The sequence below is a fragment of the Balearica regulorum genome, chromosome 4, assembly GCF_011004875.1.
Source record: "Balearica regulorum gibbericeps isolate bBalReg1 chromosome 4, bBalReg1.pri, whole genome shotgun sequence".
NCBI lineage: Eukaryota > Metazoa > Chordata > Aves > Gruiformes > Gruidae > Balearica > Balearica regulorum.
The window spans coordinates 3,946,805-4,235,162 of NC_046187.1; the positions used below are offsets into that span (position 1 = coordinate 3,946,805).

The window sequence follows — 288,358 nt, forward strand, 5'->3', positions numbered from 1 at the left end:
AGCCCATCGCTTTCTCTGGAGAAAGCAAGGATGGTGCGTTAATACTACGTATATCATAACCGTTAGGGATCCCGCCTGCAAGGTGCTGAATATCCCCCTATAAATGACAGGAAAACTTGCAGGGTTGGGGGAAAAACACAGCGAAAATGAACATGGAAAAAACCCCAGCGGGTGACCAACCTCACAGTCCAGCGAGAGATGTTCCCATCCTTTGCTCGTGTCCTGACAGAGTGCAATTTGTCATGTACACTGAAGTCAATCCGTCCTACACACAGTTTCTGGTACTTCCTGGTGAACAGAGGAACTAGGCTATGCACGAATCCCGGTCTGGATAAAGAGTAATGCCACGTAGCTCCGTATTATTTCCTGGAAGCTGACGAAAGGGGTCGATGCTAATAACTGTCAGCGCGTGCATATAAACAGTTGTCGGGTTCGGGTTTTTTATTCTTTTGTGGTTTGTTTTTGTTTGTTTGTTTGTTTTTTAATAGAAAGAGCGTTATTCATGAGGTCCTCTACTGACGATCACAAGTGAGTCGGAGAAGCAAGGGGTTTGACGGTGAAGGAAATCATCCTTACTGGGGTCCCCTGCCCTTGGGTGCTACCTGACCTTCTGCAGCTCCTGTCTCAGCCAGGAGGGCAGGGGCTGCCCCAGCCTGTGCAGCAGCTTGGACAACTCCACGTTGTGGTCTCTGTAGTAGCTCGACAGAAACGCTCGAGACTGAGAAGGGAGAAAAAAAAAACAACAAACCAAACCAACAGTCAAGGAAGGAAACCCATCCGATGGCAGATTTTGGCAGGTGCTCCCACCTGGGAGCTATGCACTGCTCCCAGCGGGGCTCTTAAGAAGGGGGAATTAATCTCCTGTCATTCAAAGCTCATTAAAAGTTTCTGATTTTTAAAACTATTCAGCTAGTGAAAATTAAAAAAAAAAAAAAAAAAAAAAAGAAAGAAATGAGTGTATTTAGTTTAGGAGTCAAATACAGGGTGAATATTAAAAAATGTGAAGTTAAAGCTCTGGAAAGCCCTTACCTCTTGGTCCATTGGTGGGTATTTTCGACCTTTGCTTTTTCCCAGGCACTTTGTTTTCCCTCCTTCCAATAACTGGCACCAAAAGCCTTTCTGAGGGTCAAACCTATAGAGGATTATACTTTTTTGAAAGACCTCACTACAGAAGAATCTTTCAGCTAAGACATCAGTTTTAGCCAACAATTATCGCTGCACGCATCTCTCTAGACGACTGAACTACTGAGGCCAGAGTGGGAGACAGCTTTCCTCTCTTGCGAAAGCTCTGGGAATTTATATTTTCCACAAATTTGCCTTGGGAGTGGCTCGAGGCAAGAAGTTTTTCACATTGTATTTTACCTACACTAGCTAATTTTTATTCTACTTGTCCAGCATAGAGGGTACAAGTTTTAAGCGTTGATCTACAGGATGCCAGTCAAAGTCCTGAGCCTCAGTCTCAAGGATCTTACACCGCCCCACTCCAGACTGTGACTCGTTTTATTGTCTGCTTTTGGTCAGAGATTTTATTCGTGTCAAACTGCTCCATGTATCCCTGCAGGATGCTGACGTTTTGATCAATTGACCCTTGAACAAAGAACGTTTTGTTGAAAAAAAATTACTAATCGTCTCGTTTCCTGGAATTAGATGCGCCGTATTCTCAAGGGCATTGTCGGCTGTGCTCAAGGAAAGCTCTCCATATGGCCAGTCGGAGCTGATGCTATTGTAGGTCAGCATCGTCAAGGTGAGAGCGGTTAAAAAGGGCAAGCGGATCTATTATTTGCTGACTTCAACAGGCATAGGCTCAATCCCTAATGTCTATTTACACAGAAAAGTATGCGATTGTTGCATGACTACGAAACGATGAGAAATATAGTACTGAAATGGTTTCTGTTGATTTTGAGTGAAATAAGCAGTGTTCAGGTCTACTGAAAGAATGGCTGGTTGGTTGTTGATAATTTAACGGCACTTGAGAAGGTGGCTGCTCCATATCATTAGATCTAAATACCATTTTCATTCCAAAGATGGCATTATAGCATAAACACTGTCTTAGCAGTCTTATCTGAAATACGCAATTTGATCTCGATGTCTAAAATTCAAAGATAAAGGAATTTTAGATTAAGGCTTTAAAACACGTAGTCACTAAGGAATGAACAACACGCAGCGTTAAGTTTTGAATTTATTGCTGTGGGACTTGCAGCATGCATAAAACATTGAAAAGGTTCGCGTTTCTGCTATTCAGCAGATGTTTGAAAAGGATGAAGTATAATTGGCTGGAACACGGAGTTAATTAGTTACAGACTACCTTTTTGCCCTGGCTCTATCCGTATGACACGGGTGCACCTGCAATTTGCTGCTGTACATGAGCAAACTAATTTCCGGAGAAGGGTGAACCTTCTTCACATTTTTTTTTTTCTTGCCCAGACTATTACTACAGGCCTGACCCTTGTTTCCTAAATTCTCTCAGTAGCTGTATCAATTAAAAATAAATAAATCATTGATTAAATGGATGTATCGATGATGGATTCATTTCCACTTTGGCCTTTTCCATCTGCTCATTGCATGGTGAAGTACTTCAGCTGGCTTGCACTAATTTCCCAAGAGAAGCAGCAATATAGTGTGCTGGGTAACAGGAAAACTGCAAAACTATGCCCCAAACAATATTTCTGCCTCAGAAGGAGCATACTGAGCATTATTAAGAATATGTGCAAATTTGGGAAGGGGAAAAGAGTGTGAGACAGCTCGGGCTGAATTCAACCCATTGCGTTCAGGTATTATGAAACTCTCAGGAGTCCTGAAAACGTAATTGGGCACAATGGAAGTATTTATTTATAAATGGTGATAGCCTTAAGGCAAAAGTTACAAGTCAGCTTTTATAAAGCAGTCAGCAGAAGCCTTTCCTCCAGGCTCGGTTATCTTTTCTTTTCTTCCCTTGCAGAGTAAGCCTGTGGGAGATGCGGGGTTGAACCCAGACACCCGTACGCCCACCCCACCCCTCGGGAAGTCAGGACCCGATGCCCGAGGTGGGGATGGCACCTGCAAGGGGCTGTCTGCACCCAAACCCGGACAAGAGAAAAGATTGACTTAAATGTACGCTCCCCTAATCCTGTCTTTTCCTTTCCCTCCTGTTGTTCACACGAGGGAAAATGAGGGAAATCTCCCCTGTGAGACTGGACGTGGAGCTGCCTCTGTGGGCAGAGCGTGGCATGATGAGCCGGGATGGACAAAGTGGCATTTTGGCTGCCCTTTGCCAAAACCAGTCTCTGTCCTGCATCCCTCCTTCGCTGCCTGCTGAGAAAAACAAAGGGAACCACTGGTCCACGCTATGCTGGCCCTCATGACCGTGAGGATGTTGGGCATGAAATACATCTTCCTAGCAGTCAGTGGAGCTTCGGTAGGGTCATCTGTTGATTAAGAGGAAAGGGATCCCAATGTCTTTCTATTGATGGCATTATGTGTAAAAGACTTGCAACATCAGTTGATTTTCCCCCTTTGTTTTCACTACTCTAATAAAAATTGCAGGTTTTAGAATCATCGAATGGTTTGGGTTGGAAGGGACCATGAAAGGTCATCTAGTCCAACCCCCCTGCAATGAGCAGGGACCTCTTCAACTCCATCAGGTTGCTCAGAGCCCCGTCCAACCTGACCTTGAATGTTCCCAGGCATGGGGCATCTACCACCTCTCTGGGCAACCCGTGCCAGTGGTTCACCACCCTCGTTGTAAAAAATGTCTTCCTTTATCTAGTCTGAATCTAGGTCCTCTTTAGCAGCCGGGGCTCTCGCTAAGCTGGCGTGATGTGCGCTTCTCTCCAGATACCCGAGCCCTGCCTCTGTCTCCCCTCTGCAATCTTCCCATGGCTCTGATTAGTACCTTCCTCCTGCCTGGGTTCATTTTACTTTCCTGTAAGACGCTCACGTAATTACTCAGGGTGATGAACCTGTTGCTCACTAGTGTTTGCAGGACTGGGTCCTTAGGCTGCTTTGTGACAACTTTAAAAATGAGTGGTATACAGTTATTAGGCAGTAATGACTAGGAACGATCCTATGCAATCTTTTTTACTTTGACAGTCCTACCATAAAGCAACTACATTGTTTAATGCATTTTTCTCTTCCATCCTAAATCCATACAGAAGCGTGTGCTTCCACAGCACATTTGCATTCTTGATGCCTCTAAACAGTGACTGCATAATTTTATAGATCTGTTTACAATCCATTTTTCCTGTCCAAACAAATATGAGAGGCCAAATTTTTTCCTGGTGGGTGACTCCACCGACTTTAATTTAGTTACAGAAAGGAAGATATATGCATGTGGGTGTGTATTTTTAAAAACCTAGCAGAAGGCACTGCAGATGTGCAGCAGCAGTTGTTCAAACATCAGTAGTTCAGCTGTGTATTCAAACCGCTCCTCTATTTCATCCGCTTTGGAGACCGATGACTTAAAAAATGACATTCTGAAATCCCGAATTTTTCCTCTAGAAAAAGATTTTGGCAGAGCAACGTTCTGAAGACTCAAAGAACAACGAGCACTCAACTCTCACTTGATACCTATTATATAAATAACCATAATCCACCCAGCGGAGGAAACATTAAAAAATAATGATAAGCAGAGAGGAGGCAGTGTGGGGTAGGTGGAAAGTCCGTGGTCTCATTTTCCCACAGTTTTCCTGGTAGCAGGCTGCGGGGAAGGGGAAGTACAGGCTTTTCTACTTCTCACCCCGCCGTGCAGGCTCGCGCTGTCTGCTTGCACACTGACTTGGAAAAACCTCCACCGCAGTGCCAGGCTTCCCAGCCCACGGACGTCCCAGGGCTCTCCCAGCCCAGCGCTTCTGGCTGGAACGAGCTGATGCTCCTCAGACGGAGACGCTCAGTGCAAAAGCTTCTTACAATTTTCTGCCAGACTAGGAGGGGAGAGAGAAATTCAGCCCACTCCCGCCCCTGCAGAGACTCTGCCTTCCTGCGGGGAATTGGGAAATGTCAGAGAGAGAGTGCCCCACAGGCCATTAATCCCCTTGCACGGGGAAAGCCTCACCCGCCGGGTAGCGAGGATGAGAGATGTGATCCAGGCTCGTCGCGGCTGCCTTAGCTGCCTTTGCTAGATCCCAACCAAAGACTGTGGGAATTCAGTCCAAGGGCTTTCCCTAAGTTCGGGGGACCTTGATCTGGGCTCCTGCAGAGCACCTGCAGTTTTGGCACCGACACTCCAGGCCACGAACAGTCAGGCTGCTCGGTCTGAGGGTTTTGTGCTTCACAGGCAAATACGAGCTTCTCCCCACGCTCCAGGTGCTGCGCTTCAGCCCGGCACTTCCAGGTTAGGGATCTGCTCTTAGTAGCTTCTAATTTTAAGTGTACAGACTAAATTCTTCTGTGCCATGTGTCGGGCTACTACCACCAGGTAAAAGGTTGGCAGAATTGGCTCAACCATCTGTGAAAATGGGATTAGGGAGTGAGATATTTGGTCCCTATTAAAAGCAAACAATCAAAGAAAGCATGCAAATAGATGAATCCTATCATACTGAGTGCTTCTAACCCAATCTCTGTCATTAGACTCCAATATCAATGTGATAAAAATGTTGAAGCCAAACTTTTCACACCTGACACAAGACTGTCATAAGGTTCAACGATCTGATGTGCAAAGGTGTGCTGAACTCTTACATGCACAACTCACATCAACGGAACAGATACTTTACACAGTGAAAGCAAAACTAGGTACCCTGAGACAACAAGTCCTGGGCATCTCTGGTCGAACGCTCAAACTTAGCAGACATTTTTTACATGAATCTGGGCCTTTGTTCTACGTCTAATACAAAAGCCGGAGCAGTCATTTGTTCTGTAAGTTGTGCAAAGCAGAGATGGCATGTGGAAATGTATGCAATCATCCAATTAAATTCTGTAAGGTATTATACGTATGCAAGTTCAAGGAAAACCGGATGGGTGTTAAATATGACTTTAAGGAAACCCCAAGCTTTGCAAAATTATCATTGTTGTAATGTGGGGTTTGTTTGTTTGTCATTAATGCCCAGGTGTTCTTGGTAGGAGGGGAGGTACACCGTGATCCCATAGGGCAGATAATAAAGGAACAGACTCACGTTAGAGCTTCAGAGTAATTATAATGAGGAGAGACTCCAAGAAACTTCTGCACTTCATCCATCACGGTAGCTGGGTCACTTCTCAGCTGCTGTCCATCAATAATAAGCAACTGTAGGCGTAAATATAGTAGCTATTTAGAAACAGGACTAAGATTAACAGAAGAATAACATTATTTCCCTTCTGTGACAACATGAATTTAAGTTAGCATGTGACTTTGTACAGTGCTAATAGCAATCATATGGATGAACTTCTTTTTAGATTTACTTTTTACTTTATTATGTTGAATTTGTACAAGTGGGCACCTTGTAACTCTGTGTGTGGACATCCTTCAAACGCAAGAGTTAACTCTCACAAGCCAAACCCGAGTCTCAGACTTCTGAGAAAAAGAGATAAGGAAGGAATGTAAAAATACTGTTGAGGTTTACAACATGTCCATAGAAAAATCTGGCATGGAATAAGTAAAATAACAAAAAGTTCATATATATCTTAGAATTAAATGTTCAGAAACTATACAATTACCTGTTCAACAGTGATATTGTGGCAATTTATTTGAAACGTACCACCAGCCTATCAACCGTATAGACCTACAAAATTGTTAGCAAAGGGTTTTTTTGTTTTGTTTTGTTTTGTTTTTAATTAAAGATTGATGTGATGTAAAGGTACATTAACCTCCACAAGCAAATGTTAAGACAATATATCAAAAGTCTCCTGGAGTACCAAGCAGTATTACTAATAACTATTCTGGGCAGATGTGTTTTATATTTATTGTGAAGGCTTATAATGAATTATTAAGTTTTTGAGTGCAGAGGCTGAGTGAATGCACATTACTGAGTGCCCATTAGTAAGCACCGTGAGTGCACTCGCTGTGTGCACCTTATTAAGAATGAGTGCATTTTGTTGTGTATCTTGTAAATTTAATCACTATAACTATGAAACATGAGTGGTTACAAGGAATATGTCAATGTGCCTCTGAATGTTTAATAAGAGGGCCGCATTCGCTCTTCGCCATGGCAGGAAAAGGAGAGAAATCTTCGTGAGAGGCGGGCAGCAGCCCCGGCTGAGGGCAGAGAAGGAGGTAACAGAGCACGGGATGTTCAGCACCCTTTGCATGCTCCAAATTTGCTGGGACAGCCCCTTCTCCTTCGGAGGATCAAGCTGGGACGTGGTAGTGATAAGGAGACGTGCCCCGCTTGCTCCTAGGGCACTACTGCCCGGGGACGGCCCTTGCTGCGAGCTCGGCTGCTCTAGGCAGTTCTCCTTCCCCATTTATGAAAGAGTAGAAAGGCCAGAGATGAAAGAAGAAAGTAAATGACTGAGACTTTCTCCTTTCTCCTGGAAATGGGATTGACCCGCTTCTCCTCTTTGTAGTGCAGCTGAGACTGTATAAAAAGAAAAGTGAGGATTGCAAAAAGACAGAGCTGCTCTTTATTTGTGTTTTCCCAGGTCCCTGACTAAATAGGCGACACTTGGTTCTACCTCCTTTCAGCAAAATTCTGTCCCCTATCGAGCAATCCCTGGAGATACCTGTTCATTATGCTTGCTCATTAAATACTCTTTTACAACTTTTTCTTACAGTAGGTGGATGTATGAACTAAGGACCACGTCCACAGGTAAAGAGTGCCCGTGCATATATTTTGTAGTACTAAAATGTTTAAGTTTATATCTGTAAACAACCTTTTTAGTAATGGGAATATTCTTTAGGTCTATGTGTTTCCGTAAATTTTTCACAGGAAAGATTATGCAAGACAATTAAATAAAACGTCTGAAGGAAGATGGGGCAAAAGAAGGAATTTCTGCTCTAACACTGAGAAAGGCTAATTCCATATCAGGATCAAACAAATGTGAAATTTTCTATGAAAGGGAGTGAGTGGGAAGCGGCATGAAATTTCTGTTTAGAAAAAGCCCTGGCATTTTCAAAATGAATTTGTCAAGTCTTCCCACAATGTCTCATGCTGCAGCTGCTTGTTTCTTGGGACCCAGAAACCTTGACAACCTTGGCTGATCCTGAAAGGAACCCCCAAAGTCCCCCATCAAGCCCACGTGGCCACAGTTCATAGCGTTTTCCTGTTGCATCTTTACCATCAGAAGACAGAAAAATGAACACACTTCTGCCAAATATCCTGATCTTGTCAAATCTGCATTGCCTAACAGCTAAGAGTTCCAGTGGGAAATATCCCATCACCTCTAATGATGAGGCCATTCTCATTTGGGGACTTTAAGAGTTGATGAGCTCGGTGAAACAACGGGGTGGAAATTACCTGTGAAGCAGGGTAATGAGTTAACCATCTTTCGATATGGACAGCATACCATCCGGGTGTCAGGCATCTCTTCTGGAGAGTCCTTATCTCCGAGGGCGCCCAATGGCTGGACGTAATGACTTCATAAAAATTGAATTTCAGAGCAGCGGGGTCCTCATGAGATCGCTGATGCTAACGGGAGATATTTAGACACGTGTCACAAGGATGCTGAAGATTAAGCTGTAAGCCTCCCGGAGCTGTCGGGAGGGCTGTGCGGGCACGGCCAGCCCCCCCCCGTAGTCCGCAGCAGCCCCTCGGCTCCCCACCGGTGCCACTTCTGCCACGCAGGAGTCGGGGTCAGGGGGAAGGAAGCAGGATGGGCCACCATTCGGTCAAGGGCCCTCCTGGGACAGGTGGGAGGGGAGCTGAGGAGCCAAATTCTGCCAAAGTAGGCACAGGGTTTTTTTTCACTGCTTTGCATCTCGCAGTAGCGGTTGTAAAGGTGCAAATGAGATATTAAAAAGGGTGCAAACTGCAGCCCTATAGGCCATGTTTTACTCCTTGCAGAACTCGTAATAACAGTATCAGAAATGGTATATGTTATGCTTATTGCAACATTATTAATTTGTGTCTTTTTTAACACTGCTTTTAGTATTTCCTTTATCTGTATGACTACACCATATTTTACATGCATGCTTAAACGTCTCTTTAAAAATAGGTTTTTTGAAATAGTGCAGACTTTGTTATGGAAAGGTGTGGGCTCAGTAAAAGGCAAGAAAGAGCATCCTAGAGTTTCCTCAGAAAAACAATAAGCTTTCCTTCGTTTCCAAGGAGAGAAAAAAAAACCCAAAAACAAAACAGCCCAAACCCCAACTCTCCAGGCACAGCTCTTTTTAACTCTTTGGAAACTTTAGACCACACTGTACGCGTTTGTGCACCACCGCATATTGCTCAGCTTACACGCTGGAGGATGGGATGAGGTACCAGATTCTCAGCATCGAGAGATCTGATTTTCTAGCCAGGCCATGCTCATTTTCCCCCCTGCATCTCCCTAGGCGAGGAGCACTGCTTTTCCTCTCTGCAGTGTCAGCTGTAATTGAGATTAAACGGTTTGTTTACAGCTGGTGGCAGCTCTGTGCTGAGAAGTTTCATCATTTATGACACTGGTGTCACAGGTGCCAACTGCAAAAGCTGGCATTCAGCATCCTTGCACTTCTACACAGCGCAAATGCCTTGCAATAAATCCCGTTCTTGCTCAAGGACACAAATTCTCACTGTTGCCCATCATTCCCTGCCATTGATTTCACTGCCCGTTTCTCGAAGGCGAGGTCCGTACCTGGTACCAGGAATACGCCCGATCGGATGGGTCGATGAGGATGGTGATGATCTTGGCCTTGGGGATGAGGGAAGCAGCTCGTTTAGGGGCTTCCTCAGAATGGAAATAGTTGGCACTTTTCTCAAAGAGGAGGTCAGTGGTGATGTTGGAAGGAGTGGGGAAGAAATCCATGTACCTGGGAGGTGAAGAAACTTGTTACAATTAGCAGTATCACAAAAGGGTCGTATCCCTGTGCTTCCCATTTCATGGTAGGCGAAAAGATGAATTTTCGGACGTAATTCTCATGAAGCAAAACTGAATTTCTCAGCTCACTGCAGAACTGGAATAGTGGGAACACATCTTGGCTCTTACATGGTGCTGGTAATAGCTAAAGCCTCCATGAAGTCAGGTAATTAGGCTTTTCCTTTGATGGAATGAGATTTTTGCTAATAAGTTCACTATCAAAGGGATATCTTTCACCAGTTTGGAGTGAGTTCAGTTTTAGCTGCAGAAAAAACTGGGAAAAGCTTCAAAATGTCAACCATTGAATTTTAACATTGTTGAAATATTTCATTTTGGAACTGACAAATCTTTTCTTTTAGACGTTTTCAGAATGCAAGATTTGAATTTTGGCTTTGAATGGTCTTTTCCACTTAAAATTGATTGGAAGTAAAAGTAAGTAAAGCAGAAATTTCAACTGAAAGGGTGAAGAATTCAAACAAAGCAAAAGGTGAAATTGTTTTAGAGGTATTTTTCCGTCCCTTTAGTTTTGCTGAACACTCCGGGAACTTCCAGTTTTGGTGGGGCTAACTGGTTTTTGTGTCCTCTCTATAGAAATGAAGTATGTGGGACCTCACCCTGCACACAGGACCCTACGGACTTTTGAACCTGCAGGCCAATTTTGGTGAAGCGTGGCAGAAGATGTCTCCAAGAGGCCAACCTCTTCCTCTACGTGTTGTGCAGAGGGTTGCAGAGGCGACACCACCCTCCCATCACCGCTCTTTCTTGGTACTACACCATGTACTCTACAATTGGTAAGCTCTTTCTTAACGCATCATGGAAAAACAAACACTGAGTGTTTCTTTCCCTTTATTTTTCGTGACACCTTGCACCGAGAAGCTGGTCTCGTAGTCGCGGGGACAGCCGGCTTTTATCGGTCAGCCTCGTTTGCTCCGCACGCTCTCCATGCCCTACGCGGGCAAGGAAAACCGCTCAAGATTAATCTGTTTCTGTGTAGTGTGATGTTTGTCTTATATTTCAGTTTTCACACAAGGATGAGAACTACTATTCCCTGTGGAAACGCAAACCTTACAAAAATGCTTTTCTTAAGCAAAAATAGTAAAAGCAATATTGAAACTTGTGATAGGAATGCCAACTGAAATGCTTTAGGGTGTGGGGTATTTTTCTCATGAAGAGAGGACTCAAATCTTACTTAATGAAAAGCTGCTTTTGAAGAAAAATAGTATAAATCAGAATAGATACAGTTATGAAAAGACAGGGATGCTGTTCAGCATGAAGACACATCGTAACTGAGCTGGCTATTGTATTCATTTGTGAAAAAAAAATAAGAAAATTGTTACTGTAATATCTAAACAAAATTAAGGACTTGATTAAATGTCCCATCATTATAAATTAGTTTCTCTTTCTGTCTGATAATGCCAAGCATAACAAATTCATCCAGCAATTATGTAGATGTCATACATGCTTCCGTAATTGGTCCATTGTGATCTACCACGTATCAATAATGAACGCTTCTTTTTTGTTATTCTTCTTACCAGTCAATTCCCTTGTGATAGTTGTTTCCGTTGAAGAACTGAACTTCTTCAAAAGTTTTTGGACTTGGGAGATTACTGATAATGGAAGGATGCATCAGAAGAAATAAGTAAAGCGCTGTTGTTCCTGCGACAACAAAAAGATGCCATTAGGAAATAGAAAAAACAACCCCTTTGACTTCATTCGTACAGGAAAGTACTTTAAATCAATGCACGCTGAGATATACAGGAAAATTAGATTACCTTTTACAAGAAAGTTGCCTATTGATGAAAGGCCCACGTACGCAGAAGGGGCTTTCAGAGGGAGGGGGGGAGTACGTGCAGGCTTCTCCGCTCATCGAACTTTTCCTATTTCCAAACTCTGAATTCTGCTCTCTGATGCAAGCACGGTATTGCTGCTGCTGACAGCACTTGCTTGACTGTGTGTTTAACCATTGAGGGAATTGGGCCTGAACACATTTGTTTTCAAACCATTTACGTTGCACAAAACTTTTCCAAAGCACTAATTGTGAGATTATGCTTTTGCTGCTCCCAGAACTGCGCTTTTGTGCTCCGTGTCCTTTTTCTGGGGGGGTCTGCTATTGAGGAATAAATTGTCTAATTCAATGCTGACAAACCTGTATGTCCTAAGTATGCTCTAAAATCCCAGTAACAGTACTTTTTTGTTATTTATTTGACAAAAACAACTGGAAATTTTTATATATATATAAAAGGATATATATTTTATATATATGTATTTATTGTCAATGAGGGTCTCAAATGATGTTGAAATAATTTGTTAAAGAACTTAATAACAATCTTAACACAGGGCAGCCTGACAGCATGGGGCTTTTTTGTGGTGAATGAATGCATTTTTGGTATAAAATCAGTTGTCCCTTTCTGTTGGCAGGGAAGGAGTTTCTGTCTGAATCCCGCAGGGATCGGGAGTGCACCGTCTCTCTGGCAGGGAGATGGCTTCAGTTTACAGCACACAAATACACAGATACAAAACAGGGAGCGGGGGAGTTACAAATTCATTACTTCTTACCTGTTTTCTGGGGTCCTATCACAAGAAATTTGGGTAGGTGGTCACAAGTTTTGTCTCTGGACCAAATATCCCTGTGTCGTTTGTCATCACACGGATTCTGAAGAAGAAAAGGCAGTTGTGTACATCCCGCTGGGGCTATCCCCAATGTTTGCATGCACGCGAGTCTTTGCAGGATCTAAATGTTATGCATTAACACCAGGGCCTTACAGTAAGTAGTAAAATCCCACATTTCCTCGTAAGAGTTTACTCTGGACAGATACTGAGCGCTCTGGTACGGATCCGTGGAAGCATTCAGGTACAGGGACCACACTCCTGGGTATCCTTCAGTGCCAATCCTTCCAGGGGTCCCAGAGAACTCCGTTAACGCTACACAGTTGTGCAAATCCCGGAAGGATTGGTGTCAAACTCCACACCCTGTGAGACTACTGCATTTCCTTCTCTCTGTTAGGCTTATTTCATAAACTCAGAGTCCATAGGCACGTAGGTAGGCACGTATGTGGTCCCTTTGACTAAAATTCTATGTGTATATAATGGTTTTGCATGACTGAGGATTAAGTTCAGTCATTAGGAAAAAAAAAAAAAAAGAAAAGAAAAAGAAGAAAAAAAAGATTAAAACATTGATTTAATCAAGTTTTCATTTGAGGTTAAAATGGAAACCTCTGTTTGAATAGCTTCAAGGCATTACTTACTTAGGTGACAAAATGGTTTCAGATGCATAGGACTTAATGCCAATTTTAATTTACCTAAGAACCCGAAAGGAAGGACAAAATAGAAATGTGGGATATTATTCATCTCCTTATCTTTCTACTACCTATGAATGCAAAATTAAAACGTGTGAACAAAAGGCCCCGCAGAAAAGGTTAGGACTGACTGCTCTTTAAAGCGGTTATCGTACAGATACTGCTTTTGCATAGTATTGGCTGGTAATAGAAGACAGAGATTGCTAGTGAATAAAGTTAACAAAATATAATGGAGAAAATAATTAACTGATGTGAATCGCTGCAGCTCCACTAAACTCAATGGAAATATTATAGATTTATACTTCTTTTGCATCTGGGCCAAAAATAATAGGGAAATTTTCTGCTCCGTTTTGCCAGGGAAGCCCAAAATAACTGCACGGATCTCCGTGGTGTCACTCTGGATTTATGCCTGCATAGCTAAACGCGCAGCGTGGCACATCATATTCTGAACAAGAGAAGAGCCAGATATCTGTAAGAATGATTAGGAAATTACAGTGTTGAGATTACAAGCAGCACGACTGTGCATTTGAAACAGAGATAGAAAACAGTCGGTCTGTGCAGAAACCCTTTTCCATTCTTAAACTAGCCGCCCATTTTGTGTTTGCTGCGCTGACCCCTCCTGCCTTCCCTTTTCCTCGCTGTTTCATGGAAGGGGGTTCAGAGGGTGAGAAATCCTCCTTGTAGCTGCGGTGATCCAACATTAGTGATTCCCCGTTAAGGGGTGCAACGAATCCGCGTCGTTTGCTTTGAGATAGCTCTCGCCACCGGCTGGCTGCGAGCATCTTACCGAGAGCGCAGCACAATCAGCGAACACAATGTGATGCATCAGCAGAACCGCAGGCGGGAGGGACGGGAAAGGAAGCTTTCTCCCACATAAATGGCGATTAGGTGCTTTTAGCATGTCTGATTTGGGGAGAGGGGAAGCTAATCCAGTTCTAGTCAAAAGCAGTGGTCTCTCAAAAAAATTTAAATAATCTAAGAAGGCATGGAGGAAGAAATAACATATCTGAACATGAAGTAGGATTTTTAATTTTTATACTTTTACAGGAAAAGATTCTTATTTCAACAAGTGGATTGTAATCGGAGGAGGAAGAGGATGTGACATTACCTGCCAAAGAGGGTCCGTCTGCTCCGGGAAGAGCTCAAAGTACTTCTGAGCCAGCTGAACTGGGGGCAGCGTCTGCAGGTTCAGGTTCGTCGAGCTCTTAACAAAGTTGGCTAGGTTCGCAAAGGTGTATAAGCCCAGGCGGTCGTTCCCGTAATTAGACAAATGGGTCATGAAGATGCTGATCTGGAAGCAAGAGAAACCCTTCAGTCGCAGGACATCAGGAGATGGCAGCGTCTGGCTGGAAGGGCAGGCACGGGGGGCCCGGGAGATTTGCCGAACCCTTTCTCCCCCACCCAAAACCCAAGGAATAACGTGAAGAATGTATTTCCCAGTATTTGCTTTGCAGGAGGTGATCAAACTTAGGTCCGTGGCTGCAAAGGCCTGGTTTATCTGTAGACTGTCATTATGAAGATGCTATCAAACTGAGTGTTGTTACTTGACTGATTGACTCAGTACGCTGGCCTAAGATAGGATGCGCAATGACACTGGAATTTAATTACACTGTTATCAAGAAATAACATCGTGGTGGTAACTGAACAGTGCATATTTCCCTTCTTTTTCAGCACGCTCTCTGAAGTTGGCAATCGATGACATGCAGCAGATTGCAAAAAGTACAAATTAACGTGACCACAGCAATTAAGCAGACCAGCGTGTCAGGCAGTGCACTTCTTTATAATGATATCACACTTCAAAGAGGCCTTGATGTCAGGTAAAAAAATTAGAGGTATGATGTTGGTTACAGCGAACTCCAGAATACGGTGTTGGGGAGTTTAGCAGTTTGCTGTCCTGCTGTCGTGCTGGAAATTTCTGGAAAAGGAAAATAAAGCACAGGTTCTGTGAAGACCATGGACAGCAATCCATTCACCTTCACGTTGGACCGGGTTGAGGCAAGGGACATGGGCTCGGCGCTCCCTCCGAGCCTTTTTGTGCCTGATTTCGGTTAGGTAGCTGGGTCGTAAAGCCTCGGGAGGGCTTGGTGCACGAGCAGTAGCCAGCCTGCTCAGCCACTGATGTCGCCTGCGTTCCCCAGCTAGGCTGCAGGTCTGCAGGCAGGGGTGGGCGTGTGAAGCCACGCGTGCTTTGGGGGCTGAAGCACCTGACTCTCAAAAGAGTAGTCATCAGCAGGGAGGATGCCTGATTCACAGGTAAATTGCTCTCTCTGCAGAGAGCTATCTCTGTCCAGGTGAGTCTTTTTGGATGATTAGGAGTGGGAACTGGCAGCACAGCGGGGGGCTGGGTGTGAGCTTATAAAGTGATGTGCAGGCAGCAGAGAGGAGGCAGCATGTGCACCTCCTTCCTTTGAGAGCTGTGGCAGTAGATCTGGGTCTCCAGCACCTCGGATGTGTGACTGCTCAGGTCAGTGAGTTTTGTTTCCCCCCCATCCCCCCACCCCTCCTGTGTCTCGAGGGAAGCTGGATGTAGTTTGAGTGATGTCTTGCACCATCCAGACACGGGGGATGATGTTTAGGCTGCAGTCTTTGAAGCTTGAAGTGTGCACTAGATACGCTGGAGATGTCGAGGTGTATGCTGCCCTTGCTGGAGGAAAAAGCAGGCGGGCTGTCCTGGCACCTTGGTCCCTGAGATAGAGCCCTGGGAACGTGTGTCTCAGTTGGGTGGCAACCAGGCTGCCCAGCAGTTTAGCTGCTGGAAAATCCTGAGTCTCAAAAGTCAGTCTTCACAACTAAAATGACTGCAAAATGCCTGGGGGTGTCTCAGGAAGGTTGTTATCACTGATCTACAGTGGGTCCTACTGACTGTGAAGAGCTTTCCAAAGCAAGCCACTGCTACCACCTGAAGATGAAGTCTACCCTTCATTGTGTTGCTCTTCTGTGGTCCCAGGTTTGAGCTGTAGCAGAAGAAAGTGCTGCTGGCAAAAACACTGTGTCTGTAACACACCATGCTGGTCTGACTTTCGAAATAACCACTGAAAGAAAAAGCTACAAGCTTTCCGCTTTCACCATCTTGCTCTGCCAACGTGGCCCTTCTTTAAGCATCAGCCCACAATGTTTAAAAACATGTCCATTAGTTTGTTAAATTATTGATAAGGCTTTTAGTACCTCCATAAGGTGAAGATGGATGGAGCTTAGGAGCAAGAGTCCCTTATGGCCGATCTGCAGTGTGTTTGCATTGTGCCCACTTTATTCCACAAAAGGTAATTTATTCTTTGCTTTTATTCTGTTCTGAGCCTCTGTTGAGCAAAGATTGGCAACTGTACAAGCTCTTTCTTCTCTTGACTTTGTGGATGCTGGAGCCTATGCATTTTATGACTGAAAGTGTCTGACATAACTGGAGTGAACACTGAAATTGCCCTGAACTTTGTGCGTATCCCTGTGCAGTACTCCAGAAACTTATAAGCAAGGTAATAAATCTTCTTTGGGTTTTCAGTCTACTGACCTTCTCCCTCATCTCCTCCCCAAAAAACCCCAACACAAGCATATCCTTTGTAGTTTCGAGTTCAACTCCTCTAAATGTGGCAAGTGCTTCCTGCAGACTATTTTAAAATGATGAAAAGGAAAACGCTTATAGGAAATGTTGATAGAGAATGTCGTCTTGTCTCTGAAGTGTTTTTTGATAAGTGCTAAAGGGTCTGCCAATGACAGTTAATATTGTTGCAGCAATTTAGTATTGTTGCAGCAAATAAAGTATGCAAGTAAATCTACGTGTTCATCTTGGGTTTTTTTACATGTGAATTTGAAAGATATTTTTTAAATGTAGAAAGGTACTTATGGGATATGGATATTAGCTTATTTAAAGAGTTTCATTAGGCTGCTGTCCAATGCGAAAGATCCAATTGATCACTCTTTATGGAGCCAGAAGATCTTAGATAGCGCTCTTGACTTCTTTTGCTCCATTGATCTTTTTTTGAAGTGGAAAAGCTTGAGATACGACGCATTGTACATGAGAGAAAACCATATCTAATTTTTTGCTGTCTGTCTCCAAATCAGTGGAGGCAAAAGGAGATGGGTTAACTGTGTTTACAGCATGGATGGACACAAAAATGTGTCTTCACAATGATGTGTGAATACATAGAAAATGCAATAGCTTAGAAACGTGCTGAGCTAGCACAATGCTGCCGCGTGCCTTGAGGCCGGCGCTGGGGTGCACGACGCTGCCGCACCGCTTTGCTGGGCTGTTTTGGTGGACACAAAAAGGCTTCGGAACCAGCCTCGAGGGCGAGAGTGAGGAAACCAGTGAAAACCAAGGGCCTTCCCCTCCTGCAGTGCTCTGAGCAAACTTGGTGAATAGAGGGGAAAGAGCCTTGTTTTCGTCCTTTCTATGACAAACAGTAAGCTACAGCACACAGTGACGCTAACCAGCAGGCAGCACTTCATCAAGGTAGGGATAATCCTTTTAGGAGGGAGGCAGGGTGCTGCTCTGCGCAACGGTGCGGTACGAAGGCAATAAATTGTTTCACATTCCTGAGGCTGGGGAGCGGGCTCTGGCTGCATTGTGCTACTCTTCGGGCTAAACTAGCATCAGCGATGTCTGTTACACAAATGCGCACGGAGTAAAATCCTTTCCTGTCACTACACAATCTATAGCCATGGGAAACGAGGTCGGTTGTGCGTTGTTTTGGCGCCGGTCGTGTTCCCCCATTGGTGCTGGAACACGGGCGCTTTGCAGGACGGCAGGCTTCGAATGATGCTGTAGTTTGTACCGATGTGGTATCTTATTAGCTTTGGCACTTTATCTCTCCCTCTGTCCCCGTCGCTGTGATCACTCATGTTGTGAGAGATGCGAAGGGGAAAGAATGCTGAAGGTGTAGGTAGGCAAACTTCGTTTTCTGCTCGCTTTCTGCCATCCCCCCTCTGATCCAGGTCTGTCGCTGCCTCCCTCTCATACCCTGTAGTATATCTTTCTCAAAATCACTTTCTCTTTTCTGCAGCCATGGTCCTTTTGTTACAGAAATACTCTTTTTAATTATTTTTTTTATCCCCTCATTTTATTGTAAGAAACATCTACAGATTTTATGTGTGGCTTTCAAAGACTTGCACACAAAAAAAAGAGAATTCAGAGATTTATGTTTTGCTGGTGGCAAACGCGAGGCACAGAGGCATGGTCTGATTTGCCAAGAATTAATGTCCCGTGGGGGAGCGTGCTGCTGGGCTGGTCTACCCTCCCGAGGGTGACCCACGCAGCACTTCGAGGAGCATCTTATCTGTATCTATATTAAATGGGAATGAACAGAGAGCTGTGGCACACAGACTATGGAAATTCAGATTTTTACTATTGTAATGGGCTTTTTTCTCCTGGTTTCTGTTGCCTGCTTTGTATTAACATTTCAGAGATGTCCACAGTGGTCTGCAATTTCTCTGCTCAAAAGAAAGAGGTGGGAGGAGAACAGCGATCTGAAATTTCTCAGACCACCTGGGCAGTTAATAGGCCATTCTGGTTGATAAATCATATTATTTCCATTAGGCTGGGTGGGCAGGGGAACAGACAGGGTATTTTACACTTCCTTCACTGACAGAATCCAACGGAAGCTATATCCTGTGTCTGGCTATTTGCCAGCTGCTCTGCTCCTAAACCCTAATATTTGGTTACTGACTTATTAACAGACCTGAACTGGTTGCACCTAGGATATGAGATTGTGATGGTGCTGTCAGTCATTTACAAACACCATTTTACTAGCTGGTGCTTGTTTCCAGGGCTTTTTAAAATCAGTTATAGCCAGAAATTATAGAGGTACAGCGTATTCTCTATACGTAATGTTTGTATATGCGTGCTTGTGTTAATACATAAAATGAAATCTAGATTAGATAGTAGAGAAAAATAAAGGGTGTGTGTTAAAATTATTGGAATATAAACCACGCTAGATCTGCTTGAAGTGTCCTGAGACTGTGTTCTGTACTCGGAGTTAGTTGCTCCAGATGCACGGCCCTGTGCCCCTATTAACGCAGAACGCAGAGGTTTATTTCCTCCTGTAGGTGCCAAACTCAGTGCAGTCTTAAGTAAAAGCACTCGATTTTGGACGAAGGTCAGCTACCTCTCTCTGGAGGGCACTAGGGTGCTAGGCTGTTCTAAGACTGGAAATCATATTTGTCTTTTTTGGGAGGATCGTCCCAGAGAAAAGCAAACCGCTGTAGATCCTGCCGTGTGGATGTTGCCTTCAAGAGAAGTTTGCAGCAAGTGTTGAACTCCAGGGGGATGTTCAGACCGGCTGGGGGACCCGCATCGTGCGAGCAGTAGTCGGGCAGCTATGAAGATCCCATTAGCCACTTAGCTGTGCTTTCGGAGGCTTAAATTCCTTATTATGTGTGACCACCAGGAGTGCAAATATCCTGAAGGTCAAAGCATAAAGCGACTTCCAAACCCAGGACAGATTTGCTTTTAAAACTCTATCCTTTATGTGTGCGCGTTTGTTTACCGCAGGACGTAGTTTATGCTATCCGGGCAGCTTTGAGTGCGGGAGTGTTTGAGGTTTTGCTCCAAAGCTGGGCCTTAGGATGAGTGAGGCTGAACCCTACCCTCAGCTGGTGTGAATCCCTCCAGCCTGGGTGAAATCTGCAGCTGTGTTGATTTGTACAGCAGCTGATGTTATTAAATAAGATTGCTTCCTCTGTGTTCCCCAGGAGCCCGTGCTCCATAGCCACCAATGTCCTCACCGTCTATCCTAGCGAATTAAAACAATTCTGAAATTAGCACAAAGCTTCTGGTTTCTCCTTGAGAATAACACATGCCTACATGCTAGGAATCCTGGACAAAGGATTGTTAGTGCTCCAGCTTCCAGCTGAAGCGTAACCCAACCAATCTCCCTGTTGTATCTGGCCAGTCTCAAGGACGGCTATCTGATAGTTGGAATCAAATATTGTTGACGTTTGAAACAATGACTATCCATTGATCTAGCACTTACAATGAAAAAATCAATTACAAAACTTAGGTATAAATGTGCTCCACCCCATCCTCTCAGCCATTCAATAATTAAATAGGATCGATGCTCCCTCTTAGGTCCTTTTCTCCCGCTCATCCTTTGGCCCTGCCCCATTGCTGGAAAGTCCAGGAAATGAGAGAGGTTTTGGTGCGAGTCCTGCTCCCCTAAGAGGAACTTGTTGCTTGCTGTCTTTAACAACTTTTTTCCTTGCTTCTGCACCTCTTAAATAAAATGTGCAAGAAAGGAGGAATTAATGCATGCAAATAATCCAGGGGTATGGCTCAACCTTGTGCAAAACAAACACATGTTGGGAAATATATGGTGCAGGCACCCTGTTCTTGTAGAAATGCGGTAGCGTATTTACTGCTCTTCTCTGCTCCTCTCTTGCCTGAATGTTGCCCAGAAAAATGAAATTTGCTATTCCATCCTTTTTGCATTGTGCTTAGAAAAGGCTGTACTGTTGCTCCAAGAGCAAACTCTCATAATTGGATCTAGATGGCAGCATGTTGTATTTCTGAATGTGTAAATGGGATGTCATGGCTGAGAAATGCAAAACTGTCAAGTGTCCATTTACTAATACCAAGTAGCTCTATGCTAGGCTGACCACAGAAATACCTCTTTCAGTTTCAAGTGTTTAATATATTTCACATCCTGACAGCCTCCTATTATGGATTACAGACTCTTCTTGTACCTTATGAGCCAGAGCCCCATTCACTGATAATGAATCCCAGAACGCTCGGGCCCTCGATGCAGCTGTTTGTGCAGCAGCACAAAGAGGGAGCTGGGAGTGAGATTTTTGTGTTGACAAAGCACTAATTTTAATAATGACAAATTGTTTCTCTACAATTCAGCACTATTCATATTCATGACCCTTCTGCTACTGAAGCAAAAGCATTTATATGCCTGGAAATTGGGTTTGTTTTTTTTTACTTTTACTCTATTTCCACTCTGCACATCTTCTTATATTTTAGCATTCTTGACAGGATAATCAAATATTTTCCAAACACGGTATCTTTAGAGAAAGCAACAAAGGCAGTGCTTGGAAAGAAACAGTTTTGTCTTTGATTGAAGGGGAAACAAAAATGTTGAATGGCGTTTTATTTCCCGTGCCCATATTCATTACAGCGTCAGTATTCCACGCAAAGTGCTCCCAGCGATGGGAGGGGAAGCGGCTGTCGATCGGTGGTGGTACGTGGCCTTGGGACGGCTATACGAATGCTGTAGTCTGTGTTGGTTTAACGTTCCCTATTCAAAGAGCAAAATTGTTTCTCATTTACCCAGGAACGCTTTCTACTCTTCCATTATTTAGTTGGTATGATTAAATGAATTCTTTATTATTGACAGAAAAATCCTGTGCGTTGTTCCTTTCCCTATGAGAATAAAGTTGCTATGTTGGTTTTTATTTTTATTTTCTAATATCTACCCAAGTCTCGCTTCTAAAATAAAGAGTAAATCATGACTACATTCCAACACAGCAACTATTTCTCATGTTAGATACATCTTTGATACCCTTGATGTATTGGGGTCCTAGATGAAGAAAGCAAGTTAGGACATTCCACTCATTAGCTGTATATTTTATTTTTTTATAGCCTGCAATTAAAAAAGTGTGTTTTGTTTTGTTTTTTAACTAATACGGCATACTTTGGGAGCCTGTGAAAAAATAACTGCTGCTGTTGATGGCTTTATGCAATCGATGCATAGCTGCATTAGGGTGGAAAAACTAAATGGAATTTTTTATGTCTGTTCATTTGTCACACTTGTGTAAGTGATCGGCAGTACATCTAATTGTGGCCAAAGTTTAATGAATTCTGTGCAAATGCGGTGCTACTACTTAAATCTTGGGGCCCTGTGAAGTCTTTGCAGAAGCCTAGAGCAATTCAAGCCTCCTGTTATAAGCAAATATTTTCATTTTTAAGTGAAATTTATGATATAGGAATTTGTTTTGTTGCCATCTGTGTTTTCTCACTGAAAATACTTCCTGAGACTATAAACTTCCTCTGGAAAAAAAACAAACCACCAAACAACTGTTCAGTTCAGGCTCAAGAGTAAACCCAACTTCAAATTACACAAATGAACCAGATGAAAATGGATTTGGGTACAATTGTCTTAAGTCAGATTTGTATACCAACAATTTCTGACAGAATAATAAACGTATCATCAAAGATACAGCTCTGAAGTCTCAGAAGGTTTTGGTCTTCAGCTTTCAAAAATGATCCAAGGGGTGTATATAAGGAGATAGCTATCAATAACCCTTTTCCGTGACGGTATATGTTGCATGCTCCTTGTTAACTTCCTTCAAGCAACTACAAAATACTGGTCGAGGCTGTCAACCTCTTTAGTCATAATCCTCTGCAGATAAAAATCAGTTCAGCTTCAATTATTTTGTGCCAGTGAATAATGTGAGTGCTCCTTGGCATCGGTTTGTAATACCAAATTACATCCCGCTCTGGCTGCATCTACAGAAATCGTGAAGCTTTCTCTTACTGCACTGAAATAATGGTAGTCCTCCCTTACTCTTCTTAATGTCGCAGATGTTGTCCTGACAGTACCTCTGTCACAGCAGGAGGGCTGGCCTGAGCTGATGGGTGAGGGACCGCCACGGGCCAGCATTAGTTCAACATCCTCTGCAGTGTCTTTGGCATGCCGTCTTACAAGCCTTGTGTTTACCACAGCATGGGAAAATGCAAAAATAATTTTAAATAATACACTTTACCTCCCCTGGATATGTGGGTAAAGGGAAACTTTTGTTTCCGTGTCTGTGGGAGTGAAATAATGACACCAGTGATCCCTTGGGCCCCTCATACAGACACTGAGGTGCTGGAGTGTGTCCAAAGAGAAACAAAATGCTGAAGGTCTGGAGCACAAGTCTGAGGAGGAGCAGCTGAGGGAACTGAGGTTGTTTAGCCTGGAGAAAAGGAGGCTGAGGGGAGACCTTACTGTTCTCTACAACTACCTGAAAGGAGGTGGTAGGCAGGTGGGGGTTGGTCTCTTCTCCCAAGTAACAAGCGATAGGATGAGAGGAAATGGCCTCAAGATGCACCAGGGGAGGTTTAGATTGGATATTGGGAAAATTTCTTCACCAAAAGTGTTGTCAATCACTGGAACAGGCTGCCCAGGGAAGTGGTGGCGTCACCATCCCTGGAGGTATTTAAAAGATGCTTAGGGACATGGTTTAGTGGTGGACTTGACAGTGCTAGGTTAGCATTTGGACTTGATGCTCTTAAAGGTAATTTACAACCTAAATGATTCTATGGGAATATGTCACTCTAAAATATAGTTTCTAAGATCCAAGAAGGAGCAGATACACCAACTGAAAGGGGAGGACACTGGGCACTTAGAAGAAATCTTATCTCTGCCTCTTCTTTAGGACCAGTATGTCCTGTGCAGCAGACTGCCTGATCCTTGCCACTGCATCTTTTTGCTGAATCTCAGGTCCAGGTGAACGCTGGATCTAAACCTCTCCATGTGGATCATGAGGGGAGGGGGGGGCAAAGAGCCACAGGTCAGCCCTGCTCTTCATGCAGGAGAAAGGGCTGGTGTGCGTGGGGATGGAGGAAAGCCCCACACTTGAGGGTTGAAAGCACCTGCCATCATCTCATGTACCTTGATTTGTCTTCAGCAGCCCCAGCAGAGAGCTGTTTGGGCAGGAGGTGGGGACAGCCCTACCTAGCCCTGTGGAGATAGGGAGGTGGGCAGTCCCTTGCCCCAGGCTATTGCCCACTTGTCTGCATGAAGTCAGCTCTGCCGTGGGGGGTAGCTGACTGCATCCGGGGAGCTCCTGCTTTTTTCTTAGCTGGCATTGCCCAGGTGAGAGGGACTGTGCACAGCAGATATGTCACGAACTCTGCAACGTGAACAGGGCTGTAGGGGACATCCAGGCAAGGGTTGTGAGTGACATTAAAACTCACAGGCTAGATAAAGTGCTGGATTGGCTGTGGATGAAAATATTTTGCTCAGTGTTGCACACCCATGTATGGGGAGACAAGAGATGATATCCGAGTGCTCAGGCTGGAGCCATGACCATCAACCAGCCTGCAGACTTTGCTGCTTCTACCCTCACCAAGTTTTCCCACTGCTTGGCCTTATTTCTAGGGAAGGGTTGGCTCTGCTTTATTTGTGCATGCTTGTTCATAAATGCCTGATATCTAATTAAATAATGGCATGTTTTAGGAGCATGTAGATATTACAGATAATCCAGGAGGGATCACTTTTTAATGTAGATCAAATATCTTTGCAGCAAAACTAATTACTTTTCCAGAACTTCCAAAATATCTTATGGGGCCTCTTACTTGTGTGAGTGGAAAATAATCTGAAAATTTCTTTCTGTTTGACTTTTAGTTTAATGGAAATAAACAGTGTTCTCATTACTTTGAAGAAATCTAAATACGATGCTTACGTTTTAAGCAACATTAAACCTGAGTTATGTAGACCCCAGAGGATATAGTGAGAGAGAATCGAGAGAGTTTGCTCTACACATGTAGTACCTGCACGGCTGCGATTTCTGGAGAGGAGGAGGAGACTCTGCCACTCAGGAATCAGTGTAAACAACTGGAGAGCGTCCAACCAGGGGAGCCAGTGGTGGCCAGGCTGCCAAACAGCTAATAACAGTGGTAATAAATATTTATGAAGGCTGCATTTGAGCCAAGCTGTGTGCTTGACTCGAGCCTCGCTGCGTACACACTGCTGGTCACCTGGGAATCCGCCGTCAAATTTCTCTCGCCAGCAATGACCCGGGGTTAAATTTTGTCATTTCACAGCTTGGAGATGTCCCCTGGCTACTCTGGCAGGTTCTAGGAAGACGATATTTCTAGGCAGGATGGAACTAGTCCTGAAGTAAACACGGACTTTAGGGTTGGTGGCCTAAGAAATGAAGAATGTTTCATTACGAAATGAAACATTTGCTTTAGCTCTACAGGTGTGTAACATCTTGCTCGGGGGCCGTTGGTGTTAATACCCATAGAGGAAGCACAGTATTTCACAGATCACAGTTCGGTGTGACAGGCAGAGATGCAAGCTGCCCTATTCGCTTCAATAGGACTTGAGTAAGTTCAACAGTAGCCTGACCTGGTGACACTTTTTTTTTAACTGGATCTTCAGTAATTTTTCTCTTTCCTCTTCCAATCAATGAGTTAAAACATAATCCTGAGTCGGCTCAACTTTGGGAGAAATGTGCTCACTATCTGCCAATGGTAAATGGTCAAAATTATTATTGGTTTGGATAAGCATCCATAAAGGACTGTTTCTTTGACATTTCTCTCTATGGGTGTGCTTAAATAAGATCTGGTTCTAACTGTGGTTTTGAATGCTGGAAGGAACAATGTGTATTGTCATTAATGTGGCACTTCATAGTCTCCAGGTAGAGGAAGGTAAAGTCTCTGAGCCATACTGATATTCCCTATGGAAATTACTGCCCAGGACCCTGCACAGCAGACTTGTAGAATAACTGCAAATCATCCCGTTTAAAGTGAGCCCTCTTACAAACACTGAATACGAGTTTTCACCAGGTTACTTTCTTTCAAACTGCAAAGAAAGAAATGCCAGCCAAGTTTATATAGATTGGAGATGCAGGAAACTTATCATTTGTTTTTATAACTGTACTACTGTCATGTTGCTATTCTAGCAGTTTTATGAAGAGCTGACTGCTCTATGTTATAGAGTATTCATAAATGATGATTAATTAATCCATTTTGGTGGCCTACTCTGAGCAAACAAACCCCAGAGTTAATTTAATTCTCCACTCCTGGTTTCAGAGGAAAAAAAATACAGCGTTTTCAGTTCACTAGAGGATATAATATTCTCAAATCAGCCACTTTCCAATTAATTTTGGATGGTGAACACAGCAAGGAAATTTTGTTCTTGTCCATTTACTTCTATTAAGGATTCATTTTCAATAATCAGAGAATTCTGAGTCAGCTCATTTTTACCTTAAAGGCTTGTTCCTGACACTTTAATAAATTATCGTATGGTGTGTGCTTGAAGGTAACAGATTCTTTTTCTCTTTACCCAATAACCCTCTTGTTGACACACGGTCATTTATTACTATTTCTGCCATCACCTACCTTGCTGGGAAGTAATTCTGATAAAGTACCAAAATGCTTGGAAAATGTCATGAAAGAAAGGAGATGTGTTATCCTTGAAATATTTTCTTCATGCTCTGTGTTTCAAGCTAATTAGTTTCTCAATATGCTGCTGAAGGCTTGAGTTCCTGTGGGATAATATTTTCTTACACCAGCTCTTTGCAGCTGGGGTAGCCATGTGGGATGAAGGAAAAAAGAACGATTTACAAAGGGGGAAAAAGATTCAAAAGCCTGAGCAAGGTTGGAGTGGATTTAATGATATACCTGGAGTTGGAAGATAAAAGTGGTTTCAACAGTTCTGTTTTGTATTATAATATTTCTGTCATGTTATCAGTGCTTACAGGACTTGTGGTTGCAAAAGGAAGTATCTTTAGGGGAAGGGGCGATGGTGCTGTAGATACAGGCACTCGAGTAGCGCGCTATCTTTCGACACAAATGTGTGTTGGTTGTACTGAACCTTAATACGTGCTGCGGTAGGAAGAAAACAGAAGTGTTTACGATGCTGAAAGTGCATGGGATGTAAGTATTCTTTTGAATAAAGAAGAGATACTACCCTCTTCCTCAGGCAAAAGCTAACAACTGTGTCCTGCGGTTCCACTACCTGCCCAAGCAGCTCTGGCTGGGATGCCCCTGGGATGGCAACCCCATCGCCCTTTCTGCAGGGACGAGCGTCTGGCCGCTCTCGTGCTTCACTGCAACGTTCACATAATGCAGTAAAACGGCTCTTTACGTCGTCCTGGCAGGTTATGTTGTCCTGGGCCCCGTACAAAGAAGAATAAGGCCCAACTCTCTCTTTTCATTTGATTTGGTATGTAACCATTAAGACCAATTCTGACATAGCTGGTTAATAAGAGAGGTCCCTTTTAATTTGGTAGAATGAACATATCCCTCTTGTCACGCCGGTCCCTCTAGGCAGTAGCCTGCTAATTATGGCTCCACAAGTATTGACAGGTTTGTAGTGAGGAGGTTGCTTGCTTTTTTCCTGTTCGTGAAATATGCTGAGATGCTCTATTCACAGGGCCCTTAGCAGAACTGCATTATGAATTACTTTTGGATTGCAGTGTATTTCCTACAATGCCTGAGGTTATTTTTTATTCTTTCTACAGCTATGCTCAGAGAAACAAAGCAAATAAAAAGAAAAATATTATTAACACCCAAGATGTTTCATAATAACACTCCCAAATCTCTTGTGGAAGGTATAAATTAACCCCTCTCCGCATTTACTTTTAATATTCTGAAGCAGTAATGTGTGATTCTCATCTTTTTGTGATGAATGAGGGCAGGAAACAAGAACAATATGTTCAAAGTATGGCACATGGGGGACATGCAGAATCTAACTCTAACAGACTGGAAATTAACAATAACCCTTTAGTTACGGTGAGAGTTTAAAAATGTAAATGCATTTAAGTGGCCTTCAAAATTAAAAGCGTCCCATGACACTTGCAAAGAATTTGCCTGTCTCTGCAACGTGTGATCACGCCTTGTTCCAAAGTAAGAATAATAATGTACCTTATTATGGACTGTCTCTAGCTTCTTCTGAGTTGAGTTCAAAGTTACCTTTCAATCACAAGTCTGATTTCACTCTCAACAACCAAATTCCCACAAAAGAAGCTAATCTTCCTGAAATTCATATGCCACGTTTCATCTCGGGTTAAAGCTTCTTAGGGATGTTTGATTGAAGTACGAAGAAGAGTTTTAAAAAGTGTTTAGCTTTTCCCTTTTTCTGCTACTTTTTTTTAACTTTAAAAATAGCTTGATCTGTCAGTTGCAAATATGTCTTATTTTGTTGGCTTTGCCAATGAAAAATGCTTTGTGTAGGGTATGCGTGTGTCTCTAGATACTATGTGGTGATGCAGGTATAAATATAGAGTAAAGAGATTAATATATATACGTAAATAAAATGTAGGAATGGCCTGTACAAGTTCTTTATGGTGGAACTAGGAAAAGGAGACAGCGGGAGACTGAATTAAAACACCCCTGGAGAAGAAGGGGAAAGGAAGAGTTAGCCCAGCCAAGTTCACGTGTGTAACAAGGAGGAAAAGGAAGGAAGAACAGGAAAAGAGAAACATCTTGTGAATTAAGACTGGATATAAGTAACAATCTGATCCTGAGTAGAGATTGTCAATTTAACCACTTCTGTAGGGTTATCTGACCTTCTCGGGACAGGCAACAGAAAATCCTAATTCACTGTGTTCAGCCGTGACCAGGACAGAGATGGGAATGTCTTGAGGTGGTGAGGGTCTCATATTAGGTTTCATTTTCTGCAAGCTTTTCCACTGTTTGAATGTGGTCAAAGATTGGGTCATACTTTGTGAGAAACTTTGTCCTTGCATATGCAGCAAGGTCTACAACTACTTTGGTTTCAGTGTTAAATGGACACTGTCTCTTAGAAGGGGTTGGTAGCTGCAGACCTGAAATGGGGCTGGAGCGGAGCAGAAAATAGGAAGAGCGCTGCAGGAAAGGGGGTGGCAGTATTAAGGGTTATCCATTAGCTTTTCAAGGTGAACAGATAATGAGAAAATCATGCACCAGACTGGCAAGTAAATCCAATTAACTGACTACTCAGCTGAGCAAAGTGGGTCTTGCTGGTTCTTCTCAAAGACTGATCCACTTATTTTTTGCTTTAGTGTTCGACTGAGATGCCTTTTGTGCTGTCACTTGCTGGCTTAATAAAAAGCTTGCAGGTTTAAAGAGATTTTATTTTTTTTTAGGAGGAATGACTCTCTTGCTCTTGTTTGTAGGGGTGATATTTAGGGCTGTATTTATTAGCTTATCTTGGCTGTTAAACGTTTATGACTGTTCTTTATCGTCTGTGAAGCAGGGGAGTAAAGGAGATGAACTAGAAAACAGATACCACAAGACCTTGCGGATGCTGAAGATGTGATATATAGAACAATTTGTAAAGGCATGCCTTAAATATGTCAGAGCATTTCTCAGGAGACTGAATGAAGGGCAACGGTTAGAGAACATGGACTGAACCCACTTAGTTTTGAGCCTGACATTTGGATGTGGAAAACCCTCCTTTAAATTTCAACTCTGGAGTTCCCTAACTTTTCTTAGGAGAAACCTGCTTTTGGCTGCTGAAAGTATTTTGGTTTGGGAACTGTATGTTATAAACATTTTTCAATTATAAATTTTCATGGTTTAAATTTTGAAGCAAAGCAAGGGATTTGCTCTGTTCATCCCATTTGCTCGCTCCACCTCATGCTCCGTGTTTGTTCACGATAGCAGATGACGTGACCGTGCCTTAGAAAATATATTGCTCTGATAAGCACATCACAGCTTCCATACCAAATCTCGCTTTCACAAGAAACCTGAATGCAGGTTGATTTTAATGCCAGTTAAGTTGTCTTTCTCCACGGAGTATGTCAAAACCAGAAGTGCCTGTGAAGTTGGTTAATATTTGATGGGAAGGTATTTTAAAAAAAAAAAAAAAGGCAAAGAAAAGGAATATAGTGCAGCACTGGTGAAGTGAACAAAGAGAAAAGGTGATTTTACCAATATATTCTGGGAATGGATAAAGTTATTCTAAAGGGCAATTAAGCTAAGTAAATAATAAGTAGAATAAAAAATGCTGAAAAATTGCTGACATGTTGAACTCCTTGAAATGCCATATTTTTTGTAGTTATGTAACTCAACGAGGCCAATGTTTAAAAGAAAAAAGCATCTCTGAAAGCACCTCAAAGCAGTGCAAAAAGGTCATAAAGAAATGGCAAGGTTTAGGAAGAGAGAGAAGGAAATGATGCTGTTTGAAATGGTTTAAAAAGTAAACAAATTTTAAAAAGTCTTAAGTTGACTTTGTTTTTTCTGTTGAAGCAGTGGAACGCTGTATACCAACAGAAAACCTAAATATTTTTTCACAAGGGATTGGGTTGCTGCAATGCTGGTCAGAGCCAGAGAATTTTCTGTCACATTTACATAGCTGGGTAGTGTTCCACTCAGATTAAGGGCATGGTGGTGGTATTGTCTAATGCTCTTTGGAATTATATTCCTGACTTTGAAGATATGTCTTGAGTAGCAATGCACTTTCTTGAGTAGTAACATACTTTTTGGGTTTAAGATCTGACTGCAATTAATGCAGACGTATGTGCTGTTGCAGCACAGCGGTAAGAATTTTATTCTTAGTATTGCAAAAAAAATTTATTTCACTATCAAAACTAGATTAGGCACAAAAGCAGTTTTGTGTAACTAGTTTACATTTTTGATTAACTGAAGTTTTTAGATGTCTGTCTGGTTTGTTTTTTCTCTTCCCTTGCTTATTTCCACTGACTGCAGTGGTTTTGCTGCTTTATTTTCATCACTGACATTAAAGTCCTGATGCCATGACTTCTAGGAGCTCTGTCCTAATTAGGATTTAGGGACTAACCGATTTTTGATGTTGTTTGTCAAACCACAAAGTAAATAACATCCATGATAATAATAACATAACACTGATTGAACAGCTAGCTTTGGTCTGGCAAGGGAGAAAAAGGAAATATTTCATTTGAATGTTTTATTGCTTTTCTTGTATCAAATAGTAAAGGCAACCTCCAACAGCCACAGTAATGTTTCATTTTCTGTCCCAAACCGTATTTGTATTTCTTATTTGTAAATACATCTGAAGCTCCTTGTTATTGTTCTAAGCCTCCAAATGAACAAAACCCTTCAGAGAGGAGCTAGATTGATAACTTTTGAAGGACTTGCACTATTTAGGTTTATTTCAAACCCACTCTGTTCACTGAGACTTTTTCCACTAACTTTAATGAGCTTTGCTTTGAAGTGTGTATGCAACGAATAAGTACCCCAAACTCTAGGCTTGAGCAGCCTTCTGCATTAGCTGGATCCTGGAAAGGTCTGGCTGGGATTCTTGTAACCCTCATTAAAACTCAAAGGAAAGTTGGTTTGATTTCTGTCTGTCTTGGTGGAATTATCCCTCCTCTGCATACTACTAAATCATCTCCGCCAGACATGACTCATCTTTGGGATTCATAAATTAGAAAGTGAAAATATCTCTGAGCCACAGAGTACTCAGTAGAAGCCATTTAAAAAAAAAGAAAATCATCGGAAGATCCCCTTGACAATCTCTCTGCAAACTCTATCCTAATGCAATGTCACTTGGGCATTTTTTAATTTAACCATCTGTGTGGTATTGCTTGATGGATGTGCAAATGTTTTTTGTTATATGAGCTTAATATTTATTTGTAATACGTTTGCTGAAATAGCTAACGCCAGCCTTGAGTAGTAGGTAGGGTTTCTGTAAACCATTTGCTTGTTAAGGCTCAGGAGGGGGGGAAAAAAGAGAATTTGCCAGTAGCCTTCATTGGTGGCATGTTTTAAAGTTAGGAAGAGCTAGCAGATATTCAGTTCTTGCCTTTTTTCGAGATTTCAAGATTTTTACCTCATGCAAAAACTTCATTATCTCTACCTCCTCCCTGCTGAGGCCACATGTGAACCTCTCAAATGTGAGGTACATGGAAAATACACCCACAAAGAAGTAGTGTTGCAGTCCATGTACTGCAATGTCAATGTCACTGCTCGCCATTATCATTGAGAGTTGCAATCTGACCCTAAATTTCTTGTAAATAATTTCTTCCTAGCTGATGTGCTATTCCTATTTAGTAAATTTGCTTCCCCACATTTAATTATTCTTGAAATGTGCTTCAGTAATCAAACTAATAGGGGAAAAAAGTTTAACTAAAACTTGATTATTTAAGTTATGCTCCTACTTGCACTTGTTTGGGGGGATGGGATAAAAGATCGTGAATGGATGTCGTAACAGCCTAAGGAAATGTGAACTTCGCTGTGCTCTCTCTTACAACCCGTCTTCACTGCTGAAATCCTGTTAAAAACACAACTACAAATCAAGTCAGTGCTTTGTGCCTGGAAACGCTGGTCTACATCATCCAGGCGAGGCATTTTCTGGAACAAAGCAGGATTGTAGCGCAGATGCCATGCCTGCACAACGGAAAGAACCATGATCTATTACTTATTTTTAACTCTGCCGGGGGGCCGTTTCACTTAGATGTGATTGACCTGTTCAATGGATCAGTGCTGATGCAGAGAGAGCATATAGGGTAGAAAAGCAGGCATAGTCCTCCTGGAAGTTGGTGTTGATGTTGACTTTGGTTCTGTTGTGCTTGGGCTGCTATTCATGCTAAAGTTTATTCATCCACTTATCGTGCATCTGTGTCTCTTCAGAACAGCTTGTGTCATCACTTATGTGCAGACTTTCAGGTTTCTGTTTCTTTGCCCTTGACATCTTAAGCTAGAAGGCCAGAAAGAGCTGACTTTTAGTTTGTTTTTAGACAGCTAAATGGCTGTAATCCACAGCAAAAGGTGGTGGTGTGCTGATTTTAATCAAGGCACTGTGATTGTTTCTAAAATGTGAAACAGTCCGAAAAAGATTGTCTTGAAGTGTGTGTGTGTGAAACCTGTAATAATTCTGTTTACTGGAGAGTAAAGTATGGCTTTTCATTTCTGGAAGCCTTGCCTTAAAACAACCGTGGACTTGGACCGAACTGTTCTCAGCTGAACTCTTGCCCTCGCTGCCTAGTGAATATATACGGTACTGGTTGGTGTAAAGGGGCAGCTGTAAGGAAGCTGGTGAATTGAGCAAGGGAAAGACTGGCCAAACTGTGCAGCACCTCTGTGCTATTTTAAATAGTGGTGTTAGTCTACTTCTTAACAAGCAATAGATTGACCTCCATGCCCCTTCAATGAGGCAAACGGAAAGCGCTCCCACCACATAGCATTTCTGCACATATGACTCAAAAAATACAAAGTAATTGTGATGTTTGGCTTTTTAAGTGTCTGAAATAGTGCAAGAACTATGTTGTTGCTTTGGAAGGATGTTTTTATGCGTGACGTTGGTAATGTGCTGCATGCTCAAGAACATAGAGCAAAAGAGTGGGAAGATGTGAGGGTTGACAGTCTGCTGGGAATGGTGTTGGAGGTGTGCAGAGAGCCAAAACCAATGCATCCTTGTCTGGACTGGCTTTTGGGAACAGTCCCTGAAGTAAACTATCCTCAAAACCCAGAGCCAGGGTTTTGATTTGGAGGAAACGAGGTAGCTGCCTCCAAAAGAGAAGCCAGGAGCAAACAGACACTTGTGCGATGTGTGGGAGACCAGCCCTTACCATAACTGCTTTGGGAAGCTGTCATTGAACTGCACAGCTTATTTTATTTTTTGGTTTAAAAGGTATGGTAGCAATTACTTATGGGTTGGTTCATTTTTATAGGGAAAGCATTTAGATTTCAAGCATCTAAAGCCCAAATGTTATAAATAACATCTAACTTGGAATTGTTGCCCAGCTATTGTTAGGCTCATCTACAGAAACGTACCAATGCAAAACCTGAACAAAAAAAACCTCACAGAAATGAGACAGGCAGTGACCACAAATGAAACTTGCTCAGAAACCCTCTTCTAACTTTGATGATCAAGAAGGCCCCTCATAAAATGGTAACAAAATGATCTGCTGTACTTGCAGAAAGGGCTCTGTGAAACCATGTATTCTTTTTTTTTTTGTTGCCCCTGTACTTTTCAAACAGCTGGGAGTAGTAACAGACACTCTGCACCACAGGGCAGGTAACTAGCTGTGTAAAGAGTTTTCTAACCCAATCTTGGACTGTGGAATATGATCTTTTATGGTAATAACACACGTAATTTGTGTGTAACTTCAGTTGTCATGGTAGCCCGGCAGCGCTGTGAGAGTGCACATGCATACGTTCTCTGTCTGCAAGCAGAAATAGTTTTATACCATCTTAACCCTCCAGAAGAGCGCACCGCCCATGCGTAGGGGTTCCCCTTTCCTCTTGCTGTAAGCACATAACTTACACTAATGCTGGTGGCAATTGCACGCACCCGCTTGAGACCAGAGCCCGGTGAGCAGGAGCCTTGTGTAACCACTGGGCAGTAGAATTAATAGGAGCTACTCTATTTCTGCACATTTCTTCCACACCAGGAAAGAGTCTGGCAGGTGTTTTTAAAGAGTAAATGAAAAATGTTTTTAAACAATGCCAATAATGCAAAAAGAAACAATGGTACATGCAATCTCTTTCCTGCCAATCTTGAAGTAGATAACTGCAACGCTGTGTAAAGCAGCCTACGTGCTAGGGTGGACGGTGCATTCTGGTTAGGATTTGATTTTATGGATATGGTGTCTATCAATGGATGACATTAGGCATCTTGTTCAATGTGACTAACAACAACAAAACTTTAAATTACGGTTTTGAAAAAGCCTTTGCATTCCAGACAGTTGTTCTTTTCCCTAATCCGTTTGGAGAGCACGCGCTGGTTACACTGTGCTGCTTGTAGTAAAGCCCTGAACTGCACAGCTTCATATCCAAATGCGAAGGAAGCTTATTAATGAGCGGAGGTTTGTGAAAAGCTTTCAGGATATAAGATGGGAAGTCTCTCTCTCTTCTAGCGTGCACTGCTGCCAGACTGGAGAACACATCACATTCAAAGCATGTTTTTGTATTCAACTGATTTAGTGATTGGCCAGAAGAATAGGCACTCTGTTGATCGCTTTCAGAAGATACCATAGATTTTTAGATACTAATCTGTAAACTTTTTCAAATTAACCACCAAAACACTACACCTTCACTTAGACTGAATAAAATAAAAGTCTTCCCATTTGTTCCATTGTGTGCTGTCCAAACCTTGGTATTTAAAAAAAAAGAAAACGGGTGCAAGAATATAGATGATTTTGTTTCCTACTCACACCAGTTTCCTTCCGAGATAAGGCTAGATTTTGCTTTTACTGTTGTCAGTCAGTGCATATTTCATCAGGTACTGTACCAACCTGACTTGAATGATGGTGGGGTTTTGTGGTATATCTTACTTCAGCTCACATGTGATTAAATTATATGTCTTCCTGTCTGAATAAGCACTTATATTGGAACAGATTCATACTGAACTCAGGGAAGTGTGTGTCAGTATTTCACTTGTGTTCTTTAGCTCAGTAAAATATCAGTGTTGATGAGGTAAAGATAAAAAAATCGTAAAAGTGGGGGGAGGAGGAATCAAACATTGACAGTATAGAAAAGCTATTCTTTACAAATACCACCCAATAATATCTATTGTATTCTCACTTTATTGGAACATAGCTTGGTCAAAATGATGACTTTGTGTACTAAAGAAAATCTTTTTCATCCCCCCCTTTCTTTGGAAGATGGTCTTCTAGCTCTGTCATGAGCATGACAGATGCATGATTACATCTGGAATGCTTTGCCGGCCATTACATACTACCTTCCTAGGAGAGGTCCTGTTTCTGCTGCATCACTCCTGAAACCTAAAAGGCAGGTGGTAGAACTGCTTCTCTCAAGTATTCTTGTGGCACGCTCAGCGGGGCACCAACAGCACCCGTCTGTGCTGCAGGACCTGTCTAGGGAGGGATTTGGCCCTTTCTAGGGGGAAGCAATTGGACCTGGCTGGGGGAAACCTCCTGCAGGGTCAGCGCAAGTGGCTGGGGATGTTAGAGCTCCCAGAAGGAAGATGCTCCAGCAGCTCCAAAGTTGGTCCTGCTTGGGAGCTGCCTGGAGAGCCCAGGCTAATGAATTATGGAGAGTGTAATAAATGGTGGCATAGCCCTGTCTGATTTTATTCAGAGTTCAATAATGGCTTTAAAATAATTTTTAGACTAATCGAAGAGCTACCTTTCCCCTTAGCCTACCTTTGGAAAGAACATTTGGATGCAATTGTTTAAAAGATCCAAAGGCTGAAATTTCTAATAAGCAACTGTGAGCTTGTGCCTTCTTGCTATTTGCTGTCAGTAAGAAACAAAAAAACCCTGAAAAATAGGGAAAAAGGGAGGAAGCCAAGGTGGCCTGAGCATGCTCACAAGCTCGGATATGGTGATTGAGGAATTGGGGCTATTCTAAGCATCTGTCATGGAGTAAGAACATAGTCTGCTACATACTGCTGCACTGCCTAAATCTGAGGAAATCTTCAGATAAGTGAAAGATGCACAGGTATTGATCAAAGTATGGTAAATCCAAGGATAAACTCCAGCAGCATCCCAAGACAGTGATAAGCCAAGTTACAGTTAAGGAAACTATGGAAAGAAAAGCCAGCCTGAGAGAATGGCAGGTAATGGAGAGACAGGATAAAGAACAGGGATAATTTTTTATTCTCAAATTAGGTATCACATGTATAGTACAGAAAAGTTCCTAATAGAAATGTGCCATTTATTTAAGGCCACTGAATCTTTGACTCAGTCAGCAACTTAGCTCCCCAGCCAAAATTTTCACCTAATTATATAATATCAAAATCTATATTTAGGTCTCTAAATAAAAGTGACCTGGATTTGAGAGTTGGCTCCACCTGAAGTTTCTTTAACTCTGCAGAGAAGTCGATGAGTACTGCAATCTAAAACCACTGAAAATTGGGCCACCTGGCAAGCAAGACATTTGAGTGGTATGGTTTGTTTGGGTGGAACAGGAAGAAGGCAGGACAATGGCAACAAATAATTGATATATGATTTTTTTTGTTCTTGTCCTTCCTCCTTCCACCTTCAGGCTGCTGTCTTAAACGGCACCAGACTTGTTCATGGGCGAGAGTACTGTGACTTCAAAATACAGCATTTGTAGTCAGGTAGCTTTCCTCCTTAATCCTTGGTGAGCCAAATCACACCTGTGGACCCACCTATATCATGTTGTCATGTCATAAATCATTGATTGGTTTGGTTTAGAAAGGACCTTAAATGTCATCTAGTTCCAACCCCCTGCTGCGGGCAGGGACACCCTCCACTAGCCCAGGTTGCCCAAAGCCCCATCCAACCTGGCCTTGAACGCTGCCAGGGATGGGGCAGCCACAGCTTCTGTGGGCAACCTGTGCCAGGGCCTCACCACTCTAACAGTAAGGAATTTCTTCCTAATAGCTCATCTAAATCTCCCCTTCTTCAGCTTAAGGCCATTCCCCTTGTCCTGTCACTCCCTGCCCTTGTCACCAGTCCCTCTCCAGCTTTCCTGTAGCCCCTTCAGGTACTGGAAGGGGCTCTAAGGTCTCCCCGGAGCCTTCTCTTCTCCAGGCTGAACAACCCCAACTCTCTCAGCCTATCTTTAGGAGAGGTGCTCCAGCCCTCTAAGCATCTTTGTGGCCTCCTCTGGACTTGGTCCAACATGTCCATGTCTGTCTTGCATTCAGCTCTGGGGCTCCCAACACAATACGCGTGTGCGTATGTATATTAGCACAGCGGAGTTCAGGCCACTTTATTGGTTGAGACAAAACTGTGTGATAGGTCTGCAAATCGTCCTAGAAGCCTGTGGCACTTTTGATTAAATCATATATGTGTGTGCGTTTATACATATGTAGGTGGTTGTATGTGTGCACACATACATATAGTTTATGGTTCATGTAATGTTGACAGGGAGCAAAAAATGCAGCACTGAGCAAAGCAAAAATCTTCATTAGAAGGCTGTGTACTGCCTGGGGTATTTTTTAGCTGCACAAAACCTAATTTTAAGAGCCAGTGATGGGGGAATGATATCAGGCCTGAGCCCTGGGGTTTCCATGGAGCTATATCAGCAGTGCCTGAGGAGCCAAGCTTGGGGGGGGGAAGGAAAAGCAGAATAAGATCACACAGACTGAAAGAAACCAATGAGGGTAGAGAAAACTCAGTTAGACAAGTCAGCACACTCTTCTCATGGGGGCTCAGCTTCAGGTTGGGAAACAGTATAGAGCTGAAATTAATGCGTTTTCCAGTAACTTGTTGCATACAGTCATAGATAAAAATTAGCAGAAGACTTTTTGTTCCTTTCCTCTTTAAACTGCTTTTACCTCTGAGCAAGTGGTCTTGATCCTCCTCCCCCACCCCCAACCAAGAGCCAAGAAAACCGATCTCCTTCCCTTCCTCCCTCCCTGCTCCTTGTTAGTGTGTCAAAAAATAGCAACAGAAGGTACCTACGGGATTCAGGAGAATGGTGAGGAAGAGTTCACCTCCTCGGATACTTTTGTCCAGCTCCTGAGGACCCCCAGGATATTCCTTGTAAAAAATAGTATGAGTGAAAAGGCCACAGGTCTGTCGAGGGAGCACCTGAGAACAAAACAGCGCAGTTGTGATAAACTTCTTCCTGCAAACTTACCCTGGCACAGCCACCCAAATCCCTCCAGCAGCTCAAAGAAACAAATCTGCAACCCCTTCTGCCTCTGTGTGCCAGCATGTTTGTTTAGGGGCTGTTTGTGCCTTCTCTACTCCGGTGGTAAGCACGGTCCTGCAGATGTGGCGATTTCCAGATGCCAGCTCTGCAAAGCTGTGAGATACATGGGCTGAGCTTTCATGCAGACTGTTTTATTCATACACTTGTAATAAGTGTTTGTTTCCTGGCATTTGGAAGAGGAAGAAAACAAGCCAAACCTCTCTTCCCTTAGCAAGGTTAGTTTATTATGAGATAAATAGTCCTTCCTGGCTGTCTTTGCTGTCTCAGGCAATTAATCTAATGTTCTTGTGACATTTAATTTGTATTCAAGGCTGGAGGACCACAAAAGACCTTTGCTTCATACTTTCCTCAGTCCTGAAAACCATACTGAGCCCGTCATTCCTGTTTGTGAAATGTGTACGGCACTGGTGGGATACTCACATGAGGCCAGCCCGAGGTCAGCCCTCTGTCCTGCTTTACATCAAGAGGCTGCGTGTCAGAAAGCAGTGAGCTAGCAGGCGTGGGAAAACAAACTCATCTTGGAGATCTAGGTGGTTTAGTGAAGTTATTAGCTACGTGCTATCAAAGGGCTCTGGTAAAGACAAGACAACTGTCAGGGCTTATGGGTATTGCCCAATCCATGCAGAGACATAATTCACCTGGGGAAGGCCTTTTGTCTCCCTTCACTCAGTGTTTTTGTTTTTCTACTCAGTTAAAACAATAAATAAAACCTACATTTGGCAGAGCATGTTAATACATCTGTAAATGCACTGCTGAACTTGAGGCTATTTCAATAGTAATTGGACTCTGTGCAGTCACTTCTTGGTTTTGATTAAGACGTTCCTTTTGTCTTGTTTAGGGGACCACAATTTAAACTTCATATGCGTAGGCAATATTCAAGTCAGCTGGGACTTTAAAGCATCCCGGGATCTGCCCTTGAAATATTTCTAACTTCATTCGTGCATATTCAATTTTTGTGTTTCACCTATCTATAGGCTTGCAGGACAAACAATTTTATACATTTTCCTGCCCTTTATGCAGTTGAAGTGTGTATGTGAGAAACCTCTTCTCTCCTTGCACAAATGCATGGTCTGGCAGAGTCGGGCACGTGCCTGGCCTCTGGCTCTGGGAGTTTCGGAAGCAAAGCTCAGAATGAAACCTCTGCCTCAGAAGTGTCATACTCACTGGAGGAGATTACTTACTCCTGCTCACCTTCCCAGGTGGTGGATTTCTAATCCTTTCATACATGAAGCTGAACCGGAGCTTGAAACATAAGTCTTAGGCAGTTTAATGAATTTCAAAGTAGGCATTTATAACTCGGTTGATAGTCGATGGGACTACAAGTACATTTAGTATGAGGATTAAGTTTGCAGTTGCCTGAGTTTGTGAGACTTGTTTTTTTTTTAAACTGGCTGCATAACAAATGCACTATTTTGGCATCCTTACAAATCCTCGATCACAGAGAATTTTAATGATTGCCGTAAAACTTGAAGCATTTGGTAAAAATAGCATACTTTTTGAGTCATTGAAAATACTATTGCTATGAAGCATGGAAATGCAGTGTACCATGATGCCATTGTGGATGAAGCCCCGTCTGTACCGTGCAGGTTTCAGGTGTGGGTATTCTTCTGTGCTGGTCACTCGGATGTGCCAGACCTTCTTCCAGGCCTCGTACAGCTGGATGTGAACCGGGTAGACCCCGGAGTGGTGCGGAGCCACTGCGTACCCCATGTCAGTCGGTATGCCGTGCTCCTGCAACACAGCAGAGGTAGGAACGTATTTAGGAACAGAAAAAGAACATGTAGTTATTCAAAGTTTATTTTTCCTGGAGACAGCAGCATTGGAGAAGCTGTTGTCCTTGGACAGACTTGTATCTATTTGTATGTACCACAAGGTAAAAATGGGGAGGGGGAATGAGAGGCACTGGAATTACAGTTTGATAACTGCAGAGGGATGAATAATCCTCTTGGATTATGTTGCGTTACTGTTATATGGAATAGATTTACCTGCCTGTTCATTACATATTGTGTGTATTTTAATATGCATCCTACCTGCCTGGTTCTTTTTAAAGGTAATCTGGTAAGCTGATGCTGCTTATTTACTAAGCTATCAAACGGCATTAGAGCAGTAAACAGATGGAAAAAACTGTTGCAGTGACATATGTGCGATTTTTTTTTTGTTTCCTATTTCTGGAATAAGAGCAAGATTCCTTCCTGATTTAAAAAAAAACAAATATCCCCCATAGATTTGGAATCTGCTTATATTTTTTTTACATAGTATTAAGGTAGCAGCAAAAAAAAAAGCTGGACTTTGACGGACATCTTCCATAAATATTTATTTAGCTCCATTTCTATGAGGCAACTTGTGCATTTTCATGAATATAATCTATAGATTATCTTGAAAATATCTTCCAATGGCACAATGAGGTAGTTAATGTGCAGGCAGAAGGAATTAAGGGAGAAGCTTTGCTGTGAGTGTGCTGGGCATGTTCCCTTCACTCCTGATGCTCTCCTGCCTTTGTTCTGCTCTCTTCAGACTTAGCGTGGGCTGTCTGAAAACCCCATCTGATGACGAGGCCTGATAACCACATCTAGAGACTGGGATATGTTTAAGAGAGCAAATTATTTGAAATGTAAGCAATACATGTGAAAATGAGGCAATTAGTTTCATTGGTCTGAGTGACTCTTCAGAAACGCATCCAGCGTTTGTCACCAGATACTGGCAGAAAGAAAGGCTGTGCTCTGCCTCCTCTCCTGCTGAGGAACGTTTCCAGAAGGTCCAGTAAAAGCCCTTTTCAATTCTCCCATGGCATCTCCAGGCTGCAAACGGGGTCCTGCTGCTGTGGCTCTTGCCAGATCCCTTCCCGTACTCCAGGAGCTTACTAAATTCACTGCACTCCTAATACTACAGCATGCATCAGCTGTTTTCTGTTCGTATAAAATTGATGTTCAGAGGGAAATGGCTAAAATTGGAGATGATGATTTTTTAATGGGGTTTTTGTCCGAACTTTTGCCCACGTTATCCAAGAACTGTTGATTACTTTAATTCCAGGAACAGCAGGTTCTGCTGGGCATTGTCAAGTACTTTGCAAAGGAGTTCTTGGTTCATTAACAAAAATTAAGTTAAATCTGTAGGGAAGACTTGTTCGTACATCACATAACACAAACACTTAAAATTATCCATTTTTTTATTAGTAAAGATCTTAGGTTACTGGCTGATTTTAGCAAAAAAGAAAACCAAACTCACCATTCTGTAATTTACTGAGAGCAAAATGTAATTTCTGCTTATTAATGTTGTTACCTACCTAAAAGGCATGAGGCAGTTTAAGGGTGAAATGAGGAACAGCTCTGTAATGAGGAGTGTTAAATTGTTTTTTTCTCTATTTTTTTGCCATGAAGATATATAAAGAAAAAAGCTGTATCTAAAGGTTTCTGAAAAATCTGGCCATTTATTACTTTGCCTGAGTAGTTTATGATGCTCATGCTGTCAAAAACACTGTGTGAACTTAAATATACGGTATTAACTTGAATCTACAAACCTTCACCAAACCTGTTCGGGAATATACAGACATGGAAATGTAAGGCAAATGTGTCCTGAGCTAGATAATGAAGATTGCTCTGAATGCTGTGTCCAGCCGTAGGTATCTGGATGAATACATGTGAAATCCTGTTTATCTACTTACTATTTGCTGCTGGTATTGCCATAGCAACAGAATGGTGAAATGGTAATCTGACATTCACAAATATAAAATAAGGCAGCTTTTCATAAGTTCTCAATATAAAAAGCTAATTAGTCTCTGAATAAATCCTGTTCGCTATGAGGTTCATCACGCAAATATGTGTCAGTCACTCAGATACCCAATATGACTTTAACAAAAAACAACTAACAAATAATCAGATTTTCTTTGGTCAATTCATTTTTTAGTTTTCAGGGTAAATATTGTATGTCCTCTTAGTGACTTCTGTTGCTCTATTTCCTTTTTTTCCCTCTCATTTTGTTATTAAATTTAGCTTGGGATTGAGAACTAATGTGTTAGAGGAAGAGTGTACATTTGAATCTGAGCTATAGGGCAAAATGGGACATGCTTGTAGTGAGTGTATTTTCTTACGTACTCTAAGGAACAATTTCTGCAAATTTTTATATTACTTTTACATTCAAAATTTCCATTGATTTTTTTTTTAATTTCAAAATTTGTTCCAAAACTTTGTGCATGTGTTTGGTTTGGAAAACTTCTGGACCTTTTTGGCACAGAGAACAGCAGTGTTATGTTCCTTTGCACACTTAAGCTGGGACCCTAGAGCCATTAAGTTTGGACAGGTTAAATTTGTATTCCTATTTTACTTGCGCCTTAAGAGACTTTAAATTCTAATTTAAATGACAGTGTAAGCTGAAGCTGCAGCAGCGGTTGAGTTCAATATTAAAGGAGACCGGACTAGAGGATGCTCTCCAGGAGTATGCATCACGTCCTCGGGTGAGCAAGTGGTATGCGGATCGGACTACTCCCAGCTCAAAATCCCCCTCTGATGCCTGCACGTGGCCAGCACATCTGGCCAGCGGCAGTCACTTCACCTGGCAGAACCCAGGGAGTCGCACGCTCGTGCTGATGCACCCAAGCCAGAGCAATGGGAATTGGAAACTCATGGTCCTGCCAAAGCAACCTGGCTCATCTTTGTACCCTCCAAAGTTTCCTTGCCCCAAGCCCAGGTGTAGGACAGTTACTTCTGATCTGAAAGGCTGAAGCAATCTGCCCCAGCTGCTTATCTCTCAATTATCAGTTTTGTTCAAGCAAGTGAAAATTCGCTTGAAACTCCTAACCTCTTTTGACCTTCCAATTTGTACAGAAATGAGCTGTTTGCCATGAGTCAGCATGTGCTGTGTGTAGTTTTTCTGCATTTGCAAAAAAACCCCTCTCTGCTAAATAAAGGGCAGGTAATGCAGAATGAGCACAGCTCTCCAGAAGAAGGTATATTTTCAACAAGTAAGTTGGCATTCTGATAACAGGTTTTTCTGTGAGCAGATGTTGGAAACTTGAATAAAAAACAGCATCTGGAAGATTGTCTATTTATATTATCAGGATCTGATAAAAAAGCCACAGTTTTTGATTGCACCAAATATTACAAGTCCTTGTGAAAGTGCAGTAAGAAATAAAATGAAACAAAACCTAAAGCTGTTACAACACAACTGGCATTCTGGTTCTTAAAGATCACTGGTGATTTGTTTTACAGAAACATCTAGTATTGGCCATTGTCAGAGAAAGAATAAAAAGGCAACCCTTTATTTTCATTTATTAAATCTTATGTCTAGTGTAGATATTTTAACACAGTCAGATGAACTGCAGGATTCTCTTTGATGTAAAGACTTAAATGAAAAATTTAATGATACAACCTCAGATAAGTTTGCTAAACCTTTTGACTTTGTCCAACAGTAGGCGATAGAGTAAACGTAGCACTTCTTAAGATGTCACCTTCTGAAGTTAAAAGATTTATATAAGCTTTGCATATTTTTAGTAGTGGGATATATTTCTAATACTGCTGTACATAGGTGAGATTTCCTATAAGAGATGATATATTACTAGGTCAGTTGAAAATACTTAGTAAAGTTTCTCTTATCTGGGAAATGAATCTGCTACTTTCTTGCTTGTCAGCACTCAAAAATATTGTGTTGTATTTTATCCTTTATGGACACATGGTATTTTTGTTCTCAAGGGTTACATTTCTGGATAATTTTTATTGAATAAATATTTCACCTTTCAATTACTCTTAGGTCAATTCTGACCTGTAAAAATCTGTTTAAAAGCTCTCTAGCCAGAGGAGATGGCTCAGCAAACGAGAGGTGATTGTTATTGAGATATAGGGGCTCTGTGTGTTGGTATTTCCTTTCACCGTCAGTTTTTCATCTCCGTAGTATGCTTCCTTGCCACGTGGCTGTCCAGTGCACCAAGCAGACAGTACAAGGGGTCTTAACAAAGCTAGGTTTTTTTAGCATCGGTGTCAGGTCCAGGATTAGCGTGGACATGGGAGAAGCCAGCTTTTTACCAGTCTTACATAGGAGTCTCCTGGCTATCCCCACAACTCCTGTTCTAGGCATGCTTCACACCATAGCAGACTACCAAGAAGCAGAGAAGATGCTGGGATTTAAGATCTTAAGTTTCTGAGGATGTGAAATGAAGAAAGGCAGTGCAGCACTGAGGAAGCGATACATGACTAGGAAATGCATAGACTCTGCATGCTTGTGGTACCAAATAAAGCTGAGAAAGGAGAGGCAATCGTAGAGATTTGCTGTCAAAGCACACTCCTGATATGGACAAAAGCACTAATGAAGATGGACTATTTTGGAAGGACCTTAAGGTTATGGAGAATAAATCTCATTCTGTCTGTACAGGACACCGTTATCCCATCTACACAGACCACTTATAGAACATTTGTAGAGGCAATCTCTAGTGGGCATCTCCTTCCCAACATTAGCTACAAATATTAATAATGGGACAAATTAGACTCTCTTCATCGCACGTAGATAATTTTCCTTTGATATGTGGTCACTGGTCTTCGTATTCTTGGTATTTAATTGGTATATTAAAAGCTCATGGTTTCTTTGTGGTTTGGGCAGCTCAAAAGTTTTAGACAGAGGAAGTGCTAATGTGCAGCTGTAGTTGGTTTATAAACAGGAGAGTGAAGCCAAGGAGTGTTACTAGACAGGCTCTGAATTGATTTGTTTCTTTTGTGCATGTGTATCTCCGCATCGATTTGTTTGTTTTCTATATGTCTGTCTCTCTCACTTCTTCATATCAGATCACAGCTACCTTTTTACAGTCGATGATAGCTTTTGGCCTATCTCTACTGTGCTTTGGGCACACGTGCTTGCAAATGAGCACAGAAGATAATCACTGAGCAAACAAATCAAGGGACAAAATAAAGAGCTACAGGCTTTGAATTGAATATATTCTACTTGGTTTTGTCAGATAAGGATGTGCAAAAGGGGGGAGGAAGGATATCTTGTGATTAGAGGATGGCAGCGAAGACTTGATTCGTTTTATTTTTGGAATATGTACTATCAGACTTCTGCTTGTGCAATTTGTTTACCTTTTGATGTATCGATTGCATTGCCTATAAACAAGGACGATAATACTTGAGATATCAGTTTGCAAAATTTAATCTATGGCTTAATCCATTATTGTCTTCAAAGGATTTTGGGATCCTATGATAGAAAAACCCCACAAAATATGATTAAGTTAAACCCAACTGATAATCAAAATAAATGTCATTTGCCATTTCCTTAGCCGGGCTCTGAAGCATACTATCTGTGTTTATGTGAATAAGATGACATTGGGATAGCAATGTTCAGGGTAGTCTGCAACTTTACCAGTGTTAAAATCTCTGGCTCTTGTTCCTCTGAGGCTGAGGATATCATGACTGCTTGAGGAGAGGTTTGGCATTGAGGGTTTTGGGAATGGGGCTACGGATGGGGACAGCTCTGGGGCCCATCGCTCAGGCGTGCGTGGACAAGGATTTTGCCAGGCAAAACTTCCCACGCTGCCTACTGGATCGACAGCAGTGGAGCAATAACGCTTATGGAAGTTGTGAGGAAGTATCTTCCTCTCACCAACTGGGCATGAAACAGTAGAAATGATAAATATCTCAGTGACATATAAAATATAATAATTCGGAGGGCTCTTGTTAAAGGCAGTCTCCTGGTTCACAAGCAATTTGTGTAAGGGAATCCTTTAAAGACTGTTCATTTTCCTAAGCCCCAGATACAGAGGTATACGCATCTGCACTGAAATCAAGGCAATTAGATACCTAATTAGCAATTAGTTGTATGTATACAAAACTGTATAGATATCTAATTTCTACGTGTATTTTGTGATACAGCTGTTTGAAGCTGGCTGCAATTGTAAGCCCCCATTTTATAGAGCATCGTTATGAGGCATGGATATATCTGTGTAAACCAGAATGAGGTCTTTTATCTAGCTGCCAGCTGCAACACCTCTATTTCTTGCCTGTGTTCAGCAGACTGTATGTGTACTTGAGCTCCTGCAAGCCAAAGATTATGCATACAGGGTAGATACAAAAGCCAATAAAAACTATGCTTATGTACAATTATAGCTCCGTGGGATAATATCCGTGAAATACTGTTTCAGGTGCACTGGCTTGTGTTTGTTAAACTTGACTTTAATCCACAATACTCAAGAGAAGGACATTCCTTTCATGAAACCTTTTCCCCCCCAGTGAAAGATGCCAATGCCAAGCCTGATAATGTCTTGCATGGGGAAACTGCTGACTGTGATGGGATTTGGGTGCAGATGTTTGGACAGTGCAATCGGTTTTAGCTTTCTTCTAAAACGATAAAGCCAGGAGGAGGCAACAGGTCTTAACGAACAGGATTTTTGTTGCCATATTTGGGATCTTAAAAGCAACCTTGACTGTTCTTCTCAGACATAATGATGTGCTCTCTCATCCTGAAGACTGTTACCTTCTTTCGCATGTTTAAAAAAAGAACAAAGAAATACCACATTAAGAATGAATGTGATCATACTTCCAAATAATTATTGCGTCTTTCCTTGCAGAAACTGACACAAAATGTCATGTCTACCTGCAGCTAAAGCAGGAGGTGGGGAGATAAGGTCAATAATTGGGAAATGCAAGCGAAAATGGCATCAGCATCCAGCTGCGTTCCCCTGAGTATAGTAGTAAATAAAGATATTAGACCACAAATAAAACATGTATAACATCAAGTTGATTTTCTATGTATTGTTCTGGATCTCAAAGTTAAATTTGGATCCACAGTGTGAAGTCAAAGAATAATGAAAAGAGGTTTGCTTTAACTTTGGAAGACTTACAGAAATGCAGCTGTAAAACAGGGAGTTCCTTTCCCAAGAAAGCTATGATGCTGAGGATGAGAAAGCGGGGGAGGATACAAAACTACTCTGAAGTCATGGCTGGGACCTCTCTGATAGCTATCAGGAAGGTTGTCATATCAGGAAGATAAATTTCTCCCACAGAGAGGATTTCACAGGAAGCCTTTTGAAAAGAAATGTTCTCATAAGTAAATTGTACAGCTCATATAGATTCAAGGTTAAGAGGTTGGTACAACCCCTGTCCAAATCTTAGCAGGAAATAAAACTGTAATAACAGCAGCCTTTCACTGACATCAGCTCCTTATTTATAGGCACCCTAAGGAGTCTCTACCCTTCAGTGATGATAGGGACATGGGCTTTATCTTTCTGTAGCTGGAGTTGCAAGCAGATTCTATTACAAGCCCTGCTTTTGGGCTATGCAATAGATTTTACTCCTAAAGGTGGTTTGATTTAGAGGACTTCGTGTTTCCTGAAAATACTAGAAGAATTTCCTCATACGTTTAAAGATGAATGGACAATATATTTTTGAGATACAGATTACTTTAAAAAAATGAAAAAAAATACTCTTATGTTTAAAATCTCCACTATATTTGGATGTCTGGGCCAGGCTACGCAAAAGGCATGAACAGGCTACGGCAGGAATGAAGGCTGACAATAAAGCAGAACCATAGAAAGGAAAAGAAGTCATCCAAAATGCCTCTCTACTAACATCCTGCCAAGCAGGAGATGGGGGGGGGGGGGGGAAGTCTGGCAAGAGGAGTAAACAGTTAAGCCATTTTTAATGAATTTTCTTTAAAGTTTGTTAGGAAACTATTTTTTTTGTAAACAAGGGAATAAATTGCTTCCAACTGCTTGTTCAGGCATCTGCCTCTGCCGGTTTCCTGATGCGCCTCGGCTCATGCGAGGGATGGGAGGAAGGGGTGATGCTGGCTGGCCTTTCTGAGCTGCGAGGGGCTGAGCCTTGTGCTCCCTGAGCAGTGGAGAAAGCCCTGCCGGGTCACTCTGCTCTTTTGAGTGGCTCCGGTTGCTTGGCACTTCTACACCTTGTCAAACACCACACAGTGTCTCTTCCAAAGTGAGCATTTACAGATTTCAGGTTTTCTTTGTCATGTTCCCTAAGCAAGTAGAATTACCCTGAAAGGACTCTAAATGGTTTCCACCTGACCTCAGACAAGTACTCTGAGCTCTAGGCAATGCTAGGAGGATAGCTCTTGTATGTTAACACCACAAATGGGCAAAAATTGAAACATCATTATCTATAAATATTAGCAACAGGTTAGTTACGTAAAAAGCATATTTTCAAGCAGGTCATCTAAAAAAAGCAGAGCGAAATCCAGCAGCTTCACTTATTTGCGTCATTATCTTCCAGATCTCTCGCAAACCATACACAACATTCAGGGTTCACTACAACTTCCTCCCTCCCCTATTGAGGATGTTTGCACCAGACTTCTGGAGGCTGATAACCTGTGTACAAACCCCTTCCTAAAGCTAAAAAGGCCAGCTGCTATCTGCTGAGATTTCACTGCTTCTGATCTCCCTATGGTCTCGCAAGGTTGCTTGGGTGAAGGGCTGACATCTTTCCAGAAAGCCCATGTCAGTGAAAAAGGCCAAGACAAAATTCAGCCCAAGATTGAGTCACAGAAAGGCTTTTTTTGGGCTGAGTTTCCAATCTTGCTGCCTTATTTGCAAATCTATGTAAATATATATATGTATGATATAGAGAAACATAAAAACAGATAGTAAAGCATAGCTATAATATGTGAAGGTATCCTAGTTAACCTGTTGGTAACTTTTACTCACTATTGCAAATTCTTTGTTGAGGATCATCTGCTCCACCAGTGAGGACTCATTGTGGAAGAGGTGAGGCTGCATGTGACTCCACATATGGGGAAACCACCAAAACTCATCTACAGACCTCAACAACAGGTCATCACCTTCATCTTCCTCTTCAGTCCCTGCAAAAGAAAGAAAAAAAAAAAGGTAATAGAAAAGCAACAGCAGAAAAATGCCCATAACTGTGTGTTTAAACGCAGAAGAGGCTGCTATAAACCTAGTGTCCTTGGCCTGGATGTCTCACTGTGCTGCAGACAGGCTTTACCATATCACAAAAGGAGTGAGGTGAATTAGCACGGATGGTGGCTATCCCTTTGTGTGGTGTTAACTGACTAATTCTCACAAGAATTACTTTGCAAGGGCTAATTGTTGTGCTATGTAATACACCAGGAGTATTTAGAAGTTCAGGCTCCCCATGAAGGTGGAGATTGGATGGACTTGTGTAGCCCCCTGCTTCGGTCCTGCCAGACGCTGGGCGGTTGTAGCTGGCCATGGTGACATTCTACAGAGCTGTGTGCCAGAGTCTTGCCAGATCCCTCCCTCCTTATAGCTACCTCATTATTAGCCTCGGTAAACTGAAGCCTGGTAATTTCTGGTAAAGTGTGAAACAAGTTTGCAGTAGTCTCAAAATATAATTAGGTGGAAAACTTGAAGCTGTAATGGCGAAGGAATTCCAAATGTTGTTTCTTATAGTTCAGTATTCAGCTTTTGCCAGGTTTAATCTTAAACTAAAAACAGCTAAGAACTCTTGTGTTAGGGAAGAGTATCTGCTTCGGGCAGAAGCAAGCGTGTGTGGTTATAACAAAGAAAACCTTCCATTTGAGAGAGTGGAAGCAGCATCGTATCCTATCTGCAGACATATGTCTGCAGTGCTTTTTCAAATTGGATAGGCAAAGTTACATTTTGGTAACTTCACCCTCAAATCGCTCAACAATACCCAGTTATTAGCAACCTTCCTTCTTATTCTTTTACCGTTTAAATGCTTTTATGTAGCTTCAGCCAAAGAAATCATCAAATTCAGTCTGATGCAAACATAGATATCTTTTTCTTCTTACAAGCCTTTCAAAGTTTTGCAAAACTCATCGGAAGAAAATGCTCCATGGATGTCACTGTTTACTTTCGTGGCATGAGGCAGGAACATACAGAGATGGCTGTTCGGTGCATGCACTTCAGCTCTTTATTTTTATTTTTCGTATCTGCAGTGGTTTTTGAAGAATGCCACTACACAAGGAGAGCATTACTTTGAAACTTTCTCCTGGTGTCACTGAATCGCTTTACTCCCCTCTTTGCAGCACTCTGCAAGTTCTAAGACAGTTGCTCCCACTGATGGGAGTGCTGCTGGAAGAAGAAAACAACCTTGTTTTCTAGGTAATTATTGAAAAGAAAGGACCGATGGCTGTTCCTTCTGTGAATGTCTGCTCCTTCGTGCAAAACTTGTGTACTGCATCTGTTGAACGACCGCTCGCTTGTTTTCTGGGGTCTGTGGTTCGCTTGCAGTCACCCAGGCACACGCAAGGGAAATGTGACTGGGGGAAGAAACTTAGTGTAGGCTTTCAAAATAGGACAGAAGAGAAAGGAACAGGGGTCTGTGAAGCTATTGAAGATCTCTTTGGTAACCCGAAGGGACAAAACTGAAGGTAGGGATGAAGAGGAAAAAAGTGTATATTTGAAATATATAAAGAATTACAATCATCTGACATAAGATTTAGGTCAAAGTATAATTTAGTGCCTTAATAACATTTGAAGTAGAGTGTGGTTCTTGAAATAACTTTATTATTGAAAACATTTTAAAATCCAATTTTTTGCACTAATTTTTTTGTACAATTTACATGCAACTAATCAAACTTTGCACTTTTTTATTGTGACAAAAATCAAACAAGATAAAGCATAACATTTTCCAGTTTTAAAAAAAAACAACCCCACCCTGTAATGGCAGAGCTGAATCAGAAAGTTTGGAAGTTTAACATTTGGTGGTGGTGGTATTTTTGAGGGTAATTTTCTTTACAAGCCTTCAAAAAGAGTGTTGTTTGAGTTTATAAACTCTTAAATAGCGTTATTTCCAAAAAATCTCACGCAAAGGTTTAATAGAGCATTTGGTGAGTGCTTATATTGTTTAAATATTTTTGCCCAATCCCTTATGCAGAGTATTGAAGGCAAAACCAAGGGATTTTGAGGTTTTAATTTCTTGTGCAATCAACATTCTTTATATAACTTTCTGTATTTTAATATGAAATCTGAAAAATGCAGTAGATCTACAATCAAGGAGGTGAACATATATCTGCTTTGAGATGCAATATGCACTTTGCACAGGTAGGTAAGAATTCAAAGTTTGTTTGCACATAATTAATAACCCCACATTTTAAAACTACAACCGTAACTTACAGGTCTCTTTTGAGCTCAAAACTGAAACGAAGTTTGAAACTGCTATCAATAATCTTATAAATCTTAAATGCAAATCCTGAGAACATCTTACTTTCTATTGCCACAGGGTGAACACGCAGAAAGTGTTTGATAAAACTGCATAACTAATAGGGTCTGCTCAGATTTTCGCTAATAGCGTTGTTATATAGTATATTAAGCCTAGTTTACCAGTGCCACAGAAGGGAACGGTGATGGTGGTGAGATGATGAGCAGTGAGGCTGATGTGTCAGCTATTGTACTTGTGCGCAGGCACACCAACTAGAATTGGTATCTGTAGTACAGATGTCAGCAACATCTTTTGATGGAAGCGTATAACTGTTTAATCTGCCAACACATTCCCATGCTCATCTCCCTCCTGTAGTTTTAAAATGATCCAAGTTTTGGAAAGGAGAGCAAAATCACACGTTAAGGAAGTCAGTAAGGGAGAGCAGTTGCAGTGCGCTAATAAAACATGTTGAATATCTGATACTAAAAGCCTCACAGGGTAAACAAGCCACATTGACTGTAATTAAAGAATACCTTTTCATGTTTTATTTGTAATGAGTCAATAAAGTGTATATTGCATAGAGAATACTTTGAAGCCTTTCCACTAAGCTGATATGACAAAACGCCGCCACCAACCTGTAAATGAAGTGTTTGTTCACTTAAAAACTCAGATGCATCGCTGAGTGCAGGCAGCAGCAGGTCCCTTAATGGAGGCGATGACATGCTTCAACTCATTGAGTAGTTCTGCGCTAGTTTTGTAGCACTGCCTTAGGAGGGCAGGCACACGTGCATGTCCTTCTATTTTCTCTCTCTACACCAATAGCAAGTCTGAAGTTGGTCAGCATTGTATCAGCTGGGCAAGAAAACCTGTGACAACAATATGGAGGCCATGGGGATGAATAGAGAAAAAATGTGTTGGCAGGTCAGGGGGTTGATTTTGTAGAAAGGCTGCGTGGTTTGTGCCAGCCACTGTTCAGTACATCATAGTATTTATAATAAATTAGCTCTTTCTCCTCCCCTCGTTGAATTAGCTTTCTCTGTGGCGTACACAGTAACGACTGGTACCAGCTTTACTCTGTAGACGGCCACAACTGAGCAGCATCTGACTTTAGAGCGGCTCAGAGCCTTGGGCTATTTTTGTTTATTTTGCTGTATTATGTGTGTGTTCAATTAATCTCTGGAAGGAATAACTACGCAGGCAGGTGAAGATGAAGTGAGGAGAATACTGAACTTCTGTCTCTGAAGTTGCTCTCTAATCACAGGTCTGCCACTGCCTTGTTATATGACTCCGGGCAACTAATTCCATCTCTCCCTACCTCTCATTTTTCTCAGGCTCTCCAGCCTATATCTTTAGTCTGTAAGGTTTCCTGGGCAGCAGTTGCTTAGCATTATGTGCTTGCGCAAGGGGAAAACAGCCTGGACTTTGAAAGCGACAGCGATACAAACACATAATTTTGGTTTCCTTCTCTCTACTCATCCCTCAAATGCTTCCTTGTCTCCCCTTCTCCCAGGGACCTCTGTACTCTCCTAACAGGTGGTGAAAGGGAGATGTAAGAGCTGGGTAAGCTCATCTGTTCGGTGTTCAAATACAAACTCATCTGTTCGGTGTTGAAATACTGGCAATGACAAGGAGAGTACTGCTACACTTACACTGAGAGGGGTGACCTGCCTTACTCCACAGCTACTTCATGACCCATGACAGCTGGGACTGCATCGTTCCTAGCTTTTAAACCTACCCTCCCATCCTCTTGCTGCTGTAATGCCTCCTCCTCTGCTCCAGATAAGCTTCTCAGCTTCCCTAGCATCACTCAGTGAGGGTCACTAAATGTGGTTGGCGGGAACGACAGCTGAGGATTTTGGAGCTGGTCTTCAAAGGTGGGAAGGGTACAGGGTTTGGAAAGGAGGAGGACAGGGGGTGTGCCCTTTGAAGGGAGTCACTGAATATGTCTTTTTTTGCCTTAGCAGTACTAGGGAGCGACGTGGCTCAGTGGCAGCAGAGAGAAGCCTGAGTGGAGGCACAGCAAAGTGTTACAGAGAAGGCAGAGGAGAAGGTGGAAAAAAAATAAAAAATTAAAAAAAAAAAAAGCAGGAGAGAAAGGGGTCAGGAGGAGGAGATGTAGGAGTGCCTCATCTTCAACAGAAACACAGTGCAAGTGTGCAACTTATAACCGTATAGAGTGTGAAAGGAGCAGGGTTTCAATACAAATTTCTTCTCATCTTGTTTGCCTTTTATCATCCCTCCTGATTTGCAGACCACTGAGCTAGATTACCTTTACAGTCTCAACAAAATCTTGTGCATCCCATTCAAACACTTCTGCCTCTTCAGAGGATGAGACACATGTTTTTTCCAATCTTTTGTATTTCATCATACCTATCATACTGGAGAAACCTTAGTATGTCTTCTGTGCTGTCCTGTCTTTTGTGGAATTACAGAGCTCTTAGCAGCTGCTTTGCCTCCTTTATACCCTTAAGATTTACTACCACACATCTTTCAGAAAAGCACCGAGGGCATCTGTGTTCCTGAGAAGCTCATCCGTAGCACGCTTTTGCCCCTTTGGACACTGAATGAACACTGGATGCTAAAATGATGGAGCATGTATTTCCCACTGCTCCACTGAGTCAGCCTGTTATTTAAAAAGGGCACGTTTAAAGCTAGGTTTAAAATCCTGTCGCCTATTTAACTGCAGCTACCTGAGAGCATGAAGTTCCTTCTTACCTGTGTGGTAAAATTTTCCTGAAAATCCAAGGTTGAAGGTAAAATTTGCAACCTGAGTGCGCAGTAAATTTTGAGTCTCTAGTAAAGCCTGAAATAAATAAGAAATTAACATGCATTTAGAAAAATGAATATTATTTTTTGGAATGCCTCATTTTAAAAGTTGTGTCCAACTGAGGAGATACAAAAAAGATTGTTAAATGTTTCACATTTTGTTTCGGGCTTGTTCTTTTTTTATAAGACTATTACAGTCAGCTTAATTTTTTCCCGTCCGAGTTTGATGGTCTAGCCATGCTAGTACCTGAGGACCAAAGTTAGGTGATGGTTCTGTACCTTGGACCAAGATACTCTACATTGTTTGCAGTGATCTATGGCTGAATCCAGCCATTCAGAGGCAACAATATACTAAATCACTAGGTCACCCATGCTTTGGGTTATTAATGAAGCTTGATAAAATGTGCTTAAAACCCAAAGTAAAATTAGGAATACTACTTGCCGTCCAGATGTGGAGGCACTGGGATTTACTTACCTGCAGAAACACTTTTGACGGTGTCTGAACACCGAATTCAGGTTTAAGTGTGAATAAGCAAAACTCCAATTTTGACCTAGGGTAGAAGTACTGTCCGGGTCAGAAATTAAATCCCTGTTTATTTTTATTCTCTCCTCCAAGCAAAAGCTAAGACCAATTTCAATGAAATGGAAGAAAAGGGTATTGCTTATAGAAGAAATAGGCATAGTCTTGGTCACCTCTCCATTTTTTTCCTGGACATATTTCTAACCACTAGAGAAAAAGAAAAGATGGTTCAGCCTGCGTGAGCTACCTACATTTACTGTTCTCAACTCTGCGCTGCTGCTAAAGATAGTCCTTGCTGCACACATATCTGTACGTTTTCAATCACCGGCCCACGTAATTTGGACGTGCTACATACGTGAGATGGATAGTGCGTTTATCTCCCTATTGGTCTTGCCAATGTTGAATAGGTTTTAAGCTCTATTTTCATCAATTTTCCATGTCTCCATTATGTGGCTCTTGAGAACTTTTCCCATTATCTATTAATAACATTTCTATTGATTGAATGTTCATGTTCTTGCACAGTTCAAAGACAAAATGAACGCAGTGGTTTACACACAGTCCGAGTCCAGCTAACATTTCCTTTCATTTGAAAAAATTACATTTTGTATGGTCATTAGTAATTTCACTTAATATTACAGGAAAATAGTTTTACCGTTTTGCACCACCCACTGGTCTAATTTAAAAAATAACAACAAACTCATGACCATAAACCAGAAGTATCGCCAAGCAGCTGAGATGCAGACTGATGGCCTGTGTGATCCCAGTCCACGGCGGAGCCGAACTAAGCAGGTCAGGTTTTTGCGATCTCACGATTTATCGTATTTCCTTTGCACTACAATGGGAGGTGCTGTCAGCTACTTGGTAGCATTTGCTGTAGGACATTAACTTCTTAAAGTTACTGATTCCCTCCTAATTACGCAGCTGTTGGAGCACAAGGCATCATTCGGGTGCCAGGCAGCTCGGGAGTGTAACACAAAAGATTGTCAGACGGCGTGCATCTGCCTTCATTTTTTAAATAGAAACATTTATTAGGTGTTAAGGAAGATGTGAAACAAAGATAGTGGTTATCATCTACAACAGTCACCAAGCAAGTTCCTTTCCTTGCTAAAGGAAATCAAGTAATCTAATGACAGTAAATCTTGTGCTTTAGCATTAAATATTCAGATAGCAGTATGGTTTCCAGCCTATCTTGCCAGACACTTAATAAGTTGATTATTTCAATCCTGTGACACATGTGGGACTGTATTTACATAATATATAACAACTAAATGTTCACTAAAATGTAAAACCTTACAGATCAACACCACTGTTGGCTAAGACATTGAGGAAAATCCCCAGTTGGTAAAAACTGGCACTAAATTGACACCATTAAAATCACAAGCATAGAATCTGAGTCATTATGTTTTAGAACATAATTTTCTAAGCTATCTAGAGCATTTTATATAGGTTGAGAAAGACTGATGGGCTGAGCAAAATCAATTCAGTTTTCCTTTGAGGAAAGAACATTTTGAGAAATTATCATCACTTAACATATAATATAAGAAGGTACAGGCAACAAACATCGTTATATCTCTTGTTTTTCTCTCTGATATCCCTCGCACTCATGTCTCAATGAGATGACTGAACTGTGGGATAGGCAGAAGCCTTCCAGCCCAGTGAGGTCTCATTAAAAACACAGAGTGAGGATTAAGATGTAAATCCTGTAACCTGCAGCGTGTCAAGCATTTTTCTCTGTCTAAATGGCAAATCTGTCACTCAAACTGGATTTGGCTTGGTCCTAAAGACTTTAATTGCAATTTCCATATATGCATATTAATTTATATAATTTGCAGCTAAACTTCATTTTCATGACCTCATCTAATTTTAGTACTAAGATACTGTCAGTTAAGCCAGTCCAAACTTTTGTCATTACTTGCCTGTTTGTAGAGGGGGGGGAAGAACATCTTCCACATCCTTTATATAAATAATAAAGGTCTCTATTTAGGTGATTAGGGTCTGCCTTCCCTGTTTTTAATAAACACATATTCCAACAAAATCGTTAAGGACTCTTACTGCCTTCACCGGTAGTTTTGCACAGTAAATAATGAGAACTTTTGTCTCTGTAGGTACGGAGCTTAACAGCAGGCAGCATAGGAAAGTGCTGTCACCGGAGAAGAGCAGACAACTCTCTTCCATCTCCCTTCTCGCACTCTCCGGGGAGGGTGACCCCCTGCTTGCGAGGAGAGCTGCAAACACTGCTGCTCGGGCAGTCTTCCGACTCCCGGACGGTGCGGGGTGGAGGAGCCGCGCATCCCTGGCATCCAGCACCAGAAACCATTCTGGGACCTGCGCAGCTTTTCACGCGAGGCAGAAGGTATTTATTTTATTCTGAAGTGTTTTGCAGGGTGGAGAAGGGCTGTTGAGTTTTAACAGCTGGAAATCCTACCCAAGGCCAGGTGTGAATGCAGATATTTGCACTCTGCCTGGTCCTCCCCATGCTGCCCCCAGCTCTCCTTAGCATCTCTCCTTCCCGGGGGGCTCACCTGTCCCTGTCCCCATCGCATGCTGACCTCAGGACTTTGCTGCCTTCACTGAGGGAGAAGTGGTAGGCAATGCCCACAACTTCAGCAGAAGGGAGATTCATATAGAGGAATGTGGATGGAAGGGGACAAAAAAAAAGCATGACAAATCTTATTTCATAAAGATTTTTCTCCTGAATATTTTGTCTAGCCCCAGTATTCAAGTTCTACGTGCCAGGGTGTGTCTTTTCCGCAGTCAGTGGGATTACTTTTTTTTTCCTCCGAGTACTGGGGCTTACAAGAGCTGTAAGTGGAGGAGAGCTACTTGCCTGTGACGATGCAATTAGCATTCCCCATTCAACTCAGGGGTGTGTTAAAGTAACAGCTGGAACTCACTGTTTTATTTTTGGACAGTTAAATAGATCATGCTAAATAATTTTCTTCAAGGAAAGAACCATGGGGCACACCTGCACGTGGAAAAACAGTCACGTCCCAGTACCAGGCTAGGCAAAGTGCATTTTTTTTTTTTTTTAAGGTAATCCAAGCTGTTCTTTCAAATACAAAAAATTAATTGCCTGGAATCTCTCAAAATTCACGGGTTTAATTTTATTAATTGATTCTTTGCTTTGTCAATGAGGCTTCTCTCTGTGGCATCCACAAGATATGTTTTTTTCTTTATATTGCATTTACGTTCAGCAGCCTTTTATGTTAATCCATATAATTACCTTTTGTAGATTTGAAGTTGCTGTGTCTTTATTCTTCATAATTGGTGCATCTATTACGCAGAAGTGATATTTTCCCACTATGTCCTTGATAATTATAACTCTATCCTTCATTTACATAATAAACTTTTTGGGGCAATTTCTGCAGTAACATTTCATGCCTAATAGGAAGCAATTTGCTTTCCTTTATTAAGTACATTAAAACTTCATGCCCCAGACATCATTGACTGTAAACATTTGATTCTGCTCAAATTTAATGCACCAAGGCATTTTGCTCTGCCATATTAGGTTTATTTATGTGCTATGTTCTGGATTGTTAGCTGCTAATGAGACTTCAGCTCTTATTGCTCTAAGGCCTGAACACTAACCTCATTTTAATGAGTTCATTATTTGCTGCCTTCTGAATGGAAGACAACAAATTTTCCTTTTAATTAAAGGTCAAAACACCTCTGGCTAAGGAAAGTGTAGAGGTTATCAAATCCTTAGAGAAGGTAAAAGAACGACTTTTTCTGATTTTGATGCCAAGCATGGGCAGGCCAGGCTAAGGTAGAAAGTGTTTCTCTGGGGACCAAAAGTCCAAATCTAAGCTAAGTGATAACAACACTAAAACATGGTACTAGTCTTCCCAAGGCATTGTTACAAATAAAAAGCCCTAAAAGTCAGCCTAAGTAATTAAAGAGGCTTTACTCCTAACCCAAAGGTCTGTGCGGATCAATAGTACTGCTAAAGCATGAGCCCTTCTTTGCATGTGCAATGATTTATAGGGTGCAGAGGACAGATGCCGGATTAATTGAGCCGACAAAAATTAATCTCATATTTCTTATCGGGGAAAGTGAGGCAAATGTGATCAGTATTGGGGGCTGTTTGTAGTGAGACAGAGGTACGTGCAACCGTGTGTTGGTGTGTGTGCAAATGCACGTGAAAGGGATTGGTGATCCCTTGCTTTGAAAATGGAGTGGAAACTTTAGTCAAACCCAAAGAGGATGAATTAATATGCAGATCCTCGTCCTTTATCTAGCATTTTATGCCAGGTCACCATCTTGAAGGCAGGCTAATAGACATTGGTTCATGTGCCTTTCAATCGAGAGGCTGCTCACGTCACAGGTGATAGTGTTAGAGGAAGGGTCTTTAGGAAAGAAGGGACCAATGTCTGTGAGAACAGCTGGTGAAAATTAAAAGTGTGTGACACATAGACATTGTTTAGCATGAAAACTGAAATTGTCAAAATGTCCTTATATCAGCTCTAAACAGTTCTGCGAAACTGAACCAAATTCCTGACTCTTGCAGGAGTTTCAGGGGCCTCCCTAGAAGCTGCTGAACATGTTTGAGAGCATCAGGAGAAGCCTAGGAAGGATCCAGGATTGGCAGGACTCAACACTACCCCAATGTGGAGCAGGAAGCCCAACATTTCATTCGAACTCCTGGTCATACATGTGGCCTTCCAGAGGCTATATTGTGAATGTGAATTTTGGGAACCAGGAAAAACTCAAGATCTTGGAGGTTCCTGTCTCTGTGCAGGGATCTCTGTGGCTATGGTGCCCAGGTCCCCAGCCTGTGGGGCACGCCACTAGGTAGAGCTGCCCAAGGAGACATGATCCCAAGTTACTACATAGCCTGTCCGTGAGGACTGCACAATGTGGAGGGCAGATGAGAAAGGATGTAGTTCTTCATGCAGTTTGGAAGGAGATCAAGGGAAGGAGGGGAAGTTAGATATTTCAGCTTTTCAGTGTATTTATAATTTGCTGTCATCATGAATTATTTTCTTTCCACAGACTCATTCTAGGAAGTGCTGCTGGCGTGGGAGGATGTGCCAGTGTCTGCCATCCCAGGGCTACATGGCCAAGGTTACGTTGCCCCGTCACCATCTGAGGGGTATGACGGAGAATCTTGTCAAAAGTGGGCTAACTTGCCATTACTCAAAGTCATCATTCATTTAGGAATGGATCCTAGTGCTGCAGGTTTTTTTTCTTGTCTGTGTGCATAAAATATATATATGCTCACTGTATACACATTACTATTTATTTATATGTACTGTAGATAGAAAATACGTGCAAATATATAAATGAAGATATTCTTCACAGTAAACCTTTTCTATACGTGATGTTTATATGCACTGCTTAATAAACAGGATTTTTGCCTGGGACAGAATGCCCAGAGAGGCTGGGGAATCTCTGTCCTTTGAGATATGATCTGATCGAACTTTGAAGTTACCTCTGCTTTGAGCAGGGGCTTTGACTAGATCACCTCCAGAAATCCCTTCCAACCCAAATTAAGATTTAATGACATTTTTCCCTGTATTTTCCACTTCAAGACAGTTTTCTCAGACTTCTGTGGTACATACTTGTTATTAATGCCAAGAAGGCTTAATGCATTTATTAATTTTTGTTCCTAACATCTGTCCTTAATACTTTTGCAGTTACATAGCCCTGAGGTTCATTCCTAAGCTGTTCCGTGCAGCAATTTGCTGGTGGTCTGTGGAAAGTTGGAGGACTACAAAGTAGTAGTTTTGCTCTTGATTTCCAGCTGAAAATTCATAGAGAAAAAAAGCAAAGAATACTTTCAGCAATGTTTCTTTCCACTGCAAGCAGCTGCTGTCAGGATGTCATTTCTGCCTCTTCCTGCTCTTGTTCCCTCCCTAAAATCTACGCTAGGAAAAAAAACCCCAAACTTGACAATGCCTGATGTGATCTTGGCAAACTTCAAGGCCAATGCAATCTTCATAGGACTACCATGAAATAATAATCACAGTAACTATCATCAGGATGGTGTGAAAGAGCTAGTCACTGTTTTTCTGATAGGAAAACTGAATTTAAAATTTAAAAAAAAAGTGATGTCTAGCCTGACATGACTGACGGGGTGACTTAGTTTCAGCTTGCAGTTTGGAGCACAAATTTCTGCCATAAGGTGGACAATCGAATCAGCTGTGTTGGCACTTCTTAAAATGCAACTCAGTGAGGAATTTATAAACCCAGTGAAGCTGAGTCATCGATTTCTGTGTGGTGAGGATTTCAGCCCACTTAATGTTGCTTATAACAAATTTTAATACAAAATTCTTTACTGTAGTGTAAGAATTATAAAGAATTCACATTAGTGACTTAGTGGCTAGATTTTGAAAGGAGTTTATGGGGTTAAAGTTAGTCAAATCCTTAATAAGAATTTGAAATCACTTGTACTATTTCCCCTATGCCAAAACTGATTTGAGTAGCTGTTACCCAGGCCCCGGATCAATGGGCGACTGACGGCCCTCCCAGATTTACATTCCCACCTAAGACACTTGTCACCCAGTGCCTTACACAAGTGGTGTAATTCCCAGTGCCGGTTGCAGACCGCTCTCCCCACCCAGCGAGGTGAGCAGGGCTTTGGACGTTGCCCTCCCTTCCTGAGGTATGGGACTTCACTTCTTTTTTGTATTTTTTTCTGTGAAGTACTATGTTAATCTATTGTGCCATATAAATAATTAATAGGAAGGTCTCTGATGGTGCTGAACACAGCCAGCTCTGTCTGCAGATCTATTTTTTATTATAGAGCTATTACTTGAGTCTGTTCAGCATTTCCCTTGAGTAGCTTAGTGTGAGGTCTGAGAGGATATGTGGGTTTATTTGAAGCAAGAAAAAAATCATGTTTTGTGCTCATATGTAATATGTTTATTGCAAACAGAAGAATTTATTTTTCCTTTATGAGCAGAATACCCAATTTGTCAGATTTATTTCTGCTGCTATTTTGTAACTCTGTCCTAAAGTCAGAAAACTGTCAGGAGTCTAATTGCGTTTAATTCAGCACAGAGGAATGCATCTGTTCGAGTAAAAGTTCGGCTAGTTTTAGCTGAATGAGATGAATGGGGTGATATCACACCAAATTTACTAGCTACTCACAACTAATTGGCTAATAACATCACTTGAGAACTCAGAAGGTGGCTTTTGGTTAAGCGTTATAGGAGAGATGATGCTACGGCAGTGACACAGGTACCCCAGCAGTGAGCGAGCACCTTGGCCAACCACCCACGTGTGAGTGCGGGCAGATAAATAGCCATGGCAATTGTTCAGTTTCCCTTCTCAGGGAAAAAAAGAATTCAGAGCCAACCATCTTGTATTTGTTAGAAGATCTAGCAACAAAAAGCTCAAAAGAGCAAGAGGACAGTCTAACAGGGCAAAAAGTATAAATGAAAAATGAAGAGGATTAATAAAAAACAGGGTTTATTTTAACCAGGCCCACGTAGGTGAGTAAATGCAATTGCTTCCAATTCTCCAGCGGTATCTGGCTGGGGAAGATCAAAGGTAGTAGGCACGGCGGTGAGCAGCCACGGGACCTGCTGCTGGTACCATCGGAGCAGACCATGGCCGCAGCGGTTACCCGCTAGCGGTGATTGCTGTTCTGTGTCAGCGTTATCTGCTGAAAAGATTTACAGCCTATTTGGGAAATCACTGAGGGTCTTTAATATAAATCACTACGATTCTGAAAGGGGTTTTTAGGAATACTAACCAAATCTTCTGACGAATGCTGGAAAGGGAAAAACCGGCACGTGCCCAAGCTGAGAACGGGTGGTGATTCCCTGTGGGTGTTGGGGGGAGAGCCCGCTGGCACTGGTCCTGCTGCTGACCGAGGTCCCTCGCCCCGGGCTGCATGCAGCAGGGACAGGAACCAGTGGTGCTTTCAGCCAAGGCAGTGAAGGGGCTTACAGCTTATTTCTGATCAATTCTGATTTTTCAAAAGCTTAAGCATTTTCAGCAAAAGAAATCTCTTGAAGAAAGGCTATTCAAGCTTGGGAATCAGGAGAAAGTAATCTGCCAGCTGTAGATGAACGATTTGTGGTCCAGTTGTTAAAACAAACAACATGATCAGGAATGCTTTGTCTAATCTAAATAGATCTCCCATCTTCTCCCAGGCTACCTGCCCACTCAGTGGAAAACCGTGGTAAATACTTTGACTCCGAATGAGAATACAAGCCAGGTACGGTGTCCTTGCAAAGGCATGGCCCCTTCTTCCTTGTTTGTAAGGTGACAGCAATATCAACATTAGCAACGTTGCAACTAACCCTTCATCATTTGAGCCAGAATTTAATGGCTGTAGTAACAGCTCAGTGCTCTGAGAAGGAACTGAAGAATCTGTGATCCCCATCAGCCTTTCCTCCTCCTGTTGTTGCAGATCACGCTGGAAAATATGCTGAAATGTGAGATTTCCTCACTCTCTCTCTCTTTAAATCTGTTCAGCTGCAATGGTTTGGTTGCCTCCAAGCAGAGTCAGTAAAGGCAGCCCTTTGTTAAGAGGTGCTCATCTGAAAAACCCTAAAATAAGTATTGAACAGGAAAGCCATCTTGAGGCTTTAAAGGGATAATGTCAAGATTTAAAATGGTACGTTAATAAAAAAAAATTCATATTCAGCGATCGTGATCTTGTTGCAGCAAACTGGTTTTGGTGTCAGTCATTGTGCTGCATGTCACAAATAGTAAAACACAGAGGCTGGTATTTACAATTCCTCTCAAGTAATGTTTAGGCTGTGCCAAAAAAAGATCGAAGGCTCCCCTTCCTTGGCACAGTACAACTACACGGTAAAGGACAAGTAACATCAACCGCATTGTCTTTTAGTTGTATATGTTATCTTTCCTCCCTTGTTTCTTAGTTGTTCAGAATTGCTTCTTTAAGCAAAAAAAAAACCCCAACAACAAAAAAACCCCCAACCTGTTACAGGTGGGCATTCAGTTGTTATAAATTATTAAAAAGCTGGACTAATGGAGATTGCCTTATTTATCTTCTTTAATTTATGGATTTGGATGCACTAAGGTTTAATCAGAGCAGTTTTCTGCTCCTTTACTGCCCTTGGAAATAATTTACTTGGGTAACTTGTCATAAAAATAAAAATTCCTTAAAATTCTCATCAGGGACATCTATCTCAAAAGTCTGAACTCCTACCAGCAATCTCAAATTTCTACTTTAAATTTACTGCTTAAAAACAAACTGATGTATGTGCTTTGTGGTGGAATTAAGCTTATTTTTTTTAACACACATTCAATCACAAAGGAGAGTTTGGAACAGAGGTGATATATTAAAAATTCAGGTCTGTCCTTCAGTTTTCAGAATGGGCGTGTTTGCACGATGATGGATATAACTAGTGGCTTTAAGAGGGTACCTCCATATGTTTAAAAGAAGAGCTTCTAAAGCTTTTGAATGGGGAGGAGGAACAAGGAAACCACAGCAGTTACTAACTTCTCTGTTCCTGCTGTCAGTGGTAAAAAATGGGAATGTCCAAAATATCCAAACACAGAAGGACAGAGCAGAAACGTGGCTCTCCTCAGCATTTTTTGGTTGTGAGCAGGTATTTTTAAACTCATGTGCTCAGTGTACAGACTTCTCCAATTTTGTTGTCTGTCTTATTGTTAATTGCTATTTTTCCTTATAAGCCCTTCTAACGTATGTAATGGCAATCTCAAATCATTCACTCGGTTTCTGTGTACCTTTCACATCACTTCTAGCACCTGTACACCAGCTGTGCCTGTGGTCTGTTGGTTTTTTCCCCTTTGCAAGTCTGTCCATTGCCTACCCTCTCCATAAAAATCAGACACCAGGAAATCTAAGTTAATGGGATAATCATAGAATTATTTAGGTTGGAAAAGATCCTTAAGATTGTCGAGTCCAACCACTAACCCAAGACTGCCACCACTAAGCCATGTCCCTGAGCACCATCCCTACGTGCCTTTTAAATACTTCCAGGGATGGTGACTCGACCACTTCCCTGGGCAGCACAGAGTGGCTGGTGGGCAGGCACAGCACTTCTGACTTCTGCCAGCAGCTACAAAACCCGAAGTCCCTGTGGACTCTGTAAACACCGATGGTTGTGCTGAGGTGCCCCCAGAAGCTTTAGAGATAGGTGGGAGCAGGAAAACAGGGACCAGTCATCATCTTTTCCCAATCTAGCCCTGCCTATCTATTTCACTGGGCTGTATGTGGGGGAAAGGAAGGTAGATCCTGAACAGGTAGACAAAGTCACGCTTAGTTGCACGGTAAGTGAGAGCATACCTTGCAGCAAAGTGATAAAAGCATTTTTCTCATTCTTACTGGGCCAAGTAGAACATGCCTTAAGCTTGGGAAAGGACTGTCTTTTAACTTATTGAGGAATATTTCCCGACAGAGTTACAAGTAACATACCCATATCACAGGGGTATCTCCTTTGCATTTACTTCCGATGATCTAGGGATGCTTCTGTTTTACAGAAAGCCCAAACTGTATTTAATCAATCTGTTAGTTTTATAGGTCCCCTTTTATCCTCAATGGATTGCAATTAGACATCTGGCTGCAGTCTGTAAAAAGTGTAACTGTGCTAGAACTGGAGTCCTTAAAATTGAGTAGGCTCACAGAAATCTGTGCCAGCGCAATATTTTTCTTTGTTCTCAAGCAAACTCGTCACCCAGCTTTCCCCGGCCATGCTGCGGAGACTTCCATGTTTTCGTCAGTTATTCTGAAAACTAGAGCTTGCAAAATCTTGACGGGTAAGGATGTACCTTAAAAACCACTAGGATTAAGCATTGCTTTTTAATATTTCTGAGATGTTTGATACTTGTCTAGCAGAGCTTAACTTTTTTGACCCTTCTTCCTTCTTTGTGACGCTGTCTTGCACTATCTAGGGAGCTCACTTCATGTTTTGATCGTGTTTGTTAAATGGAATTGGAAGCTTCTGAAAAATGAAAAGGGAATTGCGAGGCAAATGTTCTTGCTTTATACCACACTCAACTCTTTTACCAGAGCTCAAACTGCTTCAGCCACCCCATGTACTTCAAGTTTAGAGTAGATGGAGATAAAACCTATTTTGTCCTTGAAGATGGGTTTAAAATCCCTCTGTTTCAGAAAATTCTCTTCCTTACCACGTCTTTATTATTCTTTCTAGCCTGAAGACAGCATAGGAAGTTGTCTAGAGAAGGAAGCTGGAAGATCCAAAGGAAAACAGCAACGCCCATGATAAGTTTCTACCCAATTCTCTTGAATAGAAACATCAAAGGCCAGTATATCCTCCAATAAATCAAGCCATATTGTCAACCAAATGAGGCTGACAAATTTAAAATCAACCATTTCAGAGGTTCCAGTAGGTTACTTTTTCATAAAACTAAGTAATTTCAGGTAAAATTGAGAACAAATCTCTCGAAGAGCCAGAGAAAATGCTTCAGGTCATAGATGTATGGTTAAAAAGTATCACCACACCTTTCCAAGAAGTGGGAAAATGATACTCAGAGCAAAACCAAAGCACTGCCCTTCTTCCAATCACTCTGGATTAGAGACTTGAAAAAACCTCAAACCTGCACCCTTGAGAAATTCAAGTGGTAATTGTCAAAAGTATGAAGAAGTCTTTCAGCCCTTCCAGTGACTTCCTAGGAAGGAAACTTCGGATAACAGGGAGCCCTTCTACCTGGCACCACAACTCAAGGCAGATCCAGGGGCAGCAGATAAGCCCAGGCTTCTGCTGGTTGTGACAGAGGAAGCTGCGTGCCCCGATCGCTGGATGAGTTTATGCCCTGTATTATTTAAGATGTCACACCAAATTATCTCAATGATCCCCTCTGGCCTTCCCAGTTTAACCTTCTGTGGGTACTTGTGGCAAGCCAGCTTGTCCCAAGCCCCCTGAGCGGGGAAGAGGCCCATCTGGCTTGCCGGGCTCTGGAGAAGACTCTGAGCAAGGACAGTAGCTGCTCCCTCGTCCCATCAGTGGAGTTCTGGCAGGGAATTTCAGCCAGCAGAGAGAAAAAGAGGTCTTGGGTGAATTTCCTACCATCTGATGGAGCTCAACCCTTTCTAGATGCTGCTAAATCATTCTTGACAGGGATGACTTACCCCAGGGCTTCTAAAACTGCTTCTGACAACCAACCTTTTTTGGTATTGGAATGTACTGAATGTCCCCAAGCATTGTGCGTCTGTGAAGTATTTCCTGTTAGAAAGGTATGCTTGTGCTCTCTTCAAGCTCCTCATCCCTGATTTTCTAAATTACACAGGATGAATGCTGTGCTATGCTATAAGTACACAAAGTGAACTATTTGGCAGGGAGAGTAAACATTTCTAGCAAGCATTTTTTAATCAGACAGTGTTTACTGATGTCTTTTACGACATGTTTTCTTGGCTGCTTAGAAGAGAATGGGAACATCATTTTGAAATTTCTTACTCTTTTCCCTAACTTGTTATTTGTATGAGGACATGTTCCCATGGTATACAGAGCCTTCCACAGGGGAATAGTTTTTGGTGAAAGATTGAGCCCACACCCTAGAAGAAGAAGGGTATGTCTTCCAAGCATAATAATGTCTGATGACAATGATAATACAGTGAAAATCAGTGTTTCTAATGTTTGTGATCCTTTTGTAAGCCTCGCAATAGTTGAAGCATTCAATTTTTCTCTGTTCTCATATAGATGAGAACACCAGCTGTCAATCTTTATGGTAAGTTTCTAGCACTTAGGAATAGTGAAGAAAGCCACGCTCACCGGCACATTAAAAGCTTGCATAGTATTATCTCAGAAAACACAAGATGCACAGAAAAGTTGGGGGTGGGGGGGAATGGTTGGTTTGGTTTTTGTTTAAAAAATATTCCTATTTCACAGCCATTCACATGCATTTTGGTGGCAGGCAGAAAGCGGCATTCCTGAGCCAGTTAACTTTTAAATCTAGTTGCTTTTGATCTTAGTCATTATAGGTAGTAGTTTTCTCTTTAAAAATTCCCATTGAAAACTGTGTAGCTACTTGCAGTGTAAAGTATGAATCCATGTAACTTAGGATCATTAAACTGAGAACAATATGTTCAGCAAAGTATCAACCTTTTAATTATAGGTGTTGCACTAAAGTTCCACTCATTTCTGAAGTGAGAGGTTCTATTACTCTCCTAGCTGTGGGGGAGTGCCATAATTTTATTTTATATGGGAACAGCTGTTTAAAAATCCTGAATACTGGATTGTTCTCATAGGTTTTCTTTGCTAATGCTTTGCTACCCAAATGGGATTGTTTGACAAGGTGTACATTCAAATCCTGAAAAGAATTTGCAACCATAAGATGAGAAGTAGCTGAAAGACAGGTGGTATTTTCCCATTGTGGAAAATCTTCCTTAATCCTAAAGCTCTTCTATAGGCTCTGCATGGCCCCTTCTTTGTCCCCTCTCTCTTCTGCTGGGGTTTAGCACATGTCAAACCTTTGCCATCTGAGGCTATAGCACCAGGAGCCAGTCACTGAAATTACTAAAACCAGAATATTGCTGTATGATAAATATCAGCTGGGTATGATCAGTTTAATGGCAGAAGAATATTAGAAGACTGGTTTTAACCAACTTAGAGTGAACTCTTTCCAGCGTTTTTGCGTACATGTAGGTGTACAGGCACGTACCATGAACTGTAGCTTTTCACATCCACAAGCTTGTTGTCAGACACTGGCACAGCACAGAATATCGCCCAATATAACACAGCAGAGGAAAGTGAGGAAGAGTACTTATGAAAAGCCATGATTTGGCCAAAATTTTTCCCCCAACACATATAGTCAGTTAAACGGTTTCAAGTGATTTTACTCTAGCCTGGTGAGCGCTCGAAGGGTGTTCAACCAGTACCGCGCTGCCCTGTTGTACCCTCACGTCAATGGATGGGCTTTTTATTGCCTTCGGAGAATGCCTAGTGCAATATGCAGGAGCTTGTTGGCCGTGCCCCCCAACGTAAACCATAACGGTAATGGTAAAAGAGTAATAATCTCCCTTTCCTAAAGACAGTTTTTTTTCCCCTATGGCTTAGTCCACTGTAATATCAACTCTCAGCACACAAGGGAAGAGAAGGGAATTTCCTTCACAAAAATCTTGGAAGGAAAGACAAAATATAAGTTGAGCATAGGTAACTTTACATCCAAGTCTCAGCTGAGATCCTGATCTTTGGAAATTTCTAAACCTCCCTTCGGTATTTTCCTATCCTCCTGAAATCACTGTGTGTATCCTCAACTCAAAATGTTTCCTTATATTAAGCAAACAAATGACAAGGTGTCACTAGTCCAAGGCTTTGCCTCTTGTTGCTGAGCTTTGAAACGTACCTGCTGTCTGAAGGCTGAGAGTAAACCCCTCGGGTCTTTACCACAGAGCTGCTCTGTAACACCCACCTTGCAATATTTACAGCAGTGATGGGTAGCTTTTATTTCCTGATAACGTACTGGCAGCATATTCCCAGTTACGAGAGAAATAATAGTGAAAGCATATGGGAAACCTTATTCCCTTTCCTAATAACAAATACAGTGGAATTACACTTTATAATACCACAGACATATTTGTTTAGGATGCACATAAATCTTGGGATATGTTACTAGGAAGACACATGCAGAGTTTTTATATTAAAGAATTCACATTCTGCAGCTGAACCAATTTTTTTTAAAGAAATGCATTATTATTATTAACTGTGCAGAGAGTAGCCACAGCAGTTTACACTTATGCCTGGAGCTCCATTAAAGATTGCCTAAATTAATAAGATTATAGAGTATTTAGTCTCTATTAATTATAGATACATATAGATTAATGCTTATTTATCCATGTACATTCAATTAATTTCCAAACATTTGTGCTAATTTGTTAAAAAACCTACAGTAAATAATATTACCAAGGAGGTCTTCAGTCCTTATAGCCCTTAGAGATTAACTATTACTGGAAAATGGAGGGAGCATAGCCCTGAGCCAGGGTCCGCTTTGATCTTCATCCCTTGAGCCTCTCCGCCGTGTCCTACTCTTCACCAGGCTGCTTTGCCCCCGGTACCACCTCCTGCCCTCGGCATCTTACAGCCCCTTTCCCGTCTTGGATTCCTGCCTTTCTTTTTCCCTCGTATGTTCACAGCACTAAACCAGGCAGAGGTAGCGGGTCTGCCCTCTCTTCTTTGTTTATAGCTATTTTATCTGTGCCTATAGCTATAGGAGAGGGTGGGGGGAGCACCCAGAGGTGGCCAGCTGTGGCCTCCTCCCTCTCCAAAGCCCTGAGATCGCGGCCAGAGCTGCTCTTGCAGAGAATAGTTTTGAGGCCAAACCCCCTCGATACTGAAATCAATATCAAAAGTTCTATTAACTAAAACGATCCTGATCTTGGCTTTCTATCTACGCTATTAATGAGTAGGCTAATGTACAGACCTACAGACTTCTGAGGAGTTTAAAAAGCTAGGGAATGGAAAATTATACTGAATTTTACCCTGTTAAAACAATTGGACCTCAACCAAAAAAGCACTTGTGCTTTCAAGAATCACTGACAGTTTTAAGAGCCAATATTTCATGAGTTTTGGGGAAGGCAAGCAAATACGGTATGCTGTCAAAAATGTGGATTCAAACATTCTTTACGCAGCCTTTACTTGAAGGTCTGATGTTTTGGGGTGAAAAACATAGGTCCTTGAAGCCCGTAACTTTGATTCAATCTGATTCAATCGAGACAGTTCAAATATAATATTGAGACAACTTTTAGAAATCGCTTAATGTTGATATTCTGGATTTAATATGTAATGTAAGAGTTACATTAATAATTCTGGCTTCTACATAAAATGAAGAGGCAGTAAAACCCTGAAATATCCATTTCCTGGGATATTCTCATATTAAAAAAGTCTCTCAGCAGTGTGTGAATTATTTGCATTTTTTAATTTCTGGAAGATCAGCAATTCCAAAGCTACATTTAATTATGATCTTTTGGAATTTTTTTTTAATATTCTTCAAACTGCCCGTTTTTCCTTCAGCCTGCCCGAGCAGACGGGTTGGCAGAATATAATTTCGTTTAAATCACATTCCAGTGGAACATTCTGCGTATAATAAATCATCGTTTTGCCATGGGAAACTGTTTCACTGGAGCAGTCCACGTTGATCGAGTAACAAGAATATAAACTTAATTTTCCCCTGCTTTGCCACTTGGCCATTTTGGAAGGACTTTTTACCCATGTAGTCCAAGGAGAAATAGCTAAACAGGTTGGAAGGAAAACTAAAATCCTGATCTCTAATTCTTTGAATTTCACCATACCTTGATCAGAAGTAGGTACGAGATTTAATGTATTTGTGATTTTTGTAAAAATAAATGCAAAAATGTCAATTAAATTACTATATCAATTAAAAAAAAAAAAAAAAAACCAACAAACTGCTATCTTGGATATCTAATTCAGCCTTCTCCAATCAGAAGAGTTAAAAATAGCATGGATGTCATGTGCTAGAGAACCTGAGTGTATGTCACACCATAGATCCAGTTTCTGTTTGAGGGCTGTCTGGATGAAAATGTGAACAGTAGGTTAAAAGACTACTGGTGATATGAAGAAAGAACAACAATGTAGACAAAAGTAAGGTTTACAGGTATTTAGAGAAACTGTGATGACGTGGTAAATGGTATTTATAATTTATGCTCCTGGAGGGGGCGGGGGGGGGAGGGGGGCAGAATCATCTGTGGTTTTATTTCCTCAAGAACACATCTTATTAGAGATTAACACTGAGGTGGTGTTTTGCTAACAGAGTATGTTTGAGGATGGGGAGGCATTAGTTTCTTTCAGGTGAAAGCTAAAGCAGCTCGTCATTGGTTCTGCTTTTCTAAAATGAGCCAGAGGTGGGATAATGGCTTTAGCACTCAAATTTAACGGCCTCAGAAAGGAAGAGGCTATTCTAACCTTAGCTACTTTGTTGTAAATTTTACTGCTAATTAAATAAAAAAGGAGTGTTGGTTTGTTTTTGTTTTTTTTTTAGAAGGAATCCAGGATTTAAGAGACTCTCTCACAAAAACCAAATTAAGAAAAAAATAAGTTTCACCCAACTTTCAGAATTCCAACTCGTTGAAATTACTTTTTTCCCAAACTGTGTCCACGTATACTTTAACCTCTCCACAGAACAACGCTCGTGAGCTCTGTGGACTTGGACAACAGACCTGGGTAAGACAAACTCTGGACTCTAACCCGGCAAGGTCGCACTTAAAGACCACGTTGCCTTAGTAGTCTTTCTGTGCCAACCTTAACTGGAAATACAAGAGCTTTTTATCGTATGCTATACTAATCAATGATGAATGCTGGAGTTTTAAATCAGAAAACTTTAATACATGCAATGTGTTGCAATAAATCAAATCCTAATGAACAAGAAGACTGCTCAGAAAGCTCCAGAGTGCTTTTACTAATCTTCCGCTTTGCGGGAAATTATAACTTATCCTTTCATTTCCTTGTTAATTTTGAAAATGAAATTCTATTAAGTTTAAAAAAAAAGTTTTGTCTTATTTTCATCCTGGCATTTCTTGAGAGAAATTCTTAACTTTTTTATAAAGTACTCCATATAAAATATTGTAACTATTGAAATTATAATTTTATCATATTTAATATTTCCATTACAAATTCAGACATTTTGTCCACACGAAAATGACATTTGAAATCACTAAATAGTCATATATTATAATATTTGCCAATGAGACCAAAAAATTATTTTATACTTTTTTTGAGAAATGAATTAATAGCAGTCAAAAATAATTTTAATGTAAGTATTGTAGAACTGGAGAGGCTTTTTTACAATGTCATATTCAATAGTAAAAACAAGAATGTGAAAGAAAAATGATTTTAGTAAATGAAAAGACACTTACACTGTAAGGTCCTATGTAGATGAATCTCATAACAGTTAGAAACCTTAATTTTAGGGCCACTGCATATTTTGGCATAGATAGAAGACTAATTGTAAGGAGAAGTATTACTTTATTAGGACAATGTTTCCAGAATAAAAGGTTGCCATCAAAATAAAAAAGTGTGGCTTCCTCTCTGTGGGTGATGATGCTCTAAGGGCAGTAGTCCTCAGATTACTTTTGCTTCTTATCTCTAAGAAAATCTCCATAGAAACATTGCCTTGTGAATTTGGCCCACAAGGAACAAAGTTTTATTCCTCTAACCTCCTGTATTTATGTAGTAATTGTGTTTGCTGCCTGCAGAAAAGGATTACAGTTGGATACAAAGCTATGCTACATCCATGCACATCACTTGGAAAGGCTACCGCTGTGCATTCAGAACAGGCGCCCTAAAAAGGATGTGTAGATAGCAGTGCTAATAAATGTATGGATAAGACATTAAAGACCAGGAACTGAAAATGAAAAAAGTAAGCTAAAACTGATGTTGACATCCCACTACCGCGCTGGGAATAGGCTGGCACCGAAGAAGCAGGGGGATTTTCTGGAGAACCTTGCGGCTGCGAGCGTGTGTGCAGCAATAAATAAACGGGAGCTCTCCCGACCTGGCGACTGAGTAATTTGTACTGGCAGCAAAAAGGCAGGCAAGAAGTGAGAGTCTCTGTGAGGGGGTTCAAAGGAGCGGGGCAGCGAACAGTGATCTCTGCAAATGGAGTCAGGGTGCCCTGTATAGCAAAGGGGGGGTTGCATTTGAGACGTGTTAACATCTGATGCCCAGCAGGTGCTTGCAGGCATGCATGCAGCACACAGCAGCAAAACAAAGCCGTCTCATCACATTCCTCAGCAAGAGGGCTCTGGGAGTCTATGGAAGGGGAAGATTTTTCAGGACCTTCCTGCCATTATGGTGTCCACATTTTCACCGTTGTGTAAGTTTGTGTGAGCACTGGTGAAGTTTCATGGGTGCTGCTAGCTGCTAGCCCCAGATAATATCAGCACTATTGGTACAAATATTCCCCATCAACCCTAGTATGGAAACCACGGAGGCAATTGAAAAAGAGCTTTATACTTATGGCTGTGAGCACTGCCCTGCTCTCTGAGCACAGAGAACGAGCTCCCTCTCCTCCTGGGATACCAGCAGGGGCATGCACCTGTAGCACGGGCCACGGTAATGAAGAACAAGGTGATCTCCCATGTATTTTTGGTTCAGCCTGCTATATGTCTTGGCAATGACAAAAAAAGCCCTAGAATCAGCTGGAACTACAATGTGTACTAGAACCTGACACTACAGATGGCTGGATCAGCATTCAGTACTGCTGGTGCAGTGCTAACCTGGTGTGCACAGGTGTTAGCCGTATTCAGGAGACTGGTGTCTCAGCTGGAGAGTCAACCATCTGCAGTTTCTTACGGTCATCCTTCGAAAGCCCTAGCAATACGGCCTTGCCCCAGGGTCTGGTATAAAGCGAGAGACCCATAGACACCATTCGGTGCCCAAGATTCCCAAATGTGTACCTGTTCACAGGAGCTGGCGTTACTGCTGTGACACACGTACCTACCCAACACTAGCAAATAACGAAGGGTTTACCCATCACTTGCCTTTGGTGCTCTTGGTTTTAAGCTGGAGAGTCTTGATTTACATCTCCACAAAGGGTTGGAGAGTTGCTATGCCAATGGTCATAGGTCAAAACCTGACCATCAGGGCTAACTAGTCGGCATCTGATGGAAAACCACAATGCATCATACAGAGTTTTATTACAGGTCATGCCTTCACAGCAAACCCCGAATGCTTTGTACGATTTTATCTTCTTTTGCTTGGCCAGTCCACATGGACACAGAATATTATCTGGTGACACAAACATGAAAGGCAGGATGATTTTCTCATCAAATTTGATTCTTTGTGGGTGCGCTTATGATCATTGCAAAAAACTCAATAAACACTCTGATGCACAGACGTCCCCTTCAGCAGTGAAATAACTATATCAAACTGTCAGAATTGCAAATGCTCAATGAAATAATTCTTTTTTTGTTGTTTATTTATTAAAGTAGCTACACAGACCAGATGAAATTTCCTAAATGAAATAGTTTCTTGTGAATTTCTCCAGATGGATCAATGTGTTTGTATGCAAAGCACTATTCTCCGACAAACTCTGCTGAAAGCAATATATGACTCATTCCAACTATTCCAAGCTATGCATGACTCAAGTTGAACGATGGAGTCAGAAGGTCATTTGTTCTTATGTCTTTGTGAAAATATTTGGACTCTGTATATGTCCACAGGAAAATGAAACCCTTCTGAAAATTGTTTGGCCCTTTGCGGAAAGCCTCAATGTTCCCGTAGATGAAGGCACAGCTCACTAGAAGCAACGGTCACATCCTAGATCTTGACCAAAGGCATTTTCTTCTGAAATGAAGTAGGAGGTTTAACTCGAAGGTTATCCTATTATATGGTACCGTAATCTGCTTATGATTTACCAGTTTTGAAGTTCCATATGCCGGCATGTGAAGTTTACCTTCAGGAATGATAATTAGTAGACAGTGTCTACCTACTAGAAAGCAATTTGCACTTTAGAGGGACACCAAGCCCAGTCTTTGAGGTGCAGCTCTTGCTAGACCCTTATTCTGCTTTCTGCATAAGCTGGAATTTGGTCACCTTTACCTAAAAGCCCTTACGTTATCCTGCCTGTATGGAAAGAAGACAGATGGAGACGTATAACATGAGAAGTAAAAGTATTAATTGAAGAGGTCTATGGCCATATTCATAGAAGAGACAAAGAGGATCACAAGATTTAATTCATGTGAGTGTATGCATGTGTAGGTAGGTAGGTACATAGATAAATCGATCTGTCTAAGAATTTGAAACCAAGCATAGATGAAGATTTGTCTTCATACTACGTTATGATACAGAGGTGGGCAAAAAATGCCTAGTTAGTTTCGAAGTTGTTCTTTTCTCTGTGAGATTTTCTTTATTATCTCGTCCGTTTATCTGTCCTTCTGTCTATTCACCCTTTGTCTGAGCATTGCTGTTTTCAAATCGTTTGAATAATGCTAATGATACTAAATTGAGCTTTTGCTTTAAGTGTTGTTTCTTCTGCTCACATTTGGATGACAAAGGCATATTTAAAGTTACTTAAGTAACACTGCTACTTAAGTAACTGCATTATATATGGCATTCATGGTAATGTGTTTATTGCTGCATCAAGTGCTTTTAAGGCAATAATTATGACTGCTCTTTAAGTCTGCATTGGCTAGCCTTTCTAGAAAGGGATTTGATCATTTCACAGAGTGTTATTTTGCTATACAGGAAGCAATTGTTATTGCTCCTTTTCAGCTAATATGCATTGGTTTAAAACTCAGGTTAATGTAGGCCTCTTGAGAGGTTAATATAAAGCAGCCGTGGTTTTTGGCTCCTACAGATTCCCTAAATGTTATAAAAATTATTTAAATTAAATTAAGCTAAATTGAGTGCCACGTATATCCTGGAAAAATACTCCAGCATGACTTCAGAACTATTTTGGCAAAGGGATTTGAGAAATCAGTACAAATCCAGGAAATCAGCAGCAATGTAGATGAAAGAATGTGTCACAAGACAATGATGCTGAGCACTAGATATTTCTGAATTAGACCAATAACTAAAAACCCCCGCCCTTCTACATTTTAAAAGGTATTGTGCTGTTCAAATTGCACTGCCTGGAGTCTTATAACCCTGCAGAAGAAAACCCCAGTGTGCCCTCTGGAACAGATCGCCGAGTGAGTTTTCAAACACTGAGGAAAAATCTTGCTTAGACCACGTGATAAAGGTACCCTTCAAATGTGTGGGACACATGGAAGGAACAGAATTGTCTAAACTAATGAAATGAAAGAGCTAGAAAATTAGAGCCACCGGAATTTGTTTTCTGGCAAGACTGTATAAAACGTTGTCAAGACCTACCATATCTTTCCATACCAGGGAAACCTGGCTGACGAGAGAACCCCAAATCTATTACAATTCAGGCAGAGGACTTGGATAGACAGTCAATCCACCAGGCCGCCAAGGAGAAAAATAAATGTTTTGCTGATGGCAAAGGAATAATGTTTTTTAACTACATCAGTGTGAAATTCTGAATGAAAGAACAGGCTTTACTGAAACAAAAAAAGTATGAAACATTTTGTGTGATGTATCTTGACAAGGCACTCGAGCAGTATTCGACACTCAAATTATTGCAGAAAGAGTTGGGTGATTCAAGAGACCTGAACAAGGAAAATATTGAATGAACTGTCATCTCTGCTGAAGGAGAATGGAGTAGACGCTCCCATTTTAAAAAAGATTGTCTGATTATTAAATTTTTCTTATAATGCCTTCTCAGCTGCTTTGAAAATTCATTTTTAAAGACTTTAAGACCATCCAAAAGTGGGAACTCCAGAATTTCACTTCATTGTGTTCTTCACTGCCACTCTCAAGTGCTTTAAAAGATGACATAAGGGTAACACAGCCTATAATGACTAAAGCTTGGCTGTCTCCTCCAGCTTCTTATGCTCATACATCTTCTGGTTTTAGTTTCTCCCTGCATTGTCCATTAGTGTGGTTCCTTTACTGGCAGGAGTTTATTATTATAAAAAGGCTGTAGGGATGACTCTTGTATCCCACATTATTGGCAAGGAAGCGATTGCTTTTGCAGCTTCTGCTGAAGGAAAAAGCCGCAGATGAACGAACAATTAAAAAAAAAAAAAAGATTTGTTTCTAGTTTCTCTTTGTAGCATTAGGAATTTCAAATTTTGCTTAAGCAAAACCAACTGGGTGCAAATGGAGGTATTGAGCTGCTGTAATTTCCATCATAATCTCCCCTGAAGTTGTGTCTGAGTACAGGAAGGGTACAAAAGATTATCCAGAGCAACTCTTCAGAAAACTGAGTTAGAAATCCAGGTGTCTCTTCTAATGCTCCCTGACTCTTAATTCTGGTCTCCACCACTGCTGGCAATTTTCTACAGAAAGCTAGGCATATTCTGTGACACTAGATGCCAAATTCTCCAAAGGGATACAGAAATGTGTTATTGTGTCCATTGTTAAATAGAGTTTCCTCATCCACATGCCTGGCTTGAGTCTGTACCACCAACTCCAAAGAGCACGAGAGGTAAGGCATCCCAGCAGAACTGAAGTAGGAACAAGCATTGGTCTACAACAGTTTATTAAATTCCTTCTTTCAAAGGGCATTTAGACTTTGCACACAGCAACACAGAGAGCTCTACCCATCTCGTGCCCACCTGCAGCTTTTTAGTGACTACGGTTCTGCCATGCCCGGTGATCTGGCCCAGGCATTTCTAATTATTCCACCTGAAAGCAATTGTCCTTGCAGGAAGATCAGAAAAAGCATATGCTGGAGAGATTCTGTTACTGAGCTCAGCCTCCTGCCGAGCCAGTACTCTTTCATTTGGAATTATCAGAAAAGATGCAATTCCAACTTTAATTCTTGTCTTTAAAATACTAAAATGAGCAAGAAATCATAGCCTTCAAGTATTCAAGGCATTTTAATGATGGTGAAGGTCAAAGACAAAGTGCAGATTTGTGGAAGTGAGGAGGTGTCAGAAACTAATGTAATTCATATTTCCACTGAAGAAAGTGGACTGGAGCTTAGAGTGGAAGAAGTGGGGAGAATGCAGACGGGCTATTCAGTGCTGCAAGAAGGAAGGGCTGCAGTCAGCAGTAACACAAAGGACATTCCCAAGTGTTTTTCCATCATTTTATAGTATCTCAGAAAGCAAAAGGATGCTCCTGCCCTTATGGCAGCAATTAGAGGGAATATAGCAAAGGGAAGCGTAGCTTTTAGAGAAAGGGGCTTTGTGATACGATGGTGCTGGGACGAGCAATTTCTCTTTGATTATCAGCTCCAGCTGGGAGAGCTGGGGGAAGAGAGGGAAGCAGGTGGCTCCTGAGAGAGTCCACCTGGAGGAAGGCTATAGAAGGGAAGCTGTGCTGCACTGCAAGGCCTAGTAGAGTCAAGAGGAGGGTAGAAAGTGAAAGGCTAATGGTTTTTGGTTTGTTTTATTATTTATTAAAGAGTCAGAGCCTTAGCTTGTATTGTGATCTTGTGGGGTTTTTTTGAGTTACTAATAACTCCCAGGAAGTTGTGAAAGGTGTTGAAAAAGGCCTGGTCGCTGCATTGAGCTCTTCCTGGGTGAGTAAATATTATGCTAGTTCATACTATAGCAACAAAAAAAAGGAAAGACTGTAGCAAGTTAGTACTATCTGTTTGGGTAATGCAGCTGCGTTTGTGCTCAGTTGAAAGGAAACTTCAAAGGTAGAAGTTTTGTATGGCAATGCCAGACACAGCATAACCAGATGTTTCTATGGTGGGGTTTTTTTTTTGCTAAATCACTGATGCCAGTGATCCTGGACTTGTTGTGTGGCTGAGAACTGATGTAACTTGCAAGTACATGAATTCAGTAATTCTGCAAATTAACTGCTGAATTTTTGAGTCTTTTGCCTTCTGAAATCAAGCAGCGAGATAATACAGGGGCAGGAGGGAAAGGGAGAAATTCATTTGCAGAGGCTCGCTAGGCTCAAGATAGATCTCCGCCAAGCTTGGGAAAATAGCTTTCTGTGGCTCTGCTGAGTTCCTGTTTAATTACTTAGCCAGATATGACCTTGCACAACTTCTATAATACAAGGGACTAGGAGATCTTTTGTGGTAAACAGAGCCCATAAAAACTCCGTTCTCTAATCTCTGTTTCTCTAGCTGATGCCACCTTTTTTAAAACTATATATATCTCTGAAGCACCTAATTGAGAAATGACTTTGTGGGGGGATAAAAACATTTGAGTTGCAGGAAGTAATTGCACAGGAACAGTGTTACTTGTCTTTTTATTGTTACGTACAAATACTGTTATTATTAGAAGACTCATTTCTAGTCATGTGTCCTTTGGGTTGGCAGTTATTGTATGTTTGGTCACTGAAAGGAAATGCCTAAGAGATTGAGCAAAGTGATGTTATTTAGCTGTATTTTTCATACAGTTTAGGAGGCGTGTAACTATTCATTTGCAGTTTTCTTGCACGTGCCTGGGAATCTGCCAGGTATGAAAGCATTCCCAAGGGAGGCAGGTGTGGGTGGCACCTTAGGAGGGCCTAACAGAGAGTCCATATAACTCTGCAAAGTGAACCTACGCTGTTTGCAGTAACAAATGCTAAGAACTAAAGGAGTTGTAGAAGTAGCGATGTGGCATAATGCAGTGGATTGTACTGTGTTGAGAAATTGTTTCATTACGAGCGCTGCTTTATATGGTTCTCTTGTTTAGTTTTAAAAGCACTGTATAAATAACAAATATTTTCTTTGATAATGGTGATGCTGATGTTTTAAACTTGCATTACAGAGGACAGGATGAAATGAGTTTTGAGATGCATGACATTATAAATGTGGACTGTGGAGGTTTTGGGTTTTTTGGTTGGGTTTTTTTGTTTTGGTGCTAAATACACCTGTCATGTTCAGGAAAGAAAGGAGGCAGTCCAAATTCTGCCATGTTCTTGTTGAACAACATACAGAGCCTGTGCTAATCCCTCTAGCTATCAGAGCCGTTCACACTTCCACCCTTACATCCATACAGGACAAGCACAACCTGCCCCTAAATCTTGCCGTGCCTCTGTGCGTCAGAAACAGGGTCTTGCCTGCTGTGGAAATGCAAACCTCTCTGAGCAGCTGGCCACAGCCGCTGCTTCAAAATGCATAGCGATACTGTGACATCACTTAAATACCAGGCTCTTAAATATTGTCTCACTTTGCTATTTTTGCCTTTCAAGCAAAGAAGCTGCTCTGCCTTAAGGGGTGAAGGCAGGCCCGCTGGTTCTTAATTGCCTCCTTCCCCAAGTGACTGGGGAGATTGTTCTCTAACTGGCTGTAATTATCCTTTACTGTAAACTAACCAAAGTACACACTGATTTCGGTGTTATGTTCATTAGCAAGCATCCCATTTTGAATGTTAATGTATTCTGGGAATGTCCAGTCTGTAAGAATGGACTGATTTGTGTAGCAAGTGTTTGTGAAATACCCTGAGGAACAAATCTGTAGCTGGTGACTTATTTCAAATGAAGCCCGTGATGTTAAGGACAAGAATATCAATGGATGGTCAAGCTGCAGAGTGGATTTAGGTGTGAACGTTGTCTAAAAGGGAGATAAACTTTTTGTTGTCCCCAAAAGAGCGCTTGATGGGAAGGTTGGTTCTGAGTCTGTGCCTGCAAAAGATTTCTCCCTGTGGTCGGTGTTTGTGGCATGATTTCTTGTGTGAGATGAAGGGGGAATTTATCCTGCAAGTGGCACTATTAGTGGCTTTGCGACTGAAGTGGGCTGCTAATTTAGCACTGGAGAAATGTGGGAAGGATGAAAGCTGCTCTTCATACCTCGACTCAAACATAATCCATAAAAAGACTTGCCACACGTTCCTTTAAAAAAAAAAAAAGTCTGAACCTAGCAGATGCTTTTTCGTGTTATTTTCAAGGTATTCAGCAGCGTAGACTGCTTGGTTTTCAGATGGGTAACTGTGTGCAGCATATAAAAGTGATGCTGAATGCTTTTAACGGTTACGGTTCTGCCATCCAGCTCCTACTCGAGCCCCTGGATCTGGAGTTTTCTGCCATGTCTCCTATAATGAGCAATGAAGCATGGCTGCTTTGCCAAGTCCAGGTGGAAAAGTTTGCCTAGTAATGTTGTCAATCGCTGGAAAATAAGGAAGTGACATGGGATTTTTCTGCCTAGTGAGATTATTCCAGTCAAAAGTAAGATTCGAGTTTCGAAGTGACTCTATATGGACACTCTCCTTATAGTAATAGGGGCTCTTTCACCAATGTAGAATAATAGACTTCCTTAGTGGAGCAAACAAGATCAGAAAAAGATGGTCTCAAAAATGTGCCGGCAGAAAGCTATTGCTGAAAAACTTGTTCCACAATTGCCTTTTCAGTTAATTTCCTCTTGTATACAAGCCCTTTCTCAGAGCATTTTACCATATATTTCTGGAGAGAGAGCACTTGATCACTGAGCTTGTGCGCAGCGCTCAGATCTGAAGATACCAGGCACTTGGAGTGCCTGGTGCTAGAAATCAGCCCTGATGAGCATTCCTATGCCTGGCTTGGCTAATAGAATTACCCGAACTGTTATGATGTGCAAAGTTGTTTTAACTGTGTATGAGACTACTGCTTTTGCTGGGTATTTCTGTACCTCTCTTAATGATCTGGATGAGGAGGCGGATGAATATAGAAGTTGTAGAAATGGAAATAAGAATTAAGAAACAAAATAGAAATCCATGTTTAAAAACAAAAGGCTTGTTGCTCATGAAAGCATTGGGGTATTTACAGGGAAAACCCCCTGTAGAATAAAGGGTTGAGAATGTGATGTTGCATGCTTAGGAACTTCAGTTAATCTCTGAATATGACGATTCTCACGTGTGGAAAATTGTGAGGAAATAACTGGCATGCTATTGAGTTCTGCCTAGTCTTTTCAAGTTGCACATATCTTTGAAAATTACTCTGAACAAATCTAATGGTGTCCCTGGATACTACAGGCTATGCAAATAAGTTTAAAAGAGCTGCCAAAGAATAGTCTGTGGGCTTTTCACCATATCAGATGGTTATGGCATTTACTAAAGTGTAGGCTATGCTTCCATCTTGTCACTGGTAACTTTAAATGCTTATCTGCTAGACTGCTAGTGAAAATTATTCTGCTAATTCTTGTAAGGCAAAATGTGACTATAACTTTTTCAGGCTTTTTTTCCTTTTGCTCTTTTTGTTCTTTTTAAATATAGTGCCAGTTATGTGAGATTTCAAAAGGCAACCATCTTCTGTTGTTCTGTCTGCTTTTCAGAAATAGTGAAAGAAAGAATACAGAAAATGCCTATAAATTGTATTATATATATGCCCCATACATACGTGTGTATGTTTGCAAATAGGGAAAAACAAATTAATGCAGTGTAAAACATGTGGTGTTACCTAAAAATTCAGATATCTCAGCAGCAAACTTGCTCCACAAATAGATATAATTTTATTTAGAGATAAAGGTCTGCTATGCGAGGTATAAAAAGCCTCCTTTGTTACCCAGGTGGTCTGGGTGAAGCCCTGGAGCAGAACCTATATAAACAAGGGGCAGCTAGAACGATCGCTGTATGCGTTACTGTATGAGGCCATCGCTATGTATCAACACATACTTGAATGCATCTCTATATGTATGTGGGTAAACAAACTTTTGAAATAATCTCAGGTTATGGTTTCTGTATCTGCTAGCTACCCTTGTGCATTTTCAGCCTTTCCTAGGAAATGGAGCTTGCCAGCTTTGCCAAGCTTTGTCTCTCTTTAAATACCCATACACACATACATGTACCCCCAATTCTTGCCTTACCTTCACATCGTTGATGTTCATCCTCGTTCCCTCCTTCCCAACGAAGATGTCATCTATGTCAACCAGAATGTACCTATCCAAGGACAGCGTGAGCTTCTTCCCCGACAGGAAAGAGATGGCATCAATAAAGATCAGTTTGTGCAACCAGAAGGTCAGGTTGTTTCCAAAAAGGACTCTTTGAATCCCGTCATGAAGCCCCAAGTCTTGGATGACGGTTGCATACAGAGCAGCCTTTGGCAAGGCGGCGGGGGGCGGTCTGGAGGTCTGCAGTTCCGTTAAAAGCACAGGTTGATAGGTGGAATGGTTAAACTGGAAAACTGTCCAGTCTTCGCCGGGCAGTGGACCTTTCTCAACCCTTGGTGCTTTGGTAATGTGCAGCAGGGGAGACTGAGGGTTTACCACGCAGTCTTTGAGGGCTACATTATTGTAAAGGTGTAATGGCAATCCTTTCAGTTTTGTACTTGGGGAGCTGTTCTCGTTGGCTTTATGAAAACCAATTATGCTAACACTGTATTCCACACAGTATTTTTCCAGAAGCTCTCTATTCCACGAGTCCATGGATACATACTTTAAAATATTCTCATATATAACAATCGCGTATTTTCCTCTTCCATTGTCTGTGAGAGGGGGAATATCCCCCTTAGCTGGTGCGATGACCATGTGGTACTGAAATCTGCTGGACTCAAGGATGGCTATGATGTCTTGCCCCAGTTGGGAGTACTGGCTTTCCACGAACAGGAGAACAGTGGGATCAGTTTTAGATGGATCAATGGGTTTAGCTGTTTTCAGCTCCACGGACCTGTATGGTAGAAGCTTGAGGTCTCCACACTCTGCTTCTCCAGTGGTTTCCACGAGGGCCACTTCCTGCTTGTAGCCAGTGTAGAGGTAATAGGCAGAAATCACAATACTTGCCAAGCAGAAGGTCGCCAGGAGAATGACCAACGTTCTGAAACTTCTGCGGAGCTTCACGATTAGATTCATCTTTTGCAGGACTTCCAACTTCTGTTGGACTTGCTGCTTTTTTTTTTATTCTCTCTTCCTAAAGTGCCATAGGAACGAGGAGATGCAGAGGTGCTGATTCCCCTCCCGAGACGTTCATGTGACCATTGCAGTGCATTTATGAAGCTGTCGAGGAGGTTTATAAAGCTGTTGGAGCAGGAAGTCAAAGGATCCGGAAAGCTAAATTGAAAGAGATTTTCTCAGAATGCAGCAGCTGCCAATAATCAATGAAGAGGACTCTTAACATTATCTGCAACAAGAAGTAAAAGAAGAGTAAATAAAATAAAATCCATAAAGCAATTAAAAACGCACGTTAATAAAGACAGTGATTGATACTGGTAATCTGAGTTAAGAGGGAAGTTTATGAACAGTTCAAGGAGCACTCAGTGTCACTTGCTTTTTTGATGTATTAAGATAACCTGCATTAAACATCTCTCCCATATTCTTAGGGTATAAAAATAAAGTCTAAACATAACTTTTTGAGGAAATATATATCTTCATTTATGGGCATTTCTTATCTAAAATGGCTCATTGCTTTTCCAAATGGGAATGACTGAAGATTGTAGGACAAAATTAGGACAACGTAAGTGTTTGTTAAATATTGGGCCAGCTCTGAAGCCCGTGTGCAATTGCTGGTAGTTCTACCTACGTTCATGAAAAATTACCATTGGTAACAATAAACCATATGACTCGGAGGCAATTAAAAGTAACTAAATAAATAGCCCATGCTGCTCTATGTATTTAAATAGGAATTAACATCTTTCTGAATTACTTAGATTGTTTACCTGTTGGAATAATGCGAGACTGTAAACAATGGATGATTTTTGAACTGCAAGGAAGAAACACTCTTTCCAGGCAGATACTTGTCAGTTGATGTGTCTTTCTCCATTAATTCAGATTACACTTTTGAGTTTTGTTCTGAAAACTATTCATTCATCTTAAGCTTTACATCTAAAACTGGAAAATACTTACAAGAAAGGTATTGAAGAAATTTGTCTATTACTATTTTTATGACTCTGATATACAGTTCTAAGGAGCCTCTTGACTGCGTCAGTTCAGGATCTTAAAAATGCAAGTGAAAAGTTTTAATTTGGCTTGAAATGCCTCGTATAGCGCTATCCTAGTTTTAGAGCACTCTACTGGTTTTGGGAGCTTATCAAGCAGGGAACAGAATGCCGAAGTAATTGTGAATTAATAGGTCTGCTTGCTCGTGAGAGGATTGTTACTGCTTTTGCAGTTCAGAGAGAGGGAGTTGCTGCTGAGGCCATTTGTGACTTTGCCAGATTCAGGTTTTTGTCTGCTTTACTTTTCTCGGCTGGAAGCTTGCTAGGCAATTCGTACCCCTGTTTTGTGGGCTGGTCCATCAGTGACCCTGCTATGTGTTGCACAGCGATTGGCCAAAAGGTGAGCAAGGTGGGTAGTTTACCCATGGACAGAAGTGAACAGAAATGAGAACAATAGTCTGTATTTAGTAATGTCTTATGTATGAGAGAAGAAATAAAAAAGAAATTGCAGCTGTCACTAGGAAACTGAAATCATTCTGATAATTCCAAGAGTATTTGCTCCCCTTTGGTGCTTCCCTTGTTCTGCAGTTCTGTCTGCTTGCCGGGATCTTGCTTCTTATTAAACCTCCAATTAAGATTTTATCAAAAGATAAAACTGGATCAAGTGAGGCATCCTCTGTGAGGCTGTGTCCCAGTTTTGGTGACATTGATGAGTCACTCAGCCTGACTCTGAAGGTCTATTGGATCAAGAGAATTGCAGGGCAGCCTCGCTGGGTGGGTAATCTGCCCACAAAACAGTTAATTACAACAAGCCTTAGTTTTGTTAGCATGAGATAGGCAGCTATCTTGGAAACAATAATTAAAAACCGCTCTTGGCCTCTGCATCCTCTGCTTGCTTTCAGCACTAGAGGGCAATATTTTCTTGCTTTTCAGCAGGCAGCACCTGCTCTCACCTCGACACACAGAGCAGACAGCCCTGCCTGCAGGCAGGCCCTTCCCAGACGGGTCTTAGAAATCCTCAGAGCAGGTAAAACACCTTAATTAAGACTCTTATGTTTAAAAATAAATAAAAATCAGGACTTCTGCTCTAAGAAACCTGCCACTAAATCACACTGAATGCTTACCAAATGTCTCAGCCTACACCTTGTAGTACAAGGGAATAGCATGCGAGGAGACCTAAAATGACACATTTTTTCCCTCGCTGTTCCGTCCTGCTGGGTTTCCCAGATACTGGTATTGCAAGCTGTCAAAATAATACACTTCATAAGCCAGATCTTTGCTGCCAGTACTGCCTGTATTACTAAAATATGAGAAGCCCATGACTCTTATACAAGCAAAAAAAAAATAAATATGGTCTTCATCCCAAGTTAGTTGATCCAAGTAACATTGGTAAAATTTCTTCCAGTTAAAATATCAGTAATCAGATTTAATGCAAACTAGTACATCTGTTGCATGCAGATGTTATAACAAGTGCAAGTATTCACACTTCTCTAGATGTCTAAATATTAGATAAGGAATTTAAACTTGTATATGGAAACCTGGCATTGGAGCAGATCTTTCTAGTTTGTGCATTGTGTTTGAATTGCTCTCTTGAACTAATTGTACTGTTCAGTAAAAAAAAGTGTGAAGTAATTAAAGTTTATGAAAATAAATCAGCTATATTAGCCATTAGTGGGACATTTTCCAAGGCATAATTGGAAGTTAAGTGCCATTTGTGCCTTTGAAACTCTCCCCCTTAAAGTTCAACAGCTTTATATTCACAGAAATTCAGATATCTTTGGAGTATTTCTGTGCTATATTAATTTGAAAAACACGAAAATAGGCCATGTTTCATAATTAGCGTTACTAATGTAGTTTCACATTAGAAACCAGTGCTTGAGGTCCTGTGTTCGTATAGTCACTGGTCAGCATTCATTGATTCTTCAGGGCTAAAGCTGAAAGCTGGGTACATTTGATCTGGGAATCAAGGTTGCATTCATCCAGAGCTGGTCCTTCAGTAGATCTTCAATCTTGCGTTCAGCTGACTTCCCAGACATGGGGCCTTGCCCCAGAAAGAGCAGAACTCTGCGATAACTCTGTTGTGATACTGTAGCTGTCCACAGGAACTGTACTTTTTCTTTAATTCAGGCAGCCAAATTAAAACAGAGGTTTAAAAATTGCTGCTTCCTTGCTAAATAATACTTCCTGCTTCCCCAAAAAAATGCATTTGATTGATGATTAAAGCATACTGATTTTGAAGATGACTGATTGGGAGATTAGGACTCAACTATTTAAAACCCATAGCACAATACTGGAAAGAAACAACCTCTTATTAATACCTTGTGTTCACGTTGCATCAGGAATTAAAGCTGTTTCTCTCGTGGTCCAGTTCCTATATGAAGACCTTCTCACAGGGCTTAGTGATTTAACAAGCATCTTGACCAAATTAGGTGCAACTAATCAGTGGGGGAAATATAGACATTGCAGAAGGCAGTTACCTGTTGCAAAGGTAGCTGTTAATTGCTAATGAGGGACAGCTGAAATAAGCTATTGCCTGGGTAAATAGGGAAAACTCCATGAAGAGTGACAGTTAGTGCCTTCCATCATCCATCAGGAGAAAGAGGTGAAAAGAGAGCAGTTTGGGTCTGGCAGGAGGCCAGCGGTGCCTGGGCTGCCAGCCTGACCAAGGGGGCAGGGCAAGCACCGCCTCGCAGGGCTGTTGTAAGCTCTTCTCCTTTCCTTACCACTCCTTGTAGCTAGGCTAAGCATCTCCAACCTAGTTCAGCTTACGGAAAGCAGAGATGGTGGTGGTAAGCAGACAGTTGTGTTCATCCACCCTACGGATGGAGCCAACAGACTTCACATCCGCAGCAGGTTAAGAGCGTGTTGCTGATTACAACACCGAGTAGAGGAGCAGGACACTTGTATCACTGCAACACTGTCATTTCTAGTCTCCTGTCTGCACCAGAGTGCAAGGCTGCGTGGAATGCTCTACAGGTAATTCATCTGGAGGCAGGCCAGAGGTTTCTTCTCATCTTATTCCAGCATAAATCAGAAGTTGGAATGCCTTTATTTTCTATATATAAAACTTCCCTTTAGGCTAAAAAAATTAATGTAAACTTTCCTCTCTTCCTTCCTTTCTAAGCTTGTATGACTCCTGCCATTTATTAGCAGCCCTGTGATCCATGATACCTACTTGCTACTCCTTACATATGGCTGCTCACTCAATACTGAAACAAGCAAACTGATTTGAGTGAAAAATTACTCCTGTTGACCATTAGCAAAAGTTCAGGGTTTCTATTAATTGCAGAGGAAAAAACAGTGGGTTTTTTTTTCCCCTCCTCAAAAAAGTTTAAGAGATTTTTTTTTTCTTTTACTGAGCTCATGAAACTTGGGTGCTTGTTTAAAGTAACTTTTTTCTTTCAAGCATAACGAGTTGCAATGTGTTTTGTATTTATGAATGTGGCTCTGCTCACAAGGGGTGTTGATATCAGCTGCTCGTAGGTTACCACAAGATTTTAGAAAACCCTTTTACCGAGGATAAGGACAGCTTCTCGGCTGGTAAAGGCTGTTGCAGGTCTTCTAACTTTGTTGTAACTCTCTCTCAGAATTTCTGAGTGGAGAGGCTGCTCAGCACTTTCACCTCTTGTTTGTTTTCGATGCATAATCAGCTGTAAGTTTAAAGGACCGGGTTTTTTTCAGTATTTTCAGCAATTTGATGAGTCTATAGTGTGCACATAATCCTGTGTGATTCCAGAAAGCTAAATGATGCCAGAGGTTGAAGTCGATAATCAATTAATATAAAGCGAAATGTTTGAAATACCTCGACTTGTGCACTCGGTGAAAGCTGGCATCATCTTATGCATGAAAAATACTTGGAAGCTAGCTATTCGACCCTTTTGATATCTATCTTTCTCTGGCTTGAAACTTTTCCAGATGATTTCAGTACTTGGAGCTTTGAAGAAAAAAGGTTCCCCAGTGGAAAGGCGTATTTGGAGATAGGTTTTACATATATGCATATTCTCACACATGTGTACACATGCACCCATGCACACCTCTTACTATGTATGTAAGATAGTTAGGGAAACATGGTGTAAAGGTACTTAGGAAGTCTGTAAACTCTTCACTCCTGACAAACCGATCACATTTGATTTGCTGCAGGCAGATTCATGCAAACCTAACAGTTTGTCTCACTCCAGGACCACCAAAGCTGATCTGTTTTTATCATGGTTAGTATTGTCAAGTGTGATTTGAAGCATACTAACGGAGTGGTTTACTCATGTTCTGACTGAGTAGGGGAATTGTGATTAGAGGAAGCTTTGTAATAATTACTCCTTTAATATTTCTGAAGGTGTGCAGATAGCCACCGTTGACTTGCCACAAGTCCCGCTTTCTTGAACACACATGATAGATGTACTGTTGTAACAGCACGTCATCAGACCTTTTGTTCTCATTAATTATATGTGATCTGAAGTTGCTGACTCACAAAGTGGTTGGGTTTTTTCTTATTGATGCTTTTAGATAGGTAACTATAATATCCGCTGATGAGACACCACGACACACACCCCCCCCCCCCCCCCCCCCCCCAGATATTCTATGTGAATCGGTGGAATTTTAAAAATGTGAACTAATGAGACTGAGGAAGGTACTGCTCTTTCTGCAAATCCTCTCTCACAGAATTGTGATTCCCCAGCCCATATGTAACACATCACGTTGCTGAACTCCTAGTAGAAATTTATTCTACGGCTTAGACCACACTTCTGGTGAATGCTGCCTGCTGTTCAGCCTCAACACTTCTTTCTCCTGACCTATTAACTTCTAACCATCCCTTGCTCATTTGGACCACCCAGAAACGCACATTAATATTCCATCCATGATGTTTCCGTGACTTTTCCTCCAATTTATCAGTCTATAACACTTCAGCATATTTGAACATAAGTAGTTGTAGTATTTCCTCACAAATCACTGACTGCTGATTTTTCTTGAGTGTCAGGCGTGGAAGCTCCTAGAAGTCAGTAACAGTTTAAGTATAGTTTTAGGAAGACCATGCATGAAGAGAGACCCTGTATATTTTTTTTCTTGTGTCTTGACAGAGTGGCTCTAGTCACCATTGCAACGAGTAGGTGTTAATGACCCCATTCACCTTTTGTGCAGCTCCATATGTGGCAAAAATGTTGTGGTGTGATATCAAAATACATCACTTCATTGAGATATACCAAAATATACATAATATTTTGATGTCATCAGGCAAAACACCTTAGCTTCGTGGACAGACTTCAACTAAAATATTAATAAAAAGTATTGTCTCAATGCTGTTTCCAGTAAATGTGTCTATCTTGCCTCAGTGATGGTAATAAGCTATCACTTTTTACCAGTAACTCACTAAAAATTCAAAAAAGCTAAATAGCATTATTCTTGGGTACAGGCCTGACTTTTCCAAGATCATTTGGGGCAGACTCATGGCTGAGCTGGAAGGAATAGCCACTTGCTCTTGCATAATGCCCTTCAACAGATAGGTGTCTTTACAACCCTCGTGACATTGGTAGAAAAGTAACTGAACTGCCAAGGATGAAAAGAAGGTTTGGAGAGACGATCCAAATGTCAGATGCTTATTTCTCGAGCTGTGATGACAAAGCCAAAATGGCAGAAAGTGGTGGCTGAAAACACAGCAGAGATTCCCGTGGTACAAAGTTGTGTGTGACCTACAGGATGGAGTCCTTGGAGTTGATGCTTTGCCTTCCCAGCGGGACTGATGGAGAGTGCAGGTGTAACGAACATCCTGTGACTGCCCCAGTCCTTTTGAATGGAGCTGGTGAATAAAAGCAGGCTTCACGTGTTTTCCTGAGACAGCCTGCAAAACATTCCTCCTGACTCGAAGCAACAAATCTTCTGATCTCGCTTGGTTAATAGCTCTTCATCACTTTTCAATTCATAGTTTAATGCTTCAATGGAAGCCAATTTGAATTCATTTAACTTTTCAAATAAAACTTTTGTGAAATGCTGTATCAGATGTTTTATTACAGTCCATCTATTCTGTTACTGTTTTCTACTTTTATAAGGCTGTCAATTAGCTATCCAGTTTCAATAGAATGATTTGTGTTGTGAATTCAGTTGAGAGACAACATTTGTGCAATATAATGGCTGCCTAACTAGAACTCCTTAAAGTCAATCAATGCAGTAGTCAAACTCTGTACATCTTGTTTGATCATACATAAAAGCTAAGGCATAAAAAACACTAAAAAAAAAATCTTTTTATAGTTCTATTAGCATCTAAATAACTGCAGATTTTCTGTATCTATTTTGAAAATTTACCAAGGATTACAGATTTGCTGGATAGCTATTGAAACTTTACTTTTTGGAGGTTTCTTACACACACACAAAAAATTTAAAAGCTCCCTTTTGAATGAAGAGGCCCTTTGCCTACCAGACACAGTCACAGGCTCTGGAATAGCTTATTAGAAGCTAAACTCTTTGGTCTTTATACTTTTTTTTTTTGTTTAGTATTAATCATTTCCTGCACTTTCTGTTCTGCTATAGCTTTTATGGGACCTAAAAATGGTTGCCACAATACAAGATAATTAAAATGTCTCCGCCCTTTTATCAATGACAATATATTTCACCGAATAACATGTTTTGTGGTGTCTGTATCCTGTCACAGGGACTAGTTGAGAAAGTCTGATGTGGTCACATCTGTGCTAGGAATTAAAAGGAGGCCACTAACTTATTTCAGAGAGACTACTGCTGTCACATAGTAATGATCTATTACTACTGTAAAGGAAGTCTATTTAAACCCAGATAACAAAGACTTTGTACCTAAATCCTTAGAGCAGCACGTTTACCACATGAAACTTAAACAGAGATTTATTCTGAGTTTACTCAAGCCAGGTTTCCAGCCAGCCAGAGACAGTTTTTAAGCTCCGAGTACATTCACTCTCATTATAATAGCTTCCCTATATTTATTTTATAAGTAAATTCTACTGGAGTTCCCTCTCCCCAACTTCGTCCAACCTGTCTGAAGGGTTTTGTTACATTGAGAGGATTTGGCACAAAAAGGGGTAGGATCAGAGCAGGTGTGTGGGCTAGAGCATCATCTCAGCCATCAGCACTATCACAACCTGGCAGGGCTTAGCCAGCAAACAGTGGCAAAGGCAAGTAATGGCTTTCAAGCAAAGTAAGGTGAGCAGAGTGAATGAAGACAGGGTGACCCTCCACGTGTCCTTTTTTTGTGTGTGCGTGTGCTTCTTGGACTTCCAAACAGCATTGTTCTGAAAAGGAAAACTCAGTCACTTCCCCCTTGCTCATAAAATACTTGCATTTATCACTGCTTTATTACATGACAGTTTGGGGGCAGGAACGGTTTATAATATTTCTCCGGTCTTTTCCATATATACTTAAATTGCTTAAGTTAGAGCCTTAGTCTTAGACGAGGTTCCAGGCAGTCCTTCAGAAAATTCTGGGCCTTATTACCAGTTCTTTAAAACTGGAAAGATTAGCTTTTTTTGTGGGAACCAGTTATGGCTGCAACTATTACTGTTGTCAGCAAAACTAATCTAGACAGAGAAACTTCGTGTACTAAAAATACTACAATACCCAACAGACTATATGTCACTTTTACATATTTAAGTATTTCAGACACCGCCAAGCAGACAAGATAGTCCCAGGAAGTTTTATGGAAGATATTATTACAAATTCAACTTCTTTTTTTAATCTAGAAATGACTGGATGGGTATTGTTTGCCTATCAAGAGGAAAAAATGCCTAGCGATGAGAGGATAAGGCGGGGACCTGAAACTTTGAGTTCTGTCCCTTTCTGCTACCACCATCACATATTGCCCTCTGGAGGCCACTGATTTTTTTTCAGAACCTATACCCTCTTCTACCTTTACCTGGGCATTAGCTGTAAAATGTTCTAAGATGATTCTGTTTGGTTCAAATATATAGCATGGATGTTGAAAACAGTGCATTTAAGAAAGCCAGTGCAAAATTCGTACTTTAATGTGCAGTCAAATGTATTTGCAGTCCTTGCTTCCTTTTTTCTTCTTATTCATCCCCTGGTTAAATTTCTCTGTTTATTTCTGCCACTGTTTTATGGGGTTTCTCTGAGAGAAGCCACTTTATCAGTCAAGCGAAAGATCTCTTTTGAGATTTCTGGTGTGTCACCTGTGACCTATAGATACTGTTTTTCTTTTGGTTCAAAATATAAACAAATGCTTCTTTTCAAAAGATCTGTTCTTTGTTTTGTCTAGATAAAGTTCAATTTAGAAATGCCACTAGTAGGATAAGGGTCCTACTTGGGAATTCAAGGGATTTTTTTTGTTGAGTCACGCTAAGCTCAGACACTGGAACTAGAACTAATACCATTAGAGCTCTGTGATAGAATAGCAAGGCTTTGATTAACCTGTTGTTTTCCTGGAAAAACTCTGCTCGTTGAACTATTGAGGAGGCATTAGCTTATTTTTGAAGGGGGGGGGGGTTAAAAAAAAAAATCCAAGCTGTTGTCAAAATCTTTCTGAATATACTGTCCTCACATCAGGGTGGAATTAGTCAAGTTTCTTTACATTCCTATTCTCTCCTATGGACTGGAGGCACAACTGCACTGTGTTTTCCGTTATGCATCCTGGAAGAGGAAATCCAGCCTGGGTATCTGGTTTATGGAAAGGGCTTACAAGCCAACAAAATGATGTCTCATGAGTTGACACAATGATACATTGTAATCCATAAAGATCTGGTTTAGACAATATATACACAGATAATTAATTTTCTGCCTGAAAGTAATATTTTTTCCCATGGAGGAGAAAGTTATTTTGGAGGTACTTTTAGTTAAAAATCTGAATATGCAGAATAACTGCTGCTGATTCATGCTGGCACGTGGATTTTGCTACCTCCAAAACTGATGAAGAGTTGGTTTTATGGGAGTCTGAGAGCGTCAAGTGTTTTGAGGCACGCACCGCTTGCTTTGCTTGTCATGTGGACAGTACGTACCACAGAGGCCTCCTGATCTTTAATTGGGACTTTTCAGGTAGAAATTATAGTAACACGCACCCCTGCGGGTAATTTGGAAATAGTAAGGTGTGGGGAAAGAAGGCTTGGTTGATGTTGTGTTAGAAGGCGAAGTTCCAGAATCACAGCTTTTCAGTTACTAATGAGATAGAGCGACCATTCCTCCTTCTTAAGGTCTATCAACTCAAAACAAACCTGGGCCCTCAGTTGCTAACAGTATTTACTGGCTTGTACAGCGCCCTGTGCAGTAAGGGATGGTACGCTGTGTGTGCGGGCATGGTTCCACCCTTAACAGCGCAAAGCGTATGGGGGTAGATTAATGAAACCACTTAAAATGGCACAACAGATACAGTCTACTGACTAGTAATGACTAAAAACGCCCTAGCCCACTATACCAGCTATTTAGGTAGGTAGAATGCAGGTAGTCTGGCAAAAGTATCAAGGCAGAAAGCCCTGCTTTTGTTTAAATTTAAAAAAAAAAAAGTATGAGAGCTTTAAAATCAAAAGTGATCAGAAAGTGTAATTTCTTACTCTGAAACCTAGACTCTACTGCATTTTCCTCTCATATCTAAAAAATTTCTCTGTGAATCACCAACCACCTGTCCTCCCCTCTGGTGGTATAAGGGGTGATAAATATCCCAGGGAGAGGGAATAAATTCAATGGATACCCTGAGGCTCTGGAAGTCGAGCTCTGGCCTTCTCCTTGCAAAATACGGTCCCATGCAAAAGGAAAGGATGTTGGATAAAACATCCCCTGAAACTAGAGCATAGAGGTGGGTGCATATTTCATGACACTGTTTTAACTTTCCAAACAGTCGCCTTTTTTATGGCCAGCAGCTACTATTAATTATTTATTAGAACACTTATTTATACACTAAAAGCTAAATGCAATCCTTTCAATGGAAGCCTGGCAGAGTGCGGGTTGAAATAAGTAGCTGTGGATAGTCCTTCAGGAGGATACATTTTGTGCACGGTTCTGCTCGGGGAAGAGCCCGTTCACATTATTCTGTCTGCTGTGTGTCTGATAATGATATATACGTATGGGAGATTAAAACCCAGCCATTAGTAAAGCTCTATAGCTGTAGATGCATCAGCCCCCAGCATTAGCCGTGCATGCATTTCTCAGAGCTCTCGCGGGCCGTGACGGGATGGCAGATGGTCCTCTCATCCCATGGCCGCGTAAGGACTAACTCTGAAGTTGTAAGATTGTCCTAGCAGAAATTCTGCAGCAGCAGCCTTGGGTGCACTCTGTAAGCTTAGCTATACTGTGGTCTGGGACAAATGCATCAGCAGCTGTACATGAACAGGTCTTAAATCGCTGTCTGCTTTGGGGCTGTGCTCCAGAATACCTTGTCTTAGCATGTTTTGGGGGAGGAAAGAAACTTGCGTGGTGGCCTCCATATGACATGAAGAAGCAGGGAAAACAAAGACTTCCCTAGGTCGTGAAAAGCAAAGCAGAGATTCAGCAGGTTTTCCCCTGGCCAAGCTAAGTAAGCCAAGTACAGTTGTGATTTCATCAGCTTCCAAGGAAGGACAGGGAATCCCTTTCTTTTTGCTGCTTGTCTCGTGAAAGAAGCCCACCCTGCCCTGGCTTCTACTTCTGTGTTTGCTCTGGCTCTGCAAAACCCATCCTTGGAGCAGAGAAGGGAGGATTAATTTGCTCTGCTTGCCTGTGCTTGGGGAAAGCAGTTGTGACCCTTCCTGCAGGCAGAGGGAAGGAAATAGGTTTAAATACTTCTCTGCTCCTTTCAGAATTGAGTTTAAATCATCTCATCGCAATACGTTACTTCTGGCGCCAATGTGTTTTCTTCATCAAATACTGACGTGGTTTCTACACTGTCGCGCTGTTGCCATGTGATTCTGGTGGCATTACTGTTTAGATAAAATATTATTAGTTTTCTATAGCAACTGTTAATTTCAGAAGAATCTGTGGTTTCATTGTAATTATTACTGACAGTAGTTGTAATAAATGTTTTGGATTGACGTGCATGGCTTTCATTTTCTTCCAGCACCTGATTTTTTTTTTTTATAGCTCAAACAGTTTTTCTACTTTAAATGTTGACATAGATGGAAAATAAATTCTGTATTTGTATCTAGCACTCTTCTGGGTGGCTTAATACTTCAGGAGGGGCATTGTTTTAACATCTCAATAAGAGAAGTAGACTTGTTGCTGTGATATGAGCATTCTTTAGTCTTTTTCAAAATGTGAGTCAGGACACTTTTTAACTCCATGCTCCAAGCAATTTCCAGCGCAGAGACCCTCCTTCTCCCATAGTCCAGCCCCTCTAATGGTCCTCAACTGTATCCCAAGCCTGAGAACAGGGGATCTACTAAACTGCCACCTTATACCATACTCCTTAATCCTTGCAAATGGTTTCAAACCCAGGTTCCCCTCACCTTGGGAAGTGTGGAGAGCCCTTGGCTCACCTTAAACTCAGTGCCCGGTTCCTGAACTGACTCTACAGGCTGGGGAAATTGCAGCTTTCTGCACAACTCTGAGTTATCCTTTCCTTCAGCCACCCAGGCCCCTGCTTGAGATGCTGTGCTGCTCTTAGTCCAGGGTTTGCTTTGTTCAGAAAAGCCCATTCTGCAGGTATGAAAAGCAGTTTCTTGGATGTATCCAAGAAAGCATTATGCATTTCATAAAGCATTATGAAAGCTTTATGAAGCAAACTCTTGATGGAAGCAAACACCGATGTATACATGCAGCTGAAGCTCAGCCAGCTTTATGGTCATAGAGGCAGTCAAATCAAAACTGTTTGTGGGTTAAATTGGAAAGATTTGGAACAGAAATTATCTTTTTTTTTTTTTTTTGGTAAGACATCATGATATTCTTTCTGTTATTGCTTGTAGAAAAATGAGAAACAAATCTTTTTCTGGTGGCATATGGTTACATGTAATTTTTTGTTTATCTAACTGAAAGCTCAGTCACAACTACTAGTAACTCATCAGCATTTTCTTTGATCAGTATTGCTCTGGGTTTGCAATACGTGGCCATGTTTTCCTTAAAGTATCTCATTGTACCTCTGAGTTCCTGTACTGTAAGCCTTCCAAAAAAAAAAAAAAAACCCAACCCCAAACTCTTTACTATTAGCATATTTTTCTCCCACTCATACTGAATGATAGTTGAACTCTAGATAAGCTCATGATTCCCTACATGCTGCCACATCAGCTAGGCTTGATCAGTGCCATTACAAAGAGCAATATAGCAGATATCACAACTCTAAACATCCATAAAGTTTTAATAGGACTTCCAGAACTTTATAGTGTGAGTTAACAGGGTGTTCAGACTGAAATGGAAGTATATGTAGGGGCATATATATGTGTGTGTGCGTACAAGTGCTCAGTCACTCAAGCATCCTTCTCTCTGCTTCAATCTAACCCTTTGGATTTGATTTACTCAAATAAAATGAAAGTTAGAGGAGCATTTCTCCAGCCTCACAGAAAACAGCGGTGTCAACAAGACATTAAGATACTCCCGCTTTCATTTCTGAGGCTTTTAGACACTAGGCGTTTATTATGAATCAAAAAAAAGGGCTATGTTGTGAGGAAATGGTACAAAAACTAATATATGATCTTAACCTTCTGCACAGAGCAATGTCATTAGGAACATCTAATCTAATTGAGCAGATCATATTCTCTGAATTGATAAGATTCAGAAGAACACTGGAAGCCAAGAATTTCCTTAGTTAAATGTGACTTGGCATCCCCCCGTCCCCCCCCCCCCCCCCGCCTTCCTTCGAGCAGCATTTCAGAAAGCGAGTCAGACAGTGCAGCTTGGCTGATGGTAAAACGTGCATGATGAAAGCACGCAGACATGATGGGGCAAGGCAGGGAAGCACCTGGCAATGTTGCCAACTATTCCAACTTTACGAACAAGGAGATTCTGCTATTATTCCCCAAGCTGAACATCTTATAGCAGGAGGATCATAATTAAAAACTACTGAAGGAATGGAGTGAAAATTATTCTTTCTCTTTCTATCTTTTGCTCTGATAACATTCAGAGGTAGAAAGGGTAGAATAACCTGCTAAATGGGGTAGGCCAGATTCTGCAGCATTTATTCACAGGGAGGGAGGGTTCAATCCATGTGATTAAGAGCTGCAGAAGTAAGTAAAAAATGATATGGTAAATTCCCTGGGGAAAAGAGAACTTAATGAGTGTGGGTTTTGTACGTATGTGTGGTTACATTAGTGTAATGCTTGTAGGAAGAGACTTGTTCTCCTCTAAACATTTCTCCTTTGAGTGTTTATTCCCAGCAGCAATGACTTGGAGCTGGCGTGTCAGCTATAAGATAAAACCACCGGGCTGCTGCTGTGCTCTGACTCTGTGGTCATCTGAAGAGCAAACACTGATTTCTTCAGGTTACCTCTTACTACCTGAAATAATCCTTGCTTCCACACTACGAATGATCTTGCTGTTTTAAACAAATAAAATGTTGCTGATAGATGTTGTTTGGGTATCAAAATTGCTGGAAGAGAGCAGATCTGCAGGTCTAGGCTTCCTCACAGTACAATTACTCTTGCTTTAAATACTGCATGTTTACTATATAGCCATGGAAAGCTTTCACATTGTCATTTTAATATACTAGTTTTGCTTAACTTTGCTAGATATAGCAAATAAAATCAAAGTATATGGAGTAGACTAAAGAAGAATTGCAACCTCATACCCTTTTTTCCTCACATAACTTACCATGCTTTAACTTCTGTGGTCTTTCATATATTTAGTCAGACAACCGTTTCCCCTCGGAGGGCGCGCGTCCGTTTACATCGAGGGCACTTGCATGCAAACATGGCAAAGACTATCTCAAACTTTCAAATAATTCTTTGAATGCCAGGCTCTAGGCAGCATTCTGAAGTACTTAGTATACATAATTAGGTTATAGGCAGACCATTTTACACCCGGTGTGAATATTATACCTGCTCAGGAACTGTTTTCTCGTCTCTGAGTACAGGCACCGTCTATATAGTCATATGAATATATGCCCAGAAGTATAGGCTAATGTAGCAATATGTGCAGAAGCTGAACAATAGCTTACCTAGAGAAGAATTTCTCTTCCTAGCGTGCAGGAAAGAGACATCTGCTATTCAAATCTCTTCACATGGCTCCAGGTAAACTAGGGAGAGTTTTCAATTGATAGCAGCTGTCTGAGCAGCATCCCGGGAAGGTTCCTCTTGCTCCAGCCCCAGTAACTGAACTCTACCGGCACAGTCACATCTCATTTATACACAGACTGTCCTTTTCAAAACAAGCAGCCAGCTGGAATGATTCAAACCTCTGTTCAGCACACCGTTAAAAATGCAGCTTCCTTCTTGGACATGGGGATTACACCGGGGAGCAGCCAGGCTACAGCAAAAAGGCTGCGAGAACTATTTAATCACCCGAATACCAGCTGCTCCTGTTACTACTGCCGGTGCTGCCGCCGTGTCTCCTGTTTGCTGTAGTCAGCCTCCCTCTCCCTCATATCTACAAGAGTATCGAGGCGGCTTTGCAGGGTGGTGATTGGCAGAAGCGGCCAATTCCTCCAGCTAATCAACCCCCAGACTTTCAAGGACTCGGAGCTGCTCTGATGTCATTCCAGCCGAGGGGGGATGCTTCACACGAGGACGCAGCGACAGAGGCTAATTCGGAGATGAGCTGCATTCCTCTCCCACCGCCGTGATTGATTAGATGCTCCGGGAGGATTTGCATAATCTGTCATTGTGCAGTTGGACCACCTCCCCTCCTGCCCAAAATGCGGGAGGAAAATACCACTTGCAGCTTCTGATTTTTACACCTGGAGTTCGCAACTGGAAGCCTGGGGAAAAAGGAAAAGTTGAGAGAGTCATTTTTCCAGCAGGAGAATGCTTGAGTCCCCAGCTCCCTGCACCATCCCCAGATGCTAAGGGAGGCTCAAGAAAATCACAGTACCAGAAGACTTTTTGGTTCCTGCTCTTGTTAGATGACTGGTAAGATCACCTGGTACAACAAAAGGTTGTTTCTAATGCAACAGCGTAGCATGACCCAAGCCAAGCAGGGGTTATCCAGCAAGCTGGTTACAAAAGATCTCACTGATACCACCTCTGGGTGGATACCAGCAAATGTGTGGTGCTCAGAGGTGCAAGGTATTTTCTCACTGTATGTGACACAAATTCCACCTATTTGTTGCATAATTTCTTATTAAAATCCTTTATCTCATCCAGCTAGAGATGAAACCTACCTCTATAGCCAAGAAACGTGATTGTTATGCGACTTTAAATTATATTACAGAGGAAAACCTAAACACTTTCTATATTAAAAAAATTAGATTTTATACCAATCTAATTTTCAATTTTTGCCAGCTTGACACCTTTCACTCCAAAACCGTTCTTTGTACGATACACCTTGGAATTGAAATTCAGCCAATTCTGTGCAGCAAATGTGAGGAGAAAATAGTTTTGTTCAAGGAGACTGGAACAAACCCATTCTGAGATGATGAATGATGCTGTAAACTCAGATTTGAATCATAGGAGGGTCAGCTCAACCTTTCGTGTTTCCAAAATAGTGTCAATAAATGGTGTTCCGTGCAGTTTACCATTTACATCCTTCAGCTGGGACCTTCGGCATGAAGAGCTATTTGCTCTCTGCGAATATCCAAGTTTCAAAGATGGTAGATATTCCTAACTGGGGACTAATTTATTCCTTCTGGCTAAATTAGAAACTGAGGGAAAATTAAAATTCAAAGTATGTCTGAGTCATTTCCTGCAAGTTCTAATTACAAAGAGCTTGCTGAGGGTCTTTTGAAAAATGTCTTACACCTATGGCTGGCTCTAGGTTTGAGATTTGTGTTCCAAAGGTTGTCGCAAAGGTAGGGTGTGGGGTTCCCGCCGCAGCTGGGTGGTGAGCGGGTGCCTCTCTGCATCCTGTGTGAACATCGGAACTTAAGTCAGGCTGTAAACTAAAACCTCCAAATCAAGAGAGGGAGTCTCTTCCCGACATAAGGAACACTTCTGGTGCAACTGGTCAAAACCCACAAAAAATGCGAGAGCTTCCTATTACTAATCTGATGGTATGAAAAGAAAAAAAAAAAAAAAAAATCCCGTTGTTTTGTTCTTCTTTCTACTCGTACACTTGACTCCCAGCTGTGCTTCAAGCACTGGAGACGTCCCTGTGAGCGGAAGGGTTTGGCCGCGGGGTGCGAGCGTGCCACGGGACGGCTCTCGGCTGCCACCAGATGTGGTGGGAGCAGCGGTCTGCCCCTTTGAAGCGGCTGCCGCAGATGTTCCCGGGGCGGGCCAGCAGCCAAGTGGTTACGCATACCGTTGAGAGTGTATTTTAATTCAGATGCTAAAGTCACTCTTTGAACTTAAATCCTTGGCTTAAGACCGTGCCACGCTAGATGAATTCAACATGAAGAAGCACGGCTGTTGATTTGTGCTGCCTCGATAGCTGTTTGCTTTGCTAGCAATTCATTTTAAGTGGAGGATCAGGCAACTTACTATGCCAGGGTCTGCCCTTATTAGAAATGTGAGGAAACCAGTTGGCAGAATTGCTCCAACTCTCTTTATGTAACAAAAAGAGCACGCCAACCCTTGGGAAAAAGACAGTGCAATTTGAATTTTTCACTTCCCTCTCCTTTGGGTAGTAGCGAGAATTGAACTTTTCTTGCTTGGACACAAATGCACTTGAGTTACCTAGAATGTCCTTCCAGTCATGATATTATTCTCACGCTCTGTTTTAGGGAAAAATATGCATAAAAGAAAATAGGAGACGCAAGAAACAGTAATGAAGTATGGATGGAGGGAAACAGTAAAAAAAGGGAAATTCTAGCAATAAAACATCATGTTAATGAGGTACCGCATTTATGTTGAAAACCTTGCCACAGGATGTGTGTTTTTTTCTGGATCTTACCTGAAGCATGGATTTTGTATTAGCTGGTGGAAATTCTGTATTAGTTAATGCTTGTGTGATTTATTTTCCCCCTCGTACAGGTAGGCAATCACAACTGCCTGCTCCTCCTACTTCAGGAGGGCAAAAGTTACAGATGAAACCTACCAGTACTTTGCCCAACACGAGTATTACCTTTCCAAAACATGAGTTGTTGGGTTTATAACTGTGGGTTGGTTGGGAGGTTTTGTTGTTGTTTTGTTGTCTTGTTTGTCTTTTCTTTTTGTGGGGGTTTTTTGTTTGGTTGTTTTTGTGGTTTTTTTTTCTTCAAACTCCCTAGTACAAGTAAGCGTTGCTTTGTTCTGTCCAAATTTTCTTGGAGCTTACGCACGTTACAAGACATACAAATGTTTTACTTTCTAAACCTAGTGCTTTCCCAGAGACACTCTGCTTAGCACTGTGTAAGTTAACAAGACTTTGAATCAGATTAATTTTTTTAAAGGGGCATCTGTGTTTACGCTAAAGGCAACTGCTGAAAATTCAGCATCCTTCTCCTATTTAGATGCTTAAATCCAGACTCTGATGCTCATAGTTATCTCTTCTAATTACCATGCTCTCACTACAATGTCTGTGCACCTATTTTTAATGTATTTATCTTCACAGCACATGATCAGGTAGAAAAACACAATTCCTGCAGTTCTGTGCTCAGAACCATGATACACAGCAAGCAAATACTTTCAGAAATGAATACATATAATCTATGGTATCTCCCTGATTCATTCTTCTAGACTATTTGAAAACTTTTGCTGAAATATTTGGACTGATGTTTTGTTGTTGTTATGCAGAGCTTTTGTTTTCTCTGACTGCCTCCGCTTTTCTCACCTGTTATTAGAGTGCTTTGATGACACTTTAATAGGTATTCCTTACTTCTCCTCCCAAAAACTACCTTGTGGCATGAAGGCCACGCTTCAAAATCAAGTTGACGACAATACATATAACTGTCTCTTTCAGCGAAAGGCACCTTTATGGTCTTTATTGAAAGAAAGATGGCTTTTGACACATAAGTTCATAATGAGTTTAAAAGAACAAAAAATGACTATTGCTGAAAGGACCAGCTTTTTCTTAAGCTGTGGAGACTTCTTATGAACTTCCCCATAATTAAACAACAGTGTGTCTTTTATTAAACACACAGAGCAGTTCCTCAGCTGGTGTAAAGTGTTGAAAAATCCATTGATTCCAGAGGAACTATGACAACTTACAAGAGTTATAGATTAGTCTCTAATTCTCTAGCAGCTCCTCAAGATACGCAGAACTTAATTACACTCACATCAAAAGTGCAAGAAACATAAAGGCATAGCATAATGTGCTTTTTTTAGAGTATTCAAATATATATTTCATTAAGAAAAGTCTGTTTGGGTTTTTTTGATGTCTAAATAAGCTGTTAGGTTTTTTAACCTGAATATTTGGCTCTGAATCAAAATCTAGTAGGGGTTTTATATGCTCAGAAATGTAGGGATGAAATATAGATACACTTGGAGCTGAGTTTCATGCATCACAACTCAGCTAAGGCATTCATGTCTTCTACTGAAAGTGCCTGCCTTGTCACGGGTTATTCTTATTTCCCACATGACAGTGGAGAATAAGCTGCTAGTAGTCCACTTAAGCATGAAGTACTGATTTGAAACATCAGCAGCAAAAATAATGCAAAATCCTACAAGCAAAATAATAAAAAAAAATTGCAAAAAATATGAACTAGATTCTCTGACTGGTGACTTTCCATAGCTATGTGGTTTTTATTCAGCTTCTGTTCTCCCCCCGTTTATGGGTGGACACACTTCTTCAAATGATAAAGGCAAATCAGCGCATACCAGTTCTGTAATCACCTTTATCTTAAACTTTTATTCCTTTGCAAAATAACTTTGATATCCTAGTGTGTTTTTGTTCCTGTGAGGCTTTGGATTTATTGGTTTCAGAGAGTGTGTTGATATAAACTAATGTTGAAATATCTGTTAAACCAACATACATACATTAACATCTAGCATTAGAGCTGCTCCACATCTCCCTAATTATTATTTTATGTCTTAAGTGCTTACTCAACTATAAAAATATAAACTCTGGTCTTTTAAGTACTGTTATCAAGATACTATCAAAGCAAAAAATGAGCTTGTTCTGCTCTTCTTAATCCACAGTCTGATCTGTGTCACCACTTCCTGAGGTATCAGCTCACTTTGAGAGAAGACTTGGTTCATGTTGTGTGAGAGAGAAGCATGTCTTTCTGTACCTAGAAAGCCTTTTGGGCTCTTTCCCACAATTTTCCTTCCAGAATCCTTCCTGGGTTCAGCTTTGGCATAAAGTCAGCAGAAAGCTCCTGGAAAGTAAATGGGGATAGGACTGGAGCTTAGAAAGAAAAGAGCTTTTTCCTAATCCATGCTTTCATGCAGCGGGAGAGGCTGAAGCACCGGAGAGGGTTTATGTTCTGCTCAGCCCCCTTGTGATTTGTGTTTGCACCTGTACCACCTTAGCAATGCACAGGAGCTGCTTCTCATTTGGTCTGTTTTCATGAAGACTGTTCTTGTGACCTCCCTACTGATAAGCGAGTCAATCTATATTTGTGAATCCTCACAAAAACTAGACTAAAAGCAAGTCCAATTCACCCAACGACTGCCTCGCTCAGAAAAGCTTGCTGCTTCTGTAGCTACCTCCACTGCATTGAAAGCTGTTGCAAATATGGACATTTGTTGGTCTAGAAACTCTGGTAGTGCTCCCATTTCCCCTTTCTGTGGAAGTATGAAGAATTATTAACTGTATTTCTTTCTCCTGTGTGACTCACAAAGGTTATCCTTTGTCAGAAATGGTCACATAGTTTTTCTCATCCCCAGCACAGCAAACAGCAGAAGTGTTGTCATCCCATTGTGCATCAGCTGTGGTGCAGTTCTCCAGCGCCCGCTCAGAGGCCAGGTTCAGGCTGGGGAAGTGACTTATTTTAATGGGTAACGTGTTTTGTACAGCATTGCTTTACAGCAGCTTGAGGAACTCCTTGCGAGAAGACTGTGTAGTACCCTTCTTTTCTCCAACATGAACTTTAGCAGATCTATTTACCAGCTCCTGATGATCTCCAGATAGCCCACCACGATTTGCACTGATTTGTGATTTCCGTGAAATGGAAAGAATCCCCCTTGATTTGCAGAGTACGCGCTGCAATGAGGAACAGGCAAAAAATGACCAATTCTGCTCTGCCTCCAGCAAGGGAAGAGGCCAACCCAAGGGACCAGGCAACGGTGCTGGTGTGGAGGGACTCGTCCCTGCTGCACCGCTCTTCTGCTGAGGTCTGTTAAGTCTTTTCTGCGTCCTCCCAGTCCAAACTTAGTGGGGCTATTTTTGGAAAAAATTAAACGAAGAGAGGAAAGCAGAATGTGCTTGAAGGAAAGGTCTGTAACTTGGCCATTGGGGAGTAATATACGTACACGTCTCTCCTCTCCCCTTGCGTTTTCAGGAGCAATTAGCTAGCAAATTATGGTATTATTTTGGGAAAGAAAGAGGTAATTCATTCTTGCTGCTCTATCACAACACTTGGGACCCTGAGAACAATTATCTCTGTATAATATCAACATTTGGTTGTCATGTGCCAGCTGCATATCTGAGCCTTGGTGGCTTTCGAAGTAAAGAGAGAGTAATGGGATTGTATCACTGTGCTATGTTGTTTTCCTGATGGATAAATCAGCAAGCCAGTACTTTTGAGGATCCAATGGTTAACAGCTCATCCAAGAAAATAAACAGTACAAATAGTGAAGTTGTAGTAGGGCTGGTAAAATGCGTACAGGAAGGTGGCCTCTAATAAAGAGGAATCCAAACCGACTGTTGGCAAGGCCATTATCACAAAGAACATCATCCATAAAACTAAGTGATAGCATACAGATCTTAAAGCTCAGCATTTCTTCCTTGATTATTAAAACTTAAGAAGCTTGAACTCTTGGTTTAATGTATTAAGTGATTTTAAAAAATTTTTTTTTTTAGTTATTCAAACTGTGGAATGATTCATAAAGTAGCTTAATTAGACCATAGCTCCAATGGGAGTCCCCTTTAACATGTCTACAGAGGCTCTTTAAATACTCTAATCCATTTCTGAATAAAAGGTGAAACCAGGAATGATATTTTCAAAGGAGAAACTACAAAGAGCATTTATCTTTCTCTTTTTACTTTTCTGTCCTTGCGATCTAGATATCAAGCTTCCATTACATTCTAAGGATGACTATTTTTCTAGGTTAGCTCTCACAAGTGTAGCTTTTTATATACCCTAATTTAAAACTTAAAAAAATCTGCAAAGTGAAAAATCCATTACTCGACCATTTTCAAACTGGTATTCTAGCAGTACGGTAATAAATGGATCCTGTTGTACAGAGTGCTTTGTTTCACCTCTTAGAAAATTTCTTTTATTTTAGATAATCCCGTTATCATTTGTTTTCTGCTTCATCTAGTCCTACAGGAGGAGGCCTTGTGCTTATGAGCTACTTCTGCTAATGCTCCAGCTAGCGTGGGAAATCTTCATGTTAAACAAAGCCTTTGTAAATCAGTTTCTGTTCTCTCCTGTGCCCTTCTCCTTTGCAAATTGCCACTGCTCTGAAGCAGGTCCATGGTACTTAAAGGGAAGACCAAGTCCCTCCAAGTAAATTGATTTGCTCCTAGTGATTACTGGGTACATGAATGTTCTCCACTTGAAAGGTCTCCAGAATGTGTTTTGTTCTAAGGAATTGTGTTTGTCTTTAGGTGTGTGAACACGTTTGTCTCCCTACGATGAGTACCTCTGTTAGCTTCAGTGGGATTAATTGTGCAAGTAAAATAAGTACTCCGGGTCCAACGTTTGTAGGGGTTTTTTTGTTACGATAAGTGCGAGCTGTTCATTACCAGAACACTTTCGGTATCATAACTTTCAAAACTATGCCGGGATTTTGGCAGCCTCTCTAGCCTGACAGAAGCTCTAGCTTACGCTGGTACGCATTTGGAGTGCTCTCTTCGTTTCTCTCGTGGGCCACAACGTGGTATGCTGAACCGCACCGCTTTACAAAAGCCATCCCAAACCATGAAACGTGACACATCACACTAAAGTGGGAAGGTGGATGTATTCCCTCTGAGGTCTATTTTTAGATTGATGCAACTATGCTGCGTCTCAACATTAAAACACTTGGGTTCAACAAAAGGGATGCTAACATACTTCAAGAAATTGTAGTCTGACAAAGGAAATCAAGATCATGATTTTATATTTACATTGCACTGACGTTCTCTAGAAATATGAAATCTCTCTGCAATATCCGTAAGGAGAATAGTTAATAAGCTAAAGAAATGCTTTTAATGTCTAACTGCTATTGATTCATTTTTTCTTGAGGTAGGAATTACAGACTTTCAGCATTGCTCTCAAGAAATCAGGAGGGCAGCAGAAGGAATGTGGGTTTTTTTGAATACGCAGTACAGATCAGCCTGAACAATGCACAGTGATCATCATTCTTCAAACAATCATTTTTGGACTCAGATTCCTTTTAACAATGTATTTTGCTCATGGGAAGGAAATAAAGGTGACTTAATTAAAATGATCCAAGAAAAACATGGGTGGAGTAATCAAAAGTGAGAGCACTCCAAGTGAATAAACTCTTGATACTTGACTTAACCATTATACTCCTTTATCATGCTCATTCCTTCTCTTCTCATGCACTCATGCCCAACAGGTTACATTTGACAGTATCTGTTTCTATCTGTAATGATGCTTTGGAGTCGCTTCTCTGAAGACTCTGAAGGCACTTTAGAAATAATATTCAATATTTATATCACTGATGTGACTACTCAGTTGTGTACATTTTGGTTTCAGTTTGGTTTGTGTTTTTGTGGTGCTTTTTTTTTTTTTAAACATGGCAGAAAGGCATACACATTTTGAGCAGTGACTCTGTGAACTGAAATTATCATATAAAAGCTAAACACCAGTAATAGATATATTTGTTACAATATGAAATGTAGGCTTGAAAGGAATAGATTAAATAATGAGAGGGTAATAGGCTGATTTTCCTGATGGCATAAAGCTTTTACGTTAAAAAGAAAAGCATTTTAAGAAAGTAGACATTATACTAAAAAAATTAATAAGACAAAAGACCAGCGGCATGCTTTTTTCAAATCGGTTACATCTCGTGCTCCCATAGAGGGCAATATTGTATAAAAGATAGCTGTAAGCCATGTATTAGGGATCTGCCAATTCATCTGTGCTAATATGCTTTAAGGAAAATTGCTGTTACAATAAATTTGATGCTGCATTTCCCTTCAGTCCGGCTATGACTAATACACACAATAACGTACACCAAACCACATAACAGAACCTCATTAAAGGTGAAGGAAATTAATTTTGTAGATTACCTAATTGTAGGTTCTAATGGAAAAACTGTCACATTTTGGCTTACAATTTTCTGTTCAGTAACTAAGTCACAGTAAGTGCTCTCTTTTATTCAAGCTGTTTGAACAAACCCGTAAGAAAAAGGACACAGGTTTGTGTTGTCAGTCATGGGAATAGGATTTGTAGAGAGATCTGTCTTGGGTGCAGTGAAATCATCTGCATTTCTATATTGTATCTGATATTTTTTTCCTGTGGAATGCATGGGTGAACTTATCATAATGCTTTAATTTACTCTTGTGCTTCTCTGATTTTGATGTGTTGTCAGCACAGGGCCCTGGACTTCATTCTTTCTCAGCCTCCTGGGTAGTTGAAGCATGGAAAGATCCATGCCCCTTTAAAATAACCTCAGATATCAAATTTCTCTCCTATCCTGATTTACCTGTCTCATGAGCACTACTGTAAAGTTGCGTCACAATAAGTTGTTTGCGTGGTCTATGCTGGACATAAGTGAGGGTATGGGGGTCCAAGTTCATGTATAGTGATTGGAAAGAGGCGAGGTCCCCTTTAGGGGAGTGGGAACCTCATAGTTATATGTCTACAGTTAAAAAGTAGTAAGTGTCCCTAGCGTTTCAGGTAATATTGTTTCAGGCAATGACAATAAGATACATATGAAGAAATATCCTTTACAAATGTCCTTAAGTGATTCAGTTGGATTGGAGTTGACTGATTAAGCCTCAAGAGGTGATAAGTTCCCAGATTTCGACTGAAATCAGATTGGTTGATGTATTGATGAAGGTCTCCTGAATTAAACAGTAATAATTATTGCGCTGAATAGTATACTGTTCACTTTCAAACCTCCATTAAAAATTAAGTTCGTTTAATGAGAAATATTGGCTTTAAAACTTAGAGGATATATTCTTTCAATTCACCGCACTTGACTGACTTTAGGCAGAAAATGAGATGTCTTCTCTGAAATGAGTGTAGGTCACTTACAGCCAGGATTCTGTATTTTTATTAATGTTCGCATGTAGCGCTTTCTAAGAGTAAAACCGCTGGCTGAGTCTAACGCCTGAGGTGAGTATACCTCACTTCGAGGTCCTTTGATCATCCGGAAAGAAAAGCCTGCTGGAGTTTGCTGGGTTGCTTCCCCATCTCTGCTCATGAGTTTGCTTGCAGTTGAGCTCACAGCATATGTGTGCTGTATTAAGTACTGTGATGGATACATTCTGTTTTAATGTATGTTCCAGTAGCGATACTAATGACAAGCCCCACTGTAAGTGCTATGCTCAACCCTGGAGCTCAGTTAGTGAGGCTTAAGTCTGTGCACCGCTTGTTTCTAAACTGTTTACCAATGTAAGTGGTCCAGTGAGGTTTACAGTAGTTTCTTGTCGCTGTCATCTCAGAAATCTTGATGGAGTAGGAAAGAAAAGCAACCAACAGGAACAGATACAAAAGTAGTTCTTCTGCCCATTGCATATGTTTCACTGCCCCTATAGGGATGTGAAGCCTCTTTCCATCTGCCAAAGAACCGCAGCAAAACAAAGAACAGAAAATGTATTTGGGCATCTACGGTATGGTCTGGCTGGATGCCATAGGTCACTGAAGATGGACAGAAGGTGCAGCCTGAACACAGAACACTGCATGAGAATTGACTGTCAAGAGGTAGAGCTCATTGGGGACGGTGTGGTCGTCAGGTAGGACACTCCACATGACGTCGGGATACAGAGGCACTGTCAGGGGCGAGAGCAGTCTACTGACAAATGCAGGGAGAGCAGCAAGTCCGATGTAACTTGCACCAGAAAAGCTAAAAGGGATGCTCTATTCAATAAATACTAATGGTGTTTAGTGCCGTTAGTGCTAACGCAGTGAATAAAAGAGATGCTAAGATGTCTACTTTTTTTTAAATCAGAATGCATATGTTAGTAAATTTTAGCTAATCCAGCTAGTAATTTTCCCAAGCCGAATTTAATTTTATAAATAAATAAATAAATCTTATAGTATCTCCAGCTTTAACTGCAGAACAACTACTGGCTCTAATACACTTGTGAAAGAAAAAAACATAAATACTTCACATTTTTTAAAAGCATATTACTCCATAATCAATAATTCTCCAATTCTGTTGTTATTTTTATTGTTGTTATTTTACCATTAATAAGTCATCAGTAATGACATTCCAACGCAAAATGTATATGGAGAATAAAGATGTGTCAATAGCATGTACTGAAAAATTACATAAGTCATAAATAAGAGCACTAATTATGGCGGTGGATCTATCTCCCATTAGATATGAACGAGGTGTGGAGTGAGGATATTAGTATTTTCTTCAGAGCTCTGCTCTGCATAACTATAGCCAATTTGCATAACTTCTGGGCTTTGGATAATCTCGCTGTAACATGGACATAAGAATTTTAGGTCCATTGTAAAGCTCCATAATGTTAAAGGCTTTGCACCGCTTGGTGTGAAATGTTATAGCACTACTTCTGTAACAACTGAAATACTGCCAACAGAATTACAGTTGGAAGAGGAAAACTTAGAGAGATTGGGTTAATAACGGAAAACTACATAGTGAAGTGCATCCTATAAGTTCAGTCATGCAAAAGTTTCACTGAAGTTGTAAGTAGGTTTTTTTAAGTCATGGCATTTTGCAACGATGGGGTAGAAATCTCTTTAAGGATTTCCCATTTTGACTTGCTTTTCATGGAAAATCAGGATTGGTAAAATTGGAGACAAAGTGTAATATTTGTATTTATGGTATAAGAATAAGGAATTATTTTCATTCCGCACAAGTCTGAAGGCAAAAACTCATTTGGGGGTATTTCAGAAGCTCTCCGTCCTGCCTTGTGGCCCCACCAGAAGACCACCACCACCGGTCCCCCCACCCTTGCGTTGCAGGTCTGGCCCCACTGGCACAGGGGACACTGGGGCGTGATCACCCCGGGGCAGGGGGTCCTCAGCATCCTTCGCCCCAGCTGGGACCCTGCGGGTGGTAGGGAAATTGGACAGGGTCAAGTACAGCAAGCTGTCAGCTCTTCACCCTCTCATCCAAAATGCTGGTGGTTGGAAGCCCTCCAGGTCATAGATGAGGGAAGCCATCATGTTAACAACCAGGAGGTCTGTTCAGTCATTTCCTCCCTTTTTATCCTAATCTTTGCCTTTCACAGGCACTGCAATATGTCTGACAGAGATCCAGCTTCCGTGAACACGTTCCTTCCGCTTCACGCGTTCCCACGTCAACAAGGAGCACAGAAGTGGCCGAAAATCACATAATTTGAATACAGATACATGGGAATACTGTAAATGTATTGGAAACAAGCCAATATAATTGCAAAATCTGCAATGGCATGTTTGGAACTATTATTTTTCTAGTATAGGTTTAGAGGCCTTCTGGTGTATGTTTGGGAGGCTGACAGCTTGGAAGGGAGAACAGGTGAAAATACAGATAAACCTGAGCAAAAGATCACTTGTAATTAACTGCAGTGTAGGGATAGTGAGATTCCAGTTTGGTAGAAATCGTTTCATTTCAGGATAAATCACAGTTTGAGGGTGTACGTGGTGCGGTATACTTTCTACGATTCAAAGATCTTTTGTGTCTGTTACAGTTAATATATCAGCAGGAAAAATTACCCTAATTAAAAATATAATAGAGAATGCAAAAGGATTCAAGATTAACTAAACAAAGATTCAAAAGAGAAACAGTTTAAATGTCTTCATTGATTATTTTCCACAGCTTCTCTTGTTATGTGGCTACACAGGCGTGCAGAGATGTTACTAGCAGGAATGCTATTTAAGTCAGCATTTCACATCCACTTTTCCAGACACCGAGAACTTGTAAAACAAAGATGCAAATCCGAGATGAGTCACAGCCTTAAACTCAATTCAGGTAAACAGGAAAAGTCAACGACGTGCCAAAACACTGAACTCTCAGTCCCTCGGTTGTCCAGAGTTTATATTGTTGTGCAGAGAGGGCACATAGCCTTAAAATGGATTTTTAAAAAAATCACAGCGATTATTGCTTGGATTTATTTGATGTGATCACTAAAATTTTCCTGAGTCAGCAGCAAGAAGCAGGTTTATTCTTGTGCCCATAGTGAGAACCAATTCTGTTTCATAACAAAACCCACTTCCATTTCAAGGAAATGCTAATTTAATTTTAAAACTAAATTAATTCCTTACCATTCAAAATTCTGCTCACTGTTTGTTGATCACTAGAGAATATTCACAGAAAACAGGCTTACTTAATTGTAATTCAGGACTGCCATACAGCTTTCTGTACTGAAAGAATGAAGCAGACAAAGTCAGCTGAAATAGAAACAGGTGCTTCAAACCCAGCAAGAAGATATGAACATGAAAGCTCTGCTATTAGAAAGCAAAAAGCTCATTTTCTCAGTGTTTAAACTTTCTTTTTTGTGGTTGCTATGCTACCATCTCTGCACCTACTTTATGGTGCATTGAACCATAGCAAAAATCCCTTTTTTTGGGGGGGGGACACACACGACCAAAAACCAAACAGGCCTGAACTAAACTGAAAACCACTGTGAGACCATCCTGTAAAGTTGTTATAGTGGATAAAACTTGATATTCAGCAATATTTACATCAGTCTGAGGAATGAGCTAGCCATTTCCTCCTAGGCCACTGGACCATTTTTGTTTTTCCAACACTTTTTACGTATAATATCTCTTTCTATACCACCAACTTTAACAGCTTATACCACCAGCATTAACATTATTTGTTTCAGGATATAAGCAAGTTGCAGCTACTGATAACAGTAATAGCTGTTATACCCTTTAATATACATGAAAACAGATCAAATTATCAGTAAAAAAAATATTTGCATAACAGGAAAAAATAGCCTGCATTCAGATGATATATCACAAGAGCGCTAGGCAAGTACTCTGGTATGCAGAAAGTCAATACTAGGCAAATGGTCTAAAGATATTCAAAAGCTTTAATAAGCATATTGGCGAGATAAGAAATATGAGAGCGAGCACCCCTTGGAAAACCGGGAAAGGCAGTCAGCTACGAGCATAAAATTGTCATGATAGATTCCTTTCAAGGACATGTTTCCCGTAACCCTTTTCGGGAAAATAAAGGTGACATTAGAACAGAAGGAAGGAGAGTCACATGTGAAGTGATGAATTCCACCTAAGGGGAAATGGCGGTAAAAGACTTGAGCGCTGGAGCTGAAGATGACGTTGAGGGAAAGGGGATGAAGCCCATAATGAACACTGGTGCATCTCTGGTCCTGGTTCAGCCAGGTGAGGAAGCGCGGCAGAGCTTTGGTCATGGCAGCATCCTGCCGGCTCACGTTGACCTGCTCTCCTAGAGCCCTGGGGCTTAACCACGGGCTCAGGCTGTAACGCAGACAAGTAAGGAAATCCTACTGTTTAAGGCTTGTGTGGCTAAATGCTGAAAACACAAAACATTATTATGCAATGCCTAATGGCAAAGAGGTGGACAGGATCACCTCTCTGCATTACTTCATCTCCAGATTGATTGTTTCAGTGAAGTGAAAATAAATAAAATGGCATACTGATAGATCCATCTCACTGGTCTCAAAACACCTTAAAAGAATCATTCCTCATGGAGGAATATTAGTCATGCTGAAAATCCTTTCTCTTTTTCCTTCCTGTTACGCACCTGCGTGCACACACACACACACACACACACTTGCATGTGGGATTGTTAATTCCTCTTTATGCCTTTGAAAGTCTTGTCCACACGATTCCTCAGTTTATCAACTAGACTTGCTATTTATCATATGGTTGTCACCTCCGTGCCTCCATATTGAAGCAATAAGGAAGGGACGTACTTGTCTATAAATATCAAACTATAGTGACAATAAAGATGGTGAGGAATTATGAAGTACTTAAAAGATGTAATGGACTGAAACCAGAAAAAAGAAAATTCATTTTATGCATTAGGAGAAAAAGGCATTCTTAAGGGAAGGTCAGCCTTACAATGGAATATCTAGAGAAAGTTCACCACCACTGCAGAGGTGATGATGTGAATATTAGGTACGGTACGTGAGAAAATAGAAAGGTATAGAAAAATAAAGCTGTAATAAATATTTTGTCGAAAAAGTTGATGCGCTGATGAGCAGCCAGAGGGAAGAGCCCGGTATTTCTTTTCCATACTTTTGCTATTTAAGATTCTGCTCTTGTGACACTAGCAGTTGTTAATAGCAATGGGAAGGGAAGGCAGAACAAGATGATCTAGGGGGCCCCTTGCAGCTTTAACATCTACAGGATTCATTCGGTTCCCTCTTGGCACAGGAGTGAACTCACCCTACTCTGATTTATATATCCAAAGTTTTTATTTTAATACTCTTGCAAGGAGGGGAAAAATATTACAGCCTGACAGGAACTTTAAAAAGTTACTTTCCATGTGAAGAGGTGCATTCTTGCTGTTGTCACCAGGTATTGCTTATTTTCTGCCCACTGGCTACAAGTGCATTAAACGCTCAGTAATGGTAACACCAGTAATAAATAATTATCGTAAGCTGCAATATATGCTGTGCAAAGACTTTTAGCCATCATAAAGATTACTTTCTGTACTGTCAGATTTCTGTACTGTGGAATTACAAGGATTTATTGTACTGAAAAGAAAAAGCTGTCTGCTGATAGGATCACATATCAAAAATATGCAAAAAGGTTCCTGCCTACATTTGGCTAAGGCAGAGACTGTATTCTTCTTCTGCATCCTAATTTGGAGACCCAGAAAGTATAGCTGTAAGTAGAGCGCGCCTCACCAACCTGCCTTCCTTGCATTCAACCGCACAGGGCCATCATCTGCTTCTTCCATTCATAAAGTGCAAGGAGAAGGGGAGTAATTTTTACATAGGGCCAGAGTGGACTTTCAACCAAGATCGGTGTGCAGTCTTGGGTATTTGCTTATGTCTGGAAAAGTGTGTGTTGAAGTGGTTAAGGAACAAAACCTGGTCCCTCTCTCTTACTCCTAATATGCACAGTGAGCCAAATGAAGAAGAGAGTGGGAGGCGGAAAAAAAGGCAGTGTGTCCCTCTGCCTTTTCCCGAACAGCTTTGTGGAGCGCAGGTACACTTCCCGAGGGTGAATCCCTTACCAAGATATTAACAGAAACCGTTTTCCTGGGGGATAAGAAGTATCTGTTCGAACTCAGATTTCAGCAGTATAAATGGAATAAATGGAACGGGCAATTTTCTTGCTCTTCTATTTTTAAGATTGTCATATGTGGGAAAAGTAGAGGTTTGGTTACTAGGGGAGGCATATCATCAGGTGTTCCAAGTGATCATAGCTTCATTGACTATACTTTATGAAAAGGAAGGATATGCCCCAGGGATTTTGATCTCCCCGTGCTTTCCAGACTTTCCCCTAGGACAGTAAACAGCAATTATTTGCCCAGTGCAGATAGACGCATCCAGGATGTTCAATTTCCAGCAACTGCAAGGCAGCAGGTGTGGATAAATGTTGCTATTTCCTGTTTATTTCTTGATTTCAGTCTTTATTTTTCCCAGAAGAACTTTCTTTTGTGCTTTGTTTTCCTCGGTGATACACAACATTTTGTAAGCTTTATCTGCACAAAACAGACCAGACTCTGTTCCACTTTGTAACATCAATATACTTCTCTCTTCTTTTAAAACTTAGATAGTCAAGAATGCATACAATACAGAATTTGTGAGGTCCTTGCATAGTGACCTTGATATCTTATCTCTTCATCCACCCCTCTCTAATCCTTAAACTCTCTACTCTTGTTAATTTATTACACATTCCTTTCAAGTTTATGACGGTTTCTCAGATTTCTCCCCAAACATCCCACAGAAAAGCTCAAATACACCTCAGTCTTAATGTCTTCTACCATTGACTAAACATTCATACTTGGAGTCCTTTTTAATTTTTGCTTTTTCCTCTGTTTTTGACCCCAGGTTGTGGGACTGCTCTTTTTCAGGTGACCCAATTGCTCTCTGAACTCTTAGTCCTCATATTCCAACCTCCCTTCCCCACTTCCAAAGCCCTTAATATTGATGAATTCAGACAGGTGATCTCACGACACTTTCTGTATATAATTATACCTTGAGGTTTCTCTGGAAACAAAACTACTCCTTGTTTGGTGCTCTTGATGAAAGCACCTTCCTGCCTAGAGCAATGTATAGGTAATTAATTAGGAGCAATATGCTGCCATAGGGAGGGATGCTGATGTGCTTGCCTGAGGAGGCTACGTACAAGTAAGCTCCTTCTCCCTGGAAGCCAGGCTTCTCTCATTTGGAGATGCTGGTGTTTAAGGTTTAAGAACTGGTCAGGAGCAATCATGAAATAACAGAATACAAATGAGGGATGAATAAAGCAGATGCCGGGTCTGCATTGCAACGGGATGTGTAAGCAAAGACACTGTCAAGCCTTTTCAGCGAGATACGCGTTTAAAGGCACGGCAGGTTCAGTAAATTGCTTTTGTAATCTGTAATTTTACAAGGTTTTAAAAGTCTCATTTTCTGAACTAGTAAAATTTCAAATGGAATATCAACACTCCCATTTCACTGCTTTTTCTATGAATTTGTTTTGAGACCATAAGCTTTTGTCTCCCCATTGACTATTGTTAGGTACTTCGCTAGAGCTATCAACACAATATCTCTGTGACAAAACAACCACGCCACTGGCTAAAACATGACTACAGTCAGCCGCATTATACGCCATGTTACCACACTACATTAAGTGGCAGCTGCCACTCCAAGCCCATTGCTGAGCAGAGCCGGAGGACTGCTGTGCTCCCTCCGTAGCGCAACGGCTGCGAGCGTAGCTGCACAGACAGCACATTTCCCGCTCTGAGCTACCGTCGTGCTCAACAGCCGATTGAGACTTCGGTATTTGTGTCTGAGAAGAGTCTGAACTGAGCCATAGATGGATCCAAGTTTTGCAGCAACTTCCTCTCTTAAATAAATCCTAGACTAGAGAGAATAATAGACCAAAGGGAGATGGGAATGCAAAGCCGCGCTCTCGCCGGTTGTTCCCACCACCATCCTTTTCCCAGAAATGAGGAGCAGCCTGGGAAAACCGCATCGCTCTCTTCTTTGCAGAGGCACTGAATGCTGCTGAGACCCCGCTGCTCTTCCCCTTGTCCTCTGCTGATGGGTGGCTCTTCCCTGGGCTGAAAAGCCTGGCTCGGATGCCAGCACGTACGGCGGCTGAAGGTAGCCTACTCATTCAGACTACCTGCGGGTCAGAAAACTTGCCAAAATGTCCGCATCGACATGATGAGGGAGTTGAAGGGAGCAGATATGACAGCTTATGTTCGTGTTCCTTAACTATAGTCACTGTAAGTAGGTGTAAATTGCCTACGTTTTAAGAACATTTTCTTGTTTTCATTGACATGCCAGTGAATTTCTGGCAGTTTTCTTAAACATGATAATTTTGTCAAAAAAAAAAAAAAAAAAGCGCCCTTCAAGGGAACTTGCACATCAAATGCAGCTTAATGTAGTGTTTAAAAATCCATTTTGCCTTTATCATTCTTTTTGTTCTGTGCCACAGTGTGTGTCCTGAGAGCAATGGCCAAATTAATTGAGCAGCATTCATCGTAAACGTAACTAATGCCTGATTTAATCATGTTATACATGTCACCCCCTTTAATTTTATACCAGGTTCCTCTAGGCTGAAGCCCAGCATCTTGTTTGCGATTTCGGATTTGGTTCTGAAGTGAGCATATGGTTCTTAAGGATTTTTCTTTCACCGCTCCTCAAAATTATTCCTCCGTCACTTTATTCCACATGGCATGAAAAGATCTCAGGCCAGGTTCATAGCGTTATGAAAATCCTTCTGAACCTCATGGCTTTGTTCCTATTTTTCTTTGTGATATCTTTCAGTCAATTAGACCGAAATTATCAAATGAAGTCAAAATCTTCATTACAATCATCTCAGTAAGCAACAGCAAACAAAAGAATGAAAAATCTCTAGGACCATGGGGGCATGCTGTACAACCTGAAGTCCAAGCATCGACCCTTTGATAAATACAGAGAGAATGTGAAGTACTAATGATACGTTGGACACAGAAAACAGACACCAGCAGGGGAATTTTTTACCTGCATTATTCCAACAGAGCTTTTGAAAATAATTATGCCTTTTTTTATACTATTTGAATAGATCCTCACGCCTACTGTATTACAACTGTGCAATTCCAAGTACAAAATCACTAATTAAAATGTATTCACAGCGAGGTTATTTATTGAAATGAAATAGTTGGGGTGGACATAGAACACTCTTGAGACTAAATTAGCCTTTCACCTATCAGTAAAGCACAATGGAGAGAGAGGAAGAAAAAGAAAGAATCCTGATTTCAAATTATTCTACTTTACTTGCGTGTTTGAAGAGCTATGGGTGAAGGGATTGTAGTTTACTGCTGCACAGCAAAACTATTTAATTCGATTTGACCTTTCCACCAGCTACCCGGAGTCATGTTCATACTGGAAGTCTCAAAATGGAGGAAAAAGGTAGAAACAGTGTTGAAAAAACATGAAGCTGAGAAGCTGCTGCTGTCCCAGCTGTGAGAAGGAGCAGTCCCATTGAAAGCTGCCAGGGGACCCAGCAGTTGGGTACGCTCCTTGTCTGAGCAAAGCGTCTGCTTGTGAGTGGGAAACAGGGTAAACGGGAAAGTGGAGGGAGTTGTACTGGGTTTGCGGGGCAAGGTTTTGGTAAATGCCCAATACAGAGTACGGTTACAAGTGAATCTGCTCTCAGAGATGAATCTGTCCTTGGAGCTGTCGGATGTGATTTCCTGTGCCAGCCCTGGTGGATATGACCCTTGGACTTTTATTGTAGAAACCTATCATCAAAATTGATGGAGAGTATTTTATGTCCCTCACCCTCCATTCTATTTGAGCCAACTGTGTTAGTTCATCTTGTGGGATTATGAGCTAGGCAATGAGCATTAGTCAAAACAGACTGTTTAAAGCAACAATTGCAGAACAGTTGCAGCAATTAAATTTTGAATTGTGAATGCAAGCATCGGGACCCTGGTTTTCTAAGAACTTGCATACAGTCAGGGAGCAACCAAACCACTCAGGAGAGTGCCAAATGTTCGATCAAAATGTTCTTTGTGCTTGATATTGGGTGCTCATGAATAAGCTGGAGCCAAGCAATTAAACATTGTATCCACAAGACTGAATATCAAATATCTTAACTTCAAGTTGAGTTCCTCGGCATCTCCTGCAAAGAGTCTGGAAATATGAGAGAGTCATGCTGTGTTTTCTCAGTTGTGTAACTTGCCACTGTACTTGGTACAGCTTACATATGGAGTAAATCAAGGTTGTTTGTTTTGCTAATTTCTACAGGTCACAAGAGCCAGGCTTAGCATACAAAAAAGAGTTTACTGCCAATATCACTGCAAAAAAAAAAAGTACGTGTTAGTAAAGATTGCAAAAACTTTACCTTTGGCATTCCACGTTAGAAACTAAATAAAGTGTAGCTGCCTCAAGTTTTTAAGACACTTCTGGTTTTGCCTCCTCAACCTAAAGGATTTTCCAAGTAGCTGGTTTTCAGGAAATGGACATTCAACACTTTTGAAAAGCCTCTTCAGCATCTCACAAATTGGGCATCAAAACTTCTGGGACTCAAAATCATCACTTGCTGCAGACAGTCTCATCTCTTGTAAAATCAAGGTGAACATATCGGTGCGGTATGGAAAATGCTGAGTTTCAGTAAGGAGAGTTGTATTTTCATTACAGGGGTCTTCAATGCTTTTTCAGGGCACAGTTTAACACCTTTTACAGCATGCTGTCCTTTGTGTGCATGTTTTCTGGTGGCATTGCCTTCCATAATTACTCTCTTATACATAGGTCTCTAAAAATGGATGAAAATTACCCTGGTCATATTCATAATTTCTCATACATAATCCACTAAGTATTGACCTTCCATTTAATCTTGTTATAGTTAATAAATTTGTGATGGCTACTATGAAATTGTTTTGGAGACTTCAAAATCCTTTCAAATAACAATAATGTTTTCACAGTGCCTGTTACTTGACTTTGTTGAGTATGAACAGTGAGCCACAGTTTCTGCATTACATATGATTCTTTGCTTTTAGATATTTGTCTAGGCACTTAAATTTTAACAAAATGCTGGTTCCACCTCTAAATCTCTGTGAAACAAAGACTGAGCTCAAATCCCCTGGATTACACGGGTGTCTAAAATATAGTATGTCATATTTTTGAACAGGCTAAGAAAGAACTTGAGATCAAATGGGCTTGTTTTTATTTCATGAGAAGAGGATAGCGTGTCTCTTCATCCCATTTTTACATTTCCATTAACCAAATATTAGTGACCACATGATGCAGCAGTCTCATCCCATGTTAGCAAATAAACATACCTGAATACAAATATCTGTGTGCATGAATAAAACTTCAGAATGAGTGTTCTTTGAGACAATTGAAAGACTACCTTGTTTTCATCAGAATTACTTAAAAATAGCTGTGTTGTTTACAACGAGTAAGATGTCTTGGCTATCTACAACAATTTTTTTTACACTAGACATTTTGGTTCTTGACCTTTAGACAGGGAAATTGTAGTCAGTCTCCTGCATCAGTTCAAGCTCCTCGATGCAACCGGGCTTCTGCCCAGCCACACTGTGTTGTTACTGAACGCCACCTAAAAAGCTGCTACTGGAGGATTTGTATCTCCGCTTAGGACTGTGCGCATCCATTTAGCAGGTAAACAGGCATTTCCAGGGATACTTTAATACCCTATTATTCTGCAAAACCAGATACAACAGCGCTTTTATGGATGAGGCTCAGAGGTGTTGCTTAATTTTTTTTCCTAGATGCTTACATAAAATTTTCTAAACGTCAAGAAATATATGTAATGTTCAATCACGTGACAGTAATATTGGTGCAATGCTGACAGAAAGTCTACAGATGTATACCCGAGAATGTGATTTTCAGTTTACCTTTATTTACTGGCACATAGCAAGCTATCTTTTATTCTCTGTCTTTCCTTTTCTCCCTCCTGTTTTTGTTTCTTTTTTTGTGGGTATTAATTTGCTCTCTAGTGCTTGAACACTTTCTCTGTGTCCACCCATCCACTATTCTTGCTGTGAATATGTTCTTAATTAGTGTTCTAAAATGTGGGTTTATAATTATGACATAGTAGGCGGAGAGGACTGAGGAAAAACAGTACTAAAAGGGCATAATTACATTCAAAGGAAACAAAAGAAAAAATGAAACTTCAAATGTTCTCGCTTTCCATTAGGTTTTACCATTGATTTCTGCATTAGCTCATTCACAGTGATTATGAGTTTAAAGTTAAATTATGTTGTCCATTGTACGTAGGGAGCTTTAGACCTCAGTTCAGCAAAACAAGTCTACTTAAATGTTTAAAGGTAAGCAGGTGCTTAATTTTGTCTTTTCAGCCAGAATTTTAATAGGGTTGTAGAGTTTCACAAGAACAGAATTTACACCTTAGTTTCAATTCTGTTGTGGCTTTGCCTGGCCTGAATCAAAGAGCTTTCATAGTGTCACATCTTACAAAAAAACTAAAAAAAAAAAAAAAATTAAAAAAAATCAGCAAACAAACTATATGCAGCAATAGTTTCTTTTTTGGAGTTGATTTGGGAGTCTTTACATAATTGTGGTTAATGACTGTGGCTATATCAGATAAATGAGATAACTTAGCTGAAGTTGAAGAATAAATGGTATCTGCAATGAAGTAGAAATCTTCAACATAGCAGAATAAAAATCAGTAATGCCCTGTGGTGAAATGCAAAATGTAGACCTCAGACTGCTGTATTGGTGTATATGGCATCTATTTGCTTCCTAAAGCCCAAAGAGCAGGGTCTGAGCGTAACTAGTTACCTACAGAAAGAGATGAAATCTGTTCCCACCGTGTTCTTTATTAAAGGACACAAAGCCAGAGCAAGAAGTATGGTTAAAATCTGGAGCTTGCAAAACTCAGATGTGAACTATTGCATGTACTTTTAAGACTCCAAGTAATTTTATTTTATTTTTTTTTTACTTACTTGCAGAATGATAAAGTAACTTTCCCATTGCTTAATGTCTCTGAATCTGATTATTTTTGCGAAGGTGCACTTTACTGAAGCTATTGATCTCAGTGCCAAATTAGCATGTTATACTGGAGTTAATACAATTTTGTCATAATGGTTCCTGTTGCTTGTAGAACCATAAACACAATTGTACTCTAAAAGAAGATATACAGTATTTTTCAAAGTGATTGGATGACATTGTTTCAGTTTTACTCTGTTTTAGCAGAAACCACGACTATCTGCCAGAAGAGAAAAAAAAGCACCTTGCCCAAAATGCTTGAATTAGTTTTGTGATGTTTATGTTCTAGCCATAATAAAAGATAAGAAAAATAAAACCAGTCAGATCATCTGAGTAAAATTAGAAACAAGAATTATTCTGTAGCATATGAATAACTTAAAAAGAAAAAAAAATCTGCATTTCTGGAAGCATAGTTACTGACTTCACTTTTATCAAGAAGGGAAAGAATGTGGCAGCCAGATAGATGGAGTCATCCTGCAGTTTCCTCCCCACCAAGAACAAGGTAGTACTGAAAATTAATTGATGAGGAATTTTCTAGTAAGTTTGCTGTCTAGATTTCTGGAGAAATGAAGCCCACATATTGTCTGCTGCAGATCTAAATTTTGAACACTTTTCTGCACAGACCACAGGGCTACACCTAAACTACATTTAGTTTCTGGTTTGTAGAACCAGCTGTATCCAGGAGCACTCACAGAGGTTCGAGGGGCAGAGATCAACCAGGAACCTGTTTTTCTTCCATGAGGTCCTCTGCCTGTAAAGCCAGTTTATTTTTCCCTAGAATGAGGCAATAAACCAGAACAGAGACTATAGGGAGATCAGGAAATTTAACCCTCAGCTGGAATTCTAGTCCTAAGATCTCCAGCCAATACATAGGAAAATCCTAGATGACCTTGTTGAAATTCATGTATCCATTTTGAAATTTGACAGGACATGGAAAACAGTACAGAAGGCTGCAGTACCACTAAGGCATTCTAAACTCGTAAAACAAGGGGAAATAAACACAGCTTAAAGTAATACCGAAAGCACAGGATGTACCAAATTCTGACTTGGATTATGGGAATTTGCTCTAACACTACCAGAAAGCAGATAGATAGAAGCAAAAGAGGAAAGTGTCTGCGGTTTACTGGCTGTTCTGCCTAAATATAAACTTCAGTTAATTTTTAATTTGATATTTGGAACAGAAGTATTCTGAGCATTTCACTAAGTAAACCCTACAGGAATCCAGGTGGTAGCTGGATTTCAATCTGGATGTGATGAAAGATACAAATTTAGATGTCCAGAGTAGGCTGGAATGTGATTTCTTCCATAAAGAAACATATTTCATGTGGGTGCTGACAGAAACACTAATACAATTGATGCTGCCAACTTACCACCCAACAAAAGCAGAAAAAAACACAAGGAACAAGCCTGCTGCTTTGACTCATTTGAGAGAATGAATCTTATTATTACCCAGATACTAAGGCTAAGAGGAAAAAAATAACAAATGTGTTTTATTTTGATTTTATCTGTCTGGGTCTAAAGCTGTTGTTTAAACAATATAACCTTCCACACAGTATGTTTGAAAGGAACGTTTGGTTATTTAGTCTCTGGCACAGAAGCATACACCGTGTAGAAAGTTTCCCTATGTCTAGCTGCAAGTGTTGTTACATTCACTTTAGAAACACAGATGAGCCCTGGCTTAAAAATCATAAACAAGGCATAATAACAGAGTTATGCTGAGCTGGAAAGAATTATCATCTAGCATTTTTCATAAAGATTAGTCTATAGTATGTTCTCATCTAACAGGTTCGGTAACTTACAGATCTGCAGCATTTAAGGTTGTTGACTCAACCCTTACCTGGTTTGTTGGTTCTAATGCTTTACTTGCCCTGAGAGGTAAAAGTTCTGCCAAGTTTACATAGAAATGACTCGCTATAACGTTTAATTAGAAAACTTAATGTAATTTGCAAATGTAACCCAAGGACTTTTTTATCAGGATGGAGAAAGGTTAGGTAGATTCTTTTAGAGGTTTAAAGCTGGTCTAATTCATCTAAGGAAATAGCTTGGTTTTCCTAAGTGAGCTCAAAAGCAGTTGAAATACCTTCTAAATTGTACCAAGTGGTCTTTTTTGATTCCTGCACCAATCAGAACTGTAACCTTATTGCCTAGACTACTGCCACGCCAGCCTGACTTTCAGGAACTGGCTTCTGCTTAACCCAGAGCTTGAAATTTTGGCTTGAAGTTCAACACAACAGCACTTTAGTTGCAAAAATCTTAATTTCTGGAGGATTTTTGCTTGGTTAGCTATTTATTTATTTATTTAAATCGGAATCCTGCTTGATTTGTGTAATTAACATCTGTTTAAGTTTCAGGAAAATGTGTGTATAAACCAACTAATTTTTTTTTGCAAATTATGGGCAAGGTTTATAAAACCTCAGACCTCACAATGTTTATTCACTGCTCAGTTGGATGTCCTTTGGAATGGCGCCTACACATCAGGATGCTTGTCCATTTGCTGAATCGACTGTCCAAAACTTCAAGTATTTCCTAGGCATTAGTAGATTTTTCTTGCAGCTATTTCTGTCTCAGGGCCTGGAGCACATCTCGCCGTGCCGGAGAATTGGCTGCAGGGCTTGGGGCCAGCTCAGCGCTCTGGGTGGCCGGACCCACGGACGTGCATGTGGGGAAAGGGTCCCCAACAATTATGGGCTCATGGCCTCTGTTGCCTTGATAACTTGGCACCCCCACATCATTGCCAGGAAGAAGTCCTTGACCGGCCAATATGGACTATTTAAACTCAAAACCCTTGGTCCTTTTAACTTTTGAACTTTTTAGAGCAGCATTACTTTTGTTCGTGAAGAGATGGGGCAATACAATGCAATTTTCTGGTGATTTTCTTTTCAGTCATCAAAATGAATCACAACCACAAAAATCAGATCAGGGCATCAACTTTAAAAGTTGAATGCAGCCAAAAGTGAAAAAGAATATATCAAATTCTATAGTTCACACATTCTTTTTGAGAGCAAACTTAAAGACAAAAGATAACTAGGGCAAAGGAAGATCTAGTGCAAATCTGTGGACTTTGACTTCTCAGAAGGATTCAGAACTCATCATCCTATTTGTGTACATGCTGACAGTGCTGTGTGGATGTAATGGAAGGTAGATCTGATTTAAAGTGACTAAAATTACATTGTTTAGAGAAGGTCAGATTCCCCCCGCCCCCATAATTTTATGTTTCAGTTGTTGACCAGGAAAACAGATCTTGTTGCAAAAACCCAAATGCTTGTAGGTCCTGAAAAGTACTAAAACAAGTCCCCCTCCCCCAAAATCTTTAACTAATTATAAATAGCATGCAACAAACTTTAAGCAAATCTGGGTTTTTTGTAACATTTTAAAGGCACATTTAAGGTTTAATTGCAGGAACACAAACAGAAATTAGAGTGTAGGTTTACATTGCATTAGGTACTGCCTGCGTGAACGCTCTTGCTCAGTGGTAAATGTGAAGTTCTGTATGCATCATTTTGGAGAACCTGATTGCTTGTGAGATCAAACCAAAGGAGGCTCTGATCCAAGAATCCTTACGTGAAAGCAAAATCATAAAATAAATACAAAACTTCTGTTAAAAGCAGAACTTAAACCACCATATCCCCAAATGCTGTAATTTCTTAATAATGGGAAATCATGAGAAAAAGATCAAGAATAGTTTCTTCTTATCCATGTATACTATGTTAACCTTGGAGCCAAAGAAGGGGAAGATCTGATAGGATATTTAGAAGCATGGCTTTGCAGGAGACTCTGAAGTGACCTCTCTATTGCAGTGGAGTCATACCCACATATTAACAAAAACCTGCCACCACCTCAGATTAGCTTCACACTCTTGTCTGCAGAAATTGTGTCCATAATACTAAAAGGAAGCACAAAGTGGGGAGAGCTGATCTAAAAGAACAGATCAAGGGCAAGAAAAAAATATAATGCTCTTATAAAGAACACTCTGTTCAACTTTTTTTTTTTTCTTCTTATCTAGATAGGTTGGCTTCAGATGTGGAAAACTGGTAACAAACATTCTGTTGTTCAGGAAAATGTGGAACTGATATTTGTTATAATTGAAAGAATGATAAGTTTTCTTACCTAGAATTATTACCTCTTTGGGATCTGACTTGAAGGGAAAAACTTTGAGATGCTCCAGAGGGAAGTTGTCTTTAGTGCTGTATAAAGTAACAGAAAGAAAAGTAGTTGGCCAGATTCCTCTAAATTTTGAAGTAGTCTTTGATTGTTAAAAATGTATTAAGCAGCCTCTCGCTCTGACAGGACAAAGGGAGAACAGATTTATTTGTATTAAAAATCAATAGATCCCAAACTGACCTACATACAATCTGTAGCTATCATCTTGGGAACTTTTGTCTGTGCTTTGGCTGACATATGGCTCTTTTATACGTTCCTATTAGAAAAAAACTCTGGGCTCGTCGATTTTCTGCAGACTGTTATTTGTTTTCAGGAACACCTCACATGTAGTTAATGTCCCTGAACAATTAGCTGTGAAAAGTGTGCGGACATAGGACAAGTTTGAACAAAGTACACTATTTGTTATCTTTGGCATCAAAGTAGGGGGTTTATTTGCTGGATATGTTAGTGAGGTCATGCAATGCTCAAAATAAACTGTCCCTACAGGATTAAATATAACTTTTAATTGTTATGTAGCTGATATAATATCCTAATCAACATCTTATCTTGGGTTTATAGAAACGTTATTATAAACACGCAGCTTTAACCTTCATTGATTTCAAGGACTCTGTCATTATCCCATTTTCCAGGGTGAGGTGATTTCTAATTACTGAGCATTCTGGTGCTTCATTTCATGTGATAAGCCTGAAACTAGTAGATAAATGGTCTCACTTCATTCTGAGGACAAAATCATTTGTAGAAAATAGAAAAGGTGGAGAAAAGACATTTGAAAGAAAAATCTACAGGTAATACCTAGAAACATACATTTCACATAGCAAAATATCATTTAAATGAGGCTCACCTACAATTTACTCTTAGGCCACCAGTAAGTTTGTTCTGTGTGATTTTTTTTTTTTTTTTTTGGTGCTGTGCTCAAAAAAACTCCGCCAAATGAGGTGATCATTTCATCTTTTTAGCCAAACATCTCAACACAAGGCCCGCTGCAGTAATAGGGGATTCGCTAGTCATGGGGGTATTGTCTTTGTACCCCTGACTATTTGCTTTGAAGAAGGCGTGTGGATTATAATTTCAAAATACCATTTCTTTCTTTGTAAGAAGACTATGCCTGCTAATGTAAGCTACCCACATCGTCCCACAATGAATACTTGCTTTTTTGCAACTGATGTCAAACTACTACCCATTTTATTGCATTATTTTGCTAGGGTGTTTTAAGTACATGCTTAAGCAGCTTACCTACCCTGTAAAGATTAGGCAGTGGTAAAGACACGTAAAGATACCTATTACTGGGCTGTCAGTGATGAGATCAGCGAGACCTTTGAAATAAGCCTTTGTCTTATCAAAAACACATACAAACTCTTTTTTTTTTTTTTTTCTGTAACCAACAAGATCTTTTGAAGATTTATTTTTTGCAAGTTCCATTTTGCAGCACACGCAGAGTCAAAAATGGACTCAGGTCAAAACAGGATTTGTGTAACCCAAGTCTAATTCCCATCCACCACTGCCATTACAAAGGCAGCCAAGTGTCGTGTATTTAGCTCGTGCAGTACTTTTTACTCCCAAGTACAGATTTTCATCAGTGAAATATAAAGCCAGATGAACAACAATCAAGGCTTTTTGTGGCAGTTAAAAACCTCCTTTTTCTTTACCCTCTGCCCATGAGCAGCTATGTTTCGAACAGCTGGTCAGCCTCAGCTGAAAGAGTCTTGGGGACTATTTATGTCAATGCTTTTCATTTTAACCATTCAGCAATGGGACTAAATTGCAAAGTTGGGAATGCCAAATTAAGAGTAAATTCCTGTTCTGACTTGATATCTCTGCAGATGTCAGCCCTTACAAAACTGCACTCTCACCTGATCCACTCCTCAAGTGCCTTGTAATCAAGAGAGTGTCATTGATCTCTGTCCCACCTCAACACCCACTGCGTGACATTGCAGAATGCAAAATCTATAGTGCCACAGCTCAATGGGGGTCAAAAGGACAGACCCACACAGAAGAAAAGATGAAACAAATAATTTTGACCTATGTATTATATAAGCTGTTGTACATGAAGTTGACATAAAAATAATACATCTCACGGGAAAATCCTCTGACAATGCATCAGGCTGAATAATCTCTTTGCCTAGGATATCTCCTTACAAGGGATTCTGGTTGTGTAAGTCAGGTTTTGTCTATGTATTCATCTGGTGTCTTTCTTAACTGTATCTTTATGAAGATGGTTTCGTAGTATATTGCAATGGAATTCCGTAGGTACCTTGGAATTAGTGGAACACCAGCAAAGAGCCTCTTCTACTATATATGAAAGAAACTCCAATTCCAGAAACAGCAGTTTAGTGTTTAGGAACTCCTGGAAGATACGCTAACATTTTACCAGCCGATAAAAATATACCAGATCGAAAAAGTCCATCGGTGTCGTAGGTGTACATATCCTTGAACTGTCTAGATGAATCAAAACCACTTTGAATTCCTTTAGTAAAGACAATAATGCACCCTTTCTGAAAAGAAAAATCCTTTGACACAAATATTTTTATCCTTTCCCTCCTGTTGTTGCATCATAGGAACACAGAACAGAAACTGAAGGCACAGTTCTTAAATAACCACAAGGAGTTCTGGTTTTATTCCTTCCCAGCTATCAAATATTTCCTGGATTTTCTATTAGTAGTGTAGGGCACAGACTTTGTGATCAAGATCAGATGTTTTGCTTCAGAGGAAGAGAAGGGCTTGTTATTTCCTGACAGCTCGCAGAGTTACTGCCATAGCTCCAGGGGCTGAAAGAGACACAGATTCCTTCCTGTGGCTGTCCCACGATATTGCAGGTAGCTATGTAGGGTCCTGCAGTTCATCACAGAACAAACCCCACCATGGAACTCAAAGTGTTGCGAGCCCTAAATGCTCAAAAATAACTTGTCTAGCAAATGCTAACAGTGTGTTGATAATAGTCTCCCACTGATGTCTAACCTGTGCCAACAATGAACAGGAATGCTTGCAATTGGTAGTTACGTGAGCTGTTCCTTTAGCTCAGATGTTGATGGCTGAATGTTTTTTGTTGTTGGAAGTCAAGTAGGTGATTCCTGCTGAGCCTGATACGGGTATGCGTACAGCCAGCAGCTGCTCACTCTACTAGACTTAGACATGGTTTTACGTGCTGTACTCTTTGCAAATATGCAATTAATGTTACAGAAACGGAGCCCCTTTGCAGCATCAGGCAAGACCCTTTCCCACATCGCGGCCATGCTCAGTACAGGAGAGTGGGGGGCTGTAGGTGCGTCAGCAGAATCTTGAGTATGACTTATATTTGCTATTAATCATTCATCTTTGCATTGAATCTTAAAAAGGACTTAGACTTTACAGTGCCCTGTGTTTGGTAGCGGGCCCTTGCATTAGCATTCAGAGCCTATGCAGGTTGTCTAGGCTTTCTAGACAGCGCAAGGTTACAGCGAGGATGTGCCTGTGCCGTGTATCTGAGAGAGATGCAGGCATGAGCTGAGTACTGCAGTAACATGGTATTTGGCTGACTGTCTAAAGGAATACAACACAGCCAACATACTAAAGAAGTGCCCTGAAATAAGACTGGCCAGTGCACAGTTACCAAGAGCTATCCAAAGTACAGGAGATGCTGAGTTTAGTCATGCTGAAGCTACTCCTCAAGAACCTCCTTCCAACTGATGAACCTGCAGGTCATCTCCAGAGGGCTACGATGATTTCACTCATTTCTTTGTAAAGCATAGCTGCCAGAAGAAGAGGACACATTAGGAAACTATTCCTCTCCTACTCGCCTCTTTACAGTATCTCAATAAGTAAATCGCTCGTGCTCAGAAAACATAGGATCATTTTCATTTTATGCTTTAGGATTTTAAAACCTTAATTATTCCCCACATTTTAAACACAAGGGGCTAGGATCAATGTTGAAAAAATCAACAAATACACACCCCTCCTCCCCAAGTTTTACTTCAAAATTATTATCCAAATAAATGGGCCAGAGGGACACTACAGGTAAAGTAGTCTTTAGTGGCTCTGGCAGAATTATCGATGGATCACACAGTAGTTGGATGAGAGCTTCTCTCTATTGACTCTGTGTTGTAATAAGGAGCCATAGATTCAGTAGCACTTCTAACCTTTTAAATAAAAAAATGCATTTCTTCCAAATATATGTTATTCTCTGTCTCCATGTGTATAGGAAGCAAGTTCTGTAGCTGCATTTCAGATATTATTGAAGTGATTCCTGTGCATAATATTTTTAATATGCTCATATCAGCGTGCATGTGCAGGCAGATAGTAGAAGATGTTTCGAAATAAGAGGCACATTACTACTGTATTGCTAGTAAAGACTTTGTCTCCTAATGTCATTTGTACAACGCTCATATTTAAGCCAGGCCTTTAGTTTTCCATTGTGATTAAGCTAGGTGGCTATTTAACTACAAAATGGCACGGTGTTAATGCTCAGCACTATTTATTAACAAAACATGCATAGGTGTGTTTATCTGTAAGTGCTGAAGCATTCCATTTAATTATTCTAATGTGCAACCCAGAGTTTGATCAGAGCTCAAATCTTGAACGCGGACTCTGATTTTGATTAGTGGCACTTACACACTGAGGCAGTGACATTTCGTATTACATGATCTACTTTGTAACTCCCTTTGGCATAAAGGTAGAATCTTTTTTTCCTTGCATAAAAAACTGTAAATCAGATAAGAATTGATTATATTTGTTGGTTTAATGAAGTAAGATAGTGGATTTCTGACTAATGCATTGGAAAGTATTTATATAATAGAGAGTCCTGCCATCATAAATCACTTTGCGGTGAATGCAACAATTTTTTATTGGAGGTCACCAGAGTTAGCAGCAAAATCAATTCAAATCAAATCACACAGCTGCCGTATACATCAGAAGACTGCAAAGGAATTAATACAGTTACATATTTGCTCACCATGCATGCCTAAATTAAATATTAACAGTTTGCATGAAGATGAAGATGTCTTGCATTACAGCTAGTTAATATGGTTTTATGCCAGGCAGTCCAGGTATCTGTTCAATAGAGATTGGCTGGAGTTTACATTTTAAAAAGCCAACTGCGTCCTGTCGGCTAAAGAATACATTGATAGCGTTTTTCCACTATAGAGACCAGGATCCAGTTTTGAAAATGCAATGAATTGCTCTCACAGTTAAATTACTTCTTTTGGCAAGAAAAGTTCAGTTCTGAACTTTTAAACGTTTTTTTCATGTTGTCTGCATTAATACCCATGGAGCAAAATTGCTGCAGTGGGTGTTGTTGAAGCCATTTCTGCTTCCTCTAAAGCTCAAGTTCAGAGTCAGCTATCTCATAATTATGTTTAATGAGCAAATTCTAAAATACAAGAATATTTTCCTTCTTTTGTTTTGACAGAACCTGGCACAAGGATACATTGCTCAGAGATGTAGAATGATGGGTCTTAAACTTCTTTTTTTCAATAAAAACAGTAGCAGGTCTCTGAAATTGAAAAATCCTATGTAGTTATGAGGCAAAAAATAAAAAAGCCTGTTTCTTCTGATATCCTTTTTTCCTTTGGGAAAAATAAATAGACATTTACTATTCAATCCATCCAAGGAAACGGATCGTCAAGTACGCTTCCCTTTTCTTCCCTCCTTTGTTTTCTTTTAGGCGGTAGCAATTGATGCAAATTCTCAAACAAGTAGGTTTCTTCATAGATTTTAGTGCTTCTGGTTTGAAATTATTTGAAATTTCTTGTGCTCCAGAAGAGATGATCCCATTAGAAAAGTAACAAGATCAAGAGCGGAAGACCTGCGTATTAGAATTCCTCTAATATTTGCGAGTATCTGTTATGCAGATGATGCCCCTATGTTCCTAGATGTGCAAGAGGGAGTCAATTTAGACTGTGCGTCCTGCCTACCACCATGACGCAGTTTATCAGTGTTAGGGGTGAAAACTCCATCTTGGTTGTGCTGAGTTCAACAACAAATGTGGCTGTGTTATCCAGTATTGACAAACACTGGAAGGAAATTAAGACCCTGACCATTTCCATGCTGTTTTTCATAAACTTGTTGAAAACGAAGGTAAAGGGGTATCGTTACAAACGCTACCTACCGAAAGCAGCCTAATATGTGATGCATTATTTGACTGAGAGAAACCTAAGGAATGAGCCGATCTTATCAAGCTGCTTCACATTAAACCTTCGGTGTCTTTAGGAACATGCAAGTGGTTTGCGGCTCTGCAGTGCCACAAACTTACAGCTTGGCATTCTTCTGCTGCCTCTGCTGAAGATAAGCCAATGGCTTACAGTATGTGTATTGTCAGAACTTAATTGCTGGGTCATATCTCAGTAATACTGTGGACCTTCTAAACTATGTACTTGGTTAAGAAAAAGATCTCTGAGCAGGTATCGTTCTGAAATGCTCAGTTCAAAGCTGTAAGCTAAATGACAGGAATAATTATAATGTCAAATAGGTAACAGTCAGTCAGTTCCTGACCGTAGAACTACAGGATGTATTTAACAAGTCAGTGATCTAAATTTAAGAGCACAAACTCCAGTCAAATGGACTAAGTTTAAGCCTTTTCCCAGGTTCTGCAATTAAAGAAATGTAATTAAACAATAGAGTAGTCACTTGGGGAATTAAATAAGGCAATAACTCAGTCCGCTTTTTCCTTACTCTTATTTACGAGTTAAGCTTCAAGTCATGTACAAGGGACGTTGGGAAAAAAACCTGCTCTTTATTTACACCTGTGTAGCTCCATTTGGCCCTAAGCCTGAAATGCCATGAACAAAACAGAACCACTTTTCATTGGGCTGTGGCCCCTTGAGCACAGTAATCCAATAAAATGGGAAGAAGCAATATAAAATTAGATGAAGAAAATCTTAAACCCATTCCTGAGATGTATACACTTGTATGAATTAAACAAAATCACTTTCAGGTGTGCTAGATCCTTCCCTATATTTCATATCACAGGAGATACATGCCGCCATCTATTAATCCTGTAAATAATTTGAGTCAAAATAGATCAGGCTAATGTTCAAATTTCGGAGGTACCTAGTAATAATGTAAATGAACTCTTCCTTTCAGAAGCTAAAAATTTATTACATAATTATATACTGTGAATTATAAATTTATATATTTTATATACTTTTATATAGAAGTATAAATTATAAATTTATATATTATTAATTCTATAAGGCACCTAAATAAGGTTTCAGCACCAACATATGATAAATGTGGATTCGTTTCACCTTAAACAGTTACAATGAGCGTACCATTTCCTCCAGTTATTGTTAACCCCTAAACTCCTGCTTTGTTTGCAAATTGTGATGTTCCGAATGCTGAGAGAAAACTGTACTTAGAAATATGCTGTTAAAAATACTATAACACAGGAATAAGCAAGAGGCCGACTGGGAGCTGACTAATGGAGTGTTTCCTTGCATGTGTGAATACTCAACGCGGTACAGGCTGAAATCTACTGTACATCATACCGACAAAAAGTTGGTTCTTAATGCTAGAATTAATTTGACTTATGTGAAACATTCATAAATTGCCATCTTCTTTTTCAAGTTTTGCTGGAAAAGCCATGCCTGATGTCTTCTGCTGTAACACATTAAATTTAATGGAACTGAACTTGATTCTGCAAAGTGGGTAGGCAGTATTTCCTGTGCTAAATTTACCTCTAACAGAGAGGTTACTCAGACTCAACCGATATAACTCATCACATGATGCGTTATTCACAGTAGTGGATTTATTCTTAATCCAGTCAGCTTTATCTCCAAAGAAATGGGATGGTCCTTTTGAGGAAAACTAATCTTAAAGACATTCATAAAAACTATGCTTGTAATTGCCATGAAAAGAATTGATCGAAAGTTTGGTAAATCTTTCCTTCAAAATTGGGTCTAATTTTTCTCACCTTCACATAGCACAGTTCTCTCAGTTTTATTTTGGCCTATTTAATCCTGTTTAGTCTTTCTATTACCAATTTTCAAGATGGAACTTATGGAAACGGGTAATAATTTTGCTTTTCCTCAATGTGCAAAGCACTGCAAAACACAGAGTACAAAACATGCCAAGTTTTGCAGGGTGCAAAACACTACTAAGCCCCACAATCTTTTTCTATTAAAGCGATGAGACCTTTTGCTGCGTGAAGACTTTTCGTTTTTCTGGGAGTGAATTATCAATTCTTTTGCAATCGGTCACCACTTGCCACACTTTAACTAGAGATGATTGTGATTTCCAGATTATATGGGTAAGGTTACAGGTGGGAAGATTCAAAATCTTCTTATTACTAATAATGTTCTGACATAATGCTCTAGGAAATATGATTTTAAATATATAGCTGGGATTTAATAAAGCTGAAACAGTTTGAAAAGTGATATTGCCAATGATATAAAATTAAGATCTCAAAGACTCAGCCAGTGTCAGCGTGCCCACCACACCAGATAATTCACAGAATGCTTGAAAAAAATTTTGTATTCCACATAGGGCAAATTCATAAATACCCTAGATAGAAGGAAAGTCACAGAAAAAAATGGCCATTGTCAGAGAAGAGAAAGTAAAGAGTAACTGTGGGCTGGCACGGGGCACCTTTCTGGCAAACATGTGCCCTCAGCGAGGGATGATTCCGATCATCCTGGTTCTGATGTCAGGCCGTGACAGCCAACAAATTTTGCGGTTTTGTCAAAATGGATCCTGTTCTCGAGCTTTGCTCAATTCAGTGTCTTTGCACAAGTCCATAATGATGCTTGTGGTGTTTGGGATGTAGGTGACCGAGCACAGTCAGGTACCTAAGTACGTACCACGCTCTCACAGATTCAAGACTGAACGTAGGTGTGACCAACAAAGGCAATAGAAAAATGGCTGGTTTTCAGAACCTGCGTGTTGGCAAGGGACTATGACAAAGTTTTAGGAGTGATAGAAAACTTGCCTACCAAAAAAATTCAGTGTGACAGGGAAAACGATGTTTCTAGAATAAAATATTTCAGAGACAGGTATCAGTGGAAAAGTGAGATTAAAAAAAATTAATCTATCTGTCCCATTAGAGGAGAAAGTGCGCTCCTTATATAGAATCTTCATAAAAAAAGCAAATCTGAGCATTTCGTAAAGGAACTAGGGAATGATGAAAGTCACTTCAGTCTTCTGAGAACAACAGTAAATGTAAATTCTGATGCTGCTTTTCAGAATAAGCAGCATATTAAGAGTTGGGTGTAGATAGCCAAGACCGTGTGGAATAAAAACAGGTACTGGGAAACGGGTACGGGTCGTCAGGATTTGGATTCAGATAACAGAACTCGAGAGATCAGATAAACAGTTCCCCCGAGTTAGTCATCATCACTGTTATCGTTTCTCTTTTACCATCGTTCTCCTTTTAGAAGTAACTCTGATTAATTTTTGACCTATCCCCACGTTGCTTCTTTTAGTATGCCATCGTCCTTTTCGGTTGGGAACATTTCTTAAAAGCGGGCCGCACTGCTGTATTATTTAGAAATAATCACTGCAGCTTTATCTTTTCAGACTCAAAAGGTTTTACCTATCTTTGCACCTGCAGCTGATTCATCGCCGAGGCGAGCAGCTCCGGTGCCGGCACGAACCGGGGAAGCCTCAGGGGGAGCGGAGAGACCCGCCGGTCGCTGAGGAGACCGGGCGGGGCCGGGAGCGACGGCGGGAGATTGAAAAGCGGTGCGGGATAGCCGATATTAACGCTCAGTCGCCGAGGCGAGCGGCTGCGGTACCGGCGGGGTACGGGGCGGGGGGGGTCCCGAACGGCGGAGGCCTCTGGAGAGCGGCTCGCGCGGAGCGGCTGAGGAGATCTGGGCGGGGCCAGGAGCGGCGGAGGCGACGCCTTTCCCCCCGCTCACCGCGCGAGCCCCGGCAGGCAGAGGGGCTGTGGTGCGGCCGCGGGGCTGGTTCTGCCGCCTCGGGCGGGCAGCCGTGGTGCTCACCCAGCAGAAAGCCATGGCTTCTCTACACCCTGCCACTGACGCGGCTTCCCGGACAGATTGCCGGTGGGAGCACGCTGCCATCCCGGTGCCAGGCTGCAGGCTGTGCCCCACGCCAGGACCGGGCGGCAGCAGTGAGCACACCTGAGGGAGGTGCGCCCTGGTAGAGGAGCTCCTCAGCTCCGTGTCACTGGTGCGGGAGGAGGTGAGGTGTATCGGCAGGCTGAGAGAGAAATAAGCTACTGGAACCGCACCTTCCCTTCCCTGACAGGACCATGACACAGAGGATTCCCTGTCCTCTCTCCACCTGAACGCACTGACTTAAGGGACAGGGAACAATGGCGACGAGTTCCTGCCCGCCACAGCAGGCACGTCTCCTCCCTGACTCCCTCAGCTTCCCAGGTGCCCTGGCATAAGAGCTACAAAGCTCTGCAATGGAACGAAACTATGGCAAGCACAGTGGTTCATCTAGCTTGGAGGTGCCACCAAGGTTAAGTCAGCCTATGCCCTGTTTCCAAACCACTTCCATAAAGAAAAAAGGACTGTTGTGGGACAACAGGGGTGTTGATCGACAGCTGGCTGAATATGAGACAGCAGTGTGCCCGGGGGGCCAAGAAGGCCCACAGCATCCTGGCTTGTATCAGGAATAGCGTGGCCAGCAGGACCAGGGCAGTGATCATTCCCCTGTACTGGGCTCTGGTGAGGCCGCACCTCGAGTGCTGTGTTCAGTTTTGGGCCCCTCACTACAAGAAAGGCACTGAGGTGCTGGAGCGTGTCCAGAGAAGAGCAACAAAATGGTGAAGGGTCTGGAGCACAAGTCTGATGAAGAGCAGCTGAGGGAACTGAGGTTGTTAAGTCCGGAGAAAAGGAGGCTGAGGGGAGACCTGATTGATCTCTACAACTACCTGAAAGGAGGTTGTAGGCAGGTGGGTGTTGGTCTCTTTTCCCAAGTAACTAGTAATAGGATGAGAGGAAATGGCCTCAAGATGCACCAGGGGAGGTTTAGATTGGATATTAGGGAAAATTTCTTCACCAAAAGTGTTATCAAGCACTGGAACAGGCTGCCCAGGGAAGTCTGGAGGTATTTAAAAGATGGGTAGATGTGGTGCTTGGGGACATGGTTTAGTGGTGGACTTGGCAGTGCTAGGTTAACGGTTGGACTGGATGATCTTAAAGGTCTTTTCCAATCTAAATGATTCTATGATGCTGGTTAGTTTTTTAACATCAGAGACTGTTAAAAATATTTCTGTGCTGCTAGTCCATTTTTGGGACAGTCATCTGAGCACCTTTCTGACTTTCCCTCTTTTTCCCACTTTAAAACATGTCTCTGGCTTTTTAACACACATGAAAATGGCAAGTCACTTACAAAAACTGTTAAGTTATGTGACTTTGCACTACATCCAAAGTTAACTCTTGCAGAAGGGCAGAGGGTGGTAGAAGGATTATCTCTGGGATGCTTATTCTTTCCTAACAGCTAGAGAATTCTTATATTTGCATTCTGTTTTGATCTCCTGAGTCAGTTCCTTTTTGTGCTGATGGATAGTTAATGAATGTGTCAGTGTGACACCATGGAGCATAGCCTCAGTTAGTATTACAGGAGTTATACATGTTCACAGAGAGAATAATATCCCCTTGTGACACAAACATTTAGATGCAAGTCCTGAAATAGAGGATAGGGTAAGAAGCATTTTAAATCAACTATGTCATTCCTGTTAATATTTTATTAGAGTATTCAGCTATTATTATGCATTTTGTGGGAAAGAGTCAGGTACCTTGAGCTGTACAGACAGACAGGCTGAGAGTTGGGCTGTCTGGTCTCTGGACAAACCCCATTGAAGATGGTGCCTGTTGTGTGCAAACCAGCTGAACGAACTCAGTGCCGGCAAACCTCACGCAACCATCAGCATTCAGCACCAGGGCTCTTGCTCCCTGAAAAACAGTCCTAAAGGACAGGCATGGTGCAGCATTTATTTATATGAAACACACTATAAAGATCCTACACGCTTGCAGAAGGTTTTGCACATTGACTGTTCCCGATCAAGTTGTTTTGGAAGTAGAGAGCCTTCAGGTATTGTTTGAAATGCAAATAATGCAGCTCTCATCACATGTGGTGATGTTTTTGTTCTTCTCCCCTCTCTATAACAAGGAGGAGCAGTGGTCTGGGCAAGCGCTGCTGAGGAGCCTGACCTGCCCCAGCTGTGGGAACTCCTTACCTGCCCATTTGTGGGAGATCAGGTAATTAGCAGAGGTTCTTACAAAAGGGCTGGGGGAGGAGGCAGCTTTCTTAGGGGGAATGTGGTGGGAGTTGCTCAGAGGAGAGACGAGGATGAAGAGGATCCTTCATGATGCCGAAGGTATGTGTGTTTTACTGGCCTGGTAGATGAGTTTTGTTAATGTTCATAGACAAGAGGTGTTATGGGTTGCTATGGGGTTGTAATGATTGCTCTCTGCTGTGGGCACTGGAGCCTCTCCAGTGGGTTGTGCTGGATACAGCCCTCTGGGATGGTGATGCAGGGGCTTTCAGAGCTCCCAGGCAGCCTGGGCTGCAGGGACAGCAAGTCAGGGTCTTTGTGGGGATGTCCGTGTTGGTACGGTTTCGCCTCTCTGTGGTGCTGTCAGGTTCCTTCTGGGCCAGAGCAGAATTTTGGGGTGTGTGCTGAAGCTGTGGGCTCCTCTTTCTTCATTCCAACATATCTCTTAATAGCACATGACTGTATCAGAAATGTAGCTATCCATGTATGAGGTATCAAATCTGTCGTGAGGCTGACGTTAATTTGCGTGTTTGAACAGTCTAGTTGGTTCTTTTCCTCCTAGTTAACGCAGGCTTGTTGTGTATTTTCCAGTAATGGGGCAGCCTGCCATCTTTTTTTTCCGGAAATACCTGTGGTCCCTGAAGTACATACTCTATATAGGTATTAAATATATTTGAAAAAAGTGACTGAAAGGATTAGTTTTGTTAATATCTGCAGTATTCTGTAATATCCTGGTATATCTGCCCAAGTTGGGTTTGGCGTTTTCAACTCTAATACTGGAATGCTTGGCCACTGTCAAGGCAAGAAATGCTTATGAATGCCAGCCAGGTGTTTCAGATGAACCTAAAATAAAAGCAGCCCCATACATTCACAGGCTTGACCTTCCCTGCTGTAAGGGCACAGGGCTATTTCAGGAATTAGCTTATTCTGGCTTCTTCCTTAGTGTCATCTCAGTTCCTATCATGAAACTTGCACAATTATAGTGATGTAGTTTCTTAGAGAGACTTTCATACGTAAATAAAGCAAAAAAGTAAAAATGCTCTTGAGAAAGTATAAGGCTCATGATGTTAAATAACTATTGATCTCTTAGATACATTGCTTTTAAGCTCTTCTCACTACTTCAGATAATTCTGAAGCAGTCTTGATTACTTTTGCAGCTGACTTCTAAATTACTCTGTATTAAATGCATGTTTGTTTTACCAGCATAAAACCACCATGTTGCATCTATCTCAACTGAGTAACATCTTATCTACTTTTTGCCTGTCCCTTCCTCTTAAGTACATATTTATCTTTAAGGCCAATATTTCTAAGTTATTTGTGGGAGGTTCTGTGTTTTCTGTAAATCAGTATACAAAGGTAAGTTTAGCAACACTTTTTTTTTTAAGCTTGCCTGAAGCCAATGTGATAAAAATTAGGTCAAATGCCTAACTACAAACAATGAGGAGAAAAGGAAATGAAAACTAGCCTCTGTAAACATAGACAAAATGAGGTTTTGGTATTGGTAGTGAGGCAGACATAATATTTTGGATGACAGCTGTGAAAATATTTTTCTTTCCAAAAAAGTTGATGTTACAATGTAACCATAGTAGGCTGAGTCACTGAAGTATGTATGATGGGGAGGAAGGAATGAGTGCAGAAACTTACAGCAAGCTTTTAAAGCTTTTGGTAGAAGAAATTTTCTTTTATGTCAACAAACGCTATCCTGGAGCCTTGAAGTGTTCAGGCCCTGGGTTTTGTAATGTTGTTTCACATCCCAGAAAGGCTTACTAATTTCTTTGTAAATACACGTCGGGGAATTTTCAAGTCAGACTTGTAAATCAGTTCAAAAGATGTTGGGGAGGATCCTTTAAGATCTGGGCCTCTCAAATTTAACAGGTCTTACTGAGAGCAGCTTAGTTTCCGCGTGGTCAGATCCTATTGCAAACCCTACTTTGTGTTCCGTCTCGGATCTATGCGCAGTTGGGACGAGGCCTCGGGTTTGCTATAGCAAAATGAATCTTTAAAGAAAACATATTTCTCCCTTTTAAGCCAAAAGGGAGAAATTTCTTAGAAGACTTTGAAAGTCTTTTAAGAAAAAGACTTAAAAATTCTAATAAAACAAAAAAAACCTTTCAGCTTTTCTAAATTTAGGTGAATGCTTGTAGACATAAAACCTAATTTAATCTGTAGCCAGGTGGCCTTTATGATATGCCATCAAACTCCAGTCCCTTGTGCATGGGTATGGAAATCTGATGATAGCTGAATAAAAATAGCTATATTTCAGTGTGGATGAAACAGTCTTCTAGGGTGGCGGAGAAAAGGAAAGAAGGTGAAGAGAAAAATATAATCTTTCTTGAAAATGACTGTTCTAGCTGGAACTTCCAGCTGAAATACTGGCCTGAGGCACTTGTGGAGCATGGACTATTAGGCTCCAACCAATTTAGCTTTCACAAAACTATCATCAACAGCAAGTGCTGAGAAGCGTCAGTCAGTATTAGCCACAGATGTGCTCCAGCTAAAACACTTGTGCACAGTGATGATAAATGAAACATTTCTCTTAGAGGAAAACAGCTCCCTACAAGGGGAGGGGGAAGAGGTGGAAATGGGCAAACTGCTTGGCAGCCCCGAAGTTTGGGGTGATCAAATAAAACCATGGGGGGTTTGGGTTTTTTTATCAGCTATTTTATTCTCTCGCCTGTAAGGTTTGTTCTGATTTTGCTATTAATGTCTGCAATTACGCATCAGCATAGCATTTAGGATGAGATTAAACGAGGAACATAGGATTAACCTTATGCCTTGTGCAAGACTGAGAAACTACGATTAATTCAGTGCATAGTGTCTGGTTGATGACATGTATTCAAACTTAAGTGTATATTGTGTTTTTCCGCATAATTTTTAAAAGAAGAGCAAAGCAGCGTTCTGTCTGTCTTCAGTGAATAAGTGACATTCTTTAAACACATAGCTAAAGAAATAATTGTGGGCATTTGTTAGAAGCACCTGAACCATTTCTTATTGTTTGGAAATTACCCTACTTCTGCTTCACAAATGCTCTCTCACCAGACTTTAAGCATCTGAGTTTGAATTCAGACTTGTTTGTTTATCTCATTCTAAACTTTCTAACTCGTTCTTCTTTGGAGGACCTTTCTAAAATAATTTAAAAAATAAATCAACAGACTGCTATAGAAACATGTTTTTCCTAATGACAAAATAAAGCTAAAGGGGGTGGGGTGGGCATCCTGAAAGATTTTTTTCATGCTAATGTTCTGAAAGGTGAGTTTTGCTCACTGAAGACTGTCAGAATTTTTTCAGTAATCTGAAAAAGCATTTCAATGTTTATGTGTGCTTGGCTTAGCAGAAAACAAGAGAGTATTTCGTCAGCTTTGAGCATGTTCTAACCTACAGAATTTTTAATAAAGCATTATTCGGGGCAAAAAAAGTTATACAAAATTGTACAAAAGCTTCCACACCTAAGGAATGTGCTGGAGCCTCCCATGATTTCAGTGCTTCTGTTGTAGCATTAGAAAAAATGTGAAGACAGTTTGGTTCCATGGATAGAAAAAAATGGGCGAAAAAATGTGAGAAAGGAGAACCTAGAGAATTTGGAACAAGTAAGCCAGAACTGAGATGGTAGAAGCAAAACCAAGACAAACAAACCCATAAAACCCCACAACAACCAACCAAGAAACAAAGGCAACCCCTAAAAAAAGAAACCAAACCCAAAAAGAGCCTTAAACACTTGAACAAGGTTAGAGAGCAGTATGCTAGCAGATAGTTTATAGAGATGTTATGTCAAAGCACTGAAGGATGCACTAGAATGAAAATGAAAAAGCTTTAAACTTGGAGAAGCATTTTTTTCAGAAGCCTGTTTGAGTCACTGAGTGTTTCTCTACCAGTGCAGACCTAGCAAGCATCTTATTCTTAGGGCAAATATGCATGCAGCACTCTCTGATATAGTGAAAATGGAGTATATAGAGTATTAAAATGCTTAATGCAATCATTTCCATGGATTTATATAGCATTTAGTCTTTTATAGACTGACACACTGACAAAACTACTTCGAACAACAGTGCTTAATATACATTTGTTAACTCTTGGTGATATGATTGCAAGGTCCAATCCTGCTTGTTCTAAGCAAAAAAAAAAAAAAAAAAAAATCTATTTTAGTTGGAGGCAATAGGATTACATTTTAACAGAGGAAAGAGTAGCTGATATGTGCCAAGGGAATCTGCAATGCAGCATAAAATGAAAATAGTTAATAGAACATGAAATTCTAAGTAAAGTTGTTCTTCAAATTTTATTTGTTCCTAAGTAAAGTCAGTTTTTGGTAAATGATTTTCACTTCTATCTGCTCTTAACGTACTGTTGACTTGTTGCAAATCTTGCAAGTTATGAAAAGCTTTTGCCTTGGAAGTTCTTTGCAATGAAAATTTTTGTCGTGACTTAAGGCCTAATGTTATCAGGTGAGGAACAGCCTCCAATTTCTTAAAGGTAGTAGTATGCCTACTATGATATACACTAGCTTTCAAGTTAAAACCCACCATGCTTGATAGCTTGCTGCTATTAATGCTAAAAAAACCCTGAAGACAGAAACGGACCCATAAATATATTCGAAAGTATCGTACTGTTGGTAACGTGGCAGACAACAAGAGGCGAGGGTTCTGACTGGATGGTGCTGTAACAGCAGTGCCTGACTGCAGTAGAATTAGGAGGTCACCAAAGGATGAATGAGAAGTTCAAGGGGTTATGTGGGTAGGGCTTTATTCTGTAGTAGTTTAAGGGATCTTGGTTTTTAACTGTAGAGAAGCCTTGCTCATAACTGAACAGAAATCAAAAGCAACAGGAAGGCTTTACCTGCACTGCTGCTCAGCCACTTCCTTCTCCTCCCCTCCGACTCACACGCTTTCCCTTCCTCTCCCCTTCTTTTAGCTCTTTCTAACAGTTATTCTTCTGTTTGTCTCCTCTGGCCTCCTAACAGGGATACTTTTGTCTTACACCTGTCCCCTGTATTTCCATGCTTTGTTTTCTATTTATTCATTTATCTTTTCCACTGAGATGATCAGGAAAGCAGAGCAAAGAGTTACTGTAACACAACTTCCCTGTGCCCTAGAAAATCAGCTGCCTTGTGTGCAAGGGGTGGAAAAGGGGTTGTTAGGTGGTGTTCCAGCAGCAGCTCTGCTATCGTGAGTGTCAGAGCCGGAGGAAGACTTATGCAGATGGAGTTCAGGTGAAGAAAAAAGTAGTTTAGTGTTGTGCACTGTAGGAAAGGATCTTCCCTGACAACTTCAATCACTGCTTAGTTGTGCAAGCAGCAGCCTCAATACTATAGAGACAGGCTTCTAGGTTCTTATAGGAAAGACATTGAGAAACTATTTTGGAGTCAGCCTGATCTTTCCATGCCCAGCTCAGAAAACTGTTCAGCAGCCAGACCAATGCTGGTTGCAATGTACAGTATAATTTGGTTCCAAAGCGCTAGTAACCTTGGAGGTTTATGACAAAGCTAAAAGAGCTGCTGTAATAAAAGGGACATTTAAGGTCAATGTTTTTTCCGTTGTTTCATTTAAAAGAAAAAAAGCGTGAACAATTCCTTTCCTCACGTTACACTGGTGGAAAATGTTACTGCTTTAAAAAAAAAAGGTTAATCAGACTAGCTTATGCAGATATGCATGGATCTTTTGCTACAGAATCATTTTATTTAGTAATGAGAGAAAGTTATTTAGGCATTATCAGTAAATAGGGCATCTTGGAAAACTTGATGCTTTTCTCGACATTTTAATCTCTTTCTATATCCCAGAAAGCAAATAGCATCATGATTTTTTTCAAAGTATTAGTAAGATTTATTTTAAACCCCCACCCCCAAGCCATGGAAACAGGTGTTAAGTCCTTTAGTGATGGGTCAACTGTTACAGAGGTCTAAAGTAATATTAACTTTTTCTGTCAAAATCCTTTCTCTTATACTAGTATTATGCAAGTTTCTATGCCTCACATAGGATTAAATTTTTAACTGTCTAAAAGATTTGGGGTTTGGTTGTTTTGTTTTGTTGGTTCCCCCCCACCCCCCGAAATTTGCACTTTTTATAGTCAGAGTTCATATGCAACTGGCTCATTAGGGAAAGACCATCTCCTTAACAACCAGATGGTGCAGAACACATCTTTAACTGAAGATTTTGAAGTGTGCTAATTGTAGTTGTGAATTGCTTGAGGTGGCCTCTTAAGGTATGAAAATACTGAATAATATTGGTCTGTTGTCTTCATTTCAGTGTCTCAGATTGTTATACGTGACTTAAAATATTAAAAAAGAAAAAGGAAATTTAACAGTTTTGCAGTTAGTCAAATGATAGAAATTAGAAGTTCCAATGAAAATGTTAAATATTTTCAATGGTATCATAGCTTGGAAAGACTGATGTGTTTTTGCTGCCCTGTGTAATACCAAGAGGCATCTGTATGCTGCTGCTGGTGAGATTCAGACCCTCTACAGTCACTTTGCTAGCTGTATTTCATTAACTTTTATAAACCTCTTGCCTTCAATAACAGCAAATGAAACTCTGGCACAATGTCTCCCTCTAGGCCACAAACAACTCCAACTTCCAATAATTCAGTGTTGGAGTTGAATAAAAGACAAATTATTCTGCCATGTGTCAGTAGCTACAATACATCAACCAGTAATACAAGGTACTTACTGTGAAAGAAGCAGGGATAGTTTCAATTACTGCCAGCTACTTAATTATCCATGGTGCAGGGGTGTGTGATGCCGCGCGGTTCATTGTGTGCTACAAAGCACCGCTTCCTGTTTGGCTCCAAACTCTGGGTTTCCTGTGCTCGGGCACATGGGACCAGAAACAAAACTTGAGGTTTCAGTGGCTTTTTTATGTTAGTTTAAGAAAGTACAACGTGTGATAATCTTAGTTCTGTAAAAAAGGTTAGACCGAGGGGTTTTTAAAAAAAAAAAAAGTATACCTTCTGGATAGCATGTGTTTTGTCTACAGCAGAGCTGATGTCGAGTGGAGCGCAGCAGCCACAAGCACTCTAAAACTTTTGCTTTCTTATGAGAAGACTTTATATGATCTTGCTCAAAGCAAAACAACACGTGACCCTTCCAGGCAGCTCAATATAGTAGCTCGCTGGTATTCTCCAGCCTTCGCTTATTCCCATCCTAATGGTCTCGTGTATGGGCCTTGCATGTTGAGAAGTGATTCTGGTGACCAGGCTGAAGAGCCACCCTCCTGATTGACCCTGCTCTAAAGAGTGACAGGAACCATGTTCTGGTAGTGTCCTTCCCAGCCCGATTCACCTTCTTTTTCCTTCTTGAACTGCTGCAGCTCGTTTTGTTCCCTAGCAAATCTTTGGGGCTGCTTTTTTTTTTTTTTTTTAACTTTGTAAGACTCCAGGACCTTGCTACTTTTTAAGTTTGGCAAAGACTTTGATGCTGAAAGGCAAGCTACCGAAAACAGTCATCTGTAAATTACAGAAAGTGAGCAGTGGTTTTATGTACTTTCCTTTTTTAAAAAAAAAAAAAAGTAAATGCCGTAGAAAATACTGAGTTATTTTCTTGCAGAATTCTACACAATAAGTATTTAAATTCAGGTTTCTAAAATGGGATTTTACCTTCCTGTAGGCTCAGATAAGAACCCTAATTCAAAGTATTTTTTATAGAAATATGATATTTTCAAGATAGTACCCCGAAGACCTGATAGAAGACAACTACTGCACGTATATCAAACAAATAGGTCAGAATCGCACTCTTGTTCGCTTGTAAGGGGTTTTTTCCTATTTGCTTGTACACCTTTGATTATCTTTCAGAGTTAAAAGGAAGGTGTTCCCTCAGTGAGGCAGGACTCGCTGTTAGGAGGAGGCTGAACGCGAGTGACAGAGACCAGCCGTTGTGAGCACTTGTTTATTCCTGTTGGGGAAGGTAGTGTCCTAGTTGCCTGGCTGGTGGAAATGTTTTCACTGTTTATGAAGCAGTGGCTAAACAATTTTCCTAGACTAGATTCAGCTCCTTCCTGGAGATGTCTTCTACAGAGCTCCTCTTAATTTAGAAAATAACTTCCCTTACAGGCAATAAAAAAATACTGGCAAACATTTTTTGCTACAGCTTCTGTTCTCCTCATCTTTCTGTGCCGTTTTTGGTGAATAAATACCTAGTTTTGCTCTTGCAATTAACTTCTAGAAAAAATATTAAGTTAGGAGCAGTTTAATTTGTCCAAATACTTCAAAACATTTATGACCCTAATCAGTACAAGTTTTTCTTCTTTTTAATAACTCGGCAATGAAAATAAAGGTGGTGTTCTTCCTTTTTCAAGGCTTTGAGTGTGTGTCCAGAATGACTGTCATCTATAGAGACCTGGCTTCAATTAGAAAGGTCTCCTACTGGTGAGTTTTTTTGCATAGCAGGCAATTATTTGGCATTGTTTTTTTTTCCAAAATATGTTTTCTTTCTTGGACTACAAAGCATTATTTCTCCCCTCAAAAACCCCCAAACGAGAAAAAAAACCCAAAATCTGGCATTGCAGGCAGATGTGTGACCTTAGTGTGAGCGGATTAGCATGTAAGGATTCAGCCAAAATTCTTGAGTAAAGGACAGGTTGATTTTTAGTGAGGCTCTCTCTTGTTCTGGGAGGTCTTTGCTTAATCAGATTTCAGTACACAAACCACGTTGTTTGATAGGTGTTGCCATCATGTGCGTGAGTGGGGTTGTACTGGTTTTGGCTGGGATAGAGTTAATATTCTTCAGTGCAGCCTGTATGGTGCTACATTTTGGATTTGTGACCAAAAAAGTGTTGATAACGCACCAGTGCTTTAGCTATTGCTGAAGAGTGCACAGCATCAAGGTGGGGTGGCCAAGAGGCTGGGAGAGGACACAGCCAGGAGACCTGACCCAAGGTGACCAAAGGGATGTGCCATACGATATCACGTCATGCTCAGCAGTAAAACTGAGAGTGGAGTGGGGAGTTTGCCAGGGTTTGCTGCTGTTCAGGGACTGGCTGGGCAGCGGTTAGCTGCTGGCGAGTGATGGCTTTTTGCATTGCTTGCTTTTCTTTTGTTTTGCTGTCTTTTTTACTTATTAAGCTGTCTTTATCTCAATCTAGGAGTTTTCTCAGTTATAGCCTCCTGATTTTCTCCCTGCTCCTGCTGGGTAGGGGGGCAGTGAGTGAGCAAGCAGCTGCGTAGTGCTTAGCTGCCTGCCACGCTTATCCCGCAACGGGGGTCGTGGCCAGTTCAGAAAAATTGCGTGGATACTGGGAGCTAGAAATTACCTGATTTAATGCTGTCAGTCCTTAACTTCTAGTTCGCAGAATTATACGAATCGCTTCTGTGATTTATGGCACAGCTGGTTATTGGGAGAGGACAAATATATTTCATTTTTGCTAAGTAATGTATGTATGCATGCATATGATAAGCTACTTTGTCAATGTCACATTATTTATCCAATAATATTGAACCTAATTCTTGCTGTAATCTTAGATGTGCATTTCCTTGCATCATAATAAATTATGTACTAAACCATACCTGTTACTGCAAAAATGTTTCTAGTAAAGCTCATCCCTGCCAATTAGCTTTAAAATGAATAGCAAGAGATTTCCCCTGCCCTCTATTTATTACTTCAGGTATTATAAATGTTCTCCTTCAGTTTGTATGGACAGGCTTCGCTGTTTAATAAGCGTCATTATATGGTAGTTACGTTGCAGAAATAGCAGTCTAATTAGTAGATTCGATTTTTCTCTTCCTGGCCTAGATTTCAGTCAAGAAATCTGTAATCATTGCATCCCATTTCCCTAGTCCTGTGCTCTGTAAAGATAAGTACTTCAATTCTTTATGATTTTTGATCACAGGATTGTCTGCTGATGACCTTACAATAACTGTTTCAGTTTTGAAAACATCTTTGTTCAAATGAATCCTTTGGATTATATTTCTTGCTTTTAAAAAACCTGAACAACAACAACAAAAAACCCCAAATCCTGTGTGCTGGGTATGTAAGAACTCGGAGAAAGCCTCGTGACTTGTTATTGCTCTGTTAGAGGGAACTGTAAAAATTATCTTCATTTAGTTTTGGTCTTTGTTTTATGCTTGGTAAATAAAAGAAATAGAACAAAAAGAGACATGCTATAAAAAATGTTGGGGTTTTCGTTTTACAGTTGAAAACTAGCAAACCTAGTTACTGAGTGACTCTCAAAAACATTTAGATCTGTCAAAATACTATAGTACAAACTAAGATGGACAAACCATTCCATCTGATGAACAGGAGAATGGAAAGGAAAAGCAGATGAGAGAAACATAAAAGAAAAAAGGAGGAATACTTTATTTCCTGGCAACTTGCTAGCAATGTACTGCAGTGCGGAAATGGTTCCCTGTAAATTCATTCCACATGACAGTGATGTGAAATCTTACAGCTTGTATTGTAAACTATCCTTTTTGTTCAGATGATAGAAAGCTCTGCTCTTGACAGCACCAAAAAAGAAACCCAGAAGGTGATAGGACTTCACTTCTAATTGGTGATTTTGCATTTGATGCTGGTGTTAGTGATGAGTAACCCATTAAAGATGCTGGGATGACTTCTCTGCTGGACTGACTTTCCACTTTATTCAATAGATATAGAGGGACCATCAGGGTACAATTTTTAGTTCTCAGTCTGTCTAGCTCCATAATTGTTCAAAGCTATACAAAAAATTTCCTGGCATCGGCAGGTACGTTTCAGGAGTTCATCAAATAACTTAAGATAGCAAAGACCAGTGGGCAGTACCTTCTATCCCTGTGGCTTTAGATACAATATCTCAGGAGTTGAGGGAGCCGCAATTCAGTTTTTTTCAAGAGGGAAGACCCTCACTAAACACAGACTGCTTTCTTTTCCTATTTTTAGCTTCTTGGTTGAGTGGGATACTTGCCCTGTTTATTCAGTCCTTGCTGTTTGCTCTCTTACTGAGTGTTCATACTGATAGCAACAGGTTTGTGTTTGTTTCTGTGTTTTCAAATGTGTGTTACCTGAGTGTCTGAACAAATCTGGGCGCTTCTCCAGAAAGTAACTTGTGTTATATGCAGTAAGATGTAAGTAAATTCAGGAGCCCTGTTCAGAGCTAAAGTCAGTGTAATTCTGCTGCTAATTTAAAAAAAAACAAAACAAAAACAAACCCCAAACAACCAAACACAAAACCCAACAACCCGCACATTCCTCCTCCCCAAATTGGGCAAAGGTGTTTCTAAGGTACTTTATGTTCACTGCAGAATATCTCTTTTAAAAAATATTTTCTTGTGAGCTTTAGACTTCTGCTCTTAGTACAGAAAAACCTATTCAGAGTAACTGACTGACCACACTCATCCCCCTTTACAAAGGAAAACTTATGCCTCAGAATAACCTCTCTTCTTCAGAAAGTTCTTGAGTAGTGATGCCAAGATGTCCTGTCTCCAACTACTCTTTCCTAGGTAAGCCCACATGAAAGGATAATGATTTGTGGCATATGTTGTGTCCGGATAGTTCTGTTTGTGCAGATGATGGAAAATGGTTAATCAGGCTAAGGCAAGTTCTTCTATGCTTTCTATGGCTTTATCCATGGTGTGAAGGTTATGGCACACTCTGTTCTATGGACCGGTTCTCTAGGGGTTGGCTACGTCTCATGTTTGGTAAACTTCCCTTGGGGAAGTCCACACAACTGAAGAATCCAGATTATTTGATCCTTTGTGTGGGCTAATATCATCTCTTCTTCATAATGGCACTTTCACAGTGTAAGGCAGGATTTGATTAATGAGAAGACAGATATTTTTTTTTTAAGAGTAGCTGAGATCCTTTATGTCCCCCAGTTATAGTACAAGGAAATCATCACAGCAGATCTGGCAGGACAGGACATGCTTCATTCATCTCTTAAGGCTTATTATCTGAACAAGCTTACAGAACCATGTCAATGAATGCCTTAAGACTATGACAGCTCATTAATCATGTAGTCCTACAATAAAAATAGACATAAAATGCATTCATTACTTCTCACAGTTACATTTGTTGGCATTTTTTCCTTAGCTAATGTTGAATGATAGCTAATTTTCCATAAACAACACTTTTTTTTTCTCCTAAATAATCAGTAAAGTTTTAACAGAATAATATCTTGAACAACAACATGTGTAAATATAGATTAATGAGTTTGAAATTCTAAGTCAAATTCTGCACTGAAATATTTATTCCTTTAAAATGGAGCTAATTAAAGGTTATTTTCCTGCAATTTTATTACATGATATCACTTTTACAACCAAGGAAAAGTCATATAGAATAAAGGTGACATAGTTTAGAAGATGAGAGATAGATGATAAAGAATATATACTAGGTCAGTGGTTCTTCTTTTGAATAATCTTAAAAAATAACTAAAAGAATCTTTCAATTGTCATCTTTGATACCAGTTTACCTGTAGAATGTCAGTTGGGTACAATAAACAAGTTTTTTGACGGGTAGTAATGGGGGCTTGTGCCCTTAAAACACTATGCATTTATTTCCCCTTTTGAATCGACAAGTGTTATAACCAAACAAAAGTTGTATCTTTCCTTGAAAATGCAGCCTTTTAAGGTCGTAAATCAGTAGACCACACTAGTAGCCAACAGATAAAGTTTAAAAGCCCATATGTGAAGGAAAGAGTATGCTGTGAACAGATAAGCCTTCAGAAATGAACAGTTTGCTTAAATGCTTGGGGGGTTTTGGTGAATCAGTGGGGGCAAAGCTTGGTGTTACTTCTACATAGATTTTATTTTGCAGCTAACCTTTGAAAAATTGAAGAATAAAAAATGTATATATTCTATATAGAATAAGTATAGACGAACATAAAATTAATACTAAATGCAAATGGGTTTTATAAGCGTTGGCTTGAAGACATTAGACAATCGTCATGGGGTGTATTAAATACAAATCCTCTGCCCAAGTCTTAATTGTCATTCCTACTCTGTGCAGACCTCATCCCAATGAAGTCTGTAATCCTTTTGCTGTGGCTTAAATAAAATGCAGGGTTCATTCTGCTGGCTTTTTACTGTCTTTATGGGATTTCTTTCAGTAGCATATTCTATGTTTATGGGCTCTGAGGTGTGAAACTTAAAGTGAAACCCTGTTTTCATGCAAATAATAGCAAATGTCCAAGAGTGCCAGGAATTTACCCTTAACGTTTATCAGAACCAGTCTGGAACTGGAGAACAGAAATAAACAGTTATTTAGGCATAGATTTGGGGGTAAATCACGATTCTGTTGGCACCTCACTCTGAAAATGCCGGAGCCATCAGCGATGCTGTAGCTTGAAGTCTAGCTTAGCAATCAACCTGGTATTACTTGCAAAGACAGATATCATTCAATGTGAAGAAGCAAACTATATATTAACTACTAAAAATGAGGAAGAGTATAGTCGCTTTCATCATAATGAAAGAAGGACTAATAAGCTACTGGCCAAATGCTGAAACTCATTTATAATGACATTGATACAAAGTTTCCCACTTATGTATATATATTATTTTTTTTTTTCTTATGAACTTAGAGAAACATTTCCCTTTGCTACTTCTAATGATTTATCAGTTCTGGTTTTGAATACAGATGTTCTGATAATATTTACCAAACTCTGAAATAGGTGATCCTGGCTCCTGCCTGATAAGAGAAGCTGTTTGTTGGTCTGCAGTACAAATACATATGAGTTTAGTGAGAGAAAAACAAGAGAAAATGTGAATGCATTGATGTCTCCCTTTGGCTTTTTCTCCCGTATTCTTTGAAGGAATATCTTTCAGTGCCAGGACTGTGGAGGGGTCAAAAGGACGGGGGGAGTATCGACTATGAGAGCAAAGAATAAAGATATAAGAACGAACTGAAGTGACTGCAAAACTAATCAGATTTTTTTTTTTTTTTTTAAAAATCATCTGACCTTGATGCTGTAAGATGAAAGACCCAACAGAAAAATAGAAGCAAGAGTAATGGACAGAGCATAGCACCAGGAATTAGCAAAGGGATTAGGTCACATTATTTCTAGCGGGGGGTGTGTGTAAATCTAGCTCAGGTATTCCTGCCTGGATTGTGTTCACCCCTGATTCCTGCTGAGAATGAAGGAGAGTTGTGAATTCCCTCTGAATTCTTGTCTTGGACTGTTTGCAGATCTCAAATTTACAGGACAATGTGCTGTGTAAATGTTTATTTTATGAGCCTGTTAAGAAATATAACAAACAAGGGTTCAATTCCCTTTGCACAGACTATAGTCTATCACATGAATTCACTTATTCATCTCTCGGGTCATGAGGCTTCACAGCTTGTAACCTGTAACTCTTAACTTGTACACCTACGAGCAAAATGAGTTGCCGAGCCAATGATGAGTGCTGCTCATCCTTCCTCTTCCATCGCCGTGTGGGCATTCCCTGTATCGCACCAGGAAGCACGAAAGCCTTGGCAGTCCAACTGCTGTTAGATCTGCTCCAAAAACTTTTTGGGTAAACTGATGTTTTTGTACCTTCTGGCAAGGAAATTTGGTCTATACCACGTCAGAATCTGCTAGCTCATGGAAAAACTGCCAGACACTCAATATGCAAAGATGGTGGCTGCAGGAGGCAGCAATCTGCAGGTGACAATGGCTGCATAATGGCCTTTGAGCACTTTCTGGCCACCTGTCCTGCCTCTGTGGTGCTCTTGCTTTGACCTAACATTGCTGCGCCATTAGGTCAGCGTACATCGGGCCTTAGCGTGTCACAATACCCATGGAAGGTAAATAACCTCCAGTGTTTTTAGATTTGGGTGGTGTTAAACTTGACACAATTTTACTACATAACTTCTACTGTTTCACAGTAATAGAAGGCTGGAGATTTTCTCTCCATTCTGAGATAGTGTCCTAATTTTTTATGATCATATGCTGTAAATTGCTGTATATTCCTCAGAAATGGCTGTAGATACTCAGTATTTTTAGGTCTTATCAATACGATAGGAAAGCACTGGAGACTACAAGTAAGGAACATGTATGTTTTATGAGGTAGTTATGCCTATAAACTCTGGCCTATTGTAAGACACTAAGTCTGTGTTGCTACTTTCAAGCTTACCTGAAAGTTTTCTGTACTTTGATGTTGATTAATACTTAGTTTTCATAGACTCTGAATTCATAGTAATTTCATTTTTGAAATAGGCATCATACAAGTGGAAGGAGACTGATTTATTTCTTTTATTATTTTTTCCCTTGTGCAAAATGCAAAGAATTCTGAAAAGCAGAGATAATCACTGTACATTTGTATGTTAATGTTACCAGGTAATCATCTTGAAAGACTGAATATGATTAACACCTTGAATCATAAACTAGAGAAAATGTACAACACTTGACAGGGAGTGAAACATCTAATACAATATGAAAACATCTGGCCAGGAAATTGTTTTCCAAACACTGAAAATTATAAGCAATTATCAAGTATTTTACCTGACTATACTCATAACTCTGTTGTAGTGACGCTTTAACTGATATTATGCTTCATTTCTCAGCAGTCTGATTTTTGGATAATCACCCTAGATCTATGATTTACACTCTTTTATCTTCCTGCTTGATGTGCATAGCAAATATTTCTGTGGTGTGCTTTAAGGGGGCAATCAAGGCAGGAGATGAAATAAGGCACTCTTGTGACAATTGAAGGGAAGAGCTTAATTTGGCAATTTTCATCAGTGACGGATATGACAGAAAATCCAGGTGGCCCTAAATCAGCTTGAGCTAAACTTCTAGGGAAGTGAGTCTGAGTAGGCCAATTTTCTTAACGTAATGTAGGTGTTATTTTCAAGACCTTTTCTTGAGGTGGATGTATGTACACACAACTTTGGGATGTGGCAAATTACCAGAACATGGTGGCAGATGTATTGGCTAATACTAACTTAGGATGACACTTATCTATGACATAGATACCCATCTGTAAGCCCTTCATCAAAAGGAAGGGCAACTCCATCCTTTGCATACCCCTTTATATTCAAATATGAATTTTTTTCTATTATATATTTTCCCAGAATGGAAGGCAGAGTAACAGGGACAGAATCAAAGGATGCTAGGAGGTTTCTTTTGACTCCAAGAACATAGCTTATAAATCTGGATGCTGTTTCTGACTTTGGAATGTGGTTGTGAACCGTTCATGGTTTTTATTGTGCTAATAACCCCTTTCCTGTAGCTAGCCTCAGCTATTAAGTAGAAACTGCCTTTTTATCTTGGAAATGGAGCTTCCTATCTCAAATCATTCCAGAACATGCCGTCAAACTGGCATCCCTAGTGGTCACTTCCTCATCTCTTAGATGAAAGTTGCAGTAAGAAAAAATGGCACTCTGTCAGTGAGAAAGTTCAGACTAGGTCAGATCCTGACATTCTTACATAGCTCTAGCAAAAATTAAGAATAGGATGTAAATCGGGTTGGTTTGTTAAGGAAAGTGAGCTGAATTTTTACCTCAGGTGGTGCCAGTGCTTCACTACTGTATGTCCTATAAGCTATGTAAGATCAAACTTGCATTCTATAGCATAAGTACTCGCAGTACTACGTCAAGCAATGTTTTCTTAACTTAAAACAACATGATGGGCCTTTTAATATCAAACATAATATATGAATACAAAATGTTATTGGCTTTCATTTTAACCTCAGGTAGCGTGACCTCTAGTCACGTTCCTAATCTAGTATTTTCATCATGCCAGAAAACCATGTAAGTTCTATTTTGAAATTGTTTCTTTCTATATCGATTTTTTTTTCTTTAATGTTTGCCGGTTGAAGAAATATTCTTGGGTTGTGGGTGGGCTTTTTGGGTTTTTTTTCCCCCCAATGATAATTTTCTTATTTTATGAGCCGGAAAAATAAAAGGGAAATTTTCAAGCAATTCAGTGTTTTCACTCTGAAGTATGCTGAAAAATCAAAGTCTCAAAATATTTCAGGAAAGGCTGAAATAATAAAATGAACTTTTGGAAAACATTCTTTTTCACTGCAATTGAATAATTCATATCAATGCGTTCAATAGGATTAAAGATAAATGGAACAAGGGAATTTGAAATGAGAAAAAGGAAAACTTGAGAGAGTAAAAACAATCTAAGTTCTGCATCTCGACTTTTTCTTTTAGTAATTATTTGCAATTGGCATATTCTGCAATCTTTCAGGTACTAATGTAACAGTATTTTCTGTAGATGACCTGTTGGAAATTTTTTTTAAAAACTCTATGAAATACTTGAAATACATAATTTCCTGCTGGAATTCTGTTGTATCATTTGACAGCTGCTTTCAGACCTTATTTGCCTTGCATGATCCATACTTGCTCTAAAGCTTCCTTATTTTTAACTGTTTTAGAAGGAGTTCAAAGATCTTCAAGCCATAGGTGAATGCATTTCAGGCCCCCTTGTGTCACTTTAGGTGATTATTTGGGGAAAGAAAGCATAAAGTGAGGTTTGTAATGGAGGTGGACTTCATGAGTATTGGAACTATACAGAAGGATTTATGTAATGGTTTATGTATAGGTTGTTCCGACTTGGAGACTGTTCCTTCAAGTTCCCCAGTATTTGCATATCTGAGAGGCGACCTGCTCCCAAGCATGCTGGCCCCGCAGATGTTCTCAGGGAAAGCTTTTATTTCACTGCAGGAGCTGAAGTTCTATCCAGGCTTGGAGTCGGCACGTGTTTTAGTGCTGGATAGTGGCCAACGTGCTCAGTTGCTGGAAGAGATGTTTTGTTCTCTAGCGTAACTTATGTGCTGTTGAAGTTCTGATACAGACATAAAAGTTGAAAACGAACTAGGAAGAGTTTCTGAGGGGAATATTTTAGGCCATGCATCAAAACAAAGAAGTCCTGAATCTGGAGGGAGAAAAATACTTGTATATTTAGAAAGTTTGGTTTAAGAAATTACTATGATCCTGTTTGTTTGGGGTTTTTTTATTATTTTCTCATATTGTTAACTTTATAGAGGAAGCTTTAACCAAGCTAATTCATTAACAGTTCTGGATCCAAAGAAAAAAGTACTAATTAATTAAAAATTTGCAAGTGAGAAGGCAAGTTTTAAATTCAGGCAGTGAATGAACATTGAATGCTCTAAGGACCTGGCCCGCTTATACTTTAAGCGGCGGATTTGAAGAGGGTCAAGGTAAGTGCAGGGAACTGGAAAGGTATATGTGCTTCTGAATATTCAAAACAAGCAAAAAACAGGAGAAATAAAGAAAACTCGATTGGTATTTGAAACAAAATGAAATATTCTCCAGAAACGTTTAAGAGTGTGCGTCATTGTGCCTTGTTGAGTTACAAATCTACTATCTTTAGCTAAGTCTATGCCTAATGCTGAGCACAAAAATTCACCTACAATTTTTCTATCTATAAGAGTTTAAAATCACTGCTTTATATTACATGTTCAAAATGTTTTAGGTATTCCATTTAATTCATATGCTCCATTTAATCTGAAAATTAAATGAGTCAAAGATGACTCCTTTAATCTCTCTAAACCCACAGGCATACTTTAGGTATTTCTGATTTAAGAAAAAGGTTGCAAGTAAGCAGTCTGGACCTCTGGAGATCTGATTTTGTTTTTGTCTACTGCTGACTAGGTGGCTCTAGAGAAGCCACATCACTCTTCTACACCCTTGGTTTGTCTTTCAGGAGGAAAAAGATAATATAACTGACCTTTATAAAGCATTTGAGACCTAATTATTTATAGATTAGGTAACATTAGAGGATAGGTAATAGGCCGATAAACAATTATTTAAGAGAATACTGCAAGCAGAATAAGTGGGAAAGATGTTAGTAACAGCCTCATTTAACAAGAGGACCCATAAATATATGGGTTTCAGCTCTCAAGTAGTAACAGAATTTAAATGAAATTTAATGAAATCAGCTTAGCCAGTGGTCATTCAAAAGCACATGATGGGTTGAAGAGGAGGTTGAAGGTAAAAGATGGCTTTGGCCATTGGAAAAGTACATTTCATTTACAATAGGGTTAAACATCATTACATTTATTATGTATCTAATAATAATGGAAAGATTAAAATCCCTTTTGTGAGGTTTTCATTGAATGACATTGTAAAAAGTAGCTTTAAAGGCTCTTCATAGTAATTTGATCCAACTGAGCATCTTGTACTCACATTGTACCTTCTCAAATTCTTTAATATGGAGATTTCAGGAGTTTTGACATATTTATAGTGCTGAACAGTCTGAAAAGATCAGTAGGTTATATGATTTCTCTTTTTTAATAAGTTACAGTAAGCAGCATCCGTATTTTTTTGTACAGCACAGCCCTATTGCTCTTTTAAACAGTGTGCTGACAAAACAATTTCGATATAATGAAACAACTCACTGCCACTTCTCTAGAGAAAATAAAAGTGAATTTGATGGTCTGGTTGTTACTGACAAGACATTTTATCATGCATACTGTTAAAGTTCTACTTTTCTTATTATACTGGGTTAGAAACAGCAAAATATCTAATATTTAAGGGGCCTTATTTGTTCTTAGCACCAACTTGGCGTTGCATAGTGATTATTGATGTAAGTAACAGACGTCAACAGAACTCCAAAGCATTTGGTTTAATGATAATCTTTGACCATAACACTTCTACTAATTTAGCCTTTCTAGACAGTTGCCCGCAAAGTTGGTTATATGCTGTAAAATGTTTCTAAATAAGAACATAATGGAAACCCAAATATTTGACTGGTATGGGGTATATCCAGCCAACCAAGGTATTTCTCTAGGTTAGTAGTCTGCCTGGTTCAACAATGGAACTTATGAAAAGCAAAAAAGCAGCAAAACAGAATCATTCTGGTTATTACCTTGTACCCTTGAAAGTCCACCTCAGTTATCCGTGATCCAGTCATTCAGTGTGGCTAAAGCCTATCAGAGAAACCAACTTAGTCTGTGTGGACTTGCTTATGTTAAGTATTTGCATAGGAAACGTGCTTAGGAAATCTTGTCTGTGTGTTCAGCTAAAACATTTACCTTACTGAAACATGAATTTAGGTGGTTACTTATCTAAGTAAATACCTTTTGACTTTAAAAATTCCAGTAAGTCCCACTGTAAACTTCCTAAAAATCACTACCTCAAACATGTGAGTTTGAAGAACTGTTTTTAAAAAACCCCCTCAGCACTGTCATCCCCCATCCCCCTCCCCCCCAAAAAAAAACAAACCAAAAAACCAACCCAGCCCCAAGCATTGTAAGAAATATGCTTGATTGTTCCTTCAGCTTTAAAGTTTGATACAGCCTGGTTGATACTTTGCAGAGATCACAGTATTCTGTAATACTGTTCGTTCAATGATAGAACTGGAGGAAAATAAAAGGTGAAAAGGATGCATCCATCTCACATGGGAATAAAACCCGCTGAGAAAGTATTTACTGGTGTTCTTAGGGACAAAACGGAACTAAATGTTGTGATTTGCTTTGCCTTTTTTTTTTTTTTTTGTAAGCTTTGACCCTGTTAAATACTAGAAGGGAATGTTATTAATGTGGTAGTTTCTGCATGTGTGGTATGCCATGCCTTGTTACGATGACAGTGTGTGGTTTTCTAGTGCCTCTGTAGAGCGATGACATAAATGAGATACTTGTCTTTTATATATTTGGAAATAGACTAGAACAGAACATTCGATCGGCTGCATGCTTTGCCTAACATATTTTCAGGTCTTCAAAGTTCAAACCCAAACAAGTTCAGGTTTACAGACAAGGTTTGTGCCATGGTTTCAGACTACAGGAAATGAAACAAGAAAACAGACATCACCGTAATCAACATTGTGGTTATCAGGATGGTTTGAGCTCTTGCACATACATCCTTGAGAATCTTTAGTAACTTGCTGAGTGAAGAGTATTTGTGCTGTTTTGACATCCATGTGAAAACACAGTTTCTGAGGTTAACAGATAGCTTTTTAAAACTCATGCAAAATATAGTCTTTCAGGTGAAACTGTCTACTGCAGTCTGCAGAATGCTTGACATTTATGGAATTTGAACAATAAGAAAAAAGATCTGGTGCCATTGTGCACTGTAGCTCTGGGGAGCGTATTTTATGCAGGGGGCCTAGAAATAAGATGTCTGTGCCCTTGCTTCCTTATTTCTGTCATAGCCAGAGATAGATATGAGGGAGAGTGCTGTCTGGCAAGGAAATACAGAACTTGAGTCCTTTCAGTTTCTCCAAATATGATGTTTTGCAGGCAGGTATACCTGGCTACGGAACGAGTTGTAATCGCAGCTCTGGGAAACCTTTAAAGAATTGCTGTGAATGTGTTCACATAATTTCCTTCATGCGAACACCCCTTAGGTATAGCTGTCTTCCAGAATTGTTTTCTTTCTGAACTAACATCTTGATCTATCTATCCCACTATCTATCTCTTGGCCATTAGATCAAGCTCAAAATGACTAAAACAGGTTACTCTGCTCTTTTCTCCGAGGGACATTGTGATTTGCTTCCTTCTCTTGTGAACTGTCTGTGACTCAAGCATATATAACCTCAGTTATCAGGTTTTCGTATGTTGCTTTAACTTAGTATTTTCAGGTGCCTCTAACCATTACAGATTCTTTCTCCAAAGCATCTTTAAGATCTACGCTCTGCTCTATTGCTCCCCGAGCAGGCTTTCAAAACTTAATGTCCCAATTTTTGTAACAAATTCATGTATGACTTGAAAATACTGCCAAAAGATTGTGTAGTACTGGTGGCTTTGACCATTTTTAACTTCTCTTTGTATTCCTCTGCCGGCTCCCAATTTTCTTTCACAGCAGACATTTTAACTTCACCTTCAGAGGACCTTGCTTCCCTTTCTGCTTTTCACATTGTCATTTGCCCATAGGTTGAATTCTGCCTAGGTCCGTTCTCTTCAAACAGATGCTTCTGTATACTTTTTTTTCCCCCCATCTTGATTCCACATTAGATGTGACAAAACTTCTAGAAATGTCTGTAGACCTCATTCTTTCAAACACCTTATCTAAGCTCCGCAAATCCTGACAGCGACTCTTCTGCATACATGTCAACTGTCCATCATGATGATCTGTGTGTCCCTTTATTTTCCAGTGCTGCTCCAGTTTGTCCCTATTGATCAGCTCTATCTGGTTTTACTTTCCAATAATGGCTTTTCTGAAATGAGTTTATAACCTGTGGTTTGCTTGTAAAGTGCTGCTGCAGTGAAAATCTGGACAATGCTTTTTGGTGAGTAGGAAGGGTTTGAGATGAAGGAGTTTCTGTTCATCTCCTGTCGGTTGTTAGTCTTTCAAGTGCTGACTGCTCAAAGTGAAGAATTTACTAGTATCCCAGAATCAGAAAATGTTACTTTAAATTTTTTCTGTACCTTTCTCCAAGACAATACAGGGGCAATTCACACAAAATTCTCTATCCAAAAAGGAATCAAGCTAACAGTTCATGATGGTTCATTCTCCATTGGCATTTGTTCAGAATTACTTCAGTAGTTTGAGAACAGAATTTCATCCGGATAGTTGAACTGCACTTAAAATGCTTGGCTGATGTTTCAGTGTTTATGATTTACATAGAAAGTTTTTGATTTGTTTGTACTTCACCCTGATTTTTACACCATAAGAATTCAGACAAGGATGTGATGCTTCCTTTGCACTTCTATCACTGATTTAAATAAAAATTGTTGTTACGTGGCATTGGACAAATAGAACACGCTCTGAGGGGTAAAACTACTGTGTTGCATAGATGTTTTTCTGTCTTGGTAAAATATGGATAAAAAAAAAAATCCTGAAGATTTAAGTGTTCAAAAAATATTTTTGTGGTCTGTGGGAATCTAGATGACGCTTGGATGTTTTGGTACCACAATAACAGCGTTGGACCACAGCATCTCTGTCTAACGTGGGAGGCAGGTGCTTGGTTTTGTCTGCTTGATTCCCAGCGCTCTGGTTACCCCCTGGGTGTTGTGGTTTTCTTTTCGCTGGAAACCGGGGTATGTGAGGAGGTGACAAATTACCCACATCTTGGCAGGAAAACGGCCCTGGCTTTGCAGTTTTGGACATAGTTACTGTTGCCTATGTTGTGTGGCATGCATGGGAGAGGTAAAAAAAATAAGTTTTGAGTAGTCCCTCAAAAAAGCAAGATACTTTGGAAACATTCTACCTATCTTGCAACCACTTGGCATCATCAAACAGTTTACGTTTTGTCTGTGTCATTAACGTATTTTTTATGAATAACTACCTATTTGGATGTATATGTTACTTTCTGTGCAGCACAAACTTTAATAACCCCTAACCTGATCAAAATATTTTTTCAAATCCATTTTTAACAGTAGGCTCTTAAATTTCTTGGGATATTCTGTGGTAGCAAGGATAAGTTTGATTTCTCTGATACCCTGAGAAAAGACAAGCCCAAAAAGAGGTATCCTAATCTTATAAAATGTTTCAGGAATGTTAATCTGAATAAGTAACTTGTTTTTCTACAACACAAAAGTTGAAGACAAACTAAAACTAGAGCTTTCCAAAATGTTTTAATCACCCTTAAAGTATGCTGGTGGGGTATAAGAAATGCTACTTTTTAATTTAAAATAAATTCAACTTCTGCCTAATGTGTGTGGTGGGCAATTTGCAATTATGATCTTCATGATGAGATTCCTCCATGAAATGAGAGGTGTATTATAATTTAAATAGAGTTGTAGATCTGGTTGATTTTAATTTGTGACCCAGGGGTCAGTAGTTATTGGGTGTAATAACCCTGCGGTAATGTGACTCTTCAAGGCACATTTGTATAATGAGAAATCATAACTAGTTATAGGAAGCATGATGATGATTTTTTTTTTTTTTTTTTTTGCTTTTCCAATTCAAATATGCTGCTTTATCAGTCTCCATTTTATATATCTAAAACTCCAGTTAACATGTTGGGGTTTTGGTTACAAAAAGCTCTGAAGCTGTTAGCAGCGTGTGATTTACAGGAGTTTACGCATTTCTATTGTTTTCATCGTGCAGCCACAGGCCATTGTTCGCTCTTTCCTGAAAATTCAGGCTCTCTTCTCAGTGGGATTGCTGGTAGTTGTGATTTTGGTGCGCTTCGGCTTTTTGCCTCTGTTCCCTATTCCTGTGACTTGGGTGACTAGTCGATGCCAGTTCTATTAACAGAAATGAAATTACAAAATTTTCATATGTGGAAAAGGAGACAGTCCAAACCTGTGAGAGATAAAGAGCTAGCTGGTCTCTTCACCTAAGCATTTAAATGTGTCTTGTGCTGAGGCATCATATCTAACTTAATTTTCTCCCTTTGAATACTCGTGCATCTGTTGGGAATAAGAGGAATGATAGCACTGCCTTAATGTGCTTGTGTGTATCTGAGAAAATGCTGTTGTCTTCATTTCCAGCAGTAATTGCACTCTAGCAAGGCTTTATCTGTAGTTTCTCTTTTTGGTTCTACTTGTGCTGGTGCCCCAGTACTGCTTTTGCACGCAGCTGGAGCTTTCTGCAGGATCAGAGGCTGGATTCAAGCTGAAGGGAGACGTATCCTGCAGAAGCCACAGCCCAGGGCCCTGTTAGAGCGCGTTGTGTCCCAACTCTCGTGCTTTTTCCCCAAAGGAAAGCTGAAAGCGAGAACTGTGCCTTGTGTCCTGAAAGCTTGCAGGAGTAGATCTTGCTGTTCTTGTTGGAAATGGGTATCGATTGCTTCTGGAAATAGGCATGGGATGAGCGACAGAAAAATGTTGCATGCGCTCTAATTAAGAACCACATCAGGGATTGTCCTAGCCAGCTTTTCAGAAATGCTGTTGACAAGGAAGATATTGTAATAGTCCACACAGAAAGTCTCAGGGGAAAAAACAACAGCAACAACTCCTACAAAAGAAAGGAGAAAGTATGCTTTATTTACCACCTGATAGCCTTATTGCAACAGGCGATCCAGTGAGGTCTCAGATGAGTTTAGTTTGGAACAGGGCTTTCAAACCTCTGCACTGCACCCGTGAGTGTTGCATGCCAGTTTGACAGAAGTAGCCGCAGGGTTAAATGATAATTTAAAATAATTTCTGTGCAGTATCTATTGCTTTATTCATGACAGATTTGAGATACAAAATCTAACAGTGTTCTCGGGCTTCAAACTGAACCTAATGTGTACACGTTGCTTTTCAGAGTGTGTATTTCTTCAAACCTGGATAAGAAATGACTTGACATGGCTATCCTTTAGCTTGTGTCAGCTTAATAAAATAAGTAGTACCTGTTGAAAAAATAATAAGTCTACCTCATTAATAGTGGAGACAGAAATGATTATCAAATGAAACTTTTGAATTACAAGATGCTTCACAGATGACAGGCAGCTCATGTCTTAAGAATGATAAGGTCAAAGTAGACAAAGGATGCATTTAGGCAGGCCTTCTACAATGCTTTTTAATGAAGAAATATTCATGGAGTCAGCATTTATAGAAGTTTTAGTCCTCACTTTACCTTAATTTATCAATGGTTGTTATCAACAAACTTTAAGGAGTTTATAGACCAAATTCTTAAATTCTGCCTTCAGTTGTACTCAGCAGAGGTAGAAATAAAAGAAAAAATAACTCCCACTTGTGTATAAAAAAATATTTTTCTGGTATAGAAACAAAACAACTTTATTGAGAGTAGATTATTTAAAACGGAAAATTAAACCTAGAGGTCACATTAGCTGTTCAAGTCAGGTTTATCTTCTCTGGAAAAAAAAAAAAAGGCAATCTTAATACTGTGTCCTTGTGATTGACTCTCACTTTTTAATCCCATAGATTTTTTTTTATTTTTTTTAACTCTGTAGGAAAGGTATATTGGCTACATGCCACTCATCAAAACTGTATTTATTATTTATATGAATGTATCGGGACTGTCATTGAAAAAAAAACTGTGCAAATGCCAAAAAAGCAGTGATTCTTCCTGTAAGCTTTATAATGCCAGAACGATTGGATGCTGTATGTTAAATTTGCAGCTAGAACAAGATAACGCTCTAATGAGGTTCCAAAACTAATTTCTGTTTGCAGAACTTTCAGCTCAAGTCGGTAGCTGCTTTCAAATCTGAATTCCCATCAGCAATTCAGTTCATATGCCATTTGCATCTCAAATATTTACTTGAGGTCTTGTCATGGGATTTTTACTGAGAAACTACCCTGGTAGAAATAAGTAGCTTAAACACATCTCTTCACGTACTGCTTCGTGGTGGATTACGGAAGATCTGAGTGCTGGATTCACAGTGCCTTCTGCTGGCAGGGTTTTACTTGTTACCTTTTTGGTTACCCTAATAACAGCATCTTCTGCAGAACGTAAATGGACGTGATGCTAGTGAGACATGACTTTTCCAAAGAATATCTATCAAATATCTTTTGTTGCTGTTCAAAAAAGCCAGGCTGGAGTATTTTTATGTTGAGTTTTGTCAGTAGTTAACAAGAAGTCTTTGCAAACAAATTAAACCTGAAGTAATTTAGATATACTAAGCAGGTAGAATATGATTCTGAGCTCAATATGTTCAAGGAGATCAATGGAGCAAATTCAGAAATAATGGCTGATCATCAGTCATTTGTATAAAGTAAACTAAAACAAAAGTAGCAGAGAGCCTAGTGTAGTAAGTTAATAAATAGCTCTTTAACCCACAAAAGACGCATTAATCTTTTTAATGTGGGATATAGATCTAATTAAAATTTCTTGCTGGGTGAGGAGTACCCTGTACGCTACAGTTTGGGATTAGGAATGGAGGTTGGGTGTGTGACAGCTACTTCAGCCCGCTCTGGTCACATCCAGTGCGTGGGTCCCTGCAAGGGCTGCACCGTGTCTCCCACCTCCTCCGCCAAACTGCCTGAGGACGCCGGGCTGTGGTGGAAGGGACAAGCCTTTGGTGTTGCCCACTGCAGTGGGGGTAAGGAGCAGCATGTGCCCTTGTGTGAGGACCGGGAGCGTTTCCCAGGCCCCGGGCATAACTTACCTCTTGTTGTCTGGCATGGAAAAGTGTGTGCACCCTGGCACCAACCGGTGAAGGGAGAGGGAGGTTGATGGGGCAGAGACTGGGAGGAGGAAGGGAACCATGGGGAGGACCATTCCTGTCTCATGAAGTGGGACTGGTCCTGCATACTGTTGAATGAGTCTTTTTTCCATCAGCAGCTGACTAAGAATCAACTTGGACATGCAACACCACCTCTATTGGCCAACATAGTCTGACAAAACGCATCCTCTTTCCTGCATTGAAGTCTGCAGGCTGTGTGTAGCAGCCCTTCCTATTCTGTGCCTGCTCTCTCTGCTAAGTTCATGGAATATTTAGCATCACTCCCTGCTGAGTAGCTCCAGGGGCCATCTCGGATGTTCTCCTGTACTTTGACAAAAACTTCCCCCCTGCCCAGTCTTGTAAGGAACTAAAATGTACTGTTTGACCCTTTTTTGACTCCAAAAGACGAAGTAGCGGTCTGCTGGAGTGGTTCTACAGTGACTTCTACAGGCAATTGGGTTAGTGTTGAATAGAAGAAAAAAAAGAGAGACAAGTTGCCACTTTTCCTTCCTTACTTCCTCCCCCCCCCAATATCTCTTAGTCCTCTGCTATCTGAATACTCGTTTTCTCCTTTCCACTGCTTTATCTTGATTAGTTTTTCTTTTCAATTATATTGCTATTTTAAAATTATACTGCAAGGAGTTTTTCTTCTGTCGCTGTTCTTTTCCTAGGACTTTTAGTCTTATTCCTGTTTCTGATAACTGGCTACTGAAGATGTTTTTTGGGGTTTTTTTGCCTTTGCTGAAAATCCAAAGCATGCTCCTTGAAACACTTCTCTTTACAATATGGATCTGAGACAACGTGCTAGAATTAAGATTAGTGAGGGAGGCAATAGAAGGTAGTTTGGAGACACAGAATATTGAACTAATAAGAATATTGTGATAAATGTTGCAGAGGATATTACCAAATTGTAATCAATAAAAAGACAACTAAATAATGAGTTAAGAAAATGCATTTTAATTACCTGTTTTCTTGTTTCAACACAAGAGAAGTAGTATTTAAAGTACAACAGACTATTTTTCTATCAGGATTTAAAAAAAAAAATAATTAACAAGTAACTGGAAGTGGAATTTGAACACTTTACCTGTTCCATATAATAATTTTAGGTGAACATATTTTTAAGGTTCCAAATTTCAGCAGGCCAAAGCTTATGTTGTGCTTACTTCATATTTTATATCGTTACTTAAAACTAACGCACAACAGAGGAACTTGTTTTTTCTTTGCCAAGGGTCTAAGGATTTAGGGCTGCTTAATTTCTCCAAATTTTCAAGCTGTCTATGAAAATGTGTGCGCCAATGTAGTTGTTTGCTTGCGGGCATCTAAAGGTGATGTTTTGAGTGATGGTCTCCGTGCCTGTGCTGTCACTACTTTACCTTGTCTAGGTTAGGGGTATATTTGAATAGGAATGCCAGCTTTATTGCTGCTGTTCATGTGGTTGATGACAACTGCTGCATGGAGCTGCTTTATTTCTGTAATCTAGAAAATAAGTTTTCTTTTGTTCAGCCTTAGCCCATAGCTTTTCTTTTTTTTTCTTTTGTCTCTGAACTAGAATGGCTTTGTGTCCTGGATTTAAATGCTCAGCATGATACGATATGTATTCCTACATAATGCAATGCTGCATTTCACTGGAAGGATTTCTAAAGATGCGATTCCCTACATCTTCCTCCCAAGGCCAAACAACAACAAAACATTTAACATCTCAACATTTTAAAAATGTATAAGCAGCATACAGAATAACAATGCTTTAGTAATTTCTGACATATCCGGCACAATGTGTGGGTGGTGAGTGATTAGGCTATTAGTACATAGCAGCTAGGTCTGCACATTCCCCTGGGGTTTCAACGTCACTGTTGTCAGGCAGCAATAAGATGATTAGTTTAGTTTTGATAACGGCAGGGCACTAAATCGGTGCCCTCTGTGTTTTTGTCGCTCCTCATTCTTTTGTCAGTTCTCCTGGGAGTTTTGAGATGATGTCACTTTGCTGTTCACAGCGTCTGACTGCTCGGGAGATGATTTTGCAGAGCTGTGACTGTCATGGTGACAATCTTCACAAACAGCCTTGGTGTCTTAAGGGCAAAGATGCACAATGTTGTGGGCTTGTTGATTGGTTTTTTGGTTGTCTTTTTGTTGTTGTTTTTTTTTTTTTTTCCCCCTGAAGTAGCAGCAGGTCCCTGGATTTTACACTGAATGTCTTGTTTTGCTGTGAATGTTCTTTTTTACATCTGCAAGCTTTCGGCGCTTGCTTCTCCAGCAAGTAGGACCTAGGTCTGGTTTACACCAGCCGCAAGGATTGTGTGGTGTTCCTTGTGCTGGCTTGGCTGGACCCAGGCCTTGCCTTCCCATGCTGGGTCTCTCTTGTGCTATGTGTGATTCTCAGTCACGTTCGTGAGGCTTAAAACATTTCTCACCGACTTCATTTGATAGTTACGCTTTGTGTCAAATTCTGGTGAGGTCTTTTAGTGGCTGGTCAAGGTATTCAAGTGCAAACTCTTTTCTAATAAAAACCATATTTAGTGCTCTAAACTGTAAGAGTCATATGGTCACAAACTCTCACTTTATGTTCTTACCTATACAATGGAACCTTCACTTTCAGAATATTCTTTTTAGATGAGTACACCTTCACATTTCTTACTGTAGTTATCCTGTAACAGAGGTAATGAAAAATTAGTGAACATCTCATGAACATAAAACTCATCTTCAAGGAAAAATCTGTACCTTCCTTGTTAGCATCTAGTGTTCTATACTGAGAATAAAAAATTGCTTCCACACTGAAGGTGCTACAGAGTATGTATGAAACAGGCAAGGAAGCCCAAGGAATCAAATACTACTGATTAGCAGGGTGTGAAACAAGCTGTGCATGCCTTCTAACTATTTTGGGGATTTAGTGGGCAGCATCACAAGAAGAATAAATTTTGAGGAGGAGTTCTAAGGAATGATGTAGTCCTGAAGAAATCTACCATGAAGTTTTGATTACAGTGCAGGGCACAGCCGGACAACAAAAGTGCCAGTTTGGAAACCAGGAGAGCGATTCAGGGGAGCTGCTGCTGGTGTAGATCTCCCAGGTGTGCCCTCCACAGCTGCTGAAGCTTCTGTGCCTAGAAAAAGGAAGGTTTGATGGGTAGAAGTCACTGCAGCTGGAATTGCAGGTTTGAGACTCAAATACACTTCAGAATAAGAATTATGCCACGTGAAGTTTAACAAGACTTCAGAGGAAACCTATTAATTTTTCCCAGCTTCCCACAATATACAGTGTTGGCTTCTTTCTCTGTTGTTGTCAGTCAGTTCAGATATTAGCCTGTGACTGAGGCTGGTAACAGAGACTTGATTGACCTCTCTTGGGTGTTCCCTTCCAGTGCCCAACTTTGAATCTTGAAGAGAGCAGATATCCTCTTTACAAATCTTCACCCTAGTTAAACCTCTTACCCAAATTCTTAGCATTCTCACAGCATGGTTGCGGCAATTTTTTTTTTTTATATCCTTAGGAAATTAGAAATCTTCAAACCACACAAATATAATATACAATATATTACAAAAAAAAAAAAAAAATCAGTGTATATCACCCATGGATGAAGAACTGCAACTCAACTGTAGTGAGGGTTTTGTGGGTTGGTTTGGTTTTTGTGGTTGGTTTTTTTGTTTAGTACGGAAAATATACGAAGGGTTAGTTCAGAGACCTAACTGCCTAATGGCTGCTCTGTGTGATCATTCATAGCTTCTTCACTAATGCCTTGTTTGCACTGATCCTCCATAGCTTTCTCTATTAGCTGATTCTTTTAGCTAGTTCTCCTTTTTCCTCTCTTTTTGTCTGAAATAGCTGGGGATGTACCTCCATCTTTCAGAGCACATACTTGAAGACTTTAATTTCCAAGAGCTTTCACAGAAGTATAGGTTACTTGAGCTGCAGGTTATGCTCATAAAACCCCAGTGTTTTCTCTAATATAAAAGTAAAATAACATGTGCAAGTATACTACAGTGGAGGAGCCATCTTTTCTTATCTTCTACCCACTTGTAGATTAAGGAAGAAATCACTAGTTTTGTGGAAACTACTATTTACACAGAGAAGTCAGCTGAGGAAGAGGAGGGGGACGGTCTTCTGACTAGAAGCTTTAAACAAGGCAAAATCTGGATTTCCTGTTTCAAATCAATATGCCATTAATGAAAATAGCCAGGATGTTAAACTATATTGTTTATTCAAGTGGGAAAAGAATCCCCCATGTCTCACAACAGAAGGGTGAAAGCAGAAGCAGAAAGGTGACATGCAATAAATCTGTGCAGATTTGACCTTGGTGTTTATACCTGAGTGAGAACTGTGTGTAACTATTACCTGATTTCTCTCTGGACCAAAACCAAAAAGATGTATGAATGGCTTGCAGAAATTGTCAGAAAATAGAACCTTCAGCAAATAGGCACAATTATATAAAATCTTTTCAGAGTTTTACACTGAAAGAAATGAAAAGGAAGTAATGTTTTTGCAAGACCTCAAATAATTATATAGGGTGTGCTGGGTTACCACAGCACAGTACTGTGGAAGAGCAGAGCGTTTTCCTGCAAAGTTGTGCTAAAAGGCTCAACTTTTCAGTCAACTGTATTGAACCAGTAGAAATAAATTACTCCAACAGATTGAAATATGGATTCTTCAAAACAGCTATGCTCTACAGGGCTAGGAAATACTTTGCCTATTCTGTTTAAACTTCAGGTTTTCAAACATTTTCCCATTCTACGCTGGGGTGGGGGGTGAACCCCAAAAATTTATTAATCAAATCATCTTAAAAGAACTGAAAACATCAAAAGCCAAATGAGTAAAAATAAGTGTTTATGTACTGTAGGACAGAAGTAGAATGGGGGCTTAAACTTGGATTTCCTGTTCTTTTTTTCCACAAACCTGATTTTACAGATCCAGATTTGAAGTGCTTTAGAAAAAATATTCTTACTAGTTGGGGTGTTGTTCCCAGGAAGTTGCTGAGGGTTTTCCTGTTGCAAATAATTTCATAGCTGCTTGGATATTTATTGGTCTCTTGCAAAAGCAGTATGAGGTCAGAGTCCCAGCCTCTGCTGTGCAGGCAGCACTTGAACTCGAGTGTTTTTAAAAATCCACATTCAGTACCGCTTTCAGTAACGCGTCCATCCTGCTTTTGTGTGTGTCTGTATTAGATAAGTGCAATCAGGCACAAAGACAAAATCTGAGTAGAAACTGCAAACTCTTTTGGGAGCCAGATATGATGTACTCCTTACCCCAAAGATAAATGTTCTGGAAAGTAAGCAGCAGGTTAAAAAAAAAAAAAAAGCAATGAAATAAAACCAGTGGTAGCTAGTGCTTCCTGTTATCTCCTACCATGAAAAAAAGTAGCAAGAAACTTTCAGTTGAGACAAGGTAATGGGAAATGGAACAAGTTTCACTCTAATACTTATTTTTGGAAGGATTGGAAAAAGATTCTGCAATCTACTGATTACTTTCAATTACAACTATTTCCCAGTCTGCTCTACAAGCTGTAGCAGAGGGCCAGATATCTCTCATTTTGATTGCTGTTCAGAAATGTCTCTTCTGCCTTTAACGTTGTTACTCCTTTTAAAACTCGTATTTGGATTTTACACTCAAAATGAACACAGCTCATGAAACTTGTGTGACGTGATGAGTGCTCATTGCTCAGCACAGAGACAGGGCGATATTATTAGAAATTAAAGCTTTGGGAGACCGTGGTTTGAGCCTGTGAGAGCTCACGATCTGGGATTGTTCTTCAAAGGCCATTGGAGAAGCAGCTCAATTGGTTGTTGATGTCTTGGGTATGACAATACTCGTGTTCTTCATGCATGTCTTCAGAACTTATGATTATTCTTTTTTTTAATTGTCATGAATTATTCAGTCATTCAAGATGCTTTGACTCCATTTACGTCCTAGCTCCAGGAGTCCTTGTCAGTGTTATTCCTGTGTTCAACTGCTGCTCAGTTAAATTCCTCCTTTGCATTTAGGTCTCTGTACAGTCAGAAAATAGAGATTAGTCCCTCCAGAGTAACTGTTGATCTGGAAAACCTCTCTTCAGAAAAGCTAACCTGGGTGTTAAGGCACCTCCAATGGTAGCAAAATGTATGACTCTTGAGAAATGGTTTCAATTTTGATGGCATACTTCAGATTTTATGCCAATGTCTCAAACCATCCTTTTGATCCCCTAAGCTAATATTTGTAATGAAACTCACAGAAGAGAAAATACTGGGAAGGGCTTGTATAAGCTAAATGGTTAAAGTATGATTCTTCTTCTCCTTCAGGATGTTTCTATTCTCTCTCTTGTTTATGTCTGTCACTTAAAAAAAAAAAAAAAAAGGCAATGTTTGTGAATCTTTCAGGCGAAGTGTTAAGTGTCCTTTGTTTCTGGCTCAATAGGGGTAGTATGAGTGGAAAAGTAAACCAAACCTCTCTTTCATACTGTGTCTGCAGGGGGAGAGAGGTGAACTGAAATTTCCTCAAAGAGGAGAGAAACAAATGCAGACTTTCATTTTATGCATGGATGGTTTTGCCTGTGTACTGTTGTACTGGGTGCAGAGGAGAATGGGGGCTGTAGGCAGAGGAGGGGGAAAAAAGTGTCCTTCACCTTTGATTTATGGTGGCTTAAGAGCACACGTGTCTGGAGGCCTTGGATAGGCGGAGGAGGACTAAGAAAGAAAGATAATCCTAGGTTTAAAGCATGACTGCAGAAACTAAAGTAGGTCTTAGCCTTGGGAACTTACTGAGAAACATCTTATGTGCTGAAGAACTTCAGAGAGTAGCTGGGGAGAGACTGTCTTTGAAGGTCTAATTTTTGAACTTGAGCACCTATGGTAAGAGCTAAATGGCAGTCAAACAGTTCTGCTTGTACCTCTCTTTTCTCATTCTAATTCTGGAGAGGTCACTGCACTGACACAAAAGCATTCGTATTCTTTAAAACTGAACGTAGTGTTGCAAGTATCTGTTCTCAAAATACTCAAACCAGAAATGTAATAACTGAGCTCACAAGGCCAGGGGTTTTTTTTTTTTCATCTGACTTCCTTGTCCTCCTATGTGAATGTCTACACTTCCCTCCCAATAACAGGCACCTTGTTTTCCAGTGTAAGAGAAGAACTTTTAAATGAGTTCTCACATCATCCCTAAGTTATGTGTCTGCCTAAGGACTGTATAGAGCTTTGGGAGTCTAAGTCTCACAGAGGAGTTCTAAATCTGTGCAAATATTTGGTTGGGAAATAGGCACCAAAGGTTTACTTTGATTAATTTGGAATTAAGAAAAAAACACAGAAAAAACCCCAAACCTGAGCGAAGAGAGCACTAAACAAATGAAGCGACTAACCAGGACGTTTCTGGAACTACTGTTGCAATTTATGTTCTGTTACTGACTGGAGAGGATAGCATTATATTTCAGTGCATGTCAATCTTAGACTTAGTAAGAAATATGTAGTTATACATCTGTATACCCCCCAAAACCCCAACAGTACAAGCAGTATACATTTTGCTGGGATTACTGCATGTTTGTGTTAGAAACATATATAAATCCACATTTATATTTGAAACAGTGTTGGCAAGCTGCTTTGTATTGACACTTAAAAACTTTTTTTAACCATTCTTTGTCTCAGAAACAGAATCTCCAGGGTATGAAAAAAAAGCAGAATTTATATCTATGGCAAAATCTTCACAGTTTAATTTCTGAATTAGTGTACCTCTCACGGTGTTAGACGCTATCTATTTGCATTTCCTCTGATTGAAGTTGCTAGCTAAATCTCTTGGTTTAATACAACAGTGAGGTGGAGCCTTTTCAGACCGAGGCATGGTGGAACAGGCGTGGGAATTTCTTGGGAGAACAGTTGATAAGGCAGAAATGCAGATTCCTCAGCTCACAGTAGGAAAGGGAGTCATTTGAAGGGGCTGCTTTAATAATATATATTTCAAGTGAATATTGCATTGCATGCCTGGAAAAGACATATGGTTGAAGCGTCTTTAGGAACTGCTCCGGGACTGAGTACTTGAGAGATCTGCTTCATTCTGTGTTTGTTCCAACTGTTTCTGAATTGTATAATGTTAGTCTCAAATGTACAGTTTTTCAGTCAAACTTTGCCATAATAACAGTGTATAAATGGCATTATATAACACAATTTAGAATATTTATAACCACTACCTGAGCTTGCTGACAGCATTCAGCCCCTGAGACAGCTTGGACTCCCTTGCGTTATCAAGGGTTGCTTGGAGGTATTGCGTCTCTCCCTGCCCTGAAAGACGTATGCTCTGGGACTCGTCTGTTTTATCCTGCTGTAGCTGTACAACGCTTGTCTGAGGGCTCTCCTTAGCATGCCTTTGAGCCTCCCACCCGGAAACAGGAGGACCTGTTTTCTGCTCCTCCATATCCTTATACCTCACTGGAGTGCGAACAGTCTCCTCTGGGTACCACAGGTATTTGTAATAAGTAACCCACAATATTATCACTCTGAGGAATGGGCAGTATCTTGAAGCACACTGTATTTGTCTTTGGTAGCGTTTTTGTCTTTAACAAATTTCATGCCATCACCATCGGTTTTGACTACTGCAAGGATGTTTGCTCTTATTCTTCTGTGAAACACAGGATCAGCAGTTTTGAGAAGCTGTGCTTCACTAATTCACTTCTCTAATTTCAGTGCTAAATGCAAATCATAATTTTCTATTATTTGCTTAGTATTTTCAGACCTCGCCTGCAACCATGTAGACTGACTACTCTGTTAATACCAGTTTTCAGTGGAATGCGGCAGAGGCCAGCATTTCTTTCTTCTTGACTAATTTTTTTTTTTTAAAAGTCCTATTCCAACCATACCCTGGAAGGTTTTTCTTTGTTATTCAAGCGGATTGTTTCTTGACGACCTGTTTTCCAGCAATCAATACAAAATATCTATTGTCCTTTGAAAATGTGAGCTCTAAATGATATTGAAGCAGTTATGTTTTTCTGTGATGCATTCAGTATTCTGATGCATTTTGGGTCTGAGAGCTCTCCATTGCATTGATTTCAGGGCTTAAATGGTATTGTGGCTATCTTTTGCTCAACAGGACCCTCTATGAAATTCTGTTGTCGTTCACACAATATCTGAGATCAGTCAGTATGTTTAAAAAAACTTCAGGACTTCTGTTGTGTCTAGTTTATAAACTCTGAATGTTATTCTGCAGCTCCTACATTTTGCAAACAGATAATGAGCTTAGCATGGAGTCCATTTGTCTCTGGTAGCTGTATTGCCTGTTACTTTGATCACGACTCAGTTTGAGCTGAATACTACTTCTTTCTTTTCTTTTTTGTTTTTTTTTTTTTTTGGTCCACAGATGTGCATTATGATGCCCGAGATAACGCTGGCAAAGTGATGTAACCTATAGCACGCTTCCCCTCTCTTCTGTCCTTATATTATCCATGCCTGGGCTTCCGTCAATTGTCATGGTTCTTCTAGAGATGAATTCTGTTATTTAACTCCTTGCTGAGCTCTTTGTGATTTTCTGAAGTTAGTGTCCTGCCTGCATGCTTTGAATTCCCAGCCGTGTCCCTTAAGCTTTGTTCTGGGTCGGGTGCATCCTGCTGCCTTGGCAGTCGCTAATGTCAGATCTCCCTGCAATCACGATCCGAGGCTTGTGTAAATTCAGATCCCAGATCTGATTCAGTTTTCATTCTGATTATCCTTACCCCTTCCCTATAGTGTTGTTTTATTCTCACATACGTTACATGTTTTCTTCCTGTGATGTCTCCATTTTGTGTATTCTGATATTTTATTTATTTTTTTTGTCTCATGTCTCTAGATGCACTGTTTTTTTAGATCATGTGCAGGATTTCTCAGTTTTTAGTGTATAACCATTTATTTCTTTTAATTCTGGGTAATATGAGTAACCGAAGGATCTTTTTTTCTTATTGCCGGACAGATGTTTATCAGAAGCAGTGCATGAGTTAGAAACTCAGCTAAGCATCTTGTATTGCTGTTCATCACTGACAAGTCAGCTGGTGATGTGAACAATGCTTGAAACAATTTTTGATCTGATCTTTGCATTAAATATCTTGAGCAGTGATATCTGTATCTTTCAGCTTTTGGTTGTGACTCACATGACCAAGCACAGACAGACACCAGCACAAATCTGCATAATCCTGTTGTCAGTAAGCTGGTTTGGGTGCCAGATGGCTGCTAGGTGGGTGTAGAGAAGTGGAGGTATTTTAGATTTCTTTATATCCCATTGAGTTCTTGTTACAAACTCTTATTGAAGTTAGTAGGACCTTGGTTCAGGTAAAAGCCCGACTTAATGGGCAAGATAAAGAACAGAAGGAAAAAAATACCATAATACAGATGTTTCTTGGTCCTTCATGTCCTATTTTAGACAAGGAGCGCTTAACTACGTAACATTTATTTTACCTGTCTGTACGGGGTAATGAACAGCAATATATGGAAGTAATATCACTGTAACTTGAAAATATGGATTTATCTCACTGCCCCAAATGAGATAGCCATTGAGTAGTCTAATGTATTTCTGATGTCTTAGTCCTGTTTTGATCACAGAGCTATTTTTCTGTTGTTTGGGGTTTTTTGTTAGTTTCTTTAAGAACCACAAATATTGTCGCAATACAATTTCTGCCAATCAAATGTAAGGTATATTTTTAAAAGCACTGGTTCGTAGCCTAGTATAAATAAGTACTATTCTTTCTGATCTGAAAGGAAAAAGTTGGAGACGTTAAAAGTGCTTGCAGTGCTACAGAAGCTGTTCACCTTAGTCTTCCTCAAAAAAAAAAAAAAAAAAATCCTGAAAGACCAGGATAATCTCTGTGGATATTCTTCTCTTCTTCTAGGAAGTTGCTACTGCCAAGTTTATGGGAAATGCCAAGAAGCCTGGCATTTTCCTTTATTTGGTGCTGCGACATGATGTTTTTATCTTCAGTATGTATCACCATCCTAGTTACCGATAATACAAAATGAAGATTACTTTTTCCACTGCTGTGAGCTTGACTTGAACAACAAAAGCAATAACGAGATGATCTAAAGTAGCGTTTTTCTTACAGTTTATTTAACTTTAAATACGCAAACTCTGTTAGCATAGTGCCTTCTGCAGTCCCTAAAGAGCCCCCCGAGAAAGCAAGGCTCCAAACGCAGACACATTGCTGCTGCTGAGCTGATCAGGACCTTCTCCTTCACCAAGTGAGAATCAGAATAGGTCCCAAGATAAATAGACCTTTTGCTTCTGTGGAATTAAAGCTGAGGAAGTTACTTAAAACTTTTTTAAAACGCAATGATGGGGAAATTATGCTTCTAAAAAAGTACTTTTTTTTTTTTCCCCCCTGATATATTATTTCTTGATTAAGAGAAGAAAGCCTGAGCAATGAGTCTTAAATTAGATATCTATTATGCTCCAGGCAAGGAGGCTTTCTAAGCAGAAGAAACTATTGATCCCATGTCTGGCTTTATAGCACATGAATACAGAGTGCAATCCATTATAAAGTGAAAGCAAACCCATTAGCCTCCTCAAGCATTCAATTAGACTATTACTTTATCTACCTTAATTGATGCTGCTAATAGTATCATATTTAATTGTTTCATATAGGTGGAAAACATGCTTGTTAGTAGGTCTCAGCTAATTCACAGGACGACATTTAAGCAATAGCAGCAGAGCTGTAGGTGGGCTCCTGATCGATGTGTGACATATCACCTTAGTCTTTCCCTGTGATGGTCTAAAATGGTTTGTGTTTGTTTCAAACGAATTCAGTACATGGCAGGTTACTCGCAGAGTAAAGTTTACTTTCAAAGGGATGGTGCTTTATCAAATAGTATCATCTTAATTCTAGTAATTATTCAATAACTGTTTGCTAATGCTGTTTCCTCATGTCCCACAATCTCCTGTTAAATGTTTTGATAATAAATTACTTTAGCCATGGGTCAAGTGAGGTTTTCTCATCAGAAGATGTACGTGCATGTGTACATGTAATAATAAAATGCATATGTGTGTATATAAATATATGCCTGCATTTGTTCGTATGCAACGTACTTATGTATACATATCTCTGTATCATGGTTAGGAGGAGATACGTGCCTTAGATCCAGAAATTCTGCGTTTGCAATAAAATATCTTCTTTCATAACTCTAACTCACCTATACTTTTGCAAGGATGTATCTAACAAATTAAAACTGAGTCAAAGTAGGGTAACAAAACCCTCCTGACAATTGATTGACCTTAAAAAAAAAAAAGTCAGTGAAGGTACAAGACAAAAAAAGGAGACATGACAGTAATTGCAAACTCTTCCATCCTTTCTGTGTAAACATTTGATTCGTTTCTACTAGTAGCTTGCTGTTCTTCATCTCCATAAATATTTGCAGAATTTTTTTGCCTGAATCCATGTGTTTTGAGATTGTGCTTAGGACTTTGCATTTTCCTTCCAGCTGATAAATTTGCTGATATTTGCTGAGGAAATGAAATTGTACTATAACTTCTAGATTGCTCAGAATGACGTACAATATACGCATCATCTTTTTAGTATTTAAACCCTGTATTTTCTTACTGTTTTCTTCTGCCTGGAAGCTCCTTTAAAAACTGGTAAAGATTTTGTCAACTTCAAAGGTAAATACGTATTCCAGTTCATCTTCCCTGAGTAGCTATTTTGTGGAAGCTTCAAACCCCAGCTCAGGTCTGGGTTTCTTAATAGACTCTTGCTGTTTCAGAAGCTTCTTACTGATATCGGAAATAGGGTTTTATTTTTCTGACATGAAAGACTGACTGACTCCCTGGGCTCGCTTCTAACAGCGAGCTGGCCGTCTTCACGGTCAGACTTGTACCGCACTTTGATTGCGGGTAGGTGGGCTTTGCCTTGTTTCGTGGCAATAATGAAAATCCCATGAAGATCTGCCGGCTGCTTCCTGGCTGTAGAGAGCTGCAGCATCCCAGTGATCGCATCTGTATCGCTGAGTTGTGCATAGGCAGAGGGGGACATAAAAATGTATTGTTGATCTACTTAATATACAAGGCTAAGCTTGAAATGGCTGAAGAATTGAGTAGATAGGTAGGGAAAGGACCAGAATGTTTTAAACTAGAAAGTGTTTTTCTAGTGTCAGGGTGCCATTCGTCTCATGAATCTGCATGTTCTAACAACCTTTGTTTTAGTCTCTGGGAAGCTGATACGATTAGATTACGCTGTGAGAATGGTTTGATCTTCGAATGAGAACAATGGCTGAAATTCAAAATTTTATACTTCCCTTTTTACAACTTTGATTACCTGGAGAGCTGATGAAGAAGATGTTTCTTCTAGTTATACAAAAGAGTGCCTCTACAATTTGGAGAACATTCATTACTTAAAATGAAAACATAACCATATAAAATAACTTTACACCTGTTTTTATTAAAAAACAAAAATAAATACCGAAACTCGGACAACAGATACTGCCATCCTACTATTTGATAGTTGTATAGAAAGTTTAAAAAAAAAAAATATGAAAAGGTCCTTGTTAAAATGACTCACTGCTGATGTTTAGAGAACATGAGCTATCTTTCACAAGCATTCTGTGTGAGAATGAAATAAAAACATTTATATGTTTTTGTGAAATGGGATTCTTGAGATATCTATTACTAGTCTGAAAGGTCAAGTTTTCAATTTGAGTCTCTCTAGTCGGGAGTAACCAGGGAATGTTCACCTTGGACCTTAGATATTTTCACGTTCAAAGCTTTGTCAAAAGTGACGCATCTCCGAAATGTTCTGCTTCTGAAACAAAAAACATTTCAACAAAGATGGATCTTGCACTGCTTGGAGCTGTTATATTTTTCTATGTCAGTTTTTATCAAAATTGTATGCAAAGGACAAAATTTAAAGCTATTTACAATGTATTAATTATGTTATCATTTTATGGTTATTTACAATTAAGTAAAGGATAACGAAGTCATAAATTTAAATTTCCTTTTTGTTTATGGGTATAATTGTTCTAACATGCACTTCAGCTATTTTTTGTGTATGCTATTTATTTCTCCAGTTAAACCAATACAATTTTTTTCTAGTAAATAAACACACGTAAATATATAACAATATGGTTGTGACATAAAGAGCAGTTAAAGGAAAATATTATAATAACATGAAGTTACATAATTTACATTTTAAAAATTGTCAAACCAACTTTTTTGAAAGGTCCACATATTTTATCAAATATTACTGTCAATTTGTACTGCTGGAAACTTGTGAACAGTCAACTGCATTTTACTGACTATAAGTTTTAAAGTAGGATTATATTACTCGACTGGAAAATAACTGAAGAACAAATTGGGAAAGAAAAGTCTCTCTATTTTCCAGCTCAATAAGATCTTTAACTGTTACATAAATTCTACACTATACAGCATGTAATATTTGAAAAGCGCTTTTGACTCGAACACAAGATAAGTGTTTTTGTTCTTATATTGCATCAGTTTTGAAAGTCTAAAGGACATTTCAAATAATCAAATGGCAGCACTAAACCATGAGAATGTAATTATCTTTCTACAGCTATTCTTAGCTTCACTTTGAACAGTTTGATAATTGAATAAGTCTCCTACCAATTTTAAGTCAGATTCACAGTCTACATCACTGTGTAATAGCCTTTATAATTTCTTTCTCCGAGTTATTTTGTTTAGCATCTGGGTTTTTTTCTTGCTTATATTCTCTCATACCAATATAAAATATAAAGCAATCCTCCAGTGATTGATTTTATTCTGTTGCATTGCATATTTTCTTACATAGTTCTAACTGCTAGGTGAACTAGCGTTGCAATGATGACTTCTAATGACATAGCATTTGAATAACAGAACAGAAATTTTATGGTTGGTTAACTGGCTTCTATTGCGCCACCATAAAATCTTTGCAGAAGGAAAGTGCTGTGATCAAATGTCGCAATAGTGATACGGTCTGTTTTAGATCAGAATAATTGCATATTAATTTTTGTCAATACCATATACACTTCAAAACAAGTTTACCAAGGTTTTAATTTTAATGGATGCTGTTAGCAGGTTGTTCTTGTCACTTCTTGCTATTATTACAGTAAAGAAGGTAATTAACAATCTGTATAGCCTTCTCTAGCAATGGTGTGAAAGTAGACATCCTCGACTGGTGGGCATATCTTCTAGGTACGTTAATCGGCTGCCATCTGTAAATGATTGCCTCATTTTTACTGCAGTGTACTCTTTTCAGCATCACAGCAGTCAAGATAGGTACAGGAGAGTGAAGAACAAGTGCAAATAGTCTGCCACTTCAATTTGTAAAAAAAAATAAATTGACTAGGCTTATTTCCATGTTTTTGTGTTATGGACCCCAAACAGTCAGGGGTGGTTACATGTTACAAACAGCATGGTTCACAAGGCAGGTCAAACAACCTTTTATGCCGTCAGCTTACCTAAGGGGCATAATTTTTTTTTTTTTTTTCCCAGCTGTCTGGGTGAAGCACTTGGTGTTTCCTGCAATGAAAGATTTGCTTCTAAGTGTGCCATTAGTAACAGGATAGTATTTTATTTATGAGATTTCTTGTAAGGTAGGAATATTGCTGGTCTCTTACACACCAGTTAAAATCATATTGGGATATTGGGCTTGTTGGACAGCAAAGGTATTGTATAAAGGACATAGCTGTGAATGCCTTGATCTATCATGCTAGTAAATGGTTAACAAGATATGCTAGTGATAGTATTAACAGACTTGGACTACTCATAGTGTTGCTTGTGCCTAATTTAGATGTATTGAAACATTTTTAATTGCTCATTGTGTTCGTACCTGAAGAATCCTCCACTGAAGTCAGAAGTAGCTTTGCCAATGGAGTTGCCAGCTCATAGAGCCCAGACTACATTCAGCAATGCTTGTACATCTTTGCTCACGTTATGGTTGACAGGAGAATTGTATCTATCTCTAGCTCCTTGGGTCACTTCTCCTATGTATATTTTCAAGTTAGTCACTTCGGTCGAGCTCTTGGCTTTCAATTAGTGTTGCCCTGTTACAAGGAATGTGTTTATGCCAGTTTGTGCGTTAGCCGAGTATTGTCTCAAATGTTTGTGAACCTACAAATAGCCGTCACAGATAAAATACTAAAAGCAGCAGAGTCTCACAAAGTCTAATCCCCATTCATTTTCCTGAAGATGTGGTATTTATCTCCTTTCTTTAAAGTGTTACTGTGTGCATACCTAAGGAGAAACTTTGTTCCCAAGAGAAAAAGATGTATTCAACCTGCCTGGTAGCTTAAATCTCTTATGCAAGGAGAGAGAGTGCTTGGAGTTTTCAGTCATATTTTGAGTATTTTCTGATGCCTTCATCAATGTTTTGCAACTCTTGCCCTTGTTTTCAAAGCGACACTGAGCTTAATTAGAACTTTCTTTGTATCAGGCTGGGCTCTGAAGATGTGACTGTAATATTGCAAGTATGGCTTTCCACAGACTACATTCCAACAGAAACTAGCACTGACGGTAATTATGTACTACCTAGTTTACACCAGTATGAAGGGCATAATACCACCTAACAAATGGAAAAACGGCTGCAAGTGTCGCAATTTTAGTTTTCTGTCAATTATGCCATTTTAAAACATGCTCTGTCTTACATATCTTGTGTGCGGAGTTGTTAAAACATCTGAGACAGCATCATAAAAAAAAAATAAATTCTCAGCTATATTATCACTACCTAGGCGGGAAGTGAGTGGTATTTTTTTTTTTAATTTCTAGTTTTAGTTTAATCCAAATATTGTTCAAATACTGTGGTAATGGAGCCTATTTGTAGAAGTTTTATTAGATTGTAAGTTAGCTAATGTGGGGTTAAATTAGATTGAGGGTATTTTTGATACACATTCTCCTCACTGGAAAAATACTGTCCTGAAACTCTTTCTGGATCTGCAAACCGGGCAAATAATTGCTGAGCCGCGTGAGACAGTAAGAGGGTCTTCATTCAAGAAAAACCAGAGTGGTTCACTCCTTTATCTAGGCAATGGGAATGCATTTCTCCATCTTTCTTCTAGTGACAAGCATTCTACTGACCACGTCTGGCCAGCCTGAGAAGCAGTACTCAAATCTAAACCCCTAGCTTCCAAAACACTTACTAAGAGGTTTTCTAGCTATATGTTTTAATGAGATGTGCATTTAGCAGTGAGGAAGAAATTTTGGTAAATACCATCTTTCCTTGTTACAGTGTCAGATTTCCTTTAGTCATCTTTTCTAAAAGTACTCATTTGCCCTGTCCTGCTAAATGTAGAAAGTCTGATAAAAGCATGTCCTGATGTGACATACAAGCATGACGGTTCTTGTCATCGACCGCGTACCATGTGGTCCAGTTGTCCTTAGAAGTGAAGAATCATTCTCTCAACGTCGTAAGAAAGCATGAAATCCTGAAGGACAGATTGAAGTCAGGTACTTGATTAGTTTAGTCCAGAATATAACTTGAGTGCCCTGCTCTTGAAAGAGGGAGTGAAAAAAACTTCAGTCTTCTACAAATGCATGGAAGACTTTGGCATCTGCACACTTGTTACTTAATAATTTTTGACAGATTTCTAAATGAGCGTTGAGGAGGCATATGCATATAGGTGCCAAGTAAAAGAACAGGTCCCCAGTCTGTTATTTTTGTTTATGTTTGTTTTGTTTTCACATCCAAGAAAAGCAAAGAGGAGAAGTCTTCCGTGTTGATGTCAGATAGATTGTTAGGCGGTAATGGAAGGCTTGAGCTTGGGGCTGTTGGGAGAGGGGAGACCCACCAGTGCACACACCGGAGGGGGCTGATGGGTGATGCGGTCAGGCTGGTGGGAGGGCTGGAGGACCGAATGGCCAGTGGTGCTGGCCACTCTTCTTCCATAGTTAAACAGATGTTGCTTGGATATGTGAGTCGTTTTTAGTGACGGTGGCAGCACTAACTGGAGAAAGGGAAGAAAGGGTGTCAAACTAAAAATGGGAGAAAAGGAGAGCATGGCTGTAAAACTCTTCTCAGTTTGTTGTAAGGAAAGATTTGAATCTGCTATACCTGTCAGCAAAGCCATAAAAAAAGATGGACCATCTTATTATAGATTATATAGCTCTCTGAGTTTTTATGATTTCACTGACAGCCAAACGCCAAATGAAGACTTTTTTTTTTTTCCTCTCTTCCAATGTACATGAGGTGTTTTATAGCCTAGCTCTCTTTTTCTCCCTTGTGGTTTTATCTCTCCATACTTGTTATGGCTGTCCTCGCTGCTGCACCCCCCCCCCCCCAAGCTCTCCCTATTCCCCCTCTGCCTGCATTTAAATGAGTCACCGGCGTTTTCTGCTGAATATGCTAATACTTTGCCTTCTCTCTCTCTTTTTTCTTTCTTTCTTTTTTTTTTTTTTCCCTTTCCCCTCTTAAAAAGCTACCTTGAAGCAGATATCTATAGGCTGGTGAGAGGTCTGAGGCCATACTGTATCTGGTTGTGTAGCACCAGTTCTGCCTGCCACCACAGCAAGCTCAGATAATCATTGCAATAATGCTCTCATTTTGAGATATTGTTATGGGATCAGACCAGTAAATAAGAACATGTGACATACCTGCAGTCGATCATTGGGGTTCACACTTAAGTTAAAAGTTTCAGCAAAGTTACTGTTTTCACCATATCCACAGCTATGAATCCTGTGCTTGGAAACTTCTAGAGCTGATTTATAGGATGTGTTGGTACACGTATCCTTTCACTGGTTCTTCAGTGCAAGCTTCTGATAATAATTAATTCAGCTTTTTAAAGCACTTATTAATTAGGTACAGAATTTATAATGGTATACCGGGGGGGGGACCTGAATGCAGCTGAAACCTTAATTACTTATACAGGAACAAAATAGGAATGCTAAAGACGACTCATTTGGGAGACTAATTTGAAACTGTAGTCTCACTTTTTCCCTCCTTGTCATTATCTTATGCCTGGAAAAGAATTTTTGCCTCTTTTGGGTTTGGAATAAGGAGTAAAAATGCAAAAAGTAATTGGAACATCAATTACTTTTTCTAAATAAAAAGTTGTTAAAAGGTGCTCTAATAAGACTTGGGACACTACAGCTGATCAAACTCTTCAGCAAAAGCAGTAATAAGCCCATGTGAGGGCTTACTCAGTTTTTGAAGTTTTAATTCATTCGGTATGTTTGCTTAATACCGAGTGCAAGTTTTCTTATTGTGATCCAACAGTTCTGTTTTTGTCTCTGGTTAGAAACTAAGGATGAGTAAAATGACTTAGTAATTTTTTTTTTTTTTTTTAAATAAAGCTCTTAGGGAGTGTAAATAAATCTTCAGTTTGTTTTGCTTCCAGTATGGAATAAAGTTGTTTGTTTGTTTTGTAGATTTGTCAAATCATCGTATGTCATAATAAAAATCTTCCAAAAAAAAAAAAAAAAAAGGTGTGATGAGGACAACTCATTCACTGGAAAGACAGATAAAATGAAAGCACAAAACAAAGCTTCATTAAAATTGTTACATTTTTTTTTTAAACTCTTATGCATTGGAGTAGAGAATTGCCTTCTGAATTCCAGACATATACTCCTTTGAAAGGTCTTTTCTTAAAATTGATTTCAGTTCTTCTTGAGATAAATGTTCCTTTATTCAGAGGAGGAAGAATTATTCAAAATGCTCTGTAATAACCTAGTAGTTCCCACAGAAGCAATTGGTAAAACTCTTACTGCTATTAATGTGACCAGAGGTGGATTGATGGTTAGTTGTTTCAAAAAGTTGCACCCTACATGTCACTGTGGTTTTGCCCTGGTGAATGGATATTGGGGTCACTGTGCCCCCCATGCTCTTAGCTGTAATTTCACTTCAGGTGAGATCCAGTGAAATGATTTGCAGTGCCGTTCCCATCTCCCTGCTGGCACTGGTTGGACTTGTCCAAAACCCAGTCCAGCCTCAAGTCAGGATTGCAGGTTCGCATCCGGTATCCTGGCAGAAAAATCTCATAGAATTCGGTGTGTTTCCCTTATATCTTAAAAGCCAGTAGATAAATAGAAATCATTGCTGCTTTGGTGCCGCTAGTCATGGTGCCTCATCTATGTATTCTTCTAATCGATGAAGTCTTTTGTAATAAATGTATCACTTTGACAAGGTTGCCTCACTTTAATGGGAACGTTTTGCAGCTAACCAGCAGAGACAAAAAAAGACACTTGTCCCTGTCAGCGCTTTTGCATCCTGCTGCCTTTCTCTAAATAGACTTCCCAGCTTTAATTGACAATTTCCACCTGCATTTACAACTAGACCTTGTGGAATGCTCATTTTCACATCATTGAATGCAGTTACCTTCTTTCCACATAGATCTTGTTGGTGACTGGGGGGTCAATTGCTTGATCCATGACAATGTCTGTCCTCTGTGGTAGGAAAAACCCAAACTCGGAGTCGGAGAGGTGATTTGGGTGGCTGCCCAGGAGTATGGCATTGCATCAATAGTCCTAACTCTTCCGTTGTTCTCATCATATGCTATCCGTGCTTCACCCTCTTACAACCGTGTGCTGATTGCCCCATAGCGTAAGCGCCAACAGAGGATCCTCAGCTGTGCTGTGATGTTGGCAACTAGCCGCTTAGACATGTGAGTCCTGGAACAGAGACAGAAATTGCTAGTAATTACACCCATTGACATCTGTACCGCTGATTGTGATACATGGCAAAAAAACAGGAGCTTCAGAAATGCTGCTTGAAATTCAGAGCCAGCTGTTGAGCTCTGCTGCCGACCCTTTCTGAGGGTGTTCTGCTGGAATGGACAGGAACGCTTTTCTTTTGATTACAGTGAGTTATCTTCAATTTAGCTAGCTTTAAGATTTCCATCTTTAGAAACAAAAAGGCGCTAAATAGTTGAATATTGAGAATTGTGATTCTAATGGCTATGCATGAAACTCTACAACTATCCTTTTAGATTATGTATTGCATCCGCTCTTCTGACGTGTTCAGAGGATGTGTGCCTTGGCTAGTGTACAGGATCTATTGTCACACAGGAGGAACGTCCATGGGTATTTGCAAATCTAGTTACCTTTTTTGATTACTGTGGTCCACAATTATAAAACATGATTTCCAATCTACAGCTTGTAAGGTTTTCTTTATTTAGCTCTAACATTGCTTCATGTAATAAATCTGTTTTTTTTTTAAAAAAAAAAAAAAACAAACCACAAACACAAAAAACCTCCATTGCAGTTAATCTCTTATGAAAGAGACATTTAGAAACTGTCTTCCGGCCTTGATCATCTATGTAATGTCTTTGATACACCACGGTTTCCACAAAGGATGATGTCGCTATTAATCTAGTCAAAAAATCAGCTCTGGAGGGGCGCAATATGATTGAAGGAAGCAAATATAACAACCTCCTAGTCATGACATATGGGAGAATCTTTGACTATAAAATTTTCTTAGTAGTATCATAAAGGAGCTCTCTTCTAGCAACATGCCTTAGGAGAGATTTATTACTTCAAGTTAATTTCTGAATATAAGTAAATATCATGGGTAATTTTCAGGACTACCTGTAAGTGGTTTAATACAACTAAATTTGAAATGTACCATAAATATTAATGTATTGGCAGCTGGGGCTTGTGTGCCTGAGGTCTGAGATTCACTGAGTCACCTAAAGCAAAAGGCTTCAAACTTCGTCACCTGGAGCTGGAGAGTTGATGCTTTATTAAAAAATGTACATGGGTACTTTTATCACATGGGGACTAAGGATGGAATATTAGCACGTAATAAACTCAAAGAACTTGGAGACTTAAATAATAATAATAAAGCTGTAGTATATAAACACAGGGCATGGAGAAATAGCACTGAATCTGCTTTCCACCTGCTGTATGAGGTATCCAGATACAGATGTGTTTGAGGGCATAAGGGAATATTATACTTTGATTTATGTCAACAGATAGCATTATCTTTATGGAAATCTTAATACTCATCTCTCTCAAAAATGTACATTGAGAATTTTTTTCATTAGCGTTTGTATCTTACAGATTTTAATTTTATGTGTCTTGTTTTCCTCTTAATACATCAGCAGCAGTCGGGCTGCTGATGTCACAATTAATTTTATAAATCTTCGCATTTTTCTCTTCTATCACTCCAACATAGAGGATGAATCTGTGACAGACTCACCAGCTGGTAGAGGTGATAAAATACCGAGTTACAATTTAATAAATAATTTTAATGTATATTTATATCTATATATCATGTTCTGACAGATAAATTGAACCCATTTGAAGTAGTGGTCTGTCAACTTTCCAAGGTGGAAAAAGCTGATATATCTATTCTTGAGCTTCTGTTCCAATGACTGTTGTCATGGTTTAAAACAAACGCAGCGTGTTGTGTTTTGGGGTGAGAAAATAACGTGTCCTGCAATGTGTGGGCTAGAAAATACCTCCGGGTTTGTTCAAGGAGATCATGGTTAAAGACTACTCTTAAAAATTTGATTCCTTGCCCATTAGCTCCTAAGCGGGCAGCGTTATCACACCCGCGTTGCCCAAGGCCCCTCTTTAGAGCAAGGACTGTAGTTCAGGTTTCGGATGTTCCCAGTTGCAGTTTTTAACATGACGGCAGGTCCCCTCTGTTGAGATTTTCTTTGATAAGGGTGCTGTCCCGGGCTGTTGCACAGCCTTCCTGGGACAGTAGGTTTTTGCATGTTGCTTTGAAACAAAGAATCGACTGTTAGGAACTTGCACCCAAATTATGAGACACTTTTTTAGGACCTGCGTGAATTCCTTGGGAAGGACACCGAGCTCTGATTGCTGCGCTGTATCAGCAACTTCCCCTCCCGTCCTCCTGCATTGATCTCTCTCACATAGTAACATACCTCTTCTTTTCTTGCGTTTGTAGCTGTTGGTCAGTTTACAAGCTATAGACTCGGCTGCAAAGGAACAAGGATTTTTTTTTTTTTTTTTTTTCTACATTGCAAAATACAGGAATTAGTTTGGGGTAGGATCATTCAGATCTAAAACCAGTAGCAAAGAAATTTAAGGGACGAAAGTATCATCCCAATAAAACTTGATGAGTTGGGTTTTTTTTGGGAGTGGGGGTGTGGGGTTTGTTGGTTCCCCCTCACCCTCCCTTCCCATGATCTGTTCAAAAAATCAGTCTGCTGATCAATTATGCTTTCAATTTTGGACAGAGTGACCAAAGATCAAGCATCATTTTTTCCTTCACTTTGTTTTATTTTTTGTTCTTTTACTCAGTGCCATGTTAAAAAACCTATGATGTTATATAAATTGAATCTGTTTTTTTTGAGCTTCAAGAACATACTTACCAATCCTCTTATAATTAATTGTATTATTATTCCTCTTCACAAAATTGTTGTTTTTTCTGTTTCTTTTTTTTTTTTTCTTAACATTCCTGCCTCAAGTTAGCAATGGGATTTTTCTGCTGTTCTTGGTGTTAATGTCATAGCTCTATTCAAATCAAGAAATATATTGCATTCTTTGAGGTGGACATAATACACCTCTGCTCTAACGTATCAAATGAGTTTTGAGTATATATTTATAATTAAAGATGTCTATGTTTTGCTCTGATTCCAATTACTGACAAACTAATGCATCAGTTGCATCTTATTTTTGGTCCATCTCTAGGATTATGTGTTGTTCAAGAGAGTTGTGTATGCAAATTAGAATTATTTGTTCACTTTAACAATGAAATGCTAATTAAAAGACAAAAATATTATTATCACTAGCAAACAGTTTTTGGGACAAAACTGCCTTTTGGTCACGGGAAGGGCCGGGCCTATTAGGAGTAACCTTATTTTTTTAAATTAAAAAATAGGTATCGAGCATAAAAATAAACATGTCTTAACTGATAGGTAGCTGCAATGCTCTCTCTGCACCTGTAATTGTTAGAATTAGTACCTGTTCTATATCTAACTGCAAACCTTCATGTTTTACTTATCAAACTATCTGTGTCTCTTCTATATTTCTGAAGCTCCTTGTACGATAGCTACAGCAGCTGCAGGTGCACGAGGTCATTTTACGCACAGCGGTCAATCATTTCATTTGCCTTTTTCTGCCTTTTTTTATCATTCTGTTTGTAGTGGAATCAGTCGCCTGCTTCTGGAACTTGAGGTCGTAGTGATTTCTTAATGATCGTGTATGAGACTGTTCCAGCTCTGATTCTGAACTCAGGGTTAGATCTCTCTTATCTTCCCTTCTCTTTCTTATGAGTTCACTGTATCTGAACACCGAGCTCCTCGGGAGGTTTCACACTCTAACGTTCACGCTGGCCACACAGGTTTTAGAAACCAACTCTGGCACGACTGCCTTGGTGAGGTATCCCGAAAATCCCACGTGAGCTTTACGGGAAGTACCCGCAAGGTGCAACGCTGCCAACAAAAGTGCAGATGGAGTTTGGCACCAAAGAAATAGAGGCTCGTGGTTTTATTTATATGGTTAAAACGTGTATTCAGCAGTATAATGAGCATGCTGTCTTGACTGTGCTGCTCTAGCCTGAAGGGACTGCAGTCCCCCGTAGCCTTTCACCTCTTGCTGAGAATGCTGCTTAGTGCTCCTTGTGGTCATGGCTTTTTACAGCTGGGATTCTTGCCAGCTGGAAATTTCCTGAGACCACAAATCCATTTCACTTAAGTCGGTATACATCCATCAAATGCTAACAATATATGCTATATGCTCTCATGTGTTCCATCCAGTTGCTGTTTGTAGAGATGTTTGGATGGAGAAGGGCATGGGCCTGAATAGGCTCTACCATTCTTTATAACATAAACAATCTAAAAATAGATATATATATATTGCACCCAATAACCTCTCCCTCAGGCAAAACGGTTGTCAGACAGGAGAGCTGAATTGTCATGAGTTATTTATGCATATCAGAAGTCTTCAGTAAATGCCTAGTATGTGGTTTATTGAAACTGCTCTTAACTTGAGGGCAAGGCTCTATTTCTTATTTTTCAGGAGCTGCAAATTTCTACTCGTGTGGAAGTAATTATTGATAACTTCTTCTCATCCCTCAATTTATCTGGTCCCTATGACTAGAGTGCTTTATGGACTTGACAAGAAAAATACAGATTTCCCACTTATGAAGGAAAGAAAGGGGGGGGGTTGGGGAGGAAGCCATGTAAGGGGAGACAGATCGTCATTTTAAATGTACCTTAAGAGGCAAATGAATATCAGCATTTACCAAAATACCTATGTGAAGCCATTGCTGATTTTCAGTAAACTTCAGATTTTCACGGAATTGAACTCTGGTCTACAGACTGCCAATCTGCTAGACTCTTCACTGTCCACGCTTTTGTTTTCAGGCCCTGAACTTTGTCCAGGAGAAGAGGCTCACAAACGTTCAAGTACAGGGTTTCTATCGAAATTATTTCTACTTAAGAAGCAATACTATTTCTTTTTTATGTACTGAATATGAAAAAAAGTTGACAAAGTGTTGTGGTGCAGAAATTGGCTTTTTAACTTACTGTGCTGGATATTGGAGGCATAACAGATTCACAGTAATTCAGCAATGTATCTGCTCTTAAACTATAAGAATTTGAATGCTTCCTTTTATTGATGGCATGAATATATAGGGTTTGTTGTTGTGAGGTTTTTTTGGTTGTTTGGATTTTTTTGTGGGTTTTTTGTTTTGGGTTTTTTTTTGGGGGGGTTGGTGTGGGCTTTTTTTGTTTTGTGTTTTTTGGTGTGGTGGGTTTTTTTGTGGTTTGTTTGGTTTTTTTTTTTTTGTTTTGTTTTTTTTGTTTTTAAATGACCCATTTTCTGGCCACCAGCATGCAGCTCCATAGCTCTTATCCGTCACTCTGCAAAACAATGTGCCACGCAGGTAGTTGATTCTGAACTCAAGCCCTTGTCCTTGGAGTGCTACAGCCTAGTTCTATCACTAATCAAAAGATCTAAATCCCCCCCCAAAGTATCGGTCTTGGATGTACTGATCTGCAGAGGCTCTGTGCGGTCAGGAAGAAAGTGTGGCTGAAGAGGCTAAATCCTGCTCCCTTACTCAGGCAAAAGCAGCCTTTGACTTGACTGGTACTACTTGTTTAAACAACCAGGGGGTTGCATAAACATCTTTAGGGCAATTAACAGATTTCTATCTGTGAACGGAAATCCCACCAACTAATCTGAATTTCTGATTACTGGGAAGGCACGATACCCTTTCCTCAGTGGTGACCTGTGAAAACTGAGCTCTGTAGCTCAGTATGAAATCTTTCCTGGGAAACCTTTAAAGGAGAAAAGGCAAATGCAAACTCTCTTAGTGCTTGTTACATTTGGGTTTAATTCAAAGTCATGTTTTACTGACTGTAGCTGGGGAAGCTTACGCTACAGATCTTTTGCAAGGTGAAGCAAGATGAATAGATGAGGCTTCTCAGAGTTCTATCACCTGCAATCTTCTGCCACGGTGCAGTTATAATAAATGTCTGCTGCTGAAAGACAGCGGGGCAGATTTTGAGTTCTTGATATTATTCGTTATTCAAGCAAATGACATTACAATAACTCAATTTAAAAATTATGGCCAGAAAAAAATTTGCTACTTGATTATATGTTGCTACATAGAAAAATCTTTAGTTATAAACTTTCCAAGATGGGGGGAAGGGAAAAAAAAACCTTTTGCTTTTTAGACTTGCATTATAGCAGCCTTACTTTGGCCCAAGTGTAGCTCACAGAATTGCTGGCTATATCCATGATACATGTTCTATAACATTAATGGTATCTCGTACTTTTTGCTTCAATCACATCTTTTGGGTTACGTATTTTAAGTAAATTCCACATGCAGAGTTTTTTACGTGAACAGTTCTTCAACATGTAATTGCAGAAATTTTTATGGAGTTACACATAAATCAATAGTGCTGGGGGGTGGTGGTGGTGGTGGGAGAGTAGAAAAATAATAGTTAATAAAATTTATAAATGAATGAAATTTCCATTCTTTGATTTGTTCCTCTCTAATACCTTCATTTGATATCTGTAAATAATGCAAGAAGACAGAGCATTTTCTGCAGGGAAGACTGAATTTTTTAAAGATCTTTCAATGTTACATTTCTGACAAGGTGTTAATGCAAATTTTCAGGATGATGGTAGAACTTGTAAATACGACTGACAAGTATTTTTTCCAGTTTGTTCCCACCTTTGTCATGTTCTGTATGACACAGTTCTCTGTATTTCTGCAAGTTCTTACAAATGTGAATTAAGCTGCAGAAAATCCTGGTAAACAAGGTGATATGCGTGTCCCTTGTTCTTTAAACAGTTTAAAAAAACAAAACAAAACCTCACTTTTATTCTGACTTCTAAAAATTAGAAAAAATAATTTTTTCCTATTGGGGAAAAATTGCTTAAATTATTTGCAAATATTTAACCTGAGACAATCCTGAAAAATGTGGCGGAGTGGGAGATTCAGACAGTTTTAATCAACCAAATAAAGACAGTTTATAATGACAGTCAATCCCAACAAAAACCGTCACTATAACTCACCTATAATAACTTGTGCTATAGAGAGCTGTCGATACTGGTCTAGTTTTAATAACATCCTCCCACCAAACAAGAAATGTTTCTACTGAGTATGTTAGTATGGAGCAGGTGAATGGTTTTGTGATGCTATGTGTAGATCAGTGCATTGCCATTAATAGCTTGCATTTCTTTTCAGGTCGGTGTGTCTATCTGTCTCTGGTGTGTTTTCATCGCTTAAGGAGGAGGATTTTAAAGTTAGAATATAATTGACATTTATGTGATTTAAGATAATGATTTTTTTTTTTTCCCGTTGTGGTACTATGCATTTGTACAAAGCTAGAATTTTATATACTGGTATGCCATGCATTATTTCAGTAACAGAAATTGTACTGTGAGGTGGCTATTTGTTATTAAATTAGTTCTCAAAATAGGTTCCTTCGAAACCACGTTCAATTTCTTTTGTGTGATTTCTCTTATGTCTGGGCGAAATATATCCAAGGGGAAACATAATCGGTATTGTTCGGTCCAAATAGGAACTGTTTTTCACGGTAAACTTTCTAAGTGATATCTCAGTATTTTGACTTATTGCAAGATACATATATTAAATAATAAACATATACTATAGGCACACAAATTTTAGTTGTGATTTTTCATTTTCTTTGCAAATGTAACTTGTATTCTTTATTTGGGGCTCAAATTATGTGCTTGAGCAGTCTCATAATTACTATAACTGACAAATCCCATTTAGGCAACCCTTCTCTTCCTCCTCCTCCTCCTTTTTCAGAAGTTTACCTACTGTTGCAGAAAGAGGAAAATAAAAATGTATTTCCTGCAATCCCCTTGGTAATCTTCTGCTATAGGGATTATTTATTATGTAAGTGGTGAATGGAAAACTTCAGACTCTGTCAGGGTTGAAATTGCACCCGGTGTACAAAAATATGATTAGGGCTGTGTTATCAAGTGCTAGCAGGAAATAAAATTGAATTTTGCGTTTAATTTCCCAAGTGTGAATGTTACCTATTTTTATTACCATTAGTAGTAAATCCCATGTTTATTTCAAGATCTTGTGTTTGGAAGTTTGCTCTCTTAAACATTCAAATTTTGTTTGTTAACAATGGGTTGTTTTTTCTAATAGCATAAACTCATCACCACCATGAAGGCAAGTTCTTTCAGGTGGCCTGAGTGAAAGTAATACTAAGTAGATATCCATTTTGGCTGTGTGTCAGCCATATTTTTTTACTGATATTCAGTTTTAGGAATAAACATACAGCAACAGAATTTAAAAAAAAAAAATCACATTCAAGTGAATCAAATCAATGAGACTGATATAACCAGTTTTTTTCCAATGAAAAAGTTATGGAAATGCTAATTAACACCAACCAAACATTCTGTTTTGTGAAAAATTAGATTATTTTTTTTTGATTGAGAGGACAAAGATTTTTCTGCTATGCAACTTCAACACTTTCAATTGAGTGGATGCGTTCGTTATACTAACTTAGTTAATGGCCCTTTTTAGGCAGTTGTTATGATTAAATTGATACTTTATACTGTTGCAAGCCTGGTCTGAAGTGTAGGGGAGATGAGCTCCAGAGGAAGAGAGGCTGGCCGGAGTTGGAACTGTGAAGTCATCTGCTGCAGAATAGAGACATTTACCTGGAAATGGTTGAGGGAACATAAAACAGCTGACCTGCTGGTGTAGGTTGCAATATTTAGGCCGCTTCTTTCAGAAGCAGCTAAGACCAATTTCTAACTGTGGAAAAGGTGAAACTGGTGAGCAATCACCTGGATGCAATGTGAACCTGCATTCAAAAGATGTGTGTTGTAGAAAGGGTGCGGGGGTTTTTCTTGTTTTAAAGGGAAAAGTTTTATTCAGGATGTATCTTGTCTGCGTAGACCTGTACGCTGCCGAAAGTTTTATAAAGCAAATGATTTAGTAATAACTGGGGTAGTGAGGTACAAGAGTACGGATGGCGTATAGCAAAACGGAGAATTTGGCAGGATGGGATGTCTGAGATTGCAGCTAGTACGTTGGCTTGCGTGACTAGCCCAGCTACTAAAAGTTACCGGATAACACAAATAGCAGGAAAAATATGCAAGAAATACTGGTAATAGGAGCAGTTAATTGCAAACCTAGTTAGTGCAAATAAGGGGAGACAAATACTGTTACTGTAAGCAGCTAATGGTAAAATGAGTTAGTGCATAGTACCGGCCGATCAGCTCAGCAGCGTCCGGGGAAGCTGACAGGACACAGACCTCCTAAAGCTGGGGTGGCCTCAGGAGGCTCAGACAGACATGAATTCAGCAGCTGTCAGTCAAAAAGGAGCGGGGTACCTGCAAGAAGGTTTGCTTGTATATTCCTGGGGTGACAGCAAGGTAGCTGGCCTCTTCAGGGAGGTTGCTGTTGTCACACGTGGAATTGTTACTGTATTTTCCACTTCTCCCAGTTGCAGTGAAGTTCTGCTCGATCCAGACCATTTTATGATTCATTGGCCGTGAGCTGGGTCATTAGAAAATGGAATTTAGTTTCTCAGGTTTCTAAGAATGGGGTCAAGGTGGTGGTCTTTAGGTGTTTTAAGTAGGATCCTCTAGACGGTGAAAGCACATAGAGTTACACAGTACAGATAATTTTCCTGAAACACCCCTGCACAAAAGCAATGATACAGAGAGATTTGCAATTTAAAACAAACAAGCAGTATTTCACTGAAGTTTTGACTTACTTCAGGAGGCAGTTATTTGCTATTTGGCATAAAGAAAATCAAATCCATCAACAGGGAACTGAGTGTCCCAACTTTCTGTCAAATATTTGCCTCTTCTTGGGGTAATTGCTGGAATATTTCCAGACAATAGTTTTAATTTGCCAGATAATCAGAGGGAAATTTTAGACAGAAGTAGGTAGGCTTTGATTCACGGCCTCAGTTGACTTTGCCCAAAAAGTTCTTTTTATAAAAACCAAAATATTAATCAAACAATACAACCCTTGATATGACTTGAAGGAGAGGCCCATATGGTGTTTCTATAATCAGTCTTTACTGGGACTTTGGATAGAGCTAAAGGACTTTCTACCAATTTATCATTACTAATAACAGCCGTGCCCTTGTGTCGTGCCATTGACAAATGATTTTGTTTCAGTGCTGGTACTGGCATTTTGGCAATCCTTCAAACAGGCTAAAGTACTGTCTTCATTAGTTTAATGAGAAATGTGTTTACATTTTTTCCTGAAAGAGAGTGCGATGTTTTTGGAGCATTAGGTTGCTCAAGTATTTAAAAAATATGAGCAGATGCGGCAAGGTATTTGGTCAAGCTGAAAACGCTGTATCGTTCGGTGTGTGTCCTAATGAATTTCAGATGTTGTACTAATAATTTGAAAATGTGTACTGGCTGTATTTCTGCAGAAACAATTTCCAATATTTCTTTTCAAGTAAAATGACTCTTTGAACTACTTGTCAAGAGTATTTTAATATGGCTAGCAATTCCTGTTATTAAAAGTAAATATTTAAACTATTCTCACACACCTTGAGTAATAATAAATGGAGAAGGTACATTTTAGACAAACAACCTTTATTTTATAGAACTGGGGCCATATAAAGCGAATAGAGCCTTTTCAATGAAATGATGCAACCGAGCTAATGGCCTTTGATAATTGGGGAACAAATCCGGTGGTTGTTGTAGTTAAGCAAGTCTTCCACTGCCATCAGTGGTGATTACCTAAGGATGAAGATAATAGGAAAAACTTAACCAGAAATAAATAGGAAGTGTGTCTCCTGGCTGTACTTTAGACTACATAAAAATCTGTGTAATAAATAAGAATAATTAATAAAGAAAAAGAAACCAGAAGAAACAAGGTCTAAGCCTTTCATTACTTTATGTATCAGTAGTGTAATGAGCTTAGTGAGTGTTAGGAATTAATACAACAAGCTTTTAAATCGAGTCTTTACACTGATTTTTAGAAGGTTTAGAGAAACACTGCAAGTTTAGGAATAAAGATCAGTAGTTACTGTTTCCAAGATTGAGACAGTAATTTCAGAAATCTAAAGCGCACTGCGGTACTAAAAGAGAGATAATCTTGCGAGTAACCTAATAGATGTATTTCAGAAACAATGTGCAGCGCGTCATATATCACAAAATATTTCCAAGCAGTGATTCAGACTGATAAAGCAGACCAAAGAGCTTTTTGGTGGGAGTGAATTCAGCAGCCTGAAGTGTAAGTGGTAAAGTAACAAAACATGGTTTTGTGCTGCAGTACTTAAAAGTAGATCTTAATATAAACCGGGAAATACTAGAACTACACCAATAGAGACGCAAATATATATATATTTATTTTTCAGATTTATACCGCATTAAATTTGTCAGATCACTTTTCACCAAGAACTATACAAATCTCTGTTCTTTTACCCAATTTCTAAGTACGGTCATTTAACAATGCAATGTTTAAAAACTTAAAATTCTATCAAAATCAGCAAAATGCTTTGTGTTTAATTTGCAAAAATTTCACGTTTACTTTTGTGCCTTCCTCATGATGTTAATATTAGTGAAAAGATAAGATGCATCATTCCTCAAGGCTCTATAAATTTGAAAGGCATTTCTCAGGCGTGAAATGATAAATGATACTGGAAAGTTGTAATATCTTGGAAACTAGAACAAAATTTTATCAGAAGTATTTCCTCAACTGGTGAAGTTGGAGTGGGGAGGGAGTCCTCATCAGCACACATAGTCACAGCTTTACAAGTAAAGAAATGCGTAGAAAACTGCTGACTCTTCAAGTGATGTTGGGAGTTGGTAGAGTGACATAGGGTCACTTTAGACCAAATAGGTTTTCCATTTAAGAGAATATTAATAGAACTTATTACAGTACAAATATTGCTATGAAGTGGTCAAACTAATCTATGAGAATTGTCAACAAAACATAAAGGTCAAAGTAATTTCCGTGGAAAAGCGTATCAGCGTTTCTCTATGTGAACTAGTTTACATGGTGGTCTCAAGAGGCTGTTGCATATTCTGCCACAAACAGTCTCAAGGCGGGGAGATGACACAGCTACTTTGATACAGGTCCCCAAGTGCTAACCTTCCCTGCTTTGATATAGGTCCCCAAGTGCTAACCTTCTCCGAAGAGCCATCGGGGTGTTCCTTACCTCTGCTACTCTGACCCTCTGCTCCAAGGACCCGTCCCCTAATTTTCCTCTGAGCAATTTGGAAAGTAAGAGAGAACAGGCCTTCCTTTTGCTGTATTTTCCCACTCCTCTTGCCCTTTGTCTCATGGTCGTGTATATCCCCCTGAGCATACGTCAGACAGCCAGAGGCTCCTAATAGCTGCCCGACTCGGAGATTTACAAAAAGTCAGCTTGTGCTCTGCCGGCGTTCGGTGCTAAGCAGGACCCATGGAAATGTGGGCATGCTGGTGACTGAACAAATAATTCTCATTTAAGGCTTTCAATTTTTGACATAGTGGAGGCTTTAATTCTAAACTTCCAATTTTCTGATTTTATTGTAAAGTTTTACACATTCAAATACCTTTTCCTAACTAGAAAATTAAATTAAAGAAATGGAACTATTATTATGATTCTGTACAGGAGTGCTAATAGTATCAAATATATAATTCTTAGGGGAAAAATTCAAATATAGTAGGTGATTAGGGGGGTATTACTGGTTGGCAAACGAAAAATTACTGTAAGCTGAACAGCAGGATGTAAGGATATTGTGGTGAATTGTAAAAACATTTGGCACGTTGCTGGAGTTTCTCTCTATGGTACTGTGTTATCTCATTTCAAAGACTGTAATTAAAATTGGACAAACTTTGAATTAATGTAGCTGAGACTTATCTACCCAAATGCACTCTAAAATTTTCTTCTGTCCTTATTTTGCATAAGAGAGATTGAGAAGAAAGAATTGTCATAAAGTTTTGGAATTTCAATTTTGAGGTTACTATGCTGCAAGCTGAGTTCAAAATCACTGTTATTGCTTAGGTCTTTCACAAGCATGATGTTTATCAAATGTTTATCAAACATAGCGAGGCTGGGAAAAAGATTTTGAATTCAGTAGTTCTGACTATTTCAGAACAGATATGAAATCCACATTGTGAAAGTCTAGGAGGCGAACTGTAAAGGAATTGCATGTATACTTTATACTTTTTCAGTAAAGGAAACAAAACCATGTTTGTAATACAGTTTAATCGGGAACACCAGCGTGTTTTAAATCTTGGAAGAGGTGATAGCAAGGAATGCAAAGGAAGAAAGGTTAAATTTATATTTTGCTAGTTATCTATAGTTTGAAACCTGAAAAATTTACAAGAGAATTTTAGATCATTTAGGGGGAAAAAAAAAAAAAGGAGGAAAAAAAAGACAAGAAGTAGTATTCAAAAAGATCTGGAAGGTCAGCTTTGCTGTGATTATGTGCGGTTTTTCCCCAGCCTGTTGGGGTGACAATGTGGGGAGCAGGTTCCCTTTGGGAAATGCTTACTGCCGTGCTCAGACCCACTGAGGGGGAGGCTGAGATGGGAGAGAAGCTGGTCCAGGAGGAATTCTGGCAGAAATTGGCTGGAAATAGCTTAGCCAACTTGGAAATTTTCTGTTTGGTAAAAGAACAAATAGAGGAAAGGTATTTGCTAAACCTTTTAAGGCTGGTGTGGAATTAAGGTGCCTTCCAATGATTATGTTTTGGTTGGCGCTCGTACTCAGAAAATACACCTTACTTCAAAATTTAGTAACAGCGTAACACAACCACCGTTCCCCAAATGCCTCTAACACAATCTCTGCCTTCACAGTATTAAAATCTGAGGTTCTTGGGCATCAGAGCACTGTATTGTTGTGTGTTGTTATGCCAGACAGATACAGAGAATAAAATACTTACAGTATCAAAACAGTCTGTTTGAAATGTATGGAATGTGATTGTTTTAGCAATCATTACGAAGTTTTTTCTATTTTGTGTATTCTTTACCTGGCATAGCTGTCATATTATAATAATATAAATGGTATCTGTAAAAATAATATCATCTATACATAACAACTTTTTCTGCCTAACTTTTCTGTTTCTCTGTCTTTTACATAGTCACGTACAGCTATGAGAAACCTTGCAAAAATCTCTACTGTTTTTATCCTATAGAAAAGACATGCCCTTTGATAAGATACGAGCACCTTATTTTTTTTTTTTACCAGTTTCTCATTTTCTTTGCTTATAGTACTTATTCCCTATAAAATATACCCATCCAACTTACCAGGGCTAGTTATTTTTCATTTTTAAGTCCTAAGTGGGCAACTACAACTGTGAAAGTGTGAGAGAAATAAGGACAACTTCCTGGAAAGTGACTTGTTCTGTATATTATTGCTATGGAAGGCTTATATGGGAAAATTCAATTTGTCCTTCCTTGGAGATGATAAAGAAATGCTATTCGCATAACGAGTCTCCAAAGTAAGTAGTTGAAAATCAAAACCAGCATGCCATTTCTTTGAAAGCTTCTCTCTCTGTTTTATTAGATTTTTTTTTTTTTTTTTCATGCTATGCAAGATCTGCAAAGCCAGTCATGAAGCTGGTTCTTTCTGCAGTGGCTTCCATAGAGCTAACTTTTTTTTTTTCAAATGTACTGCTTAAGTAACTGCTAGCAAGGCATGGACCCTTGGCAGCAGTTAGCAGATGATTAACTCTGCTTCCCTGACAGTTTAAAGAGTAGATGATGATTTTAGCTTCTCTTAACTGTACCATGATCAAATGGAGTTTCCAAACTGTCTAGTATTGACTGACAAAAAGTTGATTTCCCCAAGGCTGCTTTGACTAAATTTATAGCATGCCTCTGACAGAGAGGACTTTATATTTAGATGTAATTTATGTTTGTGTTAGTTTCCCTTCTTCTGTTGCCTTGGGACTGTCCAAATCTGTGAGTTTCTTTAACGGGGCCAGTGAGTGTTTTTCTTATCTGCTGCTTTTCTTTTAAATCTGTTGATCCTCTTGAGTAAGGACAAAATCTTGTGTAAACTAAGGAGGGAGGTCACACTGCTAAGTGTACCCTTTTGCTGGTACTTCCTTACTCTACCTCATGTTATTCAGTAGTTTCAATAGTTAGGTTATTTAGTTGTATCCTTCAGAATGTGATTTCATGTGGAAAAATGTGCATCCTTTGGATCAGCTGAAGATAATTATAGGACCTCTACAAATTCATTAATGCATATGAATTGTTATTTGAATTTTTTAACACTTAGAAGCATATCAATACACTAGACAGCAAAAAAAGGAGAATAAAAGGACTTCTTGTTCAGTTCTGCCTCAAAGAATTTTGTGTCAAAGTTCTGTGGCTATTCCGAGGTTGCATCTTCATAGCCTACAATCAAGTTTTCCCACAGAATATTGGTTTCTTCATTCCCAGTGAATGATTTTGGCTAGCAAAAGTTCTTCATGTCTTTCCTGGTTTTCATTTCAATTTTTTGGCATGGAATTGTTGTTATTTTATGCTGAAATTCAAACAGTGAAGCACACATCTTATTGTTACCTGTTTCTCATAATTCTTCCTGTGGTACTTTCCTTTTTTGTGTGTGTGTATGTGAAATACCACTATCCTCGATAACTTCATCTAGAGTGAATGTTCATACCTTCTTTAAAGAATGTATTTCTTTGCTTATAAACTACCATTATATGTTTAAGGTATTTTCCAGTTAAACAGGGATTACTTAAAATGTTGAATTACAAAGTTATCGCAGGTAATACATTTTCTTTTGAAGCCACCTAAATTAATGTCAGTGGCTAACTGCTGGCAGCCCACTAGTAAGGTGTCAGGTCGGTCTTAATTTCATATAAACTCATGATTTGCATCACTTCATAATCAGCTGTCTGGCTCTAAATGAGACTGGGCTTTCACTGCAGTTCTGGAAGGTCGATGGAGTTATACGTGAGTTTGAACCAGAAGAAGTTCGGATCAACTTTTGCAATGCTACCTGAGAAGCCCTTCCAAAGATCTTTCATTTCATCCCTCACGATAGCTTACTGTCACTTTTTCTCACATTCCCTTGTGCTATCCTTTCCATTTTTCTTCCTCTAAGAATCCCCTGAGAGTCACCTCCCTTGATTTGTGAATATGTCTCAAAGGTGTGCTCAAAATATATACAGATAAATTATGATAATGTGTCACCAATATGGCAGTGTTCATGATGCTTTTACAGACACCTGACTTTCCTTTTTATTCAGGCTGTAAAATCTTCAAGGAAGGAAATGGTACATATCTGCCTTTATTGTGCCGAACAAAGGAGGCTTAATATTTAGTTTTGTCTCTAGTACTTTCAACAGCAGCCTAATCTTCATCTGGGTTAGAACTGGTATTATCCACTGTGCTGTGCCATAGAGCTGTTAGGTTATTGTGTCATAGAGGGGGATAGAAACTTGTTTTTTCTCACGTCATTAGAAAGTGTGTGTTTTTAGTCATAAGAAGGAACTGTAATCTTAGGTTTAAGGCATGAACAAATATGACGGACCGCCCAGGGAGTCCTCGGTGACTATTTTTGTTGAATACCAGAGTGTCTTCCTGATTTCTGCATGTTGCTCCTTTCCTTCCTGAACTCTCGGGTATCAATCCTCCACCTAATCGTGAAGCTCTGAAGGGACCACGTGCTGTTACCTTCAATCTTGCTGGAGACCTGGGGACTTGTTATAGTGCTGCAGCGTCCTGATTTGTAGATTCAGCATGTCTTTCAGTGTGATAAATTCTGCTATCAATTTACATTGTAATTGCTCATAACTCAAGTTATATTGTAATGCAAATGAAGATGTTTATTTACTGCTTCAAAAATAGTCAACATTATTACAGACTTTTCTAGAAGACATATGAAGAGATGAAAGAACAACCTCATTTAATCAGCTTACACAAAGATTAGACTGGAGAGGCTGTGCTGTCACTTGCAACTTGCTGACATGTGTCTTCTGAGACGCTGTATCTTTTTGCATGCTGTGTGCCAGCGGTCGCACCCACCACAGACAATCCCTTTCATAGCTAATCTCTTTTTAGAAGTCCTCCTGTAGGTGGAAGCAGACTTAATGTTTTTCTTCCAAACTTGTTTTTCTTATTCAGGAGACAGTCTTGCCAGTTGCCTTGACTTAAACTACCTTTTCCTCTCCCCTGGAGATGCAGATGTCTCTTGATTAGATCAGATGCCATCTCCTGTCCTTGAAAAACCAATTACCTCCCCCGGTTGCCTCAGCACAAATCTGAATCTTTCAATAGCAGGGCTTCCTCTGCTGAACTCTATAGCGCTTCGGTTTGTATGTTTGCAAATATGCTGGATATGTACCACTAAATGGGGTAATTACCTGTAGATCATTAATAGCTCGTAAGAACAAACACAACAATAATTAAAAAAACTTCTGGGTGGATAGCATGTCTGAAATTTGTTCCCGTCTTCTTTATCCTAAAGATACTGGCAATAATACAACTAAGAAATTTGAATCTCTATTCCATTATCTACCAGGTGTTTCCAATTAAATAATCATTTAGCCTTTTCATCCTCACTCCAACTTCAACATCTCTAACACAGGAGGACTGTTGTGTTGATAATAGACAACACTCAGAATCTATATTAGTTTTTTTCAATTGGAATTAAGCTGAAAATATAGGTAATATAGAACTACAAACATTGGAAAAAATAGCACTAAGGTTCTAATTGCATCATTCAGAATAAAGTTGCAACTATTTCACAACATATGATCTCACATAAAGGGCTTTTTCTATAGAGAAGATCATTACTGAGGGGCACGGAATCGATTCCTCCTTCAGCAGTTCAGTTGTGGGCAGAGTGCCCAGACTAAATGAGCTTTTAAGGCCCCACACTTAGAGTGATGCATTTCGTCCATATTTTTTTTTAATGCTAGATGGATTTGATTATATTTATCAAATTAACAGAAATTGATTAGTAGTCCTCCATTTCAGAGAACTGCCAGAAAATAGCTACATTGTTGGGAAGGAAAAATTCTTAGTTGTCTGTCAGAAAAGTATAAATGACTTTATAAGCACAAAGAGAGAAAGGAGGGGAAGTCTGAGCTTGTTCTCATACACAGATCGGTTTAAATATATGCAGATAATAAACTTGCTGAACTACTAAACTACTTTATTAGCCACGTTTACCTAAGGACAAATTGGTCCAGCCACTGCAAGTGCTCAGAACTATGTAAAAAGCCCCTTCATTTCATGCTTTCTGAATTAAAAGCAAGCAAACTAGTGGCAGGTACAGGCAGCGGGTGGAAGGTTTGAACTATACACGGACTCTTGGGGAATGTATCTGAGCTCTGTCATCTTTCTGAGTTTGGATAATAGTCCTTGCCTACTTGGGGGGGCGGATAAAAGCCAACCTTCTAAGTACAGGCTGGACCAGTCTCTAAATCAAGCTGTAGAAAAAGGAAGGAGGAGGATAAATACTGTTTGACATTTCATGTCGTTCCATAACAATATGCTTGAGTTTACTTTAAATTGAATGAAATTATTCCTGCGTTTTTGTCATCTTGATCATTAATGAAGAGCATTCTGTGTTTAACAAACATTAATTTAATCTCATTGCAAGCCTGAAGTGTAAGAAGTTTCATTCAGTCTTGTCTCATCTCCCGCTAGAATTATGAAAAACAGAATATTTATTTACTGAGACTGAAAACTGTCCATCCAATTTAATGAAATACTGCAGAATTTCAGAATTGAATAATGCTTATGACATCTAGAGAATTATCTGTAATACCTTTTGAATACGTGATTGTGAACTTGATACTAGTGGCTTATACGATACTCCTCGCAGTTTTAGGATGTTTGTTTTGTTTTCCTTGCTATAGTTGCTATAAATTAGGCTTTGGCATTTGAAAAGTTAGTGACAAGATGCAGTGGATTGATTTTTAATGTTACAACAGGAGTAGTGAAAAGTGTGGGTTAAAAGAAGCATTGAATTTCATTTAATTGGGGGAAGTAGAAGGTTTGCAGTTTGTGTTGCAAGAAAGTTAATTTGTCTTATTTCTGTCTTTGAATGGAATTGGGGGTATTAGGGCAGCTTAGAAACAGACAGCGGTCACTCAAAACAGGCTCTTCTCAGTTGACCACCCTCATTCATTTGGATAAGACCTCTAGAAAAACAAAACAAAACACTTGATTTTAGAGTTTCTCCTGAGAATACCAAGAGCTGGCAATCCAGATGCCATGTTTTCCATGTGTGTGAAAAAACAACGTGGGGCTGACTATAGTTGCTAGTCTTCAGAGCATGCTGTGGGATGCCTGAGGGCGAGTTGATCTCAGGTGAACCATCTGGAGACACCCAAAGGTGCCTCTATCTGGGGAGCCAGAGGCACCTGACAGTAAAGCACAGGAGATGTTTTGCTGGAGGGCCACCAAATGCCCTCTAGGGAGCCAGGGTTAGTCTGGGTGCCTCACACCTGGGATGATTCAACAGACCTGGCTGGGCCAAATGAGGTAAAACCATTTAATTTGGCATCAGGATCTTTCACTTTAGGCAAATTTGTGTTGCAGCACGTGATGTGGGGAGGGGACTGTTGCTTCTGAATACAGGCAGCCAATTTGTGGAGGCCACCTGAGATCACAGGGGGCTGAGAAACCTGATGAATGCCAAACATCCACCCTCAAAGGGAACAGAGATCAAGAGAAACAGGGTTATCTAAAGGCAAAAGCAAGTCTACATCTTGCCTGGAACACCTTTCTGTTCATGCTAAACTGGTTGGTTTCGAGGAGCTTGGTGCAGTTTGCAATGTGAAGACCCTTAACTAGTCATGGGCTTAGTGAATAATGAGGGCATGAAAAATAGCAAGGTGGGTAAAATTCTGTGTATAGAATGTAATGGAAATAGGTATCAATTTTCAGATATTCTCCAGAGAGTACTGCAGCAGAAAAACCTGGACAATGTAATTTTCTTGTCCTTGCTGGAAAAGGACATGGTAATAGGAAGAACAAAATTGTGTGGTTGTCTGCAGGACAAACTAGGACTTTTCACTATTCAAACAGACTTTTCTCCCCATATTTCTTAAATAGACCTTTGGTGTCAAAATTCAGACAGAAGCATGAAAACTATTAAGTAATTAGTTTGAATAACTGCCAATGTACTCTGTTTTTTGTTTTGTTTTGTTTTTTTTTTTAGATGGTTAATTGTACTTAGAATATAAAGTCACATAGTAATAATCTGGTCATACTATTATTTAGGAGCTCTTTCTGGACTGAATTCCTTCTGAAAACAATTTCTGATCTAGATCATTGTGAATATCTTCCATCTTTATCTCCTAAAGAGATTGTTGAATTTGTTAGGTGTCTTCCACAGATCAACCGTTTTGCCGCTGGACTTTGTAACACTTACATTCACACCTCATTCCCTTCACACCCATTTTGATAACTCTGGACTGTTAGATGTCTGTGACGTGTTAGCATTTAGAGCCTTTTCCATTCGGTTAAAATACTAAATACACCAAGCCTACCAAAATTGTTAAGAGGCGGTTGAAATTGGCACAGTACTCCTAATCTGTTTATTTATCTGGCTACCTATTTGATAAACCAAAGGACTTCCTTCAATTCATCCGTCTATCTTAGATATGTTAGAGCCTATGTTAGTAGGATTCCTGCATGTTTATAACATCTCTTGTGCTGCTTGCAATACTTTGACTGAAATTTTGTTCCCCATGTAAGAGGCCAAGCGTGTGTTGTACTTTGTGTAAGCAACTTCAAGGAAACTAGTTTGTCCCCTTCAAGACTTTTGAGTTAAAGTTGAGACTTGGTCTCAATGAGTCTCTGAGCTGTCCTAAAGTTTACAAGAGTCCCGGAATCTGTTCATCTGGCCTAGGACTTACTGCCTTCCTTATTCCTGAAGTTAAGCGCAGATATAAGAAAATGGCATTGTTTTTAAATATTTTTTAAAGATAGTCATCATAGTCAACTACAAATTAATCCCTTTATGTCTAATCTTCTCTGATTAGAGTTTAATTTCCAGTTATAGAGGACAAGGCAGAAAGAGATTGCTCAGAAACTTTCAGAAAAGCCATAAAACAATCTATTGGGATATTAGAGCTCTTTCACATAGTTGCTTTTGGTTTTTTTTAACCTTGCTTAGTACTCTGCTACCAAAAGAAGCTATGCCATCAAACTCCAGATAAACATATAAATGGATCAGATATTTTTTGTCTTTCTGTAAAAATAGCTGATGATTCAGATAAACGGCAATGAAGGAGCTTAGCAGTAGTGCTTTGATTAAAAATAGTGATGCCCTAAGAGTTTCTTGCATTTATTTTTTTAATTGTATTTCTAGGTCAATAATGTGATTATTGATAATTGTTGTCCAAATGAACATTTGACCCTAATTTTTATTGATCTGTCTTTTCTAAATACTGAAAGCTGGTATATAAAAATAGCACAAAGAGTTTGAGTCAGACTAGATGGGGATTATGAAGTTCTTGTTCTATACTTAACTCATTCCACTGAATTATGTTTTGCCCTTTTATACTCATGAGTGGCCATTTATTGACATAGATGGATGTCTTTGTGTGTGTTTCTGAAAGTAGAATTTAGCTTTTTATATGTGAAGATTATATAGCATTAGGGAATAAAAACATATTGGGTCTTTTTTCTCTCTCTCATAGTACACAAATGGCTGCTTCCTTCTCTAATGTGGCTGGGATGCAGAAGAAGAAGAGCGAGTGGAAGCTTTGAGGGCAAGGTATGTTCCCTGTATGTCTATTAACTAGCTGAGTAAACGGGGGCACTGCTGCATGCATACCGTGCGTGGATCCTTAGGGAGGTGCGAGGATCTCCCTCATGAAACTTTTCTGTTCCATTTATCTACCTCTGAGGGTGCAGTGTCTGGGATTTTGCCTACTCCTTGGCTCAGGTCAGAAGAACCTAACGTGTTCCACGAGCTGAGAAGGTATTCTGGACAATTTGCGGCTAAACTTTATTTTAAATGTTTTGAAAAGCAGATGAACGTTCAGGTCTTTCATATGGAATAAAGGCAGGAAATTTGATGCAAATATTTCTTCTATATAGTTGCAATGCTACGTGCGTGTTTCTAATGGAATGTTTTACAAAACTTAGGGAAGTCTGGAAAATAAATCTCACTTCAAAATTATTATTATTATTATTTTTTGAGGAAATGTGCTGTAGCTGAAGATCTGGAATGTGATTTCCATCCCCTCCCTGCCCCCCAGCCTTTACAATAGACTTGTGATTCTAATGCTAAATCATATTTAGAGTGGAATTACTGTCAATATAATTAATATTTTTTTCCATACAACTAACATGATTTTGAATTAATTTGGATGTAAATAGCAGGCCTAAGTCCAAGTTCTTGCCAACAAACTGGCTATGTATCCCTAGAACGGTTACTGTGTCGGTCGAAATGTCTGAGACAGTGCAGTTAACATCAGAAGAGGGGCTGTGTGGAGCAACCAAAATTAGCATAAAAAAATTGAAACCTATGAGACTGCAATTACCGTAACATCATAACATGGAGACATTGCAATTGATGTTGTAATGGCTTAGATGTCAATGGAATAAGTCAGTAAAACAACTTCAAACAAATGAATAAAGAATTTTAATGGCATCATATTGGTTGGCTCGAGAATTATAATATTTTAGGGTACTGAATCTATGGTTAGCTATTAAAAATGCTATAAAGTATGGCTGCTGTGTATAGCTGCTGTTTCTCAGTGTTTAGTGTTTTGGATGTCGTCAGTTTGGGGCTGTTGGGTTGGTTTGTTTTTTGGTTTTTTTTGGAGATTGTTAACAAAGGAAAATTATTTTAATGATAAGCACATAATAAGTTTTATTTTCTTTTTGTTATTCAAGTCCTTTACTCTGAAATGCTTTCACCCACTGAAACTAGAAGTGTAAAAAAAAAAAAAAAAAAGGAAAAAGAAATTATATGAAAATAATTTAATCCATCAATTTAGCTCTTTCCAAAATTAACCAAGTCCAAACAAGTCAAGAAGAACAACCAAACACCAACACTACCTTCCCACCCCTTTGCTTTTTCTAACTTCCCCAGGCTTGCTGTTGGGGGAGAAAAATGGTTAATAAAAAAAAAAAAATCAAAGGGTTGTATGCAAATGTATTCAAAAAGGAGGAGTACGTACTTGCATTTCATCAAGGTGCTGCTGTATTTTCCACCCCAAAGAAGTTATGTTTCACATTCTTAAATTAATAGAGTTCACCCCAGATTTCTAAAAAGCAAGCTGAGGGAAATCTCCATCAGCTGACATTTGTTTTTAATGTAACAAAGAACGAACTCCAGAGAGAATAGGGTAAGTAGCACGAAAAGAGCTACTTACAGATTGGTTATGTTGCATCTATCCTGAATAGAAGAGTAAAAAAAAAACCTCAGGAGGAATTCAATTTAAAAGACCTAAGGATAGCAATGTAATTAATAACAGGAAATCTTTGAAATGATTCTATATTTGCTTAATAAAATTACCTACGTGAAATAATAAAATTAGATTTCATAAATGTATTGGCAGTATCACATGGCATTTTGCTAATAACGTTGTACAAAACAATATAATTAAAGCTTATGTTAAATGAATTAAGAATTAGCTGTTTGACAGACTTCTTAAAGTCCGTGTCGACGGCAAAACGCCACTGAGTTACGAAGGGAGAGCTATTACGCTTGGTACTGCTCAACATTTCCATCATTCATCTCAAAGTACATCGTATGATCTCTGATAAGTTTAAAGGGATGAAGGCTATACCTGCAGAGCAAAGTCAGTGTCTTGGAAAGCAAGCTAGCTCTGGAAGAGATCTGAAACACCAACTCGGAACGAGCATCACAAGGTCAAAACTAGGGAGTAGTCGGAGAAAGGTGATCATCTTATTAATGCCTCCGAGTATTCCTCCCTTTCGGGAGACTACTTCTTTACATGATGTTTGAAAAACCAGAGACAATGCGGAAAAAAAGGTATAACAGTGGAAAAAAGCCTCAGACTAAGTAGCTTAACTCAGTCTCTTTAATTGCAAAATTAGTTAATGAGAGATGACTTCCTTAGAGTGTAAAAGAGAAATAATAGCAGGCAGTAAAGAACTCTTTAGTTGCTATAACCTAAGAATCAATATTTAGAAGTTAGTGTATACGTGTTTCAGCTGGAGAAATGCAACTTTTAGAGACTATTCAACTTAATAGCTGGTTGGTAACATCTGAAATCGCGGGGGGAAGAAAAACTACTTGATAAAGCAGAACAATTCTGCTTTTGCTGTCTAGACAAGGCTTGGTTTGCTTTCTGATGCATTAATTCTATTTAAATAGAAGTGGAATTAATTAATTTTACTTGTGATATTTAAGATGCTGTGATCTATAGGAGAGCAAACTACAAATAATCCAAAGATGCTGTCAGCTCTGAAAGTGTGGAAGTTGTGGTGGTTATTGCACTCTTTCAATCCCCTGCTGATTCATTTCAGGAGTATGTATGGACATGGCTTTGATCTGTTTGAAAAAATGAGAAAATACTAGCAGTGTATTCTTCAGTAGGTGCAAATTTCACCTTCCCCTGTTGTTGCCATATTTTAAAAACCTGTGCAAAGGAGTCGAAATACCGTTGATTCTTTATTTTGTTCACTTCTCTTTGTCAATCGCTGTGTAAGAACGTAGAAGTGTATAAGAAGGGAGTACCCTTCTGACAGAAAGCTGGCCACAGTGTCTACCATTTGCTTGGATCAAGGCATGAATTTTCTCTAAAATGAAACAATTTGTGTTTATTTCTTAGTCGCTATGTCCCAGATTCTTATACGTTGGGTTATGTATTTTTTTTCTGTAGTTGTGATTACCTAAAGCCTCCTATGAGCAAATAAATAATTAGTAAAGTTTTTACAAGATGGAGAATGCTTGATGCAAACTGATCCATATTCTACCTTGTTGCGTCCTTTCGTCTCCGATGGAAGTGGTGTAATGCTCCAAAGGGTGAAATTTTGCCCAGGATGCAATACATTCCTACAGGGGCTGGTTGGAAGGGGCAGATGTCCTTAGCACTGCATCACAGGAGGAGACAGCGGGGAGTGAAGGACACACTCAGCGGTGCCTCGGTGTAGCTATTCACTCTTCCTGGAATTCGGCTTGATTCAGGCATTTGTAATAGCCATCCTTTTCCTTATCTTCCTCGGACTTTACCTAACTCAGAGCAAAACAAGCGGAGTACCCTGATGGCTTCTTCCTGAGTTTCATGCGGTTGCACTTTGGTACGGTTCAGCTCAGTGCTGGGTAATGTACAGCCAACTGACCGGTCTTTCCAGAGAAGGCATCAGCAGGGACAGAAACAGAAGTCTTAAACTTTCTGATAACTCCAGACTTCTGTCTAAATCTCAAGCCAAAATGTTTGTTAGAATACAAATACCATGCAAACTTTGAAATGCTTTGGATTTTTAAAAATCCTGATTGCTCAGCATAGTATAAAAAATAAATAGTGTATGTGGGAGCAAAAAGTTTTCCTTTTGAAAAGTGAATAGAGTTTTCTAAGGAAAACTAATATTTATTTGAATGACACTGTGAGTGGATCAATGTAATTTTAATTTCAACCATTCTATTTTGAAGCTGCTCGCTCATTTGCAATTCTGTACTTTGCAATTATAACGGTTTGCCATTCTGAGCTTTTAGTGGCGAACCTGAAACTGTGCATATAACATAACCGTAAAATTGTGCCCCAGTGATGGTTTAATACCCTAATATCAAATGGATGGGATTTTTTTCAAATTTCTTGTATGCTGACGGATTATCCAGAGCAGACTGAGAAAAAAATCGAATGAAAGTTATTGTAATGAGAGCAGAGCGTTCATACTTTAGTAATGAACAAATACACAAAAAGCATCGGCTAAAGATTTTAATGACATCTCTAGCCAAGGAATTGGCTGGAAATAATTAAACCGCCTTAGCTACCATATATGCAGTTTATGATCCTGCTCCTACTGAGTCTGTAGCAAAATGTCTCTGAGTTTAATAAGGTGGGAATGAGCTCAAAGTATCAACACCTTATCTAGTAACATGCTACATCTTTTTGACTTTTATGATATGGTATTAGGGATCAAAGCCAAGTAGTTAATGCTGAATTAAGCCATGTCCATCTTCTAGTTTTCCAATACTGCTAAACTAGTTTTCACATGGAGTCACTTAAATTGCATTTTTCTTACATACGAAACAAGTATTGAGAGACTGTAGGAAGTCACCTCTGTCTCTCCTGGTCTCATTTTTCTTTAGGAGGCAAGGAACAAAAGCAAGGAGAAGGAAAGGAGAACGAAAGTGCTAAACCAGCAATACATTGAGTATGAAGCTATAGTTTCACATACTAACCATAAACCCCACTGCTATGAGCATTGCAGAAGCTCTGAAGTCCTTGCTTCATTTTCCATGTCTGCTGTAGCTCATTGGTTGGCAAATGGGGCAGGAGACGTTTTTGATTCAACTCATGTGATGCCTCCGCTTTAAATTAGCACCAAATGGCTGGACTCGAGGTGTTGTGTACATTTCTTAAGCATATCTAACTCTCTCCCTCAAACTAAACTAAGGGCAGAGAAACATCAGTCTCAATAAATACTGTATGTACCTTTTCACAAATGATGACTGATAATGAAGTTAGAAATTCTCAACAGTTTTTCTTCATTGTCTGACAAAGTGAGGATTTCTAATATGCAGGACATGAGTGTATGCTAGCGATACTTCTGCTTAGCAAATTACTAATTACATGAATACATTTTGCTCTTTCCTTACCCCCTATGACAACGATCAAACAGCAATTTCAGCTCTAAAAATTTGTATTAAATTGGATGCGAATCTAAGCTCAAATTTTAAACTCACTCCTACCAATTTATCTGCCAGCCTTTCAAAGTAAATTCTGCTTCATTTGACCTTTTTTCCTTTCTAATTTGTTTCATGCTGAACAAAAGAATGCCGCTTCCATTTTCTGCAAATTGCAAGCAGAGTCAAGTGGAAGAACAGAAATAATTTGGCCCATGTAGAATCTATAGCTCAAATGGAATTAAACTCTTCTAGTTATTAGGCCATCTTATTATTTTAACAGTGCCTCTAGTTCGGTATAGGCAAAAAAAAAAAAAAAAAGCTCCTTTTTTGCCCATGAAAACCAAGATTTGGTAGATAAAACTTTAATTTCCCTGAGGAATACAAGGAAATACTAAGGAGCCTTGACTAGAGAAGTTTTCCAAGGATAGAAAAAAACCCCAAACCATTGAGCACCATTTATATGAGTGTTTAATCTTTTTAAAACATGTAAAATTTGAAATTGGAAAACAGGTATTTTACAGGTTAAAAAAGCCTCTGACGTTATAATTTGAAAAATGCAAATTTAAATTGCATTCTGAAAAAACTAGCAGAAAGTAACAATACATTTTAGTCTACCTGCTAACTTTTGTGCTATTTGTCATAGTAAGTCATGCAATGTTGAATGTTTTGCTCTAGGTAGTATATCAGATAACTCACGATCTGAAATGGAAATTGCCATTTCAATGCAGAATTTGTATTTTCAAAATCTTTAAAGAATTTTTTTCCATAATAGTTGTGAGTATTTACATATTTTTTTTTCAATATTTAGTTAATCTGGAAACAAGCTTTATTCCTCCTTTTTGTAAATAAATTCTTCCCACTGTGTATTAGGTAACCTTTCTATGTCATCTTCTTTTCTCCAAATCCACCATCCCTGAGGCTTTGATTCTTCTCCTACAGCTTCGTCCTGAAAGAAAAATGAGAACTGGGACAGTTTTAACCACTAACTGATATTTTTCATTTTTACAGTCAGGTTCAGAGATCTTTTCCTATACCTGCTAGGCTCTTCATATTGGTTGTGCTACTGCAAAATGACAGCAGCAGAGGTAAAAGGGCAGTCAAATGTCCTGCCCGGGACGGTGGATCAAGGGTTCAGTTAATTCTATGGTTACCTGAGAAGAGAAACCAGTTGAGAGCTGTCAAGGAACTGTCAAAATGTAAGGAAATAGAATGATGTGTATGAATCATAGAGTGGATGTGTTTCATTGTTTTCACGGGACATGGTATTTACATTGGGGGGGCGGGAGGGGGGATCAAAGTCAACATGCTTTAAGTATTATCTGTGCTATGAATTCCTTTGTATCATTGATAACGGGAAATTTGAAAACAGGGATAAAAGAGTATTTTAAGTATTTTTATAGCAAACTTGTCTGTCATGTTTTCTCCACCCCCTGAAAGTTGAGCGTAACGGGTTTTTTGGTGTATTTTATAGAACAAAACTATAAATTTAAACTATGGAGTTCATGATGTTTGGCATCTTAAGGAAAACACATTTGTGCTTTTTGTAGATTTGGTGAGGCAATAAGCTTGTCTCAGCCTTCCAAAAGACTAACATAAGGGAATCTCAGCCCATAGGCCCTCGCTTGCATGACAAATATCTGAAGTCCAGAGCTAAAGGAACTACTGCTGTAATGTGTACAGAAACAAGGATTTTTTAATTTTTTTTTCACTTGGTCTTCAGCAAATGTTTTTCAGAGAACCACCTATGTAACCCAAATCAGTGTTACATGAGAACAGCACTGAATAAATAACATGCCTTTCTGGTTAAGTCAAAGGAATCAGACTGTGTTGAGGAAAAGTCTAAATGTTAATGCCTTTATGCAAAACGAATAAAGCAAAACAAAAAAAATCCATGAATGTTACTTAGGGTCAAAACAATCATAGTGTTCAAACTGCTCTCTTTTAACTTTTTACCTACTTTTAAATAATTTTCTTTTTTAAAAGTTAGAACTGTTTTCAATGACAAAATGTTGGTTTGAAACAAAAATTGAGGTGTTAATAATAAACTTCTTAAATGCAGCATTTTGTCACTTTCAGATGAAGCATCTCCCTTAGAAAAATATCTAAATAAATTGCTTTTGACATTTTTAAAATGTTCTCCTCTCTACCATTTTCTCTAACAGCATTAATAAAGCGTATACCTAAAAACCTGTGCCCTTTTCCTCTGGAGGCCCGTGACAACAGCTTCAGAAGTCAAAATAGCATTATAGACAAAGGAAAAAAAACATTGGGGAAATCAATCACAACACCAGACAGTTTTGTGCTCTGATTTCCTCCTTTAGGCTTATCCATTGCTCAGTGTGGTCCAGCATGGGGGTTCACTGCTGGTCAGGGAAAGCCAGGCAAGTTAGGGTTATCCTGGGGTCTCTCTTGGCTGTAGGCTTCAATGGTTTCAGGGGCTAATTTCACTATTCACTCGCTGGTTTACAAGGACAGCTTTTTTTATAGTAGAGGATTCTTTTTTCAACCCAAACTTTCTTCGGCATGAATATGTCACAGCAGAATAGCTGAGGTGGAGGAAAGAAGGGAAATTCTCCACATCAGAAACATCTGCTTCCGAGAAACCTTATTACTATCATCATTGTTTTCTTGGCTCCTTTGCATATCGCTTTAAGTTCTGACAATCATGCAGATCAGCGTCAAAAAGTCGTCTTTTATATATTAAAAATAGGAACCGAAGTCTTGCAGAACCTCCTCGTTCTTTATATAATAGGCTGTATCCTTTCTGTATAGGTATCTCATTACAGAATACGTGGGATAGAGATTCCAGTTGACAGTATAGATTAAGGATGGGTTTCAGTTGATTGCATTATACTAATTTCTAGGAATGTTGTTGTATTTTGATTCTGCGTATCTAATCAGGGAAGAAGGTTTCCAGTGAAAATAACTGCTGAGAAGACTCAGATCTATACATAGAATTTACCAAAAACTGTGAAGTAGAGGTGATTGGAAAATTTTGACAGACGTTTTCTTTTGGGGAATGCAAACGTTGTCAAAACTGGAACATTTCATGAAAATGTTTTCTCGTGGAAATACTAATTTCAAAACAAAAAAATATGAAAAAGTCATATTAAGCCTATTCAGCTGGTTTATTTCAGCAATTCAGAGGACTGATGGATTTTTTGCTTCGGAATAGATTCAGAGTTAACTTTTTTTAACATCTCTTGAAACGAGACTACAATTCAGTAGGGTTCAAATGAGCTATTTCTACCGGTGCATACCATTTTACTAGATTGTTGGTTTATAGTGAATTTTGAATTTATTCTAGAAAGAGAGTTGACATATGATACAATTTTCCCAGTCAATGAAAGTGTTAATACATTGAAAGGGACTGACCTTAATTATGAGCTCCACTGGTAGAACCAAGGATGTAGACTGACTTAGAGGCTGATCTTGCAAATGTCCCAGGTCAAAAATTACATGATTTAGGTTTTGGTCATTGGATGTAGTTTGCCATCAATCCCACCACGCAGCTCCCTGATATCCCCCTAAGGAAAAAGTCCTTTTGCTAAAACTGCGGGTATGCACTTTCACATCCAGAAAAATAGTTTTGGCCACAGCACCATCATTAACTCCTAACTTACAATACTGCTGAAGCTGACAAAATCTTGGCAGCTATATTTCACTGATGCAGTCACTAAACTTTACTGAAAGAGTAGTGCTTTAGCTGTGATTAAAAGCTTGAGGCTTGACTATTTTACTTATTATTTCCAGACTCTTTGTAAGACATTTCTTCTTAAATACAGTAGTGGGTTTTTTTACTGCAGCAGCCATATTTTATGTTAACCCTGGGTGATGTAGGGATTTTTTTTGTGCCAAGCACTGTATCAACACAGTATGAAAAATCTGACTTTGCTGAAGTCCATGTAAGATATTTCCCATGTAATTCAACAGAGTTAAGACTGTATCAATACAGAGCGACAGTGATGCAAAGCACTTTCCATCTAAATAGGCAGGGGTTGGAGAAGAAAAGGATTAAGCTATTTGCAGAGAATCACGTAGCACGCTAGTGACAGAGCTAGGTTTTGTGACCTAGTTCTTTCAATTTTCAAGCCAGAGCCCCTTTTTACTAGACCATAATGCCTTCCATGATTAATAAACTGGTCCCAAGTGAAGAAACAGTGAATTGTTCGGACAACTGCGTTTCGATTGATGTCGCAGTTCGGCTCTATCATGCTTCACGATCATCTGTTGCAACAAGTAAACAGATCTGTAATTCTGCAGAACTCATAACTGCATCAGGAAGGATACAGAAAATGCTGTCTCTGAAAGTGACAACAGATTGCAATGTTTTCTTGAGAACACACAAGGGCCAACTTATTGTTGTCAGTTGATGTATGCAGAGAAAATGGAAAAAAGTATAATAATGTATAATGCGCCATGAGTTCATATATTTTGTACAAGGGTGTATTGCATAGTATTTCAACATGAAAAAAACTTTGGGAATTGCTTTCGTGCAACTTTTCAGTTCCATTTGGTGCCTTGTTAATTACAGTAAGTAAAAATAGACAAATACAAACTCTTTCACCACTCAATTTATGATCATATGTATTATACTAGTGTTGATAACATTTGTTATTAGATTCTGAATATAGTTCTACTGCAGCTGCTGGAGTTTTGGGGGTGTGTGAGGGGCTAAAGCTAGAGAATATACTGTTGCAACATCCCTAGTTGAACAGTTCCAACTTTCAACAGCTGTTCATTTAAGCATGGTTCACATCCAAATTTCAGGTACGACCTCTTTGGAGTGACTACTATGGCGTTAGAATATGACCTTTATGTGTAACTGGAAGGCAAAGTCTGTTTTCACTTGTGATCTCTCTTCAATTTTACATAAAATTTCCCATCATATTATAGGGAATCTTATCACCAGGGTATCTAAATACTTATGTGAATGTAGTTTTTGTTATTTATTTCTCAGCATGACAGTTATTTATATTACAGTGATAGAAAAGAAAACTTGATTCCCTGACAGGAGAAGGCATTTTGACTGATGGATTTCATGGCGTAAGTCAATCAGTCAGTTAATTTTTTATTTTTATTTATCCTTGCAAGAGAGAAAAAAATTTCTTAAAAAGAAATGCACTACATGAAAAGGTGATATGGAATACCGCTTTACAATTGAATTAACTTATGATTGAAGTAAAATACATGAATTCTAGCAAAGCAGAAATTTTTTTCAGACTACTTCTCTTTGCCCCCTTTTTTTTTTTTGTTTCTCTGAACAGTTTTGAGCTAGAAGAAATTAAAAGTGGCAGTTATCATTATCTACAAAACCAGAAGCATCTTTGAATGAAGATTTGTATTTTCTTCCTGGGTTTTGATATGTTTTTAATGGTTCTCTGAAGTAGCTTTTGGTGGCAGCATCCTTTTTTTTTTTTCCCCCTTCTCTATTATTATAATGCAAATATCATTTACTAAAATTTTTGAATGACTACAAAACCCCATTCTTCTTAATGATCGAAAGGAAGAAAAATAACCCATAAATATTATTTGTTGTTTTTGTGATGATTGCAGACAATTAGCATAAAAGTTTGGTATAGACGGTGGCTGGAAACAGAATTATCACCCAGGTGGACAAACGCCAAATTTGCTAAGTTTGGTATTAAGAAATACTGAAAGCAACAAACTCCGTTTAGTTAAGACTTATTACAGCACATACAGAAATAAATTTGAGGGAAATTCCAAGTCATATTGGTTCAAGTAAAAAACGTAGATAATAAAAATACTGCTACAGGTTAGATTTTGAGAGGGATGTGTTACGCGAACAGGAAACCTAATAGCTGGAAAAAGGTGGAAAAAGGAAAGGAAATTACAGTGTAACATTTGAGGAAAAACAATAAAATTGAGGGAAATAAATATCCTTCAGTATGAATTAGATGCGTTTGTACTCAGAACACTGATAAGGTTAAAAAGCTAAAGGAAAGCCTCAGGTGAGAGTCATCTTTGGTAACACTATTTCTATAGCTGATCATAACTAAAAGCAGCATATTTATGTATTGCTGTATTTCAGAGTAGTAGTCTATATTGTAGGAATTCTCTGTTGCTGCTTGAAGTGGAATTAATTGTTCTACAATACCAAAGAATGTCATCTGCTTTTCTGTAATTCTGTTTACTATTTTTTTCAGAAAATTTTATAAATCAAATTGATTTCTCAGAGTCTTTAATAGAGCTCTCATACTTTAGATTTATACTCTGAGTAATAAGGTTCAGTGGTTGTCTAAGTAGTAATATTAATTTTAAAAAAATGTAATCTAGTCAGATCTCATTTTTACCAGGATTTGGGGGGAAAAAAGTGGAGATGTCTTCCTATTTTCTGCTTTCTATCTGAAAAAAACACTGAATAAACTTGAAATTTCTAAACTGTATTTGTTGATACTGAACAAGGTCATAGGAATTGTAAATGATCAACACATTTCAGGACTGGGCTCCTATTCCTGAACAACTTTTAGTTTTTTCCTGTTCTTTCTCTAAATACTTAGCGATGTTTGCACAGAAATCAGATTTTTTTTGGAGTGTTCATATAGAGAGCTTTTGGTATGCAGATCTACAGAACCTTCTAAGGTACTACCTCAGTTTCAGATACCTGCTCTTCATAACAGAAGCCCATGGATAGCGTTGGTGTTCTGGGCTGATGATATTTTTGCGTGTCTCAAATGACACGCTTTCTTGAGGTTTAGGTACTTTACGCGGTACTGCTGTCTCATTTCTTTGTTCAAGTTAGTCTGTTCTGAATCATTCCCTGGTAAACCTCTGAGTCTTTTGCTTTAATAAAAAGAGTAGGGATCACCTTTTAATTTTATTTAGTAAAATGTAAGGTAAAAATGAAAAATGCTTGTTGCCTTTCTTGTAGTAGGTTATTGGTTGGAATATGTTCTTGGGGTACATGCACAGAATCTCCGTAGAGGAAGAAATTAAATCCAGATCTTCTGCGCTCTGGGAGAACGTATAGAGGATGAGTGACTGGGTTATCTCTCTACCTTCCCAGACTTTGCGTGGACAATCACATTGAAGCAGTAGTCAAGACGCTTGTTAGTACTTCAATGTTAAAAACAGTTACCAAAGTACTTTTAGAGCCCTAAGCATCAGATGAATTTTACTAGCATGATTTTGAAGATATGACTTCTAGGTATCTTTGCATTAAAAACTTATATTTTATTGTTTTACCATTATGTGAATAGTTAGCATTCCCACAAGAATTTCCACAGCAGAGGAGGTCAGGATTTGTAATGCTAGCTGGTTTTAGCTGTATCATCTCTGAAATACATTTTGCAGATGTGTGTCTACGCAAGATAGCGATCCTTGCTCATTCCAAATCAATCAAAAGATTGATGAACACGCTCATCTCGAGCATCAGAATGTGGATTTGAAGTTGAGTCTCTTGTTGCTACCTGCTGGTGTAGATTCCTTTATGGGAACAGGCTATAGTAAAGGTTTCTATTAGTAGCTTCATTAGGTGGCTGTCTCTTCAGGGTCTCATGTTTTCAGCAGTGACGTGGGTCAGAGTTGAAGGCAGGGACAAAGTCGTGAAGCATGGTAAATGATTGCCAAAATTATACTTACGTTAAGCCAACAGTCTTTCTTACCTCGTAGAGGGGAAGGGGTTCTTTTTGAGCTGTAGCCAAAACCAAATGGACACGTAATAAAATTATGCTCGATGTTGTTATTGTCTGGGATTTTCTAATGCCTTTATATCTCTCTTCTGTATCTTGCATGTAAGCATAGAACGTAAAAGAAACTTTTTATTTCAGTGCTTTGTCTTGTTTGATTCATAAACATCATTACCGCAATCCTGCCCTGTGTTGCAGTGCATTCAGATAGCCAGTTTGTTCTTCAGTGGGTTTGGGAGGTATTTTTTGTGGTGGGTTTTTTGTTTGGGTTTTGTTTTGGTTTGGGGTTTTTTGTTTGTTTTTTGTCTTTCCAGGTACAAATAAAATGTTATGGATGAAATCTGGATCCCACTGAAGTTATCGGCAAATTGCCAGCGACTTGAGCAGGGGCTGGTAGTTGTTGCTTTGTCTGCAGCTTTTGTACAGGCAGCAATTATTTTCTAATTGATATCTGCTTTTTGCTGAGGCACCTAGGTGCCACTTGTTTTTATTCTTGCTATTTGGTGAAAGAACAAAATGGAAAGTTCTTGGGCAACATATCCTATGAGGCGATCGATGCCCTTGATATCAAGTGGCGAATGACTGAATTGGCTTGCCCAGGTTGGACTGCGGGCGATTCAAGCTCACTGCTGGGAAAAAGCAGACGCGGCAGTGAGCATCATATCCAGTTCCTTCCCAGAGAACAGATGGTGTATCACCTTGCCTTGTTTACCCTCTCCATCACTTTCTGAATCACCGTGTCACGGTTTCTGGATCTGGTTTAGTTGTACAGAGAATCTTGTATTCCCTCCAAAAGGTACGACGCATGTTTTGAGGTGAGGAGGGACGGCAGGGTGGATTAGCGGCTGATGTAACTTGAGAAACTGTCACTGAAACCTGCATGTTTTTCTACCAGCAGAAAATATTGCCTAGCATTAGGACAGACTTTGAAGCAGGCTTTGATTTCCTGCTAGTATCGGGGCTTTTTCAAACACAAGAAATGGGATGAAAGTTTTCATTACTCTCACTAGCGTAGGGCCAGAGGATCAGGGTGGAGGGACTTCTGAAGGCATCAGTTCGTACCAGTAGAGCTTTAAACATGAACTTAAACCAACAGCTATGCAGCAAACTTTTTTTGGAGAAAAAAGAAATCTAGTATAAATTTGAGATGTAAATCTGTCATCCTACTTTACTATTTTATAGTCTGCTAATTTTTCAGTGGTTGGCTTCAAGCTTAGACACATAAATTTATGTTTTGGTGGTCAGGTAGTCTAGTAATTGATTCTGAATTTTTCTTTACAAAGTGAAAATGAAATATAACAATATTACCACAAAGGATAAACCCAATGTTGGGTCGGGGATTGGTCTTTTGATTTTTAAAATTTATTTAATTTTTTTAATATTGAAAATACAGTAAGTGCGCATTACTGTTTTCAAGCGGAAGCTGACCTTGGCTAGGAGGAAGGGTTATCATTTTGGGCTTGGCAGGGCACAGGCTGCTGTGTTGTGGTTTCTGATTGATGCTGAGTATAAGCTGAGCAGAGCACAGAAGGCAGCATAGGCAGTCTTACAGGCTCTATAAAATGAGGAAGTTAGCATCTTTTCCTTATAACTTAACGTCTTAGATGGGGAAGGGGAGGACTGTGAAGAGATGAAGACTCTGCACTTTGATTTTAGCATGCTCTGTGGATTAATGTATTAATTACAGGGTGGATTAATGTATTAACGTGATATGTAAAAGGTATGCAATTTTCCTAGTATTATATAAATTTCGCTACCTCAGAGCAGAAAAGGAAGTAATCTGTCTGTACGCTACCTTACACATTCAGCTTTCTCCAGGAGTTGGAGCACTCGTGATTTTTCTGATCTGAAAAAAACCCAACTGTGTTCTTAAAGAGACATTGTCACACACAACTGCCCAACGCAATCAAGCAGTATCTGTGCGTTGATCTGCAGCAAATCATTATCATTAAAGACATTTCTTAATTCTTTGAAGTAAAGGCCATACCAAAACACAAATTTTTCGTATTTAAATTTGAATATACTAGGGAAAACCTCTGTATTCCAGGCTGGTGCCTGGTTTAATTCAAGGCTAACACCTGCTGGTCTACTACTGATGTGATTAAATTATGTAGTTTATAAAATATCTTAAGACTGTCTAGTTAAGCCACTTCTATGGTTGAGAAAAGTGGGGGTTTTTCCCCCAGCTGCGCCTCCTTTTTAGTGTTAACTTTGGGATTGTCCCAGCAATAAGAGCAAGCTGCAGCTTCCTGCTGACTGCGCAGAAAGAGTTGTAGCTATGGCGTGTAAATGTTAGCATTCCCCAGCTCTGCGTGGGGCTGCGTGGTTGAATATTGTCATTTCTGACATAGAGGAGGCATGCCAAAGGCACGCGTGGCCTGGCATTCCTGAGACGTTCAACAGTGAAGCATCTAATTTCATTTTAAAAATAAAATATATGTTTCTGGCATGGTAGCAAATACTTTTTATGTTCTTTCTCAGTATCTTGCAACAAGAAGGACGGTGGGAGATAATCCCAAATTTCTTTGGATTCTGCTTCCCAAAATTAAGCTTCTGATGTTTTGCAGAGGAATGTGTTTTCCTCGTGGGTAGTCAGAAGGTGTCTGTACGTGCTTTTAAATTGCAGAGCGCTTTCCATTTCATAGCGGCATGGTTTGGCTTTCTTTGGAATGACTGTGGCTGACTGAAGAAGTAAATGTTCTGATGTCATGTCTCATCTTTTCTTTGCCATCGTGCTTTGTCACTCGTTGCATGATAAATATGGAAAATAAGATTTATCTTACTTCTGCATCATGATTCCAGAATTAAGCTTTAGACTTCAACTGTATTTGTATGATTAACAAAATAGCATCTTTTCTTGTGTTATCTTGATGATTAAGGGTTATTGTTGAAAAAGCAGATGTAACTGTTAAAAGTGCAAATAGTTTCCAGACTGCAATTTTATTGAATAGTTTGACCATTAATATTTTCCCAAATTGGATTATGCTGTATATGAGGTCACCGGTAGTTGCTGCAGCTAATAACTACCCGTATGTGTCTGTCTGTTGTTTTAACTTACTCGCTGTTGTGTCCAAAGACATGATTGATGTCACAGAATGAGGTTTCCTATGCTTTAGTAACTATTATTAATTACTGAGGATATTATTTGCGGTATAATAAGATCCAGCTGTTTGTACTAAAAACTGGAACCAGTTATAAAAGGCATTATATGTACAGGGCGAAAGTAGTAGTACTGCTTGCTTTTCTTCAGTGGTACAATTATTAAAACTATACCTTATAACTGTTTTGTATAGTATAGTATGGTATAGATGTTGGAGAGAAGCTTTGTTAGTTCTGTGGTTTTGAACCACGCTTGGCCAGACACCTCTGTTAAAGGGCTGCCCAGGTGTCTTGCCAATGGACTTCAACCGACAGCAGTAAACGCTCCTGGCTGGATGTATGATTAATGAATAGTACGCAACACTGAAACTAATTGCAGTGGTTTTCTTCTGTCCAGCCTTGTGGACGCTCGACTGCTCCATCACTGTGTTTGCAGCTGTTCAGGAAATAATCTCAAAGTCTGGGAGGAACCAAGCGGTTCGACCCAGGCTTTGCAGTTCCCTCGATGGTAAAGCATACTGTAGCTTCTTTCCCAAAACCATTTTGGTCATTCTTTTGAATACACCTTAAAAGCTTATTATGCGATGCAAGCAAATAGAAACAAAAAACTAGCACATAAGTAAATTCCCTTGATTCACTTTATCTCAATTTTTATTAATTCTGCTGTTTATGAAGCACTTCAGGCAGGAAATTTCATGTGTTTGAATTTAATTGCATATTTCTACCAGGTAGGCATATTCTATTGTGAAAATATTCTGTTCGCTAAATGAAATTTGTTCATGAAACTTGCAACTTTTTACAATTGGTAGCATTCCATATTTTGAAATATAAGCAATTTTGGAATGATGGCAATAATGGTATTAGCTTATAAAATTTCTGGTTTGTAGAAGAGTTTAAGGTATTTTTAGAAAGTAAAGGCTCAAATCTTACATTGAAAAATACAGTAGGAATACATTAAAACTGTGGATTTTAATACTTCTCTATTTTTTAATGAATATAATCTTGCAAACAGTGCTGTGTCATAGAGCTGTACATACCACAGGAAAAATTAATTCATGTCTCTAGGCCCATTTTTTTGGTTCTCCTTTAACTATAATGTGTTTTGTATTTTTAAAGAGAAACAATTACACTGTTTTGCATTAACATTTCTGTTAATGAAAACAATTGAGAAAACAAGCATTTGCTTTACTTAGAAAGGCTCAAAGTTCTATAAAGTGTGCAAGGGGTTGTGAGTGAAGACAAACAAACAAAGGCCTCATCAGGGTGATGCATTAAGGTGTTTGAAAGAAAGAAAACAGCTAGACATTTGCTTCAATACTTCAATGAACATATGCAGGAAGGTGGTATTTACAGAAGAAATTCTGGTTTTGAAAACGAGCCCCACTGATTTCATGAATCTGTTTTGGGTGATTAAGGTTCGATCAAGTGTTAAGGGAAACTTTCACCAGTGGATAGTAGAAATAAATAGAAATATAGTCCAATTTAAACAAAGAACTGAATATTTTAGAGACATTCTCTTTCTAATTTCCACTGTGTGCCTTATTTAATTATCTGACGCTAATTAGTGCTGCTTACAGAACCCTGTGAATAGCAGTCTGTTGACTAGAATGGTTTATTTAGATAGTGTGATGTATTTTTCTTATGATGTTTCCAAATTTTGTTTGCCTGTCACAGTATAACTGAAATATCAATGAAATAAAGTGGAGGATGGTTTGCATTGTCTGGAAGGCAATTGTCTAAGATCCATGGTTTTTTGAGAACTAGAAATAACATAGCTTTGAACTACAGGTTACTAGACTGCAAATTTAATGAATAATCACAAGGAATTATTATTTCATGCTTAATGTCCCTGCTAGGAATGTATTTACAGTTCAATATTTTGTTCGAATGGCAATGCATGTCAAGAGAAAACAATTGCTATGCTGAGGCATCACTCACTCAGGTTTTAAAGAAAAAAAAAATCACCCAGAAGTAGAAACTCACATCTGATTCTCTCGTTTTTAGTTTGGGGTTCTTAAAGTGTAATTTCTGGCCACCAAAGGTTTGTATACAGACTTCAAAGGGACTTTTTTACTGTTAGCATCCCATAGAAGATAAAAGAATTGCAGCTGAATTTGTTAGGCAGTCCACAGGCTGACATCCCACCCAACAGTTGGTTCTCTATGAACAAAAGTTACAGAAGCCTCCTTTCCTACTTGAACTACAAATGATAAAAAGAAAGATAGTAGGGTAAAAATATCCCTATTGTATGCCTTTGCTGAAATGTGTGAGGACAAATTTGTAGATAACATAATTCATCAATTTTGCTGTAGTTTCAGGAAGAAAACCTGGCCTACGGCAGCCCTATCAGATGAGGTGCTTGACTTCTGTTTGCATAAACTCAAGAAGCTGTACTTTGCATGAATAAGGTCTCAGTGGTAAGGAAGGGATTAATGTGAAGGGCTAATCTAGTCAATAATTAAGGAAAAACTAGAAAGGAATGTGCCTAGTTTAGAGCATGAAAGTGTTAGTAGCCGTGAGGGAGAAAAGGACTGCCCGGAAGATGATGATAAAGAGCATTCCTGGTGGAAATGAGGGTATCGATGCCTTGGCAGGACCTATGAATTTCAGCAGTCAGTGACTTTGATCTGTGAATGTGCTCTTACGAAGTGATGAGAGCCTGAGTATGTGGGTTATTCTTCAAATAGATGACCTAGTCATGGTTAGGAAAATAGAGCTGAGGCTGGCTGAGAAGGCAAGATATGATCCTAATAGAAGCTCACGCTGCAATGGGAGCCAGGGGATCAATTTTGGCCTCAGTTGTATGTCTCTTGTAACCCTGGGTAAATCACTTAATGGAATTTATGATGTACTGATCCAGCCATGAAACAGATGTTTTACTTCCCCACTTCACAGAACATTATAAAGATGGAAACATCTGATCAGTTAAGGATGGTATGGTGATAAGGGCTACATAAATTCTGGAGATGAAGATGTGTAGGGCGGGACTCTGGCTTTGCTGAATCCAAAATACTAGAACCTGAGAAGTTACTACAGTGATTTCATTTGATGGTCATGAACTCCATACATCTGCAGACTATTTTAAGAGGAAATATTGAATTGAATGGAAATTAGGTAATAAACTATTTTGTGTTCTAAAATTACATTAATCTTAAGGAAAGAGTCATTAAAAGTACTGATTTGTCAAAATTGGGGGCATGTGGTGCTTGAATACCCTGCACAGTCAGTGGTTAAGGGATGAAGCTGTTCTAGGTTTTCTAAACCACCATTCACAAAATAAGAGCCAGATCTGATAATGGAATGAAAAAAAAATCAATAATCTCATAGTCCTGAAAGATGGATTCTTGGAGTACGTGTGATATATTTGCTATTGCAACACAACATATGGCTATACCTGGCACCATTTCCTCCAAGACATCCCATATGCTTGCAGTCTGTAAGTTGTTTGCAAAAAGCTGTGCTGATTCATCCCAAATATGTAATCAGATGGGAAAAATAATAAAGAAGTGATCTAAATTTATTCCAGGTCAGGATTTTTTATTTCTGTGTACTGAATTTCGTGAAATCAAAGTAACATTTTTCTAACAGATGAGAAAGCAGTTATGCTAAGTACCTGGATGTCACAGCTGGGCAAATCACCAAATTAGTTGTCAGTCAACTTTACTTCAGAAATTGTGATGTTTGTTGGAAAAAGCATTAAGCAGATACAGACATTTTTCGCATGTTGAAAGGTGTTTCTCAGACATTATTCACAGTTATTTGGATCTCCTCAATGGACACTTCTTGATGTCTTCCCTTCCTTAGGAAGAGTGATGTAAGAGAAATGGGTTCCTATTTTAACAGTCGCTGCTAGAATCTGATTCTAGTAACCTAGACTTGCTCCCGTAATATGGGAGAAGATGTATCTGTGACAAGTTGAAAGGAGGGAAACAGGTCTGCCTACACTCTGGAAAACAATTAAAAAAAATGTTAGAAATCTACTGGGCTTTTAGAACCATCACAAGTCCAGAGGCAAGACCTTGACACAAACACTCTTGTCTTTTCACAGGCACACCAAATTGTTTTGGTCTCTTGAGGTTCTAGTGGAACTTGAAGTCAGGATCCAGGGTGAAACTTTGCAAGGGAATGCAAGCTCTGCCTGGGGGCGGAGGGGGGATGGCACTGAATAGATCTAACAGATCAGCCGCAGACAACCTGTGGGTGTTTACTGTATCATCATGAACATGCACTAAGGTGATGATTAGGAAAAAGAGGATTTTCAAATCCTGACTCACTCTTGAGTATTTTCTTGGGGGGTGGGTGTGTTTTGAAAATAAAATTCTATTATTATTACACAGAAAATAATATATTAGTTCTTTAGTTAACTTATTATTTACCAGCAAGATATCTCCTCTTCCTGATGATGACAACCATGGCTTTTAAAAAAAAAAAAAATTATCTATAAAGCAAACTGTCTTCTAAAACTTTCCTTCCTTCCTAATAATTTGTGATCCTGGGGATGAGAAAGTGTTTCCCAGTACCCGATCAGACTCTGCTAGGATTTGCAATGTTGTTAAAGCAGTGCTTCCTGCAGGCAGAGAGCCTTTGGCCACTGAGAGTGAGATTTTGGTTGCTGCAAGGTTCTCTGGAAAGATCTGGCACTCAATCTTTTCTGTAAAAGCTGTGATAATTCAGTTCTGCTCCTATCTCAACAGGAATGCTTTCATATACAGAAAAACACATGACCTTTACCATAATCTCATTATTTTTAGGGGCTTCTAGCCATATTTTTTGTACTGGAATCTGACCATCTGTCTGGTGCTATTGTGTGTAAGTGCAGGAACTTAGTGGTGGATTCTGGCCCTAAAGTCAACAGAAAGGAACAAACGAGTCCTGGGTAAGGATGTGTGAAGTGCTTGTAAAGGCACTTTCAGTTGAAAAAGCAAATTATGTGATTTGGAACAAGTGCGAGAGTTATTAGATATGTGCAAATATGCACATATGTTGGAAATGTGACTGTGGATAATATGGATGTGTTTGAATAAAAATCTTCTCTTTTGAATAATAACTTCCTTTATGGGAGAGAGCAAGTAGGTGCAGCCGTCCTTATGGTGTTCTTGCAGTGAAGTTCTTTTGGAGACTAAGAAAATTATGTATCTGCATGACATGATTAGAATTGTGTTCACAAAACATGACATCTGACCTTACAGAAAAGAAAAATCAATGCAGAACAAGTCCTGATTAGATTTTTTTTTTTTGCCAGCATTGCAGTTTTTTAAACTAAAATGGATGTGCAAGGTGAAGCACAGTGTGTAAACTACAGGCTTATAGTTTTGCTCTGAGAGGATGAACAAACAAAGAATTTGCAATTTGTTTTATCTTGTAAAGTCACATTTTTACCACACCTCATGCAAATAGATTGTATTTATTTTGTTATTGCTTGGAAGAGAGTTTTGGCAAGTTACATGTCTAGAGGAAGGGTGTGGATCCACCTTTTTTTAAAGTTCATGGACTGGGCAGTAATTTTTTTATTCCAAGGAAAAGCACAGTTCACCCTTTCCTAGTTACATACATAGGTGTTCTGCCTTTTGGAAGCAGAATGTGAATGACTTGTTACTGAACGACATTTAGTTTGCTTGTTTTCCTGTCCAAAACAAAAAGTAAATTATTTATTTGCAAATGTTCTTTCAGTTTGTTTTAAAAAACATAGCTTGTTCCAAAAAGGATATAAGTGATGCACATATTAAAAATTCAGAACTTCTCAGAAAATTTGTCTCTGGTACCTCAGACCTGCTTAGTGCTCCTAAACACATAATTTTTTTTACTAATTAAGTCCCTGGATGACTAAGTGTTTACCTCTGGGGGATGCTCAGGACCACTTTAATTTTAAGTAGCTTCTTCAGCTAATTTCTGCTGAGATTCCAAACTAGGTGTGCTCAGCGAACCAGCAGAGAGACTGTGAAGAAATGACATTATAATTGTAATGGCATTAATTGAAGAGTGAGGAAATATTAGAGGTGATCGGTTTAGCTAGCCACTCTCTACAACCGGTATTGTTTCCTACATAATGATGTCTAATTTCATGTTTGATAAATGTGCAGCCTTTCTAAATTCAGACAATAGATATAATTAGTATAGCAGTTGTAGCCTGGTGTGTTTGACTCGTGTAAACAGCTTTACATGCCTATGCAGATGCGTAAGAGTGAAAAAATAGGAAAGTAAAGTACAGGTATTTTGTGGAAGCAATGAAGTTTCACAAAATGTTCCTTTTCAGCTTTTCAGGATGCTGGTAGTGAATGATGTAGCTTTTACTTTTTCCTCTAGAAATGAGCAATAAAATGCGTAAACCCACCTGTTCCCTGACTGTAATTGATATTTTGTAACCATGTACTGTAGAATAAGACTTATCGTTACAGGAGTACTAATCGTTGTCAATCAGTAATACTAATCAGTAATGACTTTCCATAAATCTCACCAAGAGCAATCGTACCGCTCTAGCTTGGGACCTGTTATAAAAAATTGCCTGGGCTATCTAATCTCTGTGCTAGACAGAGCTGAAAATACTGGCTCAAATTAGTTTGTGATAGAAGCAGATATCTCCATTTTGACATGCCTGAGCTTGAAAAGATCTCCTTTAGCAGAAAATTGGGTAAAAGCTTAGTATGTCTTAATCCCAAATTTGAGATTTCATTTAAAAGTTTATAAGGACAATTTCTATATTTATATTTAATTTTATCTAAAGCTGCAGGAGAACTCTATCACCAGGGAGCTGAGCTTTACCGTTCTCCCTCTCTATTCTTCTGCTAAGGAGCGTCTCAAACTTGACCAGGCTGGGCACTTTCCATTTATCTGCTGTGTTGGTTTTTGTGTTGGCTGAGGACCCTGAGTGGAAAGGAGTCCATCAAGTCATCTGCCATGTATCAGTGTGTGCTACTCTGATTCTTCCAGCAGTATATGCTCCTATGCTTTCTCTGTACAAGTTTTAAGTGATTGAAGTGACAAAGCTTTTGCATTTTCCTTTGGGAAACTCTCTTATGCAGTTTTTTTTTCTGATACTGTGCTCAAATTTTTCTTTAACCTGTCTTCACGCCATTGCTGTAGTGTATAACCCTTGTTTCCCTTGGCAATTTCTGTCTTGTTTTCCTCTTTATATGCTTCAAATAATTTTGAACAGCGTTGTTATTCTCACTCTTTATTGTCTTTATTAATCCTGTGTATATTTTGTTATCTCAGATGTGGTATTTGTTTTTTCTTGTTTGAATCCTTCCAAGCCAGCTGATATTTTTCTAGACCTGCAATGTTGAGAACAGGTATGTGGAGAGGAAATCTACCTGTCAGTGTCTCTGATATGAAATAATGACCCTCTGTATACCCCTCAAGATTGAAAATTCATATGACGTTGCGACTATCATTTTTTTTCTTCTTCAAAGTACTTTTAAAGCACTTCCCTTTAAACATAGGCATGTTTGGGTTCCCATATACATCTGACTATACGGCTTCTCAAAGATGCTTCTGGAATTAAATTATCCCCTGCCTAGTGTAGGAAGACTATAGCTGTGCTTATAACATCCACTTTATAGTTCATATATAAAATCTCTTGCTGCTCCTTGGCTTCTGCCTGTAGGGACCAAACTCTTGGAGGTTGCCTAATGCTGCATTGATACCTGATCTCTCGTTTGTAGAACTAGGGCTTTTTTCTTCCGTGAGCTGTTTTGAGGAGGCATTTGTTCCCTCTAAACACATCTTTTGGATTTTGATTTTACTGGGACATTTTTGTTTGTTACTCTTACACCACAACAGAAATCAACATATATCGCCTTCTCTGTCACCCTCATAGTTACATCAAGGCTGTCTCTGATACTTGCAGTAACTGGATACTACCTGGTTTTATTTCAAATGGCACCAACACAAAGATGTATTGCGATTCTTAGAATTAATAACTGTCATTTTGAAATAATAGGTTGGAATTTGAATTTACAGAAAATAAGCAAATTCACTTTAAAGGAAAAAAAACCCCATGATTTGTTAGAATAAATGTTTTCTCAAGATATCCCTTACTCTATAGAATGCCCCTCATGCATCTGTCCCATTTCAGACCAAGAAAAGTCATCCCCTTATTTTTACTGGGCTCTCCCATGACACTTTTGAGTGCCCATAATTCCAGTCTGCTCTGCAGGGGTGGAGCTTTCCTCATCTCCTCATCACAGGAAGTTCCCTCCAACCATCAGGAAAAGCTGCCTTTTTTTTTTTTTTTTTATTTTTTTTTTTTTTTTAACTGTGAGGGTGACTGAGCACTAGCATGAGTTGCCCAGGGAGGTGGAGATGTTAAAAACTTACCTGGACATGGTCTCGGAGATTTGACTCTAGCTGGCGCTGCTTGAGCAGGGGGTTCGGACAAGATGACCTCCAGAGTTGCCTTCCAACCTCAACCATTCTGTGATCTCTGTTGAGAACGGTTTTACTTTGTATTGTTTTAACTAGATCAGTAAGGAAAAGTCAGAAGTCACTTCGTTGACCTGTGGTTTAGGAGTCCAACAGGATTCTGTAGGTTTGTCTTTTAGGCATCATCATCTACGTGCCTGATCACTTATTCTTGTGTTAGCCTGGGATTCCAACACTGCAGCTTTGCCTTGAGGTCCACAGTTAAGCAGTCAAGTAATTTGTATCGCCACAGACCTCTGGTAAGACCAATATGTCATCTATGTAATAGCTAACTGCATTTTTGAGGTTTAGTTAAAATAAACTCTTTTATACCAGCTTAGAAACATTCATTGTTCCACACAGCTAATTAAAATGGTTAAGAAAGAGGAAACAAGATGTTATTCCTTGCCTGCTCCTCCTTAAATTTTCTACCAAAATAAGCTTCAAGCTAATGCCACCTGTATAATACAGCATATGTATTACTATTTCTCTTTTCTAAATCAAGGCTATTTACTAGGCTTAAATGTCAGTGGTTTCTAGTATCAGGAAAATAATGTCTCCCTATAAACTAACATAATAGACATTTTCTCTTTGCTGACATTATGATAGCAAGATTGATTCATGTCGCACCAAGAAAGAAACCCTAAACGTAAGCAATTAACGATGGATTTCAGGGCCCTGCTCTGTGAGCAGTGTTGAAAGTATAAATGAACAATTGCAAAAGGGAAACCTAATCTAATATACCTAGCGGATTAGTGCCTCAGGCCTACGGTGAATTTTCAGAGCAACACAATCATGAGTTTTATGACCCTACACTTCATAACAAGATTAGAAATGGACTATTTGTTACTGTCCAGAAATAGAGAAAGGTTGGCAAGATCAGTGTGCAGTTAACCTCGTATATTTAAGAACCCAACCTATGGAAAACATTGCATTTTTGACAGAAGAATACTGAAGACCTAAATTCGATTTATGTGTAGTTTGTTTATCGAGAAGCTACGGTTACTGAGAAAGTATTATTGTTAACACGTGTAGTGATACAACAGTAGTGTTGCCGTAGGCTTCTTTTTCTGAACCTGTAATGGGGGAAATTTGTGGATAGAGATATAACCTTTTATTAGGTAAGCTGACAAAGCTGGAGACAAGCTTTGGGTTTCGGGGCCTTCCATCTGGTTTAACAGTAAGCAACTAAACAATACAAACTGACAGTACATAGTGCATTTTAAATTAATTATGCTAAACCAACCACCTGAAAGAAAAGAGTTTCTGGACTCTGTGGATCTAAGTGAGCACATAGCTATGAATTCAGCAAAAGGGAGATGGGGTATGATGCAGTCATTTGCATAAATATGAAAGCATGAGGTTATCAAGGGCTAGCAATTGTGAAAAAAGATTGCGTACTTTGTTGAGAATAAGATGTGAAAATGGCTGATGGTTAACCATTATATAACCTAACAATACCTTTTAAAGCTATACAATATTTTCTTTTTATAGGTTTCTCCCTCCTGGCAGGTGAAAGGGAATTATCTAAATTTATTTCATTTATGTCTTCTAGCAGCTTCCTTATCTGTCCTACAGACTTGCTTTTGAATTCTGCTAAATCTCTTAAACTCGGAAATCTTTTGCCTCTGATGAAATCTGTTTTGCTGGCTGTTTAGGGAAATGGTTTTAGCTACCATCCTCTCATGGCTCCTGACTTCAAATACTATCTGCTCTTCTGCTTCTTGAGAGCAACGGCTGTCCTACAGCTAGCATCAAAGGGCTGATGCCGAGAGAATAAGAGGCAATAGTAAAGTTTCCACAAAGCTGAGAAGCACAAAACACCTTCCTTATACTAGGCGGAGATGACAGTGTGTCTGGTGGGACAAGCTGCTAAACACAGAAGGAAGAGGCATCTGAATTGCAAACAGGAGAGTTGTAAAGTTTGCTTCCCTCCTATAGTTTTTGGGGTTCCCCCCCCCCCCCCCCCAGGATGTGGTTCAAAAGTGGCAAATGCAGTTAGGTAGGAAAGGACTATACTCTTCTGTCTCCTCAAAGAGCTGAATATATTGCCTACTGTGCACAAGAACGCTTCATTACCCCCAAAAAAAGATGGAGGCGTCCTATCGCATGGTTGAGATTGATGTAGAGAGTAACAGGGAGTTCATAGATGTTGAGGAGCAATGAAAGAAACATCAGACATAGGCCCCGTTAGCTTTATTGCAGAAGAGAAAAACAACATTTGGGGACTAAATACCATCTATGCAGGATGCATAGTTATAATTAAATTAGTATTTCCTGTTGGTTGTTTCTCTGCTCAGCGTAACGAGATTTTCCTTGGGTGCGCATGTGTACGATATGTCTGTGTGGTGAAGCAGGGTGGCCTCTTCAGATGTTCTAAAACTTCACCTAGGAATTGGTTAAGCTTAGTCCTCCCACGTGAGTGGGCTGTTCAAGTCAAAATGCTCTGGATCTCTCGTGCCAGTGCATGTTTGACGCTTCGGCTGGGAGTTCTAAGGCCGCTTGTTCCTGCATGCTTTTCAGGCAGCGTATGGGAGAACTTAAGATACGGAGAGGAGGTAATTGCATGCACGCACATAAAAGGTCCAAATATTGAGTTGTCTTGCTTTTACGAACGTAATGATTTCTTGAGCACAATGAGTAAACAGAACTCGGTGAAAACAATAGGCATAGGTTTTCCTGCAAAATATTTTCCTACAAATACCTAAGAAACTGATGCGTAGTTTGCACAAGGCTCTGATGTGTGCAGGTGATTTTACTACTTAAAAACTTGAAGTTGATAATTGAACATGAGGCAAATATGCTCTAATGTTTCAAGATAGTCACTGGATTATCCTTTTATCCTCATGTGCCACGTGGTTGCTGCAGCTCAGTCGGAATGTATTCATGCTGTTTGCAAGAAATATGCGCCTCTCCTTCTTTCTGAGAAAGCATGAGGGAGCAATCGTATCTGGAAAAAGGAAGGAGCTGGGGATGTGTAGAGATTGGTGTGTGCTATAAAGTGGAGCATCCTCAAATCCGCAAATAATGTTATGACTAAGTAGTACAGGAAAAGGCTTAGGTTTAAACATGAAAATAACCATATATATTATGACACTTCATACACCATAGTGCTCATAACAAACATTTTTCTTGATAGCTGTGAAACATTATCCCCATGGAAAAATAGAATATTCAGCTCAGTGAGAAATATGCCTTAATAAAACTAAAACATAAATGTGTCTTATTACACACTTTACCAGGTACGTAATTTTCACTCTAATTCTGAAGCCACGAGATTACTAGATAAAACAGTTTGTTAAAGCATCTTGACTACTGTGCAAGTACACCGATATAAAAAATGGCAGAAATACTGTCTGTTCTTAATAGCTAATATGAATATTGGAGTGTTCAAATTGCACGTACTAGGGTTAAGCTAATGTGAATTGACTTAGTGGTGTTCTTTTAAGGTTTCATACGTAAATAATTTATTTTTACTTAAGAACAAGCATCCTTTAAAATAATTAAAAAAAAAGAGTTCCAGTTGTGAAAGAGTTTACTAGCAAAGACAACCCAAAAGAGTCTGTCTGCACGTTTATTCTCACTTCTCTTAAGAGCTGTGGAGCATAGCAGGGAGGGGAATTTTACCTAATAAATTAAAAAAGAAATTAAGAAGGTTTATAAATATGAAACTCCAGGGAAAGATATTGCAATAGTGGTTTACAAAAAGAGACAGTTGTTGTTGAGGTTAAACCATATTTTTCTAAGCTTCTGTCAACACTCTTTGTAAAATAAGTGAGAGAGAGAGAGAGAGAAGGGTGGTTGGTGGTTGAGGTTCTTGCCAGGGTGCCCTCTTTTGATTCAGGAGGAACAAGAAGCTGCAATACCTCTGCCACACCTCAAATGGTTACTGTCTGCTCTTTGATGCCATCTCTTGCTTTCACTGTATCCTTTCCACAGAAATGTCTCCCTGGACATATCAAGAAAGAAGTTTCCTATTTTTCTGAGATTTCATTGAGACTGGCATATTCTCGTGGAGATGATCTATTTTCAGTGGAGCAGGACTTTGTTCATCAGTTGCTAGTCCAGACAAATTGTGCATATGTTGTCAGATAACAGGGTATCCTCCAAATCTGAAGCTGTGCATTTTACAATTTCTCTTTTATTTTGAATGCTCAGAGAGACTCGGAGAAGTTCAGCAGGGGAGGGAATTTGATTACTGGCTTCGAGCGCTGCTGAACTTTTCAGCATTTGTACATCAGTCAGTAGGGATTGTTCCCTTCGAGTCCCTCTGTGTACATCAAGCTTATAAGCTTCAGATGCTTGGGCAGTTCTTTCTCCTAGGAACTAATGAAGGATGTGAGTGGTAGAATTTTTTTTTTTTTGTGGTTGCAGCATTTACTTAGATCTTGATTTTGCTTCTGGAGGCATCCTCAAAAACGTGAAGTAAACAGAAATAAGCCACTGCTGATTGCCCATCATGTTTTAACCAGAAATCAGTTCCATTTTTAAATTATTCATTTTTAATGCATTACATTTACTACATTTTAATACATTAAAAATTTGTTAGTCCAACTAAGGGGATGGATTTTCTGGCAATAAAGACCAGTAACATAGCCGCTATTGCGTAGAGGAGTGGCACTAATTGTGCCAAATACTCAGTTTAAGTTTTGTTTCAATCCAAAATATCAGTTCCAGTCTTATTATGAGGTAAAGCAGAGTTGGCTCAAGAAAACAGGTGAAGAAGGCTACTGCTTAACATTATGTGCTTCCACGTGGTATAACCTAGTTTCTTCTATGTCTCACCCTCTGCTGCTGCCCCCGTGGGTGCCCCTCCAGCAGTGAGAGCTGCTGCGTTGGGCTTGAGACCAGCCTCCAACGTGGGGGAAGCTGGCCCCATCTGCTGCTCTTCCTTTAAGCTTATGAGAAGAGAAGGAGGAGAAGGGAAGGGAAATGGCTTCTTCCTTGGGAGTTAAGCAAAATGGTACTTCCAGAATGAGAAATGGAATGTGAATTGGGGCTAGGGTGCCCTGTGCACCGCAAGTGTGGAAGAGGAGGAGGACACTGAAGAGGAGGAGAGGACAGAGAAATTCTAAGTGTGTTATATGCTTATCATAGGCAGAGCTGGGTTATGACCCTGGCCCAATGCAAATAATCATGTGAACATCAATGGAAATACTAAAACTCCTAAAAATACCATATATTTCAATACTATACCGGATCAGAGCTGGCACATTATTATTTCTAGTATTATACAAGGTCTGTGTTCAAGGCTTGTTAATGAGCAGAATTAATTTAGCTCTCGCATTCCCAGTCTTCTCCTCTGGCTGAGACAAGGTGTCCCCCAGGCCCGTTCCCCTTGGAGCTCTCAGTGCACAGTCTGGGACTGTCTGAAGCCTCTTTCTGAACTCACTTGGACAAAAACTGTATACAGAAATTGCTGGAGTAAGAAAACAGTTGCATGATCAACAAAATACCAAGTAGCACTCAGATTGGAATATGAAAACCTTTATTGGTTCTCTTGGTGTACGCTATGGAAAAGGACAAATATTTTTTTTAAATATATCGTTAACAAGTTTGTTCTAAGGCCTAAGAAATAAATAGTTGATACTATGAAAGAAATGTTCTGGGTTTGGAGTTTTTTCCCTTTTTTTTTAAAAGGCATTGACATTGTAGTCAAAATTACTTAGGTATAAATACCTTGACTATTTAGGTACAAAATTTGATAATTTAATTGTAAAATCTTTCAATATAAATTACAATTTCTGGAAATGTGTTGAATAGAGCTTCACTCTTCTTTGTGATTTCCTTTTAATGGCTCAGAGAGGTCACTTAACTGTTAATAAAACAAAGTATTTCAACTTGAATCCACTGATTTGCATTAGGTGGCTTACCAAACCCTTGTAATTCCAAGAATACTGATAATTTCTTTCCCCCCCTTTAGTCAATACAAGATGCATCAAGTCCCACGGGCATATTTGAGTGACAGAACCTCTCTTGGCTAAAGGAAAATTGCCTAGGAGACATAGGAAGTAAAACTATACAAAGACTGAGGGGAAAATCTGTCGGAAGAGTTCTTGCCCCTCCTTGCGCACGAGGGATTTCAGTCACGTTCGCGTGATCCGTGAAGTTCTGAGGCTCCATGTTTCAGCGGCAAATTAGTGAATTTCAGACTTGCGTTCGAGCATGGTACGATGTCTTGATTTCAAGGAAGATGTTCCTGATAGCTGGGAGCATGCAATTATTGGTATAACTGTGCCTTGAAGGCCTGATTAAAATTAGGCTTTTAGTATGTCTGGCACTTACAAAACAACAAAAAAAAAATCTAAACTGCAGCTCCCTAGCAGCAAACTACAAAGGTAAGTCAAAAGATGGGAGAGGGGAAACGAAGGAAGTGCAGTGCTATAAATGCTGGGGTTTCCATCCGGGCTGCCTTCTCCTGTGCTGCACTGCTCCCAGCCTTCAGCTACTTACCTGGCTGACTCCCCTTCCTACGATTCGCTTTGTAGCAGCTTTGGATGGCTTCGTTTCATAGCACAGGGGTTTGGGGTTTTTTGAAGGTGTATGGACACCAGTTACTGATAATTTTAAATTGCCAGCTGTAGTCTTTGGTTGGATGGAAGTGGGAAGTGGCTGCCTGGAGGTGAGGACTACAGGGGATGTTTCTTGGGGCAGCCTAGAGATATCTGTTACTTAAATCCTGGTCTTAAATTTTGGCAGGCTTCTAAAGTACATTCATTGGATAGACGGAAGTAACTGAGATACCTTATGCGTTTGTCTTGTGAATGCAGAGGCATTTCTGTAAGCGCTAGCTGAATGTGTTTGACGAATGAACACAAGCCAACTTTTACTTCCATTTTACCTAAAATCTAAATACTTTTTGTGTAGTGCATCTTCAGGGCAAGGATTTTTAAACCATAATGCTTATAGAAGGGATCTTGTGATTTTTGTCACATGAAGTAACTTCATTTTCAGACTCTCCTTTGGTCTCTGTTTTTCTAGTACAACACGTCAATGAATTTTCCCAGACTTTGAATTTCACCGTTGTATCTTTCATTAAAAATAAGTTCTGCTGTATTGGACCTTCCTGAGCAGTTTTTTGGTCTTTTTTTTTTACTTTTTATTTTAAAAGGGAGAGGGTGACGCAGCACAATGAAGAAATTTTATGAGGTAGAGTTTTAAGTTCATTTTCAAAAGGAATAGTGGAGTAGGAGTAATTTTTTTCCAGCACTCGCATCTGCCGTTCCCTCGACAGCATCTTATAAACGGGTTTTATCTGCAGGATAGGCTCTATTTTGTCTTTAGCCAATGCTGCTGTACTCCTCTGTCTATTCTCTTACATGTAGGGGAGCCTGAAATCTTTTCTGGAATTTGAGCGTGTTTCTGTGGTATATTAGAGGCAGGCCCCAATTTTTAAGGCAGTTGGGTGGAAAGCTGGGTGAAGACACGATTAGAAGACATCCTGGTTTTAGGCTCTAACGTGTGCCTTTGGCTGGCAGCGAAAGATTAAAGCGCTTGCCCTGCAAGGATGCTGGGTTTGGCTTTCAGATTCACACAGTTCTTTCATTAAAATGCATATCAGTGTCTGAATCTCAGGCTGTATTCCTTTATTCTCTTGTTTTTTCTTCCCACCACGTTTTGTCAAAAAATAAACCCAGTCCTTTTGCTAATAATAAACCCCAGTAAGATTTGCAATTTAATTTCATATGCAACACACACTCATCTGTTCTTTACAGGTTGGGAAAAGCTTCTCTCACCCACCTCCCCACACCTCCCCAAAATCTGGTTACAACCCACTTTATGCTCTATCCCTATGTGAATTACTTATCTTTTTTTTTTTTTTTTTTACCCCCACAATGGGTGTTTACAGCTTGGTAATGAGCTATTAATATTCTGCATCTAAAAATAAAGCAGAAATAAAAGTGCTGATATATTAAACCAATTCCTTAAATCTGAAATAACTGAAAAAGGAATATATATATCTATTTATTATTATTACTGAGAAGGTGAATTGTACAAGCCACAGAGTGCTTCAGCAGTTTCTGGCTGGCTTTTGTGTTCAGCAGGCACTTAATAAGTGTGGTTCCTCCCTTTTTATTTGTTTTAGTCATTATAAGTAAATGCACGCGTAAGTATATATGTGTATCTGTGACTCAGTTACAATGATGCACTCGGTCCCTAAAAGCACAGTATGTTTTAAACCTATATAAACTGTGAGTTTAGCTGGTGGATTGGATAACTTGAAATCATCCAGGAAATAAGTTTGTACTCTGAGTGTTTTAAAGATTTTTTTTTTTCTTCCCAACCTTTCCCCCTGCTTTTGCAGGAGTAAACACATAATTTTGTAAACACATGTTAATTTAGCAGTGACAATCTGGATATGCGAATACGTGAATTGTACAGGAAAACTTGTTTATAGGAGATCAGCATTGCACACCATTTAGTTCTACGACTCAATTTAAGAACTCCCTGAAAGTAAAGAATACCCAGCCACTGCATCACTTTGATGGAAATTAAAATGCGGAAGGATTTGGACTGAGTCACTTAACAAGTAAATAGATAGTAAATGAACCATGTAATTTACTTTGGTTCAAATGCATTACCTTACAAAAGATACCCTCATCAGCTGCATAGGCAGTGGCGTTCCAGCAGTGGTAGGTAACGCTGTATTCAGAAAGAGGTGATGTGGGAAAGGAACAGGGCAGGAACGTAATGATCTAAGACAGGAGCCAGATATCTGGCATTACTTCAGACTCTTGATTAATGATTTCCCTGGTAGTTAGCTATTGTATTGCCATGGCAGTGCTTTCCTAATCAGAAAATCAAAGTACAAAGGGATGAACATAGATGATGCCTTGAGCGCTGCTATTGGTACCTTGAAAGTATGATTTAGAATATTATACCCAAATCTAAGGTGTAGCCAATCAAAATCTGCAATGTCTGATACAAAACCCCCACCGATCTATATACTTGCTTATACCAAAATAAATATCTTCTAATCCCAAAGCCAGTTATGATATTTGAAACAGCGTCAGGGAGGAAACTTAAATTTTCCCTGAAATAAGTAAGTGACCATGAAAGAATACATTTATTTATTTTTAATTAAATCTGACCAATGTTATGAACCTCCTAAAAATTTGTTTTGCACATCTTTGGAGAAAGTGTTGCTCCCTCAATGTTCCATGTTACTTTTGCCTTTTTTGTATATTTTTAAGAGAAGACACAGCTTGTTTTTATCCTAGTAGGGGGAGGTTTCTTGTATGTTGAGCACATGAAATTTTATCTTTGGAAGCCAAGAAATAAATTAAAGTAGATTGCAACCTCATCAGTTATCTATTAAAAACCAAATAAAACCAAATCCCCAGAATGCCAAATTCAGGGAAACACTCCGATCTTAACAGCAGGGTGAATTTTACAGGTGTGTGGGTAATACAGAGAGCAGTTTTCTTCAGAGTTTCATTTTCTGAGTAGGTTAGTCCTGCCTGCTTTTAGGTTGATGTAGATTAGCTGAAAAGTTCTTTTTCAGTCTCTGGTAATTTTAAAAGCATGGGCTAAAAAAGACAGCATGCCCACAAAACCATAATTCTTTGGAAATGAAAATTACCTTTGCTAAAGTTATGCCTTACAGAGTGGAGACCTCTTTTGGCAAATACGTGGAAGCAGTACCTGCCGCTTGATTAGTTGCGTGGTGTTGTTACCTCTCCGTATCTTGTATTTCATCTTCATCTGCGCAGCAGCTTGAACAGCAACACTTTTTTAAAGGTGGGAGGAGAAGGTGTTTTAAATCCCACAGTGACTTTGTAGTGCTACAAATAATAGCACCCCATAACGTTTCCATGAAGAAACTGCTGAAGGCAGAGCCTTCAGCCACTGCTATGAAGTGAAAGAGGTGTATTCTTACAAATTGGACCTGAAATGGTTCATTCCTAAACCAATACTATATCTCTGATTACTCTTGAAAAGAGGTGAATTAAAAAACCCCACAAACTTATATAAATTTGATAACGCTCATAACGGTTACCAAAAGATTCCAACAGTCTTTGGAGTTTTCTTGCTAATACAAGTAAGTAGTTGGCAAGAGCCTGGGAAGACCAGAGAAAAAGTCCAAAATATAGTGCTGGAAGCTTCCCGCTAGGCTAAGTTCAAATATAATCTTCTTTTGCTGAATCTCATACTGAAGAGCTGAGAATGGAATTGGCTATCCAGAGAGCATTCGCATTCCGAAAGCTAATATAAACGTGCGTCCTGCTGTCAAATTGAGATCCTTTGCAAAGGCCTGGGGATTAATCGTTCAGTCTACCAACCTGGAATAAAAATGTGTTTTTAAATGGAAATATATACATAAAAGAAGTGTGACAGAGGAGGGGGCTAATAGCATGCTGCTTGGTTTTGCCCTCATCTCGAGCACGTGTCTAACATCATCTTCTGCAATCAGCTCTGTTGGAAGGACAGCTAGTAACTAAAGCAGCTCTCATAAGAAAAAAAAAAAATAAAATCCATGCTAGTGTGGTAGCCACTTATAGTTTATTATTATTATTTTTAAAGATTGGGTGACTTAAGTAACCTTTATGGAACAAATGGTATCCCAAAATAAAATTATGTTAAGTTAGAAATTCTCATTGTTGAAATGCTTCTTAAAAGGATATGCAGTTTTTAAATTGAAGGCCAACAGCATAGTCCTAATTCAGTATAGAATCCGTATGTGGAAAAGAAAATAACTGCACATCTTATAGGTGGAGAATGTATAGCTAGGACTAGACTGTAGTGAGTTATCTGGACTTTCATGGCTTTATTTTTCTTTGATGTTTATCAAAACTGAAAGCCTATGAGGTTTTTTTTTATTTTGCAGGGCAGGATTTTCTACCCCTTCCATCAAGTCTCTTTGTTCACCACTGATTTTTCTCCAATATGTGTGTCTACAGCTGAGAAACACTGATGCTAGGCAGTTGCTTGTCCAGATTTGTTTTAGGAGAGCTTGATGGAACTTCTGGCAAAATAGGGGGGAAAAAAAAAAATCTTAGCCGATTCATTCTTCTCTTTAAAGGTGATCAACTGCAAAAGACTTTCTGTAGCGATGATAAACGCAACACCATGCGGGTAGGCCCACCAGCAGCAATCTACCCAGGATTAAGGACCTGCCACGGGGAGGGTAGACTGTAGCAGAGGAGGAGACAACTCATTTGTCTAACATTCCTAAGAATTTTTTTTTTATCTTGCCAAAAGACTCAAAGTCCTTAAACAAAGTCTATGATATCAAACTGATAAAAGGATGGGAAAAAAGCATGATTATGACATACTCAGCTGCCAAGCTTCAGATCATTTGTAACCAAATCTGTAAATATTTAAAGAATCACCGTTCTCAGGCCTACTTCTCCTCCTCAATCTGTGTTTTTCACTGTGTCATATTTTAAGGACATGGCTTTCTCAGGAGATACGCGTTTTGTGTTATAACTGACAAATCCACTCTAGCAGGAAAAAAATCTCATCTGTGTTTTTGATTGTATCAAATAGAGCAGCACAGATTTGTGTGAGGAAACTGCCTAATCTGACTGGAGCATATGTATTTAAACTATTTTCAGATGAGCATTGATAATTATGAATTGTTTTATTTTGGTTTTGAAGAAGAAACAGACTGTTTCTTTTCTTCGTACACTTTGCTCTTCTGCAGTCTTTCAGAGTCTCTCCTTTTCCTGCGGGTATAAAGATTAATGTGAACCTATGTCTGGGGAGAGCTTAGGTTTTTCTGATTTCACTTAGTTTCTTGGCAACTTCCCCCTGTACATCTGATCAAAATAAATAATGCTTTATGTTGGGGAAAGTTTATGAGAAAAGCTTATTGAGCCAAAGTGTAATAAGACTTGTGCTGGAAAGGGAAAATATTGTGGACCAGTCAGAAGTGTGATAGAAGAGATATGACATTTTTCATAGCATCTGGCCAATTGTTTTTGTTTTGCTTAATGAAGAGATTTATTGTAAGAGACCAAGCCTCAATGTCATTTAATTTTTTTCATTATATTTGTCAAGATCTGCTTGGAACTGATAAAACATTTCCTGTTGTATACTTATTTTCTTTGTACGCCTCTATTAAAACCATCTACTTAATTCTTATGTATTTAAAACATCTTCAAATAGGGTATGGATACTTATGGTTCACTAACAGACTATCATGCAAACTGAGTTGCAAGATTAGCGTTACCTATATGTTATTAAGTTAACTGAGTGGACAGTCTCTATGGGCTCTTAATAAATAGGTATTGCAGTATGGAAAAAAGTACTATCAGAAGGGTAATTTGATTTTTTTATAGTATTTTATTTTCTTAAGCTTAGAAAGTGTTGTGCTGTGAGCTGTTTAATTGCTTCTCACAGAAGAAAAATATACTGTTAGTTTTCTCATAAGTAGGTCACTGTGCCCTCTCTAAGACTATTCTTCACTAAAGGACAGTTTCTCTGAAACGTAGGGCAGGGAAAATGTTGTTCTTGGTGCGAAAGAATACTTAATAATAGAAAAGTTGTAGTGTGGTAAGCCTAACCTCTGACCTGAAGATGAAAGATCAAGCTGAAGGAATGGATAATGTGGCTAACGCCACAGGAGGTAATGGCTGGCACAGATATGTATGTCTTAATAGTTTTCTGAAAATGCAGGTTTTCACAAAAGTTGATGGTACTACACTGGTTGCCAATAATTGCAAATCCGTCAGCATGCATCGGTTGGCATGCTTTGCCCTTTTGGGGTTATGGTACAAAAAGTCAGTGCTGATGAGACATATTTATGCTAGGAAATACAAGAAATTAATTTTCAGCATTGATCGGTGGAACACATCCAGGCTTATTTCAATAATGGAAAAGAAACCCCGAACATGCAGCATTAAAGATTACAGTTTACTTTCCGACAAAGCTACCTGCAGCAATCCAAGCTTCTTGAACAAATCTATGTAAAAATATGTGAATAGGTTCTAAAAGGTAAACCGAAAATGGTAATTTCACTAGATAAGACTAGTGGGGAGAAACTTTTTACTACACAAAGTTTTCCAGGAGAAAACTTCTCTGCAATAATAACCTGGACAATATAAAACGTACCCCAGGAATCAGAGGTTAGTTTTGCCTCACCCTTTTGGATGGCAGCTCTTCAGGTTCCTCAGTAAAGCGCCCACCAGTGCGTGAGGTCTGCCGTGGGCCTGGCAGCTGAAGCAGTCCTGAATCTTACAAAGTCTTTGTAACCAGGCGTATTGCCCACTATTATTTTTCTATTACTTTAACGAGAAGCAAATCAAAAGGAAGAGTGGTATTTTTGAAATGCTAAGGAAGATTAATGAGGAAGATTTTTTTATTTTTTTTTTTTACTGTACAAGGGATTAGGTATTGGAGAAATGTTTGTTGGTAGAGCCGCTTTTAAGAAGCTGAATATAACACAAATATATTCTTTCTTCTCTCCCTCTCCTTTTCTGTGAATGGATACTATGCTGTTGTCCACCAGTAGTACTGATGTGCATAAACAAAATACTGTGTTTTTGAAAAAACCCTAAAACCAAAAACATAAAAAAGAACTTTTTTTTTTTTTTTTTGGATCTTGTGGCATCTCTCATCTTCCACTTTCCATCTCAAGCCAAAGCAAATAAGAAACCTTAAATCTTAAGTGACATTTTAGTGTATAGTTGATATGATTTCAGGTACATCATTTCACTGTGAGATTTACTAACTAACTTTCAGGTTGTTGGGTTTTTCATATCTCTTTAAAACCTAAAAATATCTTAGAATTTGCTAGAGAGAACTGAGAGTTCCTATCACATCAGTGTTATCGGTAAAGTAGTTGCAAGCTGTGACATTGTAAAGCTTGTCCGTTTTTAATCAGATCCCCCAGAGTGTTGAAAGAACTCTCTGAGTCTGGACTAATGAGGAGCAAAAGTGAATATTTCATTTGAGCATCCAGGTGAGGAGGAATAAAGTTTCCCACGACCCCAATAGCACTATGTTGTCACTCCCACAGAAGGAAAAATATGGTTGGCTCCTAAGTAGAATGATGCATAAAAACCTAAGTGGCATTTAAAGAAGTAGAAACAAAACCTCAACCTGTGCATCTCTCGTTTCACATTCGGTGATTGAATACAAAATGCTTCTTTATGAGCAAACAGGCATCCAGAAAACTGAAGATTTTGATGGGTGTTTTATTTTCCGATCCTTTTTTATGATTATGTATCTTACAATTATACTGCTGACTGTTTGTATCTGTCAGCAAGATCGCAAACCAGCACAGGTGTCAGCAGTCTGTGCCATCTGCCATATTAGATTGTGCACTGTGCTATTTAGAACAGTGCTATCATCTTAATATTCCAGATACCTTAATGAGTTTCTCAGACTAATTAAATGTGCAACTTGCAGAGATCATTGGATGCCAGATTGTGGTGGCTGGGAAAAAGCTTCTCATTGTTCAGAAGCAGCTTTACGATGGTAGAGGCGTATTTCAGGTTTTAGAATAAAAACAAGGTAATATTTGAGTTTAGATTAAACCAATTTATAAGCACTTAAAACTACAAAAGACATGTAAATGCAAATAAATACAGTAATGCTTTCCAGATGATGATAACAGATTAGGAAGAACTTGATGGCTGAAAGGACCGCACAACAGAAATGATGCCGATGCCGTGATGGTACGATCTCAAGTCCTGCGCTTTGGATGAGTGGCTGCTGCTCAGATGAGGATTCAAAAGTGATGGGGTTGGGAAAATAGATACCCAGCACCCCTACTCTAGTGCAGAGAAACAGCCACTCTTAAAGAAAGCAATACAGCTAAATGGAAAAACACATCACCTTTGCTTTTTTTCAGTTGTATTCAAGCTGTTGTGTGCTTTTTCAAAGCACACAATTTTTAATATCTGAGGGAGATTAACCAAAAGCTGGCGTTAGCTGTTGCACGTTACGCTTACTCAAATACTCAATGGGAAAATCTCAGGGAAAAAATTAAAAGGGAAACTAAAAGAGAAAAGCAGATGAATATTTTCTGTCATTTTATAAACCAATTCCTCTTAGTTAGGTATATGTTTCACTTTGTTTTCCTTCTGCATTGTTCTTCTCTGCAACAGATCAGATGATGGCTCTCTCATTACAACAAAGATGGAGGCAATGAAGATTATTCTCTGAAGCAGTTTAAATTAGAAGTCTCTGTTGTTAAACCCAGAGATACTGATTCCAGGTTTTTCATTTATTGAGGTAGCATAATTTAATTGAGTGTGTTAAATTACAGGTCTAATATTTTTATTTAATTATAAACTTTATGGAAATATTCTATGTGGAGGAGTGCAGAGGGAGGGGATAGAGCAGTTTTTATTTCTGTGTGGGTTTTTTTGCATCTGAATAGTTTAAAATCAGATGAGAGGTTATATTGTTACATGGATCAAAATCGTGTGCCTGCCTATGTGAGGAATGGGCATTAACAGGACATTTATGCACGTATGAAGTGAGGTTGTAGAAGCTTAGATTTAAGTGTACGTACTAGTGGCGTACGTACCGCAACAATGTATGACTAATGCTGTTGAGCAAAGTAGAATTTTGTGCATGAGTATTTGAACGAACCATGGCCAATAATTTGGTCTTGTCGGACTGGAGGCTTGGATCGGACATTTTCCATTCGTGACATTTCTGGGCCAGTGTGTTGGGTCACTTAGTTGAAGAGAAGGCTCCAAACCTCCAATAGAATATGCATTTCTTCCTCCAAGTCAGTTGAAACACGTTTCCTCAAGCTGATCTTTTCTTTGTAATCATTTTGAGTAGGATAGAAGAAATATTTTTAAAAATTATTAATATGGTCAGAAGGTAAATGAATTCCTCAGCAGGAAACAAGACACAAATATTTAGCAGAGTGCGCCCCTCCAGCGGGAAGCTTTGTGTGAGCGGTCTTGCAGGACTGCAATGGCCTCTGCAGCGTTCACGCAGGCCTTCAAGATCTCTTTGTACAGCAGATGACAAGTGCTAATTGCATCAACAGTCTCTAATTCACTTTATAATTAGAGTTTATATCTTAATTTTGGCTGGGTGTTTTCACCTGATAGTCTTCAGATGGTGTATTTTCAGGACATGGTGCGTGAATGGCTAAGCTAGTCAGAAAACCTTTCTGGTCTATTGGGGAACTCTTAGCCTTCGTTTAACTAAGGACGACATCTTCTATGGCACGTAGAAGAGTGCTGGAAAATATAACCGCAGTGCATTAAGCACTTTTCTGAATTGTAGAGTTCAATTAGGAGCAAAACCTTTGCTTGTCTTGAAGGAGAGGGAAGGGAAGGACAGGCTCCCTCTTGGTAGAAGAAAACCTTGGCTGTTAAGTAACGAAATACATTTTCCGGAGCCTGGCTTCATGTACCTCCACAGTTTACCAGTTTATGCTTAGAAGCAAAATTGGCAGTCGCTGGACAAAGTGAGTAACTGTGAACTGGCAAGCTTTAAGAACTCCGATTTAATGTTTGTGAAGAATAAGAAAAATGGACAAGCTTGTAACTGTGATTGTCAAACCAGGCTTTTTAGTTGAACGTTTTATTTCTTACATCTATAGCTGGTATGTTGCTTGTATTCCTCAGTCAGGTACAGGTACAGATGCAGTACTTAAACATTTCCGCAAGAAATGAGAGTCCTGGCTGCAGGAGTCAACGTGTTTGAAGGCAATTAATGAAGACAAATGTTGACACGTAACGGATTTCAACTTAGTAGGACTTTTGTCCTCAATATTGTTAGATTTGATTTATCAATTCATTTCTGCTTTATGATTTGCATTTTACTTAAATATTTATTCCTAGATGGTATACATCTACTGTTTAGTTAGATAGACTAAGTTCTTACAATTGTAATAATCGATTTCCAACAACAGGAATTTTAGTTGAATGTTAGCTTAACTGCTTGAGAAAGACATTAAAGGCAAGGTTGGGAGAACAGTGGCACAGCTGGCATTTTCCGCTCTGGCTTTTGCCTTTTGGTCGTCTACATCTAAGCCTGAGTTTACCTGAAAAGTTTTTGCTTTTCTTTTTACTGTCAGGTAAAGGAGCCATTTCTTTTGTTTGTTTCCTTTCGTCAGAAATGTCACTCACCTTTTTTTTGCTGCTTCTTTTCCAACCGCAGATGACATTTCCAGTGTACTTAAGGAGCATACTAATGGCAGAGTATTAATGTCTACCTCCTTTCACTCACTGGCAATGACTTGGCTAATAGCTTGCTATTCATAGAAATGAACTCTTGAGAAAGATCAATTAATTTGTGTCTTCCCTCAGCAGTGAATTTAACTGTTTTGATTGCAAGAGAGGGGAAAAAGAGCAAAATATAGAAAATTTGCTTGTAAGGTGAAGCAAGTATGAAGCGTTAGTTCCAGTTGCAGGTCATTGGTGAGAGCGGGGGTGCGGAGGAAAGGCATCTTCCTCCAAGCACTGAACACCTGGCAGCAACTTCATTTGAATGATTGCCGGTTCTGATTTCTTTCCTCTTGTAAAAACCATAGTTCTCCGCTCTAGCTGCCTAAGAGTCAGAAAATTGAACTAAAATTTTGCCCTCAATCTGCAGAACATATTTAAGTTCATTTGTAAAGGCTCTTACTACGCTTGTCGAATGACGTGCCTGTACTCTGCTGGTTATTATGTGTTGCCTGATCCTTGAACCAGGCGACTGTTTCACGGATCTGAAATAGAAGAGGGCGTGTAACACCCAGCCCCCAGTGCAGTAACATTGGGAAAAACCTGTTCAGGTAGGAAGGTGAGGAGCGCTGTCCTTCGCACTGCTTTTCTTTCAATGAACAGATCATACTTTTTCATTTAACTGCTCTACTGAAATAGAAAAAGGAGGTAAGTGAATTATTCCTGAAGCAGCTGGAGTCAATATAACATAACAGATGACCTCATTACTCAAAGAGTAACATTGACCTTTAGGAAATTTCATGGGTTCATGGAAATAAAGCTTGATTTGCTTTGACTGACAGAAATATATATTAAACACTAACTGTTGATTTGTGTTGTTATGCAGAGTGGCCATCCTTGTGACCTCTGGCAGATCTTAAAACTTCACTGTCAAATCTGTTGCTGGGTAGGCAGGAACAAACCTCATAGCTCTTAAAAACAAATTTCTGATTCATTTAGAAACTTCCAAATATCTTGGCTTTTCCTTATGAGGAAGGCACAAACAGTAAAAATGCCATTTATGGGGAAATTACTAGGGCAATTTTTTTCTAAAAGCAGATGGTAGATAGAAAGAGCTAGTCTTGGTATCATGAAAACAAACTGGTGAGAATTGCTTTTGGGATTATGGAAGAGCTTTTGGCTGATTGGTTTTGTTTGTTTTTAATCAAGTGTCATTATATTACCATTATTAAAAAACCGCTAAGTACACAGTGTGGAAAAGTACAGTACAAACCTGAAAAAAAGCCTCAAGTAGTTTAACTGTTGTTTCTTGTACATGCAGAGAAAGAAAACATACTCTTTACGTGTTTGATAAATGACAGTTAATCATACAACCCGCAGAATATATGGAACAAATGGTAGAATGAGTATTATGTATCCATCATTCACTGTCCATTAAAATGTTAAATCATATTGTAGCACTTGCAAATGCTTCATATGTATGAAAAGCATTGTGTTTTGATTGCGAGTAGAATGGAGTCTTTTCTTTTACTCAGGGGGAGACAGGTTTGAAATTGCAAAGTAAAATGAATTATCTGTAGCTTGCCAGGCAAAAAAAAAATCAGAGAACTATAGAGAGGTCAGTAGGCTTTTCAGAGTGAAATGGTGATAAAAAAAAAAAAAAAAAGAGAGAGACTCAACTGAAAATTTTCCAAAGACATTTGGAGAAGGAAAGAATAACTGCATCGCTTTTGAGTTCATTGTTGCAACTTTGCTTCAGCGTTACGGGACTGGTAAACCAGAGCAAAAATAGAGCAGCTGATCTGAGTTTTATACAAGTTTGCTTCAGCAGAGGATGTAGTGGCTCAGCAGTTAAAAACATTACTCTTTTTCAGCAGATAATAATGTGTCTCACTCATATTTGCTGAGCTACACGTATGGGGGGAATCTGATGGGTTTTAAGGACAGCTTTTACCCCAGACTACACTGTGAGTCCAGGGGAAAGCTGCTCCTACATCAAAGCATGTTGATGTGGTTTGGGTTATGCTTGGGATACTCTTATTTGTACACCTGCATCCTGGCAGTCTCCAAAACCTGCTAATGCCGTTGGGCTTCTCTGAGATACCCTCTTGCAGGGGGACTTTCTCAAGCTCTCCTGTTGAGATTGATCTGCTGTGTGCATTCGTAAGTTATGAACTGTCAGGACCAGAACCTACAGGAGTTTCTTTCAGATATCCTGATAACTTCACGCAGTTTGAGCACATGACAAACGCAAAGTGTGTTCTGAAAAATGGCTCTGCTTATTGAAGTAAATGACCCCTGTTAATAAATTATTCTCTGTGCAGAAAGTGCAGTTACAAGGGCCGTAACTTTGCTGGCTACCCGCACTGGATGAAGAACAGGACCAGGAGTACCTCTGTGATATATCTGTATGTTTGTGTGTAGGCAAAGACAGGCAGATTTTTGGGCCTTGGCATTTGTTGTGCTGGGGCATGAAGCTGGATGGTTTTAACGGACTTCGGGAGATAGGGGAAGATTATCCTACAACTGCAACCAAAATGTAACCACAGAACTAGTGCAACAGTGAGTTTTTATCTCCACTAGTGATTTTGCAGCTATGTTTTTTTCCTGGAGCTTACGGTTTCATCAAATCACTTCCCATGTAGTTTGCATGACTCTCTTGGAAGTAGTTCCATTTAATACCGGAGTCATCAGTCTGCAGCCTAACTCGAGACTACGGAACTCTCCTAAGTTTGCTAGTCATGTTGCCACTTTTTTAATAGAGCTGACACTCCTGAACTTTGTAAACCTTGCTTATCTTTTACTCCCCAATGTTTTTCTACTTCAGAGTGTTCTGCCCTGTACAGAAACTGTTCCTACCGGTTAGAGTGCAAGATGTGTTGACTGAAGCTTGATAAACTATGAAGATATGAGTATGCTGTGAATGAATCACAGGATTTGTGACACTGATAGGTGATTCTTGATGCACAATTTATGACACATTAGACTGATATTCAGAGAAAAATTCAAACATGCTGAAAATTAACTTTCTCATACCCACAAACAAAATCACTGCTCATTTTCCCACTTATTCCCTTTCTAAGTTTTCTGAATCACTCATCTTTCCTTTCAGGTTAATTTGTACTCTTTTTTTTTCTTCTTGTTAGAATTTTTTTTGGTGGGTGTCTGAACTTTTTTCAAACCTGGTTGTAAACAAAATAGTATTCATTATATTTGTCTTCCCCACTTAGGTCTTCCATCATCTACCAGATCCTAAGTTAGCTTAATAAAAGGAAATCTATTCTTAGATTGTAATTTGCACTGGGTAAAATCCAAATATTTAAAAAGGGTCTTAAGTTATGACCTTGGTTTGCCTTTTACTGCAATCAAAATAGTGAACTGTGCCACCAGTAGACAAACGTGAATCAGTACGTTGTGTCACTTAGCTGATGTTTCATCTACCGTAGGAAAGGAAAGGAGTTTAAGGTAGAAGGCAAAATTACAAAACAAGAGTAGGCAAAGAAGAAACACGGGGTAGGAACTAGGCAAAACTGCTGCTGCCACTCTAATTGACTCTCTGTTGGGTTATAAGCTCTCCTGACTAGATTTAGTGCAGAATTTCTCAATGTGCTACAGCTCTTTTGCACGACTTTGCACCACTGTCTGAAGGCAACACCTAGGTTCACTGCCCAGTTGACTTCGTCTGTCTTCCCGCTTTAGACCTCAAGAAACTAGAAACTTTTTTGCGTCTGTTTTCTGTGCTCGCTCTCAATGGGGTTGGAGGAAGGTTGGAGAACAGCCGTTCAAACATGGAACTGATATATAGCTTTGTCTACTCAGTAACAAAATTAGCACAAGTTGTCACCACCTTTAACGAACATCATCCGCAGTGGTATTTTGCTGAGAATATAAAATGCTTTATAATATTAATAGGCAGCGGAAGCTTGCGTAAAGCTTAAGTAGCACTTGAAATCCTCTGTAAAGGCACCGTGTGGCCTCTGGTGCATCCCTCCTTGGGCTGGTTTGGTCGGTTTGCAGATGTGGTCAGTGCTAGCTAAGCTGAAGGACTTTTCGCTACATATCTGGCATTGCCAGCTGCTGGAGCAAGTGTTACAGTAGTATAGGACAGGGATTTCTTTTACTGCTAAACATAACAGACTGTAAATAGCGGCATCTGCCAGGGATATATGGGTAAACTAATCCTTTTTTTTTTTTTTTCTCCTTCGTGGTACGGCAAAACTAAATATAAACGATTAGGTTTCTGTGTAGTTCCTGCAAAGTCATTAGAGTCAGCCTGTGGCTACTTCTAAAGCAGATTTGTTTTACAAATAAATGACAATAAATCTCTCCTCTCCTAGCTTGACACTTTCTGTCCTGGGAATAATGTTTCAAATCAATTTCAGTTCTCTCTGGTTTTCCAACATTTATTTAAGGGTTAAGGGAAAAAAATATTATGTGATGGTCATTGACTTAAACAATGAGGAAACCAACCAACCTGCCTACATCTTCTTTAAAGTTGTAGCAAGATCTGCCAGAGAAACCTAGGAGATATATGTGGCCTTTAAAGAAAATTCACAAAAAGGTTAGATAATAAATAACAGCATCTTCTCTGCTATAGTTCATTCATAAATTAGGCCCATTGCCAACATCTTATTTTTGTTTGCCCCAAATAAATCCTTCCGTAGGTGTGTAACAGGGAGACTCTTTCACAGTCTACAGCTGCTTCTCAACCCATTTATTGATTTCCAGATCTGAAGATGAAAAATAACATTTCAGAAACAGAATATTTATATGCAAAGCAGCTTTAATAATTAAGAGAACATTTTCTGTGTTGATTTATACTGAAATTTCTTGATTAAATTCTATGGAAAGGAGCATTGACTTGTCATCTTAACTTGATAAATCTAATTCTGATGTTTTATATCTGAAGTCCCTACAAAACCAGTAACTTACGGAAGCTTGTAAGTGAAAAACAATTGGCTCTCTTAGCCAAAGTGACCTATTCTGATTATTTCTTGACAGATGTTTATGTGTTTCATTGTTGCCGCATGAAATAGAAAACAATCACTCTTTTATTACCTTTATTAACGCTTACATTATGCAGTTGTACCGGCCACATACCGTATCCTTATTTCAAATATTCTCTGTATGGTTAATCAATAGTGATATTTATTGCTATTGCACATATTGGAAAGAGATGGAGAAACCAAAAGACCCTTTTCAATACAACAAAGCAACCTGCTTGATAATGCTTGAGCTATATCGCTTACCGAATGAATTTTTAGGGGCATCACTTGGTAAACGTGCTCTTAATTATCAACAAATTAGAGTAGATATTAAATTAACTACTCTATAAAGTTAGATCCATCAGAAATCTACTCTTTTGAGACAGAATATCCAAGCTACTGTTTTGTAATTAGAAAGGAGAGAGATTTATTTCAGCAAGAAAAAAAATAGTCCTTATAGTTCTTGACTTAGCACCTACCACGTTTAAGCCGCAGGACTCATTTCACAGCTTGCGGAGGAGAGAGAAAACAGCGATTTTGTAATAACGGTAGTTGCCTGTTGTTGAAAAGTCTGGGAAAATAGGACACTATCGTTCCTTCTGTACATATAACACAGGGAATTTGAGACCTTCTATAAATATTTGCTCTTTGCTGTAAATTTACTAAGTTATTTTAATTACAACAAAGCAAATGTGGAGTGCAGAGCTTTTGATATAACCTGCATGATGTAACTTTTGTTGTGGTGTCCCATAGTAAGAGCTGTGGAGTGGTACTCACCACTCTGAAAGGGAAACTGGCAAGATCAGTTATTTAATCTTCAGCTCGTTGCGTGAACTATAAACGCATGAACGAGGCATCGTTAATGGGAAAAGAACATACAGTGTTAATTCCAAAAGCTGCAAACTGTTAGTGTGTAGATATGTGGAAAAAAATTTTATGTTAACATTTCAATATAGTTGAAACTAGGTATATTAATATTTTAAAAATGAACAGAATTTGTCCAAAGATTGGGGTTTTTTAAACTTAATTTTATGTCACTAAACTTCTAATTGTAATAAAGTAGTTTAGGGATTGAGCTAAAGGGACAGGCATTTTGTTTTGAGATGCAGGTTTCAAATGTATGGTTCACTCGAGCTTGTTTAAAAAACAAGCTCTCTTTCTCTTTGTTGGTTTAAAACAATGTGCTCCTTTCTCCCTATAGTTAATGTATTTCCTATTTTATAAAAAAAAAAAGGCAGAAAAGGAAAGCTGCTTTCCATTTCGTGCAATTTTCACGAGAGCAATGGAAAGTTTTCTTGAGACTAGACTGAAGGTTTAATTTGGAAAAATGAATTAGTCCTATATTTTACAATGTTATTGTGAGCAGAGGTTTTAACACACAGTGATGCCACGTTGAATACTGTCTGGTTTTTACCTTGGCCTTTGCTGTTATATATTCTAGTTTATAAACTTTTTCAAAAAAGACCACCACAGCTGCCTTGTTTTAAAAACCAAGATCTTACTCTTGACAGTTAATCAATGAGCAACAAACGAAAAGTAATAACGCACGACTTGAGAAATATTGTTTTTATTCGTAGCCTGAGGCTAGGGCTTGCCAGTATGTTAAGATCAATCAATCTTCCCCCTCGGATTGAACTTGCATCCAAATCACCAAATCTGTAAATGTACCGTACGCAGAACATTGTGCTGTTTGCAGATGGTGTACGAGGGCAGGGGGGAAAGACGACAACGTTTTCTGGATCTCCTAAGAATGTAGAAAGGCAAAAGGAGAGAGAAAACCTGGACTAAAGATCGGAAATATCTGAGGCAATCATTTTTATGGTAAGGAAACTGCAAGTGCTCTGAATGTGCTCCAGTTGATCCAGCTCAGTGCTAAATCATCTCACGCAGAGGCAGAATGATGAACAAACAGGCGAGCACCCTACCTCCTGGTCAGAGTAGTTTTGCTCAGTGGAAAAAAAATTGATGAATTCAGTGTTTGGAAGAGGCACCTTTGGTACAGCATCATTCACTTTTCACAGAGAATAAGGAACCAGAAACATGGTTTTGTGAGGGGCATTTTTTGCTTTGTCAAAGGACAGGGAGAAGAAGCACCAAAACTTTTAAACCGATGGTTGGAAATGATGAACTTAGCATGCAAACAAGTTTTGTGCAGGCGCTATATTGCAAATACCATGGAGCAGCTTTCCCTGGGTAGATGGCAACTGCATTGCTTTTCATGGCCCTGCCCTTTAATAGCTGCTCTTGTGCTTTCTGTGTGTAGTCTCACTCTTGCTACTAATCTCAGTTGCTAAAATTAATTAGGATATAAACACACCTAGAAAGCCTGTAAAACCCCATTTATGTCTGCAGTATAAAACAGAACATTTGGCAATGTTAATTGAAATGATAAAAAGGTTTGTAAGACATCAAGAACTCTTCAAGTCAGTCCTCCCTACCTCAGTTTAATGACACAATAAATGCTTGTTTTTTCTCGATATGATCATAGTTTTAAACAATAAAGAGTGAGCAGATTCCATTATCTTATGTCAAGGAACCCTCTAGAGAAGATAAAAATGCAGTTAATAAACAAGATTACTTTCCAATGGCAATTGCTCCTTAATAGAAAGTTCACTTTCTAACCTTCTACTCTGGGATGCTAATCAGTTAATCAGTTCAGTCCCATCTGAGTTGCTGGCAGCGGTTTTTTCCTCCCATTGGGACAAAAGTTAAATGCAAGGTTTCTGTTGAGGTAAAGGAAGAAAGGAAGCAAGCACTAAAACTGCCTTATTTCATTTGGAAATGATTGCTTTAGGCAATTATGCACCTGCAGCACGAATCCTGTTATCAAGCAGCATAAATAGCCTACAGTAAGTCTGTTGAGCCTTTTTTTTTTTTCTTCTTCTTTAAAGGAAGTTGAAATACTGTATTTGCATGTATATACCAAAGCAGGGAATAATTTCCATGTTCAGTGATTGGCATGATTCCAACACACCTCATTCTATGGTTAAATATTAATCTGTTACATGCTCTGGTGTCACCTGGCATCAATCAGTCCTAAATCAGTATACTTCTGGGAGTGTTGACAAAAATGCAAAGGTTTGACTTTCCCTTCATTCAGAATCTTATGTTTCATTGCTAATTTAGTAATTAATGATAAATGAAATACTGCTGTAGCATTTTCCCCTAATTCCCTATTATGCAGAGCCTTTAATTTTCATCCTCAGGACGTTTGAGCAGGATACACTCACCTCAAAATAAACATTCAATGTATATGGCCTTTTTTCCCAAAGCATAAGAATATCCTATTAACAGTGATTTTTTTCTGTTGATAATTACTTAATTTAGTTTTTATAATTGTTATTGTGATATTGGAGTACTTTACTGGTTCATAAAAGTGTATGTAGAAAGTACTTTCCCCCTCTCATGATCTACAGAATTATATACTTTTTTTCCCCGTATTTATTTTCTTTTCCTCTTGGCTATGTAATACTCCTAGATGCTTGGGAAGCAGACTTGTTCTGACATTCAGGCATACCTGTAGCTGGAATTAGCATGTCCCTGCTTTTTCCTTTACCCTTTTTGCCCAAGATTAAATGTCTTTAGGAAAGGAGATTATTTACGTTATTCCAGAAAAAATTATTTGGAAAAAACCCCCGCCGTGCTTCAGAAAATTGTGCCTACGAGAGAAGACTCGGAGAATAATCATTAGTGAAATTTCATTCATTATTAGGAACAAAAATACTTCCACTTTATGTTACTGCAGTGATTGATCTAAATAGAAAAGAACATCATCCTAGTATCTTCAGAAAAAGTTTTCCTAACCAGGCTGCAGCGAGGACAGACTATGGAAGGCGCATTCTCTGCACATTAGAGGCTAACGTACTGTCAGTGTTTTAAGATAGCTAGGATGAAATGGGTAATGATAGGACGGCTGGCTTAATGGTAATCCAAGTGAACTTAAAATCGATCATGGGAAAAACATTGCACGACTCAGGTGCTAAAGAATTAAAAGGCAGCATAATTGGGAATGAGTAATATGGTACGGTAAAGTGTACAGGCTGTCAAAGGAGCTTGATGTTTTGGACGTCACAAATGTAGCTGACAACTGCAGTGCAATCTCTTTAGATGTCTGCCGAGCCTTTCACTTAGTATTTACCACAAATTCTTTTTCAACAACATGAAACCAAATTATAGACTGAATAGATTAAAAGCAAGTTTAAAAAAAAAAAAATCACGTTACTAATTACAATGACATTTCATCAGCAATGGGGAATTTTCGGCAGTTCTGAAGAGATCTGTCCAGGATGTCCCAACAGAGTTTATTGTATTTGTGACTGGCTTAGAAGACACCTGACTGGGTGACACCTTTATTTCTACTGCTTTTGATAACTCCTTTTTTTTTTTTTTTTTTAAAAGACTGACTTTTGAGGCTTAATTTACATATCTACTTAGAATGCACTAATACATAAAAGATTGATCTCTGAAACCGCAGTTGCAAAATATTCAGATTTATTACTGTGCCTTTGTGCTAATAGTTAGTTGTTTTAGAGCACAAATCAGATGGCCGGTTTTGAAAATTTGGCTTAAATTACACAATCAGAAAACACCTTATCTTGACATTTTGGATCTGCTTGAGCTTCTATTAACCCTGCTCCTTTGCTTTTGCTTCTGACTTTACAAGTTGAACTTGCAGCAGATGCAGCCCTTCCTGTACTTAAAGACGGGTGGCACTTACTATAGTTACAATATCAACCTCTTCCCTGTAGAAGCACTTTACTTTTTTTCTGCGCCCGGACAGAGCATGTAAAACCTCTGTCTGGGGTTCTGCTGCGTGCAGAAAAGCTGGTCGGGGCGTGTGTGGATCTCCTGGGCTAACAGAAGAGACCCCCCCTTGTCCTGGGGGTGGGGGCGAGGCTCAGCTTATGGATTTTTGGAGCCGACTGGATTGTGAATGGTGGTGTTGCCAGTTAGAGTCCGGGGTCTCCCCCTTTTCTGGGGGACCAGCTTGCGGTGATTGCTTGGCTGGGAGGGACAGGAGCAATATTTTGCCCGTGGCAAATACCAGCTGTAGAGCCCCAGCATAGCAATAGAGCTTTTTGCCCAACTTTAAACCCAAGCAAAATGCCAAAAACCCCTTGTCCAACCATATTTATAGTAAGCAGTAAATATTTTGTATTCCCCTATTCAGCATGAACTCAGGCTACAACCTGTGCATTGCGTATTACTGAGCAGTGTGTTAAATGAATGGTGACAAACAGTGATGATGTGAATTTTGCGTTTCCATTTTATTTTTATCAGTTTTATCGCTAGCACTTTAGTTTATAAACCATTGTATGTTGCGGAATCCAACGCAACCCCGCAGCCTATTCTTTTGTGTTTCCATCACATACGTTCCTCTTCTTTCTCCAAAACTACTTAGGTGGCATTAAACAAACTTCTCAGTGTTTGAAATAAAAGCTGACCTGCTGGCAAGAATGTAAGGGGCTTTGCAGGAAAAAAACCCCAAACATGCCAGATGGACTGCTAGCAATTATTTGAGCTGTTTGTCGTACAGCAGATAATACAATCCATTCTGACTCTTTGATACAGAGCATTTGCTGTTGTTTTTTTAAGGTTCTTAATAAAAAATTCACATTAATGCAGAGGTAGAAACTCCAAACTCAGTGAAGTACTGCACACAACCTTGCTGTACTACGTAAGGCTAAAAAGGCTCCTGCAAATGCAGGGATCTGGAAAGAAGCTACAGAGATTTTCTCAACTAGCTTCCAAGGTATTAAGAGAAGTCTGAGCCTGGAGGGCAAATCCGTCTGTACTGCAGCCATCAGCCGATGCCTGGGAGTCTCTGTATCCATTTTCCTGTTCAGCTGACCCTTTCCATCTGGTACTGGAAGGCTTGCTTCAACCTAAAGGCAGTTTCTTTCATTGCAAGGTCTCGAGAACAGGAGCGTGCGCGTCTGTACTTCACACAGGGTCCTGTTCCTCTGTGCTGTGGTGGTAGGAAGGATAAAGGCTAATGTGTGATGTTATTTTTAGCTTCATGAGGTCATTCTTGCAGGCAGTTAGCGTGACTTCTGTGCACTTCTTGCTTAGGTAATTTGCTTTGCCATCTCAGCGTGCCCAATACTTTAGTTCCCTGTAACAAAGTCATTTCTACTGAGAAGAGCTGAGATTGTGTAGTGGAGTTATGGGGTGGCGGGAGATATCTTTACTATTATGTTTGTTTAATTTACGAGTCAATGCCCCCAAAACAATGGATGTTATTTCCAGCGGGGCAGCACCGGGTTTGAAAGACTTTTTAAGGACTTCTAGCTGTGTGCGTTCTGGAGGCCAAAATGGCATCTCAGCGACTGCTTGCTGTTCTCCCGTCTCTGTGTTCTCAGCAACTTCTGATCGCATCTGTAGCGCACTGAAGAGTAGTGACTTCTGTTGATAAAGTAGAAGATGCATCTATAAGATCGTTCACAATGATGTTGCTTCTGCAGGACTAAGTACAGAATTCAGTAAAAAACTCTTCAGAGTTAGCAGATGCCTTTTTGTAGTCAACAACACAGTGTCGTTATATTTGGAGTGTTCTTTCGAGTTACAACCCACTGTATTGATTTATTTTAAACAAATGCTTTCAATTAAGTCAATGCATTTTTCCTTCACCTCCCACTTTCCCTGAAGTTAGACTGATTTGTATGACACACCGTTACTTTTATTAGCAGATCATAAAACACGGAGTCTCTCAAAGGAAAAGCTATGCCTTCTTTCCATAGGCACTTAAGTGCCCTATAAACAAAATGGAGCCGGGGTCTTGGTCACCATTAAAATTACTCTACCCAAAGAATATTAAACACCCCCCCCTCATTCCTAAGTAAGGTGGGTGATTACACCAAAATAAGGAATTCTTGCAAAGATCTGTGCTTGTTTGAAGCTGTACTCATGTACAGATTATACTGCAGTATGCTTTTTATTCCAACTTATATCAGCTTTTGTGAACTAATTTCCAGATCAGTTAGGCATTCAGGCATAGAGAATAAAATGTAACTACTGTTGTATGTGAGATCCAACCAATTACACAAAAATGTGAATAAAACCAGCACAAGAACACGAAAGTGTTCAGGCATCCATTATAAACAGTTCCAATTTCCTTTTTAAATGTCAAGTACAAAATATATATTTTACATGCAAATAACACTGGAGTGTTGTTGCTAATATACTCCTGAAATTACATTTTCTTAGCATGACCTTTCTTGCTAACAATAACTTACATTTTAATTAAATCTGTGGCCATTTTCATTTCATGCCAAATATCCTCATGCCATATATTACTGAACTTTCATGTCAGGAAAGAAAGTTTAAAGGTCGCAGGCTTGAATACTTGCTTGAGTTAAACTTTTTTAATAATATATGAAAGAAATTACATGTGTGTACTATCCCTACTGGTTTGTTGAAACAAGGTTTTTTAGGCTTAAACCACCCTGACTTTCACCAAACTCTATATGTCAGGATAAGAGTGAAGTATTTGGCAAGGTTTTATCTTCAGTGTCTCTTTCTGTCTTTGCTTTTTGGCACTTAGAGGTCTAGTGCTGCTTCACTAACACCTAAGGCTACTCTTTGTCTCAGTAATGAAGAATCACATGCTGATTTTCTTTCCCAGGGAAAAAAATATAGTGACAGCTCTGTATTTTAAAGGCGGGGGGGGAGAGCTTGCATTCTGGTGTAAGTGATTACAATCTGGTGAAAAATCAATTGGGGCTTTTGAGGGTATACACCCTTATTCAGATGGAAATAGTACATTAATCTGTTAAGAAATTCAGGCTTCTTCATGCGTAGATGCTACTTTTACTGTCGAATGGTCTGAGATGAATCCAGAATGTCACTTTGGGTTCGTTCCCCGAAGGAAGGAGATACAGAAGATGTGTAATGAGAACCTGCCCAGCTCCCTTTCCCCAGACGTACACATGCTCTTTGCTGCCGCAGACACGCTATCGGTTATTGCTGTGATTTAACAAATACGCTTCTCTGAGCTCTAAGAAACCCTGAAATCAAAACTTACTTGGTTTTCTCTGTAGGTTTCTGACATGCTCTAATTTTTTATAGCGTTTCATTATGCATTCTCAATTCTCACCCCAGCCCCGAGCTTAGCAGTAGAAAGTTGATAATTTAGACACCCATGGAGCATAAGGAACAAAGATGTATTTTAGAATTAGGTCTTGGCAGCTCAGCCTCCCTGCTGGAGCTCAGAGCATTTCTTCAAGGCTGTCTAATCCTTCAGGTTAGCTCCTGCCTGTCAGATGGGGAGCTTGGACCTTGCCTTTGGTGTTGAAATAGTCACAGACTCTGAAGCAGACCAGAGCTAGAAACTCTGGTTTAAGCTTTCTGTTAATTGACTTCTGGGTTTGAGACATATGCAAGCTGTAAAATTCTGTGTAGGTGTTTGCAGAGTCTTGGGAAGAAAATATATTTAGTTCTGACTCCAAAGAGCCACAGAATTATACAGATTTAGGCTTTTGCTAGGTTGGTTATAGTGCACTTGGGGAGCTATTTGGAAACAGCTTTTTGACACTGACCTCTGAGATCAGCAGAGATAGAAGGGGAGAAAAAATGAATTCCTAGAGGCAGAGGATCTTTGCTATAATTACTTCATTGTTTATTGGCCTTTTAATAGTACATTGACAGTGATGGTTGTCTTGTATCAAGTTAAAATGCTACAGTTGCTGTCTGCTAGTGTAACAGAATGACAAATCAAGAAAGAGGTAGAAATAATCTATCATGTCTTAAAAGAAAAAATGTCTTCCTCAAGGTTTTAAACAGCCATGAAGCTTAGATGGAGGTTTTTTCCAGGTATCAAATGAGTTTATTATATGGCCAAGCTTGGTTGCTTCTTATAGCATCTTAGGTATTGCAAGTGTAATTTTGTAAATAGTCTATATCGCTGACTTTGATGACGGCCTGAGGGCAAGTAACTTCACAATATGATCTCCTGATGTGTCTTCAAGATGCTGATAAGCTGCATTTACAACTCATGTTCTCGAGATCTGGAGCAAGTGACACAGAAAAAAGTGTCCTTTTTGTGAAGGACATGTCTTCCTTAAGCATTAATAACAGAAGGTGCTGTAGTTTCCTGTTATGGTAGGATCTCCAGAACTTTTTTGAGGACTCACCGGGAATTCATTTGAGGAATTCATTGCTTTAAATATGATCTAAAAAACCAAAACAAACCAAGTTTTTCTTACTTGTCAGAGATCAGACACTAGTGTGTGTGTGTTTGTTCCTGTGAGTGTTTGGGTTTTGAGGTTGGGTTTTTGTTATTGTTGATGTCTTTTTTTTGTTCTTAAATTATATAACAATGACAAAAGACAGACAAAAGTAAACAGAAAAAAAAAAAAAAAAAGCAGTGACATGGCCACAGCTCTTCCTTTACTTATCATAAGGGAATCATCAGCCAGGGGAAGAAGATAAGCAATGAAGTGTGTATCACTGAGCTCTGGATAACTAGAAGCAATTTTTGATCAGACTGAGCACTTGCTTCACATCAGTGCATCTCCAAATAAAATAAGAAACGACCCCATGGCTCTATGTTTATAAACAGAAAAATATGGAGGGGAAAAAAAAATAAGCAAGCCAAGAGCATTATCCTGCAGTTGCACCCAGTCATGTGAATAGAAGCTTAACAGTTTAATTAAGCTTGTTTGCGGGCTGTGTTTTGATTCGCATAAGCTTTGAAGGAGGGTTCCCATAACTTGCTGTTGGGGCCAAGTGGAAAATTTTCAAGAGAAGTTTGGCTTCTGACCCAGAACCCTGATGCATCTCTTCAAACATCTGCAATGGCACACTGGGAGCAATGCCTGCAGAAGAGGAAACTTAAGATGGAAATTCCTCTAGCTGCTGAAAGTTGGTGGTGAGCATAGAGTTGCCAGGAAAGTTAAGTTTTCTCGGAGTTTGCGGGGCTTGGGACATGGCTAAGTGACACAGCACTGGCTTGGGCTGTTCCTGTGTTCCTAGTGAAGGCAGCTATGTCTCGTAACATTTTTGGATGAGGAATGAAGGAGCAGGAAGAGGAGCAACTTGATTCCCCCCTGTTAAAGTGGCAGCTGGGGAACAAATCAAGTGGAACATCCTGTGTAAGCACTCATTCTAAAGAATAACACAAGTTTGTTAAAGAATAATATATGAGGAATGCCTCCACTGATCTAAGACCTCTGAGTGGCCTGCAGCCAGAATCCTATAAAATATTCAATTATGCAAGTAAAAATTTGCCTGGCAATAAATGGCTACTTTAATTAGATTTTGAAAGGTGCTTTTAACCTTTTCACCTTATTAGAAAATAGTGAGGATCTGAATATCCATTACATCGTGCCAGACTCACACTGTTGTAAATGCCACCAATTCTTTTAAGATGAACTGGTGTGGTAGAATAGAGAAACAAGGGAGAAAGGGTTGCGAAGGGATGGAAAGGTTTCCAAAAATGCATCTCCTTGAAACTAGCAGTTCATATCAGGAGAACTTCTTAGTGTAGACACTCCATGCAGCATAACACCATCGTGTGTGTTGTTTTTTCTTTCCATGATGCTCAAGAAAGGAGAAAAAAAAAAAAAAAAAAAGTGGTTATGAATATAGCAAGTCTACAATTAGCATCTCACAATATGACACAAAAAAGTCAACTTGTATGTCTTCTGATCGCTAAACAAGGGGAGGAATGGAGGTCAAACTCCATATAGGTTGTTAGAAATTAAGCAGCTTTGACAGGAGCAGGGAAGAAAAGAATTTAATTGCCTGTACACGTTATTCTGCTGCCTCATCACAAGTGTCTGCGTGATGACGTTAGACTGCACTGGGGTCCTTTTACCTTCTCAGGTAGAGAAGAGACAGGTTGCCCAAAGCAGTTGCTCTTGGCAATCCTAGTTGTCTTCCTGAAAGAGACAGCAAGAAAGATGCAGCTCTAAGAATATCCCAGTGCTAGCTGGTTAAAAATGGTAACTAACAAATTTTACAAACTTGGGGATGCTGAAGCAGCTAAGCAGGATCCTTACAATTGATTATAAGCTTTGTTATTTTGTGCTTTAATAACTTTGTGCCATTATTGCAAATGAATGTCTCAGTAAAGTTTTTTTTATTATTCATTATTCTCTAGGGATAGAACTGACTGAATAACTATGAATAAAGATTAGGCGCTCCATTTTCTTAAGATTAAAAAGCTTTTTGCAAGGATCAGGTGGAAAAATCTTTGGTGCATCTAGCATAAAAACTGCGTGTTTGCCAGGACTCCATATGGGAAGTGTCGAGTCTGAAGGATCTAGAACTAAGTGCATTTCTCACAAAACCAATGTTCATGTTAGACACGGCCAGGCTATAAGACACCATTTTTCTGTGTTTTCTCAAACTTATAAATATTTTAAATATATAAGAAAAACCATTACATTGCCAAAAAATTCATAATGCCCTACAATCTAAAAAAAACCCACAATGGAACCAAAACCAGAGATCAGTTTAATGACCAGCTATCATTACTGCCTCAGAGATCATTCACAGGGTCAAAACATTAGGACCTAGAGTTTCCAAATGTATGAGTTAATGTTTTCTTAGAACTTCCACCCTCCTTGCTGGAGAGCAAGAGATAAGCCCAGGTTAAGACTTGGACTTCCAAAATTTTGGGTCTTGGCTACATCTGGACTGCCAGTACCCACCCCCCCAGGCTTTAGAAAGCCTGTATAGTCAGATGTGCTGTACGGTGCTGAAGTCCTGGTTCTACACGAGGAATTTCTGGTGTAATTAACAGCCCTGGACAGCACAGGACGCTCTCCAGTCTAGGAGATGCCAGTAAAGACTAAAGGGTCATCTGATCTTATACTCTTATTCCACCAGGAATTAGAGCCCAATGTTTCTTAGGAAGGTGAAGTAAGTTCATAATGTATGCAACCCCCCCATACACACACACATTTGAGGCATGCAGGAAACATGTCCTATCCCTGATGGTGGTCGTTCTTTTAGCATGGTAACCTTTTTCAGGCAAGAATATCTGTAAGTGCCTTGAAGCATAAGGAACATTTATGGATCTACATAAATGCATAATAATAATAGTCAGTGCCCTTAGCTATGAGATTTGATAGACCTTATAATTTAATCTTAACTAGTGCAGTGTGTCTGCACATAATGCTCTTTTTTCATATGCACAATCCTACTACTTGCCACAAAATATCACGCTGTAGTAGTTTTAGTATCCTTCAAAAGTAGAAACAAGGCAAGAGTCACCTTTCCATGCAAATAAACATTCTAGTTGTAATAAAATGAAGTATACAGACAAGTAAGGACAACTGCAGTTTTATATCATTACAAAAATGTCCAGCTCCAGGCATGTTTAATCTCTCAGAAAGTGGAAGGGTGTGCTCTGCTAGGAAAAGTTAAACATGTCAAATTCTTTCCTTAGTGTGTGGTACTTCCAATGTTTCTGAGTGTCTTTTAGACCCATCTTCTGGTGACTGACACCAGATTTTTGCTCAGGTTTTTTTCTTTACATCATTCCTCTTCCCTTTGTTTCTCGTAGAAACACCAGAGAAAGATAGACTCACAAGGTGATAAGAAAACTCCTAGTTTTTACTGGGTAAATCGTCACAAAATTGCATCTGAACAGAAAATTTCCATTTCTGTGGAAACATGTCAAAACATCTTGGCCAAATTTACAGTTGCTTCTTGTACAAACCTGCTGTTCTCCTAAGGAGATCAATGCTTGAAATTAAGGTCGCTCAAGAATGGGGAAATATGATTTCAAAAATCTTGTAATATTACTCAAAGTGATGCTATTAAAGGAGACACATTTTAACAGCTACTTTTCAGAAATTTCTGCCTGTTTTGGCATATCACTGTTAATATCTTCCATTTTGCTGTGTGCAGAAATTCACTGTGCTTGTAAGTGTGTGTCCATGCTTGAATAAACATTTCTGTGTGTTAAATGGGTGATAGATAACTCGCTGTTCTGCAAATGCATCCATGCAGCCTCTTACTTATGCACAAAATGGAAGATGACTAGTACCTTGGATGTTTTTACAGAAACGATAAGGAAAAAGCAGTTCCTTCCTTTCTACCAAGACAGTAAATGTGCTAGAATTCTCTCTATCTTTTTTAATATTTATATATTCATAAACCAAACCAAATCACGGTGTTTAGCACTTCTGGCCTTACTTTAGCAAGGTACTTCAGCACGTGCTTAGTTTTAGATACAGAAGTATCATTGGCTTCAATACCACTGCTCAATGGTTTCAAGTTATGTAAATGCTGAAGCACCTCATCAAATTGTAGCCAAAAATTACCAGTAAGATAGGTGTGATATTGTTTGAGGAGACATACCTAAGACTGACAGCAACTGTGTTTTAATTCTACCTATTTTTCCTGGCGTTTTTCTATATCAAAGTCATGTTGCAAGTCAGACACATTCTGCTAAGGAGTTTTAGCCCAGCAGTTATCCACTGTCTCAACAACAAAAATCATCAAATGTATTGATATTAGAAGGTTGCAGCCTGAAGTATCTCTCTCTCTTTTTTTTTTTTTTTTTTTAAAAAAAAAAAGTCATATTCTCTATGGCATTGGTACAATATTTAGAAAAACGTATGAAGCTGAAGTCTAAAGGACAAAAAAATCTGAAAGTATAGCTTTACAGCAAACCTTGGGCAACTTATTCAAAACTCAATATTCTTTGTCTTTCAGTATGACAATGATAGTGTCTGTGTTTCAAATTTTCGGACTCACAGAGGCAATTCAGCAAGAATAGTAACTTGTGTTTCAGTCTCCTGCTCACGGATGTAAAGAGTCAAAAGAGCTCTTGATCTTGCTTTTGTGAGCACTCCTCATCTAAGCTCATTAATAGTTTATGTTAATTTATTTTAAAAAGCAAGTTTCTTCTTTGATCTAAAGCTTATTTATGATTATATTTAGAAAACACATTTCCTTACTAAGTAGCTTTCCCACCTAACATGCAGGAAGAATGCGGTACTGTAAAGTTGAGCCACGGGGTCAGACAGAGTCGTGACAGGCAGTTGGTGCTGAATGCTCTGGATTAGATGAGCCAACTAGCAACAATCATCTCAGTTCAGCAATGGCATCTTCTATGTCTCTTCGGTTTCAGAGAACGTTGTTGCATAAAATTCTGTATCTCTTCTGAAATTGGTCTTCAGAGTCAAAAGCTTTCCGATTGCTCAGAAGCTGAGGCTGAAAGACAGAAGAAAAATATCACAGCAATGCAATTTATTCCTGAAACCTGCTGGTTTTATATTTCCTTAGCTTGGTGGCAAAAACAGAATGATCAATATGCAGAATGGAAACGGGTGACAAATACCGACTGACACAGATGCAAAACAAGTCTTATGACCCATGTAAACTTCCAATTCGAGAGCACAGTGCTGAAGGAGATCTCGTTAGTGTGCGCTTGCATGGAACAGAAAGGGGAGTCATTTGAATAACATTAACATTGTATTAAGCAAGGCAACCTTATCACAGCCTAGGAACATCGGGCGTCTGAGAGACGGCATGCAGAAAGATGCAATTCTGAAAAGATATTACATTAAAGTAGAGCTGTGCCTTTGGATTTGCTCTCATTTCCTGGAAAGAGGTCAGCAGCACTTGTACAATCTTGGGTGGGAAATGCAACTACTCAACATTCTGCAATGTATGAGACTGGTCTTACGATAATTGCCCCCACCCCTAAAAAATCCCAGATTTGTGACAGTGGTTTTCAGTTGTTTCAGATAATGTTTGTAAAATAGCCTATTTTCGATGCTCTTGGTTCCTTACTCTGGAGACCCTGATGCTCTCACACTTGGAGAGGTAGGTACAACTGATCATGTTAATGCTGTCTTCAAGAAGGCTGAGTAGCAAAGGGGAGAACTAAAACACTGGTAGGAAAGATGGTTCTGCATTTTTTTATTCTGGTGTGGAAATTGGAAAGTCTTTCCTTTTTCTTGCTGCCAGGGCTTATATTCAGGGCATTTAAATCCACATTTCCTGTCATTAACAGAGGACATTACATGGATAGGGAGAGAAGGTCTTAATTGTTTCCAGACTGATTAGTGAACTTCCTCAAGAAAAGACACAGGTTTCAAGTCTGACTTCAGTTGTGAGGCAAGGCTTGGGCCTTCCTTCTAAGGCTTGGGCCTTCCTTCTAAGGCTTGGGCCTTCCTTCTAAGGCTTGGGTCTTCTGTATTGCAGGTGAGTAAATCCAAACACTAGATTTTTGGCTAGATGGTGGTGTGGTTTGAGAGAACACAATCTCTGAATTAATACATCCACATCTATCCTAGAAGTGATATAGACTGGGGTGTGCTGAATCCAAGTGTCTCATTGTGAAAGAAGTAACAAAGACCATGGAACTGCCAAGTTTCAGATGGTATGTGTAGAGAAATACATTTTGTGTACTTAGAGAATGTAATGATAAACCATGCAGAGATTTGAGGGACTGGTGCTTAAAAAATAAGAGGATCCCTCAGGACTTTCCTCTTGCCAAGTCTGAAGATAAGGCTGAACCTAGGAATCTTTAGTTGCACCCTTCTGTGTATCTACTGTGCTACTAATTCAATTAAAGGAACATAGATGTGCTGAAGACATTTTCGCTATAGTGATTAGCACTGTTCCTGTTACAATTAGGAGTAAGAAATGTTTACAAGTGTCCTTGGTGTAAAAGGACCCCTAAATAATTATTATAATTGCACAAGAATTGCTTATAATTGCTGGACTTCCCAGAAATGACTTTCAGAGGAAATCCATGTAGCCAATTGCATTACTGGCTCCTCAGATCAATATTATATTAGTCCCAGTGCACGGATGCCCACAGGGCAAAGTAGCAAACTATTAGCATTTCATTAACAATATACCACATTGCAAGAGTATTACTCAAACGATTGATGACCCAGGCAGGACATATCTTCACATTTTCATGAAGAACTAGCAATCTCCTCTTCCCCCCACCTTTCTTTTCTTCACTGCCTTTCACCCCAAAAATTGCCATGATTTTCGGATTTCCATACGTTAAACTCTTCCATTAATATCAGAATAAGTTCACCAGGTCAGCAGGAGCGTCATTATTTCCAGTGTCTTTTTCCAATGAGTTTTAATACTATTATGGAGAAAGAAAAAAAAAATCAAACTCAACACCCTTCAGGTTATATCCAGACTGATGGGTTTCTTTCTTTCTTTCTTTCTTCTAAGACAGACAGAATTGCTGCGAAGTAGTCATAATAAGTCATAATATCAGTAACACGACCTTGCTGAAGAACTAGAAATAACTCGGAGATGGAGCCACTGGTTTTAAAACCATATATATCTGTATTAGTGCATATATATATATATGTATTAGTATCTAACTATTTAACAAATACAGCAGATGTCCCAAAGATCAATCAGTCTGCTAAAGCAAAATGGAAGCAAGGAAAAAAAAATTAAATATTTAAATTAATTGCAAGAATTAAAACTCCAAAGTTTTGTTCCTCTGTCCGTGTGTAAGTATTTCCTAAACATTCAGTTTTAACTTGGAAAAGGCCATGAGCATCCAGCACTTCCTATTGATTGGAGATTATTTATGCAGGAAATTCTCTAAGATTTGAGGCTTTAAATTTTAGGCTTCTGTCTTTCTAAAGACCAGGACATTTGGAAAGTACAAATAGAGTGAGTACTTTTTTAGTTGTTTTGCCAAGGAAATAATTTATTTAAACCCAAATCTGAATTTAAATGCATATGCTGTTTAGAAAAATTAATTCAGTTTCTTTGAAAAGGTATCCCAAGGAACATTGTCTCAGATCATTCTGCTGCTTTGCGTCTCCTATATGTCTGCCCAAACAGCTGTGTTCAGGTCTATAAAATCGCCGTGTTATCTGCACACCTTGTGGCTTTTGGCTAGTGCATATTTAAAATGAATTACTCCACAAACATTAAGGTCACAGTTTTGCATGGAACAGAGACTGCAAGAGGTTAAGATGAAATGTAATGCAGCCATCTTCACCAATTTTCTCTATTTTACCGCTGCAGCTATAAAGCTTTATAATTCAGGGACTGTTTGCATTTTGTGTAGGTGTTATAGAAACAGCCTCCGGTTGATAGGGAGCTGACAAAGATTATTTTTATTTATTTATATGTATATAAATTGTTTTAATTGCTTTACTGTGCAGAATGTTTGGGGCTAATCATATTATTGATATTATTGTTCTGTTTTATCAATGGCCACAGTTGGAAGTTTCAAAATTCATTCTAACTATTTTTTAGCATATAGTTTTATTTTCTTCCGTGAGAACAGAACTGAGTCCTGTATAATGGTAGTCACCTTGGCTATTGAGGGGTAAGTGAACAAGATCTCATGCAGCAAACAGAAAAATAGCCCATTACAAACCATTCAGTAAAAATTCGATGTATTTAATACATTATATTTCCTATATCATAGTAATAACTACTATTAAGAGGAGGAGTTTTGCTTCAGCTTATAGCAATTTACTATTACTTTCTATCCTTATGAGTTAGTGCAAATCCAGACTGCATGGACAGGCTCAGATTTGGTATGAAGTTAAGGAAAACAGTAATAGATGCTATATGATAGCCTGATGTTTCCGACAGCAATTAATCAGATGATTTAGCAGGTGATTCTATAAAGTTAGAGGCCTGATCCTATGGCTGTAGCATCTGCACCGGAGTCTATATTATCGACCAGGGCACTTCTACCAAGCTGAGAGCAAAAGAACATCTGCTATGTGACACTACCCAAACACATCTGAGAAAAATGGAAGAAGGTTTAAAAGTAAACACAAAAAATCCCAAAGCCCTAAAAAAGCCTTCAAAAACAAACCACAGCACAAAACAAAACCAAAATAAAACATTGTCTTAGACCATATCTCTCAATTAACTGAGAACGCTGCATTACCAGAAGAGATTGTTGCCTTGGCATTGAAAATTACCTCCTTTACCACCAGTTAAACCTATTCCAAATTTTAAACAGGCTAATCCTGCTCCTGACTGGGATGAACATTTGGGATTGGGAGGACTTTACATTCAATGTATGGACCAGTTGTGTCATGAGTATAGATACACCAACATCTGATGAAATATTTTCAGGATTAGGGTGCCTGTAAGCAAACCTGTTCTAAAGTTTCTATTGTGCCTTTTGTCTTCAAGTAAGTATTGTGTTTCAGGCTCTAAACTCCTTATTCAGTATATCTGGGCATCTGATCTTTACCCTGTATCCCTAGTGTAGACAGAACTGGTAAAATAGAGATGTGCAAAAAATCTTTTTAATTTCAGCCATCTTGGCTCATTTTTGAATCGTTCTTAGAGTGCTTGTGGCATCAAGATGGAGAGGCATGAAAAGCAAATAATAATGCGAAGACTACAACCACGAACTTATCTCTCTTTTGTCCTGATCTGGAGAAAAGATTCAGCGGATGCAACGTTCTGTCTTTTTGTCTTATCTATCACCCTACGACATTCAGTCAGATATATCACATTCATCACTCGTCACCACAGGCATCAGCTTCTTTCTGTTAGACTGCCACGACAAGGGATATGCATCAGAAATCAGCAATTTGGGAAGCGGAAGGGTTAAAGAAACCAAAGGATATTAGTGAAAGTGTCAGGAAAATTAATTTGGTATTTGAGTTCTGTTTTTGTCTGCTAAGATCTCCAGGAAGTGTTCAACATGTTATCTTAGCAATTTACACTTTTTGGAATGTGATTTATCCTTATCCATTTACAACAGCGTTCCCGCTGTTCACTTTATAGTTTTGTTTTTCGTTGTTTTGGTGAGATATGACATTAATTCGCCTTCACATCTTTTATTCATTTTAAGTATGCAAAAATTCTCTAAAATGTATTACCACATGAATTCTGGAAAACACAACATTGGATTTTAGTAAAGATTGGAGAGATATATACACATATATTATTAAGAAACATAGAAATCTGTCATAGAAGAAGATATGACAGTATTTGTCTATTTTAAAGTCACACTTTTTAAAATTAAGGTGAAAGCATCTGTGAACCATAATATCTAATCCATTTGTCAACTGGTGGTTTTTCCCTTCGTCCTCGAGGGGTGCTTGGCATCTGCCTTCACCAGCGCTCGCGTGAAGGCTGCTTTGCAATGTGCAAACGTTCTTCCTGCCGACAGCTTGCGGTGTGAAGACTTGACCCTTTGCGAATTGCAAAGGTTTGACCTTGCAAGTCTGGACATAAAGGCTGTAAACGTGCCCGTAATAAAAAGTGAATTTGCACGAGAAGCATAAGTGAATGTATAAAATACAAACTACCACTCTGCGCTGAAATTGATTTACTAGTCAAGTACGTACGTCATTTCAGCTTTTATTTGTGAGAAGTTCTGTTATCAAATATACCACTCCTTTAATTTACAGTATTTGACATAAACGTAGATCCTGTTTAAACCTGACTTAAACTGAATCCGAGTCATTTGTTAAGCTATGCTGTGTTTTAATACCTAACTCCATACACTGCATAAACTGCAAATTATTATATTTTCCAAAGCTGATAGCCAGAATTTTGTAGTGTAAGGTCATAATTTGGTCTTCTGTGTAAGCATAAGATACGTATAAACTTTCTTATTGAAAGACATGCAGTACATTTCTATAATTATCATATGATATTAAACAAGCCCGGAGCAGCATCAAGACAGTAATGGAGTTTGTTTACTGTTGTTTGTACTGAACTTGTACGTAAGTGATAACTTTGTTTTACACTTTCACAAGCCAATAGAAGACAGTTGAGCATAGCCTTTTAAAGTATTTTTCTGCCATTCTGTTTTCATTAACTTCAAAAGAAAGATGGAATTTCAATGGCGCACAAATATTTGCTTATTAGGCAAAACAGTTTAGGTGTCAAGGTTTGTGGCAGCTGTGAATGGAATGATTCCATATGGTCTTAAAAATAATTCAACTACAGCATCAAATCCCTTGTTAAAAGGTTCAGAAAAATGCAGAACAGCCTAATTTAGCATCCATCACTTTAGGAACCTTTACCTTTTCACTGAGATTGACGAACAGAGGAACCACGGCAGATCTGTCATATCTATGCTACTTTCACTGGAAAGCTATCAGACTTGTAGAAATCGTCCTAGAGTCTCTCATTATTCAAAAAGCAGAGTCTTTGGAAGCGTTCAATCCTCCAAAATGCAGCAGAGATTTTCCATAAACCGAATACCATAAATATTTCTCCGTAAGATCCCATATTGTGATGGTTATCTCAAGTATGTAAGAGCTAGACTCATGCTTAAGACTTGCAAGCCAAATATATGTCCAGAAATATCCTTGTCAGCTTTTCACCCACATCACTTCACCCTCAACTGGACCTACGAATAGTAAGACTGCTGGCAATTTGAGATCGCTCCCTGATACGCTTGTCCCTGTTCCCCAAGGAGAGGGAACAGCTTCTAGATGATGGCATCGAAACACACGCTGTGTGATTTATAGGTGGCAGCCTTGGTGGATGAACTGAAGCTTAACCTGCTTCGGTGACTTTTGCTACAGGTTTAGTAGCCAATACCCTTTGACTGATTTATCTGGAATACTTGAACGCCTTGACCAGCCTTCAAATGGTACAAACCCACAGATTACAACATAGAGAAAACAGCACGGATGAAGCTGTCAATCTGAACGGAAACAACCATCCTCCAAATACAGCAAAAACACTCGGATGTGCTGCCAATGCCTCGTTTGCTGCTGAATTAAATCTAAAAGCACTGACACTCAATGTGTCAAAATTGCAAACAATGACACTTCTCCTTGGAAATACACCACAGCTTTGAACGAGATATCTGAAGTCCAGACTCGTTATAGCGGAAAAATGAAAGCCCACCAAAGTTTCTCCCTTGTTACTAGATACCAAGTTGTACCACTATGTATGATATGGAAAATGTCCAGATAGTTCCAACCTATACAGCAAGACTGAGACATGGAATCATCCTTCCTCGCTCTTCAGAAAAACTCATAGTCAAAAATAAAACTGCTTTACCTACTTTTATTAGGCCACAATATTACATCTTGTGAGGATTGTGTCTTTTGTTATTTGTATTGTATTTTCAATATGCCATGTCTTAATCCTGTTAGCTTCTAGGATCTGGTACGATAGTTATTGAAATGGTATGGCTTTATAACATCATGAAGCAGTAGTTTTAGACCAAAAATTCATGGCTTTCAGTTAAAATTTAATGCGACCCATATTCATCCATATGCCAATTCTATAGCTCACACACTACAGATGCTTATAGGCCACATCATTCATGATGTGAACGTTTCCAGGAGTTCAAAGATAAATACATGGAAAATTACAGTTTTTAATTACTTTCGTGAGATATTAAAGCGGTTTGTAAAAACAAATTACTATGATGACCCATTCTCTGTTCTTTTTAACCTGAGAAAAAATTTGGGGTTGTCACGTATTAATGCAGTGACAAAAACATCAATGCAATTGTGCTTTGCAATGCCAATTAGTCTGCCTTGTAATATCGGAAAAATTTGCTGTTACTAATTGTAATACTTAAAAAAAAAATTTACTTATAGATTGAAACCTGCTCTTTGATGGATATAAAAAATGTTCTAATGCAGCTGTGTACCAACAGCCCAAGCTGAAGAAATACTAAGGAAAATTTAAAATCTGTATGGTCGTACTTGTTAGGATAGGAAAGATTTTAGGTGCTTTTTTCTCCTGTACTTAGTATTTTCTACTGTCAAACTTGATGTCTCTCCCAGAGAGAGCGCTGACTTTGCATGTATTTTCTTAGCCAGCTGTTCTTCTCCTTGACTGGAGTGAACCTGGGTGCTGACACCAGAGTTTGAGTTTCAGAGGGGCAGAACCATCTGAGGAGAGGACGTTGTGGCACTCGGGGCTCACAGTTCTTTCAGGGTCTCAGTTTATTTATCCTCTAGCATTGGCAATTTTCTGAACTAAACTAACCTAACCTAATTATTAAATCTACTTAATTCAGAATCAATGTTGTTAAAGACAATGGGACTATTTCTTAATTAAAAAAATAGAATAAAAATCCATGCTATTGAGGTATTCCCGCCCTGCCTACCACTGGCCCCAATGCTGAACTTAGTTGCAAGTGATGTTTTTTATTTCCTTATTTCGCCTGAGAAATAACTAGGTATCTTATGTCCTTCTATGGACATATCCAGAAAGAAGTCATAATGTAGTCCATAAGTAAAAGTGGTAATATTTTGGTATGTGTACTGTTTTTTCAGGATGTGTTGTGTCTCAGTATGATATCCTCCCTTGCGTTTTACGGACTGTATTTTAAATCATAACCAAATTTTCAAAACAATTTAGAAACGACTGTGCTGAGCTCTAATTTTCTTCTAAAAAGGAAAAGTAGGATCTTGCAATCTGCAGAGAAACGCACCGATGTACCACAAGCCTGTGCAGACTGATGCAATTGCTTTCCTAAGCAATGAGAGAGGAAAATGTGACATTCAGTCATTTTTAGCTCATGTTTTGTTTCATTCTAACAGCTTTGCTTGGTAATTTTTCCTCCAAAATACAAATAAATGTCACATTGATGAGAACATTGCCAAGCAGTAGTAGAAAATGATTTGGGTTTTAGCATAAAATATTTTTTTTAAAGAAAGTGAATCAAGCATCATTAGATCTCATGAAAAAGTAGTCAAGAAATGGTTTGAGCTGTACAGATAACCTAGGTCTCCTTACTGAGTTTAAAGGTGGGTAAAAAATGAGATTGTTCATATTCAACATTCAGTGTGTCAGACAAAATATATGCAAGAGTCAGTGACAGCAGCATAAATGCTAATTGATAGGATGCTGGGAATGATTTTGTATCAAGTGCTAATCAGACTGTTTTTCCACTTATCAGTGTTACTGCTCAACGACTGACAACTTTTAGATTATCTTGAATGTGTTGAAAATCTGCTGTGCTTTCCAAGTGACTTTGACGTTTGTGGTCTGTACAGAATCCAGAAGACTCGAGCAGTAGGCTTCCACATAGCAAATACTGAGTAAGAAAATTTTACCATAATAACAACTGGGGAGAATACCTACATGGAATATTACAGTTTATTTTTTTAAAAAACTTATGACGTTTAAATTTGTTCAGGTTATTGAGAAATGTAATTTTATGGCTTAACAAATCCAGGTCTGAACATTTTGGGAGATTTTTTTATTTTATTATGTCCAAATAAAGGTAAGATACCTGTATGCACGTGCTTCTGGGAGGGCTAAAAGATCAACCACCACCAAATACTGAAGCTGTGTTGGGTATCAGAAGCTACATTTACATTGGAGTGGAAATGGCAGGGATCAAAACCTGGCTCGACACTGTGAGGCATCACCTCACCCGTACCGTGACCTCAGCGGGGACCAGGCAGGGCATCCCCACCGGGAGACATCAGCACAGGGCACGGTGGGTTGGGACCCACGTGTGGGGGGTTCCTGTGGGACCTCGTGGGTCCATCCCACCAATTTGCAGGTGTGGGGTGCTGGTCTACAACCCCTTGGGCTTAGCTGTAGGTGGTGTTTAGAAATGTGTGGGTGTTTCTTAACATTTTACAAGTGTGTAGTGTTGGGGTGTGTACGTAGTATGACTGATACTGATCCCGAATGTAGGTTAATTACAAGTCATTAGTAAATCAATAAACTGCTTCAATCCTGATTTGGTTTAAACTACATGAACTGAGCAGTTTTTCCTTGTGACAGGTATCGAGAGTATAATGGCATTGCTACTAAAGAATGTGACGAGTAGATAATACTTACGTAAACTGCTTTTGCAGAAATTTGTAAGTTGTAATGTTAGCATGGAGTCTCTGCTAAAAGTTGGGGTTTTTGGTTTTTGGGTTTTTTGGTTTTTTTTGAAAGGTATACTTTGGAAACGTGTTGGGTTTTTTTTGAAATTCAAAATCTTTATTTTTGGATTGTTCCAAAGCGATGGTAATATTTTGTTAATACTAAGAAATAACAGAAACTATGAAATGGAAATATGACTTGCATCTTGGAAGAAAAAAAAAAAAAAGGAGGAAAGAAAGCAATGCTAAAAAGCTAGCACATCAAAACATTCCAGCTGTCAAATTTCATAGTTCCACAATGAATCTTGTATCTTGGCTTATTGTCTTGGGTTTGTAGTTTTTTTAATTAGACTTTGAATAATAAGATGAAGATATAGTTGTGTTTTTTTAACAGAAATTAGTTTTCAGGCCATTAGCATATTTATATAAGTAATATTGAATATGACCCTTAGTTAAAAAATTCACAGTAAATTAACTTCTCCCTTAATAGAAATGGTATTTTAGAGCCACTTTAATTATCTGTAATAGAACACAACATTAGTCTGAGATAAATTCTCACAGGAAAAATATGATATATTTATACCAATAAACTTAGCTCTGCCAATTTGACTTGAAAGGAACACTTAAGCCTCGAATTCGGTTCACAAAAAGTTTGAGCATTAAACTCACATCAGGGGAATGGCAAAATACTAAGCAAAAGTAGAATGTCTTTTTCTCTATATAGTCAGATTTTGAAAGGTTATAAATGTGTCCAATATCTTCATGGTTAGATACTTAAAGCTTTCTTTTTAATTAGGTAAGGATATGTTGCAATACATTAGGAAACAAAATACAACCAATGTGTATTTCCAATATGTTGTTTAGCAAACACAGAGATATTAATTAGAAAAAAAAAAAATTATGAAATGCATTTCAACTACAAATAGCACATCATAATGTCACAGAAATGAATAAAAATGCTGGTGTTTCCAAGAATTAAGTAGGATTTTAGCTTTAGCTTTCCATCTTTTTCCCTACTAACCGAAATGAATATGTAATGCCTCAAACAAAGTAATTTCATATTGTAATCTTTGATACCAGCGTGCTTAAGAATAGCATTAAGAAAGGTTCCTTCATACTGAGTGCTGAAAAATCAGTACTGCTGGGGAGAATGATAAATACTGCAGGCTGCTATTAAAATAAAAGTAGTTATTGATACATATTTATGGCACTATTTTTAATTTATTTTTGTATCATTGCACATCATGGCTGCTTCATAAAAATTCCAGATGAAATTAGTATTAGGAAATTCTAGAAAACCAACCATTTAAAAACCATTTAGGTCCACTGGGGCGCTGGACCTAACTCAGAAATCTTTTTTTGCATTATTTAAAAAAAAAAAAAAGAACAAGAGGGAAATAGTACGGAGTGCTCAGCGGTCAGTATAAATCAGGATTTGCTTTAGTGAGATGAAACTCATAGTTTTGAGGTTTTATTCTTAATGAGCATGAATCCCACCATGATAATCTAATCATTTTCCCTCCATTCAGGCATATAAAGGAATTGTTACACGGGTTGGCTTGGTTAGGGATCTCTTAAACTCACTGCAAGCCCGCGTGCAGTAGGAGATAACAGCTAACTCCAACGTGACCTACAGATGCAAAACTGAGTTCGAGGCCTCACCTAACTTTCTGGCCACATCTAGTAAAAGAAAAGCCATTCCTTGAGAGCTTTACCTGCTAAAAAGGAGAGCAAAACCAAGCACACTCCTGTGGGACAAGACGCTTCAATAGCAGAAGAGCCAGCTGGGGATGTTTAGATGTGGTCTGCGGGTCCTCCTCACTGGGAGTCTGAACAGGAGGGAGAATTTGGGGGGGGGGGCGGAATCACACCAGAAGGGCCACCTCGTATTCTGCCATTTGCCTGCTGACCTAGATTCACTCTCTGATAGAGTTATGATGTTAGAAACAAACATTACATATTACTTGGGTACGTACTGGAGTAGAATTGTAAGCTGGAAGCAATTATTAGGCTTAGACAAGTGCATCTGGGTTACTTAAAGACTTTGGAAATTATTTAATCTTGAAATGGAACATTTACATGTTGTCTTTCCATGTATACTAATACAAGGATTAAAGATGCTAAAGCCTAAAACTTAAAATGCTAAAGGAGTCTCCGTTAAGACCTAGGCAGATCAACCTGTTCGATCTTTGCAGGCAGAAGGAATAACGACTGGAGTTGTATGAGTGCAAGATGACATAAAACCAGTAACATTTTGGAGACATACAGATTTGTCAGTCTAGCTATACATAGATCACTTCCTCTCTTTACTGGAAGATTTCATCAGTGTTAGAAGGACCAAATTACCTTTCTGTTGTTACTGAAGGGTCTAAGCCCCAGAAATGTTGTTCTCCTAAGTTAATCCTTACCTTAGGAGGTAGGAAGGTTTCATCCCTGCATTTACACCAAAAGAAGGATGAGAAGTGTTTTTCCCAGGTACTGAATATTTTTGGAGGCTTTAAAATATACTTATTTTATGTGAGGAGGAAATGATGGTTTTGTGAGGTTTATCACCTAGTAATTTGGGCATTGACTTATCTGAGGATTGGTTCCTGGACCCTGACAGTTGCCCTGTCCTGAGTAGGGATGAACAAAGAACTGGAGGAGAGGAAGAGGAGGAGGGTAGGAAGAATCAGGTCTGTGTTTGGAATGAGAATGTGAAAAGTTACATTTCAATTTAAGGAAACTTTTGTGGAGAAGGTTAATTTGAGAACACGTTTCTAATAAAGTGTTTGCTAAAAACACAAAAGAAATAAAAAAAAAAAAGTTAAATATTTGCATGGTTTGACACAGTTGTTGTTTAAATCACATAAGCAAAGTTTTTGCTTAGCAAACATTGCCACTGCACTGTTGTCTGTAAGGCCAGCACTGATACTTACGCTCGTTTAGGAAATACGAAACTTGGGTTCAATTCATCCATCAGCCTGAGGGCATTTGACTCCTGTCCAGGAACTTGCTCAAAATATGATGAAGTATCTCATTTAATAAATTAATATTTTTCTATGAAACATTACTTATCAGCCTTTTCCTCATTGTGAAACATAGTGTAGGGAATCTATAATTTTTTCTGGTTCAAGAACTCTACCATCTTCATTTTCCAACAGAAATCAGCATATTTTAATATTAAACAAAAATCTTGACTTAAATAATTTCCCTGTGTATTAAGCTCGTTAAGAAGTATCAGGCTCTCAAATCCATTAATTTAATGTGAGTAGTGTCGCCTGCAGAAACGCTACTGAATTTATTGCTGAAAGATAACATTTGGATAAAGAGACCATTCCTTTACAAATGACTTCTGAAAAGAAATCACTGCCCTTATAGAACCTAATTTAATTAATCTTCTAGATGAAGGCAGTAGTCAGTAGGAAGAATTTGATGTTGTTTAGCCCCGTTCTTATGAATATTAATATTGAATAAAATGATTCTTCTGTTTATTCATGAATACTATAAATGTGCATTCAGAGCTCTAGCTCTAAAAGTTGCCAGTAGTTGTTTTTGTTCCTCTGTTCTTGTAAACAAAGATTCGCACTTTCCTCCTTTTGATTTATACAAAATGTTAACAACAGAAATTATGGTGAAACTCTCATTTAAGGGAGAAAAGGATTGATGAATGTGGACCATGCTTGCCCTAAGCTGCACTCAGAGAACCCTACGGTATGTCTGTGTGTCTGACTTGAGAATTAACATCTACAGCACCTGACAGTTTAAATTGCATAATTATGCTAGAATACATAAATAGATGTACAGTTTTTAGGTCCCTATGTGAACAGAATCTAATTTCACTGTAAAAATCATATAAGATGCCTTTCTTTAACAGACCATAATGAACCAACCTTTATCTTTTCACGCACAATGAATTAGCACAACGAGAAAATAATGTAAACAGTATTAGCCTGGATACAACAAGCTCTGACCTGGTAGTGTCCAAGTGGTGATTTCACAGTTTAACGGGCTGGGGGCTGGAAGATAACCCCAGTTTTGCAGAGCCCTTCTGCTTCCCTTCAGAGCTCCTGCTCACAGGGCCGGGGCAGCCCGACGGCACAACTCTGCAAAACCAGCGTTTCTCCCACATTTCACCCCGTCAGAGGCTCCCTTATGACACAACGTATTCCTAAATCTCGTGATCTCAAGCGTTCGGACAGCAAACCGTTTCGGCTCCCGTGGAGTTTTACACAGCAAAGCTGGACCCAGCCTCTGCCCATGCAAACAACTTACTATCTCTGTGAGGACTAGCAAGAACAATAGGAAATATATTTCTGAATAATGCAGTATTTGCACTCTCTTAAGACGAAGAAATGTTTTGAAAAAGATGAATTTTATTCAAATCACATTAATAAATATGAAAAGGTGATGGGACTTCCATGTGAACCTTGTAAAGAGCAACATCCCTCAAGCAAAATTTCATTAGCTTTTTAAGATTTAATTCAGTATTTCGTGGAAACGTAGAGATACAGTATTCATTGACCAGCATTTTTCCCCTTTCACTTATAAAGTACTTTGTAAAAAAAAAACCAAAATCAAAACAATGATTTTGCTTGAAAGTACTCTCAAAAGGCATAAAGATGTCTAAAGCTGGATCTGAAATTGTTCTAGGAAAGAAAGGAAAAGGAAATAGTTTGGACTCAAATCTGAATTTTCACTGCAGTTTTATCTTCTCTATACAATTCTGAAACAGCAGCTTTTACTTCAAAATTACATATTTGCCTTCGAGAAGTAGCAACTTTATTGTGTTCTGGTTGTACAAGGGTTCTATAGGCAACCAGGAGTCCACTACGGACCATCTCCATCTCTTTGCATGTGCTATTGAGTTTCGGCGTATTTGGCTGAATGTTTATATTTTTATTTTTTAATCATTCAGGTAAGTCATGTTTCAGAAGAGTTTCTATTCTTTAGACATTTTTGTTGGAGTGTGGATAAATGAAGGGACTTCACTTGCTCTCTTTGTTAATTGTATCATAGAAATTTGGTTTAAAGCCATTTACGATCACTCCCGTAGTAACATTGTAGTAAGCGTAAAGGGAAGAAATATCAATGATGTAGTATGACAGATACAGCACTAAACAACTTTCCCTAAACCTCTGGAGAAAGTTATTTGAAGCTTAAGTGAAGAGTTCTTGGTCCATGACTTCTTCCCCATTTCAGCAAGATCTTAGATCATTTTGTGGTTTGTGAAGGCTTTAATTTTTTTTTTCCCTGCCCAGAAATGCTGCATAATGTTGTGGCTGCATATAAAAAAATGGAATATTTGTAGATTAAAATACATGTTGATCTGCTTCATTTAAATATAATTGATTTTTAGAGGAGGTAGTGCCATTCTTTGCATTACTCTGCTCACATATGAGAGCACTCTTCAGCTTGGCAAGTTGATAATTTGCGTCAGCAGACCTGTGAGTGAGTTAAAACATTTCTAGGATGTAAATTTACATGTTGCTTCTTCTAGAAATATAATTCTGCTCTTGTGGCTAAAGTAGATAAAGAATATGAAGAAAAGATGATGGCTGGTAGAGAGGAGAAAAGGGAGTCTGGTGAATTTGGACTTCTGAGTTAATCTAAGAGCGAAATAAATTGTATCTCTGTTTTCAAAGTGGTGTATTATGGTAAGTTTTCATTTCAGAGAATGTTTAGATCAAAATGTGCTTTTCACTCCTCAGTTAAATATTTTAGGTACTATGAAGAAATCCTTCAAGCTCGATGATAAGATGGTAAGATGTAATTGATTTTTTTTTTTAAATGGTGTTATGCCTTCCTTGAATGCGACACTTTCCCTTCTCGCTTGGGTACAATCTCACAAAGACCTGAAAGCCGTTGCCTTGAGAGTTGGCTCTGCCGAGATGCCGCTGCTCTTAACGGGAACTGGGAACTCCTGTATTGTGCTCAGACAAGATAAAATCCCGATAATCAGCACTTTTGGTTATCAGTACTCTAGTGCTCATAAAAAAGAAAGAGGAAAGGTTTTACACTTGCCAGTGGCAGCAGAAAATTGTTTGCCTGTCCTGCCGTACACTGCACGGAGCGTGCTGAATCTTCCGCTTTGGTAGGGTGGGAAATACAGCTGTTATGTCGCGAGTGTAGCAGATAAACATATTTCTGTGTTGCTGATTACTGCAAAATATGAGAGGCCTGACCTAGAACAATACTGCAGCTTAATTCTGTATTTGTAGAGATTATGGTTTTTATGTCAAGATGCTGAGGCGTTTACATGATGTGGATATTTTCCAAAAGCTAAGAAATAATGAAACATGATTTTCCCAATCTAGTGCAACTGTTACAAGGAACATAACAGCTGGTGATCTACAGTTCAGTGAGAGATGAACCAACTGGTCTATTCACCTGCAGAACATAGATAAAAATTAATAAGAAAGTGGGAAGTTAAATAAATAACGAATGAACATCTAAAGAGGAGAAGGTGAAAGATGAGCAGCAACACATTCTGGTGTAATTAAGGTAGAAATTCTAAGCAGTTGTTAAAAGGTAAGGATGGAAAAGTTTGCTCAGACCAAAGGATTAGAAAAACTTGAGCGATGACTTCAGATAGTAAGAGAGGAACTGGATACCTACGCTTCTTGGGCGTTGTTGCTTGCAGACTCAATTCAGAGTATAGCTGTCTGCAGATAAAAGCTATTCTAAAGCAACAGTGTGGAAATACAGACTGTGTTTTGGCTTTTAGAACAGAACTTGTATACTGTCTAGGCAGACGGGGATGGAATAAAGTGCAAACACTTGAAGCCAGATACAAAAGCAGAGACTGTGATATTCACCTGAAATTTTCCAGAGCAGCCAGGTTCCACACGTACCCAGAGCTGGCCAGAGCAATTAGGCTAATAAGCTCCGCCTTCAAACCAGAAACCAGGGCACTGATAAAACACACCCCAAGAAAAAAAAACGCTATTTCAAAAGGCATTTGTGGCTACTTTCTCTTTGATGTGAGTCTTAAAGAACAGTTGTGTTGCTTTTCACACGGGAGTTTTATATCTTGGACTCAAGTTGAATTCCCTTCCTCAGAAACGGTACGTGTAGAGTCCAGCTGGCTAATCAGGCAGGTTGGTTGGGGCGCTTTCCACCATCCCTGCCGCACTAACATACAGCAAAGACTTCCAGGGCGAAGCTTGGCTGTCGTTATACTAAAAGAGGGCACTTTGTCTAAGTTTAATGCATTATCAATTTGAAAATGCTTTTCAAGTTATGGGAAGAGTATAGCTTCCCAGACAATTTTGACTCTACTTTTCATAACAAAAAAAAAAAAAGGGGGGGGGGATGACAAAAGGGAAGTGGTAACTATTCCCTATTTAATATGCAACACAATTAAAAAAGCGTGTGCCATATGGTTCTGCTTTCCTTGTGAGAAGTTATGTGGTGAGCTGAGGAAGTAGCCCAGAGTTTGCTCACATTCCAAGATGAGATGATCGGATTTTAATTCTTCCCTATCCAAACCTCATTTGCCTTATACTGAAATAAAAGTCTTCTAAAATGCCGAGGGGGTCACGTTTGTCATTCACAGAGTTTTCTGGGCCCGAGCCAGGTCCCTGCAGTGATGCAGGCGTGCCCTTGCCTAGCTGTACGTGTTACGTGCTCAGTGGAAAAACCTGTGATGAAAGCGCCCTGTGCACGTGGCATAGAGTGTTGTCTCTCTGCATAAGCCAATAAAAAGTTTCTAAGACTGTTCAAAGGCAATTAGCTCTTGGCAAGGAGTCCTCTCACGCCAGATTTGGGCTCTCCAGCCCAACCGTTTCAGCTGCAAATGTCTTTGGAAGAAGCTCACAACAGCAACTCTACGGCATGGAAGGAAAGGTCTCCTCTGCTTTCTCCTTTTCACTCTTAGTGTGGAGATGGCAGGACACCTTTCTTGGTGTCTCAGCAAATGCTTATCTTCCCTCAGAAACCAACCCTGATTACATCTTTTCAAATGTTGTTTAAAACTTAGAGACTCTAGAAAAGGGCTGTGCATAATCTTAAACTACAGCAGTTGTTTCCACACGCACGTTGATACTAAAGCGTAATGGTTAGCCTTAGCTTTTCTAGTTTTCTCATGAGGTGAGTCAATCGTGGCTCTCCATCTGGATTACATATAAATAAAAGCAGCAATTTATTTATCAATCGGTAAAAGTGCAAGACTTCTATTTCAGAGATTAATAATTTTTGTTTACTGGTAGGTGATTATTTGTATTAACAGATGAAATGCCATCCTTAAAATGACCAATATTTTCTCTGACTTGACAACATTTTCATCAAGCTGGAAAACTTTCCCATTAAATTCACTTTAAAAAGAGAACCGTACAAAGACTAGATTTATTGCTCAACAGATGCTCATCACATTGCTTAATGCTTTATTTCATGGTCCATATTCATCATCCTTTTTTGATTCTTAAATTTATACCCAATTCTTTTTGAACATCTGGTGTTCTTTTTCTTCTGTGTTTGTAACAGAATAATTTGTTTGGGAAAAGTGTTTCTTCTTATAATGCTCTTATTCCTCGTGGGTGTTTGGAACATAGGCAGAATAGGACTTCTGCGATTAAATGTAAAGATGTTTGCAAGATTGTTTCATTTTCTGATAAATATAAATTTATTCCTTCGGTGACATCATCTGTTGGCAGCCTTTGACATAAATCTGCTGTTGCTGGGAACTGGGCAGAATGTCCTTGTAAAGGAAATTGTTCTGTGAACAATTGATCTGTGTCCAGGCTTCAAGGTAAATTAAAAAATAAACAAGCTTAGATTTTTTTTTTTTTTTTAGAATGAGCATTAAACTTGGGAACGTAGTTTATTCAAAATTTATGAATTGTTCAACATATTTTCACATTAGCTATTTGCCATGTGCCATATCGTATTGATTTGCTTTTTGGTAACCACATGTATCTAACGGGACTGCTGTCATCACGTCATCTGAATGGCTAATATAGCAGTACTGAAAATAAAGGTTGCATTCTTGAAATCTTAGTAGATGACTTTAAAATCTCTCTCTTTTTTTTTTTTTAAGTCATAGATATTTTCTGAGAAAGATAAAACATGAATATGAAAATTTCAGTAAGTCACCATGGTGCCATACACCATATCTGAAATCTCATTCTGATCCTGTCAGCCCCTGCACGCTCTGCTCATTTCAGTGGAGTTGCTAGTACACACTAGCCAAAAAAGGTAGGAAGGAAATACATAATACATACTATTTTTTTTTTTTCATTACCGGATTACAGTAGCTTTTTCAGCTACAAATTTAAATGTTAACAATATTGACATTTCTTGTTAAATCTTGCAGGGCGTGTTTCCTTTCCTTTAAAAAGGAAAAAAGAAAACAAGAAAAAAAGGGGGGGGGGCAATTAAAAAAGTACAAACCTGGGAAATTCAGTGCCATAATGCTAATGCTTTTAGGTGAAGATATGGTCATTAAACATAGGAAAGAGAATTAAAGCAGACACTCTAACTCAGCTGTTCTTTCTTTGATATATTGATATTCTTTCATTGCCTTGGTGACTCTAGGGAGGGAAAGCTGCCTACACCTGCCCTCCATGGAACTGCTGACTTTGCCTGGAGGAAACATCACATCTGCTGAATTATACAGCTCTTTCTTTCTTCAGCCCAGGTTGCTGGTGAAGCCTTTATATATTCTCCCTCATCTTTAATACTTCCAGCTGTTGTTCTTTCTCGTGAAAGGAAATCCCTGTGTAAAGACACAGCAATCCTCAAGGTATGCCCAGGTTTACTTCTGGCGTTCAAACGCAGTCGCGTGGGGCAGAAAGGTTCTCTCATCAGAGTATCAGCTCTGCCGACCTGCTGCAATGCAGTTCCTTTCCCCTCGGCACACGTGTATCTGGCACGGTGCTGACAGTGAACTCTGAGTAGGTTTCACCTGCTGCAAAAGAGAAGAATAATAATAAAGTGCTCAACTATTTCCCAGTTTGCTTAAGTTATAGAAATGATCACCAGTGCTGCTATAAGTTATTGTAATAGCCCCTTTATTCTGCTAAGAAGCCTTCTTGGAAATTTCATCCAGAAACAGCTCCCAGACTATTTCTAAATCTCTCTCTCACCATAGCAGATCCGCGCAGCAATTTTTTAAGACGTTCTGAGAAGGATTCAAGACTGGGAAGCCTGTCAGACCTTTTTGTCATCTTGGTACTTGGCTTCACAATCTTTAAAGCGTGATATTTGATTTCTTTGCTAGCGTGCTGCACCGCTTCAAGACAGGAAGCGTAACAGAGGCTGTCAAACGTTGACTTGAGCACGGCGGGTGCTAAGATCCATGGCAAAACTTGGAGGTTGGGGCTAGATGCCTCACAAACATTAGAAAAAACACTGAGTATTAAGTAGAATAAATTTATCACTTGTCATTTTTGGAATCAATCAGTCAAACGTTGAAATTTCTTAAAGAATTTACCTAGTTGCTCTCACCTCTGATATATAGGGCTGTGTTTAGCATGCAGAACATGGGGCACGTGGCACTGCGAGTCAGACGTTAACAGAGAACATGATGAAGCCCTTTCTACTTGAAAAGAGAACTGAAAAGGTGGCAGTCTTTTTAGCCACCCTCGTGTGGAGCCCTGATTTTTGGGAAACACCAACTGCAACTTTTATTATTATGAAAGTAATCACATTGAAAAAACTGTATTTTTGCAAAAATAGATACTTTCAAATTATGTTAATGGGTAATTTTTTTAATGTCATATTTGATGAAGCACCAGAAGGCTGGGAACAGTGAAGTCTCTTTACAACTTTTCATCTTGCGAGTGCTTTGTCAGCCTGAAATACATAGAGATTTACATATATTTTCCCAAGAGGTTGCCATTTCTCTGACAAGTGTTGAAATAGTAGTTGACATCTTTAATAAGAAAATGGAGCCAGGGAACAGAATGAGTAAATTAAAACAGCCATTAATTTGATTCTATTTTGATCTAAAAAAAAAAAAAGTCTAGACATGAATTGGTATTCAAAAAACTGCCATGATTATAGAACTGATCCTTGCCTGGAATCAGATATTAGAGATTATTTATGATCAGCCAGCACAAGTTCAGAGTTCCACTGCTAAAAGTTGACATAAATAATTGGGAATTGGGAACTGAGTAAAATAACTAAGTGGTGGGTGCACTGGTTTATGAACCAGTTTGGTTTTTCCTCTGCAGAGAATAGCTA

General features: G+C 39.3%; 1 protein-coding gene across 4 annotated transcripts; it reads right to left on the reverse strand.

Annotated features, from left to right (window-relative positions):
- Positions 1-455: 455 nt before the first annotated feature.
- LOC104635493 (bifunctional heparan sulfate N-deacetylase/N-sulfotransferase 4) lies at positions 456-145,202 on the reverse strand. 4 transcript variants are annotated; one of them, XM_075751015.1, is made up of 16 exons: positions 145,068-145,168; positions 126,211-126,274; positions 98,899-99,657; positions 82,882-84,130; positions 54,162-54,249; positions 49,007-49,161; positions 39,919-40,104; positions 38,121-38,249; positions 14,287-14,469; positions 12,439-12,535; positions 11,415-11,538; positions 9,661-9,835; positions 8,346-8,516; positions 6,087-6,196; positions 1,030-1,132; positions 456-718 (listed from the first exon to the last, which is right to left on the reverse strand). In XM_075751015.1, the coding sequence occupies exons 4-16, from the start codon at positions 83,860-83,862 to the stop codon at positions 599-601; spliced, it is 2,622 nt and encodes an 873-aa protein (XP_075607130.1). In that variant the 5' UTR covers positions 83,863-84,130; positions 98,899-99,657; positions 126,211-126,274; positions 145,068-145,168; the 3' UTR covers positions 456-598. The 4 variants fall into 4 exon arrangements, with proteins under 4 accessions (XP_075607130.1, XP_075607129.1, XP_075607128.1 ...); XM_075751014.1 differs by having other exon boundaries at positions 126,198-126,274; XM_075751013.1 differs by lacking the exon at positions 126,211-126,274 and having other exon boundaries at positions 145,068-145,202.
- Positions 145,203-288,358: the final 143,156 nt, after the last annotated feature.

Bases quoted from the DNA above. Each gene is read 5' to 3' on its own strand.
- LOC104635493 (XM_075751013.1), bottom strand. From the start codon at position 83,862: ATGAATCTAATCGTGAAGCTCCGCAGAAGTTTCAGAACGTTGGTCATT. The intron at 49,162-54,161 runs GTAAGAAGGAAC...TTTCTTTTGCAG, and splicing joins AGGAAAATTTTACCACACAG to GGACTGAAGAGGAAGATGAA. The intron at 11,539-12,438 runs GTAAGAAGTAAT...TTGTTGTCGCAG, and splicing joins GATAGGACCCCAGAAAACAG to GAACAACAGCGCTTTACTTA.